We start from the raw sequence: 271,823 nt of genomic DNA, 5'->3' as shown, positions 1-271,823 counted from the left end.
AGATCTAAAAAATACTCAAATTTATCCCATTGTTCATGCTCTCGATTTTCTATTCCATTTTAACGTGTCATTCGTCTTTGAAAACATGACTCCGCCTATTTCTTGTCGTGAACACAAATTCCACTATGAGGTAAAATGGACAAATATTTCAGTATCAAGTACCCTTGTTCGTTTGAAATTATAAACGCGTGCGCAAATTCATGCGCATTTGCTATCTTATATGTACACAGTATTCAATGTTGCAAATGTCGCCGTTTGAGACGGATTTTTTTTGGGACTAATCATAAAATCTGAACTTACTTTAGAATATTTCAAATGTGATAAAAACATCAGAAACGTAAAATTTTAAATTTGGCACCTATACTAAAGCGTATTAGCCTAGCTGACATGTTTGCAATCGATTATGATTCCAAAAGACAAATTGTTATGTAGATCAAATTGATCCTTAAGCCACACTGAACATATACATACTTTTCAAGGATGTTTAGGTCTGAACTGCGTCTAGTATTGCTACGGGTGTAATTGTCATTGTACGATTCTGAACGCGTCATTCAGACTCTATTTTCTATCCAGGAAAAACTTAGACAAACCTCATCCACACTTGTAGGACTCCCCATTCTCTGGGGAGGTCATTGTACGTGATTTCACGTGTCCACACGGCGAAGCATTTGTTGAAAATGGTATTTTGTCGCTTGGTTTCGTTTGCGCAAGACTGCGTTCTTCGTAGAGTTTCAACCACCCCCTGCAACCTTATGCCGCAACACGGTAGCGAGTTCTTAAAGGATCACCTCCACCGTGCTTATACTGCGGAGTTTTTTTTTAATTTTCCTAATGGATATCGATTAGAGAAAACTCAACCGGCCCGGTCGGTCATGGACGATGAAATACGGTGGTTGCGTATTTCTACTGTCTGTCGTTTCGGGGCGCTTTAACCCCTTCTGCGGCACAATTGCCTTTACCTAGTCGCATTTCGAATTTTATCCTCGGGCACCGAGTTTTTGCCTTCGGTTTTCTCGTCTATTTGATTGCCGCTTTCAGAATAAGCCGATATTTTTCCTTGCTGCAACAGCGCATAGCACATTTCAACAAAAATGGCGTACTCCAGCGAATTAGAGCGATGGTTTCTTTTTCAACCGCGCATCCACCATAGTATACCAAAACAGGGTGGGTAGTGACGTGATGTAAACGCATGTACTACTACTACTACTACTACTACTACTGTCGTAGCTGCCTAGCTTAAAGCTGAATGTTCGTTAGGTAAAATTGTAACATCTTAAAGCGTGTTTTTACCTTTGGATTTCATGATTATTTTTGCAATAATTTTGAATATTGTCCAAATAAACTAATTTTTAATTTAAAAGAGAGAATTTGCTCTTACAGCTGCATTCGTCTAAAAAAACTTAATATTTAACATTTAATTTGTTATTTGCCTGCTTTTAAAGTATTATCGTTGTTACTTACGGTCATGGTAACCCAAAATGAAGTTTAGAATTGCAAGCGTTTGGAAGTAAACGCTTATAAAATGATATTACAGATATATCGTTTATGAAACAATTTTTCAATCACAAAAATCAAAGCAAAGAAACATAATTATAAATTTATAACACAAGCATAACCTATCATCTCCTAATTTTATGATATTGTTTATTCAAAACCAAGAACTCAATAAATATAAAGCACAAAAAAGAACGATTATTTATGAAATTCCAAGAATATTTTAGTCCATCAAATTTAATATTGCCTAATATTGTGTTTCAAAATTGTTTTAAAAGATAAAACTAAATCATTAGGGGGAAAAATATGTCATCAATTGTTGAACTGTTTGAAAAATTGTGAGGCATCGTAAGAAATACTTCACCGTTATTTTGCTGCTAGAAATTATGTTTTGAAGTTGCTATACTCGCAATAAAAAAGAAACGGACTCAACTAAGGAAGTTACATAAGTGACTTTGAATTGGTTGTTTCCTTCCGCTACGAAGTTTTCATTTAACAAATAAGAATAGGAAAACGCGCCATGCGCCATGGAATTGAAATAATACGCTAAAAGTGGCACATCGAAGAAAAGCCAGAACAGCCTCGGCACGGTAATCGTATTTTGGTGACAGAAAGCAGATTCAACGCAAAACACAGAAGAAAAAAAGTTCGTGTACAGGCGCATCATCTTTCTCAGGCGTGCACTGTGGCGGTGGGCAAAGCAAGGAAAACTGTTTTACCAGTGTCCTGTGAACGACTGGGAAAATGCTGTTCCGAAGACCACACACAAACACATAATAGGGCTTTTCGCTCTTCAAATCATAAGAGCATGCCGCTGCTGTAAGTACTTGAAAAAAGGAAAGTAGTTTGAAATTTGATTTATTTGACCACTGATTGTGGATTTGATCTGAGAGGAAAGAAAGCGATGGAATAAAAACAATGGTTTAGACTTTGGGGAAAAAAATCATCTTGTAAAGCAGTGCATAGTATCAGAACCATGGAAAAGAGAAAATTGAACAGTATTGCATATTATGAAAGAGTTTAAATAAAATATTACAGAAATGTGTAAAGTTATGCCCGACCACCACCTTATTATCCACCCAACAAATTCAATGTATAGAAGAAAAAAAACACTGCCGGCGCTCATTTTTGTTCTTAGTGCAGCAATAGTTAACACACAGAAAGCTTATAAATAAACATAATATTCTTCACCATCACCAGACGCTTCAAGTTATGGACTGGTAATGCAATTATGAAATTATAAACACTAAACAGATCACGTACCACCAACGTCGTGTGTGGCACGACAAACTACTCAACCCAGATCATGTAAGGGTGGAGTTGTGGTTTAAAGTGCTTTGAGGCTTGATTGTTTATCGGAGATAAATAGGTAATAAGGTAGGCCGTCATTGTCGAAGCTTAAGTAGGTTTGAAATCAAAGTCACATCCAAGCAGGTTGTCGCTTTGTTTGAAGCTAGGCTCTAAGGCATTTTGTTCGATTTACGTACTATTCAACAACGTTAACTAGATCATTTTCAACCGAATTTTACAAAATTGAGAACAATCCAGCCTTACATTGTGTTGCAACACTTCCCCTTTCTAGTCTTCTCCACAATCTGTGGCAACAATGGTGTTTGTATTGATTTGTTGTACAGACAGCTGCAATCGAGTTATTAAGAACAATAAAGCCTCGCGATAACTAATGTACAAATGGAAAAAAAACCTTACGGAGGGAGGAAAAATGACACAATCGTTAATCGCTTCTGTATGAATTGATCAGACGCTTGTGAAGGTGTCGAGTTGGTCGAGCCGATTTCATGACCCCAATACGCTAGAAAACACTCCACCCAAGTCCTGTACCGTTATGTTTCATGTACTATTTCGTTCAACGCCACTTTCCTGTTGCGTCCGCACCAACTGCTGGAAACTTCAGCATTGCATTACTCGCACCGAAATAGGGGTGGCCTTAACTTCACCCCGAACCGGAACTGCAATGACGCGGTGGTGCACCTTTAATGTGACGCCTTTAAAAAAGCATTAATGATTTGATTTATTGTTATGACCGTTCCATTTTGGTATGTTTTATAAGGTTTTCCTCGATGAGTTTTCCGGCATCGATCGTCAATAGCCGTTGTTTCTTTTTTTTTTTTGTCGTTGGAGTTTTCATTTTTGTTTTGCCCCTTGATTTAACAGGCCCTGTGCATCGCCGAAAGCACAATAAAAACAGTACCGACGTGTGTCGTCCAGAGGTCGAATTAGGGGTTGACGGGGGTTGATTGTATGGCCTGCGTAAATGTATGAGTGTGTGTGTGTGTGTGTGTGTGTGTGTGTGTGTGTGTGTGTGTGTGTGTGTGTGTGTGTTTGTATTTGTGTCGCCTGGAAGGGAATATTATTATTGAGGTCCTTCAGTAATCGCACTCAGTGTTTCGTTACGGTTGAGCGTTAACAATGGGCAATGTTTGCTGTCGCTACATATGTCCAGATTTGTGGAACAAAAAGATCTCTACGATTGAAGAAAAAAACCAACGTAGAAATGTGCCATTGTCATTTCCGACTTTTAGTCGGAAACCGATCGAGCGAGGTGCAATGTGCACCTTTATTGTCGACAATAATTAATCAATGTGTAACGTACAGCAGCATCTGTGTGTGCCTGTGTGTGAAGAGTGTTGCTTTTCCCCAAGTAATATACTTGTTCTTAATGACACTAGGTGTGTCAAGGGGGTATCGTTGTTTTTTTAACAGTAGCAAACCGTTGCATAGACCCTAGAAAGTGTAAAGTAGAAAGTATTAAGTAAAATCTATACGACATATTTTCCATAAAAGTGTATTGAAATGAAAACAGTTAAATGCAGAACACAGGATACGTTCGCATACTTCCTAATTGTAAGGATACCATGTTTACCCTGTCGATCCAGAAATATCCACCGACCTGTTTCATGTTCTACCTGTGTACCGCATCTTACGGCGGGAAGTAGTATGTTTACGTTAAAAGTAAATATTATCATCGCATTAGTTGACGCTGCCCAGACGATGACCCTGAGCTGGCGGCGACGTTGGTCATGTTCGGCGCAATTTGACTATCCAGCCATTTATACCGTACCAAAACGTCCGGATAACCGACAACCGGTGCTGATCGTAGGCATTTCCTGAGGAACAAGGCGCCGCCGGGCGCCAGTGGCCGACCGGCACGGGACAGGATATCACATGCTGAGACCAATCGCCGTAAGTCGTAAAGGTAAAAGCCAACGAAAATGAATGCCAAAACATATTATTGCTAGCATTGTTGGTACTGCCCGGCATCGGCGGTACAGCTAAGCCGTCTTTATGACATCCTTCGACCCCGAGGCTTATCCTTCGCTACTCTTTGCAGGAGTTTGTTTGCTTGTTCGGGCTCAATTTTAGCCGGGATTTGACGATTACTTGTCCTAGCGTTCGAGCTGCCCCTCGCCAGCCCTATTGGAAGAGCAATAGTTCCGCTGATAAACTTGTCCTATGTCCGTGGCGACCGTCCCGGTTACTTCCTTTTTCTTTCTAGCTGTAGCCGGGAAGTAGCCTATCTGCCGGTCGGAATTGAAGTGTATAAAGTTGAAGGGGCCTTTATGACTTAATTTTTGAGAGCTTATTTCCTGCTCTGTTCGCAACTCTGTGTGTGTGTGTTGTAAGAAAAGTTGCAGTTGCTGGTGGCGGACTATGGAGTTAGCTGGTACATATTTTTTATTACACACGTTATCAACACGCACTCCGCGATACGCTGAAAGCACAGCAGCTTTTAATAGTTTTCTAGCAAGAATGTGCCAGATGTAATAGGTAAAGAGCAACGAAACTAGCAGGCAACCGTATGTACAGCACCGAGCACAGGATGTTATGACCTTTTTTGTGTGTCTAGCTTCGAGTGGCTTACTTGTCAAATGTTTAGTGTGACAATTTTAGGGTGCATTCCCGTTCGCATCACAGAAACATCCATAGTCGGCTTTGGTGCACATTGCAACCAGTATTGTCTCGTACATGGTGGGCAACTGTCTGTCGGTTTAACATGACAACGTTTGACACCGACTTTGGTTTACGCTTGAAGTGTGTTTCTGATGTATTCCTAAGGGAGCCAATATGGCGCGATACGTAGGATTTTGGTGCACGTATCCTTCAGACCACTGTTATTCCGGATTGGATAGTTTTTTTTCTGTACCCTGGTTTCGATTACGTCGTATTTCAATTCATCGTGCTGGATTGTATGAAATGTTTATTTGTATTTCAATTTATTCTAAAGCTGTGAAATAGGAAAAAATGCTGTTCAGCCAAACTTTTTTCAACACAAAAAATACAGCCAACAAAAATTGGTACGAAAAAAAAATACTTAGCTGTTATGATATTACGGGTTTATGTTAAATCTTTGAATTTGTGTTTGTATTTATGTAAGTTTCTCAGTTTCATAATCCCTATTGAACAATTTTATGAAATAGAGTTCTAATAGTATACACAAATAAAATATTAAAGATTCGTTTTGTTGTCGTTTTGCGTGACTCATGACTCAAGAATGCTTCTGCTTATCTTCTTCAGACTGAAACAATCCATCTACGCGCTGGCGACAATTTAGATTTTTCGGAAATAAAAAGGAGAATTTGACGCGAGTCAAGGGTTTTTTTTTATTTATGTTTTCGAAACGTTGGATTTTTGGGAGCCATCCATGCATTTGGTCATTTGAAGGAGATATCAAAAGCCGCTCGTAAAACTTTCGCTTTTGATGGTCCCTTTGAGTCCATTTGCTGTAGCCACGGCCTGGTCGGTGCACCCTTTTTAATCCACTGTACCAAGCAGCCAGCCAAAACACACAGCCAAAAGAAAAAAAACCGACCACCGAAATTCTTGTCCAGTGGCCGTATAACCTGTAGGATGTGGGATCTTCTTGGGCTGGTAAGGTCGGTAAGCTTTTGGCTTTTTGCCGCGTGTCGTGTTTGATAAGCTGACGACGTTTGTATGGTCCTGCGGGCGCCACGGACGGTCTCTGACAGGTATGCGGACGGACGGCCACACTGCAGTAAAAGCGTGGTCGTAGCTGATGCAGGGAATGGATGAACAAATAATAAAACAATACGTCCGATAGATAGACGCCGTACAGTGCGTAGAGCCGTACAGTGTGCGGCAAGTGTAGAAAGCGAATGGGTTGAGTTGATACTACTGTGATTACGATTATTTTGGGCGCCACTCGTTATCGAAGCTCGCAGGCGCCGAACGGATGAAACATATGCTGCCCACCTTAAGCAGCTGGTAGTATGCGAAGAATGTGGCCCGATCGTTCTCGGCCGATGGTGATGATGTTGCGGCTAAGGAATGTCTGGCTTGACTCGGTTTGCCTTGGAGATTGCGCGAAGCATTGCGGGACGTTAAGTCCGATTTATTGCCTCTACACAAGTAAGTTACTTAAACTGTCATCCACAGAGCGTACAAATTATAGGCGATAGTTTTGACATGACCATCAATGACATCGAGGTTACGTTTAGGACGGTGACTTTTTTATTTGCAGTTTTGTCTTCATAGCTAATCGTGGTCTTACGTCAATACGTTGGTATATTTGTTTAAACGTGCAATACAGGAGGCGATACATTTTTTTTCTATGTGCACTCTGTAAGAGCCATCGGGGACGGATTCAAGGATGCACACGTTCTTTTAGCGGGGATGGCAAATGCGCGACAATGGTGGCGCCGGCAAACGTGAAAATAACTCCACTTCAAAGCGAAGGCAACACACTTGAAAGTATCGTCGAGATGCAGGGCACACAGCGCCTGCTTTGACAGTGGCAATTGGTTTGTTGGATAGCGTGTACAAGAGTAGCAGCGCCGCTACATCCACCAAACCGTAACATCGATCTAGGCACCGAAAAGGACATGCTTTTTCGGACGTACCAGACGAATTCGATTGCCGGGACATGGTTGAGCAGCAACCGGCAGCCGGCTTCCTAGTGCAGCTGTACGAACACCGATGCCCGGTGGGTTGACCGGGACCGCGCAGGGTGTAATTCGTGTTGATATCTTTCCCTACGTCGCGTTTCTACTGCCATTTGTTATGCACTTCTTAAGTCGATGCCGCATGAGCTGCTTGAATATGTTAAGTGGCTTAACTTACTCACGGTACTTTGTTTGATCCTTTTTATATGCTGACGGCACCGTCCGGTGACGAATGAACACTTCAAGGCTACATGTGGTTTGCGGAAGCTTGATGGAAGTGCGTAACAATGTTCTCAAGTATGAGTGTATGCTACGCTATGAGATAAATTTGTTATGTATGCATAGTAATGTACAAGCTATCAGAAAATAAAACAAGTATATAAATTTAAAAGGCTTCAAGTTTTTCATTCATTGACAATTACTATGAACGTCCATTTGCATGAATAATAACAATAATACAGGTGGTCCCCGAGATACACGACTAATGGGGACCGAAAACGGCCGCAAAATACCGCGTATTTCGCATTTCCGTGTAAGTCGAATCTCTTACTTTACAGCCAAATAATCACTAATTTTCGTGTAAATTTGCTAGAAGGAGGAGGTTTTAGCCACATCATTAATTATTTGATATGATTCTGACTGAATTTTGAAATGGTTTGTAACATTCAATCAATAGGGAAATTATTTGGCATTTGACAATTGATGTGTCAAATCAGTACAATTTGCTCAAAGAACTGTAAAAATTTAGAAACCCGTATATCTCTGAATTCCCGTATATGAGTTACCGTGTGTCTCGAGCAGTGTTGCGAACGGTGATAGTCGTCGACATAAAATTTTACAAAATGATACTTTTTGAAGCATCGCATTCTGGATCCAAGCACTCATTCGACAATCATGGAAAAAATATCATTTGACACGATGATATTTTTCTGCTGCAATCATTTGACTTTTTGATTTTGCCGTAGCTCAAGTGAACTAGATCTTCATCGAAAATGGGTCCTTTTTCGTGTTTTCGCGTGAATTTCTACACTTCTGTAAGATAACACCATTTTCCTGGTTGACTGAGTGAAAATATCAAGTGGTCTAATGGCTAAGTATCGATAAATGCACGATTAAGCAGTTCTAGAGTCTCATGGAAAATGTCAAATGACATTCATTCTACATTTTTTGCAATCATATCATCGCAAAAGCATTGATTGTTATTGCACAAATGATTGTCGCTTTTGGAAAATCGTGTCATGCTAACCATGAATATCATAATAAAAAAATGATTTTGACACCCGCTTACTGCGAATATCATAAAAAAATGTCGACAATTAACAACACTGGTCTCGAGAACTTCCTGTAATAACATATTTTGCCACCACCAAAAGCGTTCATTTGTTCCCGATGACTGTATACAAACGCTATCGAATTTCAATTGGCTTTGGATCATGTTACCCTTTTGTGTACCTTTTTTCTAGCGAAAACTTTCTATTATCCACCAGTTTCCCTGCGACGCATTATCAGTTTATCAAAACCATCTACAAGCCTCCCGGGCAATCTGGTGTACGGATATCATCAATATCCAACACTTCCAACTCGCCCCTTCACTGTTAGAACTCGTCTTTATACCCAAAAATGATGCGTTGTAGGTCTCTATTTACTACGAGTTCATTAAACGCTCATCTGCTACGGTTTGACAACAACCAAAAAAACCCCTCCACCCTGGACAGTAGCATTTCACGCGTTATCCTGGTGAACTACAAACATCGAACATCTGAAGGGCCCTTCGACTGACCCCTTTGGTAGTACGGTTAGCAGCTTGACCAGCTATCGCAGGCACCAACTGCACCTTTTCCTCGTTGATCGACCGTTCCTGATGGACATTCGTACACAGGACCTGGGTGCATCTTCGACAGTGCCCTGAAAAGCTGATTTATTTTATGACTATGACCGCCGAGGGAATACGCCGAGAAGGCAATGTATTAGTGCGTGCGCATGCGAAAGGAAACGGACAAGCATGTAGCCATTTGCGCGACTCGACTTTAAAGCGTCTATCGTTCAGCTGGACATTAGAGGGCTCGTGCCGTCTGATGTAGTGTCCTTCGTTGAAGGAAAGGTGACCTCATGTCATTATCAGCAACACGAAATGCAACGTTCCGGTTTTCGCTTCAGCTGTAGAGTTTATGTTGATTGTGTTTAGGCTTTACGTGTTTAGGCTTGACGTGTTTATCTGCTTCTCGCTTGACCATTTATCCGGAGATTATTATGACCCAAGTCTGCCGTCCTGTTTGTGTCTTTTTGATCCTGGCCCAATGTTAAAGTCCATTTGATTTCCAATTTTTTAAAGGAATGAACAATTTTATGTGTATGCTTATAAATAAAACACGATCAAAAGATGTTGAAGAACGATACTATAAGGAAAATTAGAAATTTTATTTTAACAACCAACATCTGAAACACTATTTGTCACGATTTTTTCGTCCCTCTAATAACAAAACAAGGATGCGTTTTACCTTCATGTCCGGTCAAGTAAATGGACGGTAATTATCATGATCAAGCGTTACGTTTATTACTGACCAAGCAAGGGATTGTCTTAGTACAAACTCCCCCAAATTGTGCAAGCCACGGCAATGAAGCGACCGATTGACTCGGTCCCGACCGATGTGTCGTATTGAAATGATGACTAAAAGCGTAGGGTGTGTTGCTGTCGTGAACCCCCTAAGAAGACTCCCACCAAGCGATCGACTGTGTAGATAGATGACTTTCAACTCGTGCTAACTAACGCCACCCTCTACAATATGGATTCTAATCGCAGGTTTTTTGTTGCGTGCCTTGTTTCCGGAACCTTTGTGCGGCGACCTCACCTTCGCGCTGCTGCCTTTACGCGACAGACACCGCACCGCACATATGCCAAGCCCAGTGGCCGGGACATCACGTCATCATCAGGACAATCTGACAGTCCCCCAGTGCTATTCCTTCACGTAACGATCCACACGGGTAGGAATTCAACTCGGACTCGGATCAGCCACGATGACCAACGACGACGTGGAGCGTTCACGATTGTCCGTGATGGTGATGATGATGATGATGATGATTCATGTTTACGATGTATTGATTTCAGACACGCGAATCGGCACTCTGCCAGCTGACCACATAATTTATGATAATCAGACAACACTGGTACCAACCGGAAATGGATAGAAAATACGCTGCTTTTGTCCGTACAATGGTTCGGATGTGAAAAATGGAAGGATCACCACCAAACGATGAGATTTCAATGAGCGTTTCCGTTACCATTTAATCTAAGGATTTGGCTTCGCTTTCAGTGAACCGTCCAGAGTGCCGTTAAACGGATGAAAGACTTTGAAGCAAACAGAAGAGATTGACGTTTTGGTCAACGGAAATTCCTATCATTGGTCAATCAATTAAGAAAATGTGTTGCTCTCAAGGCGAAACGTTGCGACGAGGAAGATTGTGAGTCCGTTTAATGATATTTGCCCGTTATTGACCTTTCAATTATATGCAGCCGAATGCGAATTAATTATATGGGATTTTCAGAACGGTAAAATTTAATTAAAACTCAACAAGCGCTGTTTGGGTACTAAGCGTCAATGAGCATCGGAAAATGTTGTGCCGTTTAGTAATTTCATTCAACATTTAAAACAAAAAATAATCCGTGCCAATCGTCCTAATGTTGTAAGTTTTTCATTCTTTGCATCCTTTCAGTGACTTTATCAAGCTGTAACTGGTAAAAAAATCCAAAAACTCAAAAATCTTAATTAACAGTGCATGAGCAGCCATCGTGGGTCGTATGCATTTACGGCAAACGTATACCGTAACGAAGCGCATGTTCGCAACATATGTCCTAATATTTCAATTTTCATCATCAGGTTTCCACCGTCAATCCGTATGTGCCCCTTGCGAGCCTGTCAAATGCGCAATCCCTGTTTACAGCCCTAGAGGCGCATACACTCCTGGCCCGCCACCATAGGATGCTAAACAACCTATCGTAAAAACACCCGTCCGGAAAAACGCAAAGAGCAAACGCAAAAAACACGAGGGAGCGTGGAGAAATGTAAATATTATGCGACCGCATCATTGGTTGCAATAGCTTATGAATAAATTTCCCCCTTAATAACTACTATCATGCGGAAATACGGTGTAGGAACAGGACTAGAAAAGGGCAAAAACTAGGCGATAGGCGAAAGACTTACCAAACGGGAATATTAGAGGGTGCGGCAATAGTCCAGCGATGACGTTGAAGCGTCGCCGCCTCTGATCTGTTCTGGGTAGTGTATCCGAACAGGATTCTCCATCTAAAGTAGCCAGCAATGGTGAGATCCACTCTACCACTCCTGGTTTCGTTGTGTGTTTGGACTGGCGAGGGTATATGAGACGGTTGTAGAAAAATGTACGGAAAAATGAAGGAAAAAGAACAAATAAATAGAATTTTTGGGCGCACAATCCACGGGAGGGTGGTTGTATAAGAAATTCGCCTCATCTTCCCTTGTTAGCCGGATAGCCGCATGCCCCAACCAGCATATACATGTCGGATGGTAGTTTTTCGCCTAGTCACCATAATCTGCTTAAGTGAAAATCCTAATGTGCATTACCCACTAACGGGCTAATCGATCGAATCCGATCGGTGACGATGTTCGTAGCATATGGATGATTATTAATCATAATTATTTACAGCATGATCCTTTCCGTAATCGTCGGTCAGTCGAGCATACATGTTGTTTATTTAGCACCACGCATTGAAATTTCAATGCAATCCTCCGGAATCTCATTCCAAAATGTTTTAAATACTTTAACAAAGAGCCACTCTTATTGCATAGAAATTGCACTTACCAACAAGCTTTGCCTTGTTTTATATACGCGTCAGCTGTGATCCATCCTTAGAACCACTCATCACCCGCCTAACTACTTCAGTGTCACCGCATTTCGCTTGCGACCATATGGCCTACTCTGACGGTGATACTTGTTTCTGGACGAGGGATATCATCAACTGATTTGATATACATTTCCTTTAGAACTAACCTTCCTTTCGCAGAAGGGAAATCAAGGGTCAAAATCCTTGTGCAGCAATCGATCCGTGAGGTCCCGAGAAGTTGTTTGTCTGTAACGTTCTTTGGCTGTACGTGGAAGCGTGCGTGTTTTTTTTTTCTGTTCGTCCACTGTTCATTTCCCCTCACTGGAACTAAACGCAAGGAAGATTAAAATCGCACCCGAATGATGATTGTTTATTGTTCGTCTGGCGCGCACGGCTCTGATGTTTTTACCACATTTTTAGAGTGTGACACTGGTCGAAAGGGGACGGCGTGTTGGGGTGTTTTTAATCAGGATTGATTGATTTTTATATCCAGCGGCTCCCTGTTCCTGCAGCTCTAAAACCATCCTGCCAACAACAAGCGAGGCAAAACTGTGACGCACAAGGGTGTATGCGCTCTCCCGAGGGAGAAATACGGGATGACATTGAATGGTTGGCCGTTCGAGGGGTTTTTGCGGGATTCCGTTTCGGTAGCATCATGGTACCCCTTTTTCCCCCTAGGAACAAGATGCGAGCTCCGATTACTGCTGTTGTCTGTGTGCCGTTTAGGGGCTGATTTACACCACCGAATAATCATTTACGGGCACAGTTCGGGGTAATCGGAGCTTCGCTGCATGGTGCGAATGGAGTTCATCGTAACGTTATTAGTTGATTACATTACCTATTATCGGAATTATCGGCCCGGGAGTTCAGACAAAGTCATCTTCAAACGAGGCCAATTCATATAAAGCTTTGTTAAAATAACAAAAATCTTGAATTGCATCGCACCTGGTAAATGCATTTTTTTTTTAATTTCCACGACTTCTTATGTAAAACGCCGCCATAAATGTCCATTAAACCGCAATACTGCAATATATAAGTTAAACAAAAAATCATATTATTGAGCTATGGATTAATGATAAACTGAAAAAATCTTACATTTTTAAATAACTTACTAATGCAAATTAAGATACAACCCAATCCATCGTACAGACCGAATATACGGATTGTGTTTGCATAATACATTTAAATTTCCCTACGACATGGCAAGAGATGCAAACCAAATTTCCCAATATGTGGTTCGAATAAAGTTAGCCATCTACCGAATACCCATAATTCAACGAATTGGAATGAGTGAGTTATTTTCGAATAAACCTTTGAGCCACAGAACGATGCGCTGGTAATCCATCCAGCAGCCAAGCCCTGCGGCACAGATTAAGAAAGCGCTCGATGGCTGTGTTGAAAATTCGCTTTCATTTTCATCGCCCTAAAAGCATGGAATGATTTACAAGACCCCTAGTTTGTCGCTTGGTTTTTCAGCTAATTAAAACACACAAAAGGTTTCTAAAGGTTACACGCGACGTCATGAATATTCACTTCGGAGATCGCTGCCGCCTCGGTCCCTGTTTTTGACTACGTCCCAGCAATCAAACCACCGCCCGTGGGTCTGTGAGTTGATGCAGAAGATGTTTTAAAACACTTCGGAGAGACCGCACGGTGTGTATAAATAAAGTCGTAGCAACGAAGGGCTCTGGGGATTATTCTGCAAACTACCTCTTCCGTGACCAGGTGAATGCAGGAATTTTACACAGCACCCGCTTTTAGTTAATCACAGCAATGTTTTTGGAGTAAGTGAGTAAAATTGTTACACGCTCTTTAGTGTTTTTGTGTGTACATTTGTGTAGGGACATATCATCAATTGAGTGCTTTGTGGTTTCGTTTAGAACGTGCTGAAAATATTTAATACGCTTAAACTGGAAATTGTTTGTTGCAAATTAGTGTCACTTTATTTCTGCTGTTGTCTGATATACATTTCATACATACTTATAGAATTATCATACTTCTACTACTCTCGCTGCGTTTGTCGAAACCGCTTCTTGTGCTGGAAAGTGCCAAAGCTTATGAAGAAAAGCTGCCACCTGTGCAGGAAATTGTTTCCTTCGCTCGCGTTACTTTGAACCTGGATTTAACGAAATTACAACAGGAATACTGGCTGCTCGCAAATGGCACAAAAACATTGCGCGTAATGTGTGTGAAACTCATGAATGCCGAAATGTACGATCCTTGCGTAAAAATGTTGTCCAACGATTTGCTTGACTACACCATGCTAATTAATGAAAACAGCCTAGTTAACGAGATGACAAACAATGTTGGTGCACGAATGTATGACAAGTCCAAACAATTCAGTGATCAATTGAAACACAGCCCGTTCAACACCACAATTCAACTGGACGATCGTAATATGCAACAATTGAGTGATTTTCAAGATTCGTTAGCGAAGCTTATACGTGAAGCTAGCACACAAAACGAACTCTCAGCAATGCTTATAAATTTGACTCTTTTAAACCGTTCGATCAATCGTATAGCACAAAGTGTTGCACGAAAACAAACAGCGATTAGGTTGCTTGCTACACCTTTACCGAATGTGTCTTCTCTCTTTGATCCTTTGGAACATCTCATGACAGTACAGGAAAAACATCAATTACTTGCTATAGTTACAAATCACTTCGATAAGCTGAATATTCCAACCGAGCTACGAGGGACCTCTTTGTTAAATATCTTTCAAATCGTCGATTATAAATATTTTGTTTCACCTGATCGTATAGTAGTGAAATTACGAATTCCACTATTAACTAAAGCAATTTATAGAGCTGTGAGGCTAACTATTCTGCCAACAATAATTGAAGATGTTTTAGAATTCCCACAAATATATAACAACATAATGTTGATCGATGAAGAGAAAAATCTGACATCCACTATCAGCTACAACCATTACAGAAACTTTTGCAAATTGTTGCCGAATAAAACTCTGTGCGAGTTTCAACAAAACAACGGCCGTACAGCTTTATTAGCGCGTACTTGTACGCATTCGATATTGTTTGCGCAATCCTTATCAATGTGCGAAATGTTTGTTATGCGCTGCAAATTCAATGTTTGGCTAGCTACAGGTAATCCAAACATTTGGTTATATGTGTTTCCACATGCAGAGATTGTTATGGTGACTGTAAATGGGAAGCAAACTAGCAAACCTCTTTTCGGCAGTGGGCTACTTATACTTGCACCAAATATGACCGTTCACTCAGTTGATTATATTTTACAGCATCAACAAGGGTGTGTGGCAGAAAGAGGACAACTTAGAACATTAAACTTTCAAATGAACCACCACACCAGAAGTGCAATTTCAATGCTCCAAATTCCCGAAGTACAAACGAGAAGTAAAAGAATATTAAGCGATAAAGAAATACATGCCTTTTTTGCTTCAGGAGTAGCAGCAAAAGTACTGATGCTAGCATCAGAAGAGGAACACGATCCTATCATAGAAGACTTCAACATAATGGTTTACAGTTTAATTATAATATTTACGCTTCTGATTTTGTTTTTACATCTTTTGATGATTTCGATAAGTCAAACTAAACGCAAGGCTGCCTACAATACTCAACACGTAGTTTTTGACGAGATCGTTAAGAATAATGAAAAGAAATGAAGCGAAGTGCTGAAATAATGACAATAAAGTTAATTAATATAGGTTCATATTAACTTAAAACCCGAGTGTAAATTAAAGAGAAAATTAAAAAATGTATCTATTAAAACGTACATACATCATTTATTTGGTTTTGTCCAAACTAGTATTGGAGATCATGAATATTGGGAAGTGTCACGATTGTAACTAGTTTTTTTGTATACGCACTTTAACATTTTTTAGATATTACATGCTGTCTAAAAAAATCAATAATATTCAATTTTGACAAGGTAAAACAGCTAAATTCACCTGAGTCTGAGCTCTACCACATCTCAAGATTGCAAAGAAAACATGTTAAGGCACTAAAGGTAGACAATAAAGAAACGAAATTTGATTACTTCATCGACATGTTTCAGGTAGAACATTTATCGGTTCATACTCAAAAAAATGCCACACACTTTCTTCAAAATTCCAGTAGCATTCAACTGTCCGCAAGCAGTTAGGATTAGGGAGCGGAAGGACCAGTAAAGAAACTCTGTAGACTACAGTTGATAAAGCTGTAAAAAAAGCCTGCTGTGTCCATGCAGATAGTTGAACATACCCAAAAAATGTCTCAAATTTTGTGACATAAGAACCCTAACCGGAACTTACCGTTGTTAGGGAAAGATGGGTCAAGTTAAAGAGGATAACTGCACTGAGAATGGACGATTGGGATAAGATAAAAAAAAACATACACTGCTATGGAATGTGTGTTCATCGTGCTTGACTCATGGCAGTGCGTCCGACTGATTGACTGATCCTTTGTTGCATTGTCGTTGACCAAGCTGGTGAGTAGCAAGGTAGGCTTCGATTATTTCAGTACACTGAAATGGTTGGGTTAGTTAGAGTTATCGAACCATCATGAAAAACGGCAAAAATACTATTTTCAACCGAAATGTCTAGTTATTGCATTATTTCCTCCGAAGTTCAGTATTATTCAACTAATCATACCCGTACATTCCTGATTAAATTCGATTGTGCAAACAGAGAAAAGCATAAACGTGGTATCGGAACAGAGAGTGCTCATCTACTTGGGTTTCGGTTGATACCCATACCCGACCCTCCGCTGAAAGATTCTCTCACGCATTTCACTCGACAGCGTCCGGATATGCCTGTGTTAGCGTACGTTTAAAGGTTGATAAATTATTATTGTTTATTTTCCGCTCCGTGACAGCGTGACTTTGGTGGTCTCGTGTCAGCGTTTCCGTGGTAGGAACGGCTAAGGACGAAAAATTGCCGCTGCTTCCTAGTGTGGCTTCGCGCACCATTGCGCATCAAAATGACTAACTTTCGACCATATTTTGACAATTATCGGTGGGGTATGATAACACGGTCTAATCGCATTAATGTTGTGTTCGGCATATTTTTCTGTACATCGGCTCGAGTTTGCTGTCGTCAGCGGCATACCACAAAAGGGTGAACGGATGTACCGAAATTGGATGCAATTGTTCGGGACACGTGCGGGCGGCCTGTGTGCGGTGTGTGGTACACGTGACAACACACAGCAGAGCGACGCCGAGCCGGGGCCGGAATTTGCAGTCGAATGAGGATCCGGAATGGAAATGCCTCAAATGAACCGCTGACATTCGAGTGCGGTTACGGGTGATTTACAATCGTTATGTTTATTATCCCTAGCCTGGGTGAGAAAGCGATATGGTTCAAATGTTGCTTGAAGGTACGCTAGAAATAGTTATAGCTAATTACTAAATAACAGTTACAGACCATTTCACGGTATCTTTCACCAAGTGTTCTTAACACCAAATCTATTTTGTTAATAAATGTTGACCAATTTTCGTGATGGTATTTGTTCTCACTTTTGCTTGCCCATAAAACAATACATTCAACCGATCGTTCGATCGATCGAATGGCCGTGCATGGCGATGTGCGAGTATATTGCGCTAATTTGCATATTCAAATAAAAACACAACACGTGCGCACCTGTCATAAACCAGCATGAATCTTGCTTGGTTTATGAGCAATCGGCCAACTTTATACTACAGTTCTATTTATCGAGTCCAATTCACCTTCCACCAGTATAATGTACCATTGCCGTCTACTATTGCTTGCATACGTATCAAGCTTGGCATGATAACTGACCTACCAAGTTGATGGACGGACGAGCATTATTTGGTTTGATATTTTATGGTCATTGTACCCAAGGGGCTACCACATTTTGGCCACATTCTTGTATTTGTAATGCAATCTCTCACATCCTGTTGGGCCGCGCGAAAAGCATACGAACAAGAGCACAAGCCCACGTAGTATCTTTGCGGCATTTGCTACGCTACGGAACGCGATCGCTTTATGCTTTTATATGAGCACATTATTTACCGGCCATATAGAGTTGCTTGCCTCACTCAACCGTCGAACGATCGTAAAAGTGATAACTTCTCTACGTATGAAAAAACACACAACGGACAAACATATCGAACCAAACCCAGTGTGCAAAACCAAGAAAAGCAGGATAGATTCGGCCTTTTTCGACAGCGTTGGTACGCTTCCAAAGGCTTCCAGAGTCATACCGTGCTTTTGTATCTGGGAAGATATAAAATATATGAATATTAATTCAAATTAGGTAAATTTAAATTCAATAAATTAGGATCTGAGTTTGGTTCTGCTATTGAAATGGTAACAAGGGGCAGGTGTCCTTTCGGGACTTTTGTTGATCGGTCTATGAACTGCAGCTGAATCAAGGAATGATAACAAAACAATGAAAATGGACAGATCAAGTCCAATGGAATGATCTTCTTCTTCTTCTTTTGGCTCAACAACCGTTGCCGGTCAAGGCCTTGCCTGTGCCACACTACTTGTGGGTTTGGCTTTCAGTGACTTATTGATCCCCCCATAGCAGGATAGTCAGTCCTACGTATGGCGGCACGGTCCATTTGGGGCTTGAACCCATGACGGGCATGTTGTTAAGTCGTACGAGTTGACGACTGTACTACGAGACCGGCTCCCAATGGAATGATAGATAAGACAAATGCACGTGCACGTGCACGTGAATTCTTTCAACTTTTGTCTGTATTAAAATTATTTCAAGACAGTGTAACATGTATTGGGTGGGACATACACAAATTCAGTGGGTTCTTATGAAGATCTACCTGATTGTAACACTGATTGTAAAAAGAAATTGAAATTATATTCCAAATGTCTTGTTGTAGGTGAAAGTAAATCAATACAGAATACAGATGCAGAAAATAAATGTGAAAAGATCTTTCAAAAAGCATCTTTCAAATTTGTTTTGAAAACGTTTATTCCAATTTTTTGTCCTCTCAATAGTCGATCGATCGACAGCTGTTCCGTTAGCACCAGGCTGCAAATAAGTTATCTCAAGACCAAAAGAATTTCGGTACCAGTGCTAGCTGTACAAATGATCAATTCAGTTGACCGGTTTTGGCAGAAAAGCTGTTTCCTAAATAAAGTGTTGAAAGGTTTAAATGTTTGTTTTGTTCCGCTGAATATCTGCTGCTGCTGATGGTGCCTGTCGCTTGGTTTACTGCGGCCCGTGGCAGAAATACCGTCGCGGACGAAATGGAAACCATATAAAATAATAAATTCTTGTTTATCATTATGATAGATGACATTTTATTGTCATCATCACCATGCCACTGCCCAATGCCCCCATCGCTCCATCATCAACAGTTGAGAGATCCCGGTTAGTTTGCCGGCTGGATTTTGGATATTGTGGCGCAATCGTGGCACCAGGTGAACAACCAACCCATCCAAAACTACAACAAAAAACTCGATCTATTGCTGCACGAAAGGACCTCAACGGAAGCGACGGTTTCCGCAACAACACGGGGACGCGAATGTGTCGGGTCGATGCGCGGTGGGGAACAAACCCGATGGGGGATTAAGATGAGTGTGGCCGTGAAATAAATTATCGCTTTAATACTTAGCGCCAGATGAGAGGAGTCAGACGAAGGCGTAGTGGAGTGGAATCGTGATGTATGAAGCTGGTGTTGATGGCTCAAGACTTAGAAGGCAGATAAGAGGAGCCGCTGGGTCGGACCGTTGAAAGGCCGGAAAGAGAAATGGTATACACATATATGCGAGCAAAATCCTAAATCCGAAACAAATGAGTTGATTCAGAATGCAAAAACAAGACAACAACAAAACAAAAACTGCTGCATGCTAATGGGGACATAAAACGAGCGGATAAAGGGTACCACACAAAACACGGCGAGAATGGAGAGGCATCAAAGCATCACCAAATGAATGCGTAACGTTTTGCGGTAGGTATGCGGTAAAAAGAGGTGTTGCGGCAGACATTGTACGAAGGTGATTCATGAGATGTGACAGTTAATAAATTGGCGCGATATATTTCTTTCACTGTTGTTCACCCAAGCTAGCGTGGAATAACGCTTGAAGAAAAAGTGTTATTCTACTGCATCATTGCATGACTAGAAGTGGATGCACTGCATGATCTAATTTATCGAAGTAACAATTATAACGCCGGTCTCATAGTACAGTCGTCAACTAGTACGACTTAACAATATGCCCACCATGGGTTCAAGCCTCAAATGGACCGTGCCGTCATACGTAGGACTGACCATCCTGCTATGGGGGATCAATAAGTCACTGAAAGCCAAGCCCACAAGTAGTGGTACAGACAGGCCTTGACCAACAACGGTTGTTGAGCCAAAAAGAAGAAGAAGAACAATTATAACAATTATTATTATTTCACAAAACTTTCTTAAACCAAACCCGGCACACTAACACAATTGTTTCAGTGCATACATTTACAAAGGCATTACGCGCCAAGTTGTCAGTCCATGTTTGGGTACCAGCAGTGTGTAGACAATAATTGATTCTGTCATCACTTTAAGAGCATTTTCCTTCCTGACGCATTGATGGTACGATAAGCCCATCCGGTACGGTCTAAAATAAAAAGTCAACAGATTGCACGCACCATCCCGTGCGTGTACGGTACGTTATCACGCCCGCCATATCTACAGCCGCAGCGAGCGCAATCTGTTCATTTCGCTACCCCTGCGAACGCATCGCCAAAAGTGTTACCCCCGTTACATTTGTCTACTCCCTCGCAAAAACACCGATAAACATCGGATCAGTCCGGAAATCTGATTGATAATGATAGGCCTGGTGGTTCAAAGGGAGCGTCCCTCGTACATAAAACACGGTTAGACGCAGTGCCTTACCGTCACTAATGTTCTCTTCGTCGAAGGGAATTCGGGCTGAAAGTTGGGATGTTAAAAATGAATAAAAAGTGCTAGGTTTTAATGTATGGGTAAAGTTTCAGTTCATCAAGAAGGATATCGGTAGATAAGGGATAACACAACATGAAATGAACAATGAATTATGAAATGTATGCAAACCCGGGAGAGTTCGTGAATATTCGTTTGAAACTTTACACAAGCTTTTCTGTGTTAATTAAATCATAAAACTATAAAATTTCCAGGTATCTGTCGCGATTATTAAAAAAAACTAAATTATGTTTTAGTCTACAGCTTATTAATATTTTGATGATTTACTTTGAAAAAAATATATATATAAAAGATCAGTATACACTCAAAACCTCTCGGTAACAATGTTTTGCTTTTAGAGAGCAAAACGATGTGTGCACAACAATACTGGCGAGTCAGAAACAATATACCCATTGGAGCTGAAATATTGTAAGGTTACGGTAAACATAATGCCGTAGGTGTTTGCTATAACTTGTGTGATTACAGAGAGACTGCACTGAAACAAACAGGGGACTCGGCAACAAACAAAGTCAAATAATCCAACAGTTCAGCTTGCTCAAACATGCAAAATAAACATAAAATTTCTTCTGTAATGCATTTTCCAGTTCACTGATCGGTTTACGGAATGTTTTCTACCGAGTGTTTGAGCATGATCGACGATCGCATATTGAATACTTAAAAAATAATAAAGGGCCTTTTATGAAATACGTAACGCCACATGGCAGGAATGAGGGGAGAATGTTAGCGAAGGCCAGGAAAGATGTTGAGCTACTTAAGTGTGATTTTTAATCAAAGGTATTTATACAGAGTGTCCTTGTATTATGTGTTTATCGAGACGTATAAGCGTCACTATATGCACATTAATTCACAACGTTATAATTGTTGTTTTGTTTACCATACATCGTAAAGCAAGACCGTTTGTTGCTCGTTTACCATTTCAATAATGCAACTCTTGGAACCAAATGAGATGATCAGACGTAATAAATTTTTGAATCGCTGGAAATTTCGAGTGACGTGTGTGCTACCAGTTGATTAATTGCAATTACTCGGAAGCTGCTGAGTAAAGTTCGTCAATAGATGCCCTCAAAGTTTATTCGAATAAATGGAATGTGTCGTTAAATTGCAAAAGAAGAAAGAGCATATAGTTTTAAAGTAACACAGCCCCTGATTTATGATGTATGTGTATCGTTATCGTTATCATTTTATCATATCGCGGCAACTTAGAATACCGTACAAATCGAGACATAATACGCAATATGGTGAGCATCATGACGAGAAGATTTAACGAACATGCAGAATTATCCGACTACACCCTAAGCGCGACAACATTTTCAAACATATTAAGAAATTGATACTATAATAGGCTCTCGTTACACCGTCGCGGCGGACGGGTAATTTTCAATAAACAATAATTAAATATACTTGATAAAATGAATTCCCAAATGTATAACTTGATCGAAAGAAATTTTTTGATAAAGATTGATACTGGGAGATTATCTTCAAAGTACAACATGTTGTTGCAAACATGTTCAGTCGTTGAATAACTGACAAATGAATAGGAGACAATACTTCATCTTCAACTAACAAACTAAATATCCCATTATTTTCGGATAATACTCTAAATTCGGTTAAGCATCTATCCCTATGATTAAATTGATTTTAAATGGGAAATAATAGTTTATTAAATATAGAATTTATAAATCAGTACACTATCGAGTAGAAAATTACTATTTTTTGTTACGTTTCGTGTGGATTATTATTTTAAAACCAGTGTCACATATTCAATCCATTGTTGATAATAGATCTGTAATAATAGAAGCGCGTACATACACATCATGTTGACGTAATTCGTCAGGTATTTTACGATCTTTGTTGTCGTGACCTAGTTTTCTCACATTATTTGTAATAAAAAAGCGCACATCGATAATCCGACTTATTTCAAAAGAATGTGTCGCTATGACCCACAGCTAGGCTTCGGATAATCCGATAAAGAGGATGATATAACGAACAATGTCCAATGAAAATGAAAATAAAAATAGGGAAAGCTAGCATAGATACAAAGACTCATTCTTACACGAGATTACTTCTGAGTTGTTTTACCGCTCATCTGGTTCAACCTGAATATCCGCAGGGAGCACCTTTTCAAGCTTTAGTACTGTTCCGTAACAACCGTGATGTGGCTGTTGATGAGTATTCACACAAACTCGGGAAGATGAACACAACAAAGGATGCATCAGCTAGTCAGTGGTCTTTAACGTACCTTTAAGATACGTCCGTTTTTCTCTCTTTGTATGTCTATATCAGAATGGACGGTTCCCGATCCTAAGGATTTTTTTTATGCGGTGATTGAAGCGCACTGATAAAATGGACAGTTTGCACCCCATCATAAAAGTTACATTTTGTAGAGACGCCTCTTTGTGCAAAAGACCGCAAAGGCGTTCGACGCGCTACAGAATCAATCTCGAGTGAAGCGCAAACGACAACGAAGACGATGATTGAAGAGAAATATCGAAGGCACCGATGACAAAACCACGCGATCGGATGCCAATGATGTACGATCGATGCGCGAAGATAAGTTTCGGATGTCTGCCACCACCGACACAACACAACACGCTTTGTCAGGGCGGGAGGATTCAGATCCTATCCTTAGCGCTTGCTTCGTTGTTTCTCTTTCCATTCAACCGTTCGCCATCTTTTCCCGATACTCGGTTTCGACCGTATTGGGGCTTGCTTGTCGTAGATCTTTTCTGGTGATATTTATGCGCCTCGTGTGTCTCTATTGAATAATTTGTGTGCGGCTTTCGGGACGCTGGTCAAAGGGAGAGTGCCGCCGCACGGTGTAGAGAAATTAAGACACATTATGTCAGTGATACGGACATATCGAGTTCGTTTCATCGGCTCACCGCATCGTGAAAGCGTACCAACAGCGGCCACTTCTATCGTATGACATTGGCATACTTTGACACGATCGCCTACCGATCTGTGGATATTGATCGTAAGCTGCTAAACAAAATACGTCAAAAGCTGTTGTTATGTTGCCAGCTAGCCGCTGATATAGCAACAGTTTGAATAAATGTTCAAAGAATGTATTATTTTTAACATGGAATTCTAGTAACAGCCATATTAGTATGTTGAATGATCGGTTCTGTTTAATTAAAAGTTAAATAACGTGTGTGTATAGAAGTTAAAACTAGCCAACATATACAATCTGTTCCCGAGATTCGCGATTTATGCGTTCTCGAGGTATCCGGGTAAGTATCACGACTTGTGGATTGAACATTTATATTTCTGGCTCTTAAACCATTTTTAAATTTTAGCAAAAAATTATTTTATCATATTAAATTTTTTAAAGGAAAATGTACTGATTGGACACATTACATTTAGAATACCGCGTATGTTCAAATATCGCATAATTTCCGCACAAATTCACGAAATCACTGGATAAAAGACGACGATTTAGACCTTGCGTGAAAATGGACGTGAAATTTTAGTTTTTGGCTCTTTTGCAATAAATAGCATTGCACAGGGGCTGGTTTACAGTGTCGGAGGCCCTAAGCAGTAAAAATAGTTGAGGCCCTCTTTACATAATTACCGGGTGGAGCAGTACCCAGCATTACCTGTCTTGGATAATTTAACATTTCAACTTAAATTTTGGTGCCACCTGCGGTGGAGGGGGAGTGGGATGCTTAGAGTTCGTCACGGGGCGCTCCTTGCTAATGCCATATTCTATCAACTGTTATAGATGCTGATTATCGTACACCAAAAGAAAGGTAATTCTATTGATCAACTATTTAGTTTAAAAACATGTAACAATAATTTATTTAATACATTTGCTTGTGATTCTCCGCTTTGTTCTTCTCTTCTTCTTTTTTTTCTTTTTGGCTCAACAACCGTTATCGGTCGTATCCGTACTGACTCGGATCGGATCTGAATCCTCCCGGTCGGCCTTGCCTGTACCACTTGTGCCTTGTACCAACATGATAGTTAGTCCTACGTATACGGTCTATTTGGGGCTTGAACCCATGACGGGCATGATGTTAAGTCGTACGAGTTGACGACTGTTCTACGAGACCCGCTTTGTTCACGGTGACAAAATAATGGTCAGGCATAAGTCATATTCTGATTAATATGTAATGAAATATAGCAGAAAATATCACATTCAAGTACACTGAAGCTGTAACACGGGAATAGACTGTACACAAATTATTTCATTCTTCTGAAGGCATTAATCCGAAGATTAAAAATGCAGTCGTGATGGCTTACTAAGTATTAAGTTGTTACGTGCCTTCTACCATTATTCAATTACATCCAGCTAGTTTCGTTTAATTTTGTATCTTGTTCAACTACATAACGGTACAGTCTGTTCCCGCGTTACACGGTTCTCGACTTACGCGGATTCGGAGATTTCGCGGTTTTCCGACTTTCGCGGTTTTCCTAATTTTACAGATTAAATGTCAAATCAGTGCAATTTGCTTCAATTTCGGTAAAAATTGCATTTTTGCTAACAAATTGAAACCGCTTGAAAGCCAGAAATATTAGAATTTTCTGCACGAATCATATCAAATAAATGATAAAGTGTATTAAAGTGCTAAATTAAATAAAAAACTACGGGTAACCAAAAGTATTTTAGCCAAAAAACATGAAATTCGACTTACGCGGATATTATAGTTACGCGGATTCATCGGGAACGCAGAAACCGCGTGACTCGGGAACAGACTGTATATGTGTAATCATTTTAAATAGAAGCTGATTTGATGCGGGCCGGTGTTTAACTTACAATCTCGATGTAGATATTGATCCGGATACTCTCCTGGTTAATCTTGATCAAAACCAAAACGTTATTTAAAAAATGTATTAAAAATAAATAGTAAAAAAGTAAAATAGCTATGTTTGAGTTTCAAAAAGATTTAAAACAACTTCGTTTCATAAATTTTGTTTCATTAATAGAGTTACCTATACTTGACATGTATTTTGAAAGGAAACCTACATAGAATAAAAATCAAATGACACCTCGTATTTCCAACTAAATTTTTTTTTGTATCGACTTTATCCTAGCGTCGGTTTCATTCCTTTGTCAGTATTACGATGATCAACTGCCATCACATTATCCTGCGTACAAAGCGCAGGAAACGTTTTTCAATTAGCGAACATCTTTACGCTTGCATCTGTGCGTACAGTTTACTCATGCTGCCAGCCTGCCTGTTTGGGCAGGATGGTACGCGTACCTGTACCACAATACTACAATGCCTCACAACACATTGTCGTCCCCATCATTTTCATCATAATCATCAACATCAACTGCAACAATGCAATCACATCGCAAGGCGAGTCGGCGACAATCGCCTGACTGATGTCAAAAAATGATGCTAGGGGAGCGAGGTATATTTCTAATTAAAAGTAAACAAGCACTGATCTTCCGTATCAAGCGAAAATAAATAGAGAGTAGATGGAAGGATGACAAAAATAGGATGCCGCGTCTTTCGCTAGAATCGCGAAAAGAAATCTCCTCTAAACCCATGTAGTGGGTAGGATTGAAAACGAAAACATATCTCACGATGTTACAGTGCAATCCGTAAGTATAGGAGTGAGCAAATGTTTTAAAATCCATGTTTTTGTGTTTATTTTATGAGACATAAAGTTGAGAAAATGTACATTTTTATCCTTGTCAATTCGATCACGAAAATAGTATGAAACATCTGCACACCATATAGTTTTATGCTCGGCACTGTAGTCCTTAATCACAACAGTGACGTAGAACAAGTGGAAGAAGAACGAAAAAAAAAACATTTCAAATCAGACCACCTTTACGGCAGCTTTCGCTTTCAATCCATCGCAATCGCACCGCTGATTGTTGGCATTATTCTCGCCGGTATTCTATTGTTGTTGTGCACCCGCGTGATACAGTGCTGTGTGCGTGTTCCGTGTGTACAGCGTACCCTTATCGAGACAATAGAAACACATGGGATGACAATTTCAATTTATGTTCCAGTCCGTTGACGTTACGGTGACGTTTTCTGGTGGGATAGTGTCTCGCGCTGTGTTCGCCAAACATTGTCCCCGACCAGCCGAGGCCGGAAGTCGATCTCGAGAGTAAGGGGTGTACGGTGGTGGAAGATTTCGAGTCAATTGAAATGATTTGACTTTTTCCTCGAGCTTAATCACAGGACACTCAATGAATCTGGGCAATTCATCGGGGTGTCCTGTGGGACTGGGTGCAATGGATGGAATGGGATACGCGAGCACAAAACCATTACCATGTCAACAATGTGTAGCCACTGGACCGCATGTTTTCCAGTTACAGCCAGTGAGCATTTGGGCGCACCCATATGAACCCACATGGACGTGGGAGAATTTGAAAGACCCGTTAAAACTGCTGTACGATGCTATTACGATGTTAAGTCTTCTTCATATCGAATACTGATCGCTATAACTCAAACATTTTCAATTATTTATTTTGAAAAATAAATAATTTAATTTAAATAATCAAGTGAACTTAAAACCGATTAAAATTAGAAACACCACATCGTCGTTCATTTTTAATTTTCGACTACACCTGCAACTCGTCTACACAGTGAGTGAAAATTGTCAAAAAAGGGTAAGCAAAACTTGCCCAGTCGTCGTGGCCCATTGGCGTTGTGTCACTTAACTGCTCTTGCCTGCTAAAATTAACTTCACTTTATGCTTCGGAGCGAACAAGTGCATACTGCCAGCGACTGCCAGTGTGGGCCAATATTCTTCATCCTCTCTATTTTTTATTTTTTATTTAGCAATTTTCCCCTTCCTCCCGGTAGGCGTTATGTTTTACTTTAATTCTCACACATTGGAAAGGGAATCTCTTTCCAAGCGTGTACCGCACGCGTATAATGAACTTCAACTACCGTGTGCACGACGAGGGAGAGCCGCAATGGGTATGCGGACACACGACTGTGACGTACCGCCGGCACGTTTCCTTCATTGTGAAGTCATTCGAGCGCTTCCCGTGAACCGTGGAACCGAGGCGTCATTGTCACGTGTATCAATCCGACGATCGATCGATCCCCGGGACTGGCTGTTTTCCTGCTCGAAGGGAAAACGCCGCACCGACACGCTTGTACTGTATGCGCTGCAAGTGTACCGAGTGTATAAATATTGTTATTATTTTTGTCCACCCCTCTTCTTGGCACGCGGTCTACGGACGGGCCTTCACTATACCGGCTGATAAATGCGAGCAAATGTTTCTTCAAGGGAGTGTGCTAAAGTAACAAAACACAATCATCACAACAAGCGGCATTGATGATGGCGAGGATGAGGAAGAGAAAAAAAAACGCCACGCGACTACCTACTCGTAAAATCGGTACGGAACATCCACCGCGTAATCGTTCCGAAGTGGTTGGCAAACCTTTGCGATTTGCGTAGGTCCTATAGGGCTCGGTCCGCCTGCGAAGCGAACTGTATGTGTCGCTAGAAGATGCTTTCTTTCTCCCCGAAAAAAGGAAGCTATCAAATGATTGCTCTATTTCGTAAAGTCATCATCGACCGTTGCACATTTGGCATTGTCCTGCCCCGTGTGTTTTCTTCCTGATGGGAGTTTCTTTTGCGCACGTGACCGAACTCGGTTAAATTAATATCAAAACAAATTACGCATACGGCACACGGTAGCTCCGAACCAATCTCCCTCCTCTTCTGTCTTACACGCACCATCCGGTTTCTCAGCAGGGATCCGTTTCGGTGTGAATGAGCGTGAGGAACGCACAGGAACGGAACGCTACTCTGGAGGCGTTTCGGTCTAAATGCAAAGAAGTTCCTGTTGCGGAGAGGCAATTTGTGCAGCGTGCGTATGCAGATCGGCAATCCAAACAAGACAGGAGAGTTGCAGCAGACCGTAGGCAGCTAATTGTTGCGCGATTGCCCCAATGGATGGTCGTTTTTCAATGATAGCTTTTATTAATGATAGACTTTTGACTCCCGACGTACGCACGGCCAGGCGCGCATTGTACGGCAGAGGAAATGGTTTCGGATGCTTAAGTGACTAATGATTTTTAGATGGATGATGTGCTGTTGTTCGTTGCAGCGGTACCACCCAGCCACGGGACCATTGTCCGGTGCATTATTGGGAATGTTAAATATGCATAACGTAGAATAGTTAAAATGACATTCTAGCCTTTATTTCTTAAAATCTGTTAAAAAAACAAGTATTAAGAAGTCTGTCATAAGTCATACGATCAAATCCATTGTACAGTTAATGAAATACGACTAATCCTGTTTAATGTAGTTTTTGAACGATACTACGACCATTAATCTTTAAGAGATTCCAAATCCATATCCAATTCAGAATCTATTTCTATAACACGTGCTTTAGTTGAATTCAAATTTAAATTCGTAAGCATAAATTTAAATTAAATCAATTTTTAGGCAAACGCACGAATTTTTGTAATGTTACATAGTAGTAGATAGTTTACCCACTTGTGTCAAACAACTAATTACTAGCGCAACAAATACGTTTTACATGTTTAATTATATCAATGTAGTAAATATTGTAATATGTTCGCGTATATCGCCCATATCTTTGTTCGTAAATATTTATCCTTCTACCAGAAGCAAGGGTCGAAATAAGACTCGCCAATCTTTTAGCCTTCACATACCATAAACAAAATTGGGATGCATGTATCGTAATTAAGCAAAAATATTTGGTCATAACGCTGGTTACTGTTTTACATAAACCATTTTCTACCAATATCAGAACACTTTGACCTTCAGAGCCGTTGAAAAATTAGCTTGGGAATAAGAAAAAGATTCACTGAAGGTTACTAGACTTCCCCTACTTGTGTTAAAAATTGTGTTTGGCACATATTTTCTAGCAGAATATGGGCTGTGTGAACAAGGCTAATGCCAAAATACACAGCATTTCATAGCACCTGCCAAAATATTACAATGAAAGATACGTGCCATCCAGCAACCAGCAGATGGAAAAAACAGCTCGAATAAGATTGGCCGAACTCAGTTCGATTTTCCCTAGATAGGGGTAAAAGTGATTTTGACAGGAATTTTGAATCTGAAATCGTTCCGTGGAAACAAGCCTAATCAGTTCCATGTATTTTGCATCAAGCATGAGCGTAAGTACGATAGCCATCAAGTATCGCACGATAAATTATTTGCCGAAAATTAAGTGAATAGCATAGCATAAGAAAACAAGAGAAATGACAACCTGCTTTACACCTTTCAAAACATTACCTTTTTTCTAAATACTTTCAAAATACTAAATAATCCAAAACGTTTCGTATTCACCACCTCTAACGCGAAACCGTCACTAATCACACCATTTCTTGTTTACCTATGAATAACCGTGTTCTGATATTGACTATTGGAACTACATTGAGCGTTTCTACCACCGGATTGCAGCCTGATTCCCATCAGTGAATGAATCATCTTTTAGCATTTTAAAATACATTTCTTACCGATTGTAAAACCAATCAGTTAAAACCTCCGTCAATTCTACCAATCACCACTTTTATTTGACTCTATCACTGCCAACGCCGCTTAATAGATGTGTTAATGTTACTCCTTTCCACCCGGCCTGCGCTGTTCTTGCCTTTCCCATTGAACTATCATCCTACGCACCCGAAAATTGCCCATTTCCATTAGAGTTCACACAGAACCTCGGTCACACGTTTGAAAACAAGGAACAAAACCAAATAAAAAGCGACTAGAAAAAATAACACAGCGACCCATTTCCGCTACCCCGTTTCCTCTTTTTCCTAGCTGCCGTCGTCAGCCTTGATCAGCAGCACCGTGAAAAGCGGTAGTTAAATTATCACCCAAAAAGTAAACGCATATGATGGAGATCGAAACAGTCATACCGAATGTGAAATGCGATGAAAAAGAGGCAGCGCTAGGTGAAAATCAGAAACATAATGAAGAAATAAGTCAACAAACACAGCGACCCGCCTAATGGATGGATGTGTCGTGCAATTCGGTAGCCACAAATGGCGGTAGACACTGCAAAAGGGATGAATTGCAGGACCAACGGGCCCGGTCGTGATGCCCGGTGAAGGGGCAACGTTGGCCCAGCAGTTAAGAAAAGATGAAAAAGGGAACAACTTAATGAGAAGTGGAAAAACCATCTCAAATAATACCCATGAAAGCACTCTATTTTATAGCACATTCAGCAATTCTACCGTAGCCGAATGCAGTTCCCCAGTTCCACGGGAACACGAGTAGCGCGCGAGCGATATTTGGTTTTCATTTATATAGCCATTGTTTGAGTAAGGTCTTAATGAAAAAAGATATTTAAACGCTAGTTTTTAGTTTGAAACTACAGGCAAACCAAAATATTCTTTAAAAAAATGGATTCTGTTCTTGGAAGTTAGCATGCTAATATTTGTGTATAAAGTACTTTTTTTTAAACTAGTCGAAATAATCTACAATCTTACGCTGAAATTGTGCTTAGTTGTAACATATCTGCATACAAGTGTGTTCTACACATGGTAATAATTACATAAAGGCAGGATATAAAGCAGCAACTCAAATCAAGCACCCTTGAAACAATGCCATCCATTATAAGTGAATACCAATTGTTCGGTTCGTCGCTTGAGATGGCATTTGGGACTCTCGTGGCCGATCTGATTTGTCAGCTGCTGACTGCAACCAGAGGGAAATCGTCACAATTTCCCTGCCAAAAAGGCATTACTCAGTCTCAGTCAAACCCCCGACAAACAAAGATTGTTAGCGAAGAAGCTGTTAATGGCCACACTTCGAGCCCCGCCAGGCTTTCGAAAGCAATCGCTCTTACAACTGCTAACCGAAACAACCAAACCTATCGTCACGAAATGCATTAGACGGCACAACAAAGAACAGAGCAGAAAAGTGGAGTTTATGAAGATCGTAAATCAAACCACCATCATTGAACTTACTGCAACGGAGAACATGAGTCTGTTGATACATCATTGGATGAAGAAATACAAACGAAAATGGAGCCAATGGAGCCACGTGTAATGGATGTCTTAGGCCAAGGGTTGTAAAGGAAGCAATTGTTCTGTACCAAAAAACGTCATTTTATTTAAAACATATTGTTCAACCAGTGAAAACGGTCTACGTTTAAGTAGACTGAGTTTTGAGTGCAATAAAATAAAATTGACCTTCAACCTTCTTAATTAACTAAGCTGCAGGGCCATTTTGTTATGGATAAACCTTTAAGAAAAAAAATAGGTATTGCAAAATCCAAACTATTTCTTAATAATATTAAAGTTTACATAGTGCCGACTATTCCGGTTGCTAGTAAGACGTAACGACTACTGTTAAAATGTAATCATTTATGACCAAACTCCTCGAGCTTATTCTAACGCGATTAAGCGTTGAGAATTACGCGGTTCACGACTAATAAGAATTGAAACATATATAGTTATATAATTTTCCAAATTAGACATCTTTTAGAATAAATTGTTCCATTTTGACTCAAGGTACGGCCTGTGGGCTAAATGTGGCCTGCCAGCTAAATCTAGTTGATACGCTTAGACTCTCTTTACTGGGATATTTTTGGATCAAAAGAAATACAACGGTAATCATTGCAGAGCAATTTTATCGTAAAGATTTTTTTTCACATTTTTCCATGGGTTTTTTCTGCCATGATGTCAAGATCAATAAGTTGCATTAGTAATTTATCTCGTCAATGTCCTGAGTGATTGCCTGCATCTAGTTAAGTACATCTATTATGGAATAAATTGATGTAAGTTGACATTGAAACAAATTTCAACAAAAATTTTTTACAATAAATTACTTGTTTAGCTGAACAATTAAGTGTCTGTGTCATTCCAGCATGTCATGGACTAAAGAGGCGAATGAGGCCAATCGACTCAAAGTCTCTATAAAAAATAAGAAAAAAAATGGCATGGACTGTAATAGCTGTAAATGGCTAAATGAGGTCAAAACAATAACTGATTTCATCTTCATTTTAATTTTTTTAACATTTCTGCAAAGTTCTGATCCCGATTGAGGAAATACTGATTTATTACTGAGTATTCATGATACTTTTGTGAATGAACATTTTGGAAAGCTATTCTTACATAATGAAAAGCTCACAAATTCAGCACATTAACGTTGTTTTTTTTTTCTTTGGCACAACAACCGTCGTCGGTCAAAGCCCCACCTGTACCCACTAGTGAAGTAAGCTTGGAATTCAGTGACTTAATGTTACAATAGCAGGATAGTCAGTCCTAAGTATGGGGGTTTGGTACGGTATATTCGGGGTTTAAACCCATGACGGGCATGCGGTTAAGTCGTACGAGTTAACGACTGGACCACCAAACCGGCCCAATGTTGTTTACTAGTAAAAAAAGAAAATATTTTGCGTAACTCGAAAATTTACTGCAGGTAGATCCGTATCCATTGGGACAATAAAATGTATGATCACACCCGTAGGACATGAAAATCTTTCAAAAGAGAAATTATAAAGCGGTATTTGATGAACCTTCATACCTGGGATATATTTGAGTTTAATTAAACCGTTTAATAGTTGCATCAATTGCATAATCACAATATTGCTTATAACTTTTTTTTAACATGAGTAATGCGACATAAGCTAAAGGGGGTTTTCTCATTGTGTTTTTTTTTTCAATTAAATATCTCATCTCTTATATAAATAAGTTTACATGCTACTGAATGATTGATGCACTACTCTTTTCCTCCTCGATTTAAACATTTGGATAGAGTATAATGTTAACACAAGCATCGATACACATAGCGCGCCTTTACATATCGAGCTGCGTATGGAGAGTGTAAAATAAATTCCTTTCAAAGAATGTCCCTGCGCGGTGACGATGGTCGTTTTTTTTACTTCAATTTATGTACCAAGCGGCACATTTAAAAGTAGACACTTGTGTGTGCTGCCTGCCAACCGCAGCCCAGCCCAACCGCTGGTTTTCAGTTCCTATTTGCATCTGCCCCATACTTTACGCTGTGTCAGACTTGTGTTTGTGATCCTAGAGAGAAAGGAGCAACAAAAAAAACTTGAAGCTGTCGCAGTGAAGAAAATCACTTTTCAGTAGTTAAACATTCAACACTTACAACAACCATTTTCTACAGCATTCTCCTTCGGCACTAAAGAACGGCACCGACAACAGGCATGGTGTGAGAATGTAAAAAAAAGTAAACACGGATTTTTTTTGTGGTTTCGAATCGCGCTCGGCTATCCATTTAACAGTGTAGTATCGTATTGATTTATTCGGTGGGCTGGAATATATTGCGGTTACGGTGGTATTCTTTTGTCGGCTTTTTGAAGCTTCAGGTTCAAAAAGAGCACATAACAATATGGCAGGGTGGCGCTAATGTGGCTCCCTGCTACATTTTGTTTATTTTATCTTTTTCTATGCGCGTTGTTGCGCTTAAAAATACATTTCGATACAGTTCCATGCACAAGCATCCCATTGATTGCTGCTTTAATAAGAATGTGAAAACAGAAGCCAAACTGACAGCATAAATTTAGCAAACAACATTGCATTGCGCTATTCTGACTGTTATTAAGTGAAATGTGACAAAATTGTAATCTTGATATGACAATAATAATAAGAAAATAATTTAATTAGGCTTTCTCCTTTCACTCCGTTCTCCTTAAATTCATTTTAATTAACAAGTCAGCAGATTGAAACATGCTTTCAGGAATACTTATTTGCTCTATTATACTAATTTATTATCACAATCTATGGCGGATTATGAGTCCAAGGAGGCCTCCGGTGGTAATATTTGCCGGGGGGAGTAATAAAGTACGTGAGTTTGCAATGCATTAAAACATGTTTCAATATTTTTGCGTAATTGCAATACGTTAAAATTTTTGATTAATTTTTATCATGGAGTGAAGTTTCTATTCTTTATGTATGTATTTTTTATTTCGAATGATTTACTAACTGTAACCTATTTTCAGGGACAAGCTAGGCTGTTGTACTCTGTAGAAATATAACTGAAACTTTAATTCTATGAAACTTAAACAAATGAACCAGTTATCTACACTAAATTTCAGGTTTGTTTTCATTCGATTTTTTTTTCTTTTTAATTGAATCTGAAAGGATTGAATAATACCACTTGATACGACATACCGTTTTTGGCAAAACTGAACTTTTGCCTGCAATGAGTAAGCTTTATACTTTGTCTTTATCTCAAAAACTACTCATAACAGTCTTCGTTAGCCAAGATAAAAAAGAATTCTAGATCGAAAGTTTTGATTGAATCAAGAAGGTTAACCGTTCGGCTGTTTGCTTCATATGATGTTCCAAAAACTTACGAAACTATTCATCAAATAGTTGCAAAAAGAGTTATTTTTCTATAATTATGTTACCAATGAATGCAAAACAGGTGTCATTCGTACAATCCAACCTGTCAAAAAACAGACTACGGTTTACGAGGTAAACAACATTTATGCGGCATTTAGTTTCAGCCCAACCACATTTTAGGATGTGTAGCACAGCCATCGCTGTGGGGGGTTGTAATTGGTATGGAGTTCGGGCCCTCTTTAAGCTCGGGACCTCAAGCGATCACCTTTCTGAAATTCATCCGCGTCTATGAACATGTTGCGGCAACATTTGTGCAATTGCAGCATTTCTATTAATTGCACAAATGTGCACGTAGTTGCTAATAAAAATATTTTAAAATTAAGTTGAAGTTATTTTATATCCTTTGTGGTATGCAGACAAGCCCGAACATGTTTCTGCAACAAAACCACGTGAAACAAATCGATTTTTTACTCATGCAACGAAAATATTCCCACAACTTGAGTTTGACAGTTTGTCTATACGATTTGGCAACAAATATTTCCGCCACATTTTCATTTCAAGACAGGACCGTCAAAATATTCATCTTAAAGAATCAATTCATCTTAAAGTGTCTACATCCTAGACATGATTTGCTTTATATATTCTAGAAAGGATATAACAACCGTGATATTTTTCTTTTCACCGTCATACCGGCCCATATAAGCTTTCGAGACTTATTAAATACCTGTCAGTCGGATATTCAGCCCTTGCTATGGGAGACAGGCTATACGAGACTTGAACCCATGACGAGCAAGTTGATAAGTCGTGCGAGTCAACGACTGTACCACGGGACCGCAAAAGTGACATAAACAACAAAATAATTTTGGTACAAACACTCCCAGACGATAACAATGCAATATGCTGGTATCTACCAAACCAGCCATGCGAAATAACGTTGTTTACTAATGCACTTTTCATTGCACTGCAAATGATCACTTTAATGTTTTCTCCATGTCTCTACCTATCAAAGAGGCGATAAATAAGTACCATGCAACAGTTGGCAACAAATTGAGCCATCAAATTGCAGCGCTTGATGAATTGCTCTAGTCAAAAAGCCTTTTTTTAAACAACGAACATGCACTGGATGGTCAGCGATAGAGAGAGTAGAATGTGAAAAAAATAATTGCAATTTTATCCCACTGCTATACAGCCTAGTGCCGTAGTAAAACACAGCGATAGCGTGCGATCATAACGAGACTTAAGTTGATTGTAAATCATATCTTGATAAGTTCAACTCCAAGCACCAAGAGCCCTATCTACTAACAGAGCAAAGGAAAAGCAGCTACCGAAACTGACAGAAAAAAGTGTGATTCTGTCCATCATTTTTTACGTGCGGATCTTCGTTGCACGCGATAAGTTATCACAAACTTCCGCAGAATTGTGAGCGTAAAGAGAAACGTAGTTGGGCATGGATGCGATAATTAACCATACCAATTACAACCCCCCACAGCGATGGCTGTGCTACACATCCTAAAATGTGGTTGGGCTGAAACTAACACAAACTGCCAACCGCATACAACACCACTCAATTGAAATCAATACGCCGAGCGCACACGAAGAAATAAGATCACATTTCCGCTTCCGAACCCGTACCGCAAGGACCACCGGCGCGGAAAACCTTTCTACTATATGATCCACGTGGAAAATGTCAAATGCACAATGCGTTATGTCAATATGGAAGGTTTGAATGGAAAAATAACACTTCAAAACCTCCATAGCGACGGCTAAGCGTGATGGCAACTGGCGACGTGTCCCCAGTTGCTAGGTCCTACTGATGCTTCCGATCTTATTTTGATAGATTTCCCAACCGAACCGTTACTACACTGCATGCCAATGTTTTAGGTGAAATGGTTATTAGTTCGAAAATTCATTTTAACTGCCTAGCTTGGTCCTGGACCTTTCTGGGCCTTTTCCTCCTCAATTGGGTTAAGACCGGCAACATAGGCCATAGATCCTTCTTTTTGGTTTGGTCTGCAACTTTAAACCGTTTATCGGAAAATGATGCTATTCGTATATTTGTATGCCATTATTCCTCGCTATTTTACATTAATTTTAGCTTCACAACACCCGGCAGATGAATTTAAGAGCACACTAGCCCTTAACACAAAAAGGATTTTTCAGCAAATGCACATTAGCTTGTATTCCCACAGGAGCAGTGCGCCCCTGAACATCCTTTATTGTACTACACTGTACCATCTACCCAACCAGTATTGTAGTGCGATCTGTAACACGGTAGGGAAGAAAATATGATATTTTTAGCAAATATCAAAACAAACAAAAACTTCCGTTAACAGCCAGAGTTTGCTCAGCATGTCTTACACCCGGCTGCTGCTGCTGCTTCTGCTGCTATCCGAAATCATTCGGCTAGCAAAGCAACAGAACACACAGGCAAAAGGGGTTGACATTTGATATCCTCGGTACGGTACACTTGGGTGCGGTTTTGAGAAAATATGGTCTTGCTTGTCTACTCGAGCTGTCCTGATGCCTTTTCGAATAGTATCTCTACATTCAAGTTACCATTAATGTGTGGCACACTTCGTATACAACATCAATACGAACCCTGTTTGTGTAGTTGAGTTCTACTCGTAGGATGAAATGAATGTATTAACACCATATACTTACAACACAGCTTATTTAATTTTAATAAAATGTTTTTCAAAAAGTGCCGTTAATAGAATTATACGACATGTAAGATATACAGTGGCTCACTGAATTGACTGTACACTAAAAATGTTCGCAATTTTTCGGCAAATATCGTAACCAGTTCTCAAGCTAAATTTTAAATGCCATGGTGCCAATCGTTAGATAGTCTTTCTGAGCATCGATTTAGTTTTTAAATTGGAACGTTATCGTTATTTTTCTGTCATGTTCTGGCCAAAATGTAAAAATACACACCTATATTTGCCTTTATTCGACCAAACTAAAATAAAGGTCAATATAACCAATTACAACATTGAAGCCATTTTCATCTTCTTCTGCTTTTTTTATTTGGCACTTAGTTTGTATAGGCCTACCTAAGTTTCTAACGAGCTTGGTTGTTTGTGTTTTGCTTATGTACTCATAACTGGATAGTCAAGGGGCATAAAGATTGAACCCATAACGGGCTTGTTGCAAGGATTAGTCGACTATACTACAGGACTGATCCACACTGTTTGGTTGGCGACAAAACATTTACTTTTATTTTATTTTTATTTTATTTTATAAATTTAAACCACTAGCTTTAGCTTAACGCCCGACAGTTTGAAAGAAGTTTAAGAGTGTATCCAGCATTAGAACCAATCAATAGAGGCATGCACAAAATAACAAATGCTTCAACAATTAACTTCACAACAGCAAGCAAAACAAACTAAATCAACTCAACAATCTAAAAACAATTAAAATGGTATCAAAACTTCGTCATCCGTTTGGAAGGTCGTTCGGTTTGAAGATCTTTACCAACTGTTCTTATTATTTTTGCATACCACACGAGTCGAAACGTTCGACCGCTACCGGCTTCCTGTGGTGCAGAGTGCTTATTATATATGTGTACGTTGACTGCTACTATTCACTCCTGAAAGCCAAATGCTTCTTCTGTACACAATGATACAAACGCAACTGTAAAGAATGCTTTTAGTTTTAATTATATATTATTTGAATCCTCCTCCACAGCACACCAGCCCGAAGAAAATGCACATTACGCCATCTTTCTCTAGCGCGGATCAATTTTCTATTAGCTTTTGGCTTTTGCGTTCCGTACAATTTAGATCGACCTTTCTATCATTGGACACACAATGTGCGGGTATATTTGCCGACTCGTTCGTCATACTAGTGCCTAGATGTGAAACATGCTGCATCATCTCGTCACCCTCTCTCTATCAACGGCCCCGGTAAGCGGGTTCTCGTCCATAACCCATGGCAACGGGATATTGTTCTACTCTGTTGTTGGCAAGATGTGGAGAGAAAAAGTATCAAATCAGACTTGAAGCTTCACTTTTATATGCGTTTTTTTCATAAACGCTTCTGCCTGCCTCCCTGTCAAAAGAACAACGGCACTAGAATGATAGGGACGGCAAACATCGACCGATTGGATCGACCATCTATAAATAGTTGAAAATTGGTATTAATTTTTGAAAATGGACCTTAAAAGCTTTTACTGCCGAAGAGAATTTTCTTCTTCCACCGCTTCACCTTCTCCAGCGCACTGCGTAAGGCAAGCATTTCTTTCTCTCCTAGGAAAAGCCAAGACGACGACCATCATCATCATCATCTTCATCTGTGTCATGTTCTGGGTAGGGTTGGTACAGTAATGTTTTCTTATTTGATACCAAACATCAAAGCTATCATTTGCTGTTTTCTTGTGGCTTGAGCCGACAGACAGCGTTGCTTTGTTACCGTACACCCAAACACACAAACAGCATCCTTCTGGCCAATATCCCTTCCTGCCTGCCTAATAAGGGTTTAATAAGCCAATGAATTGGCGAAAGTTACACAACACCAGGATGCCTGCCCCCATTGAATGTGTAGTGAAACTTAAAATGTGAACTGGTTGCATAGCAGCTGTAATTATTTATTTCTTATATATATCTAAACAACCAAAAACAAAATCCGTCTCGGGCGGAAAACACGAGAGTGAGTGAACGGTAGGCCAATTTTCTCGCGGCATTTCTTTGCTTGCTTTAAAAAAATCACTGCCATTGCCATTGGCATCAAAGTAGCCGATAAAAAGGGATAGAATCTGTACACTGTACACAGCTTCGTAAGACGCATGGAATTTTTTGTCTACCCATTACTGCCGGATCATGCCAGCCAGAGCCGTGCGCGACCTTTCAACAATGCCGGGACGAATCATTGCCCGGTCTAATGCATTAAAACTAATGAAATTAAATCGAAGCCAATCTAATGGTTCTCCCTTCTACAAACTGGCATTTGGTTAATATTTTCAACTCGAGCGCAAGATATGGCTGGAAACGCACATACAAAAACACGTTCGCGCTAATGGCGAGCGAATGAAAATCACAACAATGCCAGCACCGCTACTTTAATGGAATAGAAGATACTGGCATATGTTTCTAAAAAAAACACACACACACACACACACACACACAAATTTTAAACAATTCAACAAACCAGCGCATAGATTAACGTTGCTGATACCATACGAAAAGTGTTTCTCTTCTATTCCGTCTCAATCACTCGTCTAGCACCAGATTCTAGCGGATTGTTTCTTTACACATTTCGCTGATGATACGTTGGACGTTCGATTGAAGCTTTCGCATCACATCAATAGGAACTTCAGTCACAGTCTTGCATATCATCATATTTAAAACGTTCAGCTTGGAAAACTGTCGGCATACACGGTCGTAAGCATAACATTATTCAATTACAACAGAGCGAGACATCATACCCTAACTGTTGGAAGCGGTCATCTAACGTTCCCAACCCGTCATAATGAGTCGAATTTATTGTTCTGTCATTTGAAAGCCAGATCCAGCTTATTTTACCAGTAAATTTTTTTTAGAGTTATTAAAAGCACAACATGGATTAAAGTATGAAACGAATGTTTTATTGTTTTCTTGGTTTTTGGATAGTCAGCACTCTAAAGATCGCTTTAGACCTTGCGTGAAAGTGAACGTGAAATTTCGTTTTATTTTGCTATATTTCATTGAATATTTATCAGAATATGTATAATCGTAAACCAAAAAAAGGATATTTAATTCCACAACTATTTAGATTTTAAAACATATTGAAATATTGAATTAAATAGTGATGTTTGTGATTCCTTCCATTTCCTTGTGATTTCCCGCTGACCATTATTTTTTCACCGTGAACGAAGCGGGAAATCACAAGGAATTTTTAATTTGATTTTATTTTAATATTAAAAGGTTAATTTAATTTTTATTTATATATTATTTATTATTATAGATTTAATTTATTAATTCAAGATGGTTTAAAGTCTACATAACTGGGGCATTGAATATCCTTTCTTTTGCTGTACGACAAGCCATATTCCGATAAAAAATTTAAATATTGCAGAAAAATAAAATAACACGTTCAATTTCACTGGGCTATAACGCGGACCTAAGGAGAGTCAACGAAGACAGCTGAGGTGTGCATTGATCTACGCTTGGCATTATAAGTCCTTCCACTCTCTAATATTTGATAAAATATTCAAGCCTAACTTTGCGCCAAATTCTACCCACATGCATGCTGACACTGCATATAAACATCATAAAACTTTGGAATCATGCACCAATGCGGCCGATCTTTAAACCAATAAATCATCGCAATGGACGATGTAATACTTCTAAATGAATGTTAAGTTGTAACTAGCACCAGCAAGTGTACAAAATCGATAATAACTTTCAAAAATAAGCAGCACCCTGTTAACAGCACTCAACAGACCGTACACATTCCTTTCAAGACCGTTGACACTAATAGGAATGAATGTTCCTTTTGATTCAATTACTGTTTTCCATCGTTTAGTCCGGCTGTACCGATTACTCGACACATTAGCGATTCTTGTCCGTACCGAAATGGAAACGTTTGGGTGAGACGTCTGTACCAAATTCTGCTTCACGCCAACAAGATTCCGAATAAAGTTTTTACTCTTTATAGCCAACGATTGGTAACGATCACTCTTCCCCTATATTCATAAATGCACAATTCATACAACATATTTATAATCACACTACAATATAACGCAAACTTATGGTATTACAGCTGTTCAACATTTCATGTGCCTGTTTATCCACGGCTTTGGTGTTTCCTGTGCATATTGCAACGATCCGCTTCATACAAGCGAACATAAACAAAACAGGATTATAATCTAATCACTCTCATTATCGAATTAGACGAACAACTGCGAAAAGTGCAACATGAAGCGTGAGGCATTGCAAAAGGGAAAGCATAAAAAATACCATTGTCCTTATACCCTCTCCGCACAGTAAACAAAGTAATCGACCGATAGTGGCATGCTGCGGAGCATGGAAGCTGCCTGCAACACATGCTTGCTTAGGCAGGATTCGTGTCCCTCCCTGTTCAAATAACAACGCACTTGCCAGGGCTGACTTTACTAACGTGTCTGCTGAGTCTCAGACACGGAAGGGAATGTGTAACGTAAAGCAGATTAGATGAATTTCATTATAGAGATTTTCGGGAGTAGTTGCCAAACGCAGGGGACACAAGCGTTGTTCGTGACGGTGCAAATCCATCCACTTGTCGGGGTTTGAGCTGCTAAACACAGTCCAGGGCAAAGGTTTACCACCTTCTAGCACATTTTCTATGTCTTGCATTGCACACATAACAATGCTTTTCAATGGAACTGCATACCGAACGATATGTCTTACTCGTACTTTCTTCTGCCTAGGGACAACAGCGGAAGAACGAACAGCTTATGCGGAAGCTAATGTTAAGTAAGCGTACATTTTTTGTTCTTTTTTGCTTTGCGTTCCATTTGTGCGTTTTGCTTCCTCTGAGTTGGCCACCCTTGCAGTACACTCACTACTGTAGGGGACAATATTTCACGCTCACTAAACACACTGGCACAGGATTTCTTAACCATGGTACATTGAATTTGCCAAGTCTAAAAAAAGGATACAAAAAAAAACAAGCACAAAAATAGCAAACGCAACAATAAACGTCACGGCCGGACGCACATCACTCGGAAACAATTAACCGAATTATCACACCCATTTGATAATACAGCACGTGTCTGGTAAAGAGGGTCAGCGGTTGGCTCAACAAGCGAACGACGCTGAGAAACTCAATCATGTATCTGCAGCTTGGCGCTGGATTAATATGTGCGAATAATAAGTCATTTTAATTTTTCACACTTCATCCAGTCGCCTACAACATCAAACAAATTCTACCAACATCATGTATGCAATTAGCGATAACCAGTGGTCAAAGATGAGAATGCATTTGGCCTTCAGATAGTACAGCATCAATATTTAAAAATCTAATCCTTTTTTATGATGAACCATATCACCCGACGGTCCCAACGCTCAAAAGCAATCTTATTACAGGGGCTTTGCAGATGATATTACTGAGCAATTGTTGTTTCCCAGATATGATAAACAAATTGCTGCAACAAGCTATAGTTATTTCTCGGTGGTCTTAGAAAATTGCATCCATATCTGAGAGTTGTTGGAGCAACTATTTCTTTCCATGAATTTACAAATTAACATCTCCTTTTTATGTAAGTACAAAAGCAATTAGTTTATTGTTGTTTCTATATGATGCACCAAAGCTTTCATCTTGTTTTAATTTTTTAATCACGAAAGACAATAAAGTTTCCTACACTGTTTCACAGAACTGACTGGAAATTAAATACCTCTGCTTAACTCAATTGTGACCCTTCGCTGCATGCATATTCCTTTGGAAAATATTCCGGACGTAGGTGCTATCTCTAATTAATCTGCTCTGTTCGATTAGTGGAGTGTTCATTTATTTCGTTTGTGTTACAATTACAATCTAAGGATTAATCACAGAAAAGTAATGTATTGTAAGGGGTGCTGCTGCGGGTAATGGTACCATTTTAGTACACTATGGTACTTATTGTGCGATATGATGCAGGCATATGATGTTTGGCCTGACGTGAGGGGTTCGTGCAACTATTATTCTTCACTGGCAAACATTTACCTCTTTGCATTGTGGTTCGTCTCTTGAAACGCAGCGGTTATGTTTAATGCGCTTGTTTTTTTTTTTTTTGCTTTGTCGATCCATCTTTGTCTCGGTACTTTTTAAGCTTGTGGTGACCAGAGTCGTGAAATCGCACAATGTGCAGTGCATTGATACTGATTGACGTTGCTGATGGATACCGTTTAACGATGGGGATCAGTCACACTCAAAGAAGGATCACTTCGCTGTTTTTACCGTGCGTTAGCCACCGTTGCGTGCGTTGACGTGGTTTAGCGTGCGTTGACGAATCGTATACAATGCTTCCTCCTCCAACCGTTAAGAACACCGTTCACGAGCGGCTTTTACTTAAGCGCGATAGCCAAATTAGTTAGCTGCCCGTTACAATTTTATGCCTCTACGGACCTTCACCAAACATTTTTGTTTGCACGTTTCTTCTTCGCTCTTTGCCATCTTGTATAAACTCTTTCAGATCTTTGAATCACACTAAACAAGGAGGGATATAATACGATTCTTCTTTGCCATATCGGACCCTCTAAATTCATCCAGCAGCTGTTGTGAAGGCCGTTGTGCCGTTCGCAAAATATCACAAAGTAACCACATTTCATTAAAACCATAACATGAAAAAAGACATTAAAAGAAGTGAGAAATTAGTTGATTTAACATTTTCATGCATCTGAACGCCAACATCTACTGTAGGCGCGTCATCGTCAAAGCAAATAAAACAAAACAACAACTAAAACAGTGTTGAACGAGCTGATTGCAAAACGCTTCTCGTGAGGCTGTAACACACACTGTGACGAATAAATCAGATAAAATTTGAACGATTGCAAAAAAAAACCCACAGTTTTACGATGGCGACATTGGATTAAAATGTGTTGTTTATGCCCAGCAAAGATTTTACTTTAAAACATTGATACTTAACAAACACGCAGAAACTTACCTCCACATTGAAATCTCTGCTGACCACGGCTCTGGCACTTGGATTGTCATGAATGATCGTAACCAACGTTGGATACGTTAATACGTCGAATTGCTTGGGTAGTTTGGCGAAATTTTTAATTACGCACATGTACTGATCCGACGTTAATAAATCCTGCAAACGTTAAAAGATTTCCATGAAAGTTATACTATATACGATTATATAATACGATATACGATTATATTGAAAGTTATATTATATACGTTATATACGAAAAACTTGATTACTTTTATGTCGACTCGATGCTGATCTGATGATCTAGAATCTTTATTTCAACATTGATTCATAGAGCAATGTGAATTGATTTGATATTACCCTACATCAACACATTGTGGCTTCCTGTCGCTTAGAAAAGGATACATCATCATCGCAACGATAATTTAGATAAGCAATTTTAAGCCTTCGTCTGACAGTGGGCGGCAAATTTACCAAATTACAGTGTCTGTAGTGTTTCAACAAGAAAACACGTAAATATTTTCATCGTCTTTACAGGTTGTTGGCACTTATCAGCGAGTAAGAATCAGTACAATGACGGTGCGCAAACCAGTGACAACTGACTTGGCAGTTCTGTAAACCTTGTACCTTGTAATAAGCAATGGCAACAGAAGAAGATATGAAAAGAGGACATAAAAAAGGGCGACTCGCACGAACAGACGAACGTCTCACAGCTGTAAACTTCCTGAACAAAAACCTACATTTATTTTTACTTTAAGGAAAGTTTACTTATAAGATTAAAAACAGTTAAATAAAAAAACACATACATTTAAATATACCAACTTTAATTAATTTAGTTCAGTCCCAAATTTAGACTTATCGAACACATTTACCTATTCATCATTCGACGTCATTTGCAAATAGCTGAGCTGATCGTTAAAGTATACGAGCACATCGATCAAGTCGCAATGGTCTGCTAGCTACAACGTAGCAAAACGAACAAACACGCGGAAGAGCAAAAAGGGAAAAATACCGATAATAATACGTTTTGTTACGATCTTTTACGTACAATCTCCACTGACTGGCTCTCACATCTGAGCTTTACTGATGGGGCTTGAGAACAGAGAAGCCGCCTAGTAGCTTGCAATGGCGTCCGTATGGTGCGAACGTCAGAATATGGAATTCCGTGAAAAGAACATACGAAGACATTCACCGCGGATATCATGAGGCACTTGCTTCAACGGGATGCAAGTTAGCGTGAATGTACCCTCTTCCTTACAGCGAGAGAGCACGATGGAACAAAGCGATAGGGGGCAAATATGACTTCTTAGCTATACCCAGCGTTGAGGGTGCCCATAACCACGCTAAGCGCAAGAAGACAAAGGAAAAGGAGCGCACGACGAAAGGGCCAATGGCAACGCTCGATGGATAGCGGAAAACATAAACTATACATACATATAGATATTTAAGAGTTAGATTAGACCGAAGAGAATGCACAAGACTGCGCGAAGGAGAAATCCACAAGTCATAAAAGTAATTTAGATCAAGAAAATTATTGCGCCACCTAAAAGGCTAATGGAAAGGCAATGGCTGAAAGGTGCACGCCGCCCAAGACAGGAGATGGCCCTGCTAGCAGCACCAGTTGATTATTCTTCCCTGTTTGTGGAATCTGCTTGGCATTGTTTCGCTTTTTCGGCTCCGAAAAATAAAGCATCAAACCAGCTGAATCGTGCAAGCATCGCCAATACCAGACGCCGAGCGGATCCAAAATGGCGCCATGGCCATAACGCGACAGCTTGCCTTTACTCCTTGACTCGCTATGTAAATGAACTTAGAAAAGTATTCAAAACCAAGATTATGACTTTCTTACCTGATTGATTTTATTATTGGCACAAAAGAAACCTAGCGTTGCTATTAAGTCGATTATCACAGTCTGTGTTTCACTTTTTACGTCCGCCTTTGGGACACAGTACTGCAATAGTATACTGATGACGTCTAGGAACTTTAGTGAAAGATTTTCCTCTATTAATACTGCCTGAAATATATCAGAGAAATAACAGTAAACATTGATTAGCTACAAATGCATTTCATAATTGACACACAACAGTCGTTTAGAAACTATACCCTCGATATGTATCGACCATAGGATACTTAATTTCTAGAATGCTAGACGCAATACAAATATATCTGCATGTTACTAAAATCCCTGATAAACACTGGCTTTTTATTGTGTGTACATGTTATCCCCGAAATACTCGATTCGATAAGTCTGGTAAATTGAAGAATGTATCACGGGCCCAGCCCTCATATACTTTATCTGGTGCAATTTACAAGGCTTGTGAGGGTTTTATGATCTTTTCTCACACATTTTTTACTATTTACCTAATTTAAAATTATTTCCCTAGATTATTGAATTCACAACAGTTACTGATAATATGGTAAGAACTCAAACATTCTTTACAAACAGTGAAACATTCTTAATAAACCCTAATAACACTATGTTAAAAAAATAAATACAAACATGAGAATTTTGTATAACATTTGAGATAATATAACGTTAGAGTGATAGAATATGAATAGAATATATACAGGTACTTTTCGATACTTATTCAGTACCTTGTATCTGGCCATATAGCCAGTAGTTCGGGGGACAGTCCATTCTAGGCTTGAACCCATGACAGGCATGTTATTCATTCGTTCGAGTTGACGACTGTACCACGAGATATACTGTTATTTTACCGGATCATGTCAGAGTCATTTAAAGGAGCATTTGTGTATCAATGCGATCATCAGGAATCTTCAAACTAGTGCTGCTTCATTTCTCAACCAACCAAAATCACATGCTAAGAAACAAGCTAATTCACATGAAGTGCACTTGCTTAAAGCTTCTCGTACTCCATCATCGAGGTGATGAAGATGAAGTTTGCTTGTTGTTGTTGGATAAACAGCCAAGAAGGGATGAAAAGTAAATACCGTACAATCCGAAAAACGTCTTCACTCGCAGCTCGAGTGTTATCGAACCGTGCCGAAACCCAAATTCCAATCAAATCTTACCCAACTCAAGACATCAAATATTTTCAATCCAGGAAAAGTACACTAATTAACTACTCTCCTCTACAGTGTGATGATCTTCCAGGGAATTCAACAGAACTATATACAGGTGACCGCTAACTGGATGTGTTTTAACTGGAGTGCTTTTTAACTGGAGGTTCGCTAACTGGAGTGATTCTCAGTTAACGAACACTTAAACGTCAAAACATGAAACATCCGGAATCTCATGAAGAGATTGTGCATTTTTCAAACAAATTTAGGGTCTTTTGTCTACGTTTACTATTAATTTATGTTATTACACGAATTACTATACTTTATATCAACATAAATGAAAAAAAAGTTTGGTATGTTTATTCCAGGCAACGCCAATCAAAACAATCAATCCATAGAAACGTCACTTCAGTTAGCGAATATTGGGGGCCTTCACGATTCTAGTTAGTTTTTTGTATGGAGTTTGACAGTTGGAGGCTGAAATCATGTAAACACTCCATACAAAACCACACAAAAAACTAGCCTGCAATTTTCAGTCTAGATTATTCTAGCCACAAAGCTAGAATTAGATTCGAGTACCTGCTCGAAAACACGGTGTTGTTTACATTTATCCCAAGGTGCATTAAAGAGATCTGGTGATGGAATCCAGAATCAAATTGCATGTAATCCAGGTGGTCTCATAGCATGTTTTATAACCAAATTTGAATATCACTTTTTGACAGGATGGGTGAAAACTCTTGTTCAAACAAGCTTTCTGAAGGTATGACGAATACACAAAACACTCTTAAAATCTTCATTCAGAAACAGAAGCGATAAAAATCAGTCTTCTAAATTCATACACCTTGGGATAAGCCCACCTGTATATTATACCCACTTAGATAGCTGCTCGAAAACTGATGTGCAATGCAAACAGCTGACAGGCTGAAATTTCAGCCTACGAGCTTAAAACGGAAAGGCCCCCATTGTTCGTTAACTGGAGCTTGTTTACCTCCCAGTTAGCGGTCATCTACTGTACTTGTCTCTTGAAGTTTTAGCAACAATGGAATGAATAGATAGTTTAATAGTGTAACACTGCACTATTATCAAGATAATTACTACTTTTGAGCGAACATTTTAAGTAAAACATGATACATATAAACCATTTAAAGTTAAGTAAAATGTAACTCATAACTATATTATGATTATGAATAAAAAGTTTTTGTAAATAAAACTGTTAAAGTAAATGATGTTTGTGCGTTACCTATTGCAATCGATGTTTTGCGTGACGATTTTTTAAAAAGAATTTACTGCAAACCTTGCTAGAAATGTTTTACAACGATTTACAACGTACAACTTCAATCCTTAATATGGAACAATGTCCAAAATAGGAATCCAAAGCACATCCGAGCTTGTAGGAGAATACACTTCGATTCATTATTAACTTATGTGTTGTATCAAATGTGTATTTACGTTTGACATTTCGTTAATAGTAGCAATATGCAGAAGCTTTATAAGTGCAATTTACTTACACCATTTCGATTGACAAAGATTATTCTTATTACTTATAGGAAGCAAAAGACAGACTTAAAATGTAACTAGTTATTGCAACTTTGATCTCTAGATTTTGTGGTTAAAAGAAAAGACCGCATAGTCAAACATAATGAGCAATTATATTACGATGTCATGCTATGAACCGCGGTCGAGAAATCTTCGAATCTGTAAAAAAAAAACTATTATTGTAAGTACACTATAATTCATACATTCTAAAAAATATGTGAATTTTATCGTGTTGTCGTGGTTTATCATGCAAAGATGGTTCTAGCCATTTCAGACTATAGTAAGGATTGTGCCAAGCTACTGGACCAAATCCAACACAACCCTTTCATTCCAACAAACAAATACCACGCACAGTCGTCTTATAATCACTACTGTACGTACTCAACAATCAAATAAGGCGGAAATAGTTAAAGCACACCATAAAACTAAACCGAAACGAAATGAAGCACAAGCCTCCCATCGTTTATGAGCCGCGATTACTTACCTGGAACGTCTCAACGTTCAGGTTGGCAAAGGTCACCAGAAGATTAAAAGTAGCCGCCGCCAAGGAAGTCGTTCTGGGAGGAATGCTTTCACCTGTGAAATGAGAAAAGTGCAAAGCAACGATTGAATACGATGTGAACCAACCCAAATCCAGCAAGAGCAATGATTTCTACGGGAAGATGCTGTTAAAGTTTTTCTTCAATGAACAAGCGGCAAAATCATCAACCACACTCTGGCCGAATGTTTATAGTTCGTGACGTTTAGATTAATCTACTAATTAAATACAGTCGTTTCCGGTACCAGCTACCGTCACTATCACAAGTTATGTAGAATATGAAGAACACACCCTTTTATGGTACGCACAACAAATCTTATCCTAGAATTGTTCTTCGATATTACAACCTTCAATAACAAAACTGTCGACTTCACAAGGAAGTGTTTCCACAAAAACGTCAAAATTGCCTGTATGAACCAAATGTCACGTTCGATGCTTCTGTTTTGCTACTCTTATATTCTACTGTTTTATGTTTTGTTTCGTTTTGTTATTAGCTTACCAATTGGAACAACGGCGGCATAAAGTAAAGAGATCGTTCCGAACAGCTCCGTAGACTGTGCCGTCAGCAAAAATTTGGTAACATCAGGACCTGTAAAAATGCACAACTCTTTTTTATATAGGCGTTTGTGTTTTTAGTTCGCATAATTACAATTGTTATTAATATTACATACCTTTCGGACATATTTCAACCAACTTTGTCAGCAGACCTAATGAAGCAAGCAGTGAAAGCACAAGGCTTGTTTGATTTTCGATCGATTCATGTACCTTATCGATTCGCTTTACCAAGCTCTCGACCAATCCAATGCATACGATGTAGCTGTAAATGTGAATAAACAGAAAATAAAAGATAGTTTCTCTCAGTTAATTTTACGTACATAATAAAAAAAACTTGACTGATCTTTATGAAACAAACATAGCAAATGAACGTTTTAATATTTGCTATTTGCGTACATAATGCGTTAATATTTGCGTACACACAATTTTTTTTAATATTAAAAACATCCAAAAGGCACTCAACACTAGTATTAAAACATTAACATATTGCTTCATATCCATACACATATTCCGAGTAGCACAGTAGCAATCCACATGGCTATAATCCACATCACTAAATACTCACCCTTCAGTATTTTTTTTAAATTTTTTGTTGTTCTTTAAACTGCCATGTGGACCCTTTTCTAACAGCTTTACAATACCCGCGTTTGATTGCCCGCTCCCTTACGCTAATGCACAATCGAATTGATATTGGGAAATGGCCCAGAAGATGAAGGCAAATGTATCATCAAAACAAATCTAGTCCATTTTTTCCCCATACAATTTGTTACATACTACAATGTGGCGTGGAGTGGCCGACAATGAGGATTTAATCGGAATCTGTTCTAACGTACCATTCTGCCTCCAACAACACCAGGCGAAAAAGATACGCTGGACCAATAATGCACAGAAGTCCATCGAAAGGGGCAAGGGGTTAGCGAGAACCTCAGTCGCACACAAGTTGACAGTTGACACTTGACAGCGCCAGGCTAATACGCAGAAAAGTGCAAACACAGATCCTGCGGAAAAATATCACCATGTACTAACATTGCACCGAGGGGTTGCTGTTTGTAGCTGTCGCTCATATCCCTTACTATCTCAGACGCTACCGTACCACTCATAGACCCTTTTTGTCCCGTCCTTCCAAGGGCCAAGCGTGGGTAGCTGTCAGCTGCAATCAAGTGTAACAAGAGGATTGCAAACAGTATAATCAGAGTTGTGAAGAATTAACATATGACATAGGTAAACAAAAACAGTTTTATTTGCACATTTGCCAAGTCCCATCATTCCCGCTAAGCCGCGTAGTTATCAAAGAATTATCATAAGAATTAGTTATCAAAAGAGTCTTTCATTTCCTATCCTTTAAGCAACGGTAGGACATCGTAAAGCACCTATACTTTGCTATATTGTAGCATCAGAGCAAACAGTAGCAAATTAATTGCATCAGGTGCATTCTAGGTTCCAATTCCGAAATGTATTTTGAAATGAAATAGAAACTTTGAACCAGAGATCTGTATCTCTAGCAGAATGTCTTATAGCTTTTACGAAAGGCTTTATTTGTTTAGTGGCTCAAAATTTATCGACGATGCTATTGTGGTAATGTAACGGTATGATATTAACAGCTACATACAATCAGATCTGCAAAAAAGCACATAAACACCCAAACATCTTTGCACAACGAATCCAAATTACCACTTCATTAGGACCTGTTGACTATAGCACAGAAAAGGGTTGCAAACGCAAACAATGCTCACAGTTCCACTGAACTCTCACTCGCTCAAATAAAAGAATTTCTGTGTTCTCTTCTAGGCTGACCAAAGACAAACATTAATCTTCCATTATACAAGCCTACGAACAGCGATTTTCGTACACACGGTCAGTTTTTAGCAAACGGTCGTCTGCCGTTTGATTTGTTTGGGATTTAAGCAAACCCATAATTTGTATGCAAAAGGCGACCCATAGTATCAGTAAAGGGTAATATTTTCTCTTCTCTGTTCTGTCAAGGCTGCATTTTTTTATTTCATCCACAGAGCAGTTTTCCGGAAACCAAAAGGGTACCTTATTTACCCTTTTAATAATGTAACAATTGAAACAAAGAATTTAAATTTTGAATGGCAACTGTCAATTGATAGAAGTTACTCTATAAATTAATACATAAACTTTGATTATTGCACATCTTCTGGTTAACAGGGTATTTTTAGTTCAAAACTTAAAATAAGTGTTAAGCAGTTTATATCCTCTTTCTAAATTTGGAACATATTTAGTGGTTAAGTGTGATCCTTTGAGTTTCTACCTGTTATCAACAAGCACATGTTTTATGTTAACGAATCAAGTCAATGTAGAACAAAATTCAGAGCTAACGATTTGAATGTTTCATTTCAATTAACAGCCACTCTCATAATCCGCTTAACAATTTGAATACGAACTTAAATCCACTCTGTTGTTTATTGAAAAAAACGGTGGGATCAAGTATATAAACATACACGTACATTTTTTCATTTATCTTTGCGGACATTCGTGCATCCCGAATGTTTTCTTTTCATTTGCAGAGTTATTTTGTTCATTTACAACCTTCCATCATATCGGATTGGATATTGGATTTAATTAATTTGAATATTTATGTAGTCATCCTATGTAACATATTTTCAAATATCAAATTTTCAACATGATTCAATTCTAACATATTCTGCTAAATCGCTTCATTACGTTAAATGTATATGTTTCATTACGTTGGTATAATTTATTCTGATTCTAAAGATGCAACGCTTGTATCCTATAATTGTCCAACTTATATATTTAATTCATTTCCGAAACCATTTTTTTAGCCATTTAACATTTAAAAAATTTTAAGAATTAAGAACATTTTCAAAATCAATAAAGACATCACACAAAGGATAAATGATTGGTTAACAAAAATTTTGTATCCTACGAGTTTTTTATATCAAACTCAGTTTAAATAATAAAAGTTCAAAGTTCGAACTATTAGAAACTAATTTCATTTCAATTCAAAATAAGTAAAGATATCATACAAAGGATAAGTTATTGGTTAATTGAACTGATTGGTTCGAATTAGTATCATAGAGATTTTTTGTACAACAAACTCAGTTTAAATAAAAGTTCGAAGTGATACTACTATGAGAAACTAAACTCATTTCTATTCAAAGTATGCAAAACATGGAACAACAATTATAATTGCGCTTTGAATAAATAAAAAGCTTCAGGTTAGCTATTCATAAAATTATTTTCTTGTTTTAAGAATGCAATGTAAATATTATCAAAACTAAATTTTAAGTACATCGTCTGTTATTGTACTGCTAAGTTATTCATCATGAAAGTACGACCCGCGAGTTGTATGCGGCTCTTTGTTGCCTAGATAGTTCTTATAACTTTCAAAACATGATGAATCTGAACCTGTTACATTGCCTCTTTTAAGTACAATTCTACGGGTATTTTTTATATATTTTAGCTCTTAGTGTAACAAAGTTTGTTGACCACTGTTGTTATGAGAATTATAAAATTAAAGTCCCCGAGATACTCGGTATCTCTTACATGCGGAATCGGAGATACACAGTTTTCTCAATTTAACAGTTCTTCGAGCAAAATTGTACTGATTTCAAAACAATTACCAAATGCAATGAAAATTTCCTTTTGGTCAAATTTCACAAGTCATGTTATGTAAAAGCTTTATAATTGTAATCTTCAGTAATATGCTGATTAGACAATCGAAAGTACTGTCACCCTCGTTTAGTGTTTTTCTATCAAAGGGGCCCTTTCCGTTTGAAGTTTGCAGGCTGAAATTTCAGGCTGTCAGCTGTTTGTATTGTATAGCAGTTTTCGTGCAGCTATCTAAGTGAGTATAATATACAGGTGGGCTTTTCCCAAGGTGTATGACTTTAGAATGCTGATGTTTATCGCTTCTGCTTCTGAATGAAGATTTTAAGAGTGTTTTGAGTACTCGTCCAGACTCAAGAAAGCTTTTTTGAACAAAAGTTTTCACCCATCCTGTCAAAAAGTGATATTCAAATTTGGTTATAAAAAACATACTATGAGACCACCTGGACTACATACACTTTGATTCTAGATTCCACAACGTGATCTCTTTAATGCACCTTGGGGTAAATGTAAACAACACCGTGTTTTCGAGCAGGTACTCGAATCTAATTCTAGCTTTATGGCTAGAATAATCTAGACTGAAAATTGCAGGCTAGTTTTTTGTGTGGTTTTGTATGGAGTGTTTACATGATTTCAGCCTCCAACTGTCAAACTCCATACAAAAAACTAACTAGAATCGTGAAGGCCCCCAAACTCAGGCTTTGACACAACGCACGACGCCAGTCGTACGCCATGAAAATTATTATATCAGTTTTCACATTATTCACCCAATTTATTGGTTTCCAGAGTTTTATCTCAAGCAATCAAACATTGTTCATCATTCACGTAGTTTTTATCAAAGACAAACAATAAATTCAAATACTTCTATCGATTTTTACAGAAAAATCCTGTCTGGAGCAGATTGAAAATAATCATGTCGAATTCCGATTTCCATACCAGAATCATGACTGAAAAACACCAAACAAAGGAAACAATACCATTCATCGTCTAATAGGACTATCAGAATCATATCATATACTTAATTTAGTGGATAAAATCTACCCTTTTCTTCATCTTTGGCACAACAACCGTTGAACACATGACAAAATCTACCACCTAAAGCTAAATTAAACGAAAATTAGTAATGATTTGATTGGAAATCCTTAAAATTCGACATAAGCGAAAATTGGAGAAACGCGATTTCTTCTCCGTCTGCATTAATATCTGACAACCTGTACCTATATAATGTTATGCTACAATGAAAATCATCAACAACAATAAAAAAACAAACATATAATACGTTTGAAGATTTATTAAGTGTCTTATTCTATAACACAAAAGTTAACGGTTACCATGATTACCATGTGGAAATTGAAATTGTAGTGTACATAAGAGACAATTGGGAGCAGAGAACACAACGTGGAAACAGCAATGTTTTTTAAAAAACGAACAACTACGCCAAATTATAATATAGTATAGTTTGAATCAAACTACTCATTCTATATTAGGCGCGAATCCTAATAATAACTGCCAAAACAAAATTTTACAAAAACATTCGTTGTTTGTTTTTGCGCCACTGACTTGATCTTATATTCAATGAATAATAAGCCTATACCAACACACCTCTGCAAATATTCATTCTTGCTAGATGTGCACCTCCAAATTGGCTGGTAGAAAACATTCGCAAATAGAATTGTGTTCACGGGCTGAAAATTGTGAAATTTCAATTAGCGGGCCAGATAAAGCCAAATATTTGAACTGATGTTCAGTTGTTCGTTCCAGCACAGCTCCGTTCTTAGCCCACGTGCTCGTACTTGCATAGTACCGTAACCGTAACGAGCAACAATCTATCCATCCCTACAGACAGCCTGTACAAACGCTGCCATCGCTGCTTTCCCTGGAGGACGAATTCAGCCCTAGCTACTAGGGCAAGCGACTGCGCCTAGGAAGGATACTCGGTAAACAGAGCGTAGACGTAAGAACTCAACACATCTCGCAAGGTTTGGCCCCGGTAGGTTTTTGTGGGTGCCATGCTAGAATGCTAATGATGTTCACGTGGCCTAGTAGTGCCGTACGACCGAAATGATATCGAATGAATCATCCTTATCGGTTGCGTTGCGCTAACTAAAAGCAAACATACACAAAATCTATTCCACAACATTATTCTGCCGCTTCAAAGTGAGAGCATATTCGATGTATGTCCTTTCTTTATTTTCGACACGAATATTGCTGAGTAACTGACACCGATCTTGTAGTATATAAACACGATTGCACTACAAAACTTAATCAACGAGTAATCACATTTACTTTCTATTATTCAGTTTAAACATAAGCAGCAATGCTAGTAAATAAATCATGTATAATTACTTGTGTGGTTCTTCCTCATCTCTAGGCCAAATTCTCAGTCATTTCAATAAATCAAAGATAAACCAAAATACCTATTGTATACTTACAATTCTGTACGTAAATATATCGCCATGAACTGCCAAACAGAATTTATGATGATCGCTTGAGTACTGTACCGAACCTTGCATATCATTCAATACGTACTAATTCAGGGATTATTCCAGCACAACGTGACGATCAACACCGATATGTACTTGAAATGTTTTGCTTCATAAATTCAACGACACAGCGTGTGGTCTACTAGCCAAGAGGTGTCAAATTTCAATAAAGCCGTCGACATGATCATCAGCAGCTCCGTTTGGCACATCGCTGCCCAAATCTTGATTGTGTATCGTTAAACCACACGAGCCTCTATCCCTAGATTCAGAACGGTGAGTAAGGTATAAAAACATCACCATCAACCAGCGATGGCCCATTGCCTGATGTGCGCAGCGAACAACAAAGGTGATTATCGTTTCCTAATGGGAGAATAAAAGATTGCCTGATTCCCCAGGGGGTCCTCGCCATCGATGAAGCAGCATCTCTCCCTCATTCGCAAGCCTCAATGCCAATGAAATCATGACGGAAGCAAATGAAACAACCGTTCCGCAGATGCTTCGCATTGGAAAAACGATCACAAAGAGTGCGACGGAAAGCTGCATGCTGCTAAAGTAGTCGCAGTGGCACTAGCCGCAACCACGACCACAGCAAGAGGATAACATAATATGGTGCTACTGGGAACACAAACCCAGCGGGTGGCTCTTTTTTTGATTGGCCGTGCGTCATACTGTGATGCATGGAAACATCGTTTTGATAGAGTGCCCGAAAAAAACATCACGTTTAAAGGGAATGCACCCACTAATGCCAGTAAAAACTACGATTCTAACGTGAACTAACATTGTTGGGTCATTTATTTATACATCATAAATTAATTCATCCCGATTGGCTAAACATAAAGACATAATCTCGTAAATACAACCACAAGAAAGGTTTGCCCAAACCTTTTGGTGAAGTTGTGAATAATCATTACACGCTTTTTTTATCCAGATTGACATTTGTTTTGCACTTTTGCAATGGGCGTTAATAAAATCATAGCACAAGCACGACGGGACTTCCCCATTTATGCAGCATGCGGTCCATCCCAGCCCTCCAACAAAACAAGAGGACTGTGGCGATACGATGAGCATAGCCCAGCATGACCTCTACCGTGCACAGCATCAAGCGGGGGTAAAACGGCTAGAACGGCCAGTAGGCATTCGTATTTCGGAAATTATTGGAAGGCATTTTCAGCCCTCTTCAACGTGCGAACCCAAATTTGAAGAACGTCAAGTAATGTTTGGAATCAAACGTTCTTAACTCAAAAGTTTGATTTGCAGAGTTAATGTGCATTTCATTCATGGCCAATGGCCAAGAAATTAATAAATATTGATGAATGAAAAGGACTAATAATTTAATGTTATGAAGACGCATCGTTCGTCACAATTATCTTGAAACCATTGAACCATTGATATTTTACTTGGTACAAACGGATCGAACATTCTAAACGCTTATTAGAAGTAGCATTAACACGAAAATATAAATTTAAACTTTTAAGATTTTATAATATACGTTACGTTAATAAAAATAACTGAGAAGTAAAGTTTAATCCGCCAAACGATATGCATTTTATAGTATAAAAAAGATTTATAGTAAAACTAAACTCCTATCGTCAAATAAAACAAACGTAATTATTACCACTATACCGCCAAATTATCAGTGAATGATAGTAACCGTTAAGCCGGTCTCGTGGTACAGTGGTCAACTCGAAAGCCTTAACATAACAACATGCCTGTCATGGGTTCAAGCCCCGAGTGACGTACATGTAGGCCTTGACCGACAACGACTGTTGTTGAGCCAAAAGAAGAAGATGATGATGATCATTACTAACAGAGTTTGATAGGAAATAAAATTGTGCCACTGTGGAATTCGGGGGGAAATAATTCCATTTTAGCGTATATAGCGTATAAGCCATTTATGGACTTGACCTATCTGTGTCTTTTTGGTTAGTGTGTATCGAAGCTCTCTCTCTCTCTCTCTCTCTCTCTCTCTCTCTCTCTCTCTCTCTCTCTCTCTCTCTCTCTCTCTTTTTGTTGAAACACTGAAAAATTAAACCAAATACAAAATAAATGTAGCCCCCAGCAGTTTCTTGGAAGAGAAAGTAATATAAAATATTATTCGTAGATTTAAAGCAGACCTTGCAAACGCCTTCGTTGAAACTATTACAATCACACAAATCACATTTTTGTACAACCCACAGAAAAAATCAATAAAAAAAACCCCTTTTCAGCCCGTTGGTACACCCTTTGGGTGTGACAAACTATCAGCTATTCTAAATAGAGACATGCACTGGTTATTAGATGATAATTTCACCCTGTCATACCCTTGCCAAACGATATTTATTTTACCACCCCTGAGTTGTGCAGATCTTAAAACCTGCTATATGTGTTGGCCTTCCATTTTTTTGTATTTTAGAAACAGTCATATAAATTGAAACATATGCAAAATTGTACAGTCGATATCCGATGGTAGCGCGACATATGCAAACAATAGACAAGATGAGCAGGAACACATCAAACGCATCCACGGAAAAGGGTATAAAAATCCTCGATACCGGAAGCTATTGCCAGAACAGCAAGAGAATTGTGCCTACACCGTAGAATAGTACCCGTTCCGTTCCCTTTTTCCCCCAGTTCATCTGGCTGATTGCTTAACTACAATTATTATTCAAGGGGTTTAATAAATCTGTGCTCTAGAGATTTAGGGTTACATTGGTGCGTGTGATATAGATGCACCAACAGATCAGTACGCCATCATCAAATGAAATAGAGCAAGCCCGTGTATTTTTACAGCCAGCTTAACTACGATATAATTAACATGTTACAACACCTATTGAAATAAATTAATTGACTGCATTGACGTAAAGCGCAAGTAAAGCAGGGAGATTTATGAATTACTATAAATCAGAATAAATCTATTTGATCATTGCTGTTTTAAACATTTATTTACATGAACTCAATAATCTAATATACTGAAATCTGCCTGAAATTAATCAAACAAAAAAATATTACTATTATTATAAATGTCTCATACAATAAGACAACATATACGAAATGAAAATTTGAACAAAAACTGATAGATTTGGATCCATATTGCAATAAACGTTTTACTATGATCGAAAAGGCTCTATTGCTATCATTTTTTAAGTGAAACAAGCATAAAGCAAACGAATGACACGGCCAAATCTATATTTGGTATATATGACACAAAAATAAACAATAGCGCATCCATTCCATTAATCATGAGCGCTGAAACGGTGATATAAATATTTTACAAATCATCCCAATTTTGTCTCTTCGTGTAAGACTGCATTCAAAGTGTGTTTTTACTCGAGCTGTCGATGAGCTGTCCATTAACGAATGCACCTCTTTCAGCAATTCTAGTGCGAAAACTATGTTATGCATTTAACCATAAATAAATGCATAAAGGCGAACAAAAAGAATTCAACATATTCTCATCCATTATCAATACACGGCGCCTGGTTTGAGGGCTTGTGTATGTTAACACATGTTTTCATCGCTTCACGCTTTAATGGAGAGGTATGGTGAGCACATACACCTCACCTTCTTTCTTTTTATCTCTCTCGAACTCGTTCCGACAAACATCATTTCACAAGCAACATAAATTGAACGCGATGAAAGGGCAGTTTCCTTTGCCCACCGATCGTCATGACCTCCGATCACATAAAACTGTCAGCTGGTTCCGTAAAGTAACCGTAACTGATTGAAGAAATTGATTTGAAGAGCATTGATGCACTTCCATCAGTCATTAAATAAAAGCAACCTCTTTTTATTGATCAACAGCAGTAAAGCTAAAATCATCCAAAACATCTCAAATAATTCAAAGGTTATGAGTACAATTCAATAATATCAAATAGGATAACTGAAAATAGATTAAAAGAATGTGCAGGAAAGTATGGCATTATATATTTTTCAATGTGAAGACTTTTACAGAGTCGTACTAGTTTGATATTGTTGTTTGGGTTCTTATGTTTTCTTCTAGTGTCTTGTTATTATCCTTAACACCTAACTTCCCATATACATCAAAATATAACAAAAACTCCAAAATCCGCACGATGACTTAGTAAATGGTAAAAAATAAATAGATGTTATTTTATCAATTTTCATCAAAATTTGATTTTTTTTAAAGTATTTTCTTATCAAAACAAGATTTACATTTAAAACATTAATCCATTAGATAAAGGTAACGTTAACATCAAAGACTTAGGAGTTACTCTTGACCGTAAACTTGACTTTCATGTGCATCATAACGAAATTATTGATAGAGCGAACAGAATGCTAGGATTTATACGCAGGCAGTCGAGAGAATTCTCCGACCCACATTGTCTTGCCGCACTCTACAAATCACTAGTCAGATCCATCTTAGAATACTCCTCAGTAGTTTGGTGCCCATCGTCGTCGTTATGGTCGAGTAAGATTGAGTCAGTGCAGAAAAAATTCACCCGTTTGGTCTTACGGTTCACACCCTGGCGTAACGTGGTAGCGAGACCTAGTTATCATGCCCGGTGTTTAATTTTTGGACTCGAATCTCTCGCTACTCGTCGCGAAACGGCGCAAATATTGTTCATGAAAAAAATCATTCTAGGAGAGATAGATTCACCGGACCTTTTAGCTAGAGTTAATTTCCACGTACCTATTCGTATTTTAAGAAACTTTAGGCTACTAAGAGTTGACCAAACTAGACGTGCATATAGCGATAATGAACCTTTGACTGCGATGGCTATCAGATTTAATGCACATTATGACTCTTTTGACTGGAATTCCCTAAGTTAACCTGTTTTTCTTGCTGTGATACTCTTTGTTATTTATTTTGTGCTGATGTTACATTGTACCGTGATGCTTTATGTTATTATAAGTTTAGTTTATAAGATCAGTGATAAGGCCAATTGTGGCCAATCACTTAACATTTACAAATAAACAAATAAACATGGCCCTCAACAAATAAACATGCCAAAAATTTCACTAATTACAAGAGATTGCGATTGGTCATCTCGTATTGTCAATCGCAAAATAACATAGAGCAGAGATGTCAAACATACGGCCCGCGCAGAACTTTGGCAGTTATTTGAATGAAACTGGAGTAGATTGTTGATTACGAGACAGGAATAATGGGTGTGCTATTTTTTTTTACTGAGGAAAAAGACTTCAACATTCAGTCTCAATAGTTCGATTTACGAAGTGTGAAGTAAGTTACTGATAGTCGCTGTTTTTGAGAAGGTATCCCCGAAGATGACATATAGCAGTTTTAGTTCTTGTTTGCTGGCGGCTCCCCAAAGTCGGAATCCCGTATTTCCCCATATTTTCAGCCATTTTCTGATTTTGAGGTTTTCTGGAGAATTCGAAAACCATACATCGGAATACCACTTTCTTCATTGATGAGGGTACTCTTTAGTTAGGCTTCTGGCCCGATATCTCAGGCCCGATATCTTCAGGCCAGGCCCGATATCTTTAAAATGAAAAACCAAGCACTACAAAAAGGCGTGAATTGTATGAGGCCGATTGGAAGTTGGTAGTCTCTTTTCCTTTACATCTGCTGTCCTTATTTTATTTGTATTTCCATACTTCTTATTTATACTCAATTAAAGATGGTGGAGTATTTGTCATAAAAAGTTGTATGGCAAGGAAAAAATGTAGATACGATTCTAGGTCAAAAAATTCTAGGTCCTTAATGATTTTCGCCGAAAGAACCATGCGATGTGGGTGATGGAGAAAACAAAAAATGGATCAAAAACTTAAAATATCTTGATATATTTTAGTATTAAAAAGTAAATTTTTTTGCACCGTCTTACCCTTCACCCACCCACCCAACACCGTTCAACTACGGCCCACGGGAACATTTTCAACTCCAATCCGGCCCGCAACCCAAAACGAGTTTGACATCACTGACATAGAGTAAAGTTGTTTTGTGTTAAAAAGCAAGGACAAGAATCACATATTGTACATAATTCAATGAGATATTTCTTTACGTGTGAAGCCATTATAGGATCGGTCCCGTAGTACAGGTGTTAACTCACACATCTTAACAACATGCCCGTCGTAGGTTCAAGCATCGCATAGGCCGTGAACCCTTCCCCTCCCCCCTCACACACAATTTTTATCACGAATCTGCACTTTGAACAGAAGATGAATAGTGGACAAAAACAAAGAGATTGCGTTACATGTTAAATCAAGAAAATGAACTAGATTAAATGTATAAAAATAACAACTAAAACCACAAAAAAATAATAAAACTTGAAGTTGCTGAAATATAAAATTAACAATTTCTATAAACTCATCAAACACTAGATAGCGTTTGTAAGAGTTGATAGTTTGCTCGTCTATTTAACAATATGACAGTTTCCATGGGATGAAAAGCTTACAATAATACGGGTTATCTTGATGTGATACTACTGTTCCTTTCGTCCGAATAAAATGAGTAAGAAAAACGGAGTGAATCGCATTTTGTACTTCTAAAAATAAATAAACAATGGTAGGTGTGTAAATCCTGGATCGTAATTGTATTTTCTCGTTGGTTTGGTCATACCATTAAAGGAACAGAACGAACCTAATAGTAGGATACACAATTATACACAAAATCAATGTACAATATATTCACTTCGTAATTGGTATGACTTTTTGAGATTGTAGTTCGCTGTTTTTTCACTTGTCTCTCTTGTGTAACGGTTGTACATGCTCCACGATATTACTGTACAGCAAGAAAAAAGTCATCGAGGCAGGGCAGAAACTAGTTAATACTGCACAGTACATACTTGCATCGTATTTTCATGTCGTAAAAAAATCCATTTCCGTTTATTAAAAAAAATCGGATACACATTATTAATATTTATTTTATTCATTCATTCATTGCGAATGCTATTGAAACAACTAAAAATTGGGTTTAATCGAAAGGACCCTAAACTACTGGGAAAAGTTATCCAATTTAATTGCACAGCACCAACAACAACCTAATATCTAACGATTTTTAATACCGCCTTTAATCGAAATGATTCCAAACGAAAGCATATGCCTCCCATTTTTGAACTTACCTCAGAAGATCTGGCATTCGTTCCGCAACCTTTGGATGTGTCACTTGCTTTGGCGAGGGACTTGTTGGTAAAAGTGCAACAGTACATGCGAGTATAAGCTCAGTTGATAGCTCCACCGGGAATAGAGCATTTTTTTCTTCTGGGATCTTTACAATAAATCACGGAAGGAAAATAAAAGAATATAATATAATATCCAACATTATACTCTCGCGCGCGATATGATAAGTGTCATGTGTAAAGCTAAATGTAGCATAGGTCTACAAATGTGTTAAATACTACATTATGGGTTACATTAACTATGGCGTAAATTTCCTTACTAACCTTCATTGAAAGCAACAAAGCATTCAATAGCACCTGAATAGAGTTTCCTAATACCGCATGACGCGCAATTTGTGGACACAATGTGCAAGCGTTTCGATATAATTGTACAGAAAGCACTACAGCCCTGCAAAGAATGAACAAACATTTATGAGGTTTTGCCATTGCATTCCATCGTCATAAGAATCCAACGCTCGCATAATTAATCGTTTCCAATGGCCCATTGTTAAAACGATACTTACTTCTTTGACACATCCGTTCCTGGAGACAGACCATTTTCTATAACGGATGCAATCGTACCCAATCCATCCAACAACCATAGTGACTGAAAATCTGCTACCTCTGCTTTTGCAATCAATCGTAAAAGCTGTCCGATCGGACGTTCCACTCCCAGCACACCGTTTCCACCCTTTGCGATTGCGCCTAGTAGTCGTGGTACCTGGCTCTGTTTACGTATCGACGGAGCCAAAGGATTAAGTTCACTGAGATACTCTTCAGCCGCCGTGGACAACTTTTGACGCAACTTCTTCATTCTTTTTTTGTTAATTTTAGGCACCATGCTTGCACCACCACCGTGGGAACTTTCTCTTTCGCTGACGCTAGAGTTTTCCTCATCCTGCTCATCATTTCTTAACTCATCAGCGCTACGGCTAGGAATGGTTGCCATTTCAACAGCCCTTTGCCGGATCTGTTCAATGTTTTCTTCATGACGGCGAGCAGACTCTTGCTGTTTTTGAATAATTTTTCGTTGCAATTCTTCTGCCGTTGCCAGCTTTTGTTGTTGCAGGGCCAGCAATCGTTCCTCCCGGTCCCGTGCCTTCTCCCTGGCCAATGCTTGGCGCAGCCGTTCTTTCTGTTCTTGCATTTTTCCTACACGCTTCTCACGCTCTCGACGATTTTCACTCATTTGCTGTAATTTCTTTTGACGTTCTTGTTCGATTTCCTGCCGGCGTCGCTCAACAGCAGCTTCTTTTGCAGCCTTTTCTTCGGCTCGCTTCTGCCGTTCTGTCTCAAGGTCTTGTAGGCGCACTTCCTGCTCTTTGCACGATTCTAAGAAGTCTAGCCGCTTGTTCTGTGCCTCCAGGTTTTTAATAAAAGCAATCTCTCTCAACTTTTCTTCCTCGTCATGTGCTTTTTTAATTTTGTCTTTCAAATATTGTGAACGATTCTCGGCCGCCCGTTGTAGTCGTTCCTCCATACGCAGTCGCTTCTTTTCTATCAAGCACTGTTTTGCCGCTTTCACGTCCTCAACGCGCGCCAGGAGATGCTGAATTTTAAGTGCCTTTTCTTTTTGCAAAGCTTGTCGCTTCTCTAAGGCTCGTGTCTGCTTAGCCTGGTACTTTTTTAGCGTTTCATGTAACGAACGCCTTCTGGAGGGACTTGACAGTTTGGCGTGTAACTGCTGCGCACGGCCTGGATGGCGGGCCACGATGGCTTTCAGTGTATCGAGGGTTCGAGCTCGATCCACCCAATTCATACCAGCCAGCACGTGTTCATATCGGGCCTCCAACGTAATGTCTTCATCATGTTCACCTTCGATACCCGTAATATCAGTCGGTCGCTCGCTACCACTCTCCACAGTGGCATCGGTGTCCTCAAAGTCTATAATCGCTTCACAATCTGTTTCATCTGTCTCCGTGTCGAAATCAATTTCTAGAATTTGAACCATAATGTATCAACTTCTATTCAATATGACAATAGCAAAGAGTAAACGCGCAACCTACCTGTATTTTCCAGTTCCCGTATTTGAGCTTCCAAACTCTCCTGTTCCTCCAACAGCTTTCGCTGATCTTCATCGCTTTCCAAGTCATCCCGCTCTTGCTCCTCCTGATCGTCGCTGGTGCATTGACTGGCGATGTCTACGTATTGTGCAACTCGTTTTTTCCCATTGCAAATTATTTCCGAACGTTCGTCCATACAGGTCGCGTACAAACTATCTATTACTGTAGTAGCTATGTTTGTTTGTATATTCATATCAACCATATTTAGATGAATGAGATTATCTCCTTCATGCACAGACGAGCTTATAGTGTGTGCCTTACGTTCATTACCGTTTTTAAGATTCATGTCCACAAAGCCCGCAGTGGTTTGTGGATCAAACATTTTGGACTTCAGTTTTTCATTACGTAAAAATTCTTTGTGTAATGTTTTTAGCTTTAAGCCAGTTAAGTCAGACTTTTGCCTCGATACGGTAACACGACTGGATGGAGCCATTAGCTGCTGGGTTTTTGCTACCGTATCTGACGAGACAGGTGACGATTTAACGAACTGGGTTGATTGTTGTTTCACAGGCTTTGAAGTTGCCATTGTTAGTACCAACGGTGCATTCAATTTCGGTGCCGCCCCCCTTGCTTGCAGTATTGGCTTCGCAGGCTTTTCCACCGCCCGCTTTGATCCCCGTTGCGTATGACCGATTTCGTTGTCGCCCTCGATATTGTTCATGTTTTCTTTTGGGGCCTGTGAATCATTTTTCTCCAACTGCGCTTCACTGTTAGTATTTTCATCCAATAGCGCCAAGGTGGGTAAGCTTGCATAACCTGAAGGTTGATTGAACCGCGTGGCCCAAAGCAAACTCGATCGTCGTTTTGTTTTAACTGTGTACCACCCATCGTTATTTGTCTGATCGCTTGATGGCATAGATTTCGGCTCTGAACGACGATCACCAGCTTTGGATTGAAGCGAGTGTGGAGGTTTCCCCGTGCTACCGGAAACAATCGAGTTTCGCGAACCCAATCGATCGGTAGACGCTTTTAACGTCGAGGTAGAGCTATAGATATCTTCTTTTGAATGATTCACTTCGGATGAAAGCTTCGCCGTCGATCGCCTCTGTAAATCGTTACGACCCCCATTCGCAGGGGCATAAACACGATTGTTACGGCTAGTAACCTCTATCATGGTTTTCGATCGAACTGACAGTCGTGACGCAACACCTGACACATTGTAGTTACCTGGTTGTGTTCGAGGCGCACTACCGGGTTTCAACACATGTGTTTGCTTGATGCCATTTCTATGCTTTGTAACGGAAACGTTCGATGACATATTGGATACTGTTGCACTTTTAATGGGCAGTGAAGCCATTTTTACATTCATAGGAGACAATCCCGTTGCTGTAGCTGATTTGCGAACAAGGGCTTGATTTGGAACGGGTCGGACAACGTTTCCGCGACTTCCAACCAATTTTGGTACCGTTAGCGTTTTAGTCTGCGTTTTCCCAGATTTTAGACTCGCAGTATTCACGCCCGAAATATTCTTCGTCAAAATTTTGACCGTCATTTGTTCGCTTTTTGTATCGCTTGCAACGGGTAACTTTTTCTCTTCAAGACCAACATCGATGGTTGGCTTATTCTCCACCTTTTGATTACTTTCTCCATCAGTATCAAGTGTAATGGTTCCGTTACAAAATTGTTTATCATACTTCTCCAAATACTCCGCCAAAGTAAGATTTTCGTCTTCCAGATTAGTTTGAGTGTACTGATCTAGTTTGAGCACGTACGATTCGAGGCTTGCATTGTCACACAGTGTAAGTGATTGTTCCAACGGTGCTGAAGTTTCCGTTGTTTCGTGGCGGGAAGCTTTTGCCAAACTACATCGTTTACTCAGGCTCTCCGTAGACGAGTTTGTTTTCTTCGGAGAACTTACACGCCCGGTTTCTTCCGCTACGGGACATGGACTATTTTTTCCAGAAAAACTAGGACTAGATTTACCCGACATCCCTGGACTGGAGAGTTGCTTCCGGACACCTGAGCATGAAAACAAAGATTCTAAATATGCTTTTAAGATTGACGCTGATACTATTTACTCACGTGGAACGGGATTACTTTTGCGCACTTCCCAAGCCAATGAGTGGGGACGCTGCGGTAATGGGGTAGCCTCATAATCCCAGGACACCTTGAACCATTCGGCAAGAGCTTTGAAATCCCGAATATAATTTTCCAACACCAATATTGCTTCCTTGCATGAGGATAAATTCTCGTAGCATTCGACGGTTAGATAGATTTCGTTGACCTGTAATTACAGCGTTAAACCAAGTGTCATGATCGATTTTCGTCGAGCAATGTTAGGTGCTTACCGAACGCTCCAAGTTGCCAAACAAAAAGGCCCAGTACCGGGCCTGTAGCTCGGATTTTTTATCACGTCCTGTAGAAGCGCTACGTACACGGGGTCCTGATTTCGACAACGATTTTTGACGTTGCGATACATGCGACTGTATACAACGTGGTCTTACGCCAATCGGAGGTCTCTTAGGAGGGGTTCCTATTGGTTAAAGAAATAGAAACGTATAATAACCATAATAACAGACCACTTGAGCATCAGTATTCAATGAACATATATGACATCCCCACTTTTCCATCACTTACTCTGCGGCTCCCCACCATCATCCGACAGGTGGTAGAAATTTTTCGCCTCCTTGCCTTCCTGATTGAAGAACTTTCGATTATCCATTTCCCTTGTAGGAGGCTTTCCTTCATTCCTTTTATTAACTAAACTGTAATGAGAAATAATATCCGCCCAAGCTTAAATCGGGCTAACAGCTGAGCACATCACCAACGCGAACAAAGAATACTTCAGAACGCACATAAACAATGCCTATTTTGGTAGCATTCAAAGCACACTTGGTTTTAATTTCGCATTTTCTTTACAATCAAATTTGCACGAAAAGAATTGCAGCTAAACGTAACTGAATTAAAAATTACATAAAAATGTTACCTCACTAAAGCGGTACGTAAAAACCATTTAGAAATCAGTGAAACTCGAACTACTTTACACAACACAACAATGATCACACTTTGGCTTTTTTTTTGTTAGGAGCCGAGGTAACACAAAACAACAACAACAACAATTCACGGACTCAATCGGTCATATGATTTGACATTAGTCGAGTGTATTTTAAATTCATGACAGTCAATTCTCAAGTTACGCGAGTAATTTCCATCGAAGCATGTTTTGAATAAAATTAAAATTTAACGTGAGTATAATAAGTGATTTTTAGCTACCAAAATGGCAACTCTCAACGAAACAATTGTTTGATGGCTAATCTTTCCCGTTCCATCGCCAAAAAAAATCACGAACCGTTTTGCGTTCCCATGGCACGATTCTGATGTTGATTCAAAAATTACGATTTTATGAACGTATCTCAAGTACCGCAAATCCACTTAACGACCATTAAACGGATTCTAAACGACTCAAGCTCTCAATATAAAAGGAATCTTAAAAGACTTCGTTTAGCAGACGGTGAGTGACTAATGCATTAAAAAAAATAGCAAACAAGCTGGTGGCGACATCTGTTGGTGGGATATAGCCACACAGTGGAGCTTTCCTCGCTTTGAAAGCTTTCTCACTCGTTCTGTACTCTTGTATGGTTTCGTATTGAAGTTATGCATCGCTAAAACTTTAACGGCTATACGACCCAAATAACCAGCTCGAACTCTATAGCTGATTTGAGGGTATTCAACGAAAAATCGTTCCGATGTCGTACTTTGTGGCTGGTTATGACTGGTTAGAGATATGGAGTACCTTGCGGAACTATGACGCTTTTTAACAAGCACTTGGTACTCTCTGGAACCTTGCGACTGGTTAACCTCATGTGTATGGTTCACGATGTAAAATATAATAGTAAAATATGTAAAATTATGTGAAACTCAAGAGCTTTTAGAGTTTTAAAATAAACATGCACATATTAAACACAAATCGTGTTGTTTATTTCATTGATACCGCCATGCTTGGAAATTTAACGCAAAGAAAAATAATCCCTGGCACCGTGGAATAAAGAAGCTACAAGCAGCGATCTTTAGCGTGCCAAAATTAGCTGCTTAAGCAAAATTGGCTATTTGGAGATTATTTAAATAAATAACTTCAATGTGTTTTACCAGTTTAGAAGCAAGTGAGAATTGAGTAATGGTTGTTGGTGTTCATACCCATGTATCTGACCACACGATCGACCAATATTATAGATTTTTGCTCGCAATGTTAGAAAGGTATATTTTAGGCCATGATTAGATGAAGCTAGGCAAAACATATTGCAAAAAAGGACAGCAATATAATCATGAGTTATAAAACGCCATCTGTTGAGCAAACTAGTGACGTTATAGTGCTTTGCTTGATATTTGACGACGTCTCGCGCGGCAAAAAGTAATCCATTTTTTTGCAAATAGCTACTTGTCTCGCGCGATATTTCTGCTTCATTTGAAACAATCAAATTATACAGTTTGGTTACAAACCAGATTGATGCCAATTCAGAAAAATATGTTTTGAACACAGTTTAACTTTTTTTATGTTTTAAAGCAAAATTACAAGTAGGATGATGAAGGGAACGAGAGTGAGTAGAACCGTATATTTGAAATTGTTTAATAAAAGTTTTTAAAAAAGAAATAGTTGAAACACAGGCTAATGTACAAAGAAAAAATGACAATGAAAGTTAGATCAGTTTAGTAATGGATTTACGAGATGAAAATTACTTATATTGAATCTAGAAAAATCATTGAAAAGTAATCAAAAGCAAATAGAGTAGGACGTCGAATATCCGGGCAGCTCGGGACCAGACGGTTGCCGGTCAATCGATTTGCACGGATAATGGTCCAAGAAATATCAAATTCATATAAAAATTACAAAATTTACTGGTTTTATGATTAATCGATAGTACAATATTATTTTAATCAATAACTGTACAGGCGGTCCCCGAGATACACGGTACGTCTTATACGCGGATTCGTAGATACGCAGTTTTCTAAATTTGATAGTTCTTTGAGAAAATTGTACTGATTTGACACATCAATTGTAAATTGCCAAATAATTTCCCTATTGATCGAATGTTAAAAACTATTTCAAAAGGTTTAAAACTGTTATATTCAGTCAGAATCATATCAAATAATTCATAAAGTGACTAAAACCGCCCCCTACTTGCAAAATTACACGAAAATTAGTGATATTTTAGCTGGAAATCACGAGATTCGACTTACGCGGAAATTCGAGATACGCGGTATTTTGCGGCCGTTTTCGGTCGCCATTAACCTTCGTTTCTATGACCAAAAATACACCCTCATCTTTATTATCACCTACCCGGGTAGGTAATACATTTTAGAAGGGAATTCGTATTTTTATTGGTAAAAAAATTTCGTATTTAACTTATTCTATGCAGCTATAATAACAACCCAAGTGCCACAAATCCACTAAACGACCACTGAACGGCTTCTAAACGGCTCAAGTTCTCTACCTAAACGGAATATAGAAAGACTTCGTTTAGCAGACGGCAAATGACTCATGCATTCTAAAAATAGCAAAAAAGATGGTGGCGCTCTCTGTTGGTGGGATACCCCAACCAGTGGAACTTCATCGCTTGGAGGAGAGCTTTCTCATTTCCTCTGTACTGTTGTATGGTTTCGCATTGAAGTTATGCATCGCTAGAACTAGAACGGCGATACGATTGTTTAAATACTAAACTCCAACGAAAACCACCAGCACAGAAGCAAGTGAGATTTGAGTAATGGTCGTTGGTGTTGATACCCACGTATCTGACCACACGACCATTCATATAGATTTTTGCTCAGAAAGTTATAAGGCTATATAGGTCATAATAAGAAGAAACTTGTCGAAACACATTGCAAGAAAAGGATAGCAATATAATGATGAGTTTTAATACGCCATCTATTGATCAAACCAATGAAGCTGTGGAGCTTTCATTTTTTTCTATGGATATTCAATTTTCCAGTCGTTTAAGCTTAATCTGTGGCGCTTGGGAATACCTCTATTTTTGTTATAAATTTATGAAGTATGGCTATTAGTTACATAAATTGATTGCATAGCAATTAGATGAACTGACACTAATACACCGCCATGTCTTCCCGACTGTCGGGGCAATCATTTCAATCTATGTGGCTTTAGAAGAATATTAAGAGCTAGAAAACTTTTGGAATGGATTCTATAAATTCAACTACATGCATTGCTATACATAGCATTACAAAATTAGAGACTAATCGAAACCAAAATCCTTTATTGTATGTATTACCTACCCGGGTAGGTGGTTATAGAAGTAAGGGATAAAAGTTGATTTTATTTTTAAACCACATTTAAAAAAATTAAAAAATTCTGAATTTTTTACCACTTTTTTAAAACATGCTTCTCTAGGCATTCAAATTTTTTTGGATCGATTCGATAATCCAATAAAAAGTTATCATAAAAAGAATAAGCTAAACATACCCAGGTAGGTGGTTATAGAAATGAAGGTTAACCGTGTATCTCGGGGACCGCCTGTAATTTTATTAACCGTAGAGTTGGCAACCAGATTTACACACGTAAGTTGGCAACCGGCATACCCGGTTATTCCACACGTTTTGATGCAAAAAATTAACGATTTTCATAGGTAAAAAATGCTATCTATATTTTAATGCTGTTAGCAAGTAATGCCGACCATATATTCTCTTCTATTTCATTTATTCATTAAGTTTTTTTCATTTTTTGATAAAAATAACGGTCAAATTGAAATTTGGAATCGCTTGAATTTGACTCGAAAATAAGCACAATACGAAAAGAGGAAGAAGAGAAACGCCATTCTCCATACAAAATGTATGGAATACCCGGGTATGCTGGTTGCCAACTTACGTGGTAAAGTTAAAAAAATTCAAAATAAAATACTTACAGGCTGTTTAAAATTAAAACTTATACACCAAAAAATCATAAATTCAATGTTGGGAGGCTACGGAAAATTTCAGGTCAATAAAAGCAATGAATCAAAAGTTATTGCAGTTCGAAGCTGAAAAAAATACCCGGGTATCCGGTTGCCAACTTAAAGGTTAAGGAGTCGGTCCCCAACAAAAGCGTATGTTGAATAATTACTGTAAATTGTAACCGTTCCTATAGCCATATCCTTAAAACGGTTACTTGGGTCGAAATGTCAATTTAGTAAATGCTGTTTTGAAGTCCAACGGGTTTCCTTGTTTTGTTTTATATTTTTGAAGCCACTAGGTTTGTGCTGCAAAATGACTTCATGTAAATATTCCGAGCAACTCGCTAATATGAAGCGACTAAAAGACAAAATGAAGGCATTGTACCATGGTAAGAAGTCGTCCGTATTCTAAAAAATGTTGCACTATATAGTTAAGTTATTTTGGGTTGATTTTTCCTTCTACAGAAACAGTGGAACAGGAGCCGACGGATTCGCACTGGGACACCGTTTACTGTAACATTAACAACGTGATGGAGCAACTCAAAATGCACAACCTGAAAGCACAGCAACATCAAAGCACAGATCCATGGTCCGAAAAGGATATGGTTAATTTAAACAAAATACTTGCACTTACTTACGCTTGTATCAAGGATTGCGGTAACATCAAGCAACATGATGGCTACGACTGTACAAGCAAAGATGATAACTCAGCAGACATTCCTGGATTTGGAGAGCAAATGGTCAGAATGAAACGACAAATTGATTTGATTTCATTCGAAATAACTAAACTGAAAGCGGTCAAGGACGCTCTCGACAACATTTACTCGAACTATAATGTGGAAATGGCTGTTTCATCAAATGAGCAAGATAACGAAGAAGAGTGTGATGAGGCAGTGGACGATGTTTTCATCTAATTCTTGCGCAATGATATAAGTAACATGTACATATTAAAGGTTTTCATTGTAAAACAATTACTTTTAATCGTGTTATGGTGATCCTACTTCGAGATAAGGTACATCGATCAATGCACCTTTTACATGTAATTTTTATTATTACAAATATTTAACTCTCCATTTATGTTCCTCCTTTCGTTTTCAGATATTGTGTGTTGTTGCTAAAGCCGTGCTCGAATGAAGTGTTTTCTGTCAACTTCACACCACCAAGGTAAATATAGTGCCCAAATAATCGATTTGAATGGTGCAATATGTACAGTCTCCTCCCGAAATACGCGGTTTATGCGTTCCCGTGGCATCCGCGTAAAGGCCTTAGGGCGGTGGCAACGCTTATCCGATGCGATTTTATCGGACGCTTCTGTCAAACGCTATTTCGGCTCATATTGCGAAAATTTGAATGGTTTAACCATTATAAAAAATAATTTCATATTGTTCCTACATAACCTGCATGATTACATTGACAGATAAAATCGGATGCGACGATCCGACGGAATCAAAAATTTTTGATTCCGTCGTACGACGAAATCGCACGTCCGACGTTATCTGTCAAATCCCATATAAATTTCGTCCGATAAAATCGCATCGGATGAGCGCTGCCACGGGCCTTATTAGACGGAGGAAAATACTGTCATTATTCGATTTGCATTTATCTGTCAAAATTATACCTTGGCACAAAAATACTTCTCGTACGATTAATAAGGCAAGAGAATTGTTCTGTCACCTTTCACATTTATTATTTAATTTATTGATTTTCCTGGCTTTATCCGAAATAATCATTAGTTGTTTCTCATTTTTGTTGTTTTTATTCATCATTATTAAGAAATTCAATACGCTCTATTGACATTGACAGTAAAAATCTACTCTGGAGCAAATCGGAGTAAGCAACACAAAAAAAACTGTCATATTACACAAGTCATGAGATTTTTTTTGTCATTTTCACATTTTTCACCCATTTTTTAATTTCTTGAGCTTTATTACAAGCAATCAAGAAATGTTTATCATTTACGTTGTTTTAATAAAACACCAACAGTAAATTCAAATACTCTTTTCGACTTTGATAGAAAAATCATCTTCAGAGCAAATTGCAAATGAGTACAGTCTGTCCCAGAGTTACGTGGTTTGTGCGTTCCCGAGGTATCTGCGTAATTCGAATATCAGCATGTGTCGAATTTTGCGATCGTCGGCCAAAATACAATTTGTTACTTTATATTTTTATTCAATTTAATACTTTTTACACTTTATCATTTATGCGATATGATTTGTGAAGAACATTTTGATACTTTTGGCTTTTAATTGGATTAAATATGTTAGCAAAAATGCAATTTATACTGCATTGCACAATTCTTGAAGCAAATTGTATTGATTTGACATTTGATGTGCCAAATTAAGAAATCCGCGTATATTCGATTCCGCGTATATTCGATTCCGCGTAAGTCGAGAACCGCGTAACTCGGGAACAGACTGTATCTCGAATTGATTTGACAATATTTTCAGTCATTTTGCGTGTAAATTATCTTAAGTTAACTTATTTTTTGTTTTTTAATTAAAAAAAATGTAGGTTGACTGGGTCAAATTGAGCTTAACTAAGTGTAATTTTATGCTACTTTTTTATCGCGCGTCGTGTTGTCGCTCTAAGTCTATTTGAACGGTAATGTTGGGAAACGCCTGTATATCGCGCGACAAAAATTAGCTCAATTTTGCTAAAAGATTGTCTTGCGCTATATTTCTGCTTCATCCGAAACCGTCGAATTATCCAGTTTTTCTACAAGCCAGATAAATGCCCAACTGAAAAAATGTTTAACATATTTGATTTTTTTTTTCAACAACAAACAATTATGTTGACTGGGTGAAATAAGCTATTTTGATCGATGCGGTGTGAATTTTATCAACGCAATTAATCGAAAACCAACGTGAGACGTTGTCGCTCTACGTCTATTTTAATAATAAGGCAATTCGAATTAATTTCTTAAGCCATAATAACTTCTGTCAAATGCAAAGCGCAAAGTCAAAGCGACTTACCGATTCCAATTCTATCCATCAAAGCTAATAGTACTTATAATGTTTTTCGGAACCGCCTTTACTTCTCTATTGAATTGTCATTTCTCATCAACACGAATATACCGACCGCCGGGTAAAAAGTACCTGTATAAACAGTGTCCAACTGTATTTCACATCCTTGGGGTGAATTGGCGATGCCAGCGCCACCGTTTGACAGGTCGTGTGCGTGAAACTTCATAGAGAAAAAATAAATTATGCCACAAAAGATTTTTTATATGAACTATTTAGAAAATCTCTTTGTTTCCAGATGGCGCCACTGCGGTGCCGGCAGTCCCATTGTAGAAGCGCTCGGTGGTTTAACGATCAACTGAAAACAGTTGTTTGCAATCGCGTTTCGAATCGCACCCAGTGTGGGACGCATTTGAAACTCGCCTAATGTAAAGGCGGCATAATGGGTCAACTGACAGTAGGTTCGGTATAAATTTGATATTTGGGAAATTTGCGTGCCGTCTCGCACTCTGCCTCGGTGGCCAACAATTTCTAGAGCAAGTGTTACCGAGAGAAAAACTACAAGAAGGTTTTCCTGTTTTGATATTTTTTAAGCTGACTACAACATCTGTGCTACTTGTGGCGTGCTCCTGCACCATTGCTTTGCCGCGGTACTAGGACAAGCTTACGCTGATTTACGCTGGAGATTATCGTTTTCGATGTTCGGAGTGAAAATAGAAAAGAGAAACGGCCAATGTCACCCAATCGTTTGAGGTGGCACAAGTGTAGCGCACCTCCCAATCCATGAAAGGGGAAAACAGTGCTTTTAACCTCTAGTGTAATGACCAGATCAGATTTATTTTATCGTAAGGACGCATAAAGCTCGCATTCCGCTACACCGTGGGTGACACATTCCTTTGCGTAACCCTTCGGCCACATTGCCATTTGGCTGGCAAACGAAACCCCATCGCTTCCGACAGAAGTACCACCGATTCGAGACTGCTCACTCCAACCGTCGTGCCTCCCCGCTGATTGTTGCTCCTCCGCTCCTTCAACGGAGAAGAGTGTTCTATCAGGAAGCCAAAAAAAAAAAAAAGGAATACACCGATACCGAAAATGACATCATCGGCGGAACTAGAAACCTTGCGGTCCGAAATCGAGCGTCTAACGCGAGAGCTGGATCAGGTGAGCAGCGAAAATATTCAATCTGCCAAATACGGTCTAGGATTGTTGGAGGAAAAGCAAAACTTGCAAGTGAAATGTGAAGAACTGGAGTCGCTGTACGAGAACACCAAACATGAGCTCGACATTACACAAGAGGTAAGTATAACATGTTTGCATAAGTAACACTTATTTGCTGGAGAGCAATGCTAGTATCAACGCAAAAAGTGTAAATTTTCTCTAAGAAAATTACCAAGAAGGAATTAGTAGCATCAGGTGCAACTAATACATAGTGCGTGAAGAGCTTATAACTACGCCAACCGCTCTGCACAATTACAACAATCTAATGATTCACCGCACATTTTAGTCTCATTTCGTTTTATTTCATTTCACTTCGTATGGCAGAAGCGAAATGGGTGAAATTTTCCTTCGTGTTTTCGGTTACGCACCGGGCGATAGAGGCAACCGCCGAGCTGTGGGTGATTGCTTTCTGTTGTTGTTACTTCCAGCGTTAACTACGATTTCATTTGAAATGCAATCGAAATCAGAAACGGCCAATTGGTGCAGCTCCACGCCTTTTTTTAAGGCTGTTTTTTTGTCTTTAAGGTTTGGATGGGAAAATGGCTGTGTTTTCGTCATCGAATAATTGCACCTTTTTTACTTCATGTGTGACATAGATGAGCATTGATGGTACTTATCTATTTATTCTTTCTTTTCTCGAACTAACGAGACCCATTGACCGAATCCTTACGTGCATGTGTTCTTGAATTGCTTTCCAATTAGGCGGTAAGTGCTTCTTGGATTCTGCTCCAGAGCTATTGATCAACTTCATTACTGCATTGGGAATAGAGTTGTGCAAATAATTGTTTCCATTTCCTCCACACCACTTTCCACACTCTTCCGTGGGTCATCATCTTCGCGCTTCAGCACACATCGGCTGTCGTCGGCTCGAAGGCTCTCAATACCTACGAATTTTCCCTGCAAGAAAGTCGATAACGTATCCGGCCGATATTACCGGATACCTGCCGTTGGAAAAATCATAGCAAACCATGGCGAAAACGAAATAACACGTGAAACATGTGCAATATGAGAGTGTGTTGTGGTTGAATAGATTTTCGCCACTTTTTGTTTTACCTCTTGGCTATTTTCTTTAATTTTCTCTTACACGCCAATAGATTTTGAGATAAAGCTTCGCGTGTGCACCGGTGTGCTTGGTTGTCGATACCACCCGGTACTTCTTGTGCAATACATGATCTTAACGGCAGGTCTAGGAAACGACCGAGTGGTTTATTTTGAAGGTTATGCGTTATGATACGATTACCATAAATACTATCATAAACATAACTTGTTTACAGAATTTCACGTGTTTTCGGATATCATATCGATAGTAGAAGAATGCATTTGACACAATAGGTATCATATTCATTCTAGGTATCACCAGGTGCAAAATTAAAAAAAAAACTTTTTTGTGTGCGCTGCGGCTGTACATGTACCTGCGCTTTATGCATGCATAAACTGTAACAAATTAATGTTATTAATGTTATTATTAATGATTGTTTGGTAGGCTTTACAAAAATTTCAAAAAACTCAACAAGTCACCACCAAATCGGGCATCGAGCAAGAAGATGCATTGCTCAACGAGTCGGCCGCGATGGAAACATCCCTCAACATGCAGATTGTGGAGCTGGAAAATGAAACCAAACAGCTGCGCCACGAGCTAGATCGTGTGACAAGTGAACGAGATCGCATGCTGCAGGAAAATGCCGAAATCGGGCGCGACAAGTCTGGTACGGAAGCAGAACGGGCACGGCTTAAAGCTGAGTTGAAGGATATGAAATATCGCGAAGCTCGCATGCTGGCCGATTACTCGGAGCTAGAGGAGGAAAACATTTCCCTCCAAAAGCAGGTGTCCAGTTTGCGAAGCTCCCAGGTACGTATTCACAACCAACAGCAAATGAGTGTAGGAAATCATTAGGTAAACAACATGGTCGATCTTGTTTCTTCGTAGGTGGAATTCGAAGGCGCTAAGCACGAAATCCGGAGGCTGACAGAGGAAATCGAGCTGCTGAATTCACAGGTGGAGGAATTGGCTAGTCTTAAGAAAATTGCTGAAAAACAAATGGAAGATGCCTTGACTGCACTGCAAGTGAGTATCATTTAGTTTCACATTTAAAACAATCATTTGTCAGGGTATTTAAAACTATTGTCTTTGCGTTCTACATTGTTCAGGTTGAAAGAGAGAATAAATACGCTTTGAAGAAAGAGCTTGATACACATATCAACCGTGAATCAATGTACAATATTAGTAATCTGGCATATAGTATACGTAGTATGGAAGAGAATGCCCTGAACAGCAGCGATTGTGAAGAGGAAATCCCAGCACTGAGGTAAGTTATATTTTGCATGAGTGGCTGTAGCATAGTATGAGATATAATACCTTTAATTACGGATATACAGAGACTCCACCCTGAAAAGATTGGAAGCAACCCTTGAAGCAGAAACTGCGGACCTGAAATCACCCGATGGCACAAAGGGCGATCTGTTCTCGGAGATTCATCTGAATGAGCTTAAAAAACTCGAGAAGCAGCTGGAAACAATGGAAACTGAAAAGTTATGCCTGACCGCAAATCTTCGTGATGCCCAGCAGAATCTAGACAAAAGCCAAAACGACTTGCAAAACTTTATGGCAAAGTTGATGTTACTGGCAGCACACGTTGATGCGCTTCATACGCTCAAGAAACAAATTCAAATTGAGGAAAATATAACCGGTAAGTTGGGAAAGTAAGGTGACAACATTGCTCAAGTAGCATTTTTGTGAAATCTTCTATCGTACGCTTGCATTATGTGTAGTATCTACAGCAAAGGACAAGGATGTGAATGATAAATTGAATGAAGCTATCATGCAATACTCGAGCTGGTTCACCTTAAGCTCGAAGGAAATAGATACTCTCAAAGCTGACCTGGCTGAATTGCAGAAGGGCTTGAACTGTTCTGACGCAATGACTGTACTGCGCAATGAAATAACAAATCTCAAGAACAAGGTAGTGTGCTTACTATATTAACTGTCCGTTTAGTGCTCTAAATTAATTCATTTAACATTTAACGACTTAAATACTGTGTTTCTATTTCGTAGCTGTTGTCTGTTGAACAGAAATCATTGGATTTGCATAGTGACATTCAGGTACTTACGACACTCTCACAAACAGCGGGCCAGAGTTTGAACACGACGCGAACTAATTTAGTTGCACTAAGCGACGACCTGGCCCAGTTGTACCACTTGGTGTGCACGGTAAATGGTGAAACTCCAAATCGTGTACTGTTGGACCATAAGAACGACGACTTAAGGTATGTTGAATGTCAATCATTTTAAAGCGTATCCTATTCTAGCCATATTGTTGTTATGTGCCTTTTTTGTTTTTCATATTTAGCTTCGAGAACGATTCCTTGACGGCAATTCAATCACAGCTGAAATCCGACATTCTTACATCCAAGCCTCATGTTTTTGAGGACCTGCAAGCACTCAGCGATGCTGTCGAGATTCGCAAGTACGTTGACACTGTGAGCGATCAAATTCGGTACCTCAAGACAGCTGTCGAACATACAATCGAGCTGAACAAGGATAAGGTGGTGACCGATTCCTCCGCTACATCCTCGGGCGATGTAAAGGAGGCAAAGGAAGAAATAGCTGATCTGCACGAACAAATCATCAAATTGCGCAGCTTACTGTCGACGAAACGCGAGCAGATCGCCACGCTGCGCACTGTGCTCAAGTCGAATAAGAACACAGCCGAGGTGGCGCTGACAAATCTTAAATCCAAGTACGAAAACGAAAAGTTGGTCGTCAGCGATACGATGTCAAAGTTGCGAAACGAGCTGCGCATCTTAAAGGAAGATGCGGCCACATTTTCAAGTAAGTTAGAGCAAAAATCAAAGTCGATGCAAACGGCGTCAAACCCCATTCTTCTACCGTTGCTTATTCCTGTTTTTTTAAAGGTCTCCGCGCTATGTTTGCGGCTCGCTGCGAGGAGTATGTCACTCAGGTTGACGAACTCACGCATCAGCTTGCGGCGGCTGAGGAGGAGAAGAAAACGCTTAATCAGCTACTTCGATTGGCTGTGCAGCAGAAACTTGGACTGACGCAAAAGCTCGAGGAGCTTGAGATGGACCGGTAAACATTAGCCTCTGTTTCTAGTTAGTGCATAGTGTTGAAGTAATTATTTGTTCTCGTTTTTATAGTGAAATGCGTCATGTGCGCCGGCCGGCAGCTTCGCAGCGCGGCGGTGGAGGAGGTGGCGGCAAGTCAGCCTTCTCTCGTGGGCAGCCTGCCCGGAACAGCCTTCAGAATCCGAACAGCAACAACAATAGTAACAATCCGAACCAAGCTTTCTTCTAACATAAGGTGAGCGTACAGCGTAAAATTCTAGCGTTCCTTTACACACTGCTTAAGCTGTAACGGGGGAATCGCTAGAGGAACGAGTTGTAGTTTTAGTTAATGCAAAGTGGCGGGACGAATTACAACCAAAAATTATCACCATCATATGTGAATCTTTCATCGATCTCCCGTGTGTTATTGAGTTGGTTGTGCATTGTTTTACGCTCTTTTTCTTTGCAAAAGATTAGAAAACGGAGAGCTATGACTAGGTGGTCCGTCCCACCATTTAATTTGAATAATCAAATTCCCACATGGAACGTAACTGACCAGCAGTGAACAACACTGTTTGAAAAAGAAAACTATATTTCCATCCATTAATGAAACGAACGAGAAATGAAAATTGTTGCAATACATAAACTCGTTGTAAAAGGTACTAATCATCGTTTGGACGAATGTCGAAGAAAAAAAAACACAGTATGTCCAGTTAACCTGTGTGAAAGTCCGAAGAACACAAATGAACGCGCAAGAGATATATTTATTTTCACCTATAGTGGCAGCTACAATAGTGTTGAAGGAATTATTGTAACTAGATGACTAGCTGAACGAACGAACGTGGCACCGGTTCACCGAAGAACACACAGACAGATGACTGATCGAAAAAAGAACTCTGATGAAGGTATGGTTCGTTTATTACACTATCTACTGATTATTAGAAATTGATAACAACACAGTTTAGCAACTTAAAATGTTGAACGGTGTTGGTGGTTGTGGTTTGCATACCGAATGATTATGGTAACACGAACACAAATGTTGCTACCACATCTATTTCAAACAGGTATAGATAGAAGTTATTTATGAATTCTCGAGCAAATACCAATACGATAATGAGCCCGTTATCTAATAATTTACTGCGATGATGATGCACATTCGCACTGTGCTACAAACATAATGTTCTTTTCTGAAACAACGTTCTAATGTCACTTACAGTTCGTGACAAGAGAGACCTTTTTTGTTTGGAAAAAACACACAAAATTTGGACCAACATTTTTATGGCAGCTTTCCACACGTTCCTGATGACTAGAAGCATCAACGTATTTTACAACATAGTTACTTGCCGAAGCTGCCAGAAACATTTGCAATGAAAAGAAAAGCATCTACGACGTCATAAAACAGTAAAATGTTTTTCTTGCTATCGGAGTGTAATGTGATTTCATTGGCAATAAGAATGTTTCGTGTATAGTTGGCACCGCTGCATCTTGCATTGGTGGCTGTAGTGGAAGGATTATTAATAGTAAATTCCTAGAAGTAGGAATTAGCCCACATCAGTAACAAGCAGTGCGCAACATTTTATAGTCTATTAGGTCGTCTTCCCTTTGCGTTCCAAAGTCAGTACGAAACATGATTATCAGTAGTGTGTTAAACATTAGACAGTTCTAATGAGGAAAAAGTAATAGAAGAACAATATGTTCATTGGTATAGCAACTAACAATTATCTGTCCAAAATAGTGCAGGTTAGATTTTGAAATTTGTGATTTTTTTGTCAGTTAAGATACACGAAATATAGCACCAGACTCAAATCGAACAAGTGAGGCAATATGTCAGCAGTGTCAAAAATAATGATAGCAAAATGAATGAATGAGAATACAATAGGAATTTCGTCGATGTAATCCTACGAAAGCATGTCCTCATTGAAAAAAAATCTTCTAATCGTCCAAAATTTATTATTAGAATGTTATTATATCCTTTGATTAATCCATTTGCCAATATTTTTGAGAAGAAACAGGTTATGTATGTGAATAATAAAGATATTATAGCATCAACTCTACATGGAAATTGAAAGTAGCTCTGGTATTGTTGTATCTGACTTGGGGGACAACAGAACAGACCACACGCATCATGCGTCGTAAATCTGGTGCGAAATGATTTGTGCCGGCAGAAAGAACATCCAATTCGTACGATGTGGTACTGAAGAATCTCCTATGTAATGTAAAATAAATCTATCATTTAGCATAACTTATACAAGTCTACCGAGCCATATATTTATTGTAAAAACAATTAAAATAAACAGAAAAAAAGTGGAATAGAAAAGCAAAATTTATTGCACGAAAAATTATTAAGATTAAGCGAACTATTACGAAATGGCCAGTGTTGAAAAGGAAAATGAATGAGTCAACAAACGTTACTTCAAAACCAACAGCAAAGATAGACATACAAGTCGACCATTTTCTCCAAACACTGAATGATAAAAGAACAAAATACGACACGACATAACAATATGAACTACGAAATTAATAATAATTAATCACCGTCCCTTTTTTGAAATGAGGTTTGAGAGGTAGGAGATAACTCGAAAGAGTGGTAATAATTAACTATACGATGGTACGAAGCCACGATAAAGCATTTTTGGTACTTCCCTAGTACATGGAGGCAAAGAATGCTACTCAATGCAGTAGCCAAATTGTTACAAGTATCCAGAAGCGTTAGCTTTTGGAAACTCTCGTTTGAATAATTCGTGAATTTTGTTATATCCCGTCTTTTTTTGCGATTAAACGCTTTTTGTGTTTAAAATTATTGTGTGTTAATCTTTATCACAAACAAAAAGTAAAAAGAGATTACAACCTGTTAGAGAATAGTGATGTTTCTGATATTTGATATTTTTGTTGTAGGATCTTAGAGAATCGTAGTGAGTTAAAGACAAACAACATGCAAGCTATGCAATCTGCATGATTTACCATTTGTAGTATACTTTCGCAATACAGAAGAAATAGCGGCACTTGTTTCTTTTCAACGTTCATCAATGATGAAACAAGGTAACAAACAAATCTTAGATGCCGAATGGTGTAACACGGAAAATAACAAAAGATGGACATACTTAATGGTGTAGTCGTAAAATGAGTAACATCTTTCAATCCCGTTATGTTGGATCATACATTTGTTTTACTATAGTGCTAGGCGGCCTGCAGTTCGGTCGGTTGTAGAGTGCGAATCCCTCCTTTCTTATCCGTAGATATAAGATATCCAGAACTAAAATCCGCATAACGGTAGTGTCCATCTGATTAGCAGTTTAGTAGGTGTAGCGATAATCGTAAGTTAATACCAGAAACAACAATCGTATTCCCTCCTAGCGTAGCGCAATTTCTACACGATACAATCTCCTTCCCCGTTGTTCATTACTTTAAAATCGTGCAATCAGTGAAAGGTTACTCTCAAATGCAAAAAAAAACACTTTTTGAAGGAAATGTAAGTGAGAGGGAGAAGAGAGGGGGAGAGAGAGAGAGAAAGAGAGAGAGAGAGAGAGAGAGAGAGAGAGAGAGAGAGAGAGAGAGAGAGAGAGAGAGAGAGAGATCAAAGAGTAATTGTGGAAATTAAGAAGGCAGTAGAAATCCACACATGTCCATTTTGTGAGTATTCTTTGCCAAGTTTGAATATTAATTGTGTTGGGTAAATAGCAATTATATTAAACTGGTAACCAGTGGTAAAAAAATAGCATCATGTGTTTTATTCCACTTTCGTTTGATAAATTTGCATTATTATTTCAATTTAAAATGCATTAAATAATAACAATTTGCCAGTAGATGTATTGAGATGAATTGTACTATTCACTTACCATAACATCGTCAAACAATGCTTCTCGCGTGGTTCTCGATCGTAGATGTCCCGCAGGTCTTAGACAATTTAGCGTCAGACATTGTTTGTCAAATATGTAAAAGGCACAATTTGTTTCTCGCGTTCATCGTGTTTTTATTAGTCTTTGATTGCGATTAAGCGATGACTACGCTAATATTGTATGTTCTTGATTATCGTACGGTGAGAGAGTGTTCGAATGAACAACTTGCTAGAACACATACACGATGAACATCAGCAGATACATCGTGAGCATGGCACAGAACAGGATGCGATCCACTGGCTGCACCATGTCCTGCCACGTAACATCACTATCGTCGTTTGTGGTGGAAGCCGTATCATCATCCTGTGGTAGATTACGTACCGGCGTTTGCCTATTCGCTTCCGGTAAGTTATCTTCCCATTCAGGGGATAATGTGTCTTTCTTGATGCTTCCGTTTAGATATCCGATGGACAAGAACGATGTTAATGGTCGATTTTTTCTTAAACAGCTTATGGTCTGAATTACCGCTAGCGGACACTCAGTACATCCCTTTCGGGAGGTAATCTGACCTCTTGCATAATACGTCCAGCCGAAAGCAATAACGCCGAGACCAAACGAACCAAGTAGCAGGTGTGCCAAAGTGATAACCGGTTTCATCTTCACCATGCCGTACCAGTAGAGGATAACAAGAAACATACCTTGCATCACGGTACCCAGGACGACGGCGATCGTTCGAGCGCTAGTGTGGATGCTAAACCAGAGACTGAACAAGTTCAGGAAACAAAACACTATCATAGAATGGAGAAACATATTTCGAATTAAAGCACAATTAAGGCGATTCAAAGGGATGGTGAGTGTGTTCGCACTTACTGACGATCAGTACGAGAAAAACGACCAAATGCGAACCAACTAATCGCTCGATGACAATATCCATGCGAAACTCGGGGCTCATCGTGCTGTTAACAGTGGCCATCTGAAACGAGGTAATTTTGTACGGCAACAGCGAATAGCTCGGGTACGAGAGGCGGCGTTGGAAGTGAAACAGCGACAATTGGTTGGTATCGTACTCGACGGAATAAATTCGCAACGTACAAATCTTCGTATCGAATGCCCAGTATCTTGCCTCGGTATAACAGTCGACCGTGAATGTACACAGCACCGTATAGATAACTTCTCCATCGTAGCTAAGATGACACTTGACACGGGTACACTGTTTAGTGTTTTGGATGCGAGGCGATCTAGAACGATACCAGAACTTGTGATGACATGCTACTGTGATAAAGTATTACGGTTTTCATTGAAATATCAAACATTTACATACCGTTGAAACGATTTTGCTGCAAATGTTGGCGTCCAGAGGTCTTGCTCAGCTACATTAATCGTTTCTATATTGCCACTCGTACGCTTGTTCCAGTGTAGAAAAGCGTCGTACCATTGCTGCAATATAGTTGAGCTTCAAATGCATCGAAATGCTTCAATAATTATCACACATTATCAACTTACCATCAGCAGCTCTAGCGTTATCTCCAGCCTAGAATCGTAATTGCGCACCTAATTTCAAATAATTCAGCCAATACGTTAGACAATTAAAAATAGTTAAACACAACTTGCCATACCTTTTCGACATTGATTACTTCAGCCCCGATGTACATTGCAAGACGATCTTGCTGATACTTTACTGGCCGATAACGCGGGTTGTAACTTGTCCCACAAAATAAGGCATTTTTTAATGCAGCTTCAGTGCTATTAATTTCCATCTGAGCCGCACAAACGAATGGTTTCGGGAGCTCTGCGCAGGAACGTGCATGTTAAATGGTATTGGAAGATTCATTTTTTGCAAATCACGATCACAACACGTGTTTGTACTGTAACAATTCGTGCCCACTCACCACCAGCCGCTATAGCCGTTAATCCGGATAACAGCAGTACTACGGTGCTAAACGTAACGATCATGTTCGCTCTTCTTTGCCCACTAAATGTGTCTCGGCGCGAACAATCCTATTCCACTAGTCACTGTCAACTGAACTATCGGCAGCATCGGCAGTTTGTGCGCCGGTGCACTTCACTACGGGCTAAGGGTACGCTGTACATCTTCGTTGAGACAAACCGCATCATCAATCAGCACATTATTAGAATTAGCGGTCAGCTGGATGTTGGATAATACACTAGAGCAGAGAGGCAGAAATGCAGAGGCTGATAAATGCATCATAAATGCATGTGTAAGGTTCGCCGTGATGGGGCAGCAGGTACGTTGATCTAGGGGACTGCTGTTAGCGTTGGTGCCCGCGTTGCGTCACGATACCATGCGTATAATCATCCTAAATTGGAACGGAGACATTTGTTTAGAAAGGGGTACTATAAAAGTACGCTTGCACTGGAAGAAAACGATCAAGACTAATCTTAAAATATATATTATAAATGCATATTTGGAGTATTAGCCACTTGTAAATATACATATGTTTTGGCTTGTTGTCGGTGATGTCGATGATAACATTTAAAGTCAAAGTGTAAAATTGCCACCTGATCAATTCTTCTTCCTAGTTGGCGTAACACCTGTAGCCGGTGTCCAAAGCCTGCGACAAAGTATTGACTATCTCTGACCCTGACACCAACAGCAGAATACCATACGGGATATGAACCTAAGACGGGCATGTTGTTAAGATGTGTGAATTCACGACTGTAACACAGGAGAAGACCGGCCATATCTAATAAATTATAGCAATTTATCCATGATCGACGGATTCTTAGATAATACAGAAACACAAAATCTCGGTTTTACAATCGTCACATTTTATTAGTTTCTCACAACATACTATACTGGTATACTTGTAACAAAATAATCAATACATACGATCATGTTAGTTCTGAACGCAATACACCAGTCACAATTAATACTTTTCTCCAAGATACAATATGTTTCACTAACAGCTCCACTAATTAACGTCGTTACAACATGGGTGTACATGGATACCATATCTTTGCTAAATATTGCTTGCAAAAACTGCAAATATTTTAACTTTTTTTTTTGGTATTGTGACACGGTGGTGATTGTTGCAATAGTTGATGAAATTGCTGAACGAGTCCGGACTAATGCAATCCAACAAGATGACATTTTCAGAGAGAGTTAAATAAGCATTTCTAGTGATTATGTTTGACGAATTTCCCTGTGCTCAAAGTGTTTCTCAATAACGGTGACTAGAGTGAATGTCAAATGAAAATTGTACATAAAGATTTTACACCAGTTTGGATCACCTATATGACTACTTGAACTACTTATGTAAATTTTAACAAAACGGTGTTTCCAGCTGAATACAGCTTCAGTTAAGAGAAGGCAACGTGTAGTCGAGGCGAAATTTCAGATAATCAAAAACCAAACTTCTTATACACAACTACAGGAAACCAATTGCGATGGTGTTCGCTATTATTCGTAGTTATCGTTTGCCGGCACATTGCTCGTCAGTTCGCAAACGATGAAAGTTTTGGTTCAGAGGACGACCAAACGGCAGATGCGGAACGTAGACATTTTTCCGGAATGTAGCGCGACTGGTACCAGAGAATTACGTTCAATACAATGGACCACGCTCGAAGTGGTGTAATGATGAAGGCCAGTAATCCGTACGAGTTCCAAAATATTGCGGCCAGTAAAACCTCGACTGTCATAATCAGAATAAATGCAGAATTTTTCCACAGTGCCATTGTCCAACCGTAGTTCTTTTCACCGGAACGACGATAAAAGCTTTAGGGAGAGGAAATGTTGGAATTAACAAAAATTGGTTTAAATATAAAAAAAGTCTAGTTCCGAAACGCTTCCAACTATCGTTCTTACCGTCGTACGACGTTGTTGGCAAATATTATGGTCAATGGAAGCTGACAGAGCATTAGTTGAAAAAACCCATACAAATAGGTGAGCGTGCCCGGCAGAAACGCGTTATTTACAAAAATACCCCACACAAACACCACCCCCATGTGGCCGTCGATGACTTCTCCGATGGACCATGGGCCGCAGGTCAGATAGAGGCAGTATCCCACGATAGGAAACATTAGACGATCGACGGTCGACAAAATCCACATTTTTCGTATCCATCCACCGCAGCATAATGTCCGCAGGCGGGGCCTTGCCACAGTGCCCTCTAAAATGGAAGTAAAGTTGAAAAATTTAATTTATCAGTTTGATTTGCCAGTCATACAGAGTGATTGCAAACGTACTGCGAACCAGGGTATGCCATATACGAAACACACACAACGGCACCAAATAGATGATCAACGCCACGCTGAAAAATGTTTGGAAAACTTTGTTTGTATCATACATCAGCACCAGTTTGGCCAGAAAATCGAAATGCAACCGAGACCCGTCCAGGGTGAACCGTTGCTCCACTACACGGCTTCTTCCATCCACATCCAGCACGTAGACCAAAAGCTTATGCAGCCCACGTTTGTAACGCTTCGGTTCCCACGGTACAACGAACAGCTGATGGCTGATGCGTTGACAATCTTGCCAACTGGCACCGTCTATTTTCACCTGACATTCTACCACTTTCGCCGGCGAAAAGATCAGCATACGTATGTGCGTAGAGTCCACGATCGACTGTAGATCTTCCTTCCCTGGAATGTTGAACAAAGCGTCCTTTGGATTCGTTACCAGTACCACCGGCCACTGGTTGTGATGGATGTCGACGAACGAGAAGAGACCATGATCGAAAGCCGCCAGCCGATACCGTCGGTTGCGCATCCAATCGCCAAGTTCTAGCTCGAGAAACCCTTCCTCCTGCAGCGTATACATCCGGGGTACGGCTCCACCAAGCGTATGGAAATGTCCGGCCAGATACGCGTAAGCCTCCCGGTATCGACCAATTAGATTACGGATACCACCCGTACCTAGTCCCGGCGTAAGGATGCACGAGGTGGGATAGTGTCCGAACCAAATGGTGTAGTTCGTGTTGAGCTCCCGGGACCGTTCGGCTAGATTTATCAGATGTTGCGTCTCATTCCTCGACAGCATTCCGACAAAATTGAAGGGCCGTTTCGGTCCCGGATCTAAGCAAGCGTCAACGGCAATGAATGTGTAACGTTCACCGCCCGCTGCCACCTGATGCATGTATGACCGGGTATGGTGTCTACCTTGAGCGGAATAGTTGGTGAATAGATCCTGCCTGGTTTGCAGTGCGGGCACATTAAAGTTGTCATGATTTCCACGAATGTCCAGCCACACCGTTTTGTTCATCACGTTCGTGTCCCGCAGCACCTCGTGATACCAACGCCACTCCTGTTCGTGTTGTTGGGAACCGAGAAAGTTTGACGTTTTGGCATCGGTTAGATCTCCCGAGGCCAGTACTACTGATGGCGCGATGATATCAACGGTTCGGTTGCAGAATTCGATCAATTGCGGTACACGAGCCGGATCCAGATACATACTAATATGTATGTCGGAAACCTAAAATAGAAAACGTATGGCTTGAAATGTTGCGGCACGACACGAGGGCCTGTTTGACTAGAAATGCGATCTGGCTATTGCTTAAGAATCACCTGTAAAAACCACATCAAATGATTGTGCTGATCATCCAGCTTCAGCTGTTTGGGCTGCCTGTGCTCCCCATCATTCGATGCGGCATCGAGACGGTTACTTAATTGCTTGTCGATACCGATCAAGTTGGCAAGGTTAGCAACAAATATCGAAAAGACGACAATAAATACGATCAAAGCAAATGCTACCGTAGTAAACCGCATCGTGCTCCACCGTTCTCTATCTTTCACCGTTTCGCTTCAGCAATCCAGCCGCGTAATCACTGGTGACCCGTATATTACTGTATGCGTCTCGGCCTTTACTGTTCATCTGGTGACTCACTAATAGACCATACTACTTTCGGCCGGTCACTGTCACTTCAGTCATAGGTCGCCCGTAGTTTACTTCGACAACGTGTTCCATGAATGCACGAAATTTATTTTATCGAACCTGTCTGCGGACAAACTCCGATAACACGCAACAAGGTGAAGAAGCATCCAGCTTTTCCACGGCTGTTATTATGAAAACAACAAACCTGACCTTGAGCGAGAGATTTTTGACAGCTGTCGACGCCGGCGCACTGCTTTCTGTTTACAAAATATTCTCTCTCTCTTCGATGGAAGCAATGGAAAATTTGTGCTGAGGCTTAGAGCCACCACCAGCAGGAGCAGCAGCAGCAGCAGCAGCAGCAGCAGGAGCAGAAACAGTACTTGAGGACCACAATAACTGGCAGGACACTCGGGGCAAATCACTGCGTCGTCAAAAGTCGAAGAAGCAAAACGCAGATACACTCGCAGCAAAGCAGCCCACCAACCAGGAAGCTTCCTCGTACTCTTACTGGAAGTTCTGCACAGTTTAGGGAAGTCGTCCGGCTGGGTTGTCGTTCCGTAAAAAAAGAAATGAGCAGTGATGAAGAAATTGGTGAACTAAAAGTTGTATACGACTTTATTGCTCAGGCTAAATTCAAAAAAGCTTTTGCTAGTGCGACGAAAGTGCTCGACCAGCGGTCACCCCCTTCACCAGATGCCGAGGAGGAAGATCCGCTACGGGAGCTGTTTCTGTTCGTCGTAACCAAGTATGCGGACCAGCTGGAGCAGGAGGGCAAAATCGAACAAGTGTTTGAAATCATCGAGCAGGGTTTGGAATACTTTCCGGAACACCCGGAGCTACTGAACGAGACGGGCGTGCGGCTGCAAAGGTAGGCGCTCAGATTCCCACACACTCACATATACACACACACACACATAGTCATCTCCTAGCCGGAGGGAGCAGGTTAGCCTTTAGATACACGCGTGCAAATACGCACAACGCGAGCTAGCCATATGAAGGACATACACCACTACCTGACCCGCCACCTGCGGGCGAAGGTAAGAGCGAGAAGCACGATCAAAGAGATTGCCCAACAATTGTACGCAATCGATAGAGGATTGAAATTAGGTTTCCTTTGGGACGTTGGATGTCTTTCGATGGACGAGGTAAGCAGATTGCTCGATTCGCTAAAGGCGGCAAAACTGCTACAGAACACACTGGTCGTTGTGCAGATTGGGCACGAGTCGGCGGATGATTTTGGCGTGTGCCACATGGATCGATTTGTGGGTCAACAGTTGTGGCGCCCAACCGTTGTAGATGTATCCGCTGGACAGGCCGCCCCGCAGTTAGCTGACGAGCGCGTGGTTGCTGTTTGTAATGGTTTCACTAGTTTGTTGGAAACTAGGCTCGAGATTATACGCAGCCAGCACGATCCGAGCAGTGGACGGCGAACTAATACACCAACCGCTGTGTGGCCAATTGACCCCAGTGCTTGTCGTACAAGCGCGTACGGATTGTTCATTGGCTATCCGGTAGTGTACTGGTATGACACGGAACGCACACAGGACAACTGTTTAGCACACGTACCGTTGACCGTGTTTCAAGCTAGTTCAAACGAGCAAACGAACACATTGTTCAACCCGTTCGTGTCATTCAGTGTTCCTAACGTGCTATTAAACGAACCGGCAGTAAACGATGCAATCACCGTATGGACAGAATCTATGGCCAGGGCTGGCTTAAAGTGCGTTACTTTCTGTAAGGTTTTCAGTAATGTGATTATGTAACAAATTATCTCATTAGGGGTGAGTTTGCGTAACAGGAACAGGGTTAGGGGTAGTGAGGAGATTTCACTAAATACAATAATATTAGTGCGTAAACCATATGGTTTAGAGAAGTATCAATTAACTTTGTTTGCAAAGCTTTATTATGTTTTTGTTACATTTTGCCAGACTCTAGTTGTATTATCACCGTCTAGTTGTAATGTTTACAAGAGAGAGCAAGGGAGAGCAAATGAAATAAATTACAAACAAATCAATTACAAATAAATTTACAAACGATCCGATTAACTAAGACTACAGAGGCAAAGAAATAGGAAAGAAATAAAGACACAGCTAAATGATGTTCAAAGATCACTTAAAATTCTAAATTCGCATATATCCCCTTCATAAAAGCATCGGCGCTCGATTGAAGCTTATCTTTAACATTTGCTTCTACCCTTTCAGATATGGCCGCTCGTTGGAGGCTTCCATCTGCTTCGAACGTGTGCTGTTGCAGGATTCTCGCTACCTGAAAGCCTACCAAAATCTGCAGAACACCAAGTGCGAGCTTGTCGAAAGATGGCATTTCCGCATGTTAAACGACGTTGTGCGCAATGCAGCATTTCGGGCCGCGATCGAGCGCCAGATCGCCGGAGGATACAATGAAGTGCTCGACATCGGCACCGGTACCGGTTTGCTGTCGATGTACGCTTTGCGATGCGAGGGCATACGCAAGGCGGCAGCTTGTGATGGATCCGAAATAATGGTGCAAATCGCACGAGATGTGTTTGGCGCTAACGGGCTGAGCGATCGGATCTGTTTGTTTCAGAGCTTTTCGCAGGATTTAAAAATTGGCGAACGTTTCTCCCTTATCATTACGGAAACGCTTGATTCCGGTGCGTTTGGCGAGGGAATACTGGAAACGTTAATCCACGCCAAAAAGCATCTACTGCTGCCGGAAGGTAAAATCATTCCGGCGAAGGTAACGCTGCATGCCTCCGGCTATCAATCGCGCGCCCTAACCGCTAGCAATATATTAATCAACGAAGCATTCATAGACGATTTCGCATTGCCTAGCAACTGTTTGCTTTCTAAAGAAGGTACGAAGTGCTACGATGCAGAGGATGTAGGCCGCATCCAGGCGAACGATGATTTTAAGTTCGTGACCGATACCGTAGTATCGTTGGAAGTTGATTTCAACGATCTCGACTCGTTGATGCGCTATCATGATGGTACGGAGGCTGGCGAGGTAGAGCTAACCTGTCTGGATGATGGTCTCCTGCTGGACGGTTTTGTCGTATGGTTCGATCTACAGCTCGACGAAACGCAAGCCATTAGTACGGACCCTACCACCAGCACGTGCTGGAACCAGGCCATCTTTCGACTGAACCAACGCCTGCCGGTTGCGAAGGACCAACGGTTGAAGCTATCGATGTCTTGCAAGGACGGTGCACTTTCTATTGCCCACAACTTGAACTCAGTCGACAATCAAATCAGTGTGGACGAACATGTACTTGAGTTTCTAAATGACAACGAGTACTACAGCAGCCTAATCGAGGCTACCGAAGGGCTTGACGACATGGAAAAAGTACTCGACCTGTCGCTTTTCCCCTACGCAGGACTGAAACTGCTCAAAGAGGGCAAAGCGCGGATGTTGTTCTGCCTCGATCAGACCGAAGATTTGATTGAGTTTATTGCAAATCAAAACGATATTCCCATGGGTAGTATTATGTTGGTGAACTCGCTCCAAGAGATATTTCTGCTAAACGACTATACGCTGGATTTAATTATTCTGCAACCGGTTGATGTTTTCGGTCAGATCAACAGTGAGCACTTTTGCCTTTATCAATCGTTGCTGGCCAAGTTAAAACCCATCGGAACAGTGATACCGTCATCGCTCGAGCTGCACGGTAGCTTGATCGAGTCGGATTGGATAGTGAAGTGTAGTCGGGTAGAAAACCCGGAGCTGGAACGGTTTCAAATCGACAAGTATCTAGCTTCACTGGAAACCGAGAATCATCTAGATCTGGGCCCGTTTTCCTACCGGAATCTTTCCAACAATGTCAAGCTTGCAGATATACCATTCGATGGAAAACTACACGAAACTGCGCTGGAATTGGCCCTTTGTGAACCAACCGTAGCAAAACGGGTACACGCCATACTGTATCACTATAAAATTGGATTCATTCCAGAGCGTTCAATGTTAGGAACGGATCGGGTTCAGTCTTTTGCTAAGCGATCTGCATTCATCATTCCAAAGTCTACATTCCATGGAACGTCGGGTGACGAGCCAGGCGCATCTGAAGAGGCCCAGATCGAGCAGCTCCACATTACCGTACTACAGAACCATGGAGTTATTAAATGTGATATTGCTTCCGTTCGAGAGTAATACAATCGATGGTCAAGCAAACCGATATGCAATATACCAAGCACAATGCTTAATCATTCGTAGCCACGGTAACAACCAGTAACCTCTAATAAGACCCACCACTATAACAAAACCACAACTAAACCCATGATGGTACCGCCATAGTAGCCACAGAATTACACTGATAAGATTGATTTTATCCTAGTAACATAGCATTAGAGATGCAGTATTAGCGACCACGAGTAGCATCAACACCTTTTGCATTCCCGATCAAGTAAATGCATTGTAATCATTCGATGCTAAATTCTAATAACTTAGTGAGAGCAATCAATGTAGTGAGTTGTAGTTGAAGGTAGTTGAATAGAAGAGCAAAACATAATGAAAATTTCATCGCATCACACCCACCCTATGGGAGGATTAGAAGTAGTGAGGACTTTTAGATGATAGCATGCAGTAGTACTACGTTACGATTATAAAACAACGGGAAAAGCAAAAGCAATACATACACTCAAGTAGACCAATATTACCATTTTATCAGCACAGTGAAGGATATTGAAAACAAATTGTGATTGGATGTTTGCAAATCCACATATCAGCATTACATTTAATGCGATACTGTGTCCCAATGTGCAATTGCTGTAGCTCCAATTAAATGTACTTCTTTCATCAGCAAAATAAAACAGGACCATTCCAATGAATGAAATGTAAGTATCTACTACTCATCTTTTTTTAGAGAGGGTTTTTGTGCCAGTTCTCTACAAACTTTTTTTTATTCTAAACACTTCGCCAAGGTTGCCGACCACTGAACTAGACACCCATCTTTCACAAGTAAAAACTGAATGTTATTGTGAATTTTACTTGAGAATGATACTTGCGTTCAATAGATTTGTGTTGTTTTCTAGTACCGAAATCTGGTGTTTTCGATTAGCTGCAAGACATTATACACATACCCGAATGAAAAGATCGGAAAGAAAATTTCGTTACCGTTCGCTATTTTGAATACATGCGACCGTGTACTGTCACATTTGACATTCGATCTGGTGACCAGCAAAATGCCACTGACGCACCTCGCAGCTAACAACCTCGATGAAATCACCTTTCCTGTATACATGGTACTTGGCGCTTTCGAGTGAAAGATATTTTTAGCAGCGCGTTTTTGTATTTTTCTTCATCCGACGCAACCAGCCAGGTGCATTCCGAAAACAATAGCACCGAACTTCGCGTAGTAACAATTCAATCCACTCGCAGTTATCTCGTAAGCACGCGACATCATTAGCACTGGCGAATGCAGATAGCACGAGAGACGGCTTGGGAAGCGAGGATTTCATGCGTGTGGCTGCTCTGCTGAGACGGAAAAACGCAAGCTCGATATGCCTTGCTAGGCTTTAACTATGAATGGTAAGTATGTTTAGCAGGATTTAGCAGGCACGGTCGCAAAGATACATTGTAAAAGAATCCCTGGAAGCAACAATTTAGGGAATATGGTGCAATGCAAATTGCGAGAGCCCCTCGTTTTTTTTTTCTATACATCAGAACGGAAGGAAGAAAGAAGGCAGGAACCGTATGACAAGCAAAGTGTCGAAGTGCGTTTCTGTGTGTTTGTGAATCATATGCAAGATTGTATGCGTTACATTCGTCGTTTCCTTTGGAAGCCTCTTCGTAAAGGGTATCCTTAAAATGTTTTTTTGTTCTACTTCCTGCAGAGAGTGAAGTGCTTAAATGGCTGGGAAAATATCCCGAAAGCGATAACATGTTAGTATTGATAGTGCTTCTATTTTTATACGTGGGCAAGGATCGAATACCAAACATCAGAATTGATTACGGAGCAAATCTATAGCCAAATACCATGCGATGCTTTTACATATTATGAACGTTTGATTTCATTCGCATACAGATCAGAAAATAAAGGTGTAGTGTTTCGTGGCAAAATCTTAGAAAATAGAAACCAAATTTTGGTTTTAAACATTCGATGCTTGTTGAAAGGAGTAGTGTAATTATCGTGACATGTTACAATGTGTGTATTGGTGTGTGTGTGTGTGTGTGTGTGTGTGTGTGTGTGTGTGTGTGTGTGTGTGTGTGTGTGTGTGTGTGTGTGTGCGTGAGAGAGAGAGAGAGTTAGTGAGTGAGTGAGTGAGTGAGTGAGTGAGTGTGTGAGTGTTGAATATCGGGCACGCATTGTGTTTTCGTCCCATTCGGGAATGCGTATAATGTTGTTGTCTAAATATTGCTCAGTTTTATCGAATTTATATTACTCGTCAGTGTAAAATCAGCAAAGATCATAAAAAAACAGGTAATTGGCCAGCCCTGCTAGAATAGAATTTGCCTTTCCGAATGTATTCAATCAACACTCGCATACACAGGCACGCACGGGAACACACACACCATCAAGGGAACGAATATGCGGCATCCCTGGTTGCATATATGAAATAAAAGTTACTAATATGCGATTCTGAATATGTGTTTGTTGTTTTGCAGTTTTCAATCGAGTGCTGCCTAGTATGAATCCTCAAGAGTTCGGTACTATGGTTTGGATGGGACAGCTTGCATCACCGCTTGATGAGAACTTAACCAACTACTACGGACCACCGGTAACGAGCGTCATGGAAGACATCACACAGCAGACCCATGCTATGGTAGGCAAAAGCAATTTCTTCACAAAGTGTCCCTAAATCCCCGGCGATTGATGTAGATTTAATGTTCAGAGTGTGCTTAGTATAGTACCGCTTGCTGCTGAAGGCAGATAATCATTTTCGTTTGTACAACAACTACAGGCGTATCGCATCTTGTGATACCATTCCGTGTTGTTTTCAGCGAAACTCAGATATAAACAAAACAACCAAACCACGCAAACTGGTTAACTCATATCATCCATCACAAGTCCAGCTATTGCTTCAGTTGCAGTATTTTTAGTTTGTCACCTTATCTAATTTGCATTTCTTTTTCTTCTATTTTCCCCTTTTTATGCTTGTTTGATTTTGTCTTACGATTATGTTACACAAACGGATCTGATGCACACATCATCTGCGCCATCCTTCATCATTATAACATGCCACCGTTGAAACCGAACTGTCTCGCAAACAAACATAACTGGTAAACAAACAAAACAATCGCATTTATCCAACGGTCGTATTTTCGAATGGGGTGTATTTTACTATACATCGGTACTGGATGATTGTTAAATCCCAATGAAACCATACTAAACCGTGAATGCTGTCCTAATATTTACTGAATCAAAACTTGCTGGTTTTTTACATTTTATATCAATCCAACCAATATACGTGTGCATTTTGATGTTGATGTTTGTTAACGTTAATGATTGTTACTTAATCTATGTGCATGTGTGTGTGTATATGCACGTGTCGCATTTGTGGGGGTGTTTGCTGGCACCGAACGAATTGTATTGATGTGTTACGAACGTAATCATAATTGAAATGGGCACTTCTGGATATGCTTGTAAGCAGGACATGAATCCCGCTGCCATCAGCTCACTAATCAGTGAATATAACGGACATATGTCGGCCATTCCAACAACTTCCGGTTTGGCCGCGGTGCCAAATGCTGCCGAGGCACTGGCGCTAACTAATCCGGAATTGTTCAATATTCAGCAGCAGCAGCAGCAGCACCAGCATCAGCAGCAGGCGCAACAGCACCAACAGTTACTGCAACAGCAGCTTGCTTTAAGTGGATATGGATTTTTAGATCAAACCAGTGCATTATCAGCCGCAAACAGTGTTTCGCCGGACGGCACATCATCGGCCACAGGCATTGGACCACCGGCTCTAGCCGGTGTTGGTATGCGTCTGATGGATGGAAGTGGGAAATTTGCAATCGACGGTAGGGAACTGGCGGCAGCGGCGGCAGCAGCGGCTGCGGCAACAGCGTCTCCCTCGGACGAAGATGGGAACAACGAAGGATTAGAGGGTCCCGGAGATGATGACGATCATCCTTCGCTGCAAAGCTATGGACAGTATCAGCAGTTAATGAACAATGGGACGGGTAGCGATTTCCTTTCCGTTGCGCGTCAGGACATCATGCTTCCTTACAAGCTGTTAAACGATACGCATATGCTGCAATCCCACTTTCTCGACTATGACGGTATGGCCGATGCGTCTAACAGCAACAGTAGTAATAGCAACAGTCGTTGCAGTCCTGGCGCGACGGCAACCATGGACGTAGATCAACACAATGTTGCCTCGAATCCATCTCAGTCGCGATTCCATCAGCAACGACAAGAAGCAGCTAACAGTGGTGGTGCGGCTTATCCAGTGGGAATGTATGGTGGTACGATGCCGGTTGAACGGTACCCGAGCAAGAAAATTAGACCAGTGAAGAGGCCTGGCCTTGTACTAAAAACTCCAATAGCTTACAAAGGTGACATAGATCCGTCGGTGATTCCTATACAACGCGATGGCATGGGTAGGTTATTTTAAGTTTTTATTTTATTTTAAATTACTTATAATTTGCCTCCTACTGTGTTTCTATTCGCTATTGTTTGGTTGGATTCGGTTTGGCCGTAGTGATGTTATGATTTAAAACGTTCGAACATTATATCATACATCTTCATATACATCATTTTATGTACATCATCTCCCATCAAAATTAGCAAAAGCGAATTAAAAGGTTATTTAACGAGATATTGTTTCTTAATTCTGCTCGGAGCCATTTTACGGTAGGCAGAATATTTCACACGAAGAGCCCAAAATAGTTTTTTTTTTTTCTAATATTCCTCAGTTCATTTATTTCAATCACACCCACATCAAACTGAAGCGAGCGTAAGAAAAGTTTTTCGAAAATGTATCCTTCGTATTCTACCTTCATGTTCGTAAAATCTTCTTCATGGTCGTGTTAACACTTGCGTCATATCATGTTTTAAAGTTTGATGAATTTTTCTCTCCCGTAGCAATCTGTGAAAAATGCGGAGCCATCGGAGTAAAGCATTCATTTTATACAAAGCAAAGACGTTTCTGTAGTTTGGCATGTGCTCGCTCGTTCGAATCACTTCGCGTGTTCAGTGCACCGTTCCGATCAGGATCCGGAATCAAAGCATCCGGAACGGTAAACGACGACAGCAAACATATCGCCACGTCTTCTTCGTCGACCGAGGCATCCAATATTGGTCTATTATCCTGTCCGCCTGACCAACTAATAGACGATTCGCATTCATCAACTGAAGAGTTGGACACCAAACGTGTGCCGTTACAGCAACTACACCAGCAACAAGAACAAGTACAAACAATCGGTTATCGATTCAAGATGTCTGGAACATCTCTTACCCAACCGAATACTAACAGTGGCGGAGGTATCAATAGCAATATTAGTAGTCACGATGACAGCAGTATCACAAACAATATTATGCATGGAGGCAAGATGGTTGGAGGGACAGGCATTCTGCAGGAGATACTGCCACAGGAGGAGATTCCCCAGTTGCCCAAAGGAACCCGTTTACCTTCGCCATGCCCCCAAGACGATCGTATCAACAGCATACGTAGGAAACCGAACGAGTTTCACAACTCTTATGATTGGACGCAAGCGTTAGCAGATCCAAAGTTCTATGCAGCACCAGTCACCTGTTTCAAACACGCTCCTGGTTATGAAATGTGGCCAAACGTCGTGATCGGGATGAAGGTGGAGGTAGAAAACACAGACTGTGATGTTCAACAGGCACTGATCGGGGGAATGCCGCACAGTTTCTGGGTTGCGACAGTGCTACGCATTTGTGGTTATAAGGCCCTGCTTCGCTACGAAGGGTTTGATTCGGACTCGTCGAAAGATTTCTGGGTTAATCTATGTTCAGCAGAAGTTCATCCGGTGGGATGGTGTGCGACACGCGGGAAGCCTCTGATACCACCAAAGAGCATTGAAAAACCGTCCCCCGATTGGAAAGAGTTTCTCGTGTCGAGGCTTTCAAATGCGCGTACTCTTCCCTCGACTTTCTACAATAAAATCAGCGACAGTTTTAAATCTCGATTTCGCGTTGGTTTGAACCTGGAGGTGGTGGATAAAAATCGTATCTCGCAAGTAAAACTGGCAACCATCAGCAAGATAATCGGCAAGCGATTGTACGTTCGGTACTACGATAGCTCACCGGATGACTACGGTTTTTGGTGTCATGAGGACTCCCCACTGATACATCCAGTTGGTTGGGCAACAACAGTGGGACACAACCTGGCAGCACCCGAGGAATACATGGACAGGATGAACGGTACGACATTGTCTTTGCTTAAATTATCAGTACAAAGCTGCTTCATATTCATTACCGTTTTTTTTTTTGTTTTATCAAACAGCGGCTAGTGATCAAATATTGGAACCGCACGAAGATGATGCTACAATGGACCTATTCAAGACCAACTTCCAGTTCGAAGAGTACTGTTTCGATGGCAAACAAACAGGTTTCGAGGAAAACATGAAGCTGGAAGCGGTAGATCCGTTAAATCTTTCCTCGATCTGTGTAGCCACAGTAATGACAGTGTTGAAGTTCGGCTACATTATGGTTCGTATCGATTCGTACGATCCGGACGTGAATGGGGCCGATTGGTTTTGCTATCACGAAAAGTCACCCTGCATTTTCCCGGTTGGGTTCTGTGCGAAGAACAAGATTACTCTAACACCACCAAAAGGGTACGATCTTAACACGTTTACCTGGGAGCAGTATCTACTGGATACCAATAGCAAACCGGCCACGGAGGACATCTTTCATCGAGATCAAATTCGGCAACGGTTTAAGGTAAGGATATTGTTTCTGCAATAGGAAAATGACTGCAGCTTTTGAACCTATCAAATCGTTAATTTATTTCGGTTCGCTAGGAGGGAATGAAATTGGAATCTGCCGATCTCATGGACCCTAGACTGATATGTGTAGCAACGATTGCACGCGTGGTTGGACGTTTGTTAAAGGTGCATTTTGATGGATGGGAAGAAGAGTACGATCAGTGGTTGGATAGTGAAAGCCCCGACATCTATCCAATTGGTTGGTGTGTACTTGTGGGACACAAGTTAGAAGGGCCCCGTATTTTGCCGAAAGTCGTACCGACACAAAAAATTTCTCCCAAAACGACGAAAAAGGGCAAACGAAAGAAGAAGCTAAAGGTGGAGCCATCGCATGATGACGGTAAGTGTTGATGCATATCTTTTGATCCATCATCCATTGGGTTCGTTTTAATGCTGCATGAACGTAATTATTAATTTGGTAGAGTTCAAGGATCTTGCGCTTGCACAATGTGTTCTAGGTACAGGTTTAAAGCATGAATATATGTCCAATGTTGGCATGTTCTTTTCGTAACATCATTAGCAAATCTGAAAGATACATATAACCAAACATACACCATTAATTCCTTTCACTTCTTCATTTCGTTGGTCTCAACCATTTATCTCGTCAAGAAATAAGAGGTTGTACATATTATATTGATAACTTTACAGCTCAACCTGCTCCGACAACACGTACGGCAAGAATCAAAAAGGAACAAGAGCACTTTGAGCAACAGAAATTACTGGCAGCGAATCCGGCCCAATTTGACTACAGTTCTCTTGGACAAATAGTCACGTCCGATTTGGGCGGTCAGCTATCTCAACAGTATTCGAGTGACAACAGTGCTTCACTGCTAATGGGAAGTCAACTGCAAATGCAACAAAATCAACAACCATCCGAGCTAGCAGCAATGGGATTGAGTGGAGACGTCACCGGCACATCGCCCGCTTTGCACACATTCATAAAGAACGAACCAAATCACAACACAACAGCTTCCCTGCTCAGTGGAACGAGCTTGCTGGGCCCAATCTTCGATCATTCGTCTAGTGGGACCGCTGGAACGGCTACCACCACAACGGGTAACATGATCGACCAAGACGATATCGATATGCGCACAGAGGACGAGGATGGTGAGTCCAGTTCCGCCACCGGACTTCCATCCACTGCACCATCTTCCGAGATAGCGGACAACGAGACAGACAAGACTATACCACGATTAATTCAACATGATTCAGCAAACAGTGGAGCGTCGCCGGATTCAATCGGTGGCGGTGTCGCAGGCGGATCGTGCAACTCGAACGGAAGTAATTCTGGAGCTATTGTGGCAGGTTCATCGAACTCGTCTTCCTCCTTCGGTATGGCAGTTACGAACAGCGGACAAATTATGCCAGAAAGCTGGGAAGTGAAAGACGTTGCCACCTTTCTTACTATAAATGACTGTGCCGTTCATGCCGAGCAGTTTGTGCAGAAGGATATTGACGGTAAGCGTTTGCTCGAGCTCAGCAAGGACGATATCATTACACTGCTAAATCTGAAAGTAGGTCCGGCGCTTAAAATTTTCGATCTCATTCAGCAACTGAAGTGTAAAATCGATCCGACCAAGTTACGCCACCTTTCGAAAGCAACGGGAAAAAAGTTTTTGTAGTAACTATCTTTGAAACACAAGCTTTGTCGCCTTGGAGAACAAACCACGCATGCTACGATGAGGGTTGACGGTACTGCGCATTTTTGGCTTGTCATCATTTTTGTTTGGTTTTAATTAATTTGTTTGATGCGCATAAACCGCGTTTTGGAGGATTTTTTGTATATCCATGTGCGAGGGGGAAGGGGGTGGGGCATATATTTTTCTTCAACTGCAACTTAATCGTGTGCAATCATAAATTTCTGTTTCCGGTAATTAATTTTCTAACTCTTTTCATCGTTCGATCTTACATGTGTAGTTGAACACAGATGCAACTTATCATTTATACTATTATCAGGTTTTTAATGTAGAATTCCTCATTTAGTTGAGTTTTTATTTTTGAAATTCATTTTATGAATTGAATGTGAGTGTATTGCCCAGTGAAATAGGGGGAACACTGTTCTAACATTAGAATTTTGTTTTTTTTTAAGCTATTTTGAATACGATGTAATTTCACTGTGGCTATTGGAAATTTTGGAATTGTTGGAAGCTAGCATTATTTTTATACCAATACTGGTAGTGAAGGTAGTATAAACTAATTGCTTTGAACACTAATATAAATTTTGTCAACCAAGTTCAATGTCGATGAACCTTATTATTCGTCGACTATTGACAATTGAATCGCCCGCGTAAACCTGTTACGGTGAAGGTGCACAATGTTATTAATTTGTAGGTCGCAGCTAAATATTTCAAGATTCAAGTCATTAGTTTCACAAATGCTTGTTAAATCAAAATTATTTTCAGTGAAACAGGAAATTTGGAGAAACAGGAGGAGCCGTTTTACACATTTGATTAATCTAGCAAGAAAATAATACAAATACAATTAATCAACTTGCTGTGGACATAAACCACATATGTTAACACAACAGGAACTCACGAATCAGGGAATGTTATGCAGCAATCAAACATGGAAGTATGGTGGCCTCTACTAATAAGCCGTGATTAAAGGACTATCAACAGTCAAACCAATAAGTCCAACAAACACCATGCCTATAACGATTTGTATGTATGAATTTTAGTGCACTATGAAACCAAATACAACACTGTTCCCGAGTTACGCATCCTTTCCAATCGGCGCTATGCTGTTTTCCAAATTTCACAGTTCTTGGAGCAAATTGAACTGATTGGTCACATGAATTATCCAAATGCATTACGAACTGCCTGTTAGCTGAAATTAAAAAAAATCACAAAAGGAATAAGTTGAATTTCTGGACGAGAGTCACATAAAACAATAATTTAATATCAATTTCATTGCAAACAAACAACTCCCTTTTATTGAAATATCTACCACTGTCGAGGTATTTAGGCTGAACAAACGAAACTCAACATACGCGTATGAAATAGTTACGCAGTTCATTTTGGATCGCTTTAACTGCGCAACCGCGCTCGGTTTGAGCATTTTCGAGAGAATTTAACAAGGCAAATGATATCGCAAGTTCTTCAAAAATCACAAGCATAACTTTTTGGGCCTGCAGATGTTGCTGGATAATCTATCCTTGCTTGCCATAAGAATATTTGGTCAGATGAGGCAATTTTTCGTACAAAGCCTTCGAAGTGTGGAAATTGTAAAATTTTGATCGATTGCAATATTGATAATATAACGGGTTGTTTCTCCGTTATACTATAATGGCGTATTTTAATGCTAGTACAATTGAAGGCAAGGAACATATGTTTCCTTAGCACAAATTCGGTTTTAGTCTCTGTTCCGGTACGTAGAGTGTGCAGAAGCTCCTGGTCGGTGACACCAAACAATTTTCAAGATTAAAGCACACATTTAACGCAATGAATATAATGATTAACTCAAATCAAAGCACTTTAAACTGCAATAACTTCTCGTTCAGTTTGCATATGTAATAATCTGCGTAATAAGAAAGGAAGAAAATGGTTTTAATGGTTAACGGATGGAGTTTAGTTTGAGTTAATTGTAGCGCAGAAAGTTTTCTTTATTCGAATCATAGTGTAAAGACTTATTCATTTTACAACGGTTGTCTCGCTTAAATTGTCGCCGGACTGAAATGTCTGAAGTAGATATTATATTAGGTATATTATTGATTCCCAATGCGGCAGTGGTAGAAATTGAAACAACAAACACAATGTACTAACACTGAGTGAGTGGACATCATAGTTAAGCGTTGATAGACAACAAAACAACAATTGTACAGTCATTTTTAGGATATAAGACAATAGAATGATCAGTAAAGCACGTGTATAAGGTTAGATTATGTACAACACGTTAAGATGAGAAAACTCCTAAAAAGTATCGAATGTGCGGTAATTGAGGGGTTCTGTGCGAATAAAAACGCATGGTTGAATAAATATTTTATTAAAAAATTATATCTATACACAGACAAAACGGCGAGTTTGTTTACGATGTTTATATTAAAAATGATTTTTTTACCCATCCAAATATTCATTCGGAAAACATGTATAATATTTATCTAATATCACATTAAAAAATAAAACATTGTTTTGTCGCCATTCGAAAGGCCAGTCTATACACCTATATGCACTACGTTTTTCCTGAAATTCAACTTATCGCTCACAGTTTACGTTCAACTGCGTGTTAGGCGATATGTTTGAATAAAATCAAATATGTGTGCCAACAATGCGTTGCAGGCAATGATCCATAGTAGCGACTAACCCTGCACTTGACGAAAGACCATTGCTAGGTTCTGGATTTAACGAAACGAACGAAAGATGAGCGCCTGAACTCATCTTTTTTCCTACTTGTCCGGTATACAATTCGTATTTGTAGTCTCGATTTACTTAAAGCTATTATCTGTTTATTTTATTAAAAACAAAGTGTCTGTTATAAATGAGCATAACATTCCACCTTAATTGTGAAGCGTTTTTATTCAGCAGATGTAACGCTTCTAATGCAAAGGGTTAATCAACAATTCGAAACTGCAAGTTACAACTCCAGTGATTGGAGTCTTATAAGACCCTAAGTAACGTGAAATGGACGATAAATGCTGGGAATTGTTGATATATCACACATACACACACATCCACCATCCATACATAGATAAAACCTACCCTGGTAAAATAAATTCTCTCTTGTCCGTGTATTTCATCTCTTACAACCGCGCCTCTCGCTGATGCCGACACAAGCGCGCGTCTGTTTTATATGTTTGCAATAGTTTATGAAAATATGTCGCAAAGAGTCAAATTGTTTTGTGTAATTAGCTACACGGACAAAAATAAGTCGAAATAAGACGGATCCATCGAATCTCCAGCCGTGGAGCATAGATTTTGAGTGAAAAATATACTCCGATGAAAAAAAAAAAGGTTTACGCACACTACTGCAGACGCAAAGGGATGTGTACGTGTGTGCGTGTGGTTGGTTAGAAGGAGAGAGAATGATGGTGAGAGAGAATTTGCCCAGGCAGTACGAGAGGGTATATGCAACCGGCGTACGTACGCTTGCTGGTCGGCAGCGTAAAACGCAACCATATATTATTTACCGGCGGATACGCTAGTGTGCGTCACTCCAAATATCGAAGCGTTCGACTCAGCTGTTTCCCGCCACCCAGAATTCTCAGAAACCAATTGAGAGCCATCATACCGTGTTGTGCGTTCGGTTCGCTCGCTCAGAGGACGCTCGTCCGTTTCGTGCTTGTTTTTCTGGTGAGCTGCTAACAGCTACGCGCATTTGCGTCCTGTCGACGAGGTAAAAGAAATGATGCTTGATTGTGCTTCTTGGGTGAAATTATAACACGGTGTTGCCAAAGTGAGCGGTGAAGAAATCTGTGGTTTAGTGTTTGCTATATTGATTAGTTAGTGGAAATTGTGTTTTCAACATGGGAAGTAACGCTATGGTGATGTCGAACGTACCCAAAACCATTTTCTGTAAATCGCAAGCCATCGTGTCAAACTAGCAGAAAACGGTAGAAATAACACATACCAATCGTGCAATGGATTTATATACGGGTGTTTTAACTCGAACGACTTAACAACATGCCCGTCATGGGTTCAAGCCCCGAATATACCGTGCCCCCCTACGTAGGATTGACTATCCTGCTATGGTAACAAAAATAAGTCACTGAAAGCCAAGCTCACTTCACTAGAGGGTACAGGCAGGCCTTGACCGACACCGGTTGTTGTGCCAAAGAAGAAGAAGAAGTAGATGAGATTTATGTGTATTGTAGGTGCTTTTGCACTGAGTTTATTTGACGAAAATATTTGAAAGAAGTGTGTGGTTGCATTTGATTCCACATGGTTGCGCTGTTGTAATCTTTCCAAGTAGGCGAACTGTTTTTTAAATCTTCCGTGGATGATATTTATTGGCCATGCAGCTAGCGGCCGCAGGTGTGTGAACAGTGATATTTATGTTTGGAAAAAGCATCTTCTCACAGTACAAATGACGACAGGTGTTGAAATGGTATGGTGCTCATCAACCTAGCTTGCAAGAAAGGATTTGCAAAGAGCGATCAGCTGTTACAGTGCAGCTTAGTGACACGATCTAGTCAGCTTGCCAGGGCCTGGCAGACTTGTGTGGTGTAAATAATCAGCCACATCATAGGATGCATGTGCCGAGAATGTGTGTGTGCCATGTGTATGTGTGTGTGAATTGTTTGTGCATATGTTTGTGATTAGTTCTTCTGATTTGTTTTGATTCACTTCACCGTGGTTGCGGAAGAGAAGAGATCCAAATCGTGAATTAATCGGTGTGTCCCGCAGTAGTAGGCTATTTCAAGAATTGTCTAAACAATGTTCGGGCTTGTTGGTGGGGGGTATCCTTTTTGTTTTCAGAAAAGTAATATCATTTATCAGCGCTGTGTGGCGTATGGTAAATGCGTGGCGTTCGTGTATCCTTAAGCTGCTGGGTGGAAGAGTGTGGAGTGTGTAAGTGAAAAGGAGCAGAGCGCATTCTACGGTGGCCTAATTTGATGTTTTGATTCAGTGTTTAAAGATACGAGTGCAGACAGAAAGAAAAGAAGAAAAACCTTACTGCAAAACAATTGTTTAACGGCTCGTGTGTTTTAAGTGAAAAAGGCATGGTATCCGCTCGGGTTTGCAACCGGTGCAAGCATAAAGGCAGTGTGCTGTGACGCAAACGCGTCTATATGCTGTTTTGGCGAGCATCCCGCCACGGATGATGTCGTTGGTGGACGTTTGGAAAAGAAACGAAGAATCTCAAACGCAGAGTGAGCACAATAAGTTTCAAACCCAGTACCCAGCAAACCATATGCAACTGGACACGATGCAGGATATCATATGTGAGGAAGATACAGTGAGGTGAGTTCAATGACGATGACGATGACGATGCTATTGCACATGCTTGCCAGACAAGATATGAATCCATGAGAGGAAAAGGGTATAGTCTATCTAAAATCGATATTTTCATCGGGCGATTTGCAAGTCATACGCTGGTGTGATATTTGCGGTCCAATATTACGGCTCATACATGCAGGTACAAGCTCTCCCCGGTACAGTAGGTGACCACTAGCTGAGAGATTAAATTTGTGAGAAAAATGCACATTTACTATGAATTTCTCTTCGTAAGGTTGCGGATGTTTCATGTTTTTACATTTATGTGTTTTTTAAACTGAGAGTTATTCCAGTTAGTGAACTTCCAGTTTAAAAACTCCAGTGAAACACATCCAGTTAGCGGTCACCTACTGTACCTACATATGGTCTACTGATTGTGGCTTTAACAGTGTAAGGTAACTCGATCAGTCTATTCCCAGTGCTGTTGTTAAATGAAGGAAAAGGTACATCTAGGATAAAAAAAGCGACCAAACATGTGGATGATATGCGCACGTAGAATGAAAAGTATGAACAAAATAGTTTCATTTGCTCGTTCAAGAGAGCATCTTTTGAAACTTGCGTCTATAGTGCAACATGGGACGCCGCGTGGAGGTGTCTTTTGCTTTTAGAGTTGCACGAACGCGAGCGCGCCTAGTGGCGTGTTCTAACAATGCGTGCCTTCTGAGATTGCATGTGTGTATGTGTGGCGAAGTACATTTAAAAGGGAAAAGGCATTTTCTCCTTTGATGAATGCGTACCCGAACGCTCACCTGTATTTCAAAGGTGTGACGTTTTTTCTGTATTTATTTGGTGAGATAAAAGAGAGATTTGAGAATAAATTGACAAGAATTTTTATATACCGATATGTTCACGGTATAAAGGTAAGGAGATTCCATGGAGAGAGAAAAAAATGTATATAAAGAAAATCATTTTCGTTTTGGATTTATCGGTTGGCAGTTCCAAATTCATTCTCTCATTCCGATTGAACTCTCCCTGCTCTTTTCTTTCCTCTTTCCATCTATCCTATTTTTCATTTTCTGATAGAGCAATTCCAGGGGTTTGTTGTACTTTTCCACTAACACATACACGAACGCACTCCTTATAAGTGTGGTATAATTTTGAGATACACCTAGCAATGTGTGGACACCTTTGTTTTCCTGAAACAGACGAAAAGGGACGAAACGATATGCAGCAACTGGAGCGTACAGATGAACGCGCCTAAATCCACCTGAGTGGAACAGGAAAAGTGAAGAACGATTTCCCCTTCCATTGTATATTCCCTATTTCGTGTGTGCCAGTGGTTGAAGTTCTCGCCGCTGTAGGGAGACGCATTTTTTACGTTGATTTTCCAGTCAAAACATAACAGGAACACGGCCCGATGCGCACGGTGGTGCTTTTGGGTCAGGGCTCACCATTTATCTACGTCGGTATTGGTGTATCCTGCAGGGAAGCACCGGGAGAGAGCGTCAATTCTAGCGTTGCTGAGCCTGAGCCATTTCGGGGCCAAGTGTGGTTGCCAAAGCGACCGACCAGGCACAAGCTGCTTCTGCAGCTTGTACACACACTCACACACAGTTCTCATCGTGTAACACTGTGTGTATGATTTTTTGTTCTGTATTTATGTATGCATGTTTGTGTTAGGTTTACTATTGGAAAAAGTCTTGTGGAAGGCGCTCATGTAATACAGGTAGGGTGCGTCTGTCCTATGATCAGATGTTAGCCGCCATATGTTTGGGTGTTGTTGTGGTGAACGATTATGCCGACGGAAATTTATTCCATTTTTTTTTGCTCGCATGCAAAATATATTCTTTTATTGCTTACAGAAAACGAAGAACAGAATAGCCTGATTGGATCTATCCGGAAGCTCCCGGTGCGGTGGGGTGTTACAAATAGCGCGAAGAACATTCTACCAGAAAGCGCGCGCGTTTTTTGTTCTATAAAGCATTTCGAGAAAGAACGGAGACTGCAGACGGATTGCATAATTCTCATTCTACTCGGTTGATCATCCGCATCATCATCTGATTTACAACAGCGCATTGATAAATGAAAAGCAGAATAAATAAGTAGAAAACTCACGCGCAAAGGAGAAAGGGTAGTATTATTGGAAGTATAACCGAGAGCGCGCGCACACCTTGCTCTGGGTTGTTTCCTTCCGTTTGCCAGCTGTAAAACGAACAGCCTTTCTCTCTTTCTCGTTTCCCATCTCTTTCTCCAACGCATATTTTACACAACGTCTGCCTTCAACAGCTGTATATCGAGCTCACGCGGTATGTTTTGTGTTGTTTTATTGCCTTCGGCGCATGCATTGCTTCGCCACTGCCGCCCGTTTTCATCACTGCCCATGTGTTGTGTACTTTTGAACGGGCCACTAACACTCGCCCACTGTGGGGTGTACGGGGTTTACGCCGTTGCTACAGCCCATGACACACACCGTGCCAAGCAATGACGACGGCGGCGGCGACGTTGTTTTGGTAACGAAATTACGCAGTAATTTTTATACCATTTCCTTCTCCCTTTATCGATAGCTCTTGTTGACGTTTCCTGCGTATGCGCACGAAAGAGATGGAAAGACGAAAGGAAGGTGCAAACGAGAGAGTGACTGAGAGAGGAAGAATACGGCGAGAGTGTGAGCGCACGATGAGAGTGGGACAGAAATGAGAATAGAACCAAACAACAGTAGACGATTGGAGGGTAGTCCAACTTTGAAAAAAATCATGTATTTTTTTACAATATTTATAGATATAGTGCGGATGCACCGAAAAAACACAAACTAACTTGTTTGGTTATTCTTCTTCTTCTTCTTTTGGCTCAACAACCGTTGCCGGTCAAGGCCTGCCTGTACCACACTACTTGTGGGTTTGGCTTTCAGTGACTTATTGATCCCCCCATAGCAGGATAGTCAGTCCTACGTATGGCGGCACGGTCCATTTGGGGCTTGAACCCATGACGAGCATGTTGTTAAGTCTACGAGTTGACGACTGTACTATGAGACTGGCTATTATTATATTTGATAAAATTTCGTCAATCAATGTATTGTGATGTATTTTTTTGTACATTGGTAGTGATCCTTACCATTTCAATTGGATCATGCATTACGAACCAACAGTGATTATGAAGACTTTCAAACCGTTCAACAAATCACGTCGCAAAAACAAATACCATTTTGTGAATACGAGTTGTGACAGTCAGCTGTTAGCGTTTTTAGAGCGTACAGCTGAACCTGTAGGCACACAGTTGTGAGTGTATGTGGGTGTGTGTGTGAGAGAGACTGTATCAGTGTGGTAAGCAAGTATGGCGCCAAGATCGATCTACGATGCCGAACTGCTCTGCTGGTCGAACTAATAACAAACCTCTCACCCAGCTGTTGTTTGCTATTGCTGATACAAATGACGGTGGCATCGATCCTGTTGTTTCAAAATCAGAGTTTTGGTTGATGAATCATTGAACATCATTGCAAAAAATGTAATATGAGGTATCATTTTGAATACTAGTTACCGTTATCACGTCGATTTGTTTTTGACGAATTAGTTTGTACGGAACCGATCTCATGGTACAGTTGTCAACTCGTACGACTTAACAACATGCCCGTCATGGGTTCAAGCCCCAAATAGACCGTGCCGCCATACGTAGGACTGACTATCCTGCTATGAGGGATAATCTAAAAGTTATTGAAAGCCAACCATGCAAGTGGTACAGGCAGGCCTTGACCGACAACGGTTGTTGAGCCAAAAAAAGAAGAAGGTTTGTACGGACATAATTTGAATTATAACAATAAATGTTCCTTAAATTTTAATTTAATATATATGAGGCTTCCAAGTAGGTGCTATCATGAGCAAGTGCAAAAGTCAATGTTATGATTTTTGAAAGCAAACAACAATCTTCCCGTATCTTCCCGCTCGTTTTTTTTTCATTTTGACCCGGTCGATTGCGCATTACAATGCATGTCGTGTGCTGTGCGTTCGTCTTAATGCAATTAGGGAACCCTTCTTATGTTACCAAAAGGCAGCGGTTCTGTGTCTGTTTCCTTGCAATGTGGTTTTGACTATAGTGCATTTGATTGGGGGATTAAGACAGAAACTGTACATCCCTTGTAACAGGAAGGAAAGTTATTGGATTCACCGAAATGGTATTACCAGAGCGTTGGAGCATAGTAATGTAATTGCATGGTAAATTGAATTATCATAACGCCTGACAGTAATGGATTCAATCAAAGTTGTGAAAAACACTACCAAACTGAACTAGAATTATAACATCTTCAAACTGACGAATGAATGAAAATTGGGGAATTAATCCAAAAATAAACCAGGATAGAAAATATCAACGTACAACATACACGAAAATGCGAAAATGCGAACATGCGAGAAAGTAAGTGCTTCAAATGGGTAGTTGCGTTTGTAGTTGTGTGAGTCAACCCACTCTAGTGTATTTGAATGCAGCTTACCATGACAACAGAGTGTGTGATATGACTTCGTGCCGGTAGCATGGTAGCAGCTTTGTTTTGTCAGCTGTTTTGTTTTGCCGCGGTTGTGTGCCCGCTCTTTCATTTGTTTTTATGAGTTTGTATTGAGGGCATACCTTTCAGTACAAGTTAAGGCTTGAAAGAAGGTTTCATACAGGTTAGATTTCCATGATGTTGTCAACAAACCTTCAGTTACTAACCTATATCTGAATGACTGCCCAAGTCCCTTTGCTATAGTAAGCGAATATACTTAAATTTGCAACACCAAGGTTCATGCTTACCGTTCGCTCTAAGAAAGCAAAACAGCTGACCTGGGCGTGGCTGCGTAGCAATTTTGTAGCATCCAAGATATAGCACTCGTTCAAACCACTTGAAACAGTGCAGCTGATTGATCTACGGCATTTGGAAGGAATTCCATGTAGCTAGTAGCAAATGGTAAGGGGCCGTACCGAACGGGGGATAAAATCAGATGGAAGTTGTCACTATCATGAGTCAGATTTTTCTATCTCACCTACCGGATGACCTGCACATCAAGGGGATCCACATTCTAGGGGTTCTGTCTGACAGTACTGTGTTTCCGCAACCTCCAGTCCCTGCTGTTGGCTGCCCGTAACCGTAACAGAACCAGCTGGAAGGAGAGTGGTACAAGATTGCGGTAGTAATTACACACGCTAAAAATAGCCTAGCCCTATCTTCATTCAGCAGAACTGCGCACTACTACTACTACTACTACTACTACTACTACTACTACTAGCATTGCGGCGGATTCGCGCGCATCCGCTTGATTTCGTGATTGTTGCTGTTGTTGCCACTCATCACTTCCACCGAGTTCATCACCAAGTAACATGGAAAAAAGCATGTCGCGATAGTTGTCCCATATTACGCTCGTACTAGCAGATGTGGGTTCATTTACAACGGTTTTGACACAACTAAGGGAACCAATGAACGGAATTTATTTGCAATGAATAGGAAGAGCAAGAGTGCATCTTAAGCCAGCCCTCTTGCTCATATAATGATCGATCGTGCAATTGATTCTGATAAGAAATTGTAGAGTTTGCTTTCACTTGTAGTCTGTTATCATTCGATGGTTGGAAATACAAAACGATTAAAACTATATTCTACTAGCGGCTTATCATCAAACGACATTTATTTCATGCGGCACATGGTGCATGCAGCTTAGTCAAGTGAACATTGAAGCTGTGCAAAATAGAGTTTAAAAATTGATGTCAAGTGTTTTGAAGAAACGCGACGATAAGCGGGCATGTTGAGCAATAGGCAGTGGGTTTAGCTGTAGGGCATCAGTACCTATACCTTGATAAATCTACTTTGTTTTCAAGTATTCAGTTGTGAAAATTGTGTAAACCCAAACAAGAATATGAGTCAACGTAACCGATTCAAACCGGCTCTCCCCATGATATGATCCGCCAGTTTGTTCTTGGACGATTGCCAATGTGTGCGAGCGTGTAGTGCAGCTGACGTGCACTAAGTTACACTGTATCCATGGCAGTGATAGTTTGTTGTTTGGTTGTTGTTGTTGTTGTTGTTGCTATTGCTATTGCGTAGTGCAACTCCTACGCGTTTACATCGACGTGCTACAATGTTTACTGCAAATAAAATGTTTGCGCATTAAATCTCGCACCATTGTAGCTAGAGCAAACTTAACCGTATAGAAAATTTTATTAGTTTCGCCTAGCTTGATAATCACACACACACACACACACACACACACACACACACACACACACACACACCACACACACACACACACACACACACACACACACACAACAACTTTTATAGTTTCGTTGAAATGGCCGTAAATCATACCAACATGCCAGGCGCGTCATTTGTTATCATAGTGTGGCTTAGTAACGGTGAAAATAATTCTGATCTTGTAGACAACTTTTTCACGTTACCAGAACACGTATCGTTACCTAACGGTTACATCCACCTTTGAAACTAATAATGAACGCTAATCTTTCAAATGAACGTTATAATTTATCTTTAGCTAAATTGCTGAAAATTTGAGTGGTTTTGTTAAATTGTTAAATTGTTTTTTTTTTTTTATTATTTGAGGAAGCAATCTAGAATATGTACTTTTACTATCAAACAAACCGCTCTGTGCTGTCCTTCTTCATGAGTGGCAATAGATTTTCTCTTCCTATGTTTACGTTATGCTTACGTTATAACAACATGGCATCTTTTTTTTACAAGTAACAATAGCACTGTAGTACTTCTACAAACAAATTTAAAAGATGAAAATTAAAAATCGTTATAATTATACTAGCCGCAGATTTGTTTGAAATTCATTAAAAAAAAGTACTATCATTGAAACGCGTAATTATAAATGAAACAAAAACGTACATTTGTTTTAAAATAAATAAATTCATTTTTATATCTCCGTAAAAGCTAAAAGTGTTGCATACAAGTACTAAACAAATTACAAAACAAATGTTTCGTGGCAATCATGGTCTGAATTTGCGCGTTCAACTGCAAAAGGTGTAATTGTTTTCATTGGTTCTCACTCTAGCTAGCTATAGCTAGCGGCTTATCTCTGTCAGCTGTATGCTGTGTTGCCACGGCAAGTTACAATGCATGTGTGCGGCTGTTGATGCTTTTGACCGGTGCAAAACAGCCTATCGTTCTGACAAACGATCGTTATAGCGACCTTCGGGAATATCTAGTTATCAAGCCTCTGCTACACTACAATCCCAGTACCTGGTCGTGTGCATGATTATGCATTGGAAGGTAATGATGATGATGGTTTCCATAATAGATAGCTGGCGCCGCTGCTGGATTGTGTTTTTGTTTTGGTTAAAGGTTCTACACATTTGGAATTAGCTAACCATTCCTATATTTTTGCTGTAGGATTGATGGTGGGTAATAGTTGATCACATGTGTTTGTACATAAATCGGATTTGAAATACTTATGACGTAGCAGTGAGATACAAGATTTTTTACCACATCAAATGAATCAAGTGCATGCCTATTTCACATAGTAGTACGCTCTTCCGTTACCACTGCCGAAGGTGCAGCAGGTGATTTGGTATTGTTCAGCAACTGCAACTTCCAAACCCCATGCTTTCGTTCAGTTGTCCTTGCGTGCGTCATTTTCATTTAGCGTCGTAATTTACCAGATCGCACGGAGCTTTGAGGCAGGCGGGCTGGGCGGGAAAGAACGCTGTTGGCGCCAAAGGGCTTGCTGGACTTGGAAGTATAGAGGTTTATTGACGTGTGCGCTGTGTGCAATGTTTACCCATGGGCCAGTTGTTCGATGAGGGGTGCCGCTAGTGAGAGAGATGCAAGACCACTTCAACGATGAAATTGTGGTTTTACGATAGACACATACCCGCATACATCAAAAGAATACACATAAAACCATCCGGTACACTTTACTCACGAGGGACACGTTGTGCACATGAATGGTTGCTTGTTGGATTCAGCTTTTGAACTTGCCTTGTCTGAAACACGTCAAACACGATCGATACGGTGGTGCATTCTTGAGGGTAATATCGATTGATTTAGGCATATGTGTATGTGTGCATGTACTAAGATTTGTTTTAACATGTCTCATGGGCGAATTTGCCAAGGAATGTCCACACCCGATAGTATTGCAGATGGCCTGAACAAAGTCTTAGACCAGTTATTAAATGGCACCCGTTATTCGTAGTACAAAGATTACATACATACTAGGTGATAATCGCTTTACCGGTGTAACGATAACGATAATCTCTTTACCGGTGTAAACGTGTAGTATAGTACACAGTACCTTCTTACAGTTATTTATCTCTAATAGTTTATTTTTATCTAGATTTTGTTTACTCGGAGATATTTGGCTTATCATAAATGATTATAAAGACTGCGAGAAAATGTGTCGTTGTGTCTTGTATTTTGGGCCAGCAAACATACACATAATTTTGAGTGTTTAGTTTCGTTAATTGTGGTATAGCTCAATGCTTCAGAGCTTATTGTTTAAAATTATCATGAAATAAACGTAGTGGCTTCTTACTACAAGCCTGAATCTTGATGCTTTGTGCGATAAACTTATTAATATCTAATGATTGTGTTTGTCACCTCAGTATACGATAACGTACGATTTTTCGGTATCACGCTTTTGCGCCATTATCTGGGCTACTACGCCTTGCTTCCCAAAGGAAACAAGTACAGTTTTGCAAGAAAAAGCTTACCGAGTCTGCGTGTAAAAATTAGGTGCAAGCAAACTTCTCTATCTATAGCCACCCAGCTGGAGAGACCCAGACCCCCTGTAGAGGTGTCAGGTGTGTGCACGTGAGATGACAGGAATGGAGGCGCCTTTTTGCGTCATGATATTGTGCGCACACGCTGGAATGAACGCCGGCTTTTTCTCTCTCGCGGGTAGCGCTGTTGGCTCTTGGATTTGTGGTGTATTGGTAAGAGCTGTATTGTGAATAGCCCGCAAGACTGTGTGTGTTACTTAGCACCGTGTTGGGCGTTATCCGGCTGAACAGAATAAAAACACGTGTTTATAACATGTGTTGTGCAACGGGCAGATTTTTGGAGCGTAACTTGTGTTATTTTATTACAGTAGCCACATTTAGAGGTTTTATTATTTATAATAAACATAATTTCCTTGATAAATTTTAAACTATAAAATATCAAATGATTGCTTTTACTACTATTTTACTTCGAATGGTTTAAAAAATATACTATTTTTATCTGGAACGTAAAATTTGCTGATAATTTTTGTATAAAAATCTGTATTTAATCTTTCAACAAGCTAGTCTGCACTGCAATCGTGCTAATAGGAAAAGGTCGACGTTCATCGTATGGTGAATAATGCATGCCGTCATTGGATGATCGCTACAGAAACATACCGGTGCCGTTTGGACAGAAGTGTATAAGTTAGACGGTAACCTATGGGGAGGATGGAGCGAAAATGTAATCGCGTCGCGACATCGAAATGAGTCGTTTGACCAAGACCATCCCCGAAACAGCTGCGCCGCGCTGAAGGCAATTTGTGTCGATGGCCTGCTCCAGGGTCAATCAAGTTGGCGAAGTTTGTGTTTGGTATAAAAATCGCGTGTACCATTAAAAAGATATTCTTAATAATGATATTAGTAAAATATAAGACACAGTTTTCTAAGCAGACTGATTGTCTCTTTAGGGAGTCTAATTACACTACAAAGTAGGTCATTACAAATACACATTGATTTGAAAATTGTTTGTCAACGTTGTTGTAGCAATAAAAACATTATTCGATTGACTACTGAAATTCTACCAGTTGTGGACTGAACGACAATGCAGTTAGAAATTCTGCAAGGGCTGATTTTGAATGATCTGCTGATCTATTTTTGAAATTTTGCACTCAACCGTTCGTTTCGCAACTTACCGTTTCGTCTGTGAGAGCTGTGTTGGAAGTTTGCATTAATGTGCGGTAATATTTCACTTTCATTCGCGGTATATTTGCGTAGGCCGTTGTTCAAAGCGGGGCAAGAAATAAATATCGAACCGGCGTACGAATAGATCGACGTATGGCATTTTGCTCAAATTTTTAATTTTGATCGATACACTAAATAATATGCTATTGTATATATACTATATATAAAATAATCTAATTTAATATAATTAATTAAAATTTAGCTTCTTCTTTTTACCTTTCCTTTTTGACGTATCAGTGACTCCCGTATTCGATCATGCCAGTCTTGTACAGGATTATTAAGATCATTTGAACTAGGTTTGTTCTTATCATGTATAACGTTTATCAGCCCAGATATTCAAAAAAATACATCAATTTCTTGTCAATGACAACTTTTAACTGTCAAAATCAAAATCGTCGTATCTGCGAATCGTCGTAACTCGAGGGGGTCGTAACTCGGGAGACGCCTGTATAACTTTATCGTGCTATTGTAATTTTGAAAAATATGTCGGGTAAATCTTATTCACGTTCACGCGGAGGTTTTTGAACATTTGAAAAACATTTTATAGTACCTGTTGGTCTTTAAAACCATGTTGCACGATGAGAGATTGTCTGCCTAGCGCAACCTGTTGCGTTCATATTGGCTTTGCAAAACGTGTGTAATATGTTTCCCATTGACTTGATCGCGTTATACCTGTTCCAATTAGATTTGAGAAGGTCCATATTCCACACATGGCGCTCTGAGTCACGCACGTGTGTACCGATTGTAGTGTCTTCTTTGCGAGGGCAGCCGTGTGTCATTCGATGGTGGGTACGTTTGTGAATGAACGTGATTTCTTCGTTTAACTTATTGTCATTCGTTGTTTTGTGTGACCACCTACGTATTTCAAAGCGTATAGTATTCTGATTTAATTTTACAATCATATTTGTATCTTTCATATTTGCCATATTTTTAGTTGAAGAGCGAATGTATGTGCCAATGTTCTCCAAAATCATTTATAGGGTAATCAAAATTGTCTGTTCAATATCCTTGCAATTTCTTGCTTGGAGGGCGAGTTGTCTTATTGTTACTGTCTGACACATAAACGGTAGTAAATATTTCCACGGATGGTCAGCAAACTGTGCCGACGTTTTGTCGCGACGGTTAAATAATCTGATGCAACCCACACATTGTTTCGAGCGTGTGCGAATATTATACATACGCCCACAAACAGCAAACGCTCGAAGAAGATTGTGCTGTCTGGCTCGGAAGTGCAAGTCGGAGGACGGCGAAGAGCGTTACGTGTGGAGGTTCATGACTGTTCGTTAGCTGCTATTTTATATTTTTGACTGAACGAGCTGAGTAACGATACAGCTTTGTGTTACGTAGATTTTTGGTGTATTCCGCGAGGCGCCACCTGTCACGGTCTCGTAGTATTCGAACAGCAGTGTAACCGGGTTCCATTCACGGGGAGGAATATTAAAGAACAAACGATAAACACAGTGTGTTAAAATAGTTCAGTAGCACAGGATTGTGCGCTGTTCGATGTGTGTTGTGTGTAAACATAATCGGCCATGTTTGAGGCACTTTCCAACAAATAAAAATCGATGTGAGGAGCTCGACTTGCCGAAGGTCTGAGTCACAAGTCGGCAATATTTTCTTCAGTATGAACAAGTAGACTGCGTTACACCTGCACAGTGGTATGAGAAGACGGAAGCGACATCGTAGTGGATACGAAAATAGCCGTTGTCGCTAGGATGTATCGATGGTTTGTAGTACTACGTTGGTTATTTTCAAGATTATTTTCTTTTTTGTTTAATATCTATAAGTAAATTTGTTGTGTCTAGCAGGCTGAGGAGGTATTGTTTGTGCAGCAAATCACACAATTAAACGATGACCGTAATTGCACGTAATCCACAAATACTTCCTAAAAAAAAAGAAAAGGCAATTTGCAATGGTAATTTAAATTGCATAATTAATCGTGTGAATAATACAAGTTTTATGTTTTCTGCCTTAACCATCCCACTACTACAGTTTCAATCTTGATTAGTTTTAGCGTATAGTTTTTATTCCCATGAAAGATTTCAGTTTTGGGTCGAAAGTGGTAGATAGCAAACTTATATGCATTGTTTTTTATTCTCTTTCAGTTTTAAATGTATAACAAAATGTTAGTAAAACATGTAAAGAATGTTCTGGTCATTTATTAAAAATGAATATTTCATACGTTTAATTATAATCTTATTAATTAGTATTCTATTCTGTATTCTTTTCATGCCCTAAACGTTTCTGGTAGATTTTTTAACCAAATCAAACAGGAATTTACTCTATCCACTTGCGTGCTCTTGACTTTATACGTGTTTTGATTGTTCATTTTTATTACAGCTTGGATCAACACTAAATGGCAGTTGCTTCAATCCGACTTTGCTTTCTTTAGATTTTTGCCCACTGGGATGTTATTTCTCGCTACACTCATTCTTGCTTCACGGGCATAGTCTACTGTATTCGTTGCCGTCTGCTCAAGAAAACTTTTACCGCGTGTATGTAAACGACTGCCTCAAGCGATGCTATCTTTAAACTGATTCAGCCTTGAGGAAGCAACACGGAAACTCCAACCATTCTGCCGGCACCTACAGGCATAGTACACCGCTACCCTGAGTGGAAGTGGGGTTGATTCCTTCGTGAACCGTGCTTCTATTGATATTAGTGCTAAATTTTGCCATGGCCTATTTGTCGAATGCTGTTCCCAATCTTTCACCACCTCCCATTGCAAATTCTGTCATTAGTACAGGAAGTGAATCTTCCGTCTGCGCTAAGAAGATACTTGTTGAATTAACGTTACCATTTTCTGCCCGTGTTTGTTTCTGTTTGTTTTTTTTATTGCTTGTTTCTGTGGTAATTTTTAGATTGGCAAAAGCAATGCGATCCTATTTTGCCACTTCGCGAATCACGGAGAGACAATTTCGGTGGACGATATCGTCTGTTGCGTTTGTCCTATGGGAATAAAGTAATCTCTCAAGAATGGTTGCAGTAAGATATAGGGTTGTGCCGTTTATTCAGCAGCTTTTGACGTTTATATCAATGGTATTTAAAATCTTTTTATTGAAATAAATGGAACAATAGTTCGAGCTTGTGAAGATTATATTCTTTGTTTTTAGTACATGTCGAATGTTTTTAGTACATACAATCGAATATTTTTGAGTGAAATTTGTCTAAAACCACGCCAACGCCATTTGATTAATTTTATTTGTTTGTAAATATTGTTGTATATGAATTTAATGTATAAAAACTCATATTTAATACATTTCATGTTTATTATTTCATATTATCATACTAGTTTATTTTATGTGGATTGTATATGTTTCTTTTCCTCAATTGGCATTGATTGTAAATGGAAAGGTATTTTTTGTACATTTTGAAGTTTATATTTAACAGTATTATTCAAAGGTTTAAATGTTCTTGCACGAGCAGAATATTAAGGCGACAATTGTAGCTACATACGATAATGTAAGCAGTACTTTTGTTCCTCCAACACAGAGGGTGCAAAAGAGACTGTTCAATGCAAACTCAAAAGACGTCTCAGACCCCAGATGAAACGGCAAAAACGCCGGGCAAGGGACGCGCGCTCATCTACTACCGGTGTAAAAGTAGGTCATCAACACGCGCAAACGCACATAAGTGCTCATATACGTATATAGCTATGCATGTTCATATACATTCGTTGTAGAGTGAAGCAGCTCTCCCCGAAATGCAGACTGCAATACATATTTAGTATGTTCTTTGGCTCGTTCACCCGCACTTGCATCGTTGATGATTCATTGGGAAGAGGTAAGGCGGTCTGAGATGAAGGGGGGACACCAGAGCGTAAAAATTGCATGTCTGCTTTTAACTGACCGACCATCCAGCCAGGCAGCAATCCAGCCAGCCAGCCAGTCAGCCAGCCAGCCAGCCAACCAGCCAGCCTGCCAGCCAACCTTCCACCCTTTCGACTCGGGTGATCTGTCTGCGCTAGTGTGCGGCCCGTAGCGTTTATCGCCCCAAACCGTATGTGGGTTGAGTAAGTAGTAGGTAGTTTGACTAAGGGATGGGCAAGAGGAAGCGAATGTCTGCTGCACTTCGTGAAATGCATTTCGTCGCGGACATGCGCGTGGCGAACGATTTCGAATGGATAAAAAAGAGACAGGGCATATTTGTCGGGCGTTGCAGCTGTATACAGCAGTATTGCTGTTGTACTACTCCCGTTTTTACGACGATTCTCTCGACTGTGGTGGGGGTTTTAAGCGGGTTGAGGTTACTTTTGCTCTGCAGTATCGGATGTGCATATCATATCTGTGTGTGTGTGTGTGTGTGTGTGTGTGTGTGTGTGTGTGTGTGTGTATGTATGTGTGTATGCATGTGTCGTTGGTTGCAGTTGAACTGAGGAGAGATCGGTGGTTGGTTACAGTGACGGCCGTCATAGTCTGCCTTAATGGAGCTCTTCGCATCGCTCACCCATCGTCCCTGGCGTTAGCGGTTGGTCAACTTTTGAACACATCCTGAACTCTACCACCTTGCTTGCGCCTCTATAGTAGAATACTTGTGCGAGCGAGTGAAAGGAAAAACATAATCATTGGACAAACGAATCGGAACCTATGCATAGTACATTATTGCTGCAGTCTTCGGACCATCTTTTCATCGGTTCGTTGTCTGTCGACTGTCCGACGCTGCCTGCTTGTCTGTCTTTCTATCCACTGTCTTCCGCTCGTCCCGTCGTTTTGGTGATTGCATCAGTGAGCTAGTATGGTGAAATGGGAAGCCACAGTTGCATTAACATTTATCTTCCAGCCATGTAAAGTCTCATCTGAATCCGACGTATATTTCCAACCAGTTGTTAATATAAATGCTTCCATTGACGATGAATGCCTTGATTTGCCATTTAATCAGCATTTTAGTATTCTGGGAATAATTGTATAATTATTGTTATCGAACCAAGTACTTTATTTCAATTATTATATCACGAATATTTGTTATACGTTTAATATTCGTTTGGAGCAGATCAACATTTGGGATACATTTCAAGCATGTATTAATCTATCCAGATTGCGGTAAACTGAGACACTTTGCATTAAGATATTTACAAAAACAAAAACTTTTACTCGACAGAAATTGTACTATGTTCACCTCGGTCTCCCGATTGGTTCAATGGCTCTCTCGTTCTATTCGCTGGGTTTCTGTGCGCTGCTGGTGCAATGAATGGTTTACCTTGAGCATAGTGGTGGTAAAGACGCAAGGTGGTAAGCAGCGACGTATGATGAAGACTACGTCTTGTGACTACGTTGGTGACTAGTAAACGAATGATGAAGTGTATATCGGGTGGGTTGTGTGATGTGCATCGTGATGCACCTTTTCTTTCCGCGGATTCCCTGTGCGCCGTTTCTCTGACTGCTACTGACTCAAGCTGTTAGGGGATAAAAAGGGACCGACCCTAACCGGTAAAGAGTTAAAGGAAATAGTTATCTGCTTTATGTTCGTTGTTGCGCCTCCATTGCAGCAAAAATGGCGGGGTGGGGCACTGGGAGACGTATAATAAACTGGTGTAAAAGTTTCTGGAGCATATCGTCTGGTCGAATGGACTTTGCTGTTTGCCACCCACAGTATTGTATGGTTTTTAATTTTATCTTGCCAGTTAAAACAAGGGTCATATGTTAACGCGTGCAATAAAATGATGATATTTTGTTGAGTTACTTTTGTTGGTTTTAGTACAATAATGATGGATGTGTGTACTTGTTTTTGCTTCTTTTTAATTAATTAAAATTTAAAAAAACAAATAAAATTAATATTCTTGCATATACATCATCCTCGTACATATCTTCCCATTGTCGTTCGTTTTTATTGTTGAATCATTTTATTTATACCCTTTTTGTTTGATATTAACTAATACGTTTCTGCATCGCAGATTACTACATACAGAAATATGAAGAAGCATATTCGAAGGACAACTCGTTTTACAGTGTATAAAATAGCTCTTTAAACCTCAGTGGTCCCTTCGGCGGCAAGCTCTTGTTCCATGTGTTCTCTTGCCCCAACTTGAATTTTCCGTTTTTCCTTTTCGAACCTATAACTGACCAATTTTTGCTTTTCATTCCCTTCTTGTTTTCATATGACTGGTTATCCTTGGGTGTGAGTTTTTTGTTTTATTGTGAGGAGATTGCTTGAAAATATAGGGGAGCTGGAAGCCTGTTTGTATTTGTTTCGATTTTGTTGTCCAGGACCTCTTTTCGCGATGCAATCAGGCCCTTTAGTGAAATATGATGAAAATAGCAATTAAAGGAAGATCAGATATATGGCCAAATATATGGTTATATCCAAATGAAAATGATATGATGATAGATTGATATAAAATAGTAAAAAAGTTAAGTTGTGCGCTAGATTTTGCTATTGCAGTTTTTTTAATTTAAACTAGAGTTGTTACGACTTTGGCTGTTGTAATTAATTAATGATATAAGTTTTACTATAAATCGTTGTTATAAATATTATTGAGCAATTATTGTTTATATCTACTTTGTATACTTGAACTTTTTAGATTTGTGAGGTTTTACAGCTTATACATTCAGTTGTTGTTGAATCATAATAAATTTAGTATACCAGTTTTTTTCAACTTATGATGTTGAATTACAATGACTGCTTGGAAGTTTAATTTATTTAGGGCTATTATTTGCCAAGCGCAATTGAAGTTTCGGTCCCAATGATTATGATCGAGGATGAAAGAAGGATTGTAATAATTTCAAGATCATATTCTTCTTACAAAAACATGGAATTGTCAATATTGGTTTGATTTGCGAGTTTTTATCAATGGACTACGAAGTGAATCGAACGAGGTGAGAATCATGTGAGTGATTTATATTTGCGTCTGATTAAACTGAAAAAATGGCAATGAATTCGGCGAACTGTCTCGATAGTGATCAGTATATCTCAATCAAGAAAGACGCACCTAATGTAATAAAGTTCTGCTGTAAGAGAAGCGCAAAGTAGGCAAACCTCACATACTCATACAATGGCAGATTTGCTAACTGGAACAAAGCAATGCGAGAGAAGTAGAGGTATCCGAAAGAGATCTCTGTGGGTGTAGGAAGGCCTATGGCAAAGTATATGAACCATGCTGACCACGCTAAATGGGACTAACCAAGAAGTTTGCCGGAGCACATGGGACGGCTGTTCGTACGGGCACGACGATATGTTACCAGTTGGCGCGCAGTATCTCATTCCCTCGTTTCACGGCACATCTACTCTCGTGTTGAGAGCTATGTACTGGTTCGTCGCGTCACGCTTCTCGCTGCTGGTCTCTCTCTCACCTTGAACCTTTTTGCCGGAGGTGAACGTTGGCGCGCACGGTCAAATCAGCCGATTTTTGCGCATAACACAGCTGTGTCTGCTCGCACCCGTCCGCAGTTTCGCTTGTCCCGCGATGATGACTCCGACGATGGGGGATTGTGCGTTTTGGTGGTAGTTGCAGCGTGATAGAACGAGAGAAAGAACCGGCAAACCCAAACGATGTGTGAGAGAGTGGGAATCTTTCTCATGACTATTGAACATAGCGGCGCGGAAACCTTCGGAACAGGCACCGGTCTGAGAACAACCTCCTATAAAATGTGTCCGCTGATGATGGTGTGTTGTGGAGCTACGAGAGTTTCTCCCCATCCAGAGAGCTCCCCATGAAGCCGGCGTAAAGCGAGAGGGGCTAGCTGTCTGGGGGGTCAAACGTGTTTGCCGCATTCGCGAAGAGACGCGTACCCTTGGTGTGAGACGGCCATTTAAATCTACCCCAACCACCTCCGAAGTCTGACAGACGGGCAGATAGAGAGTGAAAGAGATTGGCTTTAAATGGCACGCACACATACGCATATATCTATGTTGGTGCTGTGTGGCCACATAGTGTGTGTACTACAGACATCTAGAACCGGATCCCTTCGTTCGTCGCCCACTGCGCCGCCGTTTGTTGTTCGATCCTCGGTTGCTCGCACGTATCAAGTTTTATGTGGCGATCATCTGCGTGAATATCTGCATCGCAGGATCGAGAGGAACGAGCAAAAGAAGAGACACAAATCAAGAAAAAAGAAGTTCACTACACCTTACAACTACGCGACGGTGCGTAGCAGTGGATGGCGCGTTAACGGCGCACGAACAAACATTCTTTGCTAGTTTGAATGAAGGGAGGGGGGGGGGGGGAGAGTGAACGTGGTCGGGGAGCATTTGAGCCGAATTAGATGCAATAATTCGCGAAATTCCTTTCGTGTGGTGTTTCTCTTTCGCACACCATCACCCAACAACACCAACATTTTGGTGGCCATGTTGATTAAACGGACTGGGACTGTGAGCGTGTGTTGGTTTCAATTTTTGGATGTTCTCCGCCCTCGGGCCCACTGTCGATTTGACCGTTCTCTACACACTGAGCGCCTGGTTGTATCCGCGACGTTATCGCCAAAGTTCGCAATAATGTAGGCTAACCTTGAGACTCGGAGCTCGATTCACATGTTTTTTTTTTTTGCGTTTCACCAAATGATTTGGCTGGGGCGCGACACACGCAACAGCAACTAGCAACACACTCACGCTTACAAATGTTCCCCACATTTTTGCTCAGCTTTGAGTACTGTGGCATAGGCACAGCTTTAGATAGAATTTCGACCTTGACGCTATTGGGGACTGTTTCTTCCGGTTCCTGTCGGCGCAATAGGCATATTTGTTGTTTTTCGTTTTTAGAAAACTGCACATATTTTTTATGATTCCCAAAAATCGAATTTAAAAAATGTGATTCTAAATAAAATCAATAGAACTAGTTTAAGGTTATCGTTATCTATGTTTTCTAACATTGATAAATGATTTCATACAAACAGAAGAATGAAATCGAATATGGCACGACATGTTCAACCATCCCAACTACAATAATAATGAATTACTTTAGCAAATCTTACTTATTCAGTAGATAAACTAAGCTTTCTATGGTACTATTTTCAATTCACTTCAAATGTGCATTCATGTGTTACAAATTAGCACAGTCTTCGGATATGAGAAAACGTCATTTTACAGCTACTCGCAACGTATATGGGTTATCTCATAACGATGCTAAACATAACGAGCATTCGATTGCTGGTTTGTTGTACATATCACTTAGAGTATATACGTAAGTGAAGAAGAAACGTTTTTAATCAACTTACATAAAACTGGATATAAAAATTGATCTGTATTGGCCTGTTTGAGCTTTGTTTGTTAATTTGTTTCTACAACTATTACAAACTAATTTTTGTAAAAGTTAATAACACTGCACTGCATAGTTGTTTAAATCGTTATCTAACTGAAAGAACATATTATTTTTATCATATCACTAGATACCTATCAACAAATCACTGGATATACAGCAACATGAAACAGCAATATCATAAAAATATGAAAAGTTTACGCGTGTTCGATTTCGCTCCATGGATAACTATTCAACAGAAAATGTGCGGAAACATTTTGTTACGCTAGTAATGGTAGTTTGTACGCATGTTCGTGGCGTATTGTTTACGGTCCATAGCCATTTGTTTTCTAGCCAAGTGGTTTGGCTGTAAATATAAGTCTGATTTCCATAAAGCATAAAACTATGCAGTCGTAAAGTTGGAGAGGAATAAAGTTCTATCGGTGAAGCATTTGGGTAGTCGGATGTTTGTCTAACGTTTGAAGGAGACAGGTAATTTTGTTAGGCATTATTTTATTTCCATTGAGACACTAGCTGAAAGCAACCTATCAAATGTCCTGTGTTTCTGTGTGTATCTGTACATTAATCCTTGGAATGAAATATTTGTTTATGTGAAAGGGTCCTTAAACGATAAACTGCAACTGGCAGCTGTCATTGAACATGAGTCGATAGCAAGTTATTACATTGCTATGACATTGTATTATGTTTATTGCTGTGGTTTGTAGTGTTCATTCATTTCATTAAGTCCCTTGAACTTGATTGGAATAAATAATAATGATAAACAACACAAACAAAAATATTACCTCAAAAGTTTGAAACGTTTTATATCGTCCATGCTATATATAAATAATATCACAAATGATATTTGTTGAGTTAGAAGTACCGTAAATATTTTAATTTTATAGGCTAACAATGGAAGAATAGGGTGATGAAGTTGTGATGGAATCCTATATTAAAAGGAACATAACATATGCGTATCTTTTCCTACACCCTTGCTACGTAAGCAACTGTATTTTTACAGATCATGTTTCCGGCTTTTTTTCTGATCGACAAAAAATAGATTGCCATAACTAGGTCAGCTACACCTGTCAAATTTGACAACGTTTTGAGCCATCATCGTCTGGTGGTAAAGGTCGTGTGTCGGCCATCTACTCACATGGTGACACTACACCGTACGGCTTAGAGAGACCCCATTTAGATGTGCGTTGAACAGAATGGGTATGTATATTTTAGTTCGACGAAGCGTGTCGCGAAACACGTACACATCAAACACACAGGCCGGCAGCTACAAACCAATAGAAGTTTAAAAAAAAAATACGCATGATGGGCCGTCTCTAGTAGTAGTCTCAATGTTGGCGGCTGACTCTCATACACGTATACAATCGTTTAATCTAAGTATAAAAGACGCAAGGTAGGGGTAGCGGGGGATAGGAGTCTATTTCTGACTAGTTACAGCGTGTGATCGGTAATTTCAGACCACCAACACATTGACCGGGTGCACGAGGTGAAGATAATGTAAAAATAGCTATTTTCTTGTGCAGACGTCCGTGGCGGTGACGAGACAGTCTTATGCAGAAGACCTACCGGCATAGCAATGTCTGATGCATGTAGTGTGCATATCAGCCGCAACAGGCTTACACTTTCGTTTAACACCCGTCATAAGCGGTAGCATCATGTAGTGCACGTAACAGACGGAGGTAGACTAGGAACGAGACTGTCGCCACTGTGATAGTGCCAATATTCACAGACAGACTAGTATTTTATCTTAGTCTTTCTCGTCTCCATAATCATTTTTAATAATAGTATGTGTGTCGACTTCAATACAAATTTTGATACAAATAGCCGTATTTTACAATAGCTAAAAAACGGCTGCACCGTCATACACTAATCATTCTGCCAGTAAAATTGACCATGAGGATGAATCTATTTGGGTCATCTAAAGATCATACGTTGTTTATGTGTTAGTTTCTTGTGCAAAAATGATGCGTAGAATGAGATTTGATCGTTTTATTTTGTTTACTCTAGTTATTGAATTGACTTCGCAAAGATGAACCTAAAGTATTCTGGTAATTCCATATTATTATTTTTAGATTATTAGTTAGATAGATCATTTTTTGTCTCAGTCCTATTTTCACGTATCCTCTTTGAAAAGCAGAACAGTTTTATACATTTTTGGCAGGACTGTTGCTAATAAAAGTACATAATATTATTCTCTATTTGATTCCCACAGATACGTTCGCTTAAAAAGTGAAGAAAACGGCAGTGCTGGAAATAACAACAATAACAACATCAGCAACAACAATAACAATAACGGCATAAATAGCTCTTCGTCGAGTAGTAGCAACGGTAACAATATACCAATGGATAAGGACGAAAAGCGAATGCGTCGCGAAATCGCGAACAGCAACGAAAGACGTCGGATGCAGAGCATCAATGCCGGATTTCAGAGTCTCCGACAAATGCTACCACACCACGAGGGCGAAAAGTTAAGCAAGGTATGTTTGAAATATTGCTATTCGTATTTGTTTCTAAGGTAATTTTATAATAATAAAATTCAAGCTATATCCATGCCAAATAAAGGCGTATGAAGTTATGTACCAATGCTCTGGGTTAGACATCCCTTTTAGAACGCAGTAATGTAGTACTTTACGTTTCGTGCTGAATGGAAAAGTTATAGACCTGATCGTAAAAATTACACACCCCTGACAATCATTTACACATATTGATGTCTTGATACATCAATAGTAACATGCTCGATTAAGTAATCTGGGTGAAACGGCTAAGTTAGATTGTGTGGGAGCTTGTAACTATTTTGGATTGATTTAGCAAACGGTTACACTGTTAATATCAATATCCCTACAGCCATTTCTTTACCTTATTAACTATTCGTGAATTTTTGTTGACAAATTTGTTTGATTTCCTTATGCATCCATGGTCGTTCGCGTTATGTAGTTAAGTAAAGTTCATTCACAATATTGCAAGGCTAAAATGTAATGTAAATGGTCGTAAAAACCATGACGAAAGGTTTTACGTGTTTGTTTCGACGTGTGATATGTGACATTCCGTCAATGACTGATTGTACATGGGTACTCGATGCATCAATCTTGCGCCTATGCAGTCTAAAAACAGCCGCCTTTTGAGACGTCGTCGCCCATGGTTGGTGCAGGCAGTTGTGCGACCTAGAAGCCGTCGTAGGTTGCCCCGACGATTATGATGGGGCTATCGCGTACCGGCCTCTCAAAGCGCAAGAAACCAGTTGGTGAAGTGCATCGTTTTGCCCTTTTCCACCTTCCTCTTATAACCACCGCGAGCTGCGTATATCGCATGAAGAGAGATGAGGGTGTGAGCAAATTGAGCGCAATTTAATTTGCAACATTGTTACAAACTAATGCCTTGCGTCTTATGCCGCCCTCCATTCGCCATAGGATGGACACTGCGAGGGAGAAAGAGAGTCGTAGACAGAGAAAAATGAACCGCTAAAGTTGATGGCGGGTCTTATGACGGCTGACCCTGTATCAGCTCCTTCCCAATGCCCTTGCTACAGTAGAAACAGCCCTTCGATGGAGGAGGGAGCTCAGCCGCTGCATACCATGCAAACTTCACCACAATTATTCCCCATCACGGTACGATAACTTATGACACGATACAGCATGCAGCTTCATACTAGTAGCAGTGCGAGATTGACTCTCCGTGTTCCCTATAGCTATTGAAATATCGACAATGTTGTGATCAGTACTTCAACATGTCAAAAACAGTACAATCTATGCTTGCAGGAAGTGGTTAATAGAGATTTTCAACGATACTACTGGTAATGCTTATGTCTGTAAGTATAGAACATCTTCGATAACATTGTCTACAATATTGGATCATAGATTCAAGTCAGCTACAACACATGTACGAATTGTCTGTGAAAAAGCAAATGAGCAAATTGAAGTTCCTCTTGCTAATCTAGCCAACTGTTGTTTAAAGAATAGCTTTGCAGATAGTTGATAGTAAATGTAATAATCAATGTAGAAGGCACTATAAATCGGGTTGGTGTTTACAATTTTAAATTAACAATCACAATTGCTCTGAAGGTTCGTTGGTTCTACATGCTGTAGAAGAAAATAAGCTTTGTTTTATTCTATAATACATAACAAATCCATTTAATCGGCATGTATGCTATGTGTTATACATAACACTTGCTGTACACAATCACAATACTACAATCTTTTCTGCAACAATGTTAAAAAGGTAGCAATCTGGATTAAAGTATTGCATGCTTGGTTCATTTGGAAATGGGCCACTTAGTAAAGCGTACATCTTGATTTCTATTATTTCAATTGAAACACTTTCTAACACTTTCTTTCCTTTTCTTTCATATTATGAATAATATCATTTGTAAATTTTGCAAAGAAATTCTCCGTCTCTAATGTTGATACTACAAGCATCAAAAAGGGCACTGCGGTAGGTGTGCGTGTATTGTGGTTTCGTTGTTTTGTGTTGAGTATTATTTTAAATACTGTAAACTAAAGAGAATCGACTTGATCCTTGAGCTCCCAAACAAGTTAGCTACTAAATCTATAACAGATAGCAGAAATGAAAAGCAAAGTTATGAGTAGACAGAGATAGGCATTGTATAAGTAATTCTAGTCCACTCGATGACTAGTGATGTACTCGAGCCTGTCCACTGCTACATACGCATTTATACGGATGTAGGTCACAGTGCAATCAGACGTTGTTTGACATGGCCACACAAATATTTATGCAACAATATATATCTACAAAGCTATAATTTTTAACATTGTACAAGAACGGCCAATGTGTTTTGAATGTAAATGAATATGACGCGCAAAGTTTTAATATAATAAAAAAAAACATAAAATATAAAATGCCTAATATGTATTGTAGCATTGAAATATTGTGAACAGAAAATAAGTTGGCCACAATGTTGGTGGATAATTTACAGTACCATTCTTGAAGGTAGTATGTGCCCTGCAGTGAGAGTTTAATGAAGACAGTATGTAGATTTGGCATGTGGGTTGCATCGGAAAGTGCAAGCATAGGAAGGCATGCATGATTGTTTGTGGTATATTACACCACGGTTTAAGGTGGCGGTACGCGAATCCGGTTACCACCTACTAACTCCTTCCGGCAATTTGTGGGCAGTACCGTATACCCTAAGAAGACACACTATCGTCTGGGTGGGTAAATAAATGCATAAATATTATGGTTTCCCTTCAATGCATCTTGCCGCGGCATCTGCACGTCCAATCAGCTGGTTAGACATCATCCTCGGTATGATAGAGAAGGCAACAATGTTGCAAAATTAATTTATTTTTCCCCCACTTCGAAATGCTCCGCTATAAAAGTGGCGGTTGAAAATTGTCTTACCTTATGATCATAACAAGATACCAGTGAATATGCTGCAGTTATTCTTTTACTCCTGTAGAGACTCTGATCTACCCAAGATATAGGAAGTTCAAGAGAAGTGAAAACTAGACTGCCTATAGTGCGTTCACAAAGTCTGCCAAATATGAACACACTTAAACGATCATCTTCGAAATTTTGCAAATAATATGCCGATTCACTCGTTCTTGTTATGTTATATAGCTTAGATGATTCATAACACGTATAATTTTGCACTAGTATGTTAAACACGTACAAATAAATTAAAACATTTAAAGTATTCTCCACAATCTCATTCAGTCAATCGTGTATTCCATGTGCTCTGAACAAACTGCGGACTTCCAGCCCAAAAACGGTACTTCATTTAATTGAAACAAATAGAGTCTTGTTGGGGTAGGTCAGTGTCAAGAGCCAACTGCATCGTACTTTTTTTTGCTGGCATTGCTGCTGCACGATCGATACGTTGTTGTAGCTTTGTTATGATTAGCTTGTTTATACATTCGCCTAGACCCCTGGCAATAGGCCATGTCTAACGCCTTCCCATTGACGGACACCACCACCCACACATACAGTGCAGGATTATGCAGTTGCTATTTGTGGAATGCAGTTGACTTTGTTTTGTTGGTTTGAAATGAGTGTCACTGTCTGGGATATAATATGGATACGTGCAAAGGTTATAGATGACCACCACATGTCTAGTAATTTCAAGCGCTGCAAACAGTATTAAGCGATCGTGATTAAAGTGACCTCACAAGGGTTGCTAGCTGTTCCAATAAAAGATGATCAAGGAGAGAAAGGATAGATGATCATGTTTGGAAAAATAACTATATAATTAACGGCAAAATTGTTTTTATTTTTATTTTGAACGAGTGTAGCATACATGCATGTTTGATTTCGCTAATGAAGCGTCGTACCCATATTGGGATATACTTGGCGTACTGTACTGATTGATAATAGAAATGAACCAACTAGCTTAAATAAGAGAGCTACACAAACGATGACATACAACAGTTGAAATGCAATGGAGACAACGGGTTGGTTGAAACAGCAGGAATCGTGTGGGTGCACACTAGTGAGAAGAAATGATTGGGAAGGTAGCGAGAGCTGGGCCCAGCCAACTAAACACAACGGTGCATGTACGTGAATGTTTCGATTGCTCTTTGTTGTTGCGACGGTCGTATTTGTTGTTGCTGCTTTTGTTGTTGTTTCTGTGTGTTGCGGCAGGTCTTTTTCCTTTCATTCATCCCATCCAACCAACCAGCCATCCATCCATCCATCCATCCATCCATCCAATTCCGTACGTTCGTTTGTACATTCGCGCGCGTCACTTGTGGGTAGGGTTTGTTCATTCATATTAAGCCAACGAATCCGTCCGGTCATTCATTGGACGAAAAGCGGGAGAAGAAAAAATAACTCTATACGCGACGAGATAGCTTATGAAGGGAAAAAGTAGTTTCATTCATAAAACACCGTTATCTGCTGCGGTACGCTCGTTGCGGTTCGCGGTGCGGGCTTCTGGTGTGTGTTGTTTGATCGTACGATTTGTTAGTGAAGATCTAACCACAACGCATTTTTCTTTCATGGGCTTCCTACGGATACGACTGCTTTTTCATTAGTTACATCGGTCACGATATAAAGGTGTAGTATTGCAATACATTTCATGAGAACGTTTTGTTATAAAAACATGTTTATGAGTTTGTTAACCAAACAGTTGGTTATTGTTACGATAGTTCCTTTATTTTAATGATCGTATTGATATATTGGAGCCCCGACTGGACCGTGCCCCCATACTATCCTGCTATAGGTAATCAATAAGTCACTGAAAGCCAAGCTCACTAGTAGTTCTGACAGGCCTTGACCGACAACGTTTATTGTGCCACAAGAAGAAGAAGATTGATCTTATATGTGATCCAAATACCACGACAGGTTAACAAGAGCCAACATACCAATTGATAGGTTTTGAATGCGGGAAGAGACATTTTTAATACACGTTGTTGAATCATGAAGACTGGTCACATGATCCCCTTGGTTTAAATCTTTAGGCCAATCAATGTTCTTCGGGTGAATTGGTTTAGAAAAATGAACTTCCGCTTTAGCTGCGGTCTAGTGAAGAGGATGACATAAAATCATGAATAATGTATTTGATCCGTCACTATGTACATTCTGGAATGGAAACAAGTCGAGATAAATAATAAGATGAAATGCAGGAAATACAATTACAGGGGAATGCGATTTCGGGACAAAAAGAGAAAATTAATTAGATGTTTTTTGTAAAATTAATTTCTTGGTGGCTTAGATATAATTATCATTTTGTTGTGTGCGTGCATGCTTTGGGTTGAGAACCTGTTAAGAAAAATGGATATCTTATTTGATTCATAACGGAAAAGCTTCTCCCGCTCATCTTGATTGCCTTAGAAAGCCTGCCATTTAATAGCTAGTTAAGGCGCGTAAACACATTGAGTAAATGTAAGGAGCATCGAATGCATTATGCATTTATTCAGGTACAAACATGAGCAAAATTCATGATACCTTTACTATAAAAATGGCAATGATTCGTGCTATGAACCATAAAACCTTTAAACGTCATTTTATCTAGCTGGTTGCTTGTGCAAATGGTGCAAAGTAAAACCGATGACCACTGATACTGGTCATAACTATTTTTTTAAAAGTGATGCCCGCTATACCGCGCCCTGCTGCATGGGCTGACATGTGCAGCATGTGCATCTATTAAGTATGTATGGGAATAACGAAAGCATTGCGCTAATAATTGACCATTAAGCAGAGCAGGAAATGTATTATCTCTTACTCTACTTATGATTACGAGAATAGGTATCATTGCTGCAATTTTATAGCATATATTCTATTTTTTATTATAGTTATATTTTAAGTGGAAAGTTTTACTATATTATTGAATATCATTTTCTATCATACTGATATCCTGATAAAAAGTGGCATAATGATCTTCAAATAATTTAGTGTTAATAAAATTCAATGGGATTTTCATTCCTCGTTTAGAGTGGATTATATTATGCTAACAAATGATAGGCCAAAGAGAAGAGTTAAGTGTATGTAGAAATATTGTTACGATTATTGTAGATTTCTTTTATCTTACCTCTTTTCCATACAAGGTGAACGTGTTTGAAGAAAAGCAGTACAATGAGTAGGAAAGAGTAGTTTGGTCACAACCGATATCGATATCAGCTTACTTAACAGTCACAACAGCTAAGGAACAGGGTTGTACTGGGAAGAGGAAAGATACACGCTAAGAAGGGGAAATGTCGTTGGTCTCAAGGTAAAGTGCAATTGCTGCATCATGCTTTAATATTTCAAGCTTTTGCCATTCATCGCGTAGCAGGTCGGCTGCTAACCTTAGTAGAGCCGATCCTATGCGTAATATTCTGATCTCATCTGGCGAACCCCAATCCGAGGTTAATCGAAAGAGATGGAAGGCACATGCTATGCAGACGGTTTTCTGTCGAATGACCGTATTCATTGGATGAGCTTTCATTCACTCCTGTTGATACTGCAGTCTGTTGAAGTTGCTGTGCCTGAACATTTGTACTCTTTGCCGAAGGCTTTCTACATATTGCAAGCTCGTTTGTGTAGTGTGTATGTTTAAAAAAATGCTTGAAACATATACACCCATATGTAATACCCTCACAATACCTCATGTAGAAAGGCGATTTTATTCATCCAAGGCTCAGACGAGTTGGTAAGTGGGCTATTTTTGGTAGCGAAGAGAAGAAAAGTAAAGAAGTATACTGTAAATCATGACATCAATGCTAGTAATTTTGATGGTTGGATCCTACGCAAAAATAAATATCATTTCATCCTTCTAGTATACACAAACACGTCACACAGGTGATCTATCAATGTTTTTGCACTTTTGAATTTATTTACAAACCATCCGATCATGCTATATTTGCGTTGAAGCAAACGTGTGGGCTTTAGTTGACAATAGTTGATGCTCTTGAAGGTAAAAGGCGATGGAAAGGCACGGTTTTTTTGCATTCCGGTCTTTAGATAAATGTTAAAAGGCCAAATGTGTAAACAAACTTCACAGCCATCTTACTAGTTGCTCCGAAAATATTAAGAAATAGCTGAGAAAACAATATTTAAAATAGGTCTTCTTCTACTTCTTTGGCACAACAACCGCTGTCGGTCAAGGCCTGCCAGTACCCCACTAATGAAGTGAGCTTGGCTTTCAGTGACTTATTGTTACCATAGCAGGATAGTCAGTCCTACGTATGGGGGCACGGTCTATTCGGGACTTGAACCCATGACGGGCATGTTGTTACGTCGTACGAGTTGACGACTGTACCACCAGACCGACCCAAAATAGGTCATATTGACAAAAAAGGAATCGTATTGAAATCTACTCTACGAATCATATTTCAAAGTTCAAACGCACCATTCGAGGTTCATGTTTTGGTCAGACAAACGTTAATATTATGTATACTGTAAATTATTCAATCGGGTAACGAATGTATATCGCTAAAGTTAAGTTTACTTTATTTTATTTATTTTTTTAAATAATAGTAATGCACCTCAGCTTTGTTAAAATGTGACGTTGCGTCCCGTACATAAATCTCCGATGTCACCGATAATCAACACCTGTAGTGACTAAGTTCAGGCCTCGATCTAGTAAAGATGTTGCATTAAATAATCTTTGATCAACAATAACCATTTGATCAAGCAAGCAAGCGGAATCAGTTACTGGATTGAATACGTTCTTGATTCGTTCTGTGACTTGGATTAGTACAGATACTGTTCTTGGACCGATACCGAGATAAGTTTCACGACAGGTATGAGTTCAATATCAGTTTAATATCAGTGATTGTCGGAGTTAAGTAGCAGATCCGAATCGCGTTGTGTAGCTCCATGTAATCAGATTAATTTTGCTGGTGTCTTTTAAAGATCGAAATTGAACCTTTTTTCTACCTACCATGGACTGCCATCCAAAGGGAACTGTTTTTTAGTGATATTGTAAGAAAAGGGACATTCTTATCGAAGTCGTTCACGTAAAAATGATTTTCTTACGTTACAAGAAGTTCAACAAATATGTGTAGGAACTGGGGCAACAATGCAATATGGGGCGGTCTCGAACAAACCGCGGTCATAAATCATGTTTGTGCTAATTACGATCATTTTACATATCATTTACATTACATATAATTTTAGTGGTAGTATTGGATATGGTTAGTGGTAGTAGTGGATATATTTTGGAAAAAAAACATTTTGATACATACATTTGTATTTATAAATACATTCATAGTGGGTTCGTTACTATAGCTTTCCTCACTAACTATACCTGTGCTTAGCATTGCAGATTATATTCAATTATATGTTTTACCTGTTTAGTGATTAATAATATCTATCTATCTATATATATATATAAATCTCGTGTCACGGTGTTTGTTGCCAGCAACCTCCGAAACGGCTGGATCATTTTCAACGAAACTTTGCACATACCTTATGGTGGTATGAGAATAGGTTTTAAGATATAAAAATCGTTCAAATATTACACTAAAATTAATTTAATAATGATTGTCTAACTCCCATACAAAGAGCAGGATTGTTGTTGTGTTGTATGCAGCACTTTGACACTTGGTGTAAGGTGGCTGGCGGTTTACACTCGATGATCGGATCTTGAGATCCCCTATCGACAATGAGCACGATAGAAATATCCCAAGTAAAAAAGGAATAATGGAATATTTTAGTTTTTTTTCGGAATAACTCAGTTTGTCGGGCCAGCTAGTGATTCAATAAAAATCTACTTCAGTTAATATTTGAGCACTATTGTATTGTTTTTAATAAAACAATGTTTCAAATATCCAAAACAATATTAGAACCGCCAATAATTTAGTGGTTAAAAAAATAAGTGTCATAAATTTTCCAAGTGCTTGTATCTTAAACAATTTGTTACTTAAAAAGGAAACGAAAACAATGTTTTAGGTAACTACTTTATCTCGGTCGACATTTTTAAATAGTACATCTTATTTGAATAGTCAATTTGAACCAATATAGTCAATTGATTGATCTAAGTTGAACACAATGTTTGCAACTCCGCTTAGCGCCAGTATCGCAGGCCTAAGCCGGTTAGTTCATTTTATGAAGATACGTATAATACGGATACGTCAATAACGCTTAAACCTTACGCGGATACAAAAAATATGTTACGGTTTCAGGATATGTTGTAACGAAATGGCAGGTATGTACAAAATACTGTCGTTTTTCAAAAAGTGCTTAAATTCCGAACACGCCGCAATGCCAAGTACAGGGCGCTCTGTTGTTTGTGCGGTAGTGCAGGCGAACGATTTATGTATAGCGCACCCTGTAGAGGCCCGCGCTCCAAACATGTTTGAATGCATTTTTTCTCATTTGAGGTTAAATGATAAGTCTGAATTTTTGACAGCATGTTGAATACAATTAAAATGAGGTTTAGACAAAACGGAAGATGTACAAAAGTATACAGTTTTCAAATTCATTACCAAAGTTGAAAAATATTGTTTTTAGTGTAAACTTGTTAATTTGGCCCGGTTACAGGGTTATGTTATGCAAGATAATTTCTGTGATGTATATATATATAGTATACTAACCTGGTTTTTTTTTTTTTTTTTTTTTTTTTTTGGCTCAACAACCGATGCCGGTCAAGGCCTGCCAACACACTTGTGGGGTTGGCTTTCAGTGACTTATTGATTTCCCCCCATAGCAGGATAGTCAGTCCTACGTATGGCGGCACGGTCTATTTGGGGCTTGAACCCATGACGGGCATGTTGTTAAGTCGTACGAGTTGACGACTGTACCATGAGACCGGCTCACTAACCTGGTTATATAGTATAATAACCTGCGTGCAACGGATTTCTTAAAAGACAACGCAAATTCCATGTGGTTTTTAATTCCAAGTTTTATACCAAGTTTCATTAGGAGAAAATGATTTATTATTCATACCGATTCTGGGACTAATCCCTAACCCATGTTGAACCTGAAATTTTATATAATTTATTCTTGTGCTAGAACTGATTCCATTTCCGCATAGGTGTTATAATTAGTCATGAACCTGATTCTGGAACTGATCCTTACCCCTTACTGGTCCTTTAACATATCCTGATACCATACCGGTTCTTTAACATATATTGATACCATACCGGTTGTGAAGTTGATCCCATTCCCATACCCATCTGAAATATATCTTGACCCTATAGGGTAAACGTAAACCTATAGTGGTGATAGTACCAATACTGGTGGTATGTCTCTTAAATGCGCTTGATACGATAACTTAAGAGCAATTAAGTTATTTATGTCATTGTTAAATGTTATCTGGTCTTTTGAAAAGGCTATAAAAGTTAAATTGGGCCATTCCAATACAGTGACAGAAAAATCCCATATTTTTTGAAATGTGTCAACATTCTCCCAAAATCATTAGGATTTCATAACGAAACTCATATTTTTGTTAACGCTTTAAATGACAACATAACAACGCAATTATTATTGTTTTGACATAACTTTCATGAAATGTTATTGAAAAATCGACTTCGAATCAAGCACACTTTTCACAGCTTGGGTACAACAGTCGTTATACAGTTGTTTAGTCAATATTTTCATCACTCAAATTCATACAGTTTTTACGATCAATTTATGTAAGAATGATTTCTTATGGACGCATTTCTTACTATTCATATGAAAACAGCTTCAAAACTAAGTTCCATGTATATTATACACAATTTTTGAGATATATTTATTTACCAACACTTCTCTTCTTCTTCTTTTTGGCACAACAACCGCTGGCGGTCAAGGCCTGCCTGTACTCACTGGTGAAGTGGGCTTGGCTTTCAGTGACTTATTGTTACCATAGCAGGATAGTCAGTCCTACGTATGGGGGCACGGCTTGAACCCATGACGGGCATGTTGTTAAGTCGTTCGAGTTGACGACTGTACCACCAGATCGGCCCAATTTACCAACACTGTAGTTACAAAATACGACAACTATATGAACGATAACACCATTACAGGTACAACGAAGTCGTCATAAAAATATATTTCTTTCGTAAATTTGTTGTATTTGATGGTAAAAATGGTTGTGATTACGAAGATAACAACGGACCCCAATTGCTATGTAGCAAAATATTCATAAATTTACCTTCCTGACAATTTAAATCTATTAAAGCACATCTGTACCCCTACAAATTGCACTACTATTGGTACATTTACCCTACCGGTATTGAAATTGTATATATACCGGTATAACGGCTCCAAAAACCGTACCGGCCTTGGAATGGATCCCGAACCCACACACTGAAACCATAACGGTATTGGTACTGATCCTGACCCCATGCAGATCCTGCAACATATAACTTCCGGTACTGGAACTGAGCCCCATACTGATCCTTGAATTGGTTAAGATTCCATATCAGTCACGAAACTGATCCTGATTCCGAGCCCTGATACTGCTCCCTTTTATATTTCGGTACCTGAATAGTAACCTGAATCTGACTCACTAATGGAACCATCCAGTTCAGTTTTCCTATTTTTATTTCTTGTTGCATCGAGGGGTCCCGCTGTACTCGGACGTCTTAACAACATGGACATGGATTACATGGACCGTCGCCCTAAGCAAGGATTGACTATCAGGCTAAGATATACTAATTATCGGAAGCCTGTGTAGGCCGGCAGGACCCGTCACTCCTAAAAAAAGGTTATTTGTTTCAGTTACTTTTTCGTATGAATGTTTTCGCTACGTTTTCTTACATTCGCATTTATAGTGGCGGCCACCTAAAGTATGCCACCTATCTTCTGATTTTGAGGATTGCTGAAAAGTTCTTTGGACTACTTATTGGAAAACTTTACTTAAATGTCGTAGAAGACCACGGAAAAACGTTCAATTATTAAATTCTGACTGTAATTCGTATCATTTTTCTCTATACCTTTCAAAACACTGAAAACTAAGTCGGCGTTGCGTTTTCTATAGACGATGTGGTTGCCATTCTATGGATGTAAAGTAAGCAAAAAACATCCAAGCTACCGCTGGAAAGTAACGCTGATCAGCCTTTACTAGAATTTTATAATAGAGATGTTTGCAGTTTGTAGTAAAAAGCGGTGCAAGAATAGCAAAGTAATATTTTTGTTTTATTTTTCATAAAAGTTTATAAAAATTCCTTTCCAATGATACATTAATCGACCACCTACTACAAATAATCAGTACTAAACTCTTTATGCGAAAATAGATGGAAAATGGAGGGGGGGGGGGACAGCCTTTTCAACTTTGACCAGTCATAACTTATGAAGTTGAAATGATAGAGTTATAATATTACAGCCTTTTCTTAACTAACTATTTAACTTTATAAGAAATACCAGATAGTTCCTTAATCTGAGATAATTCTTTTTTTACACCCGACCATCCTTTCCCTGCTGTGCAATGCAATGAAGAATCCTTCTTCTGCAGCAACAATGTTACGTTGACAACAGAAAATCGATCTTTGTTGTTCCGTCTGCAAATGAGAAAGCTGTGGGGCGGAATGGCTCTGGTGGTTCGTTTATTGGTTTGGATGGTTGGTTAGTTTGCCAAGTTGAATGAGCTGGCTTTACAATTCGAGACCATTGAGAGTCGAGTACTTGAAGTGCACGCAAAGAGGACGGAGGTGAAAAGTGCCCTTTCCTGCCCGCTGTCTGTAGTAAAGTTGCATAAATAAATAAATTAATATGTTACCTCGAAAGTAAGGCGACGTGTCTTCCGTCGACCCGACCCTCGTTAGGCGTTAGATGTGGATTGACATTTGGAGAGCGTAAGTATGGAAACGACGATGGTGGAAGGAAGTAGTCCTGTGCATTACTGCTGCATCAATGCGATTTTGTTGCACCCATGCACATTGCGTCGCAGTGAAGTCGTACAAGTGCGTATACTAATATGCAAACTGGTCAGCCGGTTTGCATCGTGACAACGACGCGCCATCGAGGACGATGCCTTCAATAGGTTGTGGAGGCCATCCACGGCCAGCTGACGCAGGCTTAGCAGAACGGTAGACTTGATATGCAAAAGAGGTTTGTCGAGTTGCCGAAACCCAACACTCACATAGCTTCCAGCAATTGGAGCAGTTTCTGTCATTACCGCTACGTATATCACGTAGCATTGCCACTAACGAGTGTTAAACCCCTGTGTAAACAAGAACGAGGTTGAACAGATCACTACATTTGTTATCTTCTGCGTTAGGCTGTAGATGTACAAATGGAGCAGTATTTTGACACCTGAATTTTGTTTTGTTTGGAAAATGATGAAAGCACAATAATTGTGTACATTTGATTAATGACAAATGCTCACTGCCGTTTTTTCTGAGTCGTATGGACTTACGGGCTAGGCGATATTTTGGTTTTTGCATAAGATATCCTTTGCCTTTCGTATCCAGACGTATTGCTGTGCATATTTTATGTTGCAATACATAAATAAAATGCAAAATGTGCTGAAAATTTAAAAAAAAATCTATTAAAAGTGACAATGCGCATCCATAAAGAAATTCTTTACATGTTCTTAATATCATCATCATCTTTTTCTTGTCATCTGTTGTTATCTTCTTTTTCTTAACATCATCATCATCTATATCCAACTCTCTAATGCATGATGCAGTTTCCTGCATTGTGGAAGCTGAGGGTTGCTTTCAAGCACACCTATGTACTAGTGCAAAAGGCCATTATGTGCTCTATTTTCGTTCCTATGTAAGTTCAGTGGCCTCACGTACTTTTTGCTTATCTGGTCTGGTAGTGTTGCTGCTGCTAGTGATGGCAAACAGTAGTGGTAGAGTTTACGTAGTACTATGATTCGCGTAATATACTAAGTTTGCAGTTCACTTATACGACGGTACTCATGGATTGTATATGACTTTCCCCGGAAGTAGTAGTAGCAACCAGTGCAACCCTGTGCAGCTTATGCTTAATAAAACTAATTATTTGTTTTTCGCTTTCTATCTCAGCGAAAAATAATTTCTAGTATTACGATGTGAGAGTCGTAATGCTAGGATTAGCCATTTATTTTTACGTTCACATGTTTAACCACATTTTTTTTTGTTTTTTCTGCTGTTCATTTAATATGTAATTTTTCCGTAACAGTTTCTGCATTTTTATTGTTAAAATAAAGTATTGTCATTAAGTCAGTGTACAAGCAACATAATTTTACAACCTTAACAAGTCGTTATGTTTTTTATTCGTACACTTATGTACCTGTTACAAAAACGTAAAATATTTTTAAAAAGAAAAAAGGTGTATCTTCATGGCGAATAATATGCTGCTAGTCCCAAATAGCTCTTCCTCGAGATATATCAGCTGCTTAGTAAAGAACCGAAAAAGAATGACAGCATGATAATGACGTCTCAGATGCGCAACTATGGAGCAGTTATCTTACAAAAAATTAATCGTCAATGGATTGCATCTATAAATATTGTCTAAATTAAGGTTTTGGAGGGAATGATATATTTTTTATATTATTTTTTTAACTTTATTTGAACGTTTAACATCGTGATGTTGTGTGTAATATCTTGCTTTTAGATGGGAGATGTTCAGAAAAGAACCGCTCTCAAAAATATCCTTAATGCGCATGCTCTGATAATCACCACGTACCGTGTATCAGATTTCATCCACGGGTTTAGTCCAGCATTTCTGTTGTCTTTTGTCTGGGAAATTTTTGAAGACTGGTTCTTGAATAGTAACTGAATTTTTTTCATTCTCCGCCACGGCTGAACCTGTGCAGTTTTTCATAAAAAAATTATACAATGAGCATAAACATATTAAAATATTTAAGTAGTAAAATACATCTTTATGCTCTTTGTATTCAACATGGCAAAAAAGTTGCGCTGCCAAAGCAACCGGTGATTATTGAGATGAAGCCGCCGGGTTGGTTTTGTTGTCATGAGCAACCAAGCTTTGGCTAGGGTAGTGTGCAGTTTTATCGATCGAAAGCTTTTTTACTGACTGAATTTTCGTCCTAACAAGAACATTCCGGGCTGCGGGCCTGCCAGAGCAGTTAGGATACAAAGATTTCAGTTGTATGTGGAGAAGAGAAAGAGCATGGCTGCGATGGGAACAGTGTGTGAGAATCAACCATGGAGAGTGTATTTTGTCGGAATCCAACATTTTGCCCAATTACACTACCAAAGCTTCTCACGACTCTCATAATTTGACATGCGAGACAACGGCTGTTTGGCGAAGCTAATATAGAAAATGGTGCTACTGATCAATCCTTTCAAGAACATTGTTATCTTTCAAATTTAATGAAATGTTGACGACAAAAGTTAAAACAAAAATGTATTCACATGTGTTCTATACCTCTAGCTGCGTACGTTTAACTCATCTATACATATTTTTAGTGGGAATAGAGTCATGGATTTGTTTGTACATATTCTATTACATGCTGTAGTTCTGGCTGCTTACAATTACATCATTGAATATCACAAGAGTTACAGCGTTTGTAATGCAGTAACAGAAGCGCAGAACATCCAGCTGGTAGCAGAAATGAATCCTCCGAGTATGCTGAATTGTGAACACCATGGAACAAAACATATACCATCAAAGTTGCTACCCCTATCCATTACTTTACTTTTGCCCTTGCCTGTCTTTTCATAGTACACCCACGCTTTTGCCCAACATTGTCAAAGGTTCGTCGCCCGCATACAATGTTTTCCAAGCTGTTTGGCTCTCCCCTGTATACTTGCCAGCACTGCCAGCGGAACGGCGAACCATATCCCCCTGCAGTCAATGTGTATACATGTGATGGAGCCGGTCGAGTTCTTGAGTTCATGTCCTAGTATTGGGCTGTAAACCTGAACATGTGTGCAGACCATTCAATAATGGTTGATGGTTTGATGCGCGAGCATGCCCATTGGTATAGTAAAGATGGCTCGTAATCTCTGTATACATCAGTTTGACCCAGCACAACATTGTTGCACATAGTACGACGCTGCATAGAACCATTGCTTGTATGCGGTGTTAAAATGTAGAAGTGCGAAGGCATGTAAGGGATGGAATTCGAATTACTGTAACGATGGTTCTGGGCGCGCGGGTTCCTCCTTCGCTCTAGGGGCAGGATTATTTTGAACCGGACTAACACCGCCATGCGAAGATGTCGTTGTGTGCGTGAGTAGCTTTTGAGCAAGTTTGTATGCTGTAAAACATAAGACAGCAAGGATGTGCCGGTATACATGAAGGTAAATGGAAAAGCCCGCACACTCTACTGTAACGGTTGCAGCTAATTCCATGAACTTTCCCAGCACGAGTTGCAAAGGTGTGTGAAATCAGTCAATGAATTATGGGGAGCAAAACGTAACAGTGATGGCTCTAGGAAAGGTAGCAAGAAAGTCCCGTGATATCTGATTATCTTGGAGTAAAATTGCGCGGGCTTTTGATTTGTTTCCTGATTCCATCTCCTGGTAGTTTTACAGCAACGTGAAAAAGTTTTACAGCCTCCCTCCCCAGTAATAATGGCAACATATGCATACTTACTATTTACTAAACATTAAATCGTCCATATAAGATCTTAAGCTAAAATATTTCCACAATTTGGTATTTAATTGTTTTTACTAACCATATTCGTCCATGACCATACGTCGACAGCTACAAACAGCTCGATAGCCGAAAAAATTATGAAATATTGGATTACTTTGGATTACGAAGCACGATTATTGTAGGAATATTTAAGCATGTTTTTATTTTTAACATATTGTAACGCAAATTTTCATCTATGCTACGTTAAGGTACATGGTTAAGGTAATGGTTTAGCTGGAAAAATACTAGGCGCCCACGCTACGCCACAAGTCCTCTTACATTGTAGTGGAAGCAGGATGAACATAGTCGCTTTGGGATCATCATCATTCCCATGATGGTTACAACTTTTCTTTACCGTTTTACAATGCTCCGTGCCGTGCTATACGAATACTTGAGCGCAGTTCCCATGTCAACATCACCGATCCTTATCCTACCCTTTGCTTCATTTGAATACTAGTAACTAGGATGAGTGAAAAGAAAAACAACTGTTGCTGAAATGTGTTGCATTAAAACGAGTTGTACCATGATACTTCCAACACATTGAAATGATTGTAAAAACATTGGTTTTAAATGATAAATTTTTATTACTACAATAATATAGGTGGTTTGTGAATAATATTAATAAAATAGTTCTTACATCTCTTTTTTTACAGGTAATTACGAATATACATGCTAATTTCACTAGTTACAAAACCATACAAAGGTAAAATATAAAAATTAGGCTACAAATTTTTGCAAAGCATAAACGATTATATGTCAAGTTCTATATTGAATCGTATATATCCTTGTTGTTGAGCTTTTTTCATGTTCAATAGTATATGTTGAAAAAGTGAGATATTTACATATTTATGTGTAAAAAAATATCGCTTGTTACGGAAATTCAATTAAGTTCAATTGATTTTTTTTATATCAAAAGTATGCTTCATTTTTTCGTTTATTTTTTTTCCTGGAGCACCCTTCAAAGAAAGTAAATTTTGTGCGTTTGATAGTAGGCCTGTGTGCCCTACGAACCTAGCTTAAGGTATACAGCAAAATGAACGCCGTTAAGTGTGGTTCAGCAAGGATAATGGTAATGAAAGTCGTGCCTTATCTTCATATCTCGTAGGTTTACATTTCGGCCCCTTGTGTGTTTTTTTTCATGACTGGTATCAACATATTTCTTGAGTATTTGTAGATCTGAAGGCCACAGTTTTTTTTATTCTTGTCGTTGTATAATCTCCAGTTCTTCATTTTGTTTTCAAACTTTTAGTATGTTGCATTCCAATAAATAAAATATAACTTGTTTGAAAAATATAAATACGATTTCTTTCCTTGGCTGAAACATTTGTTGTATATAAATCAAATTTACTCAAAGAACTATGCACTATATATAACGAAAATGTTTGAAAATGGGAAAATTCAAAATAAAAAGAAATGTAACATTAGTTTATTAAAAAGAGTGCTGCGGTTGATAAACACGGGGCGGGAACCAGTAATATGACGTAAGAGACTCCGACACGAAAGCATAATAAAAATTTAAATCGGCCTCCGAAAATCACGTCGAGTCGATATGATTGAAAATTTATATGTGCTCGACACACATAAATATGCAATGGTATGATTTCCATTTTTTTTTTTGGTCATTCAGGGTTTGTTCAGTTAGTCTCATGTTGCTTACTTTTTGTCTAAAAAAACTTACTACGCTTAAGTGTCTCACGTGTCCTTTTATTTTAATGCACTAAAATGGGCCACCGAGAACAAGCTGTGGCCAAACACATACAGTGTGTTGTAGAACTAACATGAAAAAAGAACTTTGTTTTTCCTAAGACATGATACAAGAAAATCAACTACAATGGAGTTTGTTTCGTTTAAAGAAGATTTTTCATGGATGTCACTAATTATCGAATATATTGAAATAATAAAATGTAGCAATAACAACGGCAGTATTCATGCTAGTCGTAATGTATATTGACAATTATTAATGTGGAAGAACACAGAAGAATGGTCCAAATGAGAATCAATCCACTGGCTGGATTGGATGATACGGTGCGTATACCCTTAAATAATTGGTCCACTCCTTACCAAATGTTTATTTCGATTTATATATTTTTTAATATTATGTGTATCAAATACTACATGATGAAGAAATGAGTTTATGATCATTTGACTTATCTGTAACAAACTTATAACAAATAACTGTATGGTAATGTATGGCAACTGAGATCAACAATTATAAAGGATAAACAATCTTAGAGCACAAAATTATATCCCTATAAGCAAAGGAACCAGTTAAACCTGTACGTACTTTGTTTACATAACAAAATCAAAAGGGCAAGGGGATGCTTTCGAATTTTGCCTTCATTCGTTTGTTATGGATGTTTGCTCTGAAAGGAAACCGAACAATAATTTATTGTTGGAGAGCTGCAAAATCCCGCCAAATCTGACAGTCTGCGAAAGCAGTGAAAAAGCTGAAAACGTAAAAAAACTCTCTTGAGAGAAATCGACTTTGCTTTTTTTGCACACACAGTGATAACTTATTCCACTGTTTTATATAGCTACAAACTCACTAGAGTGCATAAAAAAATTAAAAAGCATACAGGCATGAAAGAAAATGCCATGTGTGTGCAGGTTTTTTAAAAATGTAACGGAAAACATTGCACTAACCGGTTTTGTAGTTTGGTATGAAAAAAAAAACACCGAATACCATCGTAGCCCGCAATCTGCTTTCGGTCGTACGCTAAATGCACATCTCGCTCTTATCCTGGACATAAACGCTCGAAAAACGGCAGAACGTAAACATAGCGCATAAACATAACATACACAGTGGCACGAAAGCGGCCATGTGAAACGTACGATCGTACTATGATCGATCGGTTGGCTGAATTGGCGTGAAAGGACATTTCATCTTATCCGTCATCATCATCATCTTCGCTACTGCCTTGTTTTTCAATTTTGCTTTAAGAGAGTGTGTGGATCTTTTGCAAAACTGTACTTGCTTTCACTGTATGGTGCACTATACGCTGCAGTTTTGTTTTTGGTGTTGCTGCATTTTGACAAAAGGGTAGGAAACTCCTTATTTTGTAATTGGGTTGGAAATGATGAGGGACATGCTTATTAACATTGCAGAACCTGTAACCTGATGTACGCCATGAATCCTATAATTAGCCACTTCCTCGACATCAATGATTGAACAGCGATGTTCATCAATTGGTGGGAATCGGGTGAACGAGGCAAACCGTACACTGTTCGGCTTGTACTTGTGGTGCCAGGCAATTTACCATACCAACTTTGCCTTTATGGTTGATGGTTTACAATAATTCCTGCGTAAGATGCCATTGTTGTAACTATACACTTACACTAATAAGATTGTATAGCATTTTAAATTTGGCACCCGCATAACATAACATAAGAAGTAAAAGATTTGATGGCATAAAATGTCCACTCGTTTCTGAAAGGTGCAAATTTCATGTTGCTACTTAGTAAAAATATGCTAAGGTTTCTATTGAAAATAGCATCAATTTTATGTCTGATTCAGTTAGGCAGCGATCGAGCATTCTTGATGTCCAATATATTGAACATCTAAAAGGTAACAGGTAAAATATAACCATTTTGCAAAACAGAAAAAAAAACACCAAGAAAGGTTAGAGAAGGACATCGGGCAAGAGAGAGATCTTGGCCTTTCTCCGCGATATTTTCTTTTCTGGGTCGAGCTATTTCATTACCTGGATGGATGTACGTGGGCTAAAAGATCGACATGCAAGCTAAGCAAAAAGGCGCCAGACTTTTCTTTCTGGCGTATGTGTGCGCGTATGTTCTTGGCGAAAAGGCGTATGTGTGCGCGCGTGGGCTGATCACCGCTGCATCTAAACAGGAATTGCGTAGGTTTTTAGAACGCGTCCGACGCGCGAGACAAATATGGAGGCGGATGCAATAAAATCAACGGCAGCATCAACGCAGAGCATGCCCACTAACGACACATGCACATCGACAGCTGACCTTTCTCTGCTCTGCACACCGGTTCAAATAAAGTGGAAGCAGGAAAGCCCATGATTCCATGTAGCCCACGGTTTCAACCTGGCACGATCAAGCGATCCGTTTGAATAGATGGTTTATATTAATTTTTCTTTTATTGCTCAATTAAAACGGGGGTCCCCATCCAGTGGCTGATGTTGGGGGATAGGCTAGCAAATCATTTCGGGAACTACTCAACAGGGGGTCATAGATGCATAGATTTATCTTATGCCTGCATATGAAGGTAAGAGAATAGAAAGCAACATTTCTTGACGGGATGTGGTATGCAGAATAACATGCGCTTGCAGCATTTATCAAGCGTGTGTGGGATAATGTTGGCACAGGATTGGTACGTTTGGTACTCAGTGCTATAAAATCGCGCACCAAACAAAACAACTGGACAAAATAATCCAGTACCATGTAGTGTGGCCGGAGTTGTAGGTTATATTTGCTGCTAGCGGTAAACGGTTTATGGTGTATGTTTTCTATCTCTGGGGCCCTTTCCGTTGTAAGTTTGCAGGCTGTCAATTTCAGGCTGTCAACTGTTTGTATTGTATAGCAGTTTTCGTGCAGCTATCTAAGTGAGTATAATATACAGGTGGGCTTATCCCAAGGTGTATGACTTTAGAATGCTGATGTTTATCGCTTCTGCTTCTGAATGAAGATTTTAAGAGTGTTTTGAGTACTCGTCCAGACTCAAGAAAGCTTTTTTGAACAAAAGTTTTCACCCATCCTGTCAAAAAGTGATATTCAAATTTGGTTATAAAAAACATACTATGAGACCACCTGGACTACATACACTTTGATTCTAGATTCCATAACGTGATCTCTTTAATGCACCTTGGGGTAATTGTAAACAACACCGTGTTTTCGAGAAGGTACTTGAATCTAATTCTAGCTTTGAGGCTAGAATAATCTAGACTGAAAATTGCAGGCTAGTTTTTTGTGTGGTTTTGTATGATGTTTACATGATTTCAGCCTACAAGTGTTTACATGATTTCAGCCTAGAACTGTCAAACTCCATACAAAAAACTGACTAGAATCGTGAAGGGCCCCTCTATTTGAGTTTTCACATAAGTTGTTCTCAATTGCAAGGGCGAAAACAAGCCTCTCTCTATGGAAAACAAGTTCTTTGTGATTTTGATGTTTGCTTGATGCATTCTGAGCGAGGAGCGAAAGCGATTAAAACAATGCATACTTTTTGCGATTTTGGCAATAAATAGTTTTCTGTAAATTAAATTATAACTAAATGGAATTTGTTTGATATAATACTATTATTTTGTTACAGTAAAATATTCTATGATTATTTTCGATGCATAAACGCCCTACGTCAATTTTCAAAAAGTACCCGTTTCAAACCTTTACCCAAATCTCTAAGACCTTTAAACCTGTATAAAGCAAGCATGAGGTCGTTGCATCAAAGAAAAAAAAAACAAGAGTAAATATTTTGATGTTTTGGCAACCATGAGCAGTTTATTCATGGCTCAGTTTACCATTTCACCTTGTTTCCATTTTCTTTCGCTTGCCAACGTTAGAGATACGAAACAAACAACATACGAGAAACGAAGCAAAACCATGACGATGAGAAAAGCGCGCCAAGATCATCAGCATCTGAATGTATTGATGTTGTTGTACTGGAGGCCAGCACAGAAGAAATGAATGGGGTCTCAGAGAAGCCTTAAACGAAAGGAGGTGTACAAGGCAGAATGTAAACACTCTTATTTCCTTACCAACGCAGCAATGCGGTTGGGTTGTAGTATTGGCGAATAAATCGTTTCGTATCTATTTTTGGATATTTGCGGTCGTTGATCGCCCGGCACCAGCAGGAGGTGTGTCCATATATTCGGCTTTTGCGTTGGAATGTATTCATCATCATTGAGATCATGAAAGCTTCAAACCATCATTTGCAGCAGTCGTCATTGTGCGAACCCTTTTTGGTTTGTAGTGCGTCATACATGTACAAGGGCTTTCGAATCGTGGGTATCGTAGAATTTTTGTTTGTGGTGTTTTCGTAACAACGAAATCAAGAAATATCGAGTCAAAGTTCAATAAAACAATAAAAATGAAAAAAGGAGTAAGCGTTGTGTCTACTATGTTATGAACATATCTTTTATTCATAGTAGTGCGCCTCTTTCGAGGTTAATGTTATAAGAAAATAATTTAAGTTAAAAAAATAATTATGCGTTGCCTTGTTAATTTTAATACTCATAGGAGCATATTGGATCGAAAACATGATCACCTTCCAATATGTTCAATAAAAATAGCTAATACTGTTTAGAATTGTCTTGTAGCTTGATCGATACGTACGACTATTTTTATGAATACAGTTGTTAACTGTTGTAGGTACAACATGCAGATTTATTTATGGTTTCCTGCAATCTTATAACATTGCAAATATATTATTGCAACCTATAAATCAAACGATTTTTTTTTTGCTTTTTTTAAGCTAAATAATTGTGCGTCGCAATATTTGCTTAATTTTACTGCTTGCTTAGTGATGCAGCATTAGTTTTCTTTTTCGCTTTGGCATTCCCCGTTCCCGTCAGTTTTTGATTTTCTGTAGCTATTTTTAGCTCTCCATAACAGCAAATCCATTCCACACCATGTCCATCATCATCATCATCATCATCATCATCATCATCATCATCATCATCATCATCATCATCATCATCGTCATCTTCAAAGCTACCATACCCACACTTTCTAACCTTGCTCTCATTCATTCGTTTTTGGCAGTACGATCGCGGGTTGACGATGGAAATGGAATGATCATGCACGGATGGAAGATAGGGAATGGCATGATTCGTTAGTCCGTTGACCTATGAATGTTGCTTTTTCGCGTTCGGGTTTGGGAGATTTTGTTGCGTGTTTTTTGCAAGCCCGCAGCGTATTACATGGGTTTTCTTGCATGCGCTTATTCCAACAACTGGTACCACGTGTTGCGCGCGAAGCATTTCATCCTGAAACAACAGGTGGCCTAGCATGGCTAATGCATTATGTACAGAGTTATAGATAAACATTACGCTTGGTTATTCTATTGAAGCGCAAAAATGTCACCATATGTTTTAAAGAAGTAAGCTCGCGGCCTGTCGAATTTCATTTCATCTTAATAGTTTGTATGTAAAATGACATTGGTATGCTTTACTACCAACCTATATCAACGATTTGCTATATTGCATTAATCATGCCATACGTTCGTCTCCTCATTAACTGTTGATGTCTTTTCATATGCATAGATATTTTTTTCATACTCTTAGCTGTTCTAAACATTTTTGCGTACAAAATTACAGGTTACACAAAATTAATCTAAAATAATAACAAACAAAAAAAGGTTTTATTTCTGTAAACGGTTGTGATAGATGATAGTTACTAGGCATTCAATTACCAACATGTAGTTACTATAGAAGGTATATTTAATTGCCTCAAATCCAGCAATACAGCGAGATAGCAATCGCTCGAGGCTTCACATTTAAATTAAACATCGTTTTTACTACGAAAATGCTAATACTGCTAACACGATAATTGCCATCTACTCTATCGATGAGTGAATGTTGTAGTGTAATAAATACCGCTCTACAACTCTCGGCAGTGTTTGTCAAACGAAATAGCTTCGAGGTATTAAAATCAAATATGTTTCGATCGGAACAAGACAGCCGTTAACATTCAAAGGGATGCACATCCGTCGTTCATTAACAGTTTCATCCATGGTCATCTCCTTGAGCCTTGTATAGAGCCATGCGGTTGTGTTTTACTCAACATGCACGAAATAGTTCAACGGTGAACGAGTAATCTTGTTTTCTTTTTCTCCTTCTCGGTAAGGTGTTTTCTTTCCCTCGGTGCGGTAACAGTTTTACACGCTCTAGAAACAGAAAAACAGCTGTCTTAAAAAAGAGCATAAGATCATCGTTTAGCGTTAGAGTAAAACCGTTTTGGTGCAACTGGGCCTATAGACTAATCAGGATTGGTCAGAATTTGTTCGCAAAATTGCATACAAAGATAAAAGCAGATCAAAGATAAAAGCTACCAAACTCAACTACCATCTATAGCGGATGAAGCAAAACATATCTAGTGCAAATGGTAAAAACATCCGATCGAGGAGTCGAACGTAAGCATCGTTAATGGATATTGCATCTTTGTGGAATGTTGTTTCTAGTTCGTGACTCGTCAATCGATTACCACCCGCCGTTCGTCATAGCCAGCGTTCAGATATGCTCCGCCATCCGCCTTTTTGGATCTAGGCAAAGTCGTCTCTCATTTGCAGGAGAGGTCAACCGGCACTCAGGACCACTGCAAAGCGTTGCTTTTCTAAGCTTAGTCACCTTTACTCCTAAGGGAGGCGCGAGTGATACGATTAACAGCTTACAACTCATGTAGATCTCGTTCGCTTCACAGTCAAATACGGCATTTTACATTACTTACAATTTCTTCAAGTTGGGAAGATAATGAACTAAACTGTTTTAAGTTGACGAATTTCCATTTAACGCTTATTAGTGTATTGATATAATTCCTTCATTGTTTTTTTCACGATCACTAGCGAGTTTCTCACCATTCAGTTCAGAAAGGCTCCACTCTTTTCCGAACGGGTTGGGAAGTAGAAACAAGATGACTTTCGTATCATGCGTTGTGGCCCATTCTGATAGTATAAAAAAACGGCAAAAGCACTTTCACTTCTTGATTTAATGAGGGAACTTGTACGTTAGTGTGCCAGGAAACATAGTAGATAACAGCTTTGCGCAGAATGGACACCAACATTTAAAAGCATGATCGCACTATTTGTCTACTTAAAAAAATTGAATCAAAGCAATACGGCCGAAGACGTTCCTACTAAATAAAAAATAAATAAAATTGAATCGTTATTGGTGTTATTAGAAAAATACGAAAGTATTGAATGGTGATATTGCAGCGTATACTAATTTGGGAAGTATTTATCTTGAATGGACAAAATTCGAGCATCTTTATGCGGTACATACTATTTGGACGAACATTTCATCATTCCAGTCCGTTATACGTGTGGATATGTATTGTAAACATTCCAAGCCACCGATTACAAGATTCTCAGACTGTATCGACTCGATTGGCATTCAAATGATCGTGCTTGGGTTTTCCTACGGTCCATCATAGAGCTAAAAATAGCCTCCACCGTGAGAAGCATTAACTCGGCGGCTCTATTGTGGGCGCGTGTGTAGCTGTGTGTGTTTTTTCTTCGCAGTCAACGAATAATGCCACGATGCTGACAGTCAGCTGTTTTTTCTCTCAATGGAGCTTTAAATGGCACCTGGTGGCAGTTGACTTTATACGGTGAACATGAAGTATACACTCATACACAAGCCTGGGCCATCATACACAACACAACCGAAGACTCGAAGGCTACCTACAAATTCCAACAGCCGCCGAACGGGCACCGGCGGTGCAAGGGCCAACGAACTCCTCAACTGGTGCGGTTGTCCATGAGAGTCGGCTCAGTGGCGACAAGTTCACCTAAACCACGCAGCAGCACACAGCAGCATGCAAGCATGCATTTGTGGTAGCGAGCGCTCGGGCTTGTTGCAGCCGAGGGCCGATAGAAGTATCACCCGGTCTGTCTCCTTTAAGGGCATTAGAGACACATGCCCAAACCATGGGCTGTGGACAGTGTATAGGACGCGGTGTGAAAGGGAAAGGCAACGGATTTCATACAGCCGAGGCATTACTGAATGGTGGTACCAGGGCCAGGAGAACAGAGACAGGGAGAGAGGGAGAGAGGGAGATAGCATGAAAAAGAAACGGCATGGCGAGTGTACGGATAAGGTGGAGCCCCTTCGGTTTTCTGTCTGTAACAAAACGCAAGTATTTCCAGCGAGATGTGAGCGAAAACCACATTCCATTCATCGGAGTACGCTGCTGCGCCCGTTCCGTTCCCGCGATCGTGCAAACGCGAGTTGTTACTTTTTCTCCTGCACTCTCTTTAAGGCTTGTTTTTAGTATCGTTTGACATCGGCGTTGACCGGTTCACAACAGCATACGGTGATTTCTACGCATTGATCCCTAACGTTTGTTGTTGACGGTGTCCCAGGTTGTAGACCCCGGGAAAGACATTCCACAAATCAGCAATCAAAGGATGGGCTGCGAATTGGCAACAGAACAAAGATTAAAAGCTCCGTCATTCAAATATTGATACAAAGGGAACAGCATTGCCGCTTATTGTGATGCTCTTTCCCCCTTGTACGATCGCTAGTTGAGCGAAATGAAAGCTCTATCAATTCTAGCACATCTACATCACCGTTTTGCTATTCTAGTGAGAAAAGTTGCAGATTAGTTAAGCATTGGACAGTTCCATTTCCAACACACTAGGCGGATTTGTGTAGGTAGTAGTACACCTTCGGTTCACCAATCTCGAAATGATCTAACAGATTCGAGACAGGACATAGCTGTGGAATGTTGTATGCACATTCTTTACATATTCTCTATACTCCTAGGTAAAATGCACTATTGCTCTCTCTCGATCACACCCACGTCCGTTCGCGATCGTTTCTCTATCATTCGTTCATTCAGTAGCCGACATCGCGATGGGAAGATCACACAAACTGGTTTGTGTGTTTACGAGTGGTGATCGGAATAAGCCCGGGATTATCAGTAGTTGTGAAATGGTAATGTTGTTTTGGTGCGTAAGCTGCTCCATTATGTGTAGGAGTGTGCTCGCCAAATACCACGTGGCTTTTGGCGGTCATTTGCAATTTTGATTACGCTCTCGAATGCAAATACAGTGATGTATGAATAATTTTGATTTTATTTTCATTTACCATTGCTTCTGAAATAAGCTGCTTTGCTAAATTTGGGGCACAATCTCAGCAATAGTAACAGAAAAAAAGTTCTTAACAGTTGTGTATCATACTCTTATTATGAATGTTTTACAGTTTCTCTCGCGATATTGTACAATTCGTTCTCTGACATCATTTCATAGCCCAAACACACAGATAGTGTTAGTATTGCCTTTTGTCCAATTATGTCATCGATAATGGTAGGAGATTTGAAGCAAAAAACGATAACAAAACGCGTAGTAAGCGAGGCAATTCAAATTTTGTTTCTTGCTAGGTACTACGTTTTGATACCAATAGGTCTGGAGGAGGAGGCAGCCTTAGTATCGCGTTACGGGAGTGTGATAGCGTAGCTTTAATCAAAGCGAATGAAAAGAAAAAAAACGGTTCTATTAGTCCAACGGAAGGGAATACTCCACTGATGATAACAAGTTGCCGTAAAAAGAAAAGAAAAAACGGATCTATGATCCGCGTGCAATGAAAAATCCCGTCACTGGCGGTGTAAATGGTGACAAACGAGATAGAACGAACCGCTTAGCTTGTCAACATCACATGTGTGTGTGTGTTGGCAAAATGGCGGTCCCATCAGCTGAGGTGCAGAGTACTCTTTTTGAGGCCGAGATGCGCGTACGTTTTCAGTCAGCTGATCGTCCACAGTTGTACTGCACTCAATGTGGTTTCAGCTGTGCTTCGCTTCAAGGGTGTGGTACTGCGCCATTGCTGGATGAGGCTCGCTACAGCACGCGATTGTTAAAAAAGGGAACCGGGGAACACGGCGTAATGAAGTTTCTCGTGACTTGATAAGCAAAGCGTGATAAGCGGCGTTGGAATTTATTTCGTTCAACTGTACCTTGGATGTTGTTGTTGTTGTTGATATTGCTTAACTACTAGCACATGAGCTCACAGTCACCCATTGCTTAATAGGGAGATGTGTGGCATCAAAGCTTAAAATATCGCTCTGACGCGCCATTCGATAGTGCTGCATGAAATGGATTTGTTGCGACGTGCAGTTGACTTGCAGGCGTGCAGTTGACTTGCAGGCGTGCAGGCAGAAAAATCACGATCGTTGTTCGTAAGCATATTGGTCATCCTAGCTGACTCAAGCGAACTTGAGTTAGGAAAACCATCGACCAGGCACAATCCAGAGCTGTTTACTGGGACTTGGTTTTTACACACTCTGACATTTTTCGAAGGCCTTTAACTCGACAATTTTGTGAAGAGGTGTATTGACATCCATGATGATCTGTAAATGTGAATGCAATCTACACCGCCTGTGTTGTCATCGCATACCATCGGGCTTGGAGCAGGTTGATCTTATGATTCGACAGTTGCTTGTCGGTGTGGCTACCATTGTAAAATTTGTTGCAAAACTCAACCGGCGTCAAGTGAAAGCAATGAAAAAATGGCGTGGCGTGTTTTTGTTTATATAAATTCCAGGAAATTCTGGTGCGCTGGGGTGTAATTCGATCTACGACAACGTTTTGGCCCTTACCATGCATTGCTCTACACGCAATCAACGGTGTTGTTGGCGGTGCAGCACCACCTCTTTTCATTCCCACCACTATTCTCGCGTTTGGGTGAGCGTCTGTGCTAACCGCGGCCAGAATGTAAACATAGCATGCAGTTTTTGGTACGATTTGGTGGACGCTGCCAGACGCGTAAAATTAACGCGCGCCAAAGCGATCCTCCCGCCGCTGGCTGGTTTGATTCCGCGAAACAGCGAGCGCGCACACCGTTCTAGTCTTTTCTTACTCATTTTTCTCCATTCTGCCGCTGCTGGCGGCTGACCGATGACGTCGAGCGTTCTCATTTTATGTTGTATTTGCGTTTATTTATGGCCGGTGCCGGGCACCGACCAAGTATGCAAGAAAAAAGAACGAAGCAAAGCCAACGAACAGAAAGACGACGAAGAAAATGAAACCAAAGCGCGCGCGGCAAGGAAAAGTACAGTACCGTCAAAAACACATCGTTTTCAGCCCAACAGCAGCAGCATCAGCCGGGTCGCACGAAGCGGCATAGCAAGCCGTGTTTATGGAACAGCCGTGCTGTAAAAGTGTTTGTGGAAAGGAGGAAGGGAACGTGGTGCGTTGTGGAACAGAAGAGAGGGGTAGAGGATGAATGCGACGCGCAGGTTCAACGCGTGCTGGTGTGCGTATATACTTTGGGCGTCTTATGCGGTGCGGTGCTCAGTATTATTATGTAGAACGGGGATGGATAGAACCGATGCTTTTACATAGGGTCCTTGTGCGAGAGACACACATGTGGGGTGGTAGGGTGAGGTAGAAATGGAAGATGAAATATTTATAAACATAATAAAACCTGGGAGCTCATACACCTCACATCGAAGCATGCTGATGACGATGCTGACGCTGCTCGGTGAAGGTGTGTGTGTTGAAATGTGACGCCGTATGTTTGTGTGTGGTGGAAGTGGTCTGATAGCCGGCGAGGTAGGGGAAAACATCATCATCTTCATCATCATCACCATCATCGCCGTCACACATATGTTTGGAGGAGAGAGCGTTTGCAAGAGAAGAGAGAGAGAGAGCGAGCTCGAGACTGAGACAGAAAACCGGCGTTCCAGTATGTATGTGCGTTCACTCACGTACACAAACGCAAACTGCTTGTACGCTTTAATGATTTGTACGCAAGCGTCGTGTTGTGTTGCTGCAGCCTAAAAGCAGGAAGGGAAGGAGCAGGAGAAAACGTATAGCCCTTCCTTCCCGTTTCCCACCATCACGCACACACTTGTCTGACTGGGCTGGCTACATCATGTGTGCCGTTGTATAGGTGCGCTTTTCCAGTGAGCATGGCGCATACGCACGTACGCACAGCCGTAGCCTTCTTCTGCTTCTTGCAGAAGTTTGAAAGGTGGAAACAAAACCACGCCGCTGCTTCTGCCCATCTTCTTCCTTCTGTCGGACAGGCAGCAGCGTTGGTGATGGCAGTTGGCAGCGGTGGACCACACTCTCGTTCTTTCTTATCCATTTCCGTTCTCCGATAGCTTTAGCCTCGCCCGCTCGGAAATACTCGCCCAAGGGTGTGTAGCTTTGTCGCTTGGGAACGGTGGAGAGAGGAAATATGGGGAAAGATGGGGTCATGACAAGGCGGAGGGCGGGGGGGGAAGGGGTTTGGGATGAGGAGTCTCTTGATTTACGATGCCAAACCATTCAAACCCACCAGCTAATAAGCTAGTGAAGTGTTGCAGTTCTGCATCATGGCTAGTGGAAGGGCGGCACAGGTGCTAGAATAGAGCACCCCAGACAGACGGAGAAAGTACTAGAATTTGGTTCTTGACCAGCGCAGTCCGTCCATTTTGTAGATGACATGTACCTAAAAATGAAGATTGCTTTTATATTTCCAGAATTCTATGAAAAAAGGTTTGCATTACTTTCAATTAGTTCCTTGGACGATCGACTTGGATCGCATCATGAAGGTTTTTACGAAAGGTTTCAAATACTTGGAACACAATTTTGCTAACTTGTACCGTTTGAGTACTGCACCGACTGACCCACCATATGGTGTTTCTGTCGGTGGTACAATTTCCTTCAGTACATAACTGGCAGGTGTTGTTATTGTTGAGATACCTGCAAAGGCCAAGCGTTCCCTTTAAAAAACAGGCTTCGATCGAACATCGTCATGAATAGCGTCTCGTCTTTCCCGTCTCCGAGATATGATGCTTTTGTGTATTACGAATTTCTTCTTGTTTCCCTGCGTGGTGGTTTTTTGACTGCATGTTCCTGTTTGTATCTTAAAGCACGATCTTTGAAGACCACGTACTAATTTCAAACTCTACAGTAGCAATACACGATGGAAGTACAGTTACACTGTCGACCTTTTCTTTTGCGCAATATCATTAGGCCTAAAATGTGTATTGTGGCGTTGTATGGACCGTGCGAAGGGAAGCGGAATTTAAATACCATCTCCGGAATAGTCCTATGCTATCGAAGGTCGATTTGGTCGAACCGGCTGTAAACAGTTGTGCATGTGAATGATGTCATTTCCAATACCGTACTACGAATGTTCAAAATGCATCTATCATATCGTTCAGTTCAATAAAACACTGTTCAGAATAGCGTTGTTGTGATAACCACTTCCATTCCTTACTATTTGTGTCGAGATTTGTGCTACAGTAGTGCAACAGATCATGCGCACGTGTTTGTAGTATTGTGGTAAATTATGGCTACTATTAACGTGCCAAGTTGTATTCCCGGCTTGAAAGTTGAACAACGCTGCCTGCACTGTGTCTCTTTATGTCTCTCTTGGCGCAGTGGAACCGGTTATAGCGTAAGTTTCCCGCGCAAAACCGGCATGCCAAATGAATCCGGCATGATCGAATGATAAGATAGAGGTGAACTGTCAGTAAAAAGATGTGTGAACAGCGTTGGGGATTTAAATTTGAACATTTCAATATTAAGTGTGTATGTATACTGTTTCAACACGATTTAGGTTTTAAGTATTTTAATGGAAAAAGTTGCATAGGAAAAATGTAATGCTGGGGGTTTTGGAGGTTTTATTTTCATAGAATAAAGCTATTTGTAACCATAATTTTGGCTTGAAAATATATTGTCGCGTTGAATTGTTTTGTAAGTTATTCACATATTTACAGAACAGTTTTTCTTACCAATGATTCCCATACAACGCATGAAGCAAAAACCATGCTATATAAATATTGCAAGGTTTACATTGTATGTTGTTTACTATGAAATCTTCTTACGCGTACCCGATTATTGCAGTGTGGTGCTTCATCATGCAGAAGCATTAGCTTGTACATGTGTTGGTGTACGATCGAATTTTCGGCATTTGGCGCGTAACTTTGCGAAGTGATGTTTTTGCGAACACAAACTGTACTTTTCAGCTTCTTCCGTGTCTCTCTTCTTCGCCGGTACAGTCAACCACAACAACTTCCCGCACTCTAGCGCTCCATTCATCATCGTTCCAACCATCCATCCATCCATCCGCGATTTGGTAGAGGAGGAGGATACCTTCGTTTGGAGTTTTGTTTGTACCGTGGTGGTATGTTTTATGCTTTCGCACTAGCCAGAGTCAAGGTTTCGTTGCTTATTTTATTGCGGTTGATGATCATCGGCGATGGTATGGTGTGTGTGTTGGTGTGTTGGTTTGCGTATTTTCCAGCCAGTCACGCGGGTTTTTTTCGGGTTGGCCATGAGATGCTGCGTGTGGCGTGTAGAGGCAGAAGCAGCGGGGTGAAGTGTTTTAGGTGTGCGAAAATTAACTTTTGCACATGATGCTGCTGTGCGCCACGTAGTGAGTGGCCTTCCAGAAGCTACTCCCAATTGTTCGCTTTGATATGCTGATTCTCTTTTTTGTATTAATATGTGAATGAAAAAGTATCATTATGAACACTAAAAACAATATTGATGGAAGTGTTAACTGATACTATAACTTTAAGAGTAAGGTATTATTGAATTATATTTACATATTATTTCGTATATCACACATCAATTAGTTTTGCATGCTATAATTATGTATCTTTCTGTGCAAAAAATTATGATTCAAACATATTATTATGAGAGTTAGGCACGATCAGCCGGGCGGCGTTTCGCATGCGTGTGTAAGATTCGCGCAAGTGGTATAAATGTAAGAGAGTGTGAGAGAGAGAGAGAGAGGGGCTAAACGAGGAATAATACTGCGCAATTTCTTCATGTTTGGGCCACGCTCACTTCGGAGGTCCAGTTCAGTCTCCTCTGTATATTCCATGCATTTCCTTTATAGTCTCTTTTTGGCATCATTTTGCAGGCGTATTTATATAAAGACTCTGCTGTACTTTCCATCGCTACATCAGCATCATCTGTCTTTTTTTCTTTGCATATTGGACAGTCTTGAAGTTTTTTTTTTAATTTCTTCTGTTAACTTGTTGGGTGGTGCATACGTAAATGTGATTGAGTGAAATTGTGCAGAAAATAGATCGTGAGATGAGGAGAACACATGCTATGATTTCCGCATATGTTGTACTTTGTGAGGGATGTAGTTTAAAACGAATAAGAAAATTTATTTGGTAATATTGAAAATATTGTATTGCTTCTTAAAATGCTGCGGTTGATCTTACTGCGCTCGTTTAAATGACAATTTCATTTTATCAACCCTTTGAACGTTGACTTAATTTATTGATATTTATGTAGTGTTTGTTTTTAAATTATTATTGAAATAATAAAGATTTTTACATACTGTTGTTACTTCAGTAATGTACGATCAACAACTTTTAATTTTTATGTTACTGGTAGAACGGCACGGAACGGTGTTTACATTGAAAAGTGCAAACATGCGCAACGGATAACATAACAAGTTCTTTAGTTAGCGGTTGACTTGGCAATATTAGCTGCGAGGAAGTGAGGCGTACAATTTTGGAGGTGAAATTTTTGGTGAGATTCCTGGGTGCCTGGGAGCCACATAGATTATTCCCCGTATTTAGTGTATAAAGTCATAGAGTTCGTGTTTCGGTCTGGTAAGCAGAAGGCACACGATATGTTCGGGGTTCACTGGCTCTGGAAATGATAAGTGATTAAGTAGCTGCATTCGAGAGACAAGTGTGGGAAGGAAGAGTGTTCAAGGCGTGTGTTCCGAACGAAAAACAATCGCAATGGAACCGGGAAATGGTGTGGTTTTCATTTAATTTTCCTCATTATAGCTTTACCTGATGATAAACTAGAAGCTGTTCACATTGGAAGGATTATAAATTCTGGTTTATGCTTTGCCAAATAACATTGAACGCGTGTTCGATAGTAGTGTGTTATGTTATTTTCTTCTACTTATTGGCGTAACGACCTACGCGGTCATGCCAGCCTATACAGGCTTTCGAGACTTATTTAGTACCACGCAGCCGGAGAGTCAGTCCTTGCTACGTGGGGACGGTCTACAGTAGATTTCATCCCTCGACGGGCATGTTGTTAGTTTGTGTAAGTTGTCGAATGAAAAAAAAAAAAACGCAATAATCAAGGAACATACCTTAAACGAAATAAAACAAAACATTTGTGAAGGAAAAATATTAAATTTTGATTTGAACGATTCTCGGACTCGATTTTATCATCGATTATAAACATACGTGGTGCTATATGGATTGGTTTACTAAGTTCATAATACAACGTAGAAAAATGTACTATTAATTTTTCAACATGACATTTTAATTCTCCACCAGAATCCTTGTACCCTGCATTCATTCAAAAAGAAAAAAATAACATCCTCAAAACAGTCTAGGTGAAGATGGTCGGTGTACTATGGCAGACACACTAATACATACTCTCGTATATACCGGGCGTATGCTTTTATCGATCGATTCTTGGCGGAAAAACTGTAGTTCTGCAATGTGTCGTATGACGGTATACGAGAAAATTTGCGCTTCATCACACACTCTCTCACACACACGCACGCATAGGGCTTGTATATATATATATAAGTATCCGTGCCCACTAAAACATACAACTGAAGGGAAAACTCCGAACAGATGATATTACGCTGACCGAGCCTTGCTGGCACCACCAGCGTCGAATGGAAAGTGCTGATTTTTACTACTATCCTGGTCGTATAGCGGAAGGTCCTCGCATGAATGAAGAAAAGAGATATACCGTAACAGACCGCGTGTGCGGTGGGAGTGGAAGAGAGCGAAAGTGTTGGCATGCAGACAACCCAGACTCGTAGTCGGGAGATGTTAGCTACACAACGTCATGCTCCTCTGGTAGAAAAGCGCGCCGAAACGCGCGCATTTGGAATCATGCGAACTAGAAGAGAGTCCTGTTTTCGCTCCCATGGCAAGACGCGGGTCCTTTTGTGGTGTGAGTAGTTGGAAACTTGGTAGTTTTCCTCAATCATGACGATGCGGACAAATTTTAGGCGTCGATAAAAGCACAGCATTTTCGGTCTGGTCGGAACCAAGCACACAGCAGGTATTTCATGAACCGTACTGTTGGCTAGCAATTGACCAAAAAAATCGTGTCGTAACACATTATATTCGCGGGGAATGAGGAACCCAGCCCAAACATAGCGTTTTCGTTGAACAGTTGAAGAGGTACACTTTATTCCTGGCCGAAGCTTTTGTGGGAGAGATTCGGGCAAATGCGCATGCGTTCACGTAAACCTGATGTGTCTGGCCGCCAGATCACAGTCACCGTATGATTCAATGTACATAAGGCTATGTATGATTTTTTCTAAAGTCGGTATGTAAGATAATTTCGATGAGCCAACACCCGGGCGGCGAAACTAGTATTCCCTTTTTTTTTGTCTGGCTACAGGCTGTCCAAAGCTGGAGACTATGATGGTGATGATGCTGATGATGATGATGATGAGTGTAATGATGGTAGCAGTCTGACATCGTTGGTAGGATTTTTGAGGCTCTGGATCGTTATCATCCAGCCCGGAACAGCTGGTTACGAGAGGGAAATCCGGGAACTTGTTGTAACAACAAATGCGACGGTGTAATGTATATGTTCTGGTCCTTCGGGTTGGCCGTTAGAGGAGGAGGGGGCCGAAGCTCTTCAGTTCGGAAAAGCTGATGACTGTTACAACTACAGGAGATAATTTTTTTTGGGGAAATTTCACCCGACTCTCGGCTCTCAGCTGGCTATAAGGATCTCTCAGACTGTTGAATGTGTTATGGGGGTAAATGTGACAACGCCCATTTTACCGGAACTGCTGGCCATAGGAACTCTCTGTGTCGGTATCGTCCGGTTTTCACAAAAGAGACATGTTTTTGCCATCTATGTTAACAGTGGTAACTTTTTGGGACGTGATTTCATCTGTTATATTGAAATAACTATATTGATGGTATGGTTTTAAGTTTCGGCTGATTAAGATTAGTGTTTTTTTCGCTACTCAGCTATTAATCCTGCCGCCAAATCTGTCGTGGTAGTTCATTAGGCTCGCCCAAACAAAACCATAGAAAAATGTGTAATATTATGGATGCAGACAGAAGCTAAACGATGCCTCGACGTGGCATACATGGGTAAGACACTATCCTATCAGACAGCTACTAGCTACGAGGACACAGGAAAGGGATTTATCAATGTATTCAGAGGGATTAGGTTGTCCCTTCCTTTCCAGCTGACTTCTCCAAATAAAAGTAAAATTACCAGCCCGACACTTCTCGCCTATTTACTACGCCCTACGCTCTTTTTCTCCCTTGTTTGCTAGCCTAGCTACTAATGCTCCGGATGGTTTAGGAAATCATCTGCGAGAAACTTTGGCTAGACGAAAACGATTAAGCTTGTCGAGATAATTTTTAACTGTGTCAAAGGTTCAATTGTATGCGTGTGTATCCTGTGGGAGCTGATGGGTAAAATGGAACAGGGTTTGGAATAAAATCATGATCCACAATTTTGGGTTTGCTAATACCAATGGTTTGATATAATATTATTCCTATATAAACTTGATGAATTATAAAACGCTTCAAATAACTCATCCAGTCATATACACAAAAATGAAAAGGGTTTGCGTGGTATGGTTTGGCACACCCTCCTTGTATGATCCGATGCACCTTTTAGTGTTAATAATAATTTCGAATTAAACGTACAAATGTATAGACTGATTATATTGAACATGAAAAAACACATATTTTATTTTAAAAAAAGCACAAATTTTAAGTTATAGCAAATTTTTCAAAGATTTTAAATCTTCCATGATGATCTCCTATTATATTGTGTGTGATCGGCAGAGTGCTGAAAGGTAAAAGTAAATTCAAGCCGTTCATTCGAAATCACCGTTTCCGATCTCACGTTCAGTTTATGGTAGGGTTGTTCCAAAGCTGGTACGAAAGCGTTTTTTTTATTTATCTTTCACTCAAATTGCCATCTAGCAGCTAGCAGCCGCCGGGATACAAGCACTGTGTGGCGCAGTTTCAAAATAGTAAAGCCGGCAGAGAGGTTGTTAACCTAAGCTTGCGAATCTACGTCGTATTGTTGAGAAGCAAAAAAAAAAAACAACAAAACGGGCAAGGTTTGTAGAGGCAAGCGACTAGAAATTTGTTCCCGAAAAGCAGCGTCAGACGAGTGAAGAAAAGTAAGGTATTGCCAAAAAATAAGGGGAGGTAAACTCTTTCTAGTTCACTTACGGAGCCCGTGAAATTCGCAACGAAACGATCGTTCCCATCGGGTAGGCAACATTAAGCTTCCCACCATCTGTGCAAATTCCAGCTGGTCGGTAGAGTTATTTTTTCCGCTCTTCTATATTGCTGTATCTCTCTCTATGTATGCTTCGGTTCTGTTGTATCTGATTTTACGCTTCGGCACACATTTGTTTGAGCTCCCCCGAAACGCGAATCTTACAAGAGTGTGGCGACCAGTGCTCAGTGCTTGCGAGGGAAACAAATCTCGACGGATGATAGTGTTGGCAAAATCGATGTCCGTAGCAAAGTAAAGCTGCAGGTGTAGCGGAAGTAAAGATTTGCGATTTTGCGCAGAAGTTCCTGCTGACTGGCGGCAAGGATTGCGGGGAAGGGGTTATGGCGGGTTGGGGGATCAGAAGTGCGGGGAAATGAAGTTAACGAATATCGCATGCAAGAGAGGCACGAAACAATTTTGCTAAATAACTTCCTGTGGCAAAATACAGACTCGCGTCAGACAGCCACACACATGGCTCAAGACAAAATTCTGTACAATGTAATGTATGTTATAAGTGTAAAAGTTCAAATAACTTTTGCTAAGTTGAATAATAACACACAAAATACATTATAAAAAAGGGAAATATTCTCTCCCACAATGCTTAGGCAATAGACATGTGTTACAGTTTTGATGATTTTTACCTTCGCTTTGTTGCACAAAGCATTACTGTGACGATGGAGCACGCATGTATTTAAAATTTAAAAAATCCAGGCCTTCCTGCGTGCCCTCGTTTAAAATGTATCTTCTTTTTCTTACGCAACTGTACTGCGTATGATCGTACGCACCTGCCAAAGCAAGCGAATGATCGTGTAAGCAATGTAGGTAAATGTGAGAGCGATTGGGGTAAAAGAAAACCTCGAATAATACTACAAGCGTGGTGGTTCCCTTCTGTGGGGCCCTCGTGGAAGAAGTTGCGTAAATTTTGCGTACGAAAACACGAAACGAAAACAAAACTTGCACCTCCAAAAACGATGTTAGCCCTACCCTAAAGAGAGCCTGCCGTGCTTCTCATTCTGATCAACATCACATCCTTGGCTTGATGACGCAGTGTGTAAGCCCATTGCGTAAACGAAAGAATCTATGTTGCTTTTTCGGTCGGTGGCGTTAGGTAATCGCGGAAGAAAATATAGCCTCCCCTACGAAAGCACGCAATCGGCTCGGTTAAGAAGAGAAGTGATGAAAAGTGCGTAAGTTTGTGTATGTTCTTACGGTTGTGCCTTTGTGCGTCTTTCTAAACATTGCCTACAAATGTCGGAACAACCTCCAAAAAGAAATGGTGGAGAATAGCTGCTTCGCCAAAAAACAAGTTCACGATCAGGCATACATAATGGTAAAAGATGCGTAAGGTCTTTTAAAAATCATCGTCAGGCAGCATTTGCAGGCGAGAGGTGGTGTCGGTAGTGATGGTAGTGCGTAAGCTTTAAACGCTCTAGTCCATTCACAAATGCTGCTGCGTGCCTCTGACTGCTGGGGCACTGCCCCCCGCAGGCCGCTGCCGTGCCATGGGCGCGAACGTATATGTGATGGCTTTTCCAATTCTATCGTTCCACTTTCTCGCTGTAAATTCCGTGAGAAGATCGAGAGTTTCATTTTTAAGAGCGCGCGCGGGTTGTGTGCCTGTTTGTAAGGTTTTGATGTTCAAGTTCAATGTTTTGATTTTGTGAGTTAGGGTTTAGTTTAAACTTCGTCTGTTGCATAAACGATGTCCAAACCGATGTGGACTACATCGCTCAAAATGAATGTGAGTGGAGAAGCCCATCACATCGATTTGTACAATCAGTATGCCAATGCTGTTGAAATGTTTTACGAAAGCCAGGAACCAACCTACCTTGCAAACACTTTGGTGCTTTACAACGGAAGCATTGTCAGCGGTTTCATAATAATGCTTAAAATCAAGCTCCATATGTTGCTGGAGTAAAGCACCACCCGTTTATGGTTTTAGCAGCAACTTTATCGTTCAGTTGAAGTTCGTTCAATTACAGTTTCAGCTCGTGCGAATGCATGGGATACTGTTAGCTTTAATAACTATTCTAAATATATACGTGTTATTTTATCGTCTGTCTATGCTCAACGAAAGGAACATTCGTAACGCTTAACCATTTCATGTTAAGCTGATTTGTCGCAGTATTACAAAAGAGGGGTGATAACAAAAGCGGATAGGCCGTTTTAAACATTATTGTATGAGTGTACGCAATATTGTATTTATGGTGTGTCAAAGGGCATATATGAACTAAGCAAATGAAATAAATTACTTTTTGCAATGGCTTTACAAGACTGTGTCCACCTTTATGTTGTATGCATTCATGTAACATAATAATTGTAAACGTATTTTGTGCTTCGAGCTTATGATAGATGAGCTGCTGATGATAATAACTTTATGGTAATAACACAGACAGAATGATTTAACTATTTTTTCAATGATATTTTAAGCCATCTGTTAAAACAGTGTTATATCATTTTGATTTGAAGCGAAAAGCCTTTAAACTACACATACAATTCTGGCCATATTGGGGACGATAGTTTGGAATTGAAGCTCGAATTCCATGGGAAAATTGGTAAATAAAGGCAACCACAATATTAAAGAAGAATGAAAGGAGATTTGCAAACGGAGATGAAGAAAATCGGTGTACGTGTTTATGTTGCGGTTGTTTCATGCAGGCTTGCGTTCTTTTGCATTGGGTGTGGTCATGTTATTTGCAGCTCAAGCATATGGTGCATGTGTGTGCGTATTGTGTAAAATTGAAACGATCGGTGTTGGTACCAATGTACGAAAGAAGACCCTTTGGTGTGATTACGCCTGAAGTAGCGAAGTTATTCCGAGCACATCGGCAGTGGGAAGATCATCGGAACAAGCATGCGCATAGCACATTATTGCAATACAGGGGGTTTCAGGGATTTTTATAATTTGTGGACATTTTCTTGAATTTTTATTGTTAGAAGTGAATTTTATGTGACGGATTTTATGGATTGGACTCGACTGCAGTCCGAAAAAGGGGGACGTAGAGTCCACTTCCCGTCACATAAAGATCCCGTAAGAAAGAGTCAAGAAAGTGTGAAAATTTATGAGAACCCCTGACAAACCCTGCTATACCCTGAAACAGGGTTTTGCAGGGTTTTAACTAATATGCATTTGTTGCACTGTTGCAGATCTATTTTTTTTTCTTTTCGAATGTCGGAATCAACTTAATATACTTATTGGATTTTGTTTGCTTTCGTTTTTTTCCTTCTTTCAGGCCGCAATCTTACAACAAACAGCTGAATATATTTATTCACTAGAGCAAGAAAAGACTCGTTTGTTATCGCAAAACTGTCAGTTAAAGCGAACAATTGATCAACAAGATCACAATGGAGCCCCAGATGTATCGCAGAGTACGACACAAATTGTACCAGGCAGCACAGCAAACGGTGGTGTAGTGATCTCCCAACAGCAACAGCTGGTGACAAATGCTGGCGGAAACGGTCAGCCCGGAGCTATAGTGGCGACTGTGGCCAAAAAGCGTAAAATCGATACGAACGTTGCCGTGCAACCTGTATCGGATTCATCGGACGAAGGATTAGGGTCAATGTCGCCGGAACCGGTATCGTTACGCGGTGTAAGTGTTACCTCGAACGGAAGTAACTTATCTAACGCGCATTCAGGAACGACAACGATCTCCAGCCCGTCTACTCAGGGAAGACAGTGCACAACAGTAAACTTTTCCGTGAAAGACTATTTGGAATTGAAACATCAGCTTGAGGTAGAACGACGACAAAAAATGATAATTGAGGAACAATTGAAGGCACTAGAACGACAAATCTACCCAACCAGGATACAGTATCAAGAATCATCGGAACTAATCGTGCCCGACATCATCAATGAGCCATCGCCATCCACACATCCCCCGGAGGACGTTGCTGTTTCGATAATTCACAAACCAGCCAGTAGTGGTGCTACTACCGCGGTTTCTGGCAAGCTATCCCGAGTTCCTGCAGAATTGGAAAGTGGTATCCAGGTGATTTCCTTAGATTCGAGCAGCTTGGGAAAGAATCAACATGTTGTAGTATGCTCTAGTGAGCTGATAGAAGAAGCACTTACCATGCAGACGGTACCAGCCGCATCTAAACCAGTGGTTATGCCAGTAAAGGAGGAGAAAATATACATCAAACGCTCACGATCTCGATCGCCAACGATAGGAGAGGCAACAGTGGTAACGCTGCCGCCGAAGAAAAACCGCTATCCTTCAATATTAGAGGCGGCTATTAAAGCTGAGCCGAAGGTGGAAGTTGAGCGAATCGATTCACCTTCTTCGATTGTGGTCAACGACGAACAGATGATGGTGTCAACGACTGGTGCGCACCTCGTCGGAACTAGCGCCAGTTTGTCTAATGTTCAGCAACCTCGACTCAATTGTAACTACCGTCATAACCTCGAAACCATAGTTGAAGCTATTCGACATCTCGAAGGTGACGCGTTTGATGCAGTTGTACCAACCCAACAACAGCAGCAACATCAGCAACAACCGTCGTTACATCAACCAGTACAACAACCTCAACCTCAACCCACACAACCTCCAATAGCAACATCCCAATCAACTATACAACAGCGACCTATGCAGGAAGTTCCGCTGGCTTTGACTACAGTGAGTAAGCAACAAACTTCGTTAATGCAATCGAAAACTGAGCGTGATCATCGTCAAAGCCAGTTAGAACCGTACCTGAAGTTTCGAACAGCGCCCATCGTAAGTGCGGGTGCGGTGCACGCGTCCGCCAACACTGCTAACTCGACTGGTACTGCCTCCAATGTCGTAACGGTGACGCCACAGATCGGGTCAATTATTTCCGTATCGATCGCACCATCCGGAAATAATGGGCTGAGTGCCGGATCCAGTAGTCATTCACCTGCCACTGCAGCATCTTCGACGACAACGAGTACAATCGTGGCCAACAGTTCGGTCGTGTCAGCGAACATGCCGCAACAGCAGCCCCTACCGAATACGCTCACCACGGCAGCCCAGATCCTGCAACAACAGCAGCAGTGCAGACCGGGTGTAATAGTAGTGAAACAAAACTCATGATCCGTTACTACTGCGTCAGCGATCGTTAGTAACTGTAGCAATAACAGTGGTAGCCATAGCAGCTCAACCGTTGCCCCGTCCTCATCCAGCACCATCGCATTGTTTTCGACCACGGCTAGTTACATGGGAAGTAATGGTATCAAGAACAAAGCTACCCCGCTGTTAGTTAGCGTAGGCAGCAGCAATGTTAGTAAACTAAAGTATGCGAACAACAACGGCGGTAGTAGCTTTGGTAGTGGCACTAAAACAACAGTATCAAGCTCCAACAGTATCAGCGGTGGTCATCCTAACGTTGTTATTACATACCAGAAATCAATGGATGGTGCTTGAACGATTCTCCTAGTGAAAAATGTCCCTGATTTATATGATTTGTTAATTATTTTATTAGACGTTATATGTTTGGGATTGCATTATTTTTACAACATACTATTTTGCTCGTCTTTAGCCACGTGCCGTAATCTTAATTCACGATCTTGTGACGAGCCTCTACCTACTTACCCACCATATTGCGTAGGGTGTAGTGACAACAAATCTGTATTATCCATTATGTGTGGATTGGTTTGAAAACACAATGACACACTCGGTTTGCTTTATTACTTGGCATAGACAGCATCATTCTATACAACATTTTAGGGTAAGGCAATCCTCAAAGCGAGACCTAAGGCAAGAGCAATTTTTCTTGCTTATTTAATTTTAAGTATACACTGAACAATGCATACAGTAAGATTTGATTTAAAAATAAGTTAAGACGGTAAAGAAATGGTTAAGGAATTAACGCTATTAATAGAAACGTGTAAGGATACAGAGTTTTTAGGCGATAATATCTTCGATGAATGATATCAAAAGTAATAAATATGTGAAATATGCAAATATGCGCAAATGTAGCAGCAGTGTGTGCAGTACATCAATTTACGGAGCATATAGTAATGGACGATGATAGTTCGTGTTTTGCGATAAGCTCAATGAAATCATGTTGTAGCGCAACTGATTGACTCATTGATAAGATGAACGAAGTAATGATTCAATTCCATGGGGCAACATTAATGCGAATCGAAGCGTTGACTTAAAGGAGCAATGAAGGAAAACGATTAAGTATGAAATAATAGGAAGTAGAATACGTCAGTCGTGTTTGCGAACAGCTAAACCGTAGAAGTAAGGACATACTACAATTCTTTACATGTATTCTTTATTGTCCACATTAATATATAGGGTAATGGTAGTTTAGGGGTTTCATCTGCATTTGTTTACTTTTAAGAACATCAGCATAACTATACCGGGAATGAAATATAACTGTCATTATTGATTAGTCTTCATAGCACTTAACTGGATTAACGGTTCCAACATAATTAAGATGTATTATTGCATTGAGATGATATCGCGGATAGGATACCATTTGAGCAATGATGCAAACTCCTCTGGTTTATGACGATCCAATACTTGAATTAATGGTGATACTTCAAAATTTGGAAAAAAATAGATGAATGCGAGATGCGAGTGTGTAAAAAATCGATTTTTGAAGGTGTTCGTTCGATGTACATCTTAGTAATGTTCGAATAATACGTAAGGAAGCGTAAGATTAACAGGGGACAGTCACTATTTAAAATGGTAAAAATTGAAGCACGAAAGTGTTCAATGCACAGCAATGAATATGAATTACAAGCAGCGGATGGGGCTTGAACAAATTGAAGCTTCGCTAAATTCATCCGCTCACACTATGGAGTTGTTGTGCATTTTTATGAAGAACCTCAGATCGGACACATTGAGGTCGTTAGATATTCGACCATTGATTCTTCAATGCTATGAAAATAGGGATGACATTGTAAGTCCTACGTTGAATCGATGTGCCGAATGTTTACCAATGTGTGTTTGGTTTGAAATTGTTCTGAGGATTTACTTTACCTTTTAATCGTTTGTACTAATTCACCGATCGTTGGTGCTTAGCTGAAAAACGTAGAATAGGACTAGTTGACAAAACATTTTGTATTTTTTTATTGTCAAATTGGCTTTGTGTATGTTGTTTTCTATTCCCGCTCCTAAAAGAAACTTTATGAACACGAGAACCTGCACCAACCCCCTATGAAACATTAATATTTATTCGAATGATGTATTTAAAATAAAGCTAATATGATGTTTTAAGGGCATATACAAACATTTGCCTCCTGCACATCTATACAAGCTTTATTACCGATCTTTTCCAGGACATTACACGATAAGTATGGTGGAAAGCGTCCAAAAGAATATGCTGAATATAATTCGCACATTTCACTTGGATTTTCCCCCCTATGTTCGTAGTGTCAGGTAATAAGGCTCCACCAGCAAATACAAATGAATTAATTTGGGCGTGTAAACTATGTGATCTTTTTTTTTTTAAAGTAGATTCACCTAATTTCAGTTTGAATGGTATCTAGTTTAACTGTTTAATCGTTTTAGTTATTAAATTCGTTTTGTTTGTTTAACAATTAAAACATCATAAATTGGAACTGAAACCCCCTAGCAGCAAAACTAAATTTGAAATAGATAAATTTTTTTAGGCAAATGAAAGAGTGAACAGAAACCTCTCAAAACGCATCAATCGTAAGGTGAAACAAGTAGTCTTTTAAATCAATTGCGCTAGCAAAATTTGCAGTACATCTTTAATGATCCAAGAGCGGATGTGTAAAGAGAAACAGAAATAACATCTAATTATACCTCCTGCATGGTGTCAGAAGTATGGAGGAGTGTGTGTTTTTCCTTTTTTTCTTGTGTAAAGTCTTGTGAGCTTATTAATTATAAGAACAGATTATTTGGTTTTATCATTTGCTTATCACTACTGTTTGCTCCAATGCAAAATGCAACATAACACTAATAGTGTGTGTAAGTGTGGCAAAACTTAGCTAGTTTTATGTTTGTTTGTGTACTACTTAGTATTAAGACTGATTATCAATAAACCAGACGAAACATTTAAAACAGAAAAACAAACAAGGAACGTCTGCACGTCATTCAAATTGAGGGAAACTAAATAGGTAATCCAAATGGATATCAAACAGTTACAGCTAATCAAACAAACAGCTAATCGTAAACTCAAACAACAGACCGACATCACCATTCCGAGTTGATGGTGAATAACGTACAGTGAATTGGTGGGGTTACACCCAGATAAGTCACGTTAAGAAAGGCATTTTTTCTATCTGCCGCGTTCCTCGCGATAAATGTGCATTTTTAAAGTAAGCAAAACGGATTTATTTTATCCCAAAACACAATCTCCTCGCTGCCGAAACGAGAATAGTTTAAAATCGCACTTACACAGCAAATTTTGCAATATTCGATGTATATCTGGCGAAACGGCAAATTCAAACGATTGACAAAGTTACACATGCAACCACATACACACTAAAGCATGGAAATTTATTTCAACTACTTGTGCAAATTTCTCATTTTTTCCCTTTCAATAATCTGTACAATAATAATAATAAACTCACAAGACGAGGTAAATGAAGCAAACAAGCAACAAACAGAATATGCAAATAAATTGTAGCTAGTAAGTGTATAATCTATATTATTAATATAAAAATAAAAAAAAAGAAAATTCACAATCCTTTGAAATGATACAGCGGAGAGAGACATTGTGCAACCAACCAAGTGTACTGCTAAATGGGGCATGTGTGTAGTAGAATGGGGAGATTAAGGACGAACTAATCAACCGAAGTCGAAGAAAATATTCAAGCAATCTAAACCATGTGCTCCATAGGGCCTACTGGGTGAGGGGTAGCTCAATTGTTAGCTTTCCTCTGCCTATCATTCCTGTAAGGGTATGTTAAGGTAAAATATAGGGAATCAATCGGGCTAAATATGATTTAGAGAGATAGAGAGAAATTGACAGATAGAAAAAGAGAGAGAAAGAGAGTGCGAGAAAGAAACAAATAAAAAAGAGAGAAAAAGAGGGAGACGCAAAAAGAAACAAACACAAAAGTCAGACGAGGCAGTCAAATAGAGAGAGAAAAACATGCGAAAAGCATTAGGTGGTAAAAGTAGTAAAAGAAAGAAACGCAGAAAGAAAGTAGTAATGATTTGCTTTTGATAACAAATAATGGTAAAAAGAAAGAAAGAAAGAAAGAGAAAGAGAGAGAGAGAGAGAGAGAGAGAGAGAGAGAGAGAGAGAGAGTTTGTAAGATCAGATGATGAAAAAAAATAAGGTAACATAAACTATTCAAACCTAACACCCAAACACACAACACAAACAAACGTACACGTTAATAATTGCAAACTCGTAACATAGTATGGAAAACAAATAACGGAAGTGTGGAAAATTAAAACTGCCCATGAAATGCCTGAATTCTAATCCTCCAGAACCAGTTTTATCGATGGAAAGAAGAAATAGTTACAGCGCAAAGATAAGATATGCATGCTTTGACACGTTTGAATGTCGGCATTGAATTTAAACCACACACAGTAGAAGAAGGACGCACTGTGCAGCTCTCGGGAAGATCGGCGCTAACGGTAGTAGAAGATAATACGAGCATCCGTTGGGAGAATATAACGACGCATGCATCAATGAGCCACAGAAAATTTGCCACAGCCATGAAATAGAGAAGAAAGAAGAACAAAAAGAAATACTCAAAGCAAAAAAAAAGAACGAAGGCATGTAGGCACGGCGCATCGAACACAGGGGTTAACAATTAAGTAAAAGTTTGTCAAACTGAAATGATTTTCCTGTTTTACCAAGTTTTTTTTTGTCTAAATTCGCAATATAAACCAAACTTGTTTTTGCTCATCTTTCGAATTGTATTCTAAATGACACGTGCGTATGATTTGTTTGGGCATAGCCGGCAATATGCTCTGTTCAATCAATGATATGCGTATGGTTCGATGTTTTTGTACATTCTAGTTTCCCACTGCTTGTATATGTATGAGAGCAGTAACGAAAAGGATACCTTTTTTGATAATTTCAAACCAGATCTAGATTCATCTAACTACTCGACTTATGCCGTGCTCTAAATCAAGAAAATCAAGACAAAAAAGCAATTTATATAAGTATACACCATGTATCTCCAATACAGTAAAACAAACACATGATTTGTGTATATAGGGTATGGGTAAGTTTATACGTAAATATGTTTACATATTTATCTATATGCTTATATGTATATGCATACACACAAAATAGGTCCTAAAACATTGTGTTGTTTTAGGCCACTCATCATCAAAATACGTCAAACCCATTCTCTTGCTGATGCCATTACGATCGGGCGTGAACAAGCATGGGAGGTAATTTCTGTGAAATTATTACGTTCTTTACTAGATATCGTTTGTTGTGTGTGAATGTGTGTAAACCCAAAAATTTAAAAAAATGCAACAAAAAAATGGATTCCAGAAATTTGATTAAATATTAAATGATGAGTCTGTAGAAAACAGAAAATTGTTTGTTTTCCTAAAAATAAACCTGATTTTTGGTTGAAATAAAAGGCAAAGAAAAAAGGACTTGCTCTAAATGCTGCATGCAAAACCGCAATAGCAATATTGTGGTCGATGGAAGTATTTTCTTTTCTTTGTTTTTTTTTTAAAGAGCATACAGTTTGGCTTATTATCAAAATATCCATTTTGGCTTACCTTAAATAAAAGACTGGATAGATAAATTTTAGTTTGACATACATATACAACCATCAGGGTGAATCGGTGTTTAGGAACAAAAACCATGCCACATGCCATCAGTATAATTTCGATTGAACTTTGGCACCGATAGTGTACTAAGTGAGTCATACTGTGTACAGTCCGAGCAGAAGTGTTGGTGGATTTGTTTGATTGCAAATAAAAAGCTACTACGCGTATTACGATGTACTATTAATTGCGCGAAATGTTTGTAACAGCAGCTACACGCACAGCTCTTCTAATTCATCAAACGTGAACGGCGGAAAGTGAATATGTTTACGCAAAGAAGGAAGTAAGGTGCAACAGTAGGAATAGCAGCTTCTACATTCAAACGTTGCTAGGGATATACTAAGGTGTGATACAAGTGAATCTGCCTATCTGGGTTGTGGAGTAAAAAACAAACAACAAAAAAAAAAATCAAGAAACAAACAAAAAATGAATAAATCAGTCTAATCGTTTACTACTTCTAGCTGTTTGAACAACTCTTCCGTATAATATATTCTTGCGAACTGTTTAAGCCAAAAATTATAAGAAGAACGAAAAAAAGATTACAAATAATTAAAATCAATGCAAAAACACGCTAAAAGACGTAAAGGGACTATGATCTGTTTCTGAAAACAGTGACAGCACGATAAAGGATAGGGCAAAGGAAGAAGGCTAGAGTGTAGGAAGCAAATAGAATTAGAACGACGGTATAAGTTCGTTATTGTTTAGCACCACGAAAGCAATTGTTATGGCGGGCTATTATTTTTCTAATATTTGTGTTATATTAATATGTTTCGGTTAAATTCTTTGAGCGGCCCGTCATAATACTACCCTTTGTTTGAAAGTTGCAACAAAGAAAAACAAACAAACATGCCCACACACCACCATGTTTGAGGTAAGGTCTTCATTTAATTGGTAATGCATCTAGACATTTAGTATTTTTGTATATTTGTAAAGAAAACGAAAAAATTGTTCCTTTTTTTAAATCTACGTACAGAGATTTAAAATTTATGTAAGCATAATGAAGCGAAATATTGACAGGCAAAAGCATTAGCAAAACACAATCGGGAGATGCTACACAATCGAAATGAGAAAAGAAGAAGAAAAAAAAAGAAAATGAACGCCACGTGACATATATCAAGCAAAATTAACCATTTCAATCTACGTAATATAACAGGATCGAACACATAAAAACACCCAACAAGGCAATAGAAGTAAATGACACCTCATTCGATCTATTATTTATATGTGCTTTTATTAGAGAGAATGGGGGGAGTACGAATGGACGCAAAACATAACATGAAAATCCAAGTAATATCGTAAGGCAAACGCGTTTGCTCTCCCACATTTTTAATTCAGTTTTAATGTATCGAATGGCGAAACGGATGAGTTGCGAGTTTCCGTTGAAGGAACTTTCCTTTAGTACGTTAAAGGGATAAGCTTTTACTAAACTTTTTTTTAATTTACGGTAGTAACATTATTTTGGAATGTTTCTTCACACTTCTTTGATGATAAAGAGAAATATATAAGCTTAAGAGTATGTTTAAAATGTACAGCGTTGTGTTTTTGATCGCTTTTTTCCGAAACGACGCGTTGCTTTTCGTTTGCACTATGGCAGTGGGTTAACCGTTATTTGAAATAAGTCAAATTACTTATGTATACCATAGCAGCTAAATGATGGCGAAATCAACAAAATCATTCATCAAAAATCGTCTCTATGAAGTTCTGTTCTACCCAAAGTTTAATGTATTAAGGCGCTTAATGAAGCTCTATGAATACATGCATTTAGTTTTCTAAACTATTGAACTACAATATTTACCGTACAATAGAATTACGTAGATTCCAATAACTTGTTAAGCTTTTTATGTTCATTTGTATAGAGGCTTTGAGCCTACTGGCTACGTTCGGCTCTGATTTGATAAGCAAAAGACCAATCCCAACGGTTTCCGTTTGAAGTATTTTAAAAACGAACAGTAGAGGCTTTTTAGAACACGAACAAAATACAAAAGTGTGCAAAAATTTGACCAGTTGCTACTGACAAGTTTCCACAGTGCTGATGGTATACGCACACAGTGGATGTGTTATACCTTTCAATAAATGGAAAGGATGATCCTTAAAAATTAGGATATTAAATGTGATTTTTTCAAAGCAATTTAATCCTGAAGCAAATACAAATTGAAGTGAATGAAATGATTTTTATGTCTGTTTGTGTACATTGTCTATGTCATCCGACTGTCATTCATCGTGTCCAGTGGAATACCTATAGTGAGTTAGAAAAGCATTTTTATGTTGTTTACAATAACGTTCGCAGCCGCTAGCTCTTGTATTCGTGCTGTGCTTGTGCTTACCAAACGCTTTATTTTTACGGTGAATAGGCCAAGGGCACTCAGGACAGGCAGTATTTGTGAAACTTTTAATAAAATTGCTCACCATGGGAACCAAAAGAAAGAATATGGAAGATGAAATGTCCAGGTAAACTCACGAAATATACAAGCGAATGCGGGTTCATAATTTATACTTGCCACGATCATTTCAGATTTGAAGCAGAGATATCCAGTGCTACGGTTTCGTACAGTGCGCCGCCAACAGGTCCAGCTGCTGCTGGCAATCCGTTCATACCATCACAGGTACGAACGGTCATCGGCTCCCAAACGTACAGCCAAGTACAGCAGAAATTGGCGCAAGTTCCGCCTAGGTTACCACCGCCGCCAATGCCTCCCTTTATGCCTACGTACAGTGCTCAACCGCAACCTTTGTTGCCACCCAAATCTTACTCTACGGAACCGACGCCGGTGATTGTTAGTAGTGCGCCGAAGTTGTACACTGCACGACCGACTGTTGGCATTGCTTCGAAATCAGAATCATCTTCTGGGCCTTCAACTAGCTCAGCACCGGCTGTCCAGTCGGTAAAATCAATGGAATAGTCGTAATGTGAGGAAACACAAACAATGTTAATAGCCATGTATTTTAAACGATTTCAGTACGATATCGCAAATATTCAATACGAAATGACCACCAAGATGAAGAAACCCAAAACGGAAAAGTCCGGTCCAAATCCAATAGCTGAGGAAGCCATCAAAGCAGCCCGCGCTTCATCAGCGTTGCAGTCCTTCGGCAACAGTGAACGACGTGGGAAAAAGGATAAAAAAGTGAGTGCGCTTTCAATTTAAATCACAAAATAACATCGGCTTTCCGAGGGAGCGTGAACAGGTTTTGATGTGACCTATTGTTGCATAGTGGGCTGTATCGCAGTCGGTTTATATACAACAAAAAGATTCAAATGATTTTTATACCATATTATATAGCATCCCTTCTAAGAACTGCCGAACGATTTAAAAAAATTGAATTGGAATAACTGGAACCGGTATTAAACCGGTTCTTCTTAGGCGTATTATTCTATGCGATCATGCCGACATATCCAAGCCTAAACAAGACTGGTTAGTACAACACAATCGACCTGGTCAAAGTCTTTGCTACACGGGACAGACCGGATGGGAATCAAACCCCTCTGGTTTTGTAGAAACAACTGCATCTATTCAATGGACAAATTAATGCTCCTCATCCATTCAATTACTGTGAAAGTTAGAGCGGAAAAATTACATCAAATAATCTCCTTCTGCGCTTTCATGAGGAGGATGCAGTAACTTCTTTCTCTTCTTGTTATTTTAATTATTGTTGTTATAAAAATCTTCTGTCTTTTATCAATCCATCTCTAAAACACATCGTAGTAAAGGGAAACGGGTGTTAGCTTTTTGCATTTTAGCTACTTGGATTGTTACATTTTTATGCTAAATTTACATTTGACGCTGAAAAATCGATCGGTAATGGTTCATGGATGGACCATGTGGTAAGAGAATCAGTAGCTGGATCGCAGTGGATTCTGAATCAGCGAATCATTGGGCCGGGACAGATTTGTGATAAGTTTCATGACTGACACAGTTCAAGATACATGTTTTAGATCGGGGTAAGGCAAAAAATACACGATGCGCGTTTCCGCAAACGGCGTCGCGGTTTCAGGACGAGATGGATGCGGGATCTGATCCAGAAATGGGTTGGATACGGTATCAGGTCCAGGAACGGTGTAAGTTCAAGATCAGCTTCAATAGCGGATGGGTTTAGAATCTGATCAGTTCCAGGGCAGATATGAGTTCGGGATCACTTCCAGGAATGACATGGGTTTCTGGGCCAATATGGGTATGAGATCAATTGCAAGATCGATTTAAGTTCAGACGCAGTTCAAGGGACGGTATGTGTTGAAGTATCAATGAGTAGCCACAACGCACTAGAGGCAATTTATTTTCAATCCTTGTACAGTCAAGTCAAACGGTATCCATTAGAGAAGTAGCATTGATCTTATGAGACGAAGAGTAGTGGTTACGCACTTGAAGCTGCTCATCGTTTTGGACAAAATATACAGTGGCTCACTAAATTGATGGTACATTTTTACAGTTTTTTTGCAAACATAATTTGCAGTTCTCAATCTAGACTTAAAATACTTACGGTAAGCTAAAACAAAGTTGGCAAACTACCTTAATTCGAAATGAAACAATTGATATTACACCTATGAATACATGGACGAATGTACGACCTTTGACGTCATTACCTATTTTCATTATCAAAAAGGGCCACCGGCTTCCCCTGGCTACTATTAAGAAATGAAAAATGTATGGTTTTGGCCAACAAGTTTTTTGTGATAGTTAAAAAAATAGGAGTTCACAAAATTAATAGTAATTGTCGTAAGTCGTACTCTCGAACCATATTTTAATGCTCGACCAAATTTTAGGCAACGCACAAAATATGCAGTGATATAAATGATATTTTGAGATTCTATTATAATCTAAAATTAGAAACATTTTATGGTTAGTCTTCGTTTGGCACAACAACGGTTATCGGTCAAATCCAGCCTGCGCCACTACTGGGCTTAGCTTTCACTGTCTTGCTGATTACACATAGTAGGACAGTCCAGTCCTACGGTCCATTCGGGGCTTGAACCCATGACAGTATTACTAATAGAGTGAATTACTCTTCTTTGGCACAACAACCGCTGTCGGTCAAGGCCTGCCTGTACCCACTAGTGAAGTGAGCTTGACTTTCAGTGACTTTTTATTACCATAGCAGGATAGTCAGTTCTACGTATGGGGGCACGGTCTATTCGGGACTTGAACCCATGATGGGCATGTTGTTAAGTCGTACGAGTTGACGACTGTACCACCAGACCGGCAGAGTGAATGATTAAAGGAATTAATAAAGGCAATGAAACATGCTAGCTGTTTTCGCGTACAATTGTTGCGTTTTTCGATGAAAACTTGAAGGGAGGAGATTGAAGCTGTAGCTTTATGTAACTGTATGATGTCCATGGATTCCATAAATAATAATAATAATAATAATAAAGCCAAATGCATGGCTTCCGACAGCTAGTATAAAATTAAACTTTTTCAACCATTAAATTCATCCATTATAATTTGAATTATTTTCCATCAAACAGCAATTGGTTCGAGTTGCCGGCGGCCAAACTTGGGAGGACATGTCGCTAGCAGATTGGCCGGAGGATGATTTCCGTATATTCTGCGGCGATCTCGGGAATGACGTGAACGACGAATTGTTGACGCGCACCTTTAACAAGTATCCTTCATTTCAAAGAGCCAAAGTGATACGCGATAAACGTACGAGCAAGAGCAAAGGCTACGGATTTGTTAGCTTCAAGGATCCGCAGGATTTCATACGAGCTATGAAGGAAATGGACGGTAAGTAGAGAATATTGCGTAGCAGATAACGCATCCTAATGTTTATTGTAAATCCCAATTGTGGATTTTCATAATCTGTTTGTTTTAATTAGAATTTCTCTGATAATTACATTACTATATGCGTTGCGCTATACATTGAGTTACATCATGCATTTTTATATTATTGTTGAGAATAATTTTACAGTACAATTTGTAACACTTAGAATGAAATATTTGTGCTGGAAAGTAGTGCTGCAGGGATAATTAAAAAAAAACACTCCTCGTGTGAATATTTCGTATTCGCTAGTTGAGCGGAGGTTTTACTACTCGGCGGGTTTGTTTGGGTTTGTCAAAGTGTCCAAGGCTGGTGCGTTTATCCCATCGGTCCCCAACCATACGATACGAACAGCTGCGGTACGGTGTATTGGCGACGCGCAGTATTAACCTTCGATGTACGAACTGAAGAAGAACTGTCGACATAGTCTGTATCAGTTCGCAGTTGCTGCGCGTGTACAGCGATGGGTTCGGGATCTATCGGGTACTGGGCGCCAAAGGGAAGTGTCTTCGGCACCAATGGATAGCCGGCACCCTTAGTCGTTGCATCTTCTTGATAATCAACCAACGAATGCTCGTCTTGCTGTTGTTGTATCCTGAAGAGCTGCTGTTGCTTCAGTTGTTGTTCTTCCTGCTGCTGTTTCTGCAACTGAAGCAATTGCTGTTGCCGTTGCTGCTGTTGCAGCTGCTCCTGCTGCTGCTGATGTTGCTGCTGCTGGTGTAGTTGGTTCTGTGCATAGGCTTTTTGTGCCTTGGTGTAATGGTTAAGGTAAAACATTGAAAATGGCATACCGGAGGCACCCCAGCCACGAGACATAAAGAGATCTTTTTTGATTGCTAATGGCGTCGACGAAGCTACCGTTGGTGCAGCAACGGGGACACCCATAGACTTTGATCCCGCTACAGCCGGTCGATCCGTTCTTATGGTATTTACTGTTTGCCCATCGGAGTCACCGGTGCATGGCATTGCGATGACTCGTTGCGGTACGCTGATTATCACCATCGCCACCAAGCCAAACCAGATACGCGTTAAATAACGACCCTGCAGGTTAGACGGAAAAATAAAATAAAAAGTGAGTAAGTAGAGGAGGGAGTCATCGAGAAGAAATAAGGTTAAAATTTGACATGTTTGATGTAATACGAAACGAAGGTCGCGTTCGATGTTTGGCGAAAGATGTAGCGGTTAGAATTTCATGCTTTAAAATCTGCTTGATGCGTGGGGTTTTATTTCACCAGCGCACAAACAAGTGTTGCTTATGGGGGTTTTGACAAATTCTCCGGTCTCATTGTTTTTTTCTTCTCTCCAACGATGCTATGGACAATGATCGCTTTAGCATTGCGCAAGCTTCTCAGATGTATTTACAAGCGGAAACATTGTCATAGGATGTTTGTTTAGTTTTTGAGCGGTAATCTGGGTCTGGTGGTCTGGTGACTCTTTCTTATAATATAAACGTTATACAAAAGTATATTTTGCTCATTTTATAAACCACCATTTAGCATATGCAGTTTGGTGACGGTTGGCAAGATGCGGAGAATTTTTCTATATATTTAAGCAAATTTTTGTCAGTCGTAAAGATTCATGATTTAATAGCAGCAAATCGTTTTCTGATCAGTGTTTGTGTGAGCTGTGAATATAAACATTTGTTTACTCTTTTTTTGTGGGAATATACCGTTTCGTGGGAATAATATATACTGTGCAGGAAAGAACACGGTTTGAGATTCCCAGCAACTACTTATATGACCCTGGCCAGATGATGGACTTTTCTAAAAGTTCACAATCGCAATCAGTTGTAAATATGATCGTAAATAACCACCTACCACTGTTTGTGGGTCTCAGGAGGCTAACGTTTAACTTAATCGGCTACATTGCGGGCGATAGGGGGCATCAGATTCATCCATCCGTTGGTTGGCGGCACGTAGTAAAAACGGCGTTGTCTCCTATCACAGTTCCCTTGCATGCATGATGCTCACGGTCAGTTGTTTGTTTCGGAATTTCTTGTTTGATTTCGTTTTCGTCTATTTTAGGCGCTAGGCGCGATCTGTTTACCTTCAAGGGTGGGAATATTTATACCAACTGTGAGAGTGTGTGAGCGAAACGATAATTACCGGCAAGTCCCGATTGACCGATGTGCACTGATTAGAACAGGCAGTAATTAATTTCTCGGGAGCGTTCAGTGTGTTCATGGCCTGCAAACGATAACGCACCGACTGTTTCTAGAGCCAGCAGTGTGATAGCCTTTTTTTTACTAGCTTCACTGAAAAATGCAATGAAAGTGCAAGAACATACCAATAAACAAACAAACAAACAGATTGGCGATCACTTGCAAGTGGGTGGATGTTATCACACGATCTATTGGTTTGTTGATCGAGCGACCGAAGTTCAGTTCCGGAGCAAAAGGGTATAGTAACATTTCTACGCCTCATGTCATGCGGTGTACCAATGACTGAGTATGTTAGTATATATTTTTTAAACGCACTGGATGCTGCAAAAAGGCTGCATATTAATATTATTATTATCATTACAGCAATGAAAAAAGCACTCTCATAGACTCAATAAAGTGATTTATTTTTCGTTTGAGTGAAAACTAATAAGTATTACATTACTAATGATTGCGCTTTGAATAGTAAAGCTTCGTTTTACGGCGTAATTTAACCATGACTGACCGAGACCGGATCTTTCAGAGGAATCTAATCATTTGGCATGTGTATTATTTACTAGTGCCTGCAGCTTGCACACTACGAAGTGCCTGAGTGTCACATTTGGTCTCATGATTGCAGCTAGTGTTTTTAAGCTTTGGCTGATGTAAATGTATATAATAGTGCGCCGCTTTAAAAAAGAGGCTGCCCTAGGGTCACAGTAATATGAATCATAGTAACGAGAAGAGAAAAAAAAAACCGTATACCGAAAATGTACTATTAACAATACGGGAAAGCAAAAATCGTCGAAGGTGCAAGCTCAAAAAGAGGGTTTTTGGTTTCCTAACTGAACCTTGTTTCACGACATTTGTCCACCTCATGATACTGAGATCAGCCATTGATGGCGTCCAGTGGAACATGCCGCCCCGATCGTGAGATGAATTATCTCAACCCAACACTTTGACATTCAATAGCTATTATATGGCTTTATTCTCGGGTGTGTTCTTCTTGCCAACTTGGTCGAAGTTTGTCATCGTCCCTTGTGGGTTCGAACGATGCAGGAATGATAATGTTATGAGATTTTTATATCTTTCATTTTGTGTGATGTTTATGCGGGCTCTGGCTATTTGATTAGTACCTGCCTATAGCTCTTTCATGTCGCCTGTTTTTTTGTTGTTTGCTTTTTTTTAAAAAAATTTATGTTGTTGATCAAGTTGGTGCTCTAATTAGCTACAAAGGCATACAATTGAATTAAAAGGCCATGCCCATGGCCAGAGCAGAGTTTGGGGATCTAATTTATGGAACTAATGTTAATGTTAACGTTGCTCAAGTACGCGACGGTACGGTTTGGTGGTGTTCTATCAGCAATTTGAGAAATGTTCACGGCATTACAATTTACATAAATTATTATTTATTTAAAACAATAACATAAATGACTTAAGCAATATTTTCGTTGTATAGAAAAATAAGGACAATTTTAAGTGTATTTGCCATATTTTTTTAACATGGCCACGGGGGCGGTCCCATGGTACAGTCGAACGACTCAATAATATGACCGTCATGGGTTCAAGCCTAGAATGGACCGTCCCCCGGACTACTGACTATCCGGATACATGGTATTACTGAATAAGTAGGTGAAGAAATAATTTTTGATTGACAAAACATCGAACGAAAATAACGGAAAATACTGCATTTTGAAGCAATCGAGCCAAAGGTTCTATTGGTTACTAGGCGTCTCCATTGATTCCGATCGGTAAATCATGTTCTTCGTTGGGTGAAATAATCTTGCGTACTCCGACCTGGGCTTTCCAGACCACAAAACGAGGACACTATGTTGACGAGCGCAGCTCAGACAACCGACCTCATCTTTGCACTATCTTGTTTGTGAAGCAACAGCTCAGCTCAAAGATTTGTTTGTCTGTGTTAATCCGGCACACATGTGGCGTGAGAACGGTTTGAAACTAGAAAACAAATCCACCTTCACATTCGACGGTTCTCAGACGGGGGAGGATGTAAAGCCCGTAACAGGATTTAATGATGTTGTTACGGCTCTAGAGTGTTTGCCAGACATAAAGGTGACCGTGTATCTCGGGAATGGTGCTTGCGCATTGATAGAGAAGTGCTTATTGATACGTGTTACCAGGAGCTCTTATGTGTGTGTTCAAGAGGTCAAACAAGATGCAGGCGAACGGCGGATGACTAGTGAGATGGAATTCTAATCAAGCAGTCGGTAAATAGGAAACGAAAGGCAGACAATACGTTATTAACGCCTAACCCGGCAATGGTAATGGTGGTAAGGCTGGAAGGTTGTCGAATCCGATCGCTGTTTTAGCGCAGAACTATGTACATCATGTATGTATTTATGAGGTGTATGTAAATTAGAAGATGGAACTATTGGGAATGGTAATCGTTAGCGGTTGTGTTATCGTATTCTATTCTTACCTTGTCCATTTTGAGCCGTGTACAGAGCAGGATGTTGTCTGAACTTTCCAAAAACACAGATGATCAGCTGGTTACCTAGACGGTTGTCACCGAGGTTGTTCAGGATATTGCAGTTCTAATTTTAGCACGTGGAGTCTACAAGAACTTGCTTTATAGGTTTCCGAACAGAACCAGGTTCTCAACAGCGGTACCGCAGGTGGGCTTCAACATAAAAGACAGTCCTTTACGCACTTGCTTTCCAAGCATAATTCACACACGTCCAAGCACTCCCAATTCAATCCAGCTGAATAAGTGTTGGAAACAGCATGATGCTAAGTTATAAGCCAATTAGATTGCACTATTTTGCTACGCAAGTTTCACTGTTCACTGTACCGCATCGCCGACAACAACACACGGGGGCCACCACGTAGAACCAATGCAATTCCGAGCCATCGGAGCAGATTTAAAACCCGAATCGCTTGCTTTGTAGATGTCTCGGGCAGCTGCCAATATTAGTCGAACTGATCTCGAAATGGAAACGGTTGTTGTTTTTAGTTAAAACTTTGTCGAATGCTAGCTGAGAGCAATTAAACTGCGAAACGGAAACAAACAATCCCACACCAACCGAAACGGTTGCGAATCGTTTGAAATTCTGCGGCAGAATGTTAGCACCCGGCTGCTGGAGTGTGGCTTTTATCAACATCCTCTCATTCTGCACCGGTGCGAATGCGAACGAACAGTGAGCAAACGGTAGTGATCAAACGAGAGAGAGAGCGAAACAGAGAGCAACAGATGCTTTCGTTGTTATCACAGACAACAAGCAGCAGTGGGTCTTCGTCGGGTGGGCGCACACAGCAGTAGAATGTTTAGTAGCTCCTTGACTGTTGCCTACAATGAGTGGCTCTACTCACTCGCCAAGCAGTGAGTGGTTCCAGTGAGTGATGCAACGGTTATCAGGAAAGCACGCTCGCACGTCTGGTACAGGACGACTAGGGAGAGCAAAAAAAAAAATCCGCTCCTCAGAAGTGATTGGAAAGTAATAAAGCGTGACAAAATAGCAACAATTTGTCGTGCTGGTGGCAGAATGCACATAGCTCTCCGTTTGGACTTTGGCATGAATGCGCGCCAAAATGTTTTTACTTGCTGTGATGTGCTGATCACTAATCAAGTGATCAAGTGTACAGACGGCTTCAGAAAAAGGGTGAATGGCATTTTGCAGTGGAAAGGGAAACACAAGTATGAAAATATTGTAGAATCATCGTAAAGCTAAGAGACAAGAAAAATAAATCTTTCACTGAATTCACACTATTAGTTCCATATTGTTTGGCAAAATTTTGGCTGCGAGTGCAATTGCTGTACTGCTACTGATGAATGTACTGTGTATGGTGTTACGGGGAAAAGGAGAAAACTTCTTCTGGGAATTAATTTTCAGCTGGCACGTACTGTCGTGAAACCAGCATTTGCTTATATAAATGAATAGAAATGATTTGTTGTTCAAGCTTGGTCACTGCTTGCATGCTTACCACTCTTGGCTGACATTTGATCTACATCCGCCTACATCAGGGCACCATCAGTACGGCCCACCATGGTGTTAAACCGTGCCCATGGTTAATCAATTCAAAAACAAGACCTTTGGCAGGAGCCAGTAATCTACATATTTGTACAATAAGCTATCAATATTGCCACCGGACGAGAAAACCCGATCGAGAACAATAAAACAGTTAAAAATGTTAAGAAGAAAAGTACGGGGTGCATTAACGCTACAAATGCAAACAACATTGATCACGCATCCTTCCTAAGGTACTGCGTGTGTGAACCTTGTTCGGGAAATAATAAGGGCTCTATACTGTATACTGTATGTATACTGTATTATACTGTGTATTATAGTATACTGTATTAAATGGAACATACTTTCGTAGTGCTGAGCCATCCCGTGGAATAGTCGTCATATTGCACGATTTTAACAAGCCAATCGACTTGACTTTTCCGGCTGTGGTGGTATCTTATTAAATCTCGATAGCATGACCACGACAGATATGAATTGGTTCCCGCAGTTAGTTCTTTAAAAAACAAGGTCTGCTTGCTTAAATAATTAAATTAAATTAAATAATATCACCGTAAGAAAAAGAGATCCGTTAAATTTAACGCGAGTGTTGAATAACCGATTTTTTTTCTTTCGTTTTTTATGTGTTTATGCATATTACATTAAATGTTCAATGATTATGTAAATCTAGGTAACTCGGTCATAAGGAATATCTTTGTCAATGAGATTTTCTTAAAATGCTTGAAATTTGTAATAATAACTTTTTGTTATTATATTAAATCCGATAATTAATAACTCGATCGATTTGCAATCAAATAAACCATAGCAGCCAGGCTGGCGTTTGGGGAAGTGTTGTCCGGTGTGGCCTGGTGTTATGGAATGTTATGGAATAAGCGTCATGGAATGAAATTCATTTTTGCGGTATTCCAAAGCCAACCAAATTGATAGATTTACTACTTGATTGATAGGTTACTTTCACATTTAAACAGCTTTATAGTTAATTTTAACAATAATTTCACAAAAGTCACAACATTCATTACCAGCCGTTTTGGACAGAAAACATAATATTTCAGCTTATCTTGTAGTAATTATAGGCATTAATTAAAATAAAATGTAATTTTTATTATATCTTTTGTGGTGCGTCCAATCTCCCTTATGAAATTGCCTATAATTTACAGTAGGTGACCGCTAACTGGATGTGTTTTAACTGGAGTGCTTTTTAACCGCAGGACTCCACACAGCATAACACGGAGCGCAACATAACAACTGACAGCTGCCAAACGCTTCAGAAAACGCTTTATTGCCGATACCATGTTTTGAATATCCTTAGTAGGCTGCTCATTTCTCGTTGAAATGCTACCAACCTACTGCGATGACCGACAGTTAATGAAACACTTTACCTCCTTTCCCAAGCGTTTTGTGAAGCGTTTGGCAGCTGTCAGTTGTTATGTTGCGCTACGTGTTATGCTGTGTGGAGTCCTGCGGTAACTGGAGGTTCGCTAACTGGAGTGGTTCTCAGTTAACGAACACTTAAACGTCAAAACATGAAACATCCGGAATCTCATGAAGAGAAATTTGTCGCAAATGTGCATTTTCAAACAAATTTACGGTCTTTTGCCTACGTTTGCTATTAATTTATGTTATTACACGATTTACTATAATTTATATGAACATAAATGAAAAAAAAAAAGTTTGGTATGTTTATTCTAGTCAACGCCAATCAAAACAATCAATCCATAGAAACGTCACTCCAGTTAGCGAACATTGTTCGTTAACTGGAGCTTGTTTACCTCTCAGTTAGCGGTCATCTACTGTACATATTTTGCTTTCGGTTTGCATCGTTTGCTACGCTTAAAAGAATTCTGGTACTTCAGCGGTTATCATGATGATCACGAATAAAAATGACAAGGAATTTCTAATATAAGCTGAGCTATAAACTTTATAACACAAATTTCGGCACACCTGCAGTGCACCTTCCGTTTGTCAGGCATTATTGGCCAACCTGTACCAGAAATGATTTCATTTTGACTATGCCGATACTATTCAAATATGTGTGTGCGCTGTATGGCTTTATGCATAATGCTTTTGTCTGGAAGAATCGAATAGAAAGCCTTGACAGCTATGAAGTATTCCCATCCCCCAAGCACATGCCGCGGGTGCAAGGGCGTTAATGCGTCACTGGTCCAGTTCGCAGTCGGTGTCTCGCGAGTGAAATTAATTCTTCCCTTCCGATCATCCATCATTGAAGATGGATTAATGCGGCGTGTCTCCTTCGCGTTCCTTGCACAGAATACGAAGCCAAGTGGTTTGCTGAAACACCACTTACCAAAGTCATTGGAAACAAAAAGTGGAAATCGTAAATAAATACGATACAGAACCAACGCACACAGGCAGTCCAGTCGGTCCGGTTGTTGAAAAACATCAGGTCACTCGGTGCTGTGATCGGCATTCAAATCGGAAAATTAGAATTGCTACCGACTATGGCCATGTGTACGAGACGGACGAGTGATCACTGGTACTGTAAAAAAAGGCAAAAAAACGCCAACCTCCGGAGCGGTCCGTAGCTATAGGCGACCTTATTTACCTGCGAAAAGTCGAATATTTTGCATCAATTGCACCGAAACTCGAACGAATGCATGAAAGCACAGTTCTGTGTACCAGGGCGCTGCCATATGTCGGCCAGGGAAACGAAGCGTTATGGCCACATAATTGCGGATTCATAATTGCCATTGTGAGTAACCATTCTTGCCCAGAGTAGTGTAACGAGTGACTGAAGTGGGTGTGTTGTCAGTTTCCATGGAAACAGAGCATTGTGCTGAGCAGGGATAGCAGCAGTGCGTAGCAGCTTAAACGCCCAAATTGGCGGTGGCATTTGCTTTAAGCTACTGAAATGATAAACGGCAGTCCCAGCGTTGGTCTTGATGATGGGATGTGATATCAACATCATCATATCGATTGGCGTCGTCCTTGTACGCGTGAGCCAATTGAATGCCCCAGGGCGCCAGACTTACCGTTTAATTCTTCGGCTGGTATTGATTGGGAAGGTTAATTTTTGCGCCATAGCCGTGTGTTTCACGATGCGTAAAATATAGAGTGTGCTTGTGAAGGTGGAAATGGGGCGCGCGTGGGCTTCGTGCACGGGAAGCAATGTAACGATTGTATGATTGATATTTGATAGGCGACGGAAAAGCCTCGGACGAAAGACTGTAAGTACGAACGCAAATTAATAAAGGCAGAGGAAGGCTCATCGTAGCACTGGTGGGGTGGACGAGGGGTGGGTGGCTTTACCTCGAGGAGACAGGGCTGAAAATTGACATTGAATAGGCAACATGTGATTACCTACTGACATTAAGTACTCGTTTCATGCAGCAGCCTTAGCTTTGCTGATCGGCAAAGGTTACAGGCAAAAACCTTTGTACAACGTTGGTAGCAAAATGAAGCAAAACGGAAAACTTTCTTTTAATACTTACGACTTTACACTACTACTGCTAATACTACTACTACTACTACTACTACTACTACTACTACTACTACTACTACTACTACTACTACTACTACTACTACTACTACTACTACTACTACTACTACTACTACTACTACTACTACTACTACTACTACTACTGGTCAGCTTACGCAGTCGTGGGAAATGTATTCGTGATACGAAAATGTCACGGTAAAAGTCTGCTGGCACACAGATTAGTTTAAAGGTGCTCCTGAAAGATGTTGGTGTGAATTGTGGAGCTATATTTTTCACTTCGATGTTAAAAACTTCTTGTTCAATTGTTTGCGGGAAGTCTTTTGCTGTAGAAGAATACTGATAGGGAACTACACACTGTAGAGTAGAAAGTTTTGCGGACAAGGTGCAATACCTAGCCTGCACAGAATGCTATAACCTGGTTTTGACTCCATTAGTGACATTTATGACGGTTGATTGCTGCTGTATTGAGAAGCCACAGCTGTTCCTCGAACTTGACCCATACACCTTGGATGAACGCAATAGAAACACGTGCATGTGGTACGTACAAGTGTAGGGGAGCGGGTTTGTTATTGTTATTTTTAAGTTGTGTTGTACGAAATCGGATATTCTGTTTTCGGTGGAGTTTGAGAACATAGTTCTGATTGTTTGAATTTTGAACCATTTCACTGTTTTGTCACCGTTTCCTAAATTGGAGAGAAAGATAACCATATTTTGCCAGTGCAAGATACACTAACAAATACGGTCGCTGTTATGAATTGTTCGTTTGAATAGACGTGAATTCTCTTTCCTGTTTCGTTTCCTCCGTAGGACGCTACGTGGGTAGTAGACCAATAAAGCTACGCAAAAGCACGTGGAAAAATCGCAGCATCGATGTGGTACGTAAGAAGGAAAAGGAAAAACAAGCGCTGCTCAGCCTCTTCAATCAGAGTTAGTACGACAAATCATCGCCGAGGAGGAGCCATGTGCATGTTAATTTCGGCACACCATATTCTTTTAAGGTGATCTTTCTTCTTTTGGAACCGTGGAAATATAGTTTGCAATTGTAAAAAAAAGTGTTTATGAGAAATATTAAAAGACAGACACCATATTTGCGTGTAGTTTTAGATAACTTACGTTACGCTAGTTTCGAAAAACAATATCACTCAACAATAAGATCAATCTATATCATACCAAACATTTACTGTAGAAATATCGTTCAGCTTGAACAAGTTATTGTAACTTTTTTTTTTCGGGCGAATAAAAGGTGGGTACAGCGCTTTTTAAATCGTATTTTTGTAGTTTTATTTTAAAAAATGTAATTTTTCTCAAAACAGAAGACGACTTTAGCATTTCTGTTTTTAACATTTCTTAAAATTAGAACATTAGCAATAATAATTGTTTCGGTAATAAATCCTTCAATTAGTGAATGTAATTGTTTTATTCTAAAAAAATGTTCTAAAGTTACGACATGTTTCAATCATGGTTTTAATAGAGCCTCTGTGGTCGAAACCCTAGAAAGACCAACAATATTCGAACTACCAAGCGAGAGATATAATGAAAAGATGTTTTTTTTCGTGCTTTCCTTTTTTATATAAGTGATTTTTATTTGGAAAAGTACAGATAAAACGTTCAATTCAATTTAAAGGCATATCTAAACCACCTCTAAAATGCTGTCTTGTCTTGTCTTGTGTGTCTCGAAAGACCCTGTGAATCGAAGTAGTAAAAGGTACACCAAGCTGTTCATACACATTGCATCTAGTTATCGCTGGCACATCATTCTTTAAGTAAAGCTGCAAAATGAGCGTGTTCGAGCCGGATTGTGGCAATTTTGAAGGGCCTGATGAGTTGATATTGAATCTTCAAGACATTCAGGCGATACCGAAGTTATCGTCACAGCTGGTTGATAATGGACGAGTTTATAGCGAGAAAAAGGATGAAAGCTGTGAAGTAAAAATAAAGGCATGGGACTAAACATTTAAATTCAAAGCTATTGAAATTATTATCTTATAATACTTATATTTTCCTTCCAGCACTATGAAGGATCAAGAAACAGCAAGAATGAACCGTGCGGTAATGGCTTTGCAAAGTTTACCAACGGTGATCATTACGAAGGATCGTTCCGAAAAGGTGTATTTTCCGGAGAGGGCGTATTGCGGCAAAGAACGGGCCATCGTTACGTCGGCGGTTTCCGCAAAGATCTTCGCGAAGGACGTGGCATACAAACTTATCCAGATTGTTCCACCTATAATGGCGACTGGTTGAGGGGAGTGCGTCATGGGTACGGTGTATATGTGTACTCGAACAAGGATGTTTACGAGGGAAACTGGTGCATGGACAAAAAGCATGGCATAGGAGTGTACACATTTGCCGAAAATGGACTACGTTTGCGCGGATCCTGGAGCGAAGGACATTTGGCTGGTCCGGTGGAGGTATTGTTTGGCAGTATCCGCTACCATGGCACGTGGGATGGAACGGTGTTATCAGATGCTCACGATAGTGTTTTTAACATTGCGTCGAAGTATTTACTGCGAGGAATTATTAAGTCTGGATCATTTGATGAGTACGTGTGGACACCCAGTGAGGTAGAGCGGTACAATTTTGCTCACCTCCCATTAGAACCGCTTCCAGCCCCTATCCCAATGATGGAATGCCATCAGTGCGATAGTTCTGATGATTCAACAACGGATGCATGATCGATGATTGATTGTGTTAGCTTGAATTGAAGATGAAATTTGAAGTCATACAAATCAAACACATTTCGCTTTTTTGGTACGAAAATTATTAATTTTCTTGCTAATGCATTTTTTTAGCTATATTATTTGGATTTTACATTAAAAACAACAACTAATTTATTTCAATAGTTCTTTTTGGTGTGTGATCGATCTATAGGGCATTGATTATCAAGTCACGTGTGTTGTGAAGTCTTTCATTTAACACCCTATAGATGACAATTATACATTGTTACTAGCTGCTAACACCGACGTATTCGTGCAATATAAAAATGGTAAATTTTATTTAAAAAAAACATTATTTTCTTGAAATTCAAGGCTACCAACGTATTGAAATGTGGAATAATTTGATGTTCTATCCATCGAAAAAAATATGCCGTGTGCGTCATGACGAACGATCACTGGAAGATATGACAAATATGTTCATTCACAAGGTGTTATGGGTATTAGTATTAGTGATTAGTATGAAATGGTGCTTAAACCCTTTTTTTTTTAAATACTCTTCTACTATTTTGCAAAAACGGGTAATTTCAGAACATAACATCAAACAATTTGCCATCAACCTTCATTTCTATAACCACCTACCCGGGTATGTTTAGCTTATTCTTTTTATGATAACTTTTTATTGGATTATCGAATCGATCCAAAAAAATTAAAATGCCTAGAGAAACATGTTTTAAAAAAGTGGTTAAAAATTCAGAATTTTTGATTTTTTTTTAAATGTGCTTTAAAAAATAAAATCAACTTTTACCCCTTAGCGGAATTTGGGGCAAGTGTGCCATACGGGGCAAGAGTGCCACCAAGCATTTTTCCTTAAAAACTTTAGTTTTCATGATCAATTGTGTATAGCGGAATTTGGGGCAAGTGTGCCATACGGGGTAAAAGTGCCATCAAGCATTTTTCCTTAAAAACTTGAGTTTAATGATCAATTGTGTATACAGTTGGTTGCTTTCCAATGACTAGGAATTCTGAGCCTAATTTCATATAGACCAATCGATATTTCCCATTGTTTTAAACTGATTTATATTGAGTTTCAAAATTGATCAGAATATTATAATTTTTTAATCCAACCAAATAAGCTCTCAAAAATCATGCGAACAATCAACCGAGAAAATATTTACACCACCGTATAGCTGAGAAAACGTGAAATTTTTTGTGGGGTTAGTTGAAAAAAACTTTCTTTTTGTCACTAAAAAATTCCATTTCAAAAAAGTTACAACTTTTGGGGCAAAAGAGCCATCTCTATTTGGGGCAAGTGTGCCACTATCTTTCATAGGCACGAGCTGTCAAAAATGTAAACATTGTTGTATCGTGCTGCGGAATGGTGCGCTATTGTGAGCGGATTCCACGCCAGAAAAACAGAACAGTAACAAACCATATTGTGGTACAGTTGGTGGTCAAAAAGGGTTCATTGGTGACTAAATACATGTAGGAATACATACACTAGTGGTATAAACGTAATAATTTCCAATTATCTAAGAAACACGGATATTTTAACCAGGTGGCCGTCTTGCCCCATACGAGTGGCACTCTTGCCTCTTTTCAAGCGAAACTCATTTATATGTGAGGAAATAGATGTAAAATGGTTATGAGATTTAAATCGGCTTTTGAAAAACACGTTTTAGTGAGTTATAACTTGAAAAGCTAAAGGTGGCACACTCGCCCCAAGTTCCGCTACTTCTATAACCATACAATACATACAATAAAGGATTTTGGTTTCGATTAGTCGCTAATTTTGTTATGATATGTATAGCAATGCATGTAGTTATATTTATAGAATCCATTCCAAAAGTTTTCTAGCTCTTAATATTCTTCTAAAGCCACATAGATTGAAATGATTGAAATGACGACGAAATCGCACGTCCGACGTTATCTGTCAAATCCCATATAAATCTCGTCCGATAAAATCGCATCCGATGAGCGTTGCCACCGCCCTTAGTGTCAGTTCATCTAATTGCTATGCAATCAATTTATGTAACTAAAAGCCATACTTCATAAATTTATAATATAAAAAGAAGTATTGTTATTATAGCTGCATAGAATAAGTTAAATACGACATTTTTTTTACCAATAAAAATACCTATTCCCTTTTAAAAAGTATTACCTACCCGGGTAGGTGGTCATAAAGATGAGGGTGTATTTTTGGTAATAGAAACGAAGGTTAAACCACCGACAAACCGACGTGACACTGGCGTTACAAAAGTGTCCCACACGAAAGTACTGTCATTTACCAGTGAGGCGAACACTTCTGTCAAAGTAAGCTCTGTTCACTGCTGCTTCGATGTAAACAACTTTTCTAAATACAAATTACGAAGGAAGTGTGAGGCAAGATTTTGTGAGAATTATTGGACAAAACATCCAGGAAAATCATTTTATAAGTTTCTAAAACATAAGTACATACAACAATACGCACTAGAATTTGCGAAGAAAAACATAAAGAGGATTTAGCAGTTTCTTCTCTGTGTCAGTGTAGTAAGCGAATCATTATAGAGATGGCGCTAGTGTTTAACGTATTTTCATTTGAAATAAGGAGACAACTTTTGAAGCTCATTTTGTTCGAAGTGTCACGTCGGTTTGTCGGTGGTTAAACATCGAGTTAACAACTGACATAACTGTCATTTTGAAATGACTACAGTAGAGGCAATGCTGACCGTTTTCGACAAAGTTTTATTGCCTTCCGTAATTGTTTAAAAGATTAAAAGTTAGCTAGGCTCTGGCTTTTGTATTTTTGCCGTTTATATAATTATGATTTAAGCCATTATAATCACACAGTTGGTGCTCAAACGTGCCAACAACAGAGTATGGAATGCAGCCAACATTGTGTGTTGTGTGGTCGGCCGCCATCGATGTCAACATACTGTCAGTGTAAAAGTGCGCCAAAAGATTCGCTTCGTTCATTGTTTTCCCTTATGCATTGGCGATCAGACGGAACTTTCGTGCGCTGAATTTAAGTGTTTTACAGTTTTGTGATTTGTATTTTATTAGTTTTGTTGAGTACTATATTTTATCCCTCAAGATGGTTCTAAAGCCAAACAAGATGTATGTCTTCAAGCGTGGTAAGTGCTGTACCATAAAATTCTGCCGGAACTAGTCAATGGTACACGAATCTATAATCGTCTTGTCCTATGTCCCAATTAAGATGGCCGGAAGGAAGAAGTGCATCTTGACAAAATCACGTCAAGGATACAGAAGCTTTGCTATGGTCTGAATATGGATTTCGTCGATCCGGTAAGTTGATAATCGGGCTAATGAGTTCGGTACGGGTGGCTCCCACTGTCACCCCCGGAAGCGAGTCAGTTCAAGCGGAAAACTTCGTTCTGGGCCAGCTTGACGTTTCCGGTTGAATTATACCGTAACTTTCCCTTTCCTTTCCGGTGCAGGTTGCTATAACATTGCGTGTTATCAATGGGCTCTACTCAGGTGTAACGACGCAGGAGCTTGACAATCTAGCCGCCGAAACGGCAGCCACCCTAACGACTGATCATGCCGACTATGCGATTTTGGCTGCTCGGCTGGCCGTTTCCAACCTGCACAAGGAAACGAAGAAACAATTTTCTGGTAAGTGAATGAATTTCCCTACGAAATGTATCGTAGGATAAACCTTACTACCGTTGCGTCCGTGCTGAGCTGTGACAGCTGTGCGTCCATTTGATGCGGGTGCTGTGTAGGGTATGTACAGGAATATTCCTGTACTCGTTTTCGACCGTTACAAAGTGTGATGTCACACGGCTCGTGTGATGATGGAATTATTATTTTCCTTAACAGGTGGAACTATTAGTTCTTGTATTACTTTTAGGTTAATGAAGTGTTATCCATTACCCTCTTCATTTTTTAGTTAAACGTTGCATTACATCTTTTGTGTTGGATTTTGTTACTCTTTCTTACAGAGGTTATGCATGATCTGTACATGATGGAGAACGAGTTTCTGAAAACGAAATCTCCCATGATCTCGGACTTTCATTATAAGGTGATAATGGATAACGCCGACCGGCTGAACTCGGCCATTATTTACGATCGCGACTTCGGGTATAACTATTTCGGCTTTAAAACCTTGGAACGATCATACTTGCTGAAGATCAAGGGAAAAATCGTCGAGCGCCCCCAGCACATGCTGATGCGCGTTGCTATTGGCATCCATGGCGAGGACATCGATGCAGCGATCGAGACCTACAATCTGCTGTCCGAGCGTTATTTTACCCACGCCTCGCCAACTATGTTTGCGGCGGCTACGCAGCGTCCCCAGCTTTCGTCCTGTTTCCTGTTGACCATGTCCGAAGATAGCATTGAGGGCATCTACGACACACTGAAGCAGTGCGCCCTAATTTCAAAGTCGGCCGGTGGCATCGGACTGAACGTGCACTGTATCCGCGCGAAGGGAACGTACATCTCCGGCACGAACGGGATTTCAAACGGTCTGGTGCCGATGCTACGCGTCTACAACAATACGGCACGGTACGTCGATCAGGGTGGCAACAAGCGGCCTGGAGCATTCGCCATCTATCTCGAGCCCTGGCATGGCGATATATTCGAGTTTCTCGATCTGAAGAAAAACACTGGCAAGGAGGAGGTCCGCGCACGGGACATGTTTTACGCACTGTGGATACCGGACCTGTTCATGAAGCGTGTGGAGGCGAACGAAATGTGGAGCCTGATGTGCCCGCACGATTGTCCCGGTCTATCGGACACCTGGGGCGAAGAGTTCGAGAAGCTGTACACGGGGTACGAGAAAGAGGGTCGCTTTATGCGGCAGGTGAAGGCGCAGGATCTGTGGTTTGCGATCATCGAATCGCAGGTGGAAACCGGCGTACCGTACATGCTGTACAAGGATGCTTGCAATCGTAAAAGTAACCAGCAGAATATCGGCACCATCAAATGTTCCAACTTGTGCACTGAAATTGTGGAGTACTCGTCGAAGGATGAGGTAGCGGTATGCAATCTGGCCTCGATCGCCTTGAACATGTTTGTAAAGCAAGATAAAACGTATGACTTTGCAAAGCTGAAGGAAGTCGCTAAGACAGTAACGCGCAATCTGAACAAAATCATTGATGTCAATTACTATCCCGTGCCGGAGGCTAAGCGCTCCAATATGCGCCACAGGCCGATCGGGATCGGCGTGCAGGGCATGGCCGATGCGTTCATCCTAATGCGCTATCCGTACGAAAGCGAAGAGGCTCAAAAGCTAAATCAGCAAATATTCGAAACCATCTACTACGGCGCGCTGGAAGCGAGCTGTGAGTTGGCCGCTCGAGATGGCCCGTACGAGACGTACGAGGGCAGCCCGGTGAGCAAGGGCATTCTGCAGTACGAGATGTGGAACAAGGAACCGACGGATCTGTGGAACTGGGCCGAGTTGAAGGAAAAGATCGCAAAGCACGGTATTCGCAATTCGCTGCTGTTGGCCCCAATGCCGACGGCTTCCACGGCACAAATTCTCGGCAACAATGAATCGTTCGAGCCGTACACGTCGAACGTTTACAATAGGCGCGTGTTGTCGGGCGAGTTCCAGGTGGTGAACCATCATCTTCTGCAGGATTTGACCAACATGGGTCTGTGGGATCTCGACATGAAGAACGAAATTCTGTCCAACAATGGATCGATCCAAAAGATTGCGGCTATACCGCAGGAAATTCGCGACCTGTACAAAACGGTATGGGAGATCTCGGTTAAAACGTGCATCAAAATGGCCGCAGATCGTGGTGCGTTTATCGATCAGTCGCAATCGTTCAACATTCACGTCGCGGAGCCAAACTATGGCAAGCTGACGTCGATCCATTTCTACGGCTGGAAGATGGGGTTGAAAACTGGCATGTACTATCTGCGTACCAAGCCGGCCGTGAATGCGATCCAGTTTACGGTGGACAAGACGAAGCTGCAAAACGGTAACGAGTCGAACGTCAGTCGCATGTCGAATGGTGTGGGCGAAGGTACGCCACCGCGGGCCGGGCAGATGCGTCGTTCGATGCTGAACGGAAGTACCAGTACGCCAATGCGGGGTGGCGAACACCACGACTCTAATGGAGCATCGGAACAGCAGCAACAGCAGCAGCAGCAAACGCAAGATAATGGTTCATTTGCGGAAAGAAACCGTAGAATGGCGGAGATGGTATGCTCGCTGGAAAACAAAGACGAGTGCATGATGTGTGGATCGTAGGTGGTAGTGTAACACTTATTTATGATAAGATTTGCTGTCATCCATTTTTATGTCTTATTCGCACATTATGTGTTTTTTTTGTTAAGTTAAGAGCTAGATAAATGGTTTAAAATAAACTCGCAACTTCTGATACGCATTATTATACATCTTTGCGAATATTGCTGCTTTAATGAACTGTTGATAAGCATGAGTCACATACATTGAATAATAAGAGGCATCGCGGTACCATTAACATTTATAGACATTTCGGTAGATTTTGTCGAAAGAAAAACGATGGTAATGTTGGGTGTGTGTGTGCCCATGTGCTGTTTGTTTCTATTAGGTGTGCAAAATGTTAACGGTAATCGATGCCAAAGCAAGCAAAGACATTATACACAACGTTTCGTGTCGATAGATCAATGGCAAGAAAGATTGGAAATTCTATTTATTCACTGAGAAAGTTCCGCATCTCTTCATTTAAAAAATCGCCGAACTTTGCTATGAACACTGAAAAACGATTATTAATGCTTTAAAAAAGCATTCAAATGAATATAAATGACATATGTGCTTATTGATAATACATATTTTCATCTGAAAAGAGAAAATAATTCGTAAACAAGAAATAGACGTAGTCGAAATTAAAAATCCGCGATGTGAGAGGCTCTTTAACACCTTTTGAAATGTACGTATTGCAATGAAAAAAAAACGAATGAATTCTTATTTTCTAAGACGGAATGGTTTCACATTTAGTGTTACCAATATTATCGTACAATTAGAATTTGCCCCGCGTTTTGAAACTATAAATGATCCCTTAAAAACGCGTTGAACGAGTTTGACACCCTTGCTGCTGTACAACAACACACCTAACGGAAGAAAGCTTGAAAGCTCATTTGCTAGAAGAAACACAGAAAAGCATACCCTACTAGCAAAGAGAATGTAAAAGTGTGCGTCTTTCAGGCGAGGGGCATGTAGAAGCAGGGAGAGACGGCTGGAAATACGCGGAATTGCTAGGAGGCGAGAGCGTGTTTTGCTTTCTACACAGTTTTCGCACTTACACAATCACACATGTGTGAATGTGTGCGTTCACTTTCAGCCTGCGCGCTCAGTTTGGTTTTCTCGCAGCGGCTTGCTGGTGTCGGTGTCTCGCTCGCACTAGTGCAGCGAGTGTTCCTCGTGCGTTCCCTTTCTTGCTACCACACAAAATCGTCAGTACAGTTCAAGCCTTCGCAGCGTGAGGCCGCGCGCGTTTTAGCCTAAGTCCCGGGCGCTCGATGTAATTTGAAGTGAAGTGTTGAAGTTTTATTTATTTCAATTCACATTATTACGGCCTCGGTCGTATTTTCAAGTGTTGAAGTGTTGTGCGCATTGAAATAAAGCAGCGTTAATCTTTCATAATTCAACATGAATATGTAAATTATGCTGCTTTATTTCAATGCTTTTTTTACAGTATTCAACATACACAACATACAGGCAGTAAGGCGGGTGCTTGAAGTGACGATTTTTTTATTATTTATAATAAAAAATATGTGTGGTTTTGTGGCAAGATTGTGGTTAGCGATGTGTGGAACTGTGCCTTAAGTTTCAATAAAGTGTTAAAATATCAACCGAGCTTGATGTGTTTAAGTTTTATTTCGATGCATGCGATTTTATTACGCTGCAAATCAAAGTGAACGAAAGCGCACAGCGCACAACGCGCAACGAAAGAAACGAGGGGGAGGGGGTGTCCAGCGCTACGCGCAAAGTGCGGCAACAGCGCAGCGCACACCGAAAGAAACGCGCGCGAGGGGGTGTCCGGCGCAACGCGCAAATTCGGCAACAGCGCAGCGCAAACCGAAAGAAACGGGAGAGAGGGGGAACAGCTGATCCGCGCATCCAGCGCATCGCGAGAGGAAAGAAACGGGAGGGAGGGGGTATCAGCTGATCAGCTGTTTTGTATCGCGAGAGCGCCCCGTGTAATTTGAAGGCAAGCGAGAGAGCGCTGCGCGCGCTTGCTCTCAATTCGGAAAAAAATCACTGCCGCTCGACTATGGCGGACAATACAAATTCGACCGAACCCCTTCTCCCTGTTTCTACATGCCCCTCGCCTGTAAATTTAACTCTCTTTGCCTGTCGGGTAACCCTCAACATTGATGTTCACACGCACACATGCACAGTGTAAAAAACAGTTTTCCAGCTGTTCGACAAAGAGAGCCATTCGAAGGTGAGATAATTCTCTCGCTCTTTTGCAAAACTATCTATCTCTCTCATTCTCTCAGTTCCGGGCCTATCGTCAAATGGAAATGGGCTATTCCATGCTAGTCGAGATATGCCTTCGTTCGAGAAATAAAAGAATTTTGCTCAGTAAGTGGTTAGCATTTTTTCTTTCACTGAATTTTTGGCTAGGTTATTGTAACTGGCACGATGTGCATTTTTTAGACTCATAACATTACATCAACCAATGATTATCCACACGTGGTTGGAACTGTTTTCACTGTTGGTCCATTTCCATTTCTCGATTGCCTCTCTACGACAAGCAGTTCGGAATATCGCCGCGCAAGTCTCCCGTGTGGCAAAGCGGCACGGAGGTGGCACAAGCTTCTCTTCTGGTTCCAACCAGCTGAAGGGTTTGCGATGCACGCTCGTCCGAGGCAGCTTTTTCCGTTCAGGTTTGTGCTGACGTTCGCCGGCGTTTTCAGTTCGTTCGTGTAAAGAGGTCGTGTCCCATTCCTGGTGAGTGTCGTCTCGTCGTTGTGCGTTTAGAGCATATTGTTTCCGATTGCTTCGCTCGGTGCACAGCAGACAGCCAGGTTGGCGGTCGTGATCGTGTTTCGAAGGAGGGGTTGTGTTACAGAAGTGCAAAAATTGTTCCAGTGTGCAGTGTAGTGCAATACATCTGCTGTGGCTCTGTGCCTGTGGAGTTGTTGTTCTTGTTGTTGTTGTTGCGTATAGCTATCAGAAAGGTAAAACGAAAACTCTTGGCTGCCTTGGATTGGAATGTGATTGATAGGGCCGGATGTGTGTTTGTATATATATATATATATATATATATATATATATATATATATATATATATATATATATATATATATATATATATATATATGTGTGTGTGTGTGTGCGTCATGGTTAGCTGTGTGTGTGTAAAACCATCCTAAGTAGGGATTTTCATATGGTTTTGTTCTTTCTTCTGTGAATTGAGAGTAAGAGGAAGCATTAAAAAAAAGCGTTGAGCAATGAGTGAAACCTGGTTGTGCTAATGCATGTTGGTGTGCATTTTAAAGATAAAAAACAAACATTAATCAGCTGAAAAGTGCATAAGGGATTTGCATTTTTGATAAGAAGTATGTTGTTAAAGCTGAAGAACAACAGTGAAACGACCGAAGTACCAATAAGAAATTGATTAAAAAAAAAAGGATGTGAAGGTAAGGAAGGAAGACGGGTAGGGGTAAATGCAATTCCACCCAATGTTTCCTGCACTGGCACGGTTGGCTTCGACCTTACAAGCTTGTTAGATATAATGATAACAGCACCAGCATCTCCTTCTCTCGTACAGCGAAACGGTGCGAGCGAGAGAGCGGGAGAGCCAGAACATAATGGCCAGGGAGTAATACCCACAGGAAAATGAGCATGCCGGCATATTATTTATTGCATGGGTTCAGGGCTCGCGATGGTCGGATGGTATGGAACCGCCAGGGGCCAAGGAAAGGGAATATGGGCGAAGCGTTGGCTTTGGTGTACACCCACCACGGAATATGGCACAGCGGGCCCACGCGGGCCACGCGAGTCCTGAAAGTACCTACTTTCCTTTCGTTGCTGCATTACAAGCAACAGCGATGGGGTGGCCTGCTTTTGCCCGTCGGTTCGATTTGCCTCTCTCGCCCTGCCCACTGCTTCGCCTGGACCGGTGCTACGCTGACCGGAGAAGCCGGAGATTGGAGAAGTTTGTCCCACTTTCTTTCTCTCCATCGCTCGCTTGCCTGGGCGCGACGGGAAGGTTTTGGTTTTCTTTCGCTTATTTTGTGCTTCGACCGCTCTTCGACGGTGTTTGCTAGCAGGTCGGATTTTATGTTTGTGGGTTTGTGCACTATTAAGAGCGGGACGACTGCGACTGTCCGTGCTGGTCGTCCCCACTGCCCGGAGGCCTACCGTTCGAGCGCTATCGAGTGAGTTTGCGTTGCTGAGTCGCCAATTTGTCCTTCGCTAGCAACACACGTGCTCCTAGTAGGCCTTGCAGTTTACGTGCAATAATTTGATCTTCTTGCAGCGTTTTTTTCTCCCTTCCGTTTGATGAACATGTCAATGGCCATATGCAGTGCAAGTAGCGCGCACAATCATTGATGGCGAGGCCAGAAAGTGGCTACAGCAAAATTGTGCGCCTCGCCGTCCAAGGGCAAGCGGCGCGTATGCAAATCTCCTATTGGATTAATGCTGTGTTCGATGCAGCCAGAAGGTCAAGGCTTACGGGTTTGATCAACCGCGGGCGATCAAAGGTTTGAGGAACAGCTAATTTTGTCACCAGTGTATCGGTGTGGTATGGATTATGTGTGCATTTGAATCGAATTTAGACGAGTGCAGGTTTAATTTGGTGATTAATTTGCGTTTAACTTTTGTGTGCCTTTTTAGAGGTGTCTGTCCTGCGAATATAACAACACACCTTTAGCAATTTTTACCCACCAGGTTTAACTTTGTTCTATCTGGTAATTATATATTTGGGCCAGCGCTAAAGCATAACCAGATACACAAACACACCGATTCCACACGCCGCTGAGGTGAAACTTTTATTATGCAAACAAATCAATAGTTTGTTGGTGGTTTATGTTTTGCTTCGCCGTAGCGTCGTACTTCCGCCATCATCGCTTACACGTTCTAGGTGGTATCACCACGATCACGAGGAAATGCTGTTGGTTTTTGCCAATCGACCACGCTTGCAAATGCACTTGAACTACTGGCCTCATTTGGCCGTTGTGTGTGCTCTATGTGTTCGTTTTGCGGTACGGAAGAAGGAGCTATTTTAGGGTTCGCTCGTAGACGACTCGCTGTTATCCGAGATCGGGTCTCGATTCCCATCTTTTCCCTTTCAGGCTTCGTTGATAGATCGGTGCAGTTTCCCGTTGAAGCTCAAGTCACACAGAAACAATGGGCAAAAGGCAAGTATATTTAACTATCTGAAGTATTTTTTGTCTGCGCTTCCTGAATTGCCTGGCCCACAGAACTGAACAATCGGTTAATTAGCGCCAAATCTTCCCCCACCTTCCCAACATCATTGTGTTGACCATCAAATGCAGTCCAGCATAAACGTGCTAAATGCTTTGGCTAAGTAGAAAGCTATATTCGCAGCCTCTGCCAACAGCTAGCCAGCCAGCCAGCCCTATTGCACCACTTTGTGGGTGCAGACGTTGTTTGGGTGTTTCGATGGATATCCGCCATGGCAAATGGTAGGCTGTACTGCTGTTTTGCTAACAAACCAAAATGCTCCCAAATGTCACGTTCGAGGTGAAAGTGATCCATTCCAGAAAAGTAAGCTTTCGCTCGTTCGTATGCCGTATGCTGGGCTAGGGGTAAGGTTCAAAGGTTAGATTGATAATAAAAAAATGTGCGCTTCAAGGCGCTCACTAAGTGAGATAACCATTGAAAGTAAAGCACGACCTGCTTTCCCTTGGCTCGCGATTTGGTTTAGGAAAGTGTTTACTGTATCGTTTGGTATGAACGACATTGAAAGTCGCTAAAGCTTGGATCGATTAGAAATGGGACACTTTGTTTCGGAGATAATGCCGATGTCTATGGAAATAAACATCCTTTTATGCTTTCATGGCTGCATCTTAAATACTATAAATACTTGGTACCTCAGGATTAAGAGGAACTATCAGAAGTTAACACAAACAACACTACCGAAAATTCACAACAAAACTATATTTTACAAAAAAAACTAGTGTTGGTCATTGTTTCAGTAGAGAAAACTGTCACCTCTAATCAGCAAATTGACTTAAATATGAGTTTAACATACTTATTATGTTGGCCAAATGCATCCAATATTCAATAGCCAAGCCATGTACATAACCGTTCTCAAAAGAAAAACTAAAAAGTGTTAAAGTCTTAATGGAGTCCAACTTCTGATTTAATTGATAAATTGAGCAAACTATCCCAATATCGACTAAATCAGATCCTTTGAACAAACTCTGCATACATTGTCAAGATGAAAGATTAACTGAACTTTTTGGTCAAACCCACGATCATGAAATTGAAAAATAGAGACCCAAGCTGCTTTCCTCTTCTGTTTGGCGTAAAGATCTATGCGGTCATGCCGGTATATAAGACTTTCCACAAGAATTAGTTGTACCATGCCTTCGGATTAGTATGTCCTTGCTACTAGGACACGGTTCATTTGAGGCTTGAACCCTTGACGGGCATATTATTGAGTCATGTGAGTTGTCTACTGTACCACGGGATTCTCGGGGCAACCCAAAAATTATATGCAACATATTAAAAAAAACATATTAAAACCATAGTCTAATGAATCACACTAGGTAATCGTACTAGAAGGCAAACCGAAAAGAAAAGGTACCGAGAGATAAGCAAGCAATGGTTGTCACAAGCGCAAGAGTGTGAGTAGTGAACTCGTGCTGGCTAGTCCAGATCGGCAACAGTGGGTCCTGTTTGACCTTTGTAGCCTGAAAGAATGCTAATCTCTTACTGGTTTTTACTGGAATGTTTGGGAATTGGAAGGATGATTGTTTAAAATAGCATATGAGCAGCCAATATCAGTCAAAGACGATTGCGTTCACATGCACATGTTCACCTACATTAACAACTGTGTAGCCTTAAACAACAGGCTGCGTTGTGGTTTTTATTAAATGTTATTTAAAGAGCTTTAACAAGATCGAATGTTAAATCATAATTACTTTTAAGCTGTGAATGGCACGGTATTTAACAAATTTGAAGCGACCAATGAGATGTTCCGTCGCAATGGCTGCATATTTAATTATGCTTAACGTTAAAAATGGGGGGGATGTTTCAATTTGATGTGATGACACATTCCACTCAAATGCCTTGGCGCACAAGGCACAAGACTTTACATTTCAATGTCTTGGGTTTGGGTTTTTTTACATAACGCACTACACAAATTGGGTACACTATACATAACGCCATACACAAATGCCTCATTGTGGCAATGAACATTGAATTAAACAACTTCATATACTTCCTATTGAAGGCCCCACACCTAGGAAAGTGGTTGGAGAAATGGATGGAGATAATTTAACCTTCTTAAAGACAATTATTTAGTTCAGCACAAAGTTCATCTTCTGCGGTTACATTCGTATCGGTAGTAGCTGCATACTAGTCGAACGATTTGGAATCCGTTTGTAAAGTTTCGGCAACGGTCAAGAAACCTTGACATTACGGGAACGAATGTTAAAAAAAGACAAACAAAACTCGTCGCTCATCAGACACGACGACCAGCAATCGCACGAAGTGAAAGGAAATTCATAAATTGGTGTCTGTTTGAGAATGTGTGGCGTGGATTTATTTATGGTTTAGTTGATTTGTGTAGTTTTTGTACAAACTTTAGGCAACTATTGAACAGAAACGGTTTTCATGTGTTTACAAAAATGCTGTCCTGTTTCACTGGAACAGTTCTAATCATTGTCTTCAAAGTCCTAATTGGCCCCTATACCATGAGAACATTGGATCATTTTGTGGACAAAAGGGAAGATTCAATTCATGTGAGGGGAAGTAATCAATTAACTTTGGTATCAGGTGGTATGAAATATTCATGAAAAGCATCGTGAGCCATTCGATGTTATTAAAAGATTTAGCGCCGAAGCTAATAGACAAGCTCCTTTAAAACTTCGACAACATTCATCGATCGTAAAGACAGTATAGTACGACCTCTACTGACAGTATAGTTCAACGCGTTCCACAGTCGATTGATACCCAAAGGGATCCTTATTAGCACTGACGCCGCCCTCCCCCGTGCTTGTCCGTTCGTCCTTTGCCAATTTAGTGTACACTTCGCATATTGTACGCATGTACTCGTTTACAGTGTGCATGTGTTTGTGCATTTGTTTTGCCCTACTGGCCGTATAAGTGACCGTAGCGACCCAAATTACGATCCGCTCTGTCCGCACCCTCGGTAAAACTACGGGCTTTGCAGCGGAGGGATGTGTCTTTACTGCCTTTCACTTTTGCGACCCGGCCGGCTGTCGGTTGCGGTGCAATTTGCGATGTACTGTCACCGACGTCACTGGCAGCCATGCGGTGTGCGGTGGTTACTTCGGTCGGGAGCGGTCAGAAGGGTCAGTACCTTCCAGTAGAGCGGTGGGACCGATGCGAGATGGCCCAATTTTCGCTTTCGTTTACGGTATGGTTTCGTCCGAAATAAGAGCTCGGATGTTGATTGCATCACTAGCCCCTAACCGCGTACTGTACGATATGAGATGGCTTATCGGTAAGATTTTTCTCCCGTGGAAGCAACATCGGTTGTAGGTTTTCGTTCATAGAATCAGTTTAATTCGAAACGATAGTTTTGCGCGCAGTTTAGTTTTAAAGGTGAACCTACAACCTAAGCTAAACGTTGTTTTAATGTAAAGGCGTCACTCACATTTCACCGCAACTCAGTTCAGTGGGCGTACGGGACCGGATTAGAATTTGCTTGTGGTGGCCCTCGTTTATACTAGGAACTCGTTCTGCGAGTTACCTTTTTGTACGGTTGGTGGGGGCTAAACGGCAACAGCAACATATTTGATTGCGTGTCGGTTCGCTGTGCCAAATGGCATTTGCGCAAATAGTTGACGGCAGTTCTTGCGCGCTTGCATACTTCCATAGATGGCTTTTAATGGATTGCGTGAGAAGACACTGAAATGGATCGTTTGGCAATATTTGTGGCTTTGCTGGAAGTAGTACTACAGTAGCGGGTTGGAAATATTTTACCCGTAAAATGTGCGTTTCTAGTGGTTTGGGAACCAGCAACGAATGGAAACTTACTCTAAATACTAAGCTTGTAGTCTTAAAACTGTCAGTGAATTGTAAGGCGTTTGAATACGTTTTGAATTTGCCCTGCATTCTGCATGCTTTGGTGCATTTATTATTCCCACTGTGCACTGCCTTTCGTTATGATATCACGGTCAATGCACAATGGCAGTGCCCTCGATCAGCTAACGAAGGGTTAATTTATTCGCGCTGCAAAGAGATGATTCACCGAGTGAAGATGCTTATGAATACATACCATCAACAGAAGCACTGACCTTGCCGCATTATTACGGATGACTACTGCTAAGGACGCATAAGCATGACCACTTTGTATGGTTGTGTATGTGTCAACAGGAGTGACACTGGGGAGAAGAATTTAGCTCAATGTTTCCTAATACTTCACATTGTCGGCTTATTCATATCTCACTATCTATAAAAATAAGTATGAAATTTTTTGCTTAAATCACGTAACATACACATCAACAACACTAATCAATGAAACCAAATACGCTTTTGTGATATTACAATTAGTTGCAAATGCATATTCAATTATTCAAAAATGCGGATATGATAAGTTAATTATCTCGCTATATTTCATCCTTGTCAGTCAGTTGATCTGATCCGAATAAAACCATCGAGAGGCGTGTCTCTCAGTATAGGAAAACGGTTTCCGGCACGTTTCGGAACCACGTGTGTGTTTTGAATTGAAGAATGTCAAGGACGTCAACCATCCGACGACGCCGGAAAAGGAAGCTGAATTGATTTAAATACAAATTTAGAAAGATTCCGACACATGTTGGGTCTGATATATTTTTTTTAATTTGATAATGCCGGTTATGAATTGAAAAATTTCCAACTAATTAGCTTTGCTGGATCAATTCCAATTAAATTGCAATGGACAATCGAATGGATCATTGAACATGATCCGAAATACATGAAACAACCAATACGCTGGAGAAATACGAAAGGACGAACAAGACAAAGCGTATCGAGAGGTGATCCTTCGTTGTAGACAAATGGTCAGGTTGGTAATAGAACCATGTCGAGTATAGTACAGTCGACACGTCTATCGTTGGGCTAAATATGAATCGCGAATCTAATAGTGCTCCATGTTTCCTAGGTGGCCCTTCATATATTCTATATTTATCTCATATTTAAGCTTAGTTTATCACTTTGCCTTTTCAAATGAAACTCTATAAGTATTTTTGTTAATAGAATTTGGCTCTTTTGGATGTAAAATTTGCCGACCACTGGGCTCTTATTCATTCACTATTTGTGAGGAATCTGTGTCATTTGTGCTTTCTCAACAGGGGTGCAATACTGGTATGCTATTCAGAGGCAATACTAAAAAGCTCCACGAAAGTAGAGACACGTTGCGTTAAGCTTCGTGTGAAGGTAGTTGCGATTGATATAGCTGCGTTGAGCAATTTCTAAAGCCTCAAGCTGCGTTCAAAGATCGATCAAGAAGTTGTACGCAATGGAGGTCCACCGGGTCGATAAACATCAATGATCTTGCATCTACCCGGTTGCTGCCCGGACGAGTGCCCAGTACCGATCGTGTATAGTAGAACGTGACACAAATTCTCGGCCCCACCAATGCGGTGCAAGCGCTTGTGCAAGCAAGCCACCGTAGCGAAACAAGCGTCTTGTAAAATTGGCAATCGGTTTCCTCTCGAATCTCCGCACCAGCCATGGATTGGGCCGATGTTACAGTAAGACTTAGAAAGACGAGAAAGGAAGGAGACGGTCGTACAGCATGGACATGCGATCGGAACAAGTTTTCGATAGCCTTTTGCCAATCCCTTTGCTCCCCAACCCTTACTTGCGACGGCAAAGATGAGATGAAATGCTGTAGTGGGGATGCTGGGTGCGAGCTTGCTTGTGGCCACCACACCGGTTCTAAAAGTAACTCGCTCCAAGAAGCAACGCGCCCCCGAACCGAAGCGTTCACTCGTCTGACACCAAATCCTGCAGACGAATTTCGTCACGAAGCGTACGATCGCAACGCACTGCCACTACTGTGACGCGTTTGGAGCTTTTGTGACCGAGCGGCAACGCCAACCTGCCGGACTAGGTGCATGATCTTCAACGAGAGCTGCACTCGTGTGTGGTTTCGGCTGTGGGGAGAGCCGTTTTCGAGAGTCAACTGCACTTCGTCACTGCACCAAGTCGCTGAACCGAGCGCGTACTGACCCACTCGTAATCGCGCGGCAAGGGAGAAAGACGTGTCCACCGAGCTGCTTACTGGCAATTGTCGGTGCGCCACGCTCGATAACTGGGTCACGGTGGCGCTCGAATCAGTGGCGGCCACACACTGTTGGTGACTTCGTTTAGAATTATGCATCGGCGGCTGGATGTACCGGACGATGTACCGGTGGGTGGCTGGCACTGTGTGCAATCGCCACTTAACGGAGGACTCGGGCAGTGTGCGATGGAGGAGGCGCGTAATGCGTGCAGCGTAGTGGTTTGATTACAAATTGAGATTTCATTGGTCAATTGCGTTAACGATACGCAGAATGTTGGGTGGTGTACGAGCTAGTCCTTCCTCTCGCAGCGCAGCAATGAATTGCAATCAAGCTTAAGTTTCAGTAATTTGCAAACACGATAATACAAAAATCTTCTTTACTTACCTTAAGTAAGCCATCGCATTACTTCTATCATTGTACCAAAGATTGACATTTTTTTTTTACAATTGCTGATGTGGCAGAAAAAAATGTGCGCTGAACCAGTTGGTGCAGCGAAAGTAGGTTAAGTAGGAGTGTTTGTACAACGAAACGAGGCATGTTTTTGTAACCTCAGGGGCACGAAGTCTGGCGATCTTTGCTTTACTGGAACGTCTGCTTCCCAAGTAGGTGACATCGAAACGTTGAGTCATTGAGCAGATCAAAACACGCTAATGAGCGGGGTAACTGTTTTCTTATTTTCTCGATGAAAGGCTTCATTGCGTACATGGGTGCATTCGCACACACAGCATAATAGAAAGCCAGGAATTAAATAAAGTCGTTATAAATTAATATATTATTTAGAATATTCCATGTTCATTAAGATATGTTCAGGTGTGGTTTGAACTATTGTTTCATGAATCCTTCGTTGAGATTAATTCATATCTTCAGCGATGAGGGATTCATACATCTTAAAAATTACAAATACATACATACATTACATTACATTACATACATTACATACAAATTTCTAAAGATTCAATCATGAATGTTTATAGATTTATGATTTTCTAGATATTGAATTTACGCGAACACGTGCCACAGTGCTCTCTGGAACCCACATACGACTTCAATCTGATGCTGGCTATTGTTAGTGCGATTCCGACTTCAGCAAAATCGGAATCACTAGTTCCGCCCGGTGATGAAGTCGTCTGGAGTAGGAGTCGTGTGAAGAAGGCTGGAGATAAGCAGAGTCGGAATCGCCCGTAGTTCGAGTCGTCCAGACTTGTCGGAAGTTAGCAGGTGTCGGATTCGGAGATGAAATGCCTTACCAAAAAACATTGAAACGGCCGACTCCGGTGGACTTCAGACGGCCCCGACACCGGTCAACTACAGACGGCGTCGATTGTGACTCGGCCGAAATCGAAGTCGTCCGAAGTCGGACTCGTCCGAAGTTTCCAAATAGCTCCGGATAATGATGGACCGACCTACCTTCCGGAGTTGGTTCCACAATGTTAGCAAAAATACGGAGTCGACTGCGATTCGGCTCCTAACTCCTACATAAGGTGAGGGATTCACGGATTCAGGGATTATCACGTACATTGGGGATATCAAAACTTTTGAGTGTGCTGACCACGTTGGTTGAAAAAACTTGATTTAGAGATATTGCTGTGTTATTTATAACCAATTAATGATTGTTCAAATTTCAGTTGAAAACAAAAAAAAAAACAAATAATTAAACACAACGTTCCTTGTGAAAATGAAATTTCGTTGAAAAGAAGATTTCACTAACAGGAGCTTTTTGAACATGTTATTTCTCTAATTCAATGCTACTAGCATTGTCGGTGTTGGTATGATTAATCCTCACTGATCGGACTGGTTTTTAATCAGAAACTAGTATACCCAAAAACAGGATAGCCGCATTGAAGGTACGGTTCATTCGAGATTAGAAACAATGACGGGCTCGTAATTCATTAAACCAAGCACTAGTAGCTACCTTCATTCAATAAAATTTCGTCGGGCCCACGTCATTTCAATCCTGCCAAGCAAATGTGTCATTCCATGCGCTAGAATACGGTCAGTAGAAGCTAAAATTGGGTGAAAAAATGTTACCCCTCGTCAGGTTAATCGAAAACCTTCACTCAGCAGATGCGAAACACTTGATGCTGTGTCGCATAGGTGCTACTGTTGGAGGCAAAAATTAGTATGCCGCGATGTCAATGTCAACACGTTCACGCGATCGCAAATAGCAACGGAGACGATCGCGAGCTCCGAGTCAAACCGCGCTCGTTGCGTTATACGTTTTGGGGTTGGTTTCCTTGAGATTGAAGTTCAGTCATAAATCGGTATTTACGCACACAACCACATATCATCTGAAAAACATGACTGGCCCAGTCGGGCATACACATACAGTCAGTAATAATGCTCCGTCGGTGGGTAGGTTCCGTTTGTGCTCGGCGGAAACTCGCCACCCCACCTTGTGACACACTGCTAATGTAACGCAAGGCGTGCGTTCGCATTGCGTACGAAAGAATTATCTGCGTTCTGTTCGTTGTTCCGAGTCGTTTGTTTCAAACACAAACGTCGTTAGGCATACTCAAATGATCGCTTTGGCAGAAGTTTGTATGCTGGTGCACACACTTTTCGAAAGCTTTGCGACAAATTGGTGTGCCGATAGTCCCAAGCAATGCTAGGACGAAAGGTACGCCGGCGAGCTTGGATAGGCGCACAATTGACAATTACCAACACATTGCATATCCCGCCGGATGGGCTGGATGGACTCACCTGCCGGGGTGGAGAGGTGGTGGGTACAAACATCATCACGCTTTTAAGTACGTGCCTAACGGGGACTCGGGCTGTCGTTGGGTGGAACCCGAGGCAGGGCTAGTATAGTGTGTGTGCGCGTGCGTGTGTGTGTGTGTGTGTGTGTGTGGTGTGTGTGTGTGTGTGTGTGTGTGTGGTGTGTGTGTGTGTGTGTGTGTGTGTGTGTGTGTGTGTGTGTGTGTGTGTGTGTGTGTGTGTGTGGTGTGTGTGTGTGTGTGTGTGTGTGTGTGTGTGTGTGTGTGTGTGTGTGTGTGTGTGTGTGTGTGTGTGTGTGTGTGGTGTGTGTGTGTGTGTGTGTGTGTGTGTGTGTGTGTGTGTGTGTGTGTGTGGTGTGTGTGTGTGTGTGTGTGTGTGTGTGTGTGTGTGTGTGTGTGTGTGTGTGTGTGTGTGTGTGGTGTGTGTGTGTGTGTGTGTGGCGTGGAGGTTAGTGTATTATGGACACATAGTCACAACACTTCACCCAGCAGCGCGTTCTGGTGGTGGCCTTGTCAAAGCGCTAAGTTGTCATTTTTCAAGCCAACACGGCTGAAAGTGTCACGTTTCCTGCCTCATCCTCCGATTTTCGCACGCCACCCGGCTTCTGCGGCGAATTGAGTTAGTCTCTCGTTTTGTAAAAAGGTAGCATTACCTCTTTCAATGCTTGCCGAATGCTCACACAGTTGCACTACCCAGTGGGCCTACACAATTAACCTTCCTCCAGCGTGAGCCGCGCTTGCCCGGGGCAGTTTCATCTTGGCTGTGAATCACTTCTTACTTTGCAATATAATGGTGGACAAGCCTTTTTATTTTCAGTCGGATTCTTCCAAATTGTATTGAGTCTTTGGACTTTTAATCATGAGGTATGTTTTTTGGTGCAACTTCAACAACTTCAGCACTTTGGTTCCTGCTGTTATGTTATGTTATGAAGAGAGCTTTGCTTTGTTTTTGTTTCACAAATATATCGGATGAAACGAGAATTTTTATCCGACAAACTTAATATCATAAACAACAAATGTATCGTGTTTTGGAAGAATATTTGTAAGAATAGCTGTAATTTCTCCGATTAACAAAGAGCGTATATGCTGTCAATCTAAAAAGCTTTGTGTAGAGTGCCATCATATGTTGATAGGCTTCTCGCGCGGTATCTCGCGCATTGGCTATGTTTGAGTAAGCTTTCGTAGAATGTTTAAAGTAAGACGGCTTCGACCTACTTTTTTCAGACAGAACCCCTGCTTAAAGAACGTTGGATAGGGCTCTCTATGTGTATGTCTTGTACACAACTAAACAAGATGCAGTGGGATGGACTGCCACTGCTTGCCAGTCTTACTCTTGCAAACGGATATGTCGACGTGTGGTGTGGTGGCGATCGTTCATTTTCAAGCGCTCGATCGAATCGAAATCGAAAAATAACGGCATTTCCTGCTTGATCGATAGGTTGATTAGAATTTTAAGACTCAATGGTGATATAACGGGAAATGCATGCGAGCGAAAATGAACGTACGAATGTACGAATGGGACGCAAGTGAGAAACACACTCCGATGGAGGTGCGGTCGGTGTAGCTAGGGGAGCAGCTAAACAAAGTGCAACTGAAACGCGGAAGAGGCCCGTATCTCAATTGGACAAGTGTTGCACGGGCGGATTTGCATAGCCTTCGGTTGAATCAGGTGCCAGCAGCAGCAGCAGCAGCAGCAGCAGCTTTAGCTGAACAGTATACTGCATTGTTTGGCCAACCGCCATCCGTCACTGGGAGACTCGTCGGTGGAAATGTAATAACCACGAAAGCCTCCACCCGGTCCGTGGCGCTGGGCTGTTTACTTCTTGGTGGCTGAAGCGTGCCTTGGAATTACACAAAACTTATGCGCGATTTTCCTGCTTCCGCTTTTGCTTTCTGTATCTTGTAGGCAAGAAGCCCTGGGCTTCAGGTCGTCGCAGTCGTGTTAGTGGAATCCGGGAGGGAGGAAACGACAGGGAAGGGAAAGAAACAGTGCACAGTGTTGATGATTTTTTATTGTTATTTTGTGTGTATTTACCACAATGTTGGAATCATTGTACACCGAGTCTGTGTCTAACGACTTGGAAGGTAGTTGCCAATTGCATGTGATATAATCCACCGCAGTGATGGAGCTGTAGATGAAGGGAACAGTATTAAAACGAGAATCTTTTTATGTTGTATCTTTTATTTCAGTTAACATAGATTAAAATAAGGAGGTAAGATACGGTAAGAATGAAAGCCCTCGCTTTGAATCTTTACTTGTAACAACCGCCCTGCATGGTCATAGCGAACGAGACGAGTTATTTGCGCAGCTTGCTTCGTGCCACAATGTCTCGGAATTCATTCAACTCGTGAAAATGAGCGGAAACACCATCCCAGCGTCGGCTGGATGCACCTAGCAGCACTGATAAGACGCAGTACTGCATCCCGCACTGCACTCAAAATGTAGTGCGTTACTGATAAGCACGGCAAAGAAGATTTTGCCCGCTTTCTTTCGGTGGTGCCTCTCGCCACTTCACGCTCCACAACTCACCCCAGAACGGCAAACCCATCCCCCCATATCAGGTGCGTGGCCAATGACTTGTGGCGATTGCACTCGTACCGCACAGCAAACGAATGGCAAAAAAACTATGCCAAATGGTGCTTGTAAACGACTTCAGAAAGCAGAAATCCGTAGCATGAGAGGGCTGAATTCCCGTTGAACGAGATTGAAGCGCTGCTTAGGGTGGGAGAGAATGGAGCTTTCCCGGCGATGTAGCGGTGATCGCAAACTTGTTAGAAAGGGGATCGGATCGGTTTCGGTCGAGTGCTAATTGTTCTGGCCGGAGGTCGTAGTCGCTCGTGTCACCTGAGCACGGCACCATCGATGCACCTCAACAAGAACGAGACAACCGCAGCGGACCTGGCAGCGGACAGCACTAGAACATACACGCATCAAGTTTGGCGAGCAGCTCGCTCTCAGCTGCTGCCACGGCTGTTGCTCCGTTGCCGGGCTACGTGATGCGTTTGTAGTTGTGTGATGGGGCGGCTGCTAGATCGTTTGCACAAGATCGTATGGGTCTGGCTCGCGCACACTAGGGTGGTAGGAGGTTGTCTGGGCCTGAGCACCGAGCACCGTCCGCGCGATCAGTTTTGTTTTCCATTCTGAAGTGTAATGATCGCATTCGCGTAAAAACTTCCGCAGCTTTTAAGCAGCTCCAGTGAAGACGAAGAACGCCCGGCTCTCGTAGCAGTGCTGCTTCGTGCTATAGGTGGTGTTCCTGTCGTTGATGTTGTAGTAGTAGTTGGTGTTGTTAGTTAGAAGCTCGTGCAGCAGTTACAATCTTGACCGTTGCGTTAAGTGGAGGAAGCACTCGACGTGATATGGCAGACAGAATAAATGATGCGAGCGAATTGTGACGTTGCGTTTCTGGATAGATCGCCGAAAGGGTTTGCATGAGTAGAGCGCCCTCATAGACGCAATCGCTTTGCATGATCGAACAACGGGAATTGAACAGTGTGTGTGGTAGTCGTGGTCTGCTCATTCCAGCTGGTTCGATAGACAGAAATGATGACTGATCCAACTGGTTTGTTAGATTCGGGGCGGTGTCGATTGCGCCTGGACCGCTTTTTGTTGTGGGAATACGAATTTCTGAAGGTTATGAACCGCTGCTTCAAGGATTCCGACTGCGGATTTCGTACGACTTTCGTAGCCGCAGCGTAGAGCTATAAATGTGCACCACAGACACAGCGACTCAGAGTCACAGTCGTTATCGTCGTCCGTTTGGGTTCGCGTTGTGACATATGTAGACTGGTGTGCCGAAATCATGACCTTCCCGATGGTCAAGTCTTATCGATGCTCTGTCGAATCGATGACAATAAAAGATCCAACATTTTCTACACCTGAACGATCATTTGGTTGTGCGATTGGTACTCTGTCCCCAGTCGATCACTTCGCTATCGTAATCAAACGGTGGCAAGCGAAGCGAATACTTGGCGTTGACCGTAAAGCTTTCCAAATGCGATCGCTATTTCAATCGAGGTGCTGAAATACGTGGATGGTTTCAGAGTAAAGCACACAGAGATGCTGGATCGTTTGCGCAGTATTGTCTTTTTGCACTAGAGATTTGTGTGTCAGCAGCTTCATCGAGTTGACAAATGCTAATTGATGTGCTATCATCAACAACGGCAGTGTTTTGAGCTGGGAAAATCCAACCTGCTGTTATCGTTAGCAACATAGCAAGAACAGTTACCTGTTTTGGGAGAAAAGGCGAATGCCTAACTGGTTTACAGCTGCCAATCAACATGTAGAGATGTGGTGGCTACCATATTTGCTCAGTTTGGTTGGTACAACCGCTGACCTAATGGGGTTTGTCGCGAACGAGCAGCTAGTAGCTGCACATGGGTTCAGTTTATTAGCGCGAAGGACGTTTGGAGAAGTTAATACATTGGCACTCTGGTACTAGCTTTTGAGGCACTTAGCATTTCAAGAGCCGTGGAAAACAGTGTTGTTGTGTGCTATTTGTGACATAAGACTATAGTGTACCATCGTCCTTGACCATGAACATCACAATCCCTTGATGGCATGACTCCGTCGCCGGTCCCCTAATCGATGGTGGAGGTCCTAACAACAGCGTCGACGTAATGTGAATGCCGTCCAGCAAACACAAGCCGAATTTTATGGATCAGCATTTCGGTCGCTGCTAAGATGGACCAGAAAAACTTGATTTGAAGTGTTGCCGTGTCCGCTATAGCGCTGGTTGGTGGTAGAACGTTCAAAAATCATTTAAAAACTTATACACCGTTCTGTGCCGAGTTCCGTCTGCTTGTTTGACCGGGTTGCTTACCTTGGAAGGCGTTTCTGAACGAATGCGTCCACGATTGATTGCAGCACTTGAAGGCGGAACCCAAGGGGTGGGGTGGGCATTCGTATCCATTCGCTGGCCGAAATGGCCCGTGAAGACGTGAGCTGCTGTGTGGCGGACGTTTTTGGAGACGGTTTGAATAATGCAAGGTTAAGGTTAGGGTTTGCTCAGGCTGTTGAAGGACTGCTTCGTCATTAAGTGGCAGTCGGTAAGTGCGTAACGCGAGGGATCTAATTGTGGCCCTGCGGGTGCAATAGGATAGATGCGTATCACTATACGCACACCGCACCTTGACTTACTTTTTCTTGTCGCTGCTGTTTTGCGACTCACCCATCAGCTTGCTGAAGGTGTTGCCCAGAGGGACTGATGGGGTAAACGTACGGGCTACCCGAATCCTTACCGATGGTGACCGGCCCCGGATGACGAGAATCATCGATTGCCACTGCCCTCAAGTGAATGTATATTTTATTGTGCAAACAACCTTACCCATATCCTTCGGCAGCATTGAAGCCAAGGCACAGCAACAGTGACCAACTGAAGCAACTTGTTCTCGTTCTATCGCCAAGCAGGCTCGCAATGTTTGTCCGGTGTTTGTGTGTGTAAGTGGTGTGTGGTTTAGGTCATCGTGGACAAGGTGCGTAGTGCCACTTGGGTGATGCGGGTTTTTTTCTATTGCCTCAACCGCTGTGACCATTTTTCCTTGGAGAAACTGTGAGGGTTAAAGTTAATCAGAACGATGTCTGTAAAGCAATGCTCCTTGACGGGTGGGCTTAGAAGCAGAAGGCAGGTGTCACTCGGTCAGGTGCCGGGGCCTAGCAGTTGGTCGTCCAGCCATTGATCCCAGATCCGTGCCGCCAACAGTAGGCAGTGGAGGAGCTTGATAATTAATATGAATTTTTAATGCAACCAATGAGCCGGACACGCTGTGTGTGTGTGTGGATGTTTTGTTATTTTTCTCTGGTCTCGTGCTACTATTGCAACTATCGCACCCCTTTGTCATGTGCTTTGTGAACGATTCGCGCGCGTGTCTATATTAATATAGTGCTTTTATTTCCTTTCGTGCCATTAATTCTTGTACTGTTGTTTGTACTGGCGACCTTTCGATTTCCGTAGTGTTCTAGCGATCGAGCCATCGGCGCAGGCGGCAACACACACTCCTCGTAGCTGACACATGAGAGTGCCAAAGCTGTTGTAAGAGGCAAAATATATAGGAATTGGAAGACTGGAGTGGTAGGAAAAACAAAATACTTGATCGGTCGAATCAGCCCGGGAACAGATCGTGTTTGCTTTATGCTAGTCCAAGCATTTACTTGACCGTGAAACTTCATGCGAACGAACGTGTGTATAGGTGTGTGCATTTTTGTATATGTGTGAGTTTATATGCATACTTATTGCAACGAAGCAGTGGGAATAAAAAAAAACATGCAACATAAGCACTTTGTTGCGATTTATGTGTAAAGTGGACGACATAGAGCTTTGAGTTGCTAATTGAAAGTAAGAAGCATATTCGTCACTCCGATGCTTCCAGAAGCTCTCACACATAGTTTGAATGAAAAACAATTGCCAAATAAGAGTGCAACTTAACTAAGATAACGCTGTGATCGTGAATGATGTTGCTGTGAAGGATGGTTTCGATTGGGATGATTTAAATACTACAGCGTTACATGTGTTCCTTAGAGTGTTATCAAACTAGTTAGTCGTTTTCAAGCACAAAGGAACGATTGATTCGAACAAAGTCGAGTAAATCAATAAAAAAGTGGTTTCGAAATAGGTCCACTTTTTGCTTGAATTGGGAATGTGAGGGTATGTGTGTGTGTGTGTGCTTATGAATGTGTGTATGAATGTTGTATAAAAAGAGTGGTTGTAGATCAGTGACGGAGTTGGAACTGTATCGTCAGTGTAAAAACGTTGCGTGAAACGCGATACACGGCCAAGCAAGAAAAGGTAAAGAAGGAAGTAAAGCAAAATTTTGCAGTCATCCCACACACCGATCGGACCCTGATCGTGAATCCAAGGAGCCGTGGCTTCCTTGCTCTATTTACCTAGCCTGGCTAGCCGCTAGTGACGTGCGAGATCCGCAAATAAGTGTTTAGGTAAAGTTGTGCCGGTTGCCTGCTCGAGCCGGTCGAACCAACTGGACCAGCATCGCACGGGATCCCTCTATCAACGAGTGTCAATTGTTAACAGCGCGTTGTTTGTAGTGTCTGCAAGGTACCAAGCTGCGCAAGAGTGATCGTTAATTTGGTGGTTCGTTTTTTTTATGTTTTGTTACAGTATCTCATGCAGTTCGTACGTGAAAAGCTAGTGAGAAAGCGGATAAACGCAGTGCGATTGTCGCGTGCAGAAACTTTGGTGTGAAAATGGTTAACCCTGCCATTTCGGCATCCAAGTGAGCGTGTGTTGCCGGTAGTGTGTGCCATTTGTCTCTGGTCTGGTGTTGAGCAAGCGTAAAGTGAGTGGCTGTAGTGGTTCGTGTGCGTCTTTGTTCTATTTTGTGTCAGGTTCCCCAAGAGTGCAGCAACCGCCAGCCCTGCTTGGTTTGAAAAGATTGAAAACGAAATAACGAAACGCAAGGCAAAACACGAGCAAAGCAGCGGAGCTATAGTTACAGAAGATTGGAGAGTAAATTTAGGCCGACGTACAGTTTATCAGTCGGTATTTGGGAAAACAACGTAAAAACAAACACAAACAAGATTGCTCCAGTTTATGTTTGCAAACATACACACTCACACAGCTGGATGATAGTCGTGGCGTCCTGAGCTTAGAAGTGATATATGGATTATTAAACGTATGCATCAAACGAGTAAGGTAAGACTTGTATGTATGTTAGCACTTATGCGATTGGATTTGAAAGCAAATGGTCCTCGCTAGGATACAAATAATGACACGATTTTTCGCATAATTCCTTATTCGAAGTACGAACGTGTATGTGTCAATGTATAGGTTGGGGAAGGATTAATGTACTTTGAATAATCTCCATACAGTTCCATATGTGTACAAAGTTGCACGTTCAAGTTTCACGTTCATAAATAACTTCACGTACAAGCATATCCTAAATCCTGTTCTAAACTGAACATATTTAAGTGATTTCCATGAATGCGACTAATTGGGGAAGGTTAAACTCGGCAAGCATTAGCGTACGGTAGTATATCCTCGCATAATGAAGCATTTTTGTTTTGCATGAACCGAATGGAAGGTCCTTGACAGCTGCCGGTAGCGGTATCTCGGTAGATTGACGTAGTAACCATAATGGATCGGTGGCTGGAATACGACTTCCCGTTGACTGTGCGTATCGCCCGGGTATATCGCATACTAATACGTAAACAAAGTTGAACCCCAATGTGCTCTCTCGCATATGCCGACCTATAAGTGTTGGTTGTGAGCTAGAGGACACGACACGAAAACTGGTTTTTGGAGAACTAGTAGAAGTGTTCGATGGTCAGATCAGGGGTTAACTCCTACTCCGGATTTACTTGCAAAACGGGACCGATGCTTGATCTATGTTTTGTGTTTATAAAACGTGTTTAAAATCCTCGCTACGCTGAAATGGAAGAGCAGCAACCAACCCGTCCTCGCGGAGAGGTGGCCGGGCAGGATCGCTGAGATCGGTGGATCGGTGGTGCGGGCTATACTAGGGGTGTTGGGTTCCCCGTTTCCTTCGGAGCTGGATGGACCAGTTTTTGAACGCCTGTCATTTGCTCCATCTTCCCGTATATTTGTGCTCGTAGAACGGGCAACGGCGCAAGAGCGAACTTGCTTGCTAGTCGATTGCTGTGACGCACAACTGTTGGCGCTGAGGTAGCCGCGGAACAGGGCGCAACCGTGCGCTTGGCACACAAGGCACTAGGCACAAGGAAGAGAATGTGTAAGAAGATCCATGCATTATTTATGAGATGGAATTGTGCACGGCGGATGATCAATGGTAGGACGTGGAAAGTGTAGCGATACTGTAGGTCAAAGCCAGGATAGTGTTGATGACCAGGAATCTAGCGATCTGGTCGTTGGCTTCAGTATGAATGGTTAGTAATTATTTTCGCCCTCTTAATGAGCACTCGCTTTATTGGACCGTGTGTCGAGGCTTCAAATGAAGAGTGCCAACCGGACGGACAGACCGGGGTGGTTGTGATATAACATTGTGGGATGTATTGACATTGAACCTCATTCGATACGAATCCTAGCGATAGGAAACAACCGCAGTTTCATTTGCATGTGAAACTGTTTCACTTTGTTTGTGGTTATTTCTTTACGCGTCAAATGCAATAAGCAACAGTTATGCTTCTATTATTGCTTATGTTGAACATTTTACATGTGATTTTGCTTGAAACGTTTGTACATAGGATATGTTAATTTTCATCTTCTTCCTTGCGTTTGGTGTACGTTGAGCTGCTTCGCTAAGTTTATTTTTTATCGAAACAAACGGTAGCAAAAAGTGGGGAAATTATCAGCGGATAATTCCATGGCCGTGTGTGCTTGTTGTAGTGGCCTGAGGTTGATGGTATCGAGAGTTTCTCTTCCGGCTTCATTCGACAAATCGTGGTCCACTCGTTGGGCACCATTCTCCCTGGGTTGATCAGATTGATTATCGTCAATAAGCAATGCAAACAAAGCACTGCGACGCAAACATCGTGAGATGGGTTTGTTGTGAAGCGTTGTGAGATTTGTGATTACACACACTGTGCTGTGTATGTTTGTATGTGTGTGTGTGAGAGAGAGATTTGAAACTGCCTTTAACATGTGCAAAATATGAATGTAAAATGGTAGATTGCATTAACAGCATTATTCGTGGACTTTATCAAAAAAAAAGATAAATATCCACAAGGATAAGAATTGCCGAGAAGAATGTATAGAAATAATAAATTTCTATTTGTTTGTTGGAATAACTGGTGAGGTTCCAGAGCTGCTGCAACCATTGTTACTGGTACTAGTTAAATTCAACAAGATATATTGACCATTTATGATCACATGCTGGCATTTTGTTTTTACTGCAAACCTCTAAAAATCTCAAAAGTAATCCATCTCTTCTTATTCTCGAGTCATTGTCCCAGTGTTTATTCAAAATTCTTAGCAACTTTTATTTAAGCTGTGTATGAATTAGTCTCGTTACCTGATTATTTATTACTTCACAACGGGGAACAGGGAACGGCACAGCATGTTCGGCCTGATATCTAGTTTTTCAAACATATCAAATAAGCTCTCAAAATATATACAGTGGTGGGTATTCAAAATCGAACACTTTTAATTACAAGTTTATTTTTGATTCTGATTTTACATGCGCGTGTAGAAAGGTAATAAAAGAAGCTCACTGCATAATTTTCCTTCTTCTTCTTTGGCTCAACAACCGATGCCGGTCAAGGCCTGCCAACCCACTTGTGGGGTTGGCTTTCAGTGACTTATTGATTTCCCCCCATAGCAGGATAGTTAGTTCTACGTATGGCGGCACGGTCTATTTGGGGCTTGAACCCATGACGGGCATGTTGTTAAGTCATACGAGTTGACGATTGTACCATGAGACCGGCTTATAATTTTCCTAACGATTTATAATTCTAGGAAATTGACACATGGATCGCAAAGTAGGAACAGTGACTGGGCTTCGATGTGAATTTCATAAAAGTGTCCGATTTTGAATACCGTCCACTGCAGGATAGAAATAGGATTATAGATAGGAACATTGAATAAGTGTGTCGTAGGTTTAGAGAAAAAAGTAGTTTTTATGTCTGTAAAATCAAATTTTAATTAATTATTAATTTTTGGAGCAACCCCTATTTAGGGCAAGTGAGCTTCTATATTTTATCGGAGCTGTCTGTAAATGTAATGTAATGTAATGTCTGTAATGTATTATGAGCGGATTTCGCTCCGGAAAAGTTGGCCAGTAGTTAGGATACAGCTCGTGGCTAAAAACTGTACATAGGTGATTCAATATATGTCTTATGGAAGACATAGACTAGTGCCTCGCATTTGAAAATGTCCAATCCTCCAAGAAATGATTTTATTTTATTTTAGGTGACCGTCTTGTCCCTTTGCTTAAAATATCACGCGTTTTTCAACCATTTTAAAACGTTACAAAATCAGTTTTGTAATGTTTATTATTTTTGACAATCATTGATTGGTTATAATAAAAGTGCAGAATAACAAAAAAAAATCAAACATGTTTTTGTAAATTACAGGCACAAAAACTTAACACATCACTCTGGCCTCAAACTCCGCTATCAAATTCGTCACAATAAAGCATGGATGATCCTTATTGTGAATATCCCTTTCAGGTCCGGTCGATGGTAATTATAAGAAATCTTAGAAGGTTGATGGTTAAAACTACTCATCAATGTAATCAATGTTTAGGACCAATACATTTTGAGCTCCTATATATATATATCTTATCTCACGAAACAATAAAGCAACCAAAAATATCGTGCTTATGTCTTTGCCATCTTTGGTGGGTGTGGGCTAGAACACAGGAAGCAATTTAATTTTAGCATGTTGCAGCTTGATTAGACTTTCCTCCTGCCCGAAATGCTGTAACTTGCGCATTCCACCGTATCGGAAAAGCTTGAGTGAGTAATTTGTAAGCGAAGTGTACCTTTTATTATGGGTAAAATAAATCGTGCTTTGGGGTATCGTAATCGATAAATGCAAGGGATTATGGACTGGTTTGGTGGTAATATCAGTTTGCTATCAGCATAGACATAACAGATTATGATTGCGGAGTATTCGATACGCTTATGAAAATGTTTGTGACGTTACTCGAAATCAGCTCAATAGTGTTTTTATGTTCCTTGTTTACTTATCAAAAACTGTACACGAGTGCGAATTATTTTACGCATATTATTTGGCCACATTATGAAATGGAGTAATATCAAATTAATGAAAAAAAAAGGATGGCAATACTTGTTGCGATAGAAGACGACACGATTGAACTAATAGCAATCATGATTCAGGCAGGGTTCAGCACAACGTGTGGTGATAACAGATTGTGCTTCCCCACTAAACCACTCCCGTGATGTAATGCCGTAGTGTTTGGTAAGATGATAGTGGTGGCGTCTTTTAACAACAGAGAACAGACATCCCAGCTGATGAGTTGGTTTAATTTGTACCGCAGGGTCATTGAACCAGAGTGAATCGAGTCTGGTCGTAGCGCTAGGAATTTAAACGCATGTGTAGGATGTCCTAGTTTTTCTGCGGGTTAGCTATATTTATTGCTACTATTTCGGCTGTTGTTGGTTGGGAATTATCATTCACGAGTTCAAAGGCTGCACAAATGGTTCATGAAGCTGGGTAGTGGTACTCTGTCAAAAGGCCACTGGGACCCATTATCTTTGGTTTCGTTGAAATGTAGGGTAACCAGATCGGGCCCAAAGAAACACGTTCTTGATTAGATGCTTTATAATAGTAGTAGTATGTATCGAATAACAGAAACTAACTGCACACCGTTGAAACCGGTTTTTGGATGGATTGACCTAACGATGTAGTATTTCGTTATCATATTTGCATTTTGTTCGACCAGCTCCACTCAAAGCTGGACATATTCAAGGTTCGCTGATGGCTTTGATCGAAATAGAATTGTGTTGCAGTTTATAAGCATGTTAAGGAGAGCTAGTATTTTGCCTTTTTTTGCTATCGACCTCGATGTTGGAATAATGTGATGTTGGAAAATTTGCATAAATGATCTTCAATATTGGCAAGTTAATAGAATTACTAAATTGTAGTTTTTGTATTTTCGCTGTCTCAGATACAACGAATATGAAATACAAACTACGATTGTTACTTGTTATCTGCTGTTTTGATGTGGTTTTTGTTATGTCCCTGACATGTCCCAAGCATGTTCCTGACCTTGGCAATCGGTTCGATGCTCTTGAAAGTTTCACACTTTTTGGAATGTAAGCAAACCCAAAGTGAATACTGTAACCACCAGCGTCAATGTCCCTGTGCGCAAATGAAGGAATTGAATTGCATGTTTGAGAATATATTCACACAACCGTATCAACCCATGTCGCGTCCTTGCGACACAAGCGGGGATATTGCTACAGTGTTTGGGGGCACACAACACACCAATAAAGATCCTTCGTTTGTACCGAATCGGCGACTCAAACGGTGTCCGCTAATTTTTGCCGTAAACTGCACTTATCTTCAAGGCTGTGTTAATGTATGTGCTACCGTTTGCAGCACAGCGCAAGGTGAAGGATTTCCATTTTTCTTCCGTTTCGTGTCGCGGTGTTTTGTGTGCCCCGGATGGGTTGATTTCCGTTTGATAGTCCGGCACCGGTGAACGACAGTGATGAAGAATATTCGTTGAAGAAGCATATAACTGGATTTAGAGGGGTAACACCATATTGTGGTATTGGCCAAATGTAATGAAACAGTTACCCAATTAATTTTAGTTTCTGCTCCATTACCAGAATAGATTAATGAGCTTTGAATGTAAATGTATTGCTTTAGGTATAATCTAATGCTAGAGGTTATTATTTTCCAATATTTTTTGTTGTTGCAATTTGTTCGCGACTATTCTGTCGTTGTTCTGCAACAGCTTCTTGCGCCAGTTTCGTACAATCGTGATGCGACGAAAGGGTGTTGATTGTATTCGCGAATTCACGTACACTTTCATTGCAAGTCACATATGATTGCTGCTGCTGACCTACTGCAATCGAGTTGTTATTGCTGTAGCGCTGATTTCATGGCCCTTATTTTCGAGAAGAAGCCTTGTCAGTGTGTTCGCCATTTCTCGTTTGTTCGGTGGGCGTCTGTTTTGTACTAAAGTTCGGTCTCGCGCGTCATTGCTCTCAGCGTCTACGTACAGACAGACGCTCCAGCGAAGGAAGTGTGCCACATAACGGGATAAAGGTAGGAGAGAAAAAACAAACACACATACACACACATACACGCAAGAGAAGAATTCAATAACTACCATCATTTGCAGCTCCCAGTGACTTTTTCTTTAGAGTATTTTCGTATCTAGTATCTGTATTTTCGTACCAGGCAGCATTGCGTTCGTTGTCCTGCTAGAATGGGATGATGCAGGAAGATGCATTTGTGGATAGTGTACGGTGACGAATAAACGTCAACAGACCGGCTGGCCGCAGCCTCATCATCTCATTTGACAAGCAATCAACTCTATTCCTATGTTCACGAGATCGTGACCAATCCATGGCCACGGAAGCTCAAACTATATTAAATTATGTGTGTGCCTTTTTTTTATCAAAGATTTGAGTGTTTTATGTTTAATTAAGTTTCCGGTGTGAAAGGAGAACATTTACTAAAGCGTGGATATAGTATGCTATTTAATGAGCAAATTCACAAAACTTAATTATATGAGTCTGTCAAGAGTCGTTCTTATATTAAGAAGTCAAATAGAATTCAAACACAATTCATAAAATGAAAGAATATTTAATGAATTTCGAGTAAACCTTACGATAAGGTATGTACTCCATACGAAATAAAGCCAAAGCGAAAAAAAAAAGCAAAACTAATGTCGTCTTGAAGACAAAACAATTTTGGTTTCAATGGCATTTTAATTCAAACTTGAACCGAAAGATACATTCGAAGAAAGGATACATACTTTAGGATTCAATGGTACTTGAATGCATTATTTGAAAAATAGATAATACACCATCAACAATTGGATAAGAGCAATAAAATGATAAATATGTCGCTTGCCAATGGGATAACCCAGTGCTCTCCAACCTTTTTAGGATCGCAGACTACTTGGCTTCGAAAATGCATTTGCCGCGGCTCACATCCACCGAGGGCATACATTTTTTAAAAACTTAGTTATAAGTTTTTAATAAAAGATATATTTTTATTTTATTCTGGAAATGCCTGTTAAAATTTAATCTTTATTGTCGGGTTAGTAATGCACGATATGTATAGTAATTAGCTTTTCTTTTTCAAAAATAAATTCTTTCGTCGACCAAATCTGTTAATGCCACGGACCACAAGTAGTCCGCGGACCACAGATTGGAGATCACTGGGCTAACTTGTTTTCTCGTGCTACCTTCTTTCTGCGTATCAGTATAAATATACCGATAGGCTGGTTTTTCGATTATGCTACTCATAAAAAGACCCTCAAACTACCGCTAACTGAACTAACTTTTTTAAGTATCCTGTCGAAATTTGTTACTTCTTGCCGCGTAGAACAAAATCTGGCTGCACTATTTTTGCACCATGTTTCTGTGAAAATCGAGCTCGAAAACTGCTGGATTTCATTTGGCGATAAGTGTTGTAGCTAGCGCCATCTCTTGGACTCGAAAAACATGGTTCAAAACATGGGAAACTAAATAAATGTTGTCAGCGCCATCTGTAGGAGATTAGGTATGCTATCTAAGGAATCAGACTTTCGTTAAATTATAAAACGCTCGATACGTATGCAACCTGCATAACATAATACGATACACATTGTACAACGCCTAAAGGTATACAATTGTTTCGTGATGTTTCGTCTCGTTCGTTCAGTTATGGTGTATTCATATCACGTTTTGGTGTATTGATATCTCTTGAACGGTGGTGAACGTTGGCAGTTAGTACAAGTGAGAAATCCTGAGAGTCCTAACTTAATGCGGTTTATTTGCAAGTAAATCTCCAGCCAAGGAGAATATTCCAGCTTTTCACTGAATGAAATTCGTTTTTAACAAGAATTCAACATTACAATAGTTCATGATAATGACACTAAAAATACGGTTTGAATATTTTCAATCATTGAAAGTACAAATCCGACTATCACGTCAATGGTTCACCTCAAGGCACGTGCTGCTTCGTTAAGTGTTGAATACTATAAATGGTACACAATTCAAAGATCCGTAGGATTGTGGGATTCCTGCCTAGGATGTTCTAAATGTATATATATATATACACGTTTTGATACGAGTTCTTCTTCTGATGTGACAGTGTTTTGTTATGCGTAACATAAGTTATACAGTGCGAACAGCTGTCTTTCCGATTAAATTTATCCTAAAAGCCCCCTTTTAATTTAGTGTTATACTAATGGTTTGTGGCACGACTAATGCCCTAATAAATATGACAAGCATCCTTTCTGATGTTATACATAAAGAGTGTCCACATTCTACGTAATCAAGGTTTAGAGTGAATTTATGAATTATCTTTTTATGAGCTTGTTCATATTTTTGCTGATAACAATGTACTGTAATAGATTTACCTTTTTTTTAAATTTAAAACTAAAAACTCCATTTGAACACATGAGTAAAATATTGAATATTGACGATAAACATAGAAAACAGTAATGCGCTAACATATTAACAAAATTATTCACGTAATAATCCAAGTCCAAGTCAGAATATACGATGAATAGAATCATTTGATACAATAGTTATGAATTTGTTTAGGATTGGTGAATAAAATGGATTGCAAAAATGAAGTGAAACAAAAACGGGTGTAAATGATTATTGATAGATTTTACACATACCTGTATACGTACATCATGGATTCTCTGTTTATGTTGGCTTGAGAACTCGGGTGCTACAAATGTTTATTTATTGCTCATTCTTTTTCTTTCTTGGTTGAATGTTTTTAAATAATTTTTATAAAATGTTTTATTAATTTTTAATACTATTAATTTTAATATTTTGGCTCGAATTACTGCATTATTCGTAAATTTAACATTACATTTAGAATCGGATAATCCATCCGGTTGCAATATTAAAAAACTAAAGTACTTTTTTATATCAACGCATATGAGGGCCTTGGAGCGAGCTGTAAGGATATTCATCATAGCTTTATCTAAGTGATATGATTATTATATTAGATTCTAATATTATATTATTATGTAAAACATTTTCAAATTGTAAAAGCATTATATTTTTCTGTAGTTTAAACGTGTCACTTGTACGTAATATTTAGCGGGATTACATTTATTTTTAAATCCGAGACACAGTGTTTGGGACGCGTGGCGGTTATTAGTTCGCTTGCATTAGTATGCTAATTTATGCGCTGCATTTTCATGAAACACTATAAATATTGTAATTATAACCCTCTCCCTAACACTGCCTAATGCACCGGATTCGGCCAACTACGGTCATCGATCTGTCGCACCGTTCCGTAAATTGTGAACTACGGCTGAATGGATTGGTGCATCCTTTTTCTACCGTGTGCTTACATGCAGTGTTTAACACCGGGAAATCCATTTATCGTCCTGGACGAAACACACTTCCCAGTACATTGCCATATGTATTTCACATTGCTGACATTACCCATACAGGCACAAAATGTGGCCCGCTAGCCGAACTGTGTATTGGTAGCAGTGGGCTCAATTTAAAGGGAACAAGCGGCCTTTACCTACACGAGGGGTGGCCGCTTCTCAAGCGGATAATGCAACGGGATTGAAGTAAAATCGTTGACATAGTTTTTCCCCCAACTTGTGTCACGTTTTTCACAGTGTTTTCGGGCGCTGGTTATATGGTTGGCAATCCTTTTCCCCTGAGTGATGAAAAGGACCTTCGTTGTACAAGGCTTGCCTTTTTTGCCCGTTGCTGGCTCATGTACGGTGAGGCTGTGGAAAGGTTACGGGATTGATAAATTTAAAATTTAAATATTCTAGGCTTATGATGCGCACGTGACCAAACTTTCACTTTCAAGCACAGCGTAAATGCCCAGTCCTTTATGAGCGAGATGCGTGAGAAGTGAGCATGACAGTGCAGTGTGAGACATGACTTACTGGGAAAAGATCCTCAATGAGATATGCAAAGATGGATGAAACATCCTTTTGAAGCGTATTGAAGCATTTTGGAGTGAAAAATGAAGGCTAGTTAGTGAAAATCATTCAAACAACGCTTGAAATAATGCACGGAAAACTAGTAACTAGTATTACATTGTCTAACATGTTGTAAATATGAATAGGTGATAGGCAATTTATATTTTTGATTATGTTAGCTTCAGTAATAAACATTGTTTCATTGATAGGAGATGTCATTGACATTTGAAAGCATAGCATCACAAATTGCATAAGACAAGCAACAATAAGCAGATGTTATGGGAAGCAATTCCCAAATTCCAAATCAAACGTGTTTATTAGAATGTTCTATTCAAGGAACTGAATTTCCAGGAACTATGAACAATAATAAAGGTATACGCGGTCTAATGCCAGCCATTGCTTCCTATAATTGTACCACATAACCATATAATGAGCTCGGATGTGAATCGATGCTGTCCGGCCTTGCAGAAGCCTGCGCATCGATCGAATAGACCATAGTGCATTGAGTTCCAAAAGGAATTCTAAACTATTCAATGCTTTATTTTATGTTTTATATTTGATAACAAGAGTAAAAAATGATAGAAAATAAATCTTCATTGTGTTTAACACCGTATTATCAACGGGCAAAAATGATATAATTTAATATTTTACACCACGATGATGGTTAAACAGTCAAAAGCAAACAAAACTGCCAAACCACGCCATCGCCGTGTACATTGCCAAAAGTCGATTTTTTGGAGCACGTAAAGAGATCTTAATTTGCATGGCCATTAAGCGGGGCCACTCGGCAGAAGAAAAGCCAAGATAAATGGACATACTTTTGGTAGGATGTGGAACGGTTTTGGGCCATTATTTCCTGCAGACATTCTCCGTACCGGAGCAGTACCGGTGCCAGGTTATACCTTTTTTTTTTGCTACTACGTGGAAAACCCTCCAAGATGTACAGCTTCCGGACGGATACTGTTTTAGCGTCCAACCTAATCCCTAGGCAGTAGCTCTTCCACAGCGATTCTGCTCTTGCGTTTCCTTTCATGTCCCTTGGTTATATTTATCAGTTGAGTGATCGGGTGCACTACGTCCTTGTCGAATTTTCTTGCCCTTCTGTCGCCATTTTGTCGTTTTGATGGTTTTCCTCCCTCGTTGCTGATTTGATTGCTATCGCGCTAGTGCGGCTGTGGTCGTGTGCCACTCGACTTGAACCGTTCGATATTTGGGAACCAACGAACAGATGCTCCAAAGCGGATGCTGCCGTTGTTGTTGCGAATACGCACACAAAGAAACACGCACACAGGCGCACAACTACGGTCGCTGGAGTTTTCCACCCCATCGGGGCTGAAAGTTCCGCATTTTCCCTTATCATTTGTTTTCCGTTCGCTCGTCATTGCTATCGACCGGCAGGCTTCAACTGAAATGTTTTGAATGAGGCAGGGGTTTGAGCGAAAAATACGACCATGTCCTCGTGTTTGTGTGGCTGGAACGTGGCTCGTCTGGCACGGTCGGAGTTTTCCCCCTCGGTGGAAAGGATAGCGTTTTGTTATGGGTTTCACGTTCGTAACATTCACTGTTAGAATGGGCACCCTCTAGCACACCACTACAGCTACAGAAAGTATTAAGCATGTACCGCTACAGATACAGGCTCTCGCGTCGGTGGTTTGGTGGGTTTCCCTTTAATTTCTCATCCAAAACTCGTGCCGTGTTTTTTGCCTGCTTTGTTGTACTCAGCCCTCGTGCCCGGGCTTGAAAATTCGACCAAAATGGAAAGGGAAATGAAACATGGCTGTATTGAAAACAAACACCGGTGCGAGGAGGGAAAGTGTGTCTCAGGACCCTTTTCGCCGCACACCGCAGTTGAAGTAGACCCGACCATGCAACGGGTGGTGGGAATAAAGTTTTCCCTTGGAAAACGGCCTCCCCTTTTTGGCAGGCGCTAAGAAACGCACGAAAAGTGACACCTTGGTGCGGTGTGGGCCGTCTTAAATGCGAGCACGGGTTCGGGTTGTGTAGGAAGGATGCACGAGCCCCGGAGATGGCAAGGAGCAAAGAAAAATAGAACTAACTAAATTGGGTACGCCACCTTTTTCGAACGGTGGCCCAGAGGCCAAAGGGAGTGATAAATTTCTCCGGAGACCATTCGGGGAAATCATCTGAATGGTTGGCTGTTTCTTTTCCTCTTCATCGTTTTTGTTGTTGTTGGTTGTGCAGACCATTCTGGCTCCACGGATGGGGTTTGTCCTTGTTGCGTTATACAGCACGATGACATCTTTATGCCTGGGCAGCTCATAGTCAGCAGAAAGCTGCGCCGTTTTTTGTGGAATTGAGTTGATGGGATAAATAATTTTCCGAACGTATTTTCTATTCAGGATACGAAGGCGTAATTTCTTCCACGTTCCATCGTTATCGTGCTATATTTGAACGATTGAAGGGGTTGCAGACCTTTAGCTGTGTTTACCTATTGTAAACTAGCACAGTGCGATCGTTGAAAGATACGCGAAAGGCGTAATAATGTCATCTTAATATAATTTAAAATTGTATTTTCGATAACGTAAAAAATGTTTTCCAGTGGATGTTTGCTTCCATGTATGGTTTAGTAGTTTAACCTTTGCCAATAAACAATGTGTCCCATCTCTTCATCGAGAGCAGACCCTTTTGTCCCCATCATCTGTACCCTTTTTGATGATTGTGGTTGGAAAGTTTGATAACATCAAAAAAAGCACGCAGAATTCAAAAGCAGCACCTCTTGTGGCGATGGGGGGAGGGGGGGGGGGTAAAATGTGTTCAAAGAACGAGTCAAAAGTTAAATTGGATTTCTTAGCACCGATAACAACCGGAGCTGGATCGGTCGGGCATCGCCATTTGGCAGAATGATGTTGGGCGCCATCGGATGAGCAAGCAAGAAGCTGCTTTAGAAAGTAGTCGGACGATTACCAAATTCGTTGTAATGATAGGTCTGGTATCCTACACATCATTGGCGAGCGAATGCAGCGAGATTTGTTACTTTGTGTCAAAGTGTTGCATGGTTGTGTTTATGATTCAGAATGTTCTGTCGAAGGACGCGTGAGGATATTTAGAATCTTACTAGTTAAATTAAACGGATTATTACACTCTTCGGTGTAGATTCTACCAACGCTTGCCACTAATCATAAGAAAAAAATTGTAAGATAAATAAAAGTTATAATGCTTTGTGAGCTGATTGCAATGATAGCATTCTGAAAGCTTAATATACACCATTACGATTGCCAGTTGGGCCATCCTGTGCCAACGTAAGCGATGAAACAAATCTAAAGTAATAAAACGTCTCATTGCTACATTTTATAAATACCATTCTATAGCATTTTCGCCGTGATTCGATCGTACGGCGGTTCCCTTTAGAACCCAACTTGAGCAGACTGTGTGTCCTAAATGAACCGGTCGGGTCGTTGGAATGAGGCTGTATCTCCAGCAACTGGCTTTTTCGTTTCCTTTATTCGAATCCATTTGAAGTGGATGTAGGTGCTTGAGAAGAAAGAATACAAATGTTACAAAAAAAGCACTCGTCTCTCGCACGCTGTTTTGTGGTCTTACACCCTGCGGCACTTTGTTTCTTCCCCCCTGTGGCACCGTGGCACGGCCTCCGAATCACGGTGCTCGGACCGATACCGCGGTGGGTTCTTGCCTGTAGTGTGAGCCGTCTGCCATACGCGAACGTGCGAGCTTGTAAGTTCACGTTCGGTTCGTGCGCGACAGATATGCTGTTCTGGGAGAGTGTTTCCAGACCGGAGGCTGGAGTGATCTGCAACTTGCCTGAGAGTAGCGAACGAGAACTGTGCACAGGAAGGAGTGCGTGAGAACACGGAGAAAAGAAGACGCAAAGCAAGAAGGGTGAACAATAAAATCCCCTATGAGATGCTGCGCGAGCTCGAGTCCATCATCAAGAAATCGTTGACCGCAGTCAAGGTCTTGGCTTCAAGCTTCATCACACGTCCCTCACACTGGATCGTTTGCGCTTCCTCTCCGTGGTGGGGTAAAGCTCGGGTCCGTGCCACCTTCTCGTGTCAGTGCTCCTTTGCGCTGAGCTACAACGATCGATGGAACGGTCAACCCAACGATCGTCAACGCGTCCAGAGAACGTAACGAAACGATCGGTTGGAGCGTAATTTTTATCCTAAAGGTAATAAGCATTGAAATCGTTTAGTATGAACCTGCATGGGGTGCTGCATACATGTATATTGGCCATCAATAATTTTGTACGGCATATTGTAAAACAATTTAAAAACACTTTATACTGCCGATGTGAATGTAAACCAGTTAAGCGTATTTTGTTGGAATGGAACATTTACTTAATATCTTGGTTGGTTATCGCATTCGTTGCTTAGCTTAATTTGTTGAGCAAGACCTACAAAAAGACATGAGAATAATATTTTCAAGACAATCTTCTGTTTGTAAAAGCGTACGCTTGCTCGGAATATAGTCAGCACAAACGGAGCTCTTTCAATGTGCACTTAACGTTTTCCCTTACCATTCTGGAGAATTGCTAATTGGTTGATTAAACAATAAAAATAACACGAGATCGATTGTGTTAGGTTGTGAAAGGATATGTGTTCTCATGGATCTCAGATATGTTGTTAGAATAACGCCTGAATGTATGCAGTTGTGTTGTACAATTGGTTTAAACAGAAACGATTGGTTAGTAGAACAGAGTGATGTGTTAAAAGTGTAGTAAATGTGATGTTTTTATATAGTATTACATTTTAATAAACCCAGCATTGGTAAATTGGAATTAAATTTTCTATACTTTCATTAGCAGCTACAACTGTATAGTATATTGGAACAATACATTTGCAATCTCGAAACCACAATAACAATAATCTCACAAACGCAATGATTACCATTTTGATGAGTGTGGTTTCTTGGACAAATAGCAGCTCTGTGGATAAATCAATTTTAAAGGCATATTGTCGTTAATGGTACAAAATTCCGCAGTTGTTAGCGCCTCAACCAAAACAAGACTGGTCAATTGTGTTAACAGATTCCGCAGCATAATTTCTAACGAAATTGTTAGTATGTAAATGGATAGCTCACGACTCAGTTGATCCTTTCTTGTGGTTAGATCTGTAGGTGATGTGCATTTCCGTAGATGTGCACTTGAAAGCACATCACTTAGAGGAAGTTTGTTCAATTTCGTGTAGGCTAACGTTCAGTAGACAAAGCCACACCATGCGCCTGTGGCAGAGCAAACAGTGTTTGTTCTTCTGTGCTGGCCAATCGTACCACACCGATCACTCACAGTGTTCGGCATTGTTCTTCGAGCTTTGGCTCATATCACATACCGTGACCTACCCTCAGTGATGTGAATAGTATATTTACACACAAACGTCCGAATGAAAAGGCAAATTGCGTAGGGCTTTAATTTGTATGGGTGTGTATGTGTGTGTTTGGTTGCGGGTGTACGGGGGGCTTTCTGCACAGTCGCTTGCGCAGATCAGCCGATGGGCAACGAGGCTTAAGAATAATTTTACACTTCAAGGATAGCTGCGTCGTTCGGCGGACCGGGACCGAGTCCAAAATCCGAGACCGAAACCGAGCCGTTTGCGCAAAAGCCTCCGAAACTCAGCTGAGTCGGGACGAGAGGGATACGCGCTTCACTGGGCGTAAATTTTTCGGCGTTTCGGTCGATGGGTCGATCTTGCAGGGTCTGTATGTACGGAACTTCACGGGAGCGTCACGAATCGATGAAAGTTTGTTGCACTCGTACCTCTCGCGCACCTCCTCCACCATGTATCGAACCAGTCACGATCGAAGGTGTGACGTTCCGCACAGCATAAGTGGGTCGTCTGTGCTGTGAGGTTTAGCATATGTTTAGTAGTATCGCGAGAGAGAGTTTTTCCCGATTGTAACGCGGCGAACAATGAATCAATACAACCTATACGATTTACTCGCAGAGATAAAAATATTTCAATCTGTAATTTGTACTTTTCAGCGACTAACACTAATTTGATCTGAACCATTTGTTGAAAGTTGTTATCACATTCTTAAATAGATAAATTGCAGCAAAACAGAATCATCGTTTCTTCTCAAATAGAAAAAAGTAACCTAGCTGTAAGAAAATACAACTAAAAGTTCATAAGAAAAACTTGTGGATGGAGAGGATGATTGAAGTGTCGAAATGTACCATTTTTTTATTCTACTGATCTCATAAAAATAGTCCAAACCAAAAACTGTCACAAAAAACATCATTTAAAATGTGTGTAACAATTTATCATAATACAAACTCCTCAGCAATCATTAAAAATGCAAGGGGGGCAATATTCTGTAAAATACAATAACAAGCCTTTGCTGATGGAGTGTATAATGTAGGCATTATTTCCTGTTTTTCCATAATCCATACAATTGATGTGGGCACCGTTTAGCTCAATACCGTGTTTCCATAAAAAATAATACTACAGTGTCATATTGAACATAACATGCCGATCGTCACATAAACCCATCACGATCGTCGCTTGAGCAGGGCTATTTAAATTTTAACATAAGTAATGGAACACCGTCATTGTTACGATCGTTGTCGTGGTCGTCGTTTTCGACGAAAGAACGTTTAACCGACATTGTCTCCGTTCGCAAAACATAACCTTATGCACGTATGTGTTGCTGTCTGTTGTTGCACATTTGCGGATCCTTTTGTTGGTGTTGCATTATGCTCCGGAAGACACGGTTCAAACAATGACGAATAACCGAGCACGAAAGCATTATTCGTGCAATTCCGTATGGGAGAATATTATTTTCAGCTTGGAAGTCGGGAAGGACCTAAACTGATTGTCCCGGCCGGTCGAGTCCTTCGAGCTGTGAGTAAGAAGTATGGTGGAGGGTGGCAGGAAATCGAAAAACAAAGCCCCCAACTATATCGCCCTCATCTTTGTAAAGCAACGAGCGTGGTCCTTCTCGTTGTCGGCATCGCGGCATAGGCTGTGTGGCAATCAATGTGCCTCCAGGACCTTGAAAGCAGGCATATAAATTGCATTCAATGACCTCTGTTGTTGGGTACGCTCTGCATTGGTGTAGCATCAATTGTTCACCAATCTTGCAGACCACAGGTAGCTCCACTACAATCTTCCAGTATTTCCAGCATATTTTGCAACGTACAGTCATACGAATTCTTGAAGCATCCCCAATGCTTTTTCCGTGAATGGTCGTGAAGTTTTATTGTACAGTTTCCTAACCTTGAGACCGTGTGGAATGGGAAATTGGAAGTTCAGTTCACATCGCGGCAGAACAACAAGGGGGATAAAACGTTGTAACGTAAAAAAACGTGTTGTTAAATAGAGCCATAAAAAGATTATCGTAGTTACAGCAGTTTAAATGTATAGAATTATTCGTTATAATCCTTTCTCGTTATGGTGCAATTTCACGAGTCGTGCTCATGTTTTATGATCATATGAGCAGCAGTTTTATAGCAGCGATTTGTGATTACTCCACTTCTAGAGAGGTATTCAATTGTGTGTTACACTGATATCCGTTTGCAGATAATTATTGTTTTCTAGTATAAGATATCCCCAAGGCGTGAAACTTTTACTTGGATGTTGGAAAGAAACGTGACTTTTTGAAAATAGTTGCTGCTACCATTACGTGTAAAAAAATGTTATGCTAAATCATGTCAATCTTTTTGTTTCTCAATTGCTTTTGGTAAAATATCCCTATAAACCTCTTATTAAACCGGTTCTTTGGCTGCACTGCGTTTAACCTTCGAATATTAGAGGTTAAAGTCAAAAGGAAATGAAAAGGGAAAATGTTACCACTGTTCCTTGGTTTAGTGTTCGAGAATGCGGATGGTGCTTTAGCAGTTGTGCTGCTAGGAAGGTTCAACAAAAGCAAGGTATCGTAGTACGTAACATTAAAAGCATATTTATTGCAGCAAACAATACAAACCACGTCGGCTTCATACTGATATGTTGATTACGGCGGGTGTACTTTCGAACGCCCTTATGCATACACGCTGCTACATAATAAGTACGTACAGTAGACAGAACGACATCTTATCGATCGTCAGTGATCATGAACTGCAAGAATTGGCAATGTATTGAGTATTATTTGCCTGCAGCTTTTTTTACACAGTGGCCATGACCATTTCAGTGCGATATAAGCATGTGGTATTCTGTATTGCATTCAACATTGGTGAGTTCTAGTTTTTGTTTCAGTGCTGGAACAACGCACACACGAGCTATCACATAGATTCAAAAAGGATCTGCACATCCCAACGATCGCGGAATGAAATTAAAGCCGATCGTCGCATGGCGTCATTGAACTTCGACCTCCATTTTTCGCTGGTGGCGGCAACACCGTCAATCCGGCGCGCAACTTTGTTGAAAGAATCGATTGGTTGCGCGCGTACAGTCCGGCAAGATTGATTCCATTTTTATCGCTTATGATTGCTTCCTCTCGAACGGTGGCCCCCAGCCAAATTATTTCTCAGGTTAACGCTGACTCTTATTATTGGCGCTTTGAACGTTGTATTCTTATTACTTTAATATTCATTCAGGTTTTGTTGTTGTTTCCCATCGTCACTGTAGACTTCATGCTATTATTGAACCTGAATTTCACGGTCGTCAAAATGGAGAAAAAATGAGAACAAAGCTGTAACAAATTACAACCATTCAAAAAGCATGAATTAATTGAAGCTTTCTAGTTTATGTTTTTGTATTTGGTTTCGCGGTGTGAACGAGCAGTAGTGATGAGAAATTATCAATATTCTCTAACGTGCGGTTGGATCATAGTGTGTGTATTTATTAAAAAAAGGCAAAAAGGAAAAGGATTTTCAAGGCAACTGTAACGAGTGGGTTGATAAAATTGTAATCTTTTATTCGCGTAGTACTAAATTTGTGTCGGATTCTTTAAAAATTACCATACGTGAACAAACATAATGAATCCTTTGCAAACTACAACTATTGTCTTATGAATCAGGCTCATTCTTGTCGACCAAAATAATGGCAAGCTAGGACAATGTTTCGGCTTTAAAGCATCGAAGAGCGAACAGGAGAGTACATTATTCTGTCCTGCTATGAAATATGCCCACAGGCCAAACTGATGCGAACCGTTCCGATCCCTTTCAGAGTACGTTCCGCAACCCGCATTAACCCCGTCGTTGTATCGTGTCGGATGCCAGAACCGATGGCCATTCACGCGTAGCGCGAGTTAATTTTTTTAATCAAAAGCGATTAATAACCCACCAATTGCTGACCACACTGTGCACGTTGTGTGTGTTGTATCCCTCCGGCAATGCCGGTTTCGAGAAGTGATAAAATGGAAGTAAAGTTAATTTTAACGTCCACAACCCACCAATTGAAGTTGTCGCCATCGATGGTGCGGTGGAGGATGGGGCAGTTATCGGCTGAGTTTTCATGCGGTATTTTGCTCGTAGTTTTGTTTTATAAAAATGATATTAGTGGTATTTAATTTCACGTTCAAAGCAGATAGTTGCCCGACCCTAAAACGCAGAGGTTGACGACTGATCGACGAAAAGAAATGGAAAGAAACAAAAAACAAAACTATGGATTCCAATGATCGGAGTAAAGCGAGTTTTTATTATTCTCCATTCCACTATCAGCTAAAGGGACGAGTTTTGATTGAGGTCCTTGGTGGTGGTATGACACGGACACTTTGCAGCGGAGTGCGTAACAGGTTGGGATGGAGTATGTGTGCAATTATTGTGTGTACCTGTGCCACTTTAGTGCTTCATTGGTGGGGAGCAGTAAGTGACCCTGAACTCTGTCAATGAACTGTAAGAGAATTCTTCATAACGAGAGAACCAGAGCAATAGCAAACGGAATAGTCAAACGAAAATTAATTTAAATAAAACAGTCAGCACGATGGCCCACTGTTGTCCCATTCCACCTAGTGGCCAGACACGGTAGCGCGGAGTTACTTTTTGCGAAGTGAAGCGGAAGGAACATTGAAAACTAAACGGATGTTATTCGCCAAAAACTTAGGTTAGAAAGCACCGTAGCTTGAAGTCACGTATGCAAAATTGAGATCTACGATTTTAAATGTAGAGTACCATTGTCTTTGTGTGATGAACCTGACGCAACTACCCAGATAATCATCAATAGCGTTGCGTCGTCGTATGTGTTAAGCATAGCTACCAAATGTAACATAATTTCATTTACACGAGGAAGATGTAACGGCAAATTCACATCCGAGGCTGGCAAAAGGATCAAAATTGCGAGGGGTTGATGATGATCTGTGTGTCAACCCGGGTGGCCATAAAAAAGGCGCTTTACTAGAGGGTGAAGAAACCCGACCACAGAATATGTTTTATACAATTTTATATTGAATTACACACCAACTGTATGGCTAGGACCAACACAGCCCGAGGGGGTTCAGCGTTCCATTCGTATGCAATGGTAGTGCAAGACGCAACACAATATTCGGGGCATTGTGTTCGCTCTGCATCCCGAGCAAATATATTCGAGCGAACGGCCATTGTTGGTCCGAAGAGGGTTTTTTTTTTGTCAAAGGGAAATCTCCTTTCGTCCTTTTAGAGACACGTTGGTGGGCGCAGATATTTGTGATGTGCGCTCGCGTGTGCCATAGTGTTCAGCTACGCTTGGCTTAAGCTTTCCGTGGTACAGCTCGAAGCCAACGGGTCCGTTCCAGGGTTTGAACTCCTCGAAAACAGGCACGTTCCGCACTCGTGCACTCTGCTCTATTTTTTTTGTTTTGTTTTCGTTGCTGTGAATGTGTGTGGTGCAGTCTGGGGCTCGGCGAACCAGGATACGGCCATGTTTTCCATTCGTGGCTCAGTGCACACTCTAACATTTTGGGTGGAGGGAAATCGTACACGCATTAGTCATTCCGTGAGCCCAAACGCACGGCTTTCCTCTATGTCGTCTTTTACCAAAAAAAAAACTCTGCCGATCGATTCCACTTGCTCAGGCTTTATCGTATCCGCTTAGGACAGTCCGTTTTCGGGCTGATTTCATTAATCCTGTCCATTTATTAGATCCCTTCAATGTTTCCGTTACTGCTATATCGTTTTCGACAGACGCATCAGCATTGGTCTGATGGCCGGACTAATAGAAACCTGTGAGCAATTTGCTAGTGTCCTTATACGCTTTTTTTCCTTCCACAGACAACTCTAGTCAACACACCATCCAATCGCGCAAGGAATTAGTGATTGAAATCTAAGGTAAGAATTTTGGTATGATTAAATTTACATCCATGGGCAAATAATGTTGTTAACTAATAGATTGAAAGTGTTTGTAGGCAACTTATCGGGGTGCTTAAATTAGGGATTACAAGTTGGACTATATTATTACTGAGTAAAAAATATTAGTTTATAGCCAAAATGGTTTAATTATTGTTCATGTGTTTGCATGTGTTCGCTGTTCTTGCATAGTTACATTCTTTGCTATTTAATTCATTATTTACAATGAACATAACTTTCAGTAACAGCAAAGCTCCATAAGTAACGCTTAAGCTAACTTTTCGATTCCAAAGTATAATGAACAAAAACGAGACACGAGTAAATAATCGTCCCACAGTAACAGCTGTTGTTAGGAAAATAAAACAATCCCAAACAGTGGCATCCGTGCATAAGATTGCACTATTCCATCATATGCATATAATCCATCCCCCTTGCCCAATTTGCCTCATACATGGGTGAGGGCTAGCGTGGCTTGCAATTAACGGCACAGAAAAGGACATTGTATTGAAGGGTGTGTATTTGGCTATTGAGAACGAAAGAAGAGAAACTGGTCACCCCTACATGTTTCATTTTTTAGACCGTCAGTTGATGGTTTGTGATACGCAACTGCGCACTACGATTCGGGTCGTTGGACTCTTTTACGTTCTGTTTCACGCCATATGAGAAGCTGGATGCAACTAATAAAAGTAACATTCATAAAGCTAAATCCATAGCAACCGAAAACAGTGATGCCATGATTGCTCGTAGACGGTATGGGTCTCTTAATTCATCTGAAAGAACGTTCCAAGCGTGTTGTGCTGCTGATAATATTTGATCGTAGAGTGGCTCATCTTCGGCAGGATCGTCCATGCCACTGTCATCCTCGAGATCGTCCTGCAAAAAATCAGCTGCACGGGTTCGTGTAATCGCTGGCTTTCATTGACAACATCTTGCAAAAATAACAGAAATGGATCGGAACAAACGGTCACTTGATCACGGAATTCCATCATATCGGCACAGTTACGGTAGTGGAATTGGGCCGAACGAGGTAGGGTGAGAAATTTAGATGCCATTCTATTCAAGAGCCTTTTTGAGTAGCGAACTGTAGGTGCCCGGTTTCGTTGAAGTTCATTCACCCCGCAGGATTGACAAGAACTGGAAATGAAAACGAAAACAGGTTGCGGTTATAGATTTTTAAAATTATCAAACATTAGACCATCACCTCACGTCATGATGATGATCTCACCTGCTTATGAAAATGTCAACCGCTTTCTGAAACCATTTTTTTTTTGCGGCGCGGCAAAAGTTGCAATGCTGTTTTTGGAACACTAACTGATAATCCTGTGGAAATCGTTCTCATCGTCGATCGAGACGAGTTACGTCCCTGAATTCGGCATTGACGAAGGATAATTTCTTTTAAAAAATTAATATTACTAGACATCTTGGATTGCAATTTTTGCCGACAGCGTAGCGTGACTATGACCACCTTTAATTGACTATAGCAGTGCTCTCTAACCTTTTTAGGATCACGGACCACTAGGCTTTGAAAATAAATTGGCCGTGGCACGCATATAAGGTAACAGTACCAGTTTTCGGCAGTGTAACTAAAATCGTGAAATTATGAAAAATGCGCTAAAATTTGCCTCAAAAAACAATTTTTGAAATGCTCATTTGTTATTCATATACGAAGTTTCACTTCATTTCCTTGCGTATTTTTTCCAAAATATCAATTATAATGTGCAGAGCCCAGAATGGGCCTTCCCCCGTAGCAAGGATTGACTATCCGGCTACGTGGTAATAAATTAAGTCTCGAAAGCCTGTATTGGCCGACATGTCCATGTAAGGCGTTACGCCAAATAGAAGAATGTGCAGAGTTCAAAAATTTTCAACAGATTTGCTGTCAGCCAATAGTTCGGCAGGTTTCGTTATTAAGAGAACCAGAGCACTAACACAATGAAAGTGTGTTTTTTTTATGAAAGATTCTGTGGTTAGGGAATTTATTACAGCCCGTTTGGAATTTATAATCACGAAAATAAGTAATTATTTACTTTGAAAGCTGCCGAATATAGGTACACGGTAATTGTTGATTTATCATAGATCAATCAAACTGCCTGCAAAATGACCAAAATGGGCAACATGAAATCTAATAATTAAAGGGGGTAATAATTAAACTCCAATCTTAGGAAAGTGAGAATGTAAAACTGTTTTAAACATTTTTGTCTACCTTTTGCATTGATTTGGGTAGCTCAGGGTGGTACATTCACCGACGAACCGACGTGACACTTGCGTTACAAAAGTGTCTCACACGAAAGTATTGTCAATTGCAAGTGAGGCGGTACTCTGGGACCAATCGAACGAGACAAACAAACACGACTCTGTTCGATAGGTGCTCTGTCAGCTGTTCGATGTCTAAAGACCTCTCATGATGCACTGCAATACACCTATCTTTTCATCTCGAAAATGAAGCATTTTCATAGTTTAAATGAATATCCATCTGCAGGGGGAAGATTCAACAAATAATGTACTACTTATTCACATCAATAATAACATAAAAATCATTCAAATTTAATACTGAGAAATGTAAACAAACGTCCATTCCAAAACACATACAGTGCATACACATGCATTGTGTACATGTAATAGTTTTATACGTTTCAAATGTATTTTATGTATATTGTATATTTGATGTTATAATTGATTATGAAGCATTGCAAATATTATATATATGCACGCAATTTTAAGAAGAAAAAGAGACAAACTACGTAAACAAACTTGAAAATGTTCCGAATTGAATTCTATCTACTGTAGCTGTAAAGCGTTTGGCAGCCAAGGTACTCACAGCACAGGTGGGTATCGAACATCACAGACGAAATCAAGTGACATGTTCGACTCGACGTTTGTCTTGTATGTTTGTTTGTGTCTGACAGTGCACCTGCATATGATTATATGGGTTTGTTCGAGTCGGATGTCGTGTTCGATTGGTGCCAAAGCGCAGCCTGAGCCGATCACTTCTGTCAAAGCACAGGGTTTCTCAAGCCAGCTCAACATCGTAACACTATTCTTCGAACACGTTAAAAGATTGTCAATATCGTACATACAATTCGAATCCGTAATTTTTTTTAGATTTGGTAACACTAGGTTTTGAATGCGTAAAATCCCAACTCGAATCTGGAAAATGTATCATGGGTTACAGCCAACATACATTTTCCAGATTCGTGTTGGGATTTTACGCGTTCAAAACCTAGTGTTACCAAATTGAAAAGAGTTTACGGATTCGAATTGTATGTACGATGTTGACAATCGTTTAACGTGTTCTAGAAATAGTGTTACGATATTGAGCTGGCTTGAGAAACCCTGTATTTTGTTCAAAGTGTCATGTCGGTTCGTCGGTGGTACAGTCGTCAACTCGTACGACGTTGTAAGAGTACGAGCAATTTTTGTCAAAATGCTGCACTAGCCTACCCGATACTGGTATTGGTGATATGTATTACAATAAGCATTTCCTTTTAAAAAATCAATTATTTCACGGATCACTTCTTTTAAAGCCACTTGAGGTCCAAGTTGGAGACCACTGTAGATTCTATAGTATGTTTAATAAACAGAACGCAAGAACTGGAATAACATAATATGTGCTTTTTTTTAACGGAGGAAATATTATGATGTATGTATGATAAAAACTATCGAAAGAAGTAATCTGCTGTCGTACCTTAACTATCGTATTAAAAAAGTGTTTTAAAGTCCGCTACACCCACGATTCGCTCTGCCGCTCAGCAACACCTATGGTAGCACAGGAAGTAACGTATCAAATGTTCGTTCCTGTACTAAAAACTACTGTAACATCAGTGCAAAACCTTGGTTTACAATGATTAATCGCTATACTTTCGGATTCTGAGTTGTCGTCGAGGACATTATTGATCTTTTCTCTTCACAAATAAATGCGAAGGGCCCAACGAATGTCAGCATGGGAGAGAGGTAATTATAGTACTCGTTCCCTGGCAAATAGTGAGTCCCACTCGAGCATGGTCCCCGGCCATGCTTAGCGAACCATTCACCAGCAACGGTTTTGCTGAAACAGTCATCGACGAGCGGTTTCCCAACGGAACGATAACCTTCTTCTGGTGGTGTGGATCGAATCGGAAGGACACGCCGTTTGCCAGACTCCACAGTACGAAATCGCTCGTAGTTTTCCTGGTTTAAAGCTTCATGTAAGATTCGAACCCTTCGGGACAACTGGTCGATGGATGGTCGTGCTTCAGTAAGGTTGGTGGGTGGCGATAATGGGGCTGGATGGGTTGGAAAGGTTATGAAATGCCCTAGTTCTTCGGTGTTTGCTGACGGCCAGATTGCTCCTTTTCGTTCGTAAAACTTTCCATGCAGAGTTACAGACAGAGCATGGTCGTGTCGGTTGGGTTCGTTCCCTTAATCGATTGTTTCCGTTTCCAATGTCAAACGCGCCCCGATCGTGTGGCGATACTGCCTGAGACTTAAGTAGAATTGACCCGAAGGAATCGAGGGTTGACCTCGAATTATCGAAAAACTTCTGTTAGGTAATGTCGGCAATACTTACAAGTTATACAATTTACTGAGATGAAAAGTTAATTATTTTTAAATTTATGAGAATTGAAATTAAAAAATAGAGAAATGTAAGTTATGTGCAGTTGTCCATACAAATGCTGAGTCCTGTTACTGTTCTCAAATTAACCTATAAATTTTATTTGAACTACAGGTTATCATATCCTTTAGAGCCTGCTCAACTTTGGCTTGGTTACAACTACTGTACTTGGTCAAAACAAAAACTAATTTGTATGAAATAGTTTTTCAGATTTTCAAGCACCTATGAGTACAGAAAAATTAACCACTAGCAACATTAAAACTTTTAGCTTTTCTATAGACAAATGGCAGAGTGCGGTATACCAATCGACTAATAAATATGTTTTACATTTAAAGTCGCTTGCATTTTAAAGCGCTTTGAATGAAGCTTTGACAATAAAATTTGAAGCAATCTAAACCAAGAAAAGCAAACCATTTATCGTTTCCACAACAATTTGTTGATGAATGCTACAGTTAAGGTTATTTCCAACCAGAATTGAAAGGTTGTGATTAGAGACGATTTTCCGTGAATTGACCTGAATTGCAGTTTGAAATGTAAGCAATATATAAATAAATCCATGGTACTACACACAGTCCAAATGAAGTGTGCTTCAGTAAATTTCCACATTTCCAATCGACCTAGTATTTGCCTTGAGTTTATGAAAATGCCCAATTGTCGTTATTCGGCTGAATGGTACAAGGTTCTAGACTGCTAAAGTAAACCTATCCGGCATGTTGCTAATTAGATTCAGTGGCTCATTTACCTACAAACGACAATTCATGTCGAGATGGAGAAAACTTTTATCGCTCGCGTCCCTGTTCTTGGGGTCCTTCAGCTACATGCTAACCGGATTGACGATTAATGCAGGATTAAATGTAACGTGTAACAATATTGTTACGCGCTCAGTTTCCAGGTGAAAGTGAACGATAAACATTTATGACGTCAAACGACCCAAAAACTAGCTAGAGTGACCTTCACCGGCGAATCAAGCGTTTACCACAAGGGTTGACCTTCTTAGAAATGAGAACTTTCTTCACATGAATATCCTATAGACCTTGGGGTGTACGGCATAATTCCACAAGGTAGGATTATTTCTGTAAATATTTGTTGAATTGTACGGTAGAACAGTAATAAGTACAGGTTCTTGACATTTGATATGTTTTAATGGTTAACGGGTTAAATAACACTGTAAGACATAGAAATAAATAAACCAATTATAAAAAATAATTCTATTATTGATCACTGAAAACCTCAGTGGATGAGCATATGGGGAGCATGTACCAGACACAGCGAGATCAAGGGCAATACTGATGGTTTGTATTGTTTTTATGATGCAAGTGAGAGTCTTGCCGTACAGATTACGTTCAAGGGATAGAGTATCGGCGTCAGAGGCTGAGACACTCCCATGCACCGTTCATTACTTGCCCATGCATTACATTAATAGCATGAAGAAGACCTGCGGCCTAAAGTAATGATCCGCGCAGGGAAGGAAGTCTACGCTGTTGCTGTTCTGGCATCGTAGTCTTGCCCCCCGGTACAGAGTGTAGAAGAAATGGCGTAAACTTCATCGTAATGCCATCATTTCCCCATTTACCAATGGCCGGGTCAATGTTGGTCTCGTACCTACCAAGGGTACCCTGTGAACTTTTTCTACTCGTGCATCTTGCGACAGCGACGTCGAAGTGTGTCAAGGTGAACATTTCATACAGTGTATAAAGAGACACGATTCCCGTCTTGTTGCAGCGGCACAATGCACCATAGCTGGCGGCACGACACAAACATGCATGGCTTAGTTTTGCATCCATTTTTACTGGCGTTCGCATGAATGTTAATTCAGTCATTAGTAAATTATATTTATTATACAAGAATGTCCACAGACGCCTCCAGCCTGCAACAATACAGCAAACTTGCAAATTCATAAAAATATTGGTAATAAAAAACCTTAAAACATGTTGTTTTATCAATTAAACTGCTGCAAAACCGTAGCATGCACCTTCACTTTTACAATAATATTTATGTAAAATAAAACAATTAATTTATGAGTTGCAGTTGAAACAAGTTGACGCTGCTTTTAGTATCTGAGTGGGTATTACTGATAGCAAAATGATTAGTCTTAAAGGTAATTCACTTATTGCTTGTCTATTAAAATTACAATCTGGTCCAAAATAACATTTGACGGAGCAGAACGTCTTTTTGGCGTAAAAAAACTTAATTATTAGCACGCAATCGGACGCTGCTGCAAGAATCGAACCAATCCGGCCTTGTTGAAACCAATTTTTCTATCTAAGCCGAAGATCACCGGGACGCAGGGCATGTATATTATATGAAATCGATTAATCAACAAGCAAATTCCTATAAAATGTCAGTAATTTGAATAGTGTTTAATGAATTGTGTCATTGGTAGGATGGAATAAAACGCAACGTTGGTAGAGAAACCATTTAGATATAAGCCTTTTGCTCAGAACTTGCTGTACAATTTAATAACCAGCTTGTAGGACAAATGTCGTTTCACAACAGTGGTGATGTGTGTGCGTGCAAGAATGATGCGGGTGTCATGGCGAAAACGCGTCAAACAATATGAGCACTGCTCGTTTTTCAGCTGATTATTATTATTTTTTGTTTGTCTGTTTCTGTTGTTGTTTGGCTGCACTACTATCAGGGGAAGTACGATATTTTGTAGTACTAAATAACTATTCTAACCCCAGCAAGCATGATTGTGCGAGGGGCCGAGCAGAGTACCGCACACGGAAACGATAATATTGCCTAACCGTGGAGCAGGATAATAGTGCGCTGGACTGGAAAGCTATACTTTCTCCATAATTTTGGTTACCATGTGGGACGAATGCGTGGCAGTCCGGAAGGGCGTGAGGAAGGGATGCAGGACGTCGACGGTGAACGGTATTTTGGACCCCCGCAAGGACAACGAATTCACGAGTGCGTGGAAATCAGTGGATTGTAACGATGGCATTATTTCATTTTATGCAACATTGATTAGCAGTGAAAAGGACACTGCGGACGGGTTTGAGAGCCTTTTCGGCAACACAAAACCAAAGATCGGTCTGTGGACTGTGGAAAGTAAAGGCATGAGGTCCTGTGCTAAACGCTGCCGATAGTGAGAGACCATCCAGGATCGGGAATCGGACGAGGTATAGTGTTGAGAAAGTAGAAAAACACATCCTGTCTGTAGTATGACCATTTTGCAATGCACCATTTATAATTGTTTTATGCTGATACGTTAATGCATTTTGCATTTTGTTTGAAGCGTTAGCTACTGATGTTATTATTGTCGCTACGTTTATGGCGGATGATTTGAGTAGCAGGGTTGTTTTTGTGTGTAGGACATACAGGAAATTGCCACGACTGAATGCGTTCGATTGTGTTTATTTGCTAAAATGAAACGAAAACACCTGCAATCCAGGTTACCATGTTGCTGTGTGGGGTTAGTACTATTATTTTCGAAAACATTTAACAAGTTTCTTCTGATTTGTTTCTATGTTGATGCAGGTGAACCGTTTTGCTTGGTTACTTGCGATAAATAAATAAGAACTGGTTACATTCCATTCCTAGTTCCTAGTAGTGCCTAGGGAAAAAGACTGCTTTTTGTAAGTTATGTACATTTGGTGTGGAGACTATATGTTGATGAAAGCTTCTATACATTAAAAAGAACTTGTACAATTATGTAAATAAAAGTGTTTGATACTGGCGATATTTCTTTATCATGATTATCCTTCATATTCCGTTAATCAGTAATAAGATATTCAAGATATTGTATGATACAATATTCTTCCCATCTCTACATGATAATAAAAGAAGCAAAATGATAAATAAAGACAACAAGTTTCTAGTAAAAGTAATGAAACTAGTAATGTATTACCGCATAAAACGTTGATTATTTTACTAACGTATTAAATTTACTCCTGCTTTATTTGTATTCCAGATAATATTTTATGAGTGTCATACGAGGGATGATAGCTATCAACTTAACGTTCCGTCTTTCAACAAAACAGTTTATGTCTGAAGGAAGAAAACAAATTTAAAAGGTAAGTTAGTTGAATTTATATTCCAGCAAAGCAAAACATTATTGATTACAATTATGAAGATCTACGCTACTTGTGATTAACATCTGTGCTTTGTTGTCTGTTGGAAAGTGCAAGACTGTCTAGTAAGCTGTCTGAAAGTTTTATCAAATATATGAAAAAAAGGATCGAAAACCAAACCATGCTAGACATGTACCCTGAACTGACATGAACATCGATCGATTCTCCGAAACGGCAACTATTTTGTACCGAGACTCGATTCAACGACCTTCAGCATTGCAAGCGGGAAGAAACAATTTTGCCTGAAGATGCAAAGAAGACAATAGACATAGCGTATCATACATAAGCTAAAGTATCTGGTATGTTTGGTGTCTGGCTTAGGTGTCGAGAAACTCAAGAAAATGGCACCATCACAAGCGAGTTGAAAATCTTCCCCCAGATAAACAGAGAACCCGTCGTACATGGGCCAAAAGAAAGGAGATGAACCGTTTCCGTGGTTTTGAATTGTTCGCTTCGTATGTCCTTTGGTGATAAAACTTTTGCCAGTCACATCTAACGTTTTCTTCACACTGCGGTACTGCCGCCGTGGTAGGAGATGGTTAATCAACCATGTCCGTGTTATATCTCTCTCTCTCTCTCTCTCTCTCTCTCTCTCTCTCTCTCTCTCTCTCTCTCTCTCTCTCTCTCTCTCTCTGTCTGTCTGTCTGAGAGTCTGTCTGACTCTCTAGTTTTCGTATTCTCTTCGTTTCTCACTTTCTGTAGAAACGTTCGTTTTTGTGTAATTCTCTAGGTGTGTTCTATTGGTTAAATAAATATTACTTATTATTTCTCGGGATTCACTAATGAATGGATCTGGTGCCTAAAAAAATCTCTGGAGATGTAAATACTGAGAAAATATTTTCTTAAATAGAGTGAACCGTAAGGGAAACGTTTACTTTTGTAATGACTGGCATTATAATAAAATGTTTTTTACGATAAATTTTCAATGCAATGCTCATGATATTTGCATGATTACGGAAATGTTATTTGATGTCTGAAGCTGCATTGCATTCTTTTTTTGTTGTTGCACGTGTAGTGTACTGTATCTGATAGAAAAAAGGAGATGAATGCTCCTTATTCTCTTCTCCCGGTACTAAGAGCAACCAAAGAAATGTACTCTCACTGTTCGGCACGACACCGACTAGCGGTAAAAACACCATCGATCCTGTGAGTATTTCAGCTGTGCAAGTTTCGCCTTAGCAGCCAGGACACGCGCTGCATGCAATATGAAAAATGAACAAAACGTTGGGAACAGAGGAGCAACGTCCATTTGGTACGGTGGCAATGACGTCGTCTGGGTCTGGAGAAGCTCTTCCGTTATTATTGTTATTAGTATTTTTTCCGTGTACGAACAGATCGCATGCACACCAAAAAACGACCGACAACGATGACGGCGGTGAACGAAGTGGATGATACTGATGGCAATGTTGACGTTGGCCAGCACGCCAGGGATGGGTTTGGTGAAACTTAGAGAAGAACACATGGCTGGGCGGTTTGGGTAGGAATGCTACGATGCCACTTGGTGGGTACCGGCAGCAACACAGACGACAGTATCCTTGAATCCAACACGAACCGTGTTCGCGAAAGCAGTGTTTTGCATCGCTTTTGGTAGTGGAGAGTAAAAGACTGAATCGGTCATTTTTTGTTGAGAATCATTTAGGGTACTTTGGTACAAGTATAGTATCGACGCGCGTCCTTTCCGTCTGGTGTGTTGTGTTTTGCAGTTAAATATATCTTGCCAATTGTCGCCAACCGAAACAATGGCTAATTTCACGGCAAAAACAACCGGGATGGTTAAAAACATTAACGAATCAACACAACCTCGCGTCAGGCACGTGTGCGATAAGCGTTCCTTGCTTCAAGCCTCCTTGCATGGATATCCAGCGACGAGCACGTTTTACACGAGACAGCAACGCTTTTATCAGCCCAACAGTTTTATCAGCGATGCTTCGTTGCTGTACAATGAAATAACGCGTGTAGAGCAGCTGCAAACTTTGCTGCTGTACTTGCAGCGGGAGCATCAGCACCAACAGCAAGTACGGCCGCCTGCATTAATGTCGCGCTCTTCGCGGTCAGTGCCGCACTTAACGAACCGAAACGGAACCGGTGTGATAACATGGCAGCACTACCCGGCTGATTCAGTGACTGCTGTTAGGAATAGTGCTAAAGAGCGATCGATCAACCATCGGAATCCGAAATATCAGTGGTTAAGTGGGAACAACCAACTGCCCAACTATGACGGACACAGGATCAGTAACACGCAACGTATGCATCTCGAAGAGCAGCAATGCTTGATTGATACCATCCAGGCTCAGATTTTGTATAATTGGTATCGAATGTGGGAAGCAAGTGATCGCCACGGTGATCGCTGGTGGCAGAATTGCACTGATACGCGTACCACTGGACGAGCTTCGACTTCCAGTGCCCTCCAGAATGCTCTTTTCCATGCATTCTATCAATTGCTTTGTAATGTCGGCGATGGGCGATATTTTCATCCCTTCATCCATTTCGATCTGGCAAATCGAAATAAACGGCCCTTACATACAGCGCAGTCCACCTCGCGTCATAGTCAATATCGCGCAGACCAATTATCGCCCGCATCAGCGGTATCACACACTTTACCGAATGGGGGGACTGCGCTGCCAGAATCGATCAACAAGACAAAATGTATGAGGTCGTCGAATGGCAACAACAATCCTTTAACACCGTTCCTGTTTGTCTACGTGCCGTTGCTAATGCCGTTGTCTGCCCCTCAGCAGCTACCTTGTGCTGCAAACCGCACCGCGTGCTCAGGACCATCAGTACGGTCGCGGTTTGCATCACCGTTCCCACCAAGGCTGACACCGTCAACGAGATCCGTGGATGTTATCAATAATGACAGGTTAGTGTAGCGATTCGTTTATTCACCAATGTTCAAACGGCAATTAAAACTCGTTTGAGATTTGCGGTTACATAGGTTGGAACAATTTTAAACCGAGCGATTTCCAGCGCCTCGCGGATTGAACGTATGCCGTACGAGTCGATGTTGGCAGATCATGTTTTGTAACATCTATAAAATGTTTGTTTGTTTGCGGTCGTTTGGTCGCAGTTGTTTTGATCAATACACATTTTCATTGAATCTATGCGTAGTCGAGGAACATAAAAAATGATATACTTCGTAGTTCTTTAGAGTCGCGCGATAACATGGTTTGGTGCAAGAAAAACATCCGCCAACATCGTACACTTTTAACGCTGCGTTCTATGTGCTTCTTCTTTGTGGATCATCTTTGTTTAGCAACACCTAGAGTCACCTGGTGCAATACCGAAGTTTTCCCTTTGTTGTCTGCGATACGATCCGGAACAAAAAGGCAAGGAAACCGCGGATATGTTCGCACATTCGCCGTTGAGAACTAGAAGCAGACTCGTTTGTGGCATAGGGGTTGATGAGCGATAGCATATAGCTCTACTTGCATACGTGAGACGGAACATAAGCAAAGGGCGCTTCATGCCACAAAAGAGCAAGAGAGCGCGAGCGCTATTTGGAGTTGATGAGAGCTGCGTCTGTGCAAAAATAGAAACCACGTGTTTCATTCGCTATGTATTCACTCCATCGATTTTCCACGACGCCTTTGACTGCTGACTGCAGTGCGAAGCGATGTGCGTAAGATATGAGCTAGAAGGAACGATACACGTTGCTGGAAGCGAAACGAGAGAGAATGAGGAAATCATGATTTATTTGAATATTTTGGTCAAAAAATGGTAAAATGTTTTTGGTATTTTGTCTTCATTGCATTGTTTTAAAGAAGTTTGTTTACTAAAAACATCGATGTAATTGTAAAATGTTAAATAAATTTAGAAAATTTTGGAAGTATATCTTTAGATAGGGTTCCAGCGTAAGTTCATCTAAGTTCAATCAAAACAGGCTTGTTGCGCAAGCGCTACTTTCGCAACGATGTTGTTCGTGTTTCACGATGCGAGAGAATATTTGGGATGTTATCTCATGGAAGTGTGAGCATTAGGAAGAGTTTACCGGGAGATTATTGTTTTGATTGCAGTTTTCATGTATAAATTTCTTCTTCAATTTGTTGAAATATGCTCACAATCACACTAGCCAACCATGTAATATTGTTATTATTTTTGTGAACTATTAAAATGTTATTAGAATAACGCAATATTAAAAAAAATCTAACAGCGTTTAAACAAATCATAATCAAACGAATGTAAAAGGCATTTTAATATAGCTCGAGAGTCGTTACGTGTGCTTTGCTATTAACCGCCGTTAACATCAATAGCTGAATATGGTACCTTCGCTTCTTAATTAACGATTTCAGCCGTAGGAAACATCGAATGTTATGGCGTGGTGTGGCATCTATATATTTACTCAATCCATACCTCGTCGCTGTCATTGCACATGGTACAAAAATGCAAGGAATAAGGAGTGTGCTGTTCCTAAAAATCGATGATCTGCATCAGCGCATTTCAACAGTTCATTTGATATCTCCGGTTCGTTGAATACGAGATGAGAGTTGATTTTGGATAGTAAGAGTACTTCAATAGCTCAATGCCTAAATTATTCACCAAACTGCATCGGAATGATTTGAGGGTATGTTGAATGGGTCATAGATTAAAAATATGCATCATAAACTCACCTTAAACACAATATTAATTCAAACATTATCCCGATTTGAGCATCATGGCCGCTCTGAGTGTCATCCTGAAGAATGTGATCTACATCTGTAATCATTTCTTTGAAAGTAACTGACCTATCTTACGATCCATGATCTTGTCAGAGTCAGTGCGAAGGCATGTGAAGGAAGTGAGCAAGGTGCTTGAAATAATAATGTTGTCACGTGAGCACTCTACGCATTATGCGTATTACTATCAGGTAATACTCTCATTACCAACCAGATAAGCCACATTAACCAGCTCGTACTGCCGTATAATACCATTGCTACAATATGACCAGTACTGAAATATGACCATGAATTCGGCGGATGACTGATCTTCTCTCAGCATGCTCGAGAGAGAAGTATGCCAGATGGTGGTAGATAGCAGATACATTTTTGCATGGTCACCGCGTGCCGCACCACCGGCTAGCGGACGTCGCTTAAAACGTACATGTGCGTGTGTGCATAGTTTGAACGGCCATGTGGTCAGTAAATTGTTATGCAACTGAACGTAGATGACGATGCGTTTATGCACCCTGAGCAGCTGAGCGGGATCGAACTGTGAATGCTGGTTGGTAGAGGAAGCTACAGCAGGTGATGCGATGTGAAAAATGTGAACGGTAGTCATGTGCGAAATTACCTCCAAACACAACGAGCGGAAATACAGACGTAATATGATCACATTGCCAAGGTTGATCGTCAGGAGAATTCTATGGGTGCAAGATCCGTATGACGGACGGAGTATGCCCAGTTTAAAGGAATGAAATGTTACATCGTGGGGAGATTCCCACGCATGAAATCATTGATATAACTTTATTCAAACAGTACATTTTAATCAGAGAAACTATTTTCTTCTACAAGCGGTTAAAATGGCAATTATAATGATTATTCAATATAAACGATACATATATTTAAGACATTAAAACATACATACATACAGACATATATTTAAGGGTTAAAATTTTACTTCTTATCGCGTTGACATATTGTTCATGTGTTTGAATCATCTTTACATTGAGCAAGCCTTTTTTAACACAAGCTTTAACACCATCATTCTATCCATTGGTTGCAGTTAATCCAACGTTATGTCGTGTTTGGTTTGGTTTGGAACCCGTGCGTACTTCATAGATTTGCAACTCGTAATGATAATGATAATGACCGGGTTTGCCTATCCCCAGCCATCTCGTACCCTTCCCAGTTTCACCATCATCGGGCAAAGAAATCTCACGAAGCGCCATCCGTGACCGTAACTTCCGCGAGAATCTCAACAATAAGTGGCTCACGCGCCACCGATGCTCATTTCCCATGGCGAACGGTCGCAGGGTTGCCTGTAGATATGAGGCTGATAGTGGAGCAGCAATAGAAGCTTCTACTACTCTGCAACAGCACCGCCGACAGCGGGTGATGGCGTGGGTCCTGAAAGCGGTACTAGCACCAAATGCCCACCAGCAACGGTGGAAAACGAACGGTTTTTCGTCTATTGAAATGAAAATTGTGTGAGTTTTCCAGCCCATGTGCCCTTTCAATGCCAGCCAATTGAGATGAGATCGTCTGCAGTGCCCAAGAAAATAAGCCCCTTCTGCCAGACCAGGAGAGGCGAGTCAGTGGATGGGTTGTACATTCGGTCAGAAGAAAAGAATTTTCTTCTCGCTCCGGTGACTTTCTCTCAAGGGTCGTTCGCGCGAGGGTGGTTAGCCTCAGCGTTCAGTCATGGGATGAATATTGCGCTACAAACGTGTTCACGGATTGATCTAGCTTTTTTTTCTTACCTCGCTGTCATCATTTCTTAACTGACCCAACCACCCACTCCATCCGGGAGATGCCGGTTGAGTAAGTGTCTGAAAATCGTTCTACGCCGGTAGTTTAATGGTTGATTGTCAAATCGAAATTAAACGCACCAAAAGACCCGTTGTTCGTTCTGGGCAGTTACAAGTGAGTTGATATTAAAAATGTAAAATATTGCCATTCAGGATATAAAAGAGTTTCCCTCGGCTTAGTTGCATGGAATGATACCTAAATCTTGAGGGATCGGCTTCGTGTCTGTACCAAAATAGCTATACTAGAAGGTGACATTTTTTGTTTTGTTTTCAATGATACCCTTCCTTTTTCCGATTTAGAAACATTCTATGCGCCATCCGGTTAGCTTTAAATTGATATCAGCATGGCGAATGGAGATTGTTGTCTGTCGAGCGTTGATAATGTCACCTCCAATGTAGTGAATGGATTTATTTGGACTCCGATTTTTTTTTGCTCTGAAGGTAATTCCGGTCTAACTGGTTAGTCTACGTTGTGATCGCATTGAACCTTTCCGTTTATCGATTGGTCGATACCCAGCCAATTGCTTAACCATTCACTAATGTCGTTTTGTAGTGGCGAGAAATCGCACATAACCGTGACTATTTCTACTAGTCACTGGACTATACCAGACTGTACCTATATCTGCAGATATTTCATATTCCTGCTTTAGAAGTAATTTGTTGTAGTGAGGTGAGTAAAGCCATGAAAAAGAGCTAAAAATAGCTAGACGGAATGAAAACTCTAATAGTTAGTAAGGTAATTTACGATTAATCTAAGAATGTTATAATACATGTATGAATAATACTCTGCGTGTCATATTCATATTGTACACTTCACCTACAGTAGGGTAACATTTAAAATCCGTTGAAAATATCTATCTACCAGCTAAGGAGTAAAACGGCTGTACAAACATACGCAAGGGAGTGTCAAAGCAAAAGTAGAAACAATTTAAATAGGCCTAGAAATAGGCCTGGTTAGTCCATCACATCTCAATTAAGTGTGGCTGTCTTAGTTTGTTTATCAAGCCCGTTTAAGAGTTTTCTCAGTGATTGAGAGGATCACACCATGCAAACAAGAAGGAGTGAATTCCGGCAGTCAATTACAAAGCATTATGCCTCCACCATTTTTGTGATAATATTGTAGAGGACAGAATACGAATGTTGTTCGTTTATGCAGTAACGGTGATGATTTGATATATCATCTATCGTGGTTTCAATACCACAATAGATGAGTATAGCATGACATACCAATCTAATACAAATTACAAACCCCTAAATCATGCTACTTGCTTTATAATACTCTCTTAAAATACGCTTATTACGCTGAAGAAGCGCTAAGTATCGCCTAGAAATACTAGAGCAACTATCTTCAGTGGACTGGTTGTGCTGATGGGTGGAAGAAATGAGCAAGCGCGTTTGTAACTGCACTGGACGTGGGTTAAAAGAGAGACGAAATGAGGTTGAGCTGAAAATTCCCACAGTTTGATATTTACTCCCACAATTCAGCTCCCAATCAACCTCGCTGCAGGTTAGCCACGCGCAACGCTTTCGGAGCGATCATATTTTGTGATCCTCGCTCGGGAGGTCCGCAAACGCTCGTAAGATTTGTGTTGTTGTATTATTTGCACAAGAAACAGTTAGAATTCCACGATTTCCATCAAGTGGGGAGCATTGTATGAGGGGAGCATTTACGCTTTGCGTAGCATGCATGAGGAAAGCGTAGGGTGACGCATTCTGATTTGCCATGTGACCCGTTGATCTTCCGGTTAAGGTCGATGGCACCCTTTAGGATTACAACATCAAGGGTGTGTGCCTCAGTGAATGGCTGTCGTTGTGGAATGTTCTTCACTTTTGCTACAATAGTGTTCGTTTTTTTTATGTTACTGATGTACTTAATAGCATGTTCGATTAGAAAGTGATACGGAATATTTTTTAAATGTTTTTATTGCGATCGTATTTCTTTTCAAACTGCACTAAACCATTGTATCATTCTGCTTCTTTTTCTCATTTGGTGCACAATCTTGATAAGCAGGTCTAGCTTTGCTGACCTGTAGCTTGGTATATTCGAGATTTAAACTCTTGGCTAGCATTGGCGACTATACCACGGAACCGGTTCATCTTTTCATTCTGGATAAAAGAATAAGCGTTTCGGAAGTGGATATTTATTTCTCATGGCAATCGCTTTAAGAGGCCAATGCAGCTGAAAAGCTCTATAAAAAATAAAAACATATATAATATGACAACCGCAGCAGACGAATAGCAAAGGTACACATGTTATGTTAGTGAACAAAGCTGTGCATAGAAAAATAGTGTAATATTTTTATTTTGAGTTGTTGCATATAGTAAATCAAACACTCTATTATGGTGAAGCGTAACAGAAGTGGCATAATTAAATTTTTTACATAAACTGAGGTAACACAATATAGGAATCGCAAGCTTTGGCAAGAATGGAAATTCATGATGTCGTTCTTAGGTTTTGGTCCACACTATCACGCTACGAGCATAATCCTTTATGTGTTTTTTGCGCCTGTTGGTGCTGCTCGTGCTTAAAATAAGGTACGCAACACAGTCCCCAATACGGTGTACCACCGCATTGATTGAAGGTCAATGTTATGAAAACATGCGCTCATATAAAAAATGTCATTAAACTAAAGTAACCTTCAACGGCTGTCGACAGAAGCAAGAGCTTCATCGTAAGCACTCGCCTCGAAGTTGCGATCAAAATCGACGATTGGCCAACATAAGGAAGAAGAAACGGAAGGCTCTTCCACTTCTAGCAAAACGATTGAAGCATAGCTTCGCGGAGTCCGCTTTGTTACGCTCTATGCCTCTATGCGCAGCACCGTCTGAGTCGTGCGTTCATTTACTCAGCGAAATATAATCACGCATAGAATGGGATTGGCCGGCAGGAAGGCATCCAAATTTAAGAGCAGACTTTGAGGTCTAAAGGCACAGTGAGGCATAGAATTCGATCTTGTGGTTGGAGATGCCACACCATCAAGCTCAGAAAGCGATGATCGTCACGATGCTGTATACCAAAATTAGACCCAATGATCTATCGATCCCTCGCGGCGGTTACGACTTGCTGTAGCTGATTGCCCGTCTCTGTCGAAGCATGGGGCCAAAGGGTACACCACCCCACTCGATGTGTACCACTTAATGAAGCCTCCACTCGAAGGTCATTGCCTTTCTCCAGCGTGTTGAACTTCGCCGTGGCTTGGCTGTTGGTGCTCCGTGCGTCGTAAAGCCACACGTAGGAAGTCTTTAAACCGTTACACATCCGTTCACCAGCTCGCAGTAGTCACACTGTGAGTGTATTTAAAAGCGTGGAAATTTTCGTGTCACCGATAGGTTTGAGTTGCTCCTACTCTCATGCTGCATTAATGACATAATGCCGCAACTGCTATACCTTCACCAGCCGCTAGTTCACGAGGGCTGACGTCACGGAAACTAAATAGACCCCCGGACCGTCCTCTAAGAAGGCGGCTAACACTAGATGTATTTCAAGGTTACAAGGTTGCCAGTGAACCGATCGGCATCCCTTCCACTTCACCGCAACTGGACGCCAGTTTGTAAACCGTTGTGGAAAGGCACAAAGGAAGCTGCATGTGGCTGGTGGTGTGTTCGAGTTAAGGTAGACCCCGCAGCTGCTGGTGCCCCAAGAGGCGTCCAAGACGCACGAAGCAGTACAGCAGACATGACACAAAGGAAACCAGTTCTAGTGTGCGATCCCATAGCTGCTTCTTGGTAGTAACAAGCACACACGGCTATTATCAATAGCAACGCATGCCGCGCATACTCGTGCGAAATTATGACCGGTCGCAGTACGATCGCACTCAGATAGCGATACCGCAGTACATTAACCGGCAACGGCTACGGGCGAGCGACTTGTGAACGTGACGTGACTCGGTGGTTTGATCGGTCTGGTCTGCATGAGCCTATCGACGACCATGACGGCATCTAGATGTGTTCGGTATTCCATTTTATTTCCCTAGTCCTTCCGAATGGCTGTGTTTAGATTTGATAAATAGAACCTCTAATGGCTTAGGAGCACACACCACTGACGTGTGAGTGTGGCAAACAGTAGTGCGCCATAATATTGGTTTTTGTTGCTTTCTACCGTCGTCAGCTCCACCACACATATGGTTCGTCAGATTGGTGGGCGCGGCTCGACACGTGGTTACCAGTTGGCGTGGTGGCCTATGCACCGCAGCAACACAGTTGTGGTGGAGGTGTGGCGCATTAGTAACTTGACCGTCGCCATCCGCGCCACGGTTCTAATTAGAACGCACCCACCTTTTCTGCACAATCAATCACATAAAGTTTCCATGCCGCTAAAAGACAAGAAAAGGTTCTTTTATACTGTGCCTGTGCCGACACATGCGTATTGCGTTGGATATAAAGTTATGGAAAGGACAATTTGGGTTTGAAAAACAAACTGTATTCGCTTGTAACGAAGGGTCCAGGGACGTACACAAGGATACATTAACATTATGACTATCACACCCATTTTTACCGAGAAGCGAACATTACACAATGGTCAACAGAGTAGGCACTATGTGCACTTTAAGAGTATCATGTATTTTACACCAAATTTTCTATTGTTTTTCTACTTAAAACAACGTAACGAACAACCAGTGCAAATTTGGATGGAAAGGCATCGTGAACGAGAAAATTTATTAGCTTACCTCGTTTGAAAGCTTTGAAATAAATTTACAAAATTTTGTTCGTGCTGTACTTTTGCATTTATAATCCTTTTTCCACTTGGCCACTTTGCAGCCCTGAACCCAGATAACCCCGGCTTCCGTTCATTTCCACGGATAAAGAATCTTCTGCTCTCAAGGCAGCATTCAAGAGCAGTTCTATAGCCAAGGTTTGATCGCTATGGCGTAAAACCCCGTGAACGTGTCAGTTCCGACTGGCCACGTGGATTGAGCTTGCGTTCTTTTTTTCCAGGCCCAAGCATTTCCTGGCGACTTGCAAGGTGATGAAGTCAAAAGCCGAAACGAAATGGTTCTATGCTTCAACTCCCTCTGACGCTTTTCCGGGCTTGGCCGAGGGAGGAAGAGGTTTAATTAAGAAACCAACCGAAACCAAAAATGCGACAATCTCGCGAAAGCAAACGATAGGCGCACCAACAACGACAAAGGATCTGATGTGCAAGTTTGATTTCCCTTGATGAGTGTCTACGAGTGAAATGGATATCCTTTCTTCTGTATTAATTTGGATAACCTTAATTATTTAAGTTTCCTTAAATTTTTAGAAAAAAAGCTACTATTAGCGGCCTATTTAAACACTTGGAAAACGCCGAAATAGTACATTGACACCTAGCTAAACATTTGAGCATGAATTCAAACACGCGGTCATTGATTCAAACCCAAATGATGCAAGCGATTAGCGTGTTAGTGGGGGAATCTCTTAAAAAAGCTTCCGCTAACCGAACTTCCACAAATAGCGGCAGGACGGCTAGCAACAGCCGGTACTAGCCGACGCTAGAGGCTGCTGCTGTACCCTTCGACGAATCTCGATGATGAATAGAGATCGAGCCAACGGGAAGGATTTTATGCTGTTTTTTTCCAAAAGTTCAAGGTCTGCCGTTCATTCGCCGCCATCGTCGTAAACGTACGCCAGGTACACCGCTTCGAGCAAGCTACCGATCCGAGGTTGTTAATCGTAACGACGGAGACACGTCTGCGCGCGGTTTCCTACACGATCACGCAATTTCTGCTCATATGTGTGGGTCAGTCCAACGCTTTTGCACAGCGCGAATCGGTGCGTGCCATACGCACACATCACATTGAAACATCTTGTTCTCGTTTTGTTCTCCACTTCACGTTCATTGCCGCTGCTGCCGTAGTCGTTATTGCCGTCATCGTGGCTGCGTGGAGAGCTTCAACCTTCATTCACTTCTGCTACTTCTAAGAAGGTTTCGCCTATCACAGTCGTCGTCGTCGTCGTCGGCGGCGGCGGCGGCGTCATCGTCGCACTAGTCCACTTGTCCACTGAACTGTAGCGGCCGAAGGAATCAAATTTTCCCACGACTATCAACGTAAACGGTGCGTGCGATGAGTAACGCGTTCTGAAGCAACAGTTCCAAAACAAATGTTGGCTCTGGATGGAAAACGCAAGCAAGGCGGCAAAGAAGGAAACAACATTTACCCGTCCGGGATCGCTAGAGCCCAGCTGAAGGAGGTAGCTGCGGCCACGTGTGACGGGTGGTACAGACGCGCTTCTGCAACAATGACGGAACGCTACCACACCGTTTAATTGTCCGTGACTGACATCGAAGGACCGAGGCAGAACTGAGCTTACGCTAGTGCAGTGCCCCTCCGGCACTAGTTACTGGGCCCATGGAACCGAGAGTCAATATTTGTTCAAACCCAATGTCTCTCTTGGATATGTAACAGCATTAGTGAAACGCACAATGTATCCAATCAGTGAAATGTGCATGGCTTGTCCGATTGACTTCCGTCAAATTTATTGATAAAACAAAAATATTTTTTAGGCATAAAGAGTGACTTATTGAGTCGTTATCGAGCTGACCGACTTCTTCTATTGAACACATTTACAATGAAATGTTGTGCATCTGTATGCCTAATGACATAGTTCCTGTTGATGCACGTTATGAAGGTTTGTTTGAGCAAAGCTTTGAATACAGAATAAACGCAAATACTCAGTCTGCTGTACGACCATACTCCAAACATATAAGCTAGCCAGTCACAATCGAGTACCTATTTTACCGGTGTGAAATTTATGTTTATTTTATAATTATCATTCATGGGAATCTGAAGTACCTTTCGGTGATGATAACACGTCCAAGGCGTCGCCGTATGAGTGTGGTTCCGCATGCACTACTAGCAAAGAGAAGACAAAAAGTGTCACTTCATTGGCCGGGGCTAATCGGTTGGTGTGCATGCAAACTGGTGGCGGCAAGCGTAAAATGCACTTCCATTCAATTATCCAATCAAATGGCTGGTACAAATGGTTGTGTTACGGTCCGCTGGAGTGCATGGAGGCTGTCCTAGAGCAGCAATAGCGGCAATGGCATAGCATAGGGTGGTCGTTGTTGTTGTTTTTTTTTTTAGGGGCGGAAATGGCAAGAATGGTATGAAACACTTCACCCGACGGCGGTAGCGACTGGTGTGACACTGCAAACTTACACACACCAAGTGCACTTCGCGCCGATACACGTTATGCAATCTTTTGTACATTGACCTCCTTAATTCTGTTACTCACAGACTCCCGCACCTCATCGCCCCCATGCACCCACTCCGGTTGTTTTGATGTGTCGATAGCTGCTCCCCCACCCACCTTCCCCCACCCCTTCTTATGTATTGAGTTTATGCACATCGTACCATTGCTGCACTTGCCTCGATCATCGCCGCTTTGCTCCACAAGCTGCGAACCAGTGGACATAACCTTTGCCGTTCAACCTCGGCAACAGCGTCCCCTCCGCACCATCCTCTCGCTTGCTTCTTGCGTTGTGCTACATAGTTTATCTGCATGTTTTATCTAATCAACGAATTGTACTAACGGCGACACGCTGTCCCTGAGCTGCGTTGCCTCGCATGTGAGCTTTTGGAAGTGGTTCCGCAAATCTATCTGCAGGGTTCTATCTCCGTCGCAGTGTTGAGTGTTTTTCATGGCAACGTATTTGTTGCGTTGTGAGTAGAGAAGGAATTTTCTCGTGCGCCTTGCATGGTGCCCCAAGAAAAACATATTGTTGCGTCTACATTTGAATAGCGCATATAAAACAAAATGCTGCAAATGGCACCGCGTGAAGTAGAGCTCACCTTGACAGTTTCGACAAAAGCCCCAGCTAGCCACTCTATTAGCCATGACGAATTGAATGTTGTTTTTTTCCTGTTAATAGTTCCAAGTTGCACAAAACAATCCACCCACTTGGGGATTTATGAACAAAATCGGAAACTACGCTTATTTCAGTGTCGTACAAACCAAAGAATATAAGAAGAAAAAAGATATAAAAAATAATCGATGTGAAACTTGCTAAGCAAAATGTGAAACACGGGCCGAAAAATATTCATGTTAACTTAGCATTGGGTTTACTAGAGAGGTTTGAAAAAAGTACACAATTTATCAAACGGAATCTCCGGTGTGTTACTACAATGGTCCATTTCTATAAGCCATCAACATGGCCAAGAGCATCGGCGGCATTTTTGTCTTAGACGACTGGCATTATTTCGACAGCTTAATGACGATAATTTACGCTCCCTTTAACCTACAAATATGTTCGCCAACACTGACCTTTGGATTTGTTTCGAAAAGAAGCTCACAAATGATTATTTAGAGAGTAATATTTTTGCAAATTAATACAGAATTTCAATATGAAAGTTTGAATAATGAAATTATTATATATTAAACCAGAGTCTTGTCAATATCGAAAAACACAGGAAAAGCCTTTAAAATTAGTGATTTGATGCTAGCAACAAATAAATGTCATTAAATAACTGCCATATCTGAGATCTCTTTACCATTTTTAAGATAGTTCTATTGAGTTTGATGTTGCAACATCGGATATCCTACTTCTACCTAGCTGCTTGCAACAGCCCATGATGAGGTGGTATTACCAGCTTGGAAAACAAAAACATCAAGCACACCAGCATTACCCTAGCATGAAGATTGCTGGTGGGCTGGCTGGCTGGCTTTGAGATGTTACAAAAGCGACAAGTTGATCGACAGGCAATAGAATGGAGCGGAATCAAAACGGTATAGAACGGATGTTTCGAGCGTCTTATGCAACTCTTGCTCGACCTTAAACTTTAATGAATTTATTAGAACTGGTAGAGGTGTAAATCGCTCCCACCACTCGATTGTCTAAAGAAGTCGGACCTAGCTAGGACTGAATAGGGCAGTTAAACTAGATTCTAGGTGTAGAGCAAACAGAATCAACCAAAAAGCCTAGAAGCGATGTTTTGTTTTACTGAATAAGGAAATAAGCCCAGCTGCCTTTTTGTGCCGTTTCCAAAACAAATCAAGCCAAACGTTCTATTGGTTTCGATTGTCTTAAGATTCCGTTTCTTACTCGTGGTGAACATAAAACAATGCCAGCTTAAAGCTAGCAAGCCTCCGGATACGTCCGGAGTTTGTTGAGTAATCATGAAATTATTGCTAATCAACCATCAGCCACAGCCACGTTCGTTCGAAGCATAGCTGCAAATGTAATGCTGAAGTGTCTTGAGCCTAGGTAAAGGTGGAAGATGCCCAATAGAGTTTAATGGCTGCTGGGCGCTTGGCGGCGAATCAATCATACACCCAAAACCGTCAACTGGCAGAAGATTACGATGCACCGATGACGGCGCCAACGAAATGATGCTGCTATTTACGGTTAGACTTGAGCAATTCTGCACAATTCATTATGAATCATATTGATGATGATTGTCTCGCTCTACCTTACACATCATGGGTTGGAAACAGTATACCTTGCCACCAAGCTGAGTCCGTAGCATGAGCATTGCGATTTACCAAAGTGCAGTTTCCGAAGGCCTTCCGATCAAAGCAACTGCTAAATAGTCACCGGGTATAAATGGCAAATCGATGTATCGTTGCAAGGTAGTGGAACCGTATGACCGGTCGACCTGTCACAGGAGTCCTAATGAAGGCGAAACATGCGCCAATGGTCTAGCAACTGTTCAATCTGAGTGTCGTGGCTATTTGTTAGTTAAGAGATTAATTTATGTATTAGATAGGCTACGACCGGTGCTTTAGTCAGCAAATTGATTAAATTGTTTATTTGAGAAGAGTCTGTTGCTGTTTAAGATACTCTTAAACAGGTTCTCCGTTTCGATGTAATGTTTGCGAGTAAATTAACCTATTACTCATTTTTTATTTGAACACACACTAGGATTTACCAATGCATTTTGAATTCTGCACTATTCACACATCTTTCATGTATGTATGTAGCCGTGAGAGGAAACTACTTATGAAAAAACACACAAATACCATTGCAATATTGATATATTGATTATGTTTTGACAAAAGAGATAATTACCTAATTTAGTTCGTGAAGCATTTCAAAACACGTATATGTGTATAGATAAATACTTGCGTCGAATTGTTGTATTATGTCGTTGGTTGCTGCATTTATCCACGGCTGCACTATTCAATAATTTAGCTGCTGCAGCTGCCAGTAAGCAAAACAAGACGCTGTCCACATACCGTGTGGAGCTGGACGCATTTTTCTTCACAGGAATTTTCATTGATCGCTCAACAATTTTCTGATCCCGTGAGTAAAAAGGTCAATCTTTCGTTTCACTTTAACTCTAGTGCGACGAGAAGCTGAGATTAAGAGCCGGTCAGTGAAAAAGGCAGCCCTTTGGCTTTGTTTCTGATTTGCGCGCGAATGACCACGCGCTCGCAATCTTGTATCGTGCAGTAGGGTAAAAAACATTCAAAGTAGAATGGTCCGTTTCGCTTCGAACCCAAAAACAAATCCCAAACAACAGTCCGCCGTTCCGGCCAACTCCTTCGGTGTTGCCCCCTTCTCCCCGCCCCGAGCGAGCTGCTCACAGGTGTGGCACGGAAAATCTTTCAGGGAAATGCGATCGACCTCGACACGCCTGTGCTCAAATCAACCTTTCCATGACCATTCTAGCGTGGTCAGTGTGGCGAAAATTGCGTTCCATTTGGATGCCGTTGCAAAAGGAGGCGCTCGAACAAGCGACAGGAAAACAATCTTCCAACCGCCTAGAAAGTCGTGTCATCTTCTCCGTCATCCTCGGACTGCTCCGTTTGCTTAAATGTGCACTTGTATAATTGTAGAATTGTGGAAGTGCGCCGGCAGGGAGTAAAATCAGTCTCGCGTCGAATAAGTAATAGGGGGAAGAGGTTAGGTTTGGGTTGGTGCACCGTTTTCCTTGGATCAGAGCCCTGACCGAGGTTCAGAATATGATTTGACGCAACACGAGGGAATTCGGTTACCGTGGCAAAGCGCCATCCAAGCATCTTCTTCGCCAGCCAGCACCTCCACCAAGTACCATTACTGCTGACAACGCATCGCCGATTCTCCCACGTTTCCACTCGGATACGCATCATTCACTCTTTTGTTGTTGTGCTCTCCCAAACGATCCATGGCCGTTCCGTTTGGTTCCGTTTCTTGATTCCTCGATCTCATGTTAGTTCCAGCATAGCGATGCAACCTGCCGCCTTCGCATCTCTGCTGTCGTGTTCAACGGAAAACGGCGACGGTCTCTGCCTTCTCTCTGATTCGATGTGTGACTTCCTGACTCCTGACGTCCTGATTATCAAGATTGCTCCCGTTTTGGATCGATAGAAGATGCAGCTGGATGCGCTGCATCCTTTTTTTTCTGTGAAATAAAAGTGCACGTACACATACTAACATAGTCCACCCGTTTCCTTTTTTTTTCTTTCTAGGTATGTCTGATTGAGCAGACTGCTTTAAAAAAGTTTCATTTTTTTCGGTATGTAATATGCGTATGTGTGAGTGTCAAAGATCGAACCATTTCAAACTAACGATGAATGTATAACGTACAAGAAAAAGGTTTCCAGCAGTTGTAAGTGTTGTCTTACGCTTATTTTTTCTGTGATGCATCTTGCTCTGGATGAGGATGCGCTTCGTGCAGGTGGTGCACACATAATCTTCCCACGGTTCATTGGGATGGCGAGATATAAAAAGTGGATATAGAGATGCAGCACTTCTTTTTAAATGCGTCATGATACTCCTCTACGTAATAATTGATATATTTTATCTACAGTCTTTCTACAGTCTACAGTCTAAAACGTGTGTAACGTAACAGCAACGAAAATGTTTGGAGCATTAGATATTTTATTATGGCTGTACAAAATGAGAGATTCTATTTATTTATTTTTTTATTGCCATAGAGACTTTGCGCCTACTTCATTAACCTCTAAAACGATAGCTTCTAAAAACGCGTTGTGTATCAAGAAACTAAAAATTCTAATGGTAATCAAACACTAAGTTGCGACAAGCTATGTCCTTGACCGTTTTCCTGCGTATCCTTGACAGTATTATTACCTTTCGACTGTATCACGCCAGAAGTTCAAAGGCTTCGGATTGG

General features: G+C 40.5%; 12 protein-coding genes and 3 long non-coding RNA genes across 28 annotated transcripts; 10 read left to right on the top strand and 5 right to left on the bottom strand.

The window, feature by feature from the left end:
* Positions 1–11,611: 11,611 nt before the first annotated feature.
* Positions 11,612–12,351, bottom strand: LOC121595161. Its single transcript, XR_006005131.1, has 2 exons — positions 12,249–12,351; positions 11,612–11,774 (listed from the first exon to the last, which is right to left on the bottom strand). It is a non-coding gene; the product is annotated as an uncharacterized LOC121595161 (long non-coding RNA).
* Positions 12,352–43,813: 31,462 nt separating this feature from the next.
* Positions 43,814–73,403, bottom strand: LOC121596827 (S phase cyclin A-associated protein in the endoplasmic reticulum). 3 transcript variants are annotated; one of them, XM_041922107.1, is made up of 14 exons: positions 73,316–73,403; positions 68,381–68,508; positions 68,092–68,276; positions 67,826–68,027; positions 65,747–67,762; positions 64,265–65,675; positions 64,026–64,149; positions 63,705–63,850; positions 50,725–50,870; positions 50,553–50,642; positions 50,000–50,091; positions 46,808–46,972; positions 44,965–45,117; positions 43,814–44,573 (listed from the first exon to the last, which is right to left on the bottom strand). In XM_041922107.1, exons 2-14 carry the CDS (start codon positions 68,463–68,465, stop codon positions 44,508–44,510), a joined length of 4,881 nt encoding a protein of 1,626 aa, XP_041778041.1. In that variant the 5' UTR covers positions 68,466–68,508; positions 73,316–73,403; the 3' UTR covers positions 43,814–44,507. The 3 variants fall into 3 exon arrangements, with proteins under 3 accessions (XP_041778041.1, XP_041778040.1, XP_041778042.1); XM_041922106.1 differs by lacking the exon at positions 73,316–73,403 and adding an exon at positions 68,730–68,850; XM_041922108.1 differs by lacking the exon at positions 73,316–73,403 and adding an exon at positions 68,599–68,712.
* Positions 72,859–73,954, top strand: LOC121596833. Its single transcript, XM_041922122.1, has 3 exons — positions 72,859–73,070; positions 73,147–73,693; positions 73,780–73,954. The coding sequence occupies exons 1-2, from the start codon at positions 72,995–72,997 to the stop codon at positions 73,593–73,595; spliced, it is 525 nt and encodes a 174-aa protein (XP_041778056.1). The 5' UTR covers positions 72,859–72,994; the 3' UTR covers positions 73,596–73,693; positions 73,780–73,954.
* A 2,148-nt stretch (positions 73,955–76,102) lies between these two features.
* On the top strand, positions 76,103–82,995 carry LOC121596829 (protein bicaudal D-like). The gene is made up of 10 exons (XM_041922117.1): positions 76,103–76,940; positions 78,346–78,711; positions 78,790–78,927; positions 79,011–79,168; positions 79,239–79,549; positions 79,632–79,822; positions 79,915–80,126; positions 80,210–80,691; positions 80,775–80,949; positions 81,018–82,995. The coding sequence occupies exons 1-10, from the start codon at positions 76,737–76,739 to the stop codon at positions 81,172–81,174; spliced, it is 2,394 nt and encodes a 797-aa protein (XP_041778051.1). The 5' UTR covers positions 76,103–76,736; the 3' UTR covers positions 81,175–82,995.
* Positions 82,996–84,875: 1,880 nt separating this feature from the next.
* On the bottom strand, positions 84,876–87,105 carry LOC121596832. Its single transcript, XM_041922121.1, has 6 exons — positions 86,650–87,105; positions 86,377–86,549; positions 86,264–86,311; positions 86,082–86,197; positions 85,631–85,998; positions 84,876–85,548 (listed from the first exon to the last, which is right to left on the bottom strand). Exons 1-6 carry the CDS (start codon positions 86,711–86,713, stop codon positions 84,989–84,991), a joined length of 1,329 nt encoding a protein of 442 aa, XP_041778055.1. The 5' UTR covers positions 86,714–87,105; the 3' UTR covers positions 84,876–84,988.
* A 396-nt stretch (positions 87,106–87,501) lies between these two features.
* LOC121596831 (transmembrane protein 62-like) lies at positions 87,502–90,766 on the bottom strand. Its single transcript, XM_041922119.1, has 4 exons — positions 90,284–90,766; positions 88,967–90,191; positions 88,587–88,890; positions 87,502–88,496 (listed from the first exon to the last, which is right to left on the bottom strand). The coding sequence occupies exons 1-4, from the start codon at positions 90,482–90,484 to the stop codon at positions 88,217–88,219; spliced, it is 2,010 nt and encodes a 669-aa protein (XP_041778053.1). The 5' UTR covers positions 90,485–90,766; the 3' UTR covers positions 87,502–88,216.
* A 12-nt stretch (positions 90,767–90,778) lies between these two features.
* Positions 90,779–95,401, top strand: LOC121596830 (protein arginine N-methyltransferase 9-like). The gene is made up of 2 exons (XM_041922118.1): positions 90,779–91,458; positions 92,792–95,401. Exons 1-2 carry the CDS (start codon positions 91,160–91,162, stop codon positions 94,713–94,715), a joined length of 2,223 nt encoding a protein of 740 aa, XP_041778052.1. The 5' UTR covers positions 90,779–91,159; the 3' UTR covers positions 94,716–95,401.
* Positions 95,311–105,454, top strand: LOC121596828 (polycomb protein Sfmbt-like). Of its 7 annotated transcripts, none has more exons than XM_041922111.1 (10): positions 95,311–95,398; positions 95,579–95,806; positions 95,880–96,092; positions 97,170–97,327; positions 98,156–99,110; positions 99,426–99,512; positions 99,595–100,896; positions 100,979–101,418; positions 101,499–101,802; positions 102,072–105,454. In XM_041922111.1, exons 3-10 carry the CDS (start codon positions 96,086–96,088, stop codon positions 103,082–103,084), a joined length of 4,266 nt encoding a protein of 1,421 aa, XP_041778045.1. In that variant the 5' UTR covers positions 95,311–95,398; positions 95,579–95,806; positions 95,880–96,085; the 3' UTR covers positions 103,085–105,454. The 7 variants fall into 7 exon arrangements, with proteins under 7 accessions (XP_041778045.1, XP_041778047.1, XP_041778046.1 ...); XM_041922112.1 differs by having other exon boundaries at positions 95,346–95,398; positions 95,597–95,806; XM_041922113.1 differs by lacking the exon at positions 95,579–95,806 and having other exon boundaries at positions 95,335–95,398.
* Positions 105,455–106,610: 1,156 nt separating this feature from the next.
* Positions 106,611–176,136, top strand: LOC121597521 (1-phosphatidylinositol 3-phosphate 5-kinase). Of its 6 annotated transcripts, XM_041923340.1 has the most exons (5): positions 106,611–106,790; positions 107,873–107,965; positions 108,024–108,358; positions 129,643–129,907; positions 170,448–176,136. In XM_041923340.1, exons 3-5 carry the CDS (start codon positions 108,216–108,218, stop codon positions 172,266–172,268), a joined length of 2,229 nt encoding a protein of 742 aa, XP_041779274.1. In that variant the 5' UTR covers positions 106,611–106,790; positions 107,873–107,965; positions 108,024–108,215; the 3' UTR covers positions 172,269–176,136. The 6 variants fall into 6 exon arrangements, with proteins under 6 accessions (XP_041779274.1, XP_041779276.1, XP_041779271.1 ...); XM_041923342.1 differs by lacking the exon at positions 107,873–107,965; XM_041923337.1 differs by having other exon boundaries at positions 107,873–108,358.
* A 4,012-nt stretch (positions 176,137–180,148) lies between these two features.
* LOC121597522 (RNA-binding protein 42) lies at positions 180,149–194,806 on the top strand. The gene is made up of 5 exons (XM_041923344.1): positions 180,149–180,350; positions 180,415–180,784; positions 180,860–181,027; positions 183,364–183,622; positions 194,041–194,806. The coding sequence occupies exons 1-5, from the start codon at positions 180,310–180,312 to the stop codon at positions 194,163–194,165; spliced, it is 963 nt and encodes a 320-aa protein (XP_041779278.1). The 5' UTR covers positions 180,149–180,309; the 3' UTR covers positions 194,166–194,806.
* LOC121597524 (ras guanine nucleotide exchange factor B-like) lies at positions 183,628–188,905 on the bottom strand. The gene is made up of 2 exons (XM_041923346.1): positions 188,234–188,905; positions 183,628–184,697 (listed from the first exon to the last, which is right to left on the bottom strand). Exons 1-2 carry the CDS (start codon positions 188,240–188,242, stop codon positions 183,975–183,977), a joined length of 732 nt encoding a protein of 243 aa, XP_041779280.1. The 5' UTR covers positions 188,243–188,905; the 3' UTR covers positions 183,628–183,974.
* A 103-nt stretch (positions 194,807–194,909) lies between the features above and the next one.
* On the top strand, positions 194,910–196,085 carry LOC121597523 (radial spoke head 1 homolog). The gene is made up of 2 exons (XM_041923345.1): positions 194,910–195,171; positions 195,243–196,085. Exons 1-2 carry the CDS (start codon positions 195,010–195,012, stop codon positions 195,903–195,905), a joined length of 825 nt encoding a protein of 274 aa, XP_041779279.1. The 5' UTR covers positions 194,910–195,009; the 3' UTR covers positions 195,906–196,085.
* A 2,728-nt stretch (positions 196,086–198,813) lies between these two features.
* LOC121596800 (ribonucleoside-diphosphate reductase large subunit) lies at positions 198,814–202,236 on the top strand. The gene is made up of 4 exons (XM_041922049.1): positions 198,814–198,997; positions 199,081–199,169; positions 199,322–199,499; positions 199,829–202,236. The coding sequence occupies exons 1-4, from the start codon at positions 198,958–198,960 to the stop codon at positions 202,090–202,092; spliced, it is 2,571 nt and encodes an 856-aa protein (XP_041777983.1). The 5' UTR covers positions 198,814–198,957; the 3' UTR covers positions 202,093–202,236.
* Positions 202,237–203,210: 974 nt separating this feature from the next.
* On the top strand, positions 203,211–203,679 carry LOC121596801. The gene is made up of 2 exons (XR_006005326.1): positions 203,211–203,344; positions 203,519–203,679. It is a non-coding gene; the product is annotated as an uncharacterized LOC121596801 (long non-coding RNA).
* A 967-nt stretch (positions 203,680–204,646) lies between these two features.
* On the top strand, positions 204,647–253,898 carry LOC121595470. Its single transcript, XR_006005171.1, has 5 exons — positions 204,647–204,780; positions 223,093–223,626; positions 244,605–244,661; positions 253,187–253,289; positions 253,398–253,898. It is a non-coding gene; the product is annotated as an uncharacterized LOC121595470 (long non-coding RNA).
* Positions 253,899–271,823: the final 17,925 nt, after the last annotated feature.

Source organism: Anopheles merus, chromosome 3R, assembly GCF_017562075.2.
Source record: "Anopheles merus strain MAF chromosome 3R, AmerM5.1, whole genome shotgun sequence".
Taxonomy (NCBI): Eukaryota; Metazoa; Arthropoda; class Insecta; order Diptera; family Culicidae; genus Anopheles; species Anopheles merus.
The sequence above is the reverse complement of the archived record's forward strand: the minus strand, read 5'-3'. Positions and strand labels throughout refer to the sequence as shown.

Coding starts and splice junctions, on each gene's coding strand:
- LOC121596827 (XM_041922107.1), bottom strand. CDS start 68,465: ATGGATAATCGAAAGTTCTTCAATCAGGAAGGCAAGGAGGCGAAAAAT. Junction 63,851..64,025: donor CTTTGTTGCTTTCAATGAAG/GTTAGTAAGGAA, acceptor TTTATTGTAAAG/ATCCCAGAAGAAAAAAATGC. Junction 50,092..50,552: donor TGCCGCCGTTGTTCCAATTG/GTAAGCTAATAA, acceptor CTCATTTCACAG/GTGAAAGCATTCCTCCCAGA.
- LOC121596833 (XM_041922122.1), top strand. CDS start 72,995: ATGACTTCATGTAAATATTCCGAGCAACTCGCTAATATGAAGCGACTA. Junction 73,071..73,146: donor AATGAAGGCATTGTACCATG/GTAAGAAGTCGT, acceptor TTCCTTCTACAG/AAACAGTGGAACAGGAGCCG.
- LOC121596829 (XM_041922117.1), top strand. CDS start 76,737: ATGACATCATCGGCGGAACTAGAAACCTTGCGGTCCGAAATCGAGCGT. Junction 79,823..79,914: donor TAACAAATCTCAAGAACAAG/GTAGTGTGCTTA, acceptor TCTATTTCGTAG/CTGTTGTCTGTTGAACAGAA. Junction 80,950..81,017: donor GAGGAGCTTGAGATGGACCG/GTAAACATTAGC, acceptor TCGTTTTTATAG/TGAAATGCGTCATGTGCGCC.
- LOC121596832 (XM_041922121.1), bottom strand. CDS start 86,713: ATGATCGTTACGTTTAGCACCGTAGTACTGCTGTTATCCGGATTAACG. Junction 86,550..86,649: donor AACGGCTATAGCGGCTGGTG/GTGAGTGGGCAC, acceptor GTTCCTGCGCAG/AGCTCCCGAAACCATTCGTT. Junction 86,198..86,263: donor TAACGCTAGAGCTGCTGATG/GTAAGTTGATAA, acceptor ACTATATTGCAG/CAATGGTACGACGCTTTTCT.
- LOC121596831 (XM_041922119.1), bottom strand. CDS start 90,484: ATGCGGTTTACTACGGTAGCATTTGCTTTGATCGTATTTATTGTCGTC. Junction 90,192..90,283: donor ATTTGATGTGGTTTTTACAG/GTGATTCTTAAG, acceptor TTTCTATTTTAG/GTTTCCGACATACATATTAG. Junction 88,497..88,586: donor GCCAACAACGTCGTACGACG/GTAAGAACGATA, acceptor CTCTCCCTAAAG/CTTTTATCGTCGTTCCGGTG.
- LOC121596830 (XM_041922118.1), top strand. CDS start 91,160: ATGAGCAGTGATGAAGAAATTGGTGAACTAAAAGTTGTATACGACTTT. Junction 91,459..92,791: donor ACGGGCGTGCGGCTGCAAAG/GTAGGCGCTCAG, acceptor CTACCCTTTCAG/ATATGGCCGCTCGTTGGAGG.
- LOC121596828 (XM_041922111.1), top strand. Junction 97,328..98,155: donor CACAGCAGACCCATGCTATG/GTAGGCAAAAGC, acceptor GCTTGTAAGCAG/GACATGAATCCCGCTGCCAT. Junction 101,803..102,071: donor GGAGCCATCGCATGATGACG/GTAAGTGTTGAT, acceptor TATCTCGTCAAG/AAATAAGAGGTTGTACATAT.
- LOC121597521 (XM_041923342.1), top strand. CDS start 108,216: ATGATGTCGTTGGTGGACGTTTGGAAAAGAAACGAAGAATCTCAAACG. Junction 108,359..129,642: donor TGTGAGGAAGATACAGTGAG/GTGAGTTCAATG, acceptor TGATTCCCACAG/ATACGTTCGCTTAAAAAGTG. Junction 129,908..170,447: donor AGGGCGAAAAGTTAAGCAAG/GTATGTTTGAAA, acceptor TCCTTCTTTCAG/GCCGCAATCTTACAACAAAC.
- LOC121597522 (XM_041923344.1), top strand. CDS start 180,310: ATGGGAACCAAAAGAAAGAATATGGAAGATGAAATGTCCAG. Junction 181,028..183,363: donor GTGGGAAAAAGGATAAAAAA/GTGAGTGCGCTT, acceptor TCCATCAAACAG/CAATTGGTTCGAGTTGCCGG. Junction 183,623..194,040: donor AGCTATGAAGGAAATGGACG/GTAAGTAGAGAA, acceptor TTTCCTCCGTAG/GACGCTACGTGGGTAGTAGA.
- LOC121597523 (XM_041923345.1), top strand. CDS start 195,010: ATGAGCGTGTTCGAGCCGGATTGTGGCAATTTTGAAGGGCCTGATGAG. Junction 195,172..195,242: donor GCTGTGAAGTAAAAATAAAG/GCATGGGACTAA, acceptor TTTTCCTTCCAG/CACTATGAAGGATCAAGAAA.
- LOC121596800 (XM_041922049.1), top strand. CDS start 198,958: ATGGTTCTAAAGCCAAACAAGATGTATGTCTTCAAGCGTG. Junction 198,998..199,080: donor GATGTATGTCTTCAAGCGTG/GTAAGTGCTGTA, acceptor GTCCCAATTAAG/ATGGCCGGAAGGAAGAAGTG. Junction 199,170..199,321: donor ATATGGATTTCGTCGATCCG/GTAAGTTGATAA, acceptor TTTCCGGTGCAG/GTTGCTATAACATTGCGTGT.